Source organism: Colossoma macropomum, unplaced genomic scaffold, assembly GCF_904425465.1.
Source record: "Colossoma macropomum unplaced genomic scaffold, Colossoma_macropomum, whole genome shotgun sequence".
NCBI classification, from domain to species: Eukaryota; Metazoa; Chordata; class Actinopteri; order Characiformes; family Serrasalmidae; genus Colossoma; species Colossoma macropomum.
Genome location: NW_023494810.1, coordinates 16,901,739 through 17,138,861, shown reverse-complemented (window position 1 = coordinate 17,138,861; position 237,123 = coordinate 16,901,739). Strand labels below are relative to the sequence as shown.

At 37.6% G+C, this 237,123-nt stretch overlaps 5 protein-coding genes across 13 annotated transcripts; 4 read left to right on the top strand and 1 right to left on the bottom strand.

Moving 5' to 3' along the window:
• Positions 1 to 22,040: 22,040 nt before the first annotated feature.
• On the top strand, positions 22,041 to 46,051 carry cpne1 (copine I). Of its 4 annotated transcripts, XM_036559876.1 has the most exons (17): positions 22,111 to 22,177; positions 23,855 to 23,938; positions 34,098 to 34,229; positions 34,908 to 35,087; positions 35,359 to 35,433; positions 36,778 to 36,849; positions 36,924 to 37,007; positions 37,128 to 37,217; positions 37,935 to 38,033; positions 38,143 to 38,229; positions 40,094 to 40,153; positions 40,635 to 40,768; positions 41,710 to 41,764; positions 41,843 to 41,894; positions 42,439 to 42,572; positions 43,123 to 43,359; positions 43,950 to 46,051. In XM_036559876.1, the coding sequence occupies exons 3-17, from the start codon at positions 34,098 to 34,100 to the stop codon at positions 44,061 to 44,063; spliced, it is 1,605 nt and encodes a 534-aa protein (XP_036415769.1). In that variant the 5' UTR covers positions 22,111 to 22,177; positions 23,855 to 23,938; the 3' UTR covers positions 44,064 to 46,051. The 4 variants fall into 4 exon arrangements, with proteins under 4 accessions (XP_036415768.1, XP_036415771.1, XP_036415769.1 ...); XM_036559875.1 differs by lacking the exon at positions 23,855 to 23,938 and having other exon boundaries at positions 22,041 to 22,177; XM_036559878.1 differs by lacking the exons at positions 23,855 to 23,938; positions 37,935 to 38,033 and adding an exon at positions 37,776 to 37,871 and having other exon boundaries at positions 22,041 to 22,177.
• rbm12 (RNA binding motif protein 12) lies at positions 22,066 to 29,128 on the top strand. 2 transcript variants are annotated; one of them, XM_036559873.1, is made up of 3 exons: positions 22,100 to 22,177; positions 23,855 to 23,938; positions 25,353 to 29,128. In XM_036559873.1, exon 3 carries the CDS (start codon positions 25,375 to 25,377, stop codon positions 28,078 to 28,080), a length of 2,706 nt encoding a protein of 901 aa, XP_036415766.1. In that variant the 5' UTR covers positions 22,100 to 22,177; positions 23,855 to 23,938; positions 25,353 to 25,374; the 3' UTR covers positions 28,081 to 29,128. The 2 variants fall into 2 exon arrangements, with proteins under 2 accessions (XP_036415767.1, XP_036415766.1); XM_036559874.1 differs by lacking the exon at positions 23,855 to 23,938 and having other exon boundaries at positions 22,066 to 22,177.
• Positions 46,052 to 48,190: 2,139 nt separating the features above from the next.
• Positions 48,191 to 108,697, top strand: LOC118799669 (fer-1-like protein 4). 2 transcript variants are annotated; one of them, XM_036559648.1, is made up of 46 exons: positions 48,191 to 48,484; positions 48,981 to 49,036; positions 52,579 to 52,667; positions 53,400 to 53,499; positions 54,719 to 54,813; positions 54,953 to 54,994; positions 55,255 to 55,419; positions 56,712 to 56,772; positions 57,375 to 57,506; positions 59,115 to 59,177; positions 59,281 to 59,365; positions 59,677 to 59,839; positions 60,970 to 61,153; positions 65,280 to 65,466; positions 66,540 to 66,818; positions 67,488 to 67,591; positions 68,323 to 68,431; positions 68,782 to 68,968; positions 70,968 to 71,088; positions 71,464 to 71,564; positions 71,671 to 71,758; positions 71,865 to 71,981; positions 72,234 to 72,386; positions 73,901 to 74,084; positions 75,964 to 76,088; positions 77,365 to 77,499; positions 78,098 to 78,271; positions 79,239 to 79,349; positions 80,365 to 80,526; positions 84,847 to 85,015; positions 85,510 to 85,622; positions 88,003 to 88,119; positions 89,351 to 89,390; positions 89,768 to 89,871; positions 90,338 to 90,472; positions 90,993 to 91,109; positions 91,493 to 91,620; positions 94,383 to 94,553; positions 97,008 to 97,162; positions 97,930 to 98,111; positions 98,733 to 98,818; positions 99,833 to 99,931; positions 100,499 to 100,740; positions 103,472 to 103,773; positions 107,073 to 107,173; positions 108,080 to 108,697. In XM_036559648.1, exons 1-46 carry the CDS (start codon positions 48,406 to 48,408, stop codon positions 108,258 to 108,260), a joined length of 6,093 nt encoding a protein of 2,030 aa, XP_036415541.1. In that variant the 5' UTR covers positions 48,191 to 48,405; the 3' UTR covers positions 108,261 to 108,697. The 2 variants fall into 2 exon arrangements, with proteins under 2 accessions (XP_036415541.1, XP_036415542.1); XM_036559649.1 differs by lacking the exons at positions 84,847 to 85,015; positions 85,510 to 85,622 and having other exon boundaries at positions 48,406 to 48,484.
• An 8,153-nt stretch (positions 108,698 to 116,850) lies between these two features.
• On the top strand, positions 116,851 to 211,314 carry unm_sa1614 (un-named sa1614). 3 transcript variants are annotated; one of them, XM_036559292.1, is made up of 28 exons: positions 116,851 to 117,187; positions 139,536 to 139,608; positions 141,998 to 142,143; positions 142,655 to 142,729; positions 143,376 to 143,425; positions 147,292 to 147,421; positions 149,743 to 149,828; positions 153,821 to 153,896; positions 163,183 to 163,269; positions 168,782 to 168,882; positions 171,486 to 171,555; positions 172,198 to 172,285; positions 176,654 to 176,702; positions 180,860 to 181,023; positions 182,086 to 182,219; positions 182,721 to 182,812; positions 187,160 to 187,346; positions 189,023 to 189,108; positions 192,251 to 192,366; positions 193,477 to 193,544; positions 194,091 to 194,198; positions 197,751 to 197,982; positions 198,091 to 198,270; positions 199,830 to 199,887; positions 200,188 to 200,279; positions 202,070 to 202,254; positions 203,338 to 203,460; positions 209,628 to 211,314. In XM_036559292.1, exons 1-28 carry the CDS (start codon positions 117,062 to 117,064, stop codon positions 209,700 to 209,702), a joined length of 3,057 nt encoding a protein of 1,018 aa, XP_036415185.1. In that variant the 5' UTR covers positions 116,851 to 117,061; the 3' UTR covers positions 209,703 to 211,314. The 3 variants fall into 3 exon arrangements, with proteins under 3 accessions (XP_036415185.1, XP_036415186.1, XP_036415184.1); XM_036559293.1 differs by having other exon boundaries at positions 199,830 to 199,893; positions 200,188 to 200,249; XM_036559291.1 differs by having other exon boundaries at positions 199,830 to 199,893.
• Positions 211,315 to 211,803: 489 nt separating this feature from the next.
• Positions 211,804 to 234,329, bottom strand: st3gal8 (ST3 beta-galactoside alpha-2,3-sialyltransferase 8). Of its 2 annotated transcripts, XM_036559295.1 has the most exons (8): positions 234,207 to 234,252; positions 232,159 to 232,186; positions 224,840 to 225,651; positions 221,951 to 222,141; positions 218,505 to 218,684; positions 217,464 to 217,509; positions 216,455 to 216,574; positions 211,804 to 215,219 (listed from the first exon to the last, which is right to left on the bottom strand). In XM_036559295.1, the coding sequence occupies exons 3-8, from the start codon at positions 225,161 to 225,163 to the stop codon at positions 215,016 to 215,018; spliced, it is 1,065 nt and encodes a 354-aa protein (XP_036415188.1). In that variant the 5' UTR covers positions 225,164 to 225,651; positions 232,159 to 232,186; positions 234,207 to 234,252; the 3' UTR covers positions 211,804 to 215,015. The 2 variants fall into 2 exon arrangements, with proteins under 2 accessions (XP_036415188.1, XP_036415187.1); XM_036559294.1 differs by lacking the exon at positions 232,159 to 232,186 and having other exon boundaries at positions 234,207 to 234,329.
• Between the last annotated feature and the right edge of the window lie 2,794 nt (positions 234,330 to 237,123).

Sequence of the window (237,123 nt, the reverse complement as noted above, 5' to 3'; positions counted from 1 at the left end):
TCCAGCTAGGCTCCGCTGCTGAGCCTCACTGCTCTGTTTTCTTCACTGCCTTCCCGTCAGTGAGAAGGAAGGCCTAGAGCTTAGTACCCCCTTCCTCAGGGATTTGACCTCTTCACCATTTGCCTTTGAGTTTGTTGATGCCACTTCACTTCTTCCAGCTCAGAGGCCATCGTCCACTTCTGACACCAATGTAGCACTGTCGTAAAAGAAGTCGCAAAAAACACTGAGCATATGGGCAAATGATCTTTATACTGAACAGACTCTGCAGCAGCAGCAAGAAACACCCAGCTCAGTGCTTCCCTCAATATGAAACACAGAGAGGGGGTAAGGCGGGAGGATACAACATATGAGAATGGTAGACACTTCTAACCACTTGTTACACTACAAAGCCCATACTCTTTGGACACACATACTGTAATGAATGCAACTACACACTAACAGCAACAACAATAATAACAAATGTTTCTTTTTTACGTGAGGAGTGTGGCACCTCTCATGATACACACCCCCTGAGCTCTGTGGTCGTGTGCCATTCTGTAGTCCGCGCTATGCCCATATTAAGAACTATGGGTGTAAGCTCGATTTTTCCATGGCCAGAATGAATAGGGTTTTCGAAACATTGTCTCTATCCCTGTGTTCAATAAAAATGTGTACAAGAGCCTTAATAATAATACTGCTACATGCAAGCTAAAGCTACTGTGCATCAATTTGATGTCGCTAAGCTACACAAAAGTAAGGTGGTCTATGGCAGTGTTCTTGCGAGTTGTGCTATCTAAATGTTCTGCCATAGCGCATTATTATAGGAACTTTATTCATATAAGTATGAATAAAACCTCGGATCGATTCTTAGATGCATCGCGATGCGGACGTGGACGATTCTGAATCGATGCACAAATGTCAAAAATTGATTTTCTAAATTTTAATTAATAACGTAATGTTGACGGCACACAAAAGGCGGAACTTTGCAAAGTGCGGAAGTGCAGTGCCCGGACAATCTGTGGCGGCACACTACATTAAAAGCTAGTGCAGGGGTCGCAACCCAAATGTTAATAAGAGTCATTTTGTCCTTTCAACAAAAATCAAACCACCTTGGGAGCCACAACATTTTGAGTCCATTTTACCATCTTGGCTGTACGTGTCTCTACGTGCTAATGTCTTAGTACAGGCTAAAAATGTTAATACAAACAAAAACGCAGACTCATTTTGCTCTGCTTTAAGCTTTAGCTCAGCTGTAGCCGCTTTTCTTGCATCACCAGCTGGAAACTTTTCCACAAAAGTAGAAAAGTTTCTTGTAAAACGTCTCTCAGCGTACTTTTTACGAGGCTGAAGTCGGTTCTCATTCTCGTTCGAATTTTCCCGTTCCACTTTAAATGGTGCCTGAGGCGCCAGAATGTAACTGCTGCACCATTTAAGGTGGAACGGGAAAATTCAAACAAGAAGCTGGAGAACGAGAAACTGACGTTGTAGATTAAACGTATCAGGAAACCAGCTAGAGTGATTATAGATGCAAATAAGTCTATAGTCTCCAAATTATCGATGTTCGTCTTCAATCTCTCTCTTGCCTTTTCGTTAGCTACTAGCTAGGTGTACTAGCAGTTATAGGCTACATTAATTTCAGCGTTTAAGATCATTTATTGTTAAAACTGTGTTTGAACGATCAGCAGAGCTTTATTTTACTGCAGAGGAGGATTATTTTATTATTACCTAGAAATCTAATTCTGATGGGGAGCCGCAGGTTGCCGACCCTTGAGTCAGAAGATGGAAGCACTTTGGCTTATGTGGAGTTGAGGGGGAAAACCATTTTCCGCCCGGTTGTAGTTGCTGCCAACCAGAGGACCATCAAGCAAGCGATGTCAAAGCTTCCACCAAACTCGAAAAGGACGAAGCGAACGACAAACTCTATCGCAACTTTTATTGGCAAGGATTTGCATCCGTTCTCAGTCGTTGAGAACCAGGGCTTTCGCGCTGTGTTGCACACTGACACAGCGACCACCCCACACTCTCTACAATGAAACCAAAACCGCAGTTATAGCTAGAATCACTGAGGAAAAAACGAGTAGAATAGCTGTAATCTGCTGCGTGGACATCCATTGCCACAGGATCTTATTTCACCGTAGCGGCGCATTTTATCGCAGATGAGTGGCAGCAGCGTCTCATGTGCACCAAACAGCAATGAATGAAAGCCTTCCAAGAATGATGCACGACTACAGTGGTCTATAGCAGAGCTGAACCAAAGAGGCGCTGCAGAGGCGGAACTGACCACGCTAAAAATGTTATTTATACAGTTTGGAAAGATGTGTTCACATTTCAGGCAAGGCTGGTATTAGGGGTGGGAATCTTTTTTTTTATATACAGGATTTCTATTTTCCTACTGTCTAAAAAAAAAGATGCATCAAGATAATCGTTTTATAATCTCATCGCAGCCCTCTGAATCGTAATCGCATCGAATCGTGAGGTGCCTAGAGATTCCCACCCCTAATACCAGCCTTGCTTGAAATGTGAACACATCTTTCCAAACTGTATAAATAACATCTTTATCGTGGTCAGTTCCGCCTCTGCAGCGCCTCTTTGGTTCAACTCTGCTATAGACCACTGTAGTCGTGCATCATTCTGTAGTCCTCATTATGCCCATATTAGGAACTCCGGGTCTAATCTCCGTTTCTCTGTGGCCAGAATGAATAAGGTTTTTGAAAAATGGCCTCTATCGCACCCTGTGTTAAATAAAAATGTTCAGAACCCGATTTTGTCCTGTGTACATTTTTCTCCCGAATACCACTGGATCCTCCGAATTACGAGTCATTAAAGAGCTATAATACTAATATTGCTACAAGTGAGCTAAAGATACTGCGCATCAATTTGATGTCACTAAACTATACGAAAGTAAGGCGGGCTGTGGCGGTGCCCTGACGAGCTGTGCTATCTTATCGAAATGTTCTGCCGTAGCGCATATTCACAGGTATACCCGTAAATGAAACCTCTGGGTGGGATATTCTGATAGGCTAAAACTCCTTATCAAAAGTACTACCCGTGTTAAAACTACGAGGCTGAATTTAGCTGCTTTTTTCGCAGCTTCTTGTTTGAATGTTCCCGTTCCACCTTAAATGGTGCAGCAGCTGCGACTAGCCATCACAAACATTAGCAAACGAGACAAAATACTGACATGTTAGTTCGGTGAAACAGTAAAAATAAGTTAATGTCACTCAGCTGTTAAGTGGAAAGAGAGAAACCTCCTCAAATCATACCTTTCAACCCTCCATGAAGCTGAAGTTAGCTTCGTTTTCACCGGCTACTTGTTCGAATTTTCCTGTTCCACCTTAAATGGCGCAGCAGTGACGTCGAACAAAAAAGCTGGCGAATGTCCTGACAAAATGTCCACGGAAAAGTGTTCCCAGCATTAAAATAATAATTAGGATATACTGAGAGCCGAAATCAGTTTATCAGGGGGTCAGCAGTGATATTAAGCCTGTACCTGAGTCTGTGCTGGATTAGCCTGAGTGCAGGTACGTTTGTAGATCTTTTCAAATCAAGCCAGAAGGAAAGATATACCGTGTTTCAGTGAGCATCAGATGAAGAACAGAAAACTGCAGGGAAATCTGCTTATTTTGTTCTGACTCCTTTTCATCTGCCCTCAGTCTGTACATGTAACGTTAAATATTTACTGCCAAAACCTGCTTAAGGCGGCTGCCAGTCTAATGACGTGAATTCAGTGCTCAGTAGCTTTAGCTCACATGTCGCAATATTCATATTTCAACTCTTTAACGACCTCGTAATTCGGATGATCCAGTGGTATTCGAGAAAAGAATGCTCACAGGACAAAACATATCAGGTTGTGAACATTTTTATTCAACACAGGATGCAACAGAGGCGACTTTTCGAAAACCCTATTCATTCTGGCCATAGAGAAATAGAGCTTAGACCCGGAGTTCCTAATATGGGCAAAAGAACATGGCACCAACTACAAAATGACGACACGACCACAGTGGTCTATAGGCGCGGATGACTTCGGTAGGAAGACACGTCACAGTATGCAAATCAGTCAACCACTGTTACCGCCCCCTGATGAAGCTCTACTCGTGCCGCACTCATAAAAATGAAAGCATTAACAGTAACTGCTGCACCATTGAAGGTGGAACTCGAATTCAAACAAGAACCTGGCGAACGTTCTGAAAGAATGTCCTTGAAAAAACAGTATTAAAATAATTAGGATATTTTGATAGCCTAAATCATCTTATCTGGGAGTAAGCAGTACTATTAAGCTAAGTCTGTACTAAACTAGCCTAAGTGCTGAAGAGCTTTTCAAATCAAGCTATGAACAAAACTGGAAGATTTATCGTTTTTCAGGGATTATCAGATGAAGAACAGAAAACTTTTGTTCTAATATATTTTAATCTGTTCTCAGTCTGTACATGGAAATACGCTACCACACTGGCAAAGCGTGCTTAAGGAGACTGTCAGTCTAATGAGGTCAACAATGTGCAGTAGCATTAGCTTACATGTAACAATATTCATGTTTCAACTGTTTAACAACCTCGTAATTCAAAGGATCCAGTGATATTCCAGAGAAGAATGTTCACAGGACAAAACGTATCACCTTCTGAACATTTTTATCTACCACAGGGGGTAATAATGGCGATAGAGAAATCGAGTTTAGACCCAGAGCGGGATTATGAGGAGCCTGGCCATTTCCTATTTCCTCGTTATATCAAAAACAGGACAAAACAGCAGAGGGCGCCCGTGAGTGAGTCTTTAATGAATGGGAGTAAATGGAGCTCAACGGCTAAAAACAAAAAGTTAAAATAGATTCTAATCACTTGCCTAGAACTTTCCATTAATTATAGGAAGTAGAAGGATGTATTTCACTAAAAAAGCAAAGGAACCTTACCTATATATTTCCTTTTTACTACAGCAAGGTTTTGGGCAGCAGAATGGTGGCATTACTGGGTGCTGATTGGTGGGTGAGCAAAGCAGCTCATTGGCTGTTCACGCTCACAGACGTCACGGACATGTACATGAGGGCATGTACATTTAAATTACTATAACTACTATAATAGCTGTGTTAGAATGTTTTATGCTATTCAGTGTTAAGGAAATAATTGCATTCTTTTACATTAAATATGTTGAATCGTTTATAAACTATGATTTTGCTCAAATGCTCCTCCTTAACCCATTAATTTTGGATTTGCTCGAGAGCTCCCTCTATCGTTTCAGAAACCCGGAAGACATTAGAGTGGTAATTCTCCTCTCCTCTCTACTCACAGCATAAACAGCAAGCCGATTGGCTCTTTTTCTTGAAGGGCAGGACTTTCTCCGTAAACGGACGCCATGTTGGGCGTTTTTATGAATGTAAAATACAAAATGGATGGTTAAATGAGGACACATTCTGTTAACAAACCTGTTTTAAAACTCTTGATATTATTAATAGGCCTGTTGTTTACTAAATTGGATTTCTTGGTTAAGAAATTTGTGTTGGTCACTTACTGCATACTGTGTGAGCAGTATGAAGCAGGCTATTTGCTATATCAAACAGCCCATTATTGTATCCAAAGATGGGATGACAGGGATGTCCTTAAAATTCTGTTGTTCTTGGACAAATTAGAATTGCATGTTGTCTGTCTGTAGTGATCTTAAATGGCAAACATATTTTCAGCAGGTTTTAGTACATCAAATACACAAAATTAAGCAATTAATAAACACAGACTGAGAGAACGTCAGAGTCTTTTGTTAGTTTTGCTGAATTTATTGAAAGATCTTTCAATTTCTCTTTGCCAATTCATGCCACACATGATTGTTAACTGCAGTCTCTTTTTCTGACACGCAAAGCCCCCAGTGAGCACTCCTAGGGTTACAGTGGCAAGGAAAAACTCCCGCTGCGCCAAATGAGGAAGAAACCTTGAGAGGAACCGAGACTCACCGGGGGAGCCAGTCCTCCTCTGATCTGTGGGGTGGTCCAACTGACCTATCCGGCTCTGCTCACAAATGCATTCTTTCATAGTAACTGTTGCGAGGTTGAAAAAGCTCTACAGAACATTGGAAAAAATCCCATTCAACCAAATTAATTTAGATTGGAGTTTAGATTCATTTCATAAAGTTGAGTTTTTAATTTAAGTCCAATCTAAATTCTATGTTAAGCTATGTTGTTGTAGCCAATCTAAACTAGGCAGGAAAGCCTGGAAATGACAACAAATTTGTCACCATGCTGTATAAGTTATGTCCGTTTAAAGTTTATGTTCTAGTTTTTAGCAGAAATTTGTTTGAATAAAAAAAACAATTATATTAATTTTGCTAAAATGCCCAAAAAACATGTTGTTTGGTTGTACTCTGCTCTCCCCTACATGATAAAAAAACAGCCAGTGTGACATTTCAGATGAATACAAAATTAGTTTAGAATGAATAACACTCTTTCAGTATTTTGACTGAAACACTACAATTTCTTGCATAGGCTTTAACTATGGGGAAGGGCATTGGGTCGTTTGCCCTCCCCAAAAAACTTTAAAGGGGGGTGGGAAATGCAGGAGAAGAGTATGTCTTTTTCAATGGTGACAGTGAGCATGCTAAAAATTAAAAATATTTTAATTTAATAATGATACTATCAATTAACATTATGAGCAGACCATCATTTTCTCATTGTGTGATCTGCTCATATTATATATTTTATATATATAATATTGCGTGAAGCTAGCAGTGCAACGTGATGACATTAGGCACATCTGTTTTATTGCACCCATGGATTCTTGCCAGCATTCTGTAAAGCTTGACCAACTTTGTAACAGTTACTATGGAAGAACACATCTGTGGGCGGAGCACAGAGATGTCAATCAGAGATTAGAGCTGGTGTGCTCTTCAGGGCTCAGAGACTGAGTGTGGCTGCAGGAGCTGTGGAGCTGAGGGAGGAAAGCAGGTTAAGCATTATACAGAGTTCACTTTGTCTCATAGAATAACACATAAGCGCTGCGCTGCCTCTTCTTCACAACTCGCTCCTCCGTCATCAAGGTGACGCTCTCATCGTTGTACGACAGCCAGCAAGAGTCAGACTGACTGGAGCAGTCACTCAGATAGTGTCCTGAGAGAGAGAGAAAAAATAAGAGCACCATACTGTATAATTCTTCAAGTTCCATTAAAACTCTAAAAGAAAACATTATGAATCTGACTTTTATGAATGTGCAGCTAGGTTTTATTGTGTGTGTGTAATCTTACCAGAGTGTATGCTTCATTCTTTCTTTCTTTCTCTGCCTCACCAGTTCATTTCTCTCTGTCTGTTTCTCATCAGCTTTTCTGTCTTCTAGATTATAAAGGAAAAAACACAGAAAGGAAAGATTAGCTCTGTTCAGTTGCTCTGGGTGTGATGAATACTTCTTCTCTCTGTAATGTACTCTCTGTACTGACTTGTGTGTAGGTGGACAGATATAGTCTGTTACCTCTGAGATTAATTATTTGTCTAATTATATGTCTATATTGCATTTCACATTAAGGGTAATGTGAATATTGTGTTTCTGTGACATACCATCTGGAGGCATGTGTAGACCCAGATGATCAGGGGGCATGGCCTCTTTGTGGGTGTGGTCTTCAGGATCTCTGTAAAACACAACAAACTCTAAGTTTCACAAAGTGTGTGTTTGTGCGAAAAACTGAGAGAAAAGTTTATGTGTGTGTGTATTTGTGGTCACCTCTGCACTGGTAGGGTCAGCTGTAATTCACTGTCTATGTGGACCCTATTATGCTGCTTTAATATAGTAAATGCTGAAGAAACCTGAAACCTCTTCAGCTGCAGAACCAGAATTCTGCAAAGAAAGAGAGAGAGAGAGAGGGACAAAGAGAAAGAAAGGTTTAACAATGCACACTAAGGATCACCATCCAGTGTTGAACTGCTAAACTATTATTTTCTCTGTTTTTCTCTGTGCTGCAGAAAAGCAGAATCAGTGGTCAGTTTGATCAGTGGAGTTCTGCTAGGGGTGGGGGGAAAAATCGATTCTTAAATGCATTGCAATGCAGACGTGGACGATTCTGAATCGATTCACAAATGATTGGGAAATGTCAAAAATCGATTTTCTAAATTTTCTTAATTGATAATGTAATAACCTTAAATACATAACCAGAATGTAACTGCTGCACCAAGGTGGAACGGGAAAATTCAAACAAGAAGCTGACTGATTATAAATGCAAATAAGTCTATTCGTCTCCAAATTATCGATGTTCAACATCGATGAAATCTTTTTCTTTGCCTTTTCGTTAGCTACTACCTAGGCGAACTAGCAGTTATAGGCTACATTAATTCCAGCGTTTAAGATCATTTATTGTTAAAACTGTATTAGAATGCTCAGCAGAGCTTTATTTTTCTGCAAAGGAGAATTATTTCATTTTTACCTAGAAATCTGATTCTTATGTGAGCTGCAACTCGTCAGTAAAAGAGGTTGTCGACCACTGAGCTAGCGTATGGAAGCACTTTGGCTTATATGGAATTGAGGGGGACAACCATATTACGTGTTTCCACGCATTTTCCGCCTGGTTGTAGTTGCTGCCAATCAGAGGACCATCAATCAAGCAATGTCAAAACTTCCACCCAACTCAAAAAGGATGAAGCAATCTACATACTCTATTGCAACTTTTATTGCCAAGGATTTGCATCCTTACTCAGTCTTTGAGAGGGCTTTCGTGCTATGCCGAGATACAGTGTCCGGTCTCGAAGATATTTTACCAACACAGTGACCCCCACACTCTACAACAAGACCAAAACCGAAGTTATGAAATCTCTGAAGAAAATGGGTAGAATTGCTATAATCTGCTGTGTGGACACCCATTGCCACAGGATCTTATTTCACCGTAACTGCTCATTTTATCGCAGATGTATGGCATCCTGCTCCAAACAAGAGCAGTGAATGAGAGCCTTCCAGTTCACTTGCCACATCACTTCCATTTGATTTAGTAATAAAAGATATTGGAAGTAAATTCAATACGTTATATTTTTTTTATTTAATTTGAACTTCAATAGTATTTTGCCCATCTTACATACAACATTAAAAACTACTGTGTATGGTGCAGTGCAGTGTCAGCAATGATGCACAGCTTTTGGATTTTGGATATATTGCTGTAACTACTTTTTATTATTTTTTATGTATTTTGAATTTCAATAATATTTCAGCTGCATTATTTACAACATTGAAAACAGTTGAGTATGGTGCAGTGAGGTGTCAGCAATGATGCACAGCTTTTGGATTTTTGATATATTGCTGTAACTACCTTTTATTAATTTTTATGCATTTTGAATTTCAATAATATTTCAGCTGCATTATTTACACCATTAAAAACAGTTGTGTATAGTGCAGTGAGGTGTCAACAATCATGCACAGCCTTTGGATTTTTGATATATTACTGTAATTACTTTTTTATAATTTTTTCAGTATTTTGAAATTCAATAATATTTCAGCTAAATTATATACAACATTAAAAACAGCTGTATATGGAGCAGCAAGGTGTCAGCAATGATGCACAGCCTTTGAATTTTTGATATATTGCTGTAACTACTTTTTATTAATTTTATGTATTTTGAATTTCAATAATATTTCAGATGAATTATACATAACATTAAAAACAGCTGTGTATGGTGCAGTGAGGTGTCAGCAATGATGCACCATCTTTAAATTTTGGATATATTGATTTAACTTTTATCAATTTTGAATTTCATTAGCATTTCAGCTGTATTACACCCAACACTACAAACAATTGTGTATGGTGCAGGTAAGTTACAGGAATCATACACAACTTTTGAGTTTTGAATGTACTGCAATAATTACTTTATATAAATATTTGTATTTTAACCTTCAAAAGCATTTCAGCTGCATTAATTGCAGTGAATGCTGCATTTTGAATCTAAGCAGTATTTTAGTTACATTATATCCTCAAGTAAAATTCAAAGTTTGTGTGTCATTACTGAAACTTATCTGCACCAAACACTGCTGAATTAAATGTTCAATGTCTAAAATGTTATCGAAATTCAAAATGAAAATGAATGAATGTACAAGATTTAAAACTTACATCTGACTCACTTAGTGTTTGATGGATTTAAAAAACTTTTGATTTGCAATTTGATCCACTTAAATAAGACGTTTTCTCTTCTACACTCTCATTTTTTAAACTAATATTTTAGATGGTTAAGGATCTATTGAACCTTCAAGACTGCTAATGTCTGTCGATTGCTGAACCTCCGTCATCAAGCTAACTAGCTATATCAGTATACAGGTAATATCAGTTTTTACAGGTAAGGTATGCTCAGTACTGTTAGGACAAGTATTGGCAAGTACATTTTAGTTATAGGTTTATTCAAAGTCCTTTCTCTAAATTAAAGTGGTGTGTATTTCTAACCATAATTTAGAGCAAATAACACAATTAATCAGATGTGCATGGACACAGTGTTTATGGAGCTATTGACGTTTTATTGCCTGGCGGTGTCTATTGTTAGCATGAACAATTAAAATGTGTATTTAAATGCACTGAAACGCTTTGGAGGAAAACAGAGGCGTGTGCATGGATGTAGGTGTGGTCTAGAAGTGCATGATTTTCCTTCCGACTAAAAAACTTGTCTCAGTTCTATGGTATTAACACAAAATAGCGGTAGGTTAAATGTCACCCAAACTGCAAAAGAACAGGTGTGCATCACTCTCTGTGGTCGTACTGTAATGAATATGTAAGTCTTTGCTGACCACCGTAGTCCGATCAAATGTTATTAGCGCCGAAAAGACGAATATCGAAAATAAAACTAACTTTACCGTGGTACACCATGGAAAGCACGGCATCGTTTTTGTCAGTGTAGACCGATCGTTTAGAGATAGAGAACAAATTTTGTGCTTCAGTATCTTCTCGAAACTGAAGAAGGACTAACGGCTGATACTTCAAACATCCATGAATGAACAGATGCAGAATGCAGTTACATCATAATACACTCGAACGCTACAGCTTCAACGTCATAAATACTATAAAAACACCCTCATTTATAACAGTCAAAAGTATTAAAAGATTCCCAGTGTTTCAGTCATAAATCATAAAATATTCCCATGTATCAGTCATAACTCTGCTAGCTTCACTCTCGCTGTTAACAGAGCGGTGGATAAGGAACTGTTAGCAAACGTAGCATAACTGTCTAACTAGTACTTTTAACGTTACTATTATATGATTAGTAACATGAACTCCACCAAAAGGCTGAGCTATCACTCAGTGGAATAAATCTGTTAAACTTACCAACATTTTTTCTGTCGGAAAATTTCAATTACAGGTCATTAAAGTGCACATTTACACACAGCCAATTAGCCAAACTAGCTAAGTCAGCGATGTAATATTGTAGTATCGTATGTAATATTGCAGGCGTATCATAAAGTTTGTTCTCTTCTATTTAAATGTGTACAGCATTTCAATCAACAACTTTCAGTACAAGTATAATTTAAACATTAAACTGAAGCTGCAGTGGTGAATCCCTTCATGTGGAAAGAGAAATATTACCTTTCAACAGTGACATTACAGATGCAGTATTTGCTCTTTTGTGTGGTTGTGTTGTGTAACGGCTCCCTCTGCTGGAGCGGCTGGGGTCTCGGCTGCACTCCTATTTTGTAGCTTAACTAAATAAATATCATATATAAACTAAGTTTTCTAAATGAAATTGCTTAAATATAGCTTTGTGTTGAAGGCCCTTCAGTTCAACAAGGACCAAAGGAAACAGAAATAGTTGTTAATGTTGTTTATTAGACATACTGTTTGAGTTAAAAGGAATGTATAAATTATATCATTTATTTTTATGAATGCTATGAACAGAGAAAAACACATTTTATCGTAATGAAATGAAAAATTAATATTGAAAACATTATTGAAAAATAAACTAGGTTTCTCTGTTAAGCCAACTGTTGTCATGATACATGTGTAATGCTTCACTCTACAGTACAGACTGTCTAATGTGCGTTATGTAGTAAAACATGTCAAAGCACAGAAAAAATCTTAATGGAACCCAACAATGTACTATTCTGTTACTAACTCTTTTAATTGGAAATTACTCATTGGAATTGAAATTACTGTCATCGTACTGAAAGATGGGATGATATTTATGGTAAACAAGTTTTAGTAGGTTCTGCTTAAAGGTACACAGTTAATAAACACTGATTCAGAGAAACTCTGAGACTTTTGTTGGTTCTGCTGAATTTATTGAAAGGTCTTTCAGTTTCTCTTTGCCAGTTCATGCCACAAATAAATCTTACCTACACATCCTCAGTGGTGAAGACTTCTGTACTTGACTGAAAGTGGAAAAGTCTTGATCAACTATTGTTTGAATAAAAGTATAAGGCCTCTGTCCATATTTCTTTTCATGTTATGATTATAATGTACTGCTTTTAAAAGTATTTAAGCATCCAAAGTAAAAATGTGGTGAGTTACTATATTTACATTATTATTATTATTATTATTATTATGAACAGGGGACCCGTGTACTGCAGATATGAAAACCTAACTCAATAGAGAGACAGAGGACTTCTGTTTTACTCATATAATACTTGACCAAAGGTATTTCCACTTTCAGTCAAGTTCAGAATTGTTGTTTCTTATAATTCTACAGAACTGGTTCAAAGCCAGAGCTGAAAATAAATTTCAGACTTTTAACTTTGACTTTTGATTGAGGGACCCTGTACCTGTATTATGACGATTATATTAAAACAAATGATTAAACATTCAGAAAAATGAAAGACAGAGAAAAGAAAAAAAGAATGACAGACAGTAAAAAGAAAGAAAAAAGACAGACAGACAGAAAAAAGAAAGAATAAAAGAAAGAGAAATAAAGAAATAAAAGAAAAAAAATGATATGGATAAATATGGAAAAAGAAAAGGATGAAAAAAGGCTGAAAGCCTGACCAGTTAATTGAAAGAAAGAAAGAAAGAAAGAAAGAAAGAAAGAAAGAAAGAAAGAAAGAAGGAAAGAAAGCATTAATTAATAACAACAACAGTAATTCTTAATAGCCTCACATAATACATACAGACAAATAAGAGTTTCCGGAAGGCAATACAGTGTTTTTATTTATTTATTTTATTTCTATTTTGCTGTTATTCTGTGCTGATCTATATCTGATGTTTTGGGGCATCAGGGCAGTAGGTGGTACTGAGGGCCACTCTAGATGATCTCCATTCTCAGCATCTCCATTCTGCAGCTAGAGCTCTCAGTCTCCTTCATCTTCCTCGATTTCGAGACCAGTGCTCTCTTCACTCTGCTGGAGCACTGTTTCCCTGCGCCAGCTGCATGGCATCAGGCGGAAGGGCCACAGCACTCTCTGCCCGATGGCTACTGGAGGGGGGTTTGGCTGAAGGATGGGAGATGAGGGAGGGGCCGGAGGAATCACTATAGATGGCTGGGGCGCATGACCTCACCTTGTACTGCGACGTCCAGCAAGCTCTCTTGTAGTCTGCGCACAGGAGCTATAGCTTGGGACAACATGGACTTCATGGGCCTGGATCTGCTTGCTGGCGGATAGGGCTTCCTCAAAACAGCTTCATCATCCTCGCTTTGCTTTTGGGTAGTTAGCACTACACCTACCACTTTGAGCACATGGGAGTCCACAGGAGGTTTGGTGCTGGTACTGACGGTGAGCCCTTGGCAAACAGAAGAGTTTCTAACTAGACACTTCACAGGCAGTGGTGCAAATATGGTGGGACTTGAATAATTTGGAGGTTTCGACACTGGTTTGGATTCTTTTTTCTGAATGTTTGGGAAAAGAGAACTAGTTCCACACAAAACAGGTCCAGACACAGTCCCAGGGCAATCACAAGGGATGTGGGTCACAATCAGAGGATTCAGCAGCCGCCGTTTCCTCATTATTGGGAAAAAAGTTGCATTCAAATGCACACGCTCTTTGCTATTCGATTCTTTTTTTCAAAGAAAAGAAAAAAATGAGTAAAATGAGACCTATATTTATAACCTCGGGTTTCAGACGATGTCATCGGCATGCCCATATTTGGATATCCAGTCTAATCCGCCGATGATGTCATAATTAAAAAAAAGGCACAAGAAACAAAACGAGGTACATAATGAGTCACTGAACACGCGTAGAGCAGTGATTTTACCCCAGTTAACGGGAGTTTTTAGGAACGAACAAAAACACAAAATAATAATTCAAGCCTAATTTTATTTTTATTTGTTTTTCATAATAATTGTAGTAACTAATTGTAAAATGATTGTCATTTTTACGCCAAGCAGTGTGTGTTAACATGCTTTGGCCTCCGAGCACTAATGCAGGCTAATGCAGTGATGTGTGGTGGTTTGTGTTTATCCAGTATTTCATACCTTTGGCTTTGATGATGGCTCAGCCAATCAGATTTACAACCGGAACTATCCGTTTAATTAACTCGCGGTAAAAAAAAACTTCACCCTGATATCATTGTATCTAATATTTAGCTTAAAATGTACATAAGCTACATATGAATTTAGTTTAGGAGGTTCTGTGGACAAAAGCGTTACAGCCAAGAGTTTAAACACGAAGCTGAAACTAGCTTGTTTTCCTGTGTACACAAAAATCAGAGAGCATTTATTTAATTTCCAGCCAAAACAGCCATTAGATGTCATCTTTCAGCATCAGTGAAATAACAGAAAACATACTTTTTACAGAAAATTACCCAGAAACCAGAACAACTAATATGATATCAAGTCTTGTTGCCTTTATTACAGATTTCATTCTTTTCAGGAGATTTGTTTTCAGTTTTTCAAAGAATTTTGCAGGGATGTTTTTCCACACCTCCAAAGTTCAGTTCCAGAAGCTGGTTGCATTTTGTCCTTCATTTTCTCCCTCAAAAATGATCAGCATCTGAGAGAGCGAGTGCTCGGCGGGGACTAGATGTTCGTTCACTGGTGCCGGTGATTGTAGAAAACGTCTACAGTGGCACTACAGACCATGACGACCCAGTATACCCCCCTGCCAGGATGTGCGCGTGTTTAGCTTTTTGCCACTTTAAGTAGTTTTTTTTGATAGCAAGCTCTTTCAACATCTCCAGCTAACATGGGTTTTCTAGCATTTTGGTTATAGTTATTTTCACCTATCCATGAATGAGTTAGTGCAGGCATTCCTAAGAAAACGCTCAGTGAGTGTATGGTTGTGTCTCAAAGAGCTTTCTAGTTCTGTAGTCAGCTTCTCATTCCGTGTGTCTCAATTCAGGGGCTGCGTCCTTCGGAGGCTGCATTTGAAGGCCGATTGCGTCACAGCAGCGCCACTAGAGGAGCGAACGGTGGCTGAAGAGTACACTCTTATATATAAGTTAAATATATATAAATATAAGTATTAGGTTTAAACTGAGGCGAATGGCTCATCTCATCAGTAGCCGGTGGTAAAGCATCTCCAGCTCTAATAAATGAAAAAATAAACAATTAAAATCAAAGTGTCTGGCTCCATCTTTAAAGAACTTTAAAAGAACTTGACAAGAACGGTGTTTTGTGGCGCAACGGTAAGGGCGGGATCAGTGGTGATGTGACGCAAACAGAAAATCTGCCATCGGGCAGACCGTCTCATTTCGACTAAGCAGGCTTGGAAAGACACGCCTTCGTAGACCGCGTCCTTCGAAGGATCCAGCCCCTGAATTGGGACACACTGAGCGTCAAAATTGGTCCAGTGCACTGGAACTTTAATTCCCTGAAATTTCTCACAATGCGCCCGTAAAAACCCAAAAAGTGTATTTTTTCACACATGCGAATAAAAAAATCCTACCAACATTATTGGTTTTGGTCTAGGAAGCCACTTTATCACAGTTTATCATTTATCATCAGTTTTCTAGTAATGTTAACTGCAACTGGTTAGCTAAGTAGTGTTAGCTAACAGTATGAATGTTTATTCATACCGTTAGCTAACACTACTTAGCTAACCAGTTGCATTTGTCCCTGTTTTAACTTAAATGCTTTGCCAGTGTTTGCCACTAACTGCCACATGCTATATTCAGCATAATAACACAATAGAACATACTGTATTTCACACATACTGCACTTTATTTCTTAATTTTATTAACAAAGCATTAAAGTAGCCTGACCTCATAAGCTAACTAGGCGCTTCAGAAATAATTAGCTACATATTCAGACTTTAAGATAAAATATTTACTGAATGGACCAGATGTAATGTTACTGAAATGTCAATTGGATGTCTATTCAATCGTCAACTGACTGTGTTCTAGTCTGGGGCTGGAGCTTCCTAGCTAAGCTAATGCTAGCCAGCTCCTCTCTCCTATTTAACTTAGCACAGCTGAAGTGATCCAAACATCCCAGTGCAGGTTTGACTAACTCCTGCTCTGCTATCACAAGTACAGATGATAAAAAAACTTATAACAGCTAGAGCAAAGTCGATAGATTGGCGGTGGAGTGACAGAAAGCCTAAATTGAACCTGTTCTGTAGTGCTTTAAGCTGTAGCCTTCTAGGCTAAGCTAACGCGAGTGTATGATGCCTCCTACCGCAGTACAGGATTGGTTCCAGCAAACTGATGATTAACGACACCCGTTTCAAGGATAAATACTCGTATCTGAGAGCACAAATTTGATTGACTGGTGTTGAAGAGACAGAAAGATAAAAAAAAGAATTGTTCTGTGGTGCTTTAGCTGAACACGGCTGGGCAACACTAATAGAGCTAGTTATCTGACTACAGGTGAAACCAACCGCAGGCAAGCTGTTTCAATAACAGATGTTCAAATACTACCTGTTTAGAAGATAAAGAAGATGAGAGCACATTGAGACTGGAACAGCATGCCCGCTAAACTAATGCTAACCAGCTAGTATCTCTTGGTTATCAATGCCGTTTAGCAATTCGAAACTGGTGTTAGCTTTAAGCTTTGACATATATGAAGTGGTGGATTTAAAATTGTGCACTGTTCTGGTTTTAAAAAAAAGGTCGCCCTGAGTACGGTTAGCTAACCCTGACAGAAAAAACACGCTGAGCCCAGTTTTTAAGCGTTTTATGTCGACCCGTGTTCGTGTGGAAAAGCTGCAGGTACGGTTACCCTTCTGCTCAGAACCGTTCAACCCTGCAGTGAAGAAAAGGTCATAGTTGCTCCAGTATATACGACAATATTAGAATCACTTCCTCTATAAATTGAAAAAATCCTAATAAGAACTCTTCCAGAAGTGCCCCCACAAAAAGCCCTTTTGAAACCCCTTAGCCCCTACCCTCGCCAAAATCTGTTGTCTTTATTCAAGCAGTGACAGAGATGCCAACTTTTATACTTTTGCTATAGTCAGATTTAAGCTGGCTGGGATGAGGTGAGGTGTGTGTGCAGGTGGTGGGTGACATGGTTTAGGTTTTTTTGTTTTAATTGTGTAGTTTTACTTTTAGTTTCCAGACATGAATGGCATAACACAGAACCATTAAAAAAAAAAAGGTTTAATACTCTTTCTAAGCCTTTTTATGATTTTTTAAGGAATACAGCCATTGTAACTGTCTGTAGAGACAGCCACTGGAATTTTATCTAAAATAAGATTTTTGCTTACTTACTTACTTACTCAAAAAATAACATCACCATTGGTGGCTATATGGACACCAAGGTCCAGATCTTGGGATTTTTTTCAAATTCATATTTCCTAACATGATTAAACTCTAGCTCTTCATAAGAGCATCTGCCAAATGCATAAACGTAAAAGTAAAGATAGATTTACCTCAACCTCCATGATGACTAAACCAACGAACATGTTGAAGAAAATGAAGTGGCCTATCAGTATAAAGATGATGAAGAAGAGCTGACTGTAGGTCACTCCTAAACTTATTGCACAAACTTCGTTGCAGGAAAAAGAAAGTAGGGAGGGAAAATTATAGGGCGTTTAGATTGGAAGGAGGAGAGGTTTCATTCTAGAAAATATGAAACATTCTAGAACCATCTGAGTGGAGTAGATCATTTTAGAACAATATGAAAACAATTACAAACACTAATCATTCTAATTATTATCACTGTTAACGTACGTACTGGATATCAATGGGCTACAGGATAAATGACCTAATAGTCTATTTAAGGAAATTACACTTAATTAACACCTTACCTGAACTGAGGTGAAGAAGATGATGGTCTTTAGGACCCGGAGGGTGCAGAAAGGTCTGAAGTTCTGCAAGGAGAAGAATGAAACTCAGTTCTGCAAGGAGAAGAATGAAACACTGCCACCAGAGACAGCAGCAGCAACGCAGAGCTAAAGATATTAAAGCCACTTCTCCAAAAACCACGGTGCTCCACGTAGACCTTCATACAGAACTCCAACACCTAGAGGAGCAGAAAAAACCCTCAGCCACCTGCAGGACAGAATAACTACAATAATCACACCTCAGACGAGTCTCTGATAAACTCTCTCTCAGTCTGTCTCTCTCCTCCTCTCACTCTCTGTATCTCTTTTTCTCACCCGGAACAGTCCTGAGTTACTGTACTCTTCCTCCAGGGCGATGACAAAAGCGTTGATGATGACAATTATCACAATGAACGCATTAAATAAAGAGTGCTGAGTGATGGAGGAAATGAAGGAGTGAAACTGCACATCTCTCCTCCTGCACACAAACAACAAACACAAAAGAGCAACTGTTACTTTTCATCAACTCAAATATTATTTACATTTGCACCATTATTCATGCAAAAATATAAAGATTTTTCACACTGATGCTGAAATAAATTAATTGATCATATTAAAGCAGAAGTGTAAACTTTTCATATTAATGCAGAATTATAAAAGCTCTTGATATTGATTAAGAACATTAAAACATTGTTTTACACTCTGGAATTGGGGGTCGGGTTCTCCGCTGAAAACCTGCTGTCATCCATCAGTCTGTGGTCAAACAACTCTCACACTGAAAACTGCAGCAAAAAAGTCCAAAAACACAGACACACCACAATTTAACACTATTAGTTCACAAGTTCTCTGAAGTTCTCTGATGACTCAGCAATTATCATGGTCTGCTGGGGCAGGAGCATCTCAACTGTGGACAGGAAGAGACTTGACAGACTCATTAAGAGGACCAGCTCTGTCCTGGGTAGCCCCCTAGGACCCAGTGCAGGCGGTGGGACACAGGAGGATGTTAGCCAGACTAGCATCCATGCTGGAGAACAGCTCCCACCCCATGCATGAGACTCTGGCAGCACTGGGCAGCTCCTTCAATGACAGGGTGCTTCACCCCAAATGTGTGAAGGAGCGCTATCATAGGTGCTTCCTTCCTGCTGCTGTTAGACTGTACAACCAGCTCTGCTCCCAGTAGAACCCTCCTCCACCCCCCATTAAAACTCACACACCTACAGAACATAAACTGTGAATTCATCACCATCTCCTGTGTGTGATATAATCAACATTCCATGTGCAATATTTTTAAAATATCTCTTATAGTGTAATATTTTTTAAAATATCTCCATAGTATTAAGATTTTTTGCTTTTCTATTATAATGTTCATATTGTTAACTCCTCACCATCCAATGTGTAATATAAATCAGTACCTCATGTGCAATACTCCATGTGAATTTCGGGCAAGATATCCTTGCAGTGTAAATATCTTAGCTTTTATTTATTTCTAATTCTTTATATTGTTAATTTTTTGTTAAGGATAGAGTTTATATGATGTTGTTACACTAACTGTGCAGCACACAGAAGCCGTTTTGGCTGGTGTGACTAGTTGAGGCAGCTTCTCACACAGCTAACCTGAACATTCGGCAGGAGACCCACAACAACTCAGCTAAGTTAAAAGAATATGGCTTATTTTCTAGCAAATTAAAAAGTGGAAATGTAGTAATATAAAACTTTCCCCTCTTTATTTACAAGTGAACGAAGGCCGTATAAAATCCTATCCCAGTCCAGCTAAAACTGTGCCTGTATTGCATCTTACCACATTTAAGATGACTTTTTAAAATTTCTCTCTCATTTATAAATGAATACATACATACACATACACACACATACACACACACACACACACACACACACACACACATCATCTAAACCGCTTATCCTTCTGGGTCGCGGTGGGGTGCTGGAGCAGCTGTCATTGGGCAGAAGGCAGGATACACCCTGGACAGGTCGCCAGTCCATCGCAGGGCAGACAGACAGACATATACGTTCACACACACATTCACACCAAAGGGCAATTTAGCATATCCAATCAGCCTGACTGCATGTCTTTGGACTATGGGAAGAAACCAAAGCACCCGGCACGCTGGCGCAGTGGGTAGCGCTGTTCCCTCACAACAAGAAGGGCCTGGGTTCGATTCTTGGCTGGGCGACCACGGTCATTTCTATGTGGAGTTTGCATGTTCTCCCCGTGTCTGCGTCGGTTTCCTCCCATATAAATGAATAAATCACATTAAAAGTAGAAATCAATAAAAAGACACCTTTGTGTGTATGACGGTGTTGTCGACGTTTACTTCTCATTATTTCAAATATTTTTTTTCTCCAGTTTTTTTTCCCTCATCTTTTTGTATTGATGCAAATTCGCAAATAAATACGTTCAGGACGGCGGGTGGTTACGTCACGATCGCTAATTTGCATAATATGACGCAACAGACCGCTGTAGTCGTGCGTCTGTCTGTAGTCCGCCTTATGCCCATATTAGGAACTCTATGGCTAGAATGAATGAAGTTTACGAAGAATCGCTTCTGTCGCACCCTGTGTCAAATAAAAATGTTCAGAACCCGATAGGTTTTGTCCTGTGTATACTGCTCCTTGGATCCTCGGAATTATGAGGTCTTTAAAGAGTCTTAATACTAATATGGCAACATGCGAGCTAAAGCTACTGCGCATCAATTTGATGTCACTAAGCTACGAGCTATGGTGGGGTTGTGATAAGCTAACTACCTTATCAAAATGCTGTACCGTAGCGCATATTTACAGGTACACCCGTAAATAGAACCTATAGGTAGGATATTTTGATAGGCTAAACTCCTTATTAAAATTACTACCAGGCTTAAACTGCTAGGCTGAATTTAACTTAGTTTTTGCCAATTTCTTGTTAGAATTTTCCCATTCCACCTTAAATGCAGTAGTTGTGACTAGCTATCACTAACATTTGCAAATGGGACAAAGCAGTACTGACCCGTCTGTTCTGTGAAACAGCAACAAGTTAATGTTACTCAGCTGTTAAGCGGAAATAGATCAACCTCTTCATATCATGCCTTTTAACCCTCCATGAAGCTGAAGTCAGCAACTTTTTCGCCCGATGCTTGTTCGAATTTTCCCGGTCCACCTTAAATGGCGCAGTAGTTCAGAATGTTACTGCTGCTCCATTTAAGGTGGAACGTGAAAAGTCGAACAAGAAGCTGGCGAATGCCCTGAGAAAATGTCCTCAGAAAATGTTACCAGCATTAAAATAATAATTAGGATATTCTGATAGCCTAAATCATCTTATCAGAGGTTGTGCAGTAATGTTAAGCTGAGTCTGTACTGAATAAGCCTGAGTGCTGGGAAGTTTGTAGTGCTTTTCAAATCAAGCTAAAAGGAAAGATCTATCGTGTTCTCCATTTTGGAAAGGATTGAATCATTTTTAAAGGAGCCGTTAGAGGGCGCCCGAAACTCTACTACTGTAGTATGTCCAGGATGGTTGAATCTCAATTCAAGATTTGACTCTTAATCCCCAATATACTGCAATATGTAGGGCATGAAATCTTGCCTTCCATAGTGCATTGTCAGTCTAATAGACAGTCATTTGGAACAGAGCATTCAGTATTTAATCATTTTTAAAAGAGCCGTTAGAGGGCGCCTGAAGCGTTTTGATGATCATTTTTCATGGATTTCCAGTTTGTTGCTAGGTGGTTGCTATGGTATCACAAGTATAGCCCCCTATAGATGGGGGTACTATGTCGTTCCTATGGTGCCCCACACGGTTAATACAGTGTTTCTAATGGACCGTCTTGATACAAGCTGGGTGCACAACTTTTGCACCCTATTCATTCTTATTGGGGAAAATTGTCTTTTAACGATTGTACGAAAACCGTACGTCCGATCAAAAAGCTTTAAGTTGCGCGCTGGTGTTTTTATTGGGGGAGCCGGCAGAGGGCGTAGCACTCCCACTGGGCTGTACTGTGTTTTTCTAGGGCGCCATTGCTGATTCGGTCTTCTCACAGAAATGATACTGCAGGCGGTGGGAGAAGAAAGACGAAACAGAGGAGACTCAGAACGCCCCGGCGCTTGCTAGTAAAACAAAACCAAAAAACAAAGATCTGTTAAGGCAGATATTATCGGTAAGGACACGCAGAGTGCAGCAGATCACCGAGTTTTTGAACTGTGACGTTAGTTGTTCATTGACGCCATTTGGGGACAGAAATGAATCTGAACATGTCCGCTGATAGAGAGAGAAAGGCTAAAGATGAGGACATTTTGACTTTAAATAGGTCCACTGGCGATTATCAGATTTGGGAGATACGTATTTACTCCGTTGCTTTGTGTTAAGCGCATATCTGTGGGCGTGTTTGCATCGTGGTTAGTTAGATTTAGTCCTTGCTGAGATGCATTGATGCCACTCTGCGCCATTTTGTCCTCTTGGTTGGTAACGTTAACTGTTAGGCTGAATCTGAATGGCCGCTCCACCCTCAGGTTAATTTTACGAAGGTTTGCTTGTTGGAAGCGGTTCTGTGCGCCAGGTTTGCCAGTGCTGTTGGGTTGAATTTTGGTTTTATGTCTGTTTGTTTTGCCCCCTTCTCATCCTCCGACTGTTCTGCTCTTTTTCTGTCTCTTATTGTTCTGGACGCCTCAGTTGTTTCTCACATACACACTGCACTCGCCTCTGGTAGTGTTTAATTCGGTCTGGTTTCATTCTGTGGCCACTGGGTTTGTTTTTAAAAAGATGGTCTGCAGTTTTACATTTTTCTTATCTGTATTGCTTGATGGATAAATATTTTGTTTGCTATTAACTAGTGTTGTGTATCGTACTCTACCCTGTGACCTGCATGTTATACCAGTCACAGACTAAGCCATTAAGTCAGAAGGTTTGATTTTGGTGTGTGTTTTGATTAGAACTGTTAATAAAAGTCTGTTTTGCTGAGACATGGTCCAAAGCCTTGATTCTGGGAAAATAAAAGTTTCAACGTCTGTTCTTTTTGCTACACTAATTCATACCATATGTGATAGAATCATTACTGGCTATTTTTTGTTGGTGTAGATTTATGTGGTGATCATATGCTGTTCTGTTATGTATTTTTTCAGTTGTTACTGTATTTCAGATTTGGTGAGATGAGAATGAGCTGGTCTTGTTGGTTGTTGTAACCTGTACACCTGTAGTAGTGCATATGGTTTACAACTGGGATTGCCTAGGGAAAGCCTAAATGATTAATAATAAATGGCTAATATGAAAAATTTTTCTACGAATATTGTTATCGCTTTTTAGCAGCCTGTTTAAGCCAAGTAGGTATATTTTGAGTACTTATGTGTTGTACCTTATTCAGCTATGTGCCCAGGTCTGCTGTAAAGATGTACAAATGTAACAATGAGCATTCTGATTATAGTTCTCTCTCAAATTTTTTTTGGCATAGATATCTAAGAAATTGAGACTGCAAATTGATGTTTGTGAGAGAACTCATTGATTGTTTCATCTCAAGCATTGGTTTTGCTATCTGCATCATAGGAAAAAATGTTAGATTGTTTGATTTGCTGTCATACATGACCGTTTATGCTGGGTTCAGTATGAAATACATCATATGCATGCTTTTACCAGTTTCAAAATAGGCTTTGGCTTTTGCAGCTATCTTAATATCTGGTGTGAAATGATTGGTGATCCAAATGATTGCTGAATCTGACCACATTGTTCTAAAAGCTGGAAAGTGCTGGTGCTGACTGGTATAGTACAAGATGCATACTGGGCGTTCCTGGTTTCTTTGCTGTTTGCATTGATGTTTTTGCTTCCATTTATTCTTTTATTGCAGTCGAGAGTTGATTTTAAATGCTTGCCGTCAAGATTGGCTTGGGTTTCGTCCACAACTAGTAACGAAGCGCCACTAATTGCACAGGTAAGCATTTGCGTAGCCTTTAGTTTAGGATTAATCTAAAGTCTAAACTGCCTGTTTTCTTACACTTCAGCACATGGTTTACTTGGTAAGCTTTTTTAAGTTTGCCAAACATCTGTTCAGTGCTACAATTGACGGGTTTATTATTCATTCGAACACAATATTGCAATATTGCTAAAACAGTGTGGTGATCATGATATTGGGTTTTGTTCACCCTGTAACATAACAGATATTTTGACTGAATTAGAGGTGTTATAGAAGCATTTGAAAGCCTTATAAAAAATCTATTTTCTAGATGTACCATATTGATAATTAGGGCAATGCATTTGTGAGCAGCAGATTGGGCTTGTGTTTATGCTGAATCAATTGGGCTTAAAAATTTATTACATTAATACAGCAATGGGGCATTTGCATTGGTTTATCATGGCAACACATGTAAAGGCCCCCTTCCCCTTCTGTTAGTAACATATTGGTCTTACAAAAGCATTCTCTGTGACATTCATTTGAAATTAAGCTGTGCTAAATAAGACTCTGTGTTCATGTTAAATGTTAATCCTTTGATTACTTTAAATACACTGCAAGGGTGAAATTGGGTTTGGGGATGGAAGTTGATTTTTGGGGGAATAACAGTTGGATATAAATAGGGGCACTTGCATTGCAATTTGTAGGTAGTAATATTGTAAGCAATTCTGTTTGGGAGTGCATTGTGTGAACCAGATTTCTTTGCATAAAGTTCAGCTCACTACACCACTGAATTTGATACGGTGGTTCAGATATGCTTTGTGCACCCATTTTGGACAAGACTGATATTTCTTGTTGTGTTGTGGTATGTTGCCTTGCCGGACCAAAATAAATGCCTTATTAATTTTGTTTAAAACTTAAAAATGTGCAGTAGTGTGAGGATTTATCTTCTGGTTTGTTGGTGTTTTGTTTAGATATTTGCTATTCATCTGGTTTTAGTAAATTATTTTAAAGGGGGGCGTTACTGGGTTGAAGTTTGTCATGTGGCTTTCAGGTGAGTTTCAAAATTTAAATGCTCCTTGCAAGGAAGAGAAAAGTGACGTATGTGTTCATCATATATGGAAAGTATTATTTCAAGCATTATTTCAAGTATCATTGTTTGTAAAAGCTATGTGTGTGGAAGGATTGTTGTGTTTTGGTTTCAGAAACAAGTCATTTTATGTAATTATGTAAGCTCTGACACTGAAGATTGTTTGTGAATGGCTTTGCTTATCAAGAGACAGGTACATTTGTTTTGCAGTTGTCCTTTTGTGAATGCTCAGATTCTTTGTGTACAATCACACCCATCCTTCTCATTCTAATGCTTTGTTGTGGTTAGTCTTGCTTCTGTCTTACCTTTTTCTGTTAACCTTTCTTTTGCCATAGCCTGACGGTCGTTGCCTTCTTTCATCTACAGGTGTGTGTTATAGCACCTCAGCATGGCTGTGGTCATCCGTTTGCAGGGTCTCCCCATTGTGGCGGGCACCATGGACATTCGCCATTTCTTCTCCGGACTGACCATCCCGGATGGTGGTGTGCATATTGTAGGGGGTGAACATGGTGAAGCGTTTATCGTGTTTGCCACTGATGAAGATGCAAGACTTGGAATGATGCGAACAGGGGGGTCGATCAAAGGTTCCAAGGTGTCACTGTTGCTCAGCAGCAAAACAGAGATGCAAAACATGATTGAGTTAAGCCGTAGACGTTTTGAAACTGGTAGTGCAGAAGGGGCTGCAGGAAATGGCAACAGATCAGGGCCACCTACGTCTACTGGGGGAAGTGGAAGGGGTAGCTTGCCAACCACTGCACAGGGTTTTAGTAATACCACTTCGACCACAGCCACCACAGCTGTTTCGACAAACGAGCCTGTAAACAACAAAAATGCCCCGGCTTTTGCCTCTACAACCATGGGCAACATGCCTGCCAACTTCAATAATTTCAGCAGCCCAAGTCTTAGTGTGGGGTCCACTATGACTACTGCCATGTCCAGTTTAAGTTCTGTACCTCCTCCCATACCTCCCTTGCCCACTATGCCAACCTTACCACCCATGCCACCCATGCCAGTTCCACCACCAGTGTCCACTTTGCCCCCGGTACCAGCTGTTAACCCTCTCACCTCAGTGCCTCCAGTCCCTCCCATGACACACATGCCACACATCTCTGCTATTCCTCCTTTTAATCCAGGTGTTCCTCCTCCAGTTGGCCCTGTGACCGGTGGTCTTGCTGCCTCAGGTCCACCACTGTCTCTCGGAAACCCAAATCCAATGTTCCTGAACCCACTAAACCCTCTAAATCCCCTCAGTCTCCAGGCTCATTTGAAATCAGCAGTGGGGAACCCAGATGAGTTGTATGTACAGCTTCAAGGCCTTCCTTTCAGTGCATCTGAAATTGAAATTAGAGACTTTTTCCATGGATTAGGGGTTGACTCTGTTAGAATACTCAGAGACAACCTGGGCAGAAGCAATGGCAGGGCTTTGGTTAAGTTTTTTACACCCCAGGATTCCTTTGAGTCTCTCAAACGAAACAATGGATTGATAGGCCAAAGGTATGTAGAAATATCTCCTGCTACAGAGAGGCAGTGGAGAGATAGTCAGGGGTTAAGCACAGGACAAGATAAACTGGGTAATGACTCTGAACATAATCGGCATCATCATCATCATCATCATCATCGTGGGAGTGCCAGTTCAAGTTCCCCTTCAGGTCGAGAACGTGCTAGGTCCCGTTCACCTCACAAACAGGAATTCTGTGTGTATTTGAAAGGGCTTCCATATGAAGCAGAAAACAAACAGATATTTGAGTTTTTCAAAAACTTAGACATTGTTGAAGACAGTATTTATATTGCATATGGACCTAATGGCAGGGCAACTGGAGAGGGTTTTGTAGAGTTCCGAAATGAAATGGACTACAAAGCTGCCCTTGGATGTCACATGCAGTACATGGGTAGTCGATTCATACAGGTGCATCCCATCTCAAAGAAAAACATGTTTGAAAAGATAGATGCAATCCGCAAAAGGTTGCAGGGATCTCAGGGTGATCAGAAAGGTGGCTCATCTGAGGGAGGAAGGGGTGCCAGAACTTGTGCTCACATTACAAACATCCCCTATAACGTGTCAAAGAAAGACGTTCGCCTGTTCCTAGATGGAATTCAGTTGTTTGAGGACAGCCTCAAAGTACTAGTTGACGGCAATGGTAATGGCCTTGGCCAAGCTGTGGTGCAGTTTAAATCTGAAGAGGATGCCCTAAAAGCTGAGCGATTACACAGGCAAAAGTTAAATGGCAGGGATGCCTTCGTCCACTTGGTCACGTTTGATCAGATGAAGGAGGTTGAGAGAAACCCTCCCCCACAGACCAAAAGAGGACAGAAAGCACAAGCAAATTCCCTTGCCCATGCACATGCCCAGGCCCAGGCCCAAGCTCAGGCCCAAGCGCAAGCCCAAGCGCAAGCCCAGATCCAAGCCCAAGCACCACATGCTTTTCCTGGAATGACTGGGGATGAGTTCAATTTTCTTCGAAATGCTGTAGGAAGCCTTGGTAATGGCCCTCCTTTTGTCAACCCATTTGCTGCTCCAGGTAACGGACTGGCAGGTCCGCCGCCTCTACCGCCTTTGGGCACCACTTTGGGTGACGTTGCGCTTCCTGTTCCTCCACCTATGGTTGGAGGGCATTTACCAGGGCCTGTATTAGAGCCCCCTGTATTCCGGCCTACTGGAAGCAGTGCACCTCCTGGCTTTGTTGGTGCACCAGAGAGCTTACGGGGCATGTCACCTTTCGATAATGGATCGTCAAGGAAGAGTACAAGTCAGAACCGTGGTGGGAGCCAGGGGCGTTCAGGAGGGTCTCAACCTGCTTTTGGGCCATCCTCTGAAAATCTCAGAGGATCATCAAGTGGTGGTCCAGGTACTCCCAGGCCAACCATTGTCAAAATCCAAAATATGCCTTTTACAGTCACGGTTGATGAAATATTAGATTTCTTTTATGGATACAAGGTGTTGCCTGGCTCGGTGTGCTTGCAGTTCAGTGAGAAAGGACTGCCTACAGGGGAAGCAATGGTTGCATTCGATTCACATGATGAAGCAATGGCTGCTGTAATGGACCTGAATGATAGGCCAATTGGTGCGAGGAAAGTAAAGATCACTATGGGGTGAAAAATCTGGTTCTCATTTTTTTGAAACAGACATACATGTTTTTATTTACAGAGAGTAGGGTAACGGTAGATCTTTTTCTCTCTTTGATACAACAACATGCTAGCTAGGCTTATCAGTAAAAGTAGTTTCTACGTTGACTATAAATGCATGATTCTGTTGTTTTTAAGAGGTGGCTAGTTTTTTTTTTTTTGTTTGTTTTTTTCTCTCTCACAAGCTTCAAGGTGCTTGAAACTGAAGTCCAATCATGTGAGAGTTGAAATGTACAATGTATTTAAAAACATAATACTTTTGCTAAGAACACAATTGCTATGTGTGTGTGCAAGTGTAAGCTGATTGCTATGCTGGAGCGTCTTTATTGGCAAACATGTCTTATCATTTTCAGTTACTCTTTCTGTTAATATTCTGTACACAAGTCAAGTTTATTGAAGATTTTGCACTTTATGTGTGCTCTTTGTGTGTTCTCTGCTTTCTCAGATGGGGTATACACCCAGTGCTGCCGTGCATGGTGTGTGTGCCCACAAGTCCAAATATTTTCTTACTGCTCAGTTTTTCTTCATTGGCTATAAGTGCATGTCAGTGTTCTGTCAATGTGTGTTCCACTGCCATTCTAAAGTGTATGGGATGAAGCTTACCTGAGAGAAAGACAAGAAGTTAAACCAATGCGTCAGCCCCCCCGCCCCCAACCCACTGTAAATGGATTAGCAGTTAATGTGGCAGCGTAACGTTTTGTATATGAAAGCTTTTCATTCTTCTCTTTACTGTGCTCTTTTCACAATGTCTGCTTTGATGTTTTTTGCTATGATATGCAGTAGCGTTGTTGCTTTTTTTCCTTTTATTTTTCTTAAGATGTCAGCTCTAAACATTTCACTTTATTTTGGTGTTCTGTTTATTTGCTATTTGCTGTTGTACATATTTTTTCCAGTTCAACTATTTTGTCAATAAAATGACATTCCTGAAATGATGAATCTGCCAGGTATTGTATTTTATCCTGTCTTCATTTCTCTCTTTCAGTCAACAAATGAATGAATAAAGTTTGTTTTTTCCTCTGCTGGCTTTCATGTTTCACATGGTTAACGAAGAAATTATGTAAAATCTCTTGGTAAAGCAGCTGTTAAATATTTTAGCATTTTAGTTTTTCCTTTCACACAAACCTATTGGTGCTGTATGTTTGGCCCTGTGCAGCTCAGCTTCAGACAGAATGCTAGCAAATTTAGCTTAAATACTGGAGGTTAGAGGAGTCAGCAGCTTTGGTGTTGGTTGTTAGCATTTGCTTATTTGTTTTCTGGTTACTTTTACTGTACTTTTCTGTTGGTAGAGTATAAGCAGCTATGTGAAGGCAAGATTTTGTATTCCACAGCAAACAGGTCATTGTGCCCTTTGAAATTACTTATTCAGTGAAGTTTGTATAGTGCTTTTAACAATCAAGGTTGACACAAAGCAACTTTACAAGAATTGGATAGGAAGCCAGATTTAGGAACTGAGAGGTTCTTGTGAAAGGATACCCTAAAGATAAAGAACCTGCTGATTTTCTGAAGTAGTGTTTCTTGCCAAGGATATGATCCCATCGAGGCCCGTCACACGTATGGCAAATGCACTGCATACGTTTCAAAATACTTAGTGTTGGTTGAAAATGATTGTGGTGTTGGTTGAATATGTTGCACAAAGACATTTTGTTTGGCTATGGTAAACGATGTGGGTTACATGCTATTGGGAATGTGATTGGGAAGTTAATGTCGATGTTACAGATTTGGATGAATGCTTCTACCAAACCAAAACCATCACTTTGTTTATGCTAGGGATGGACTATATGATGCTATAGTTGTCATGATAGTCTGTTCTGAGAATATTGTGAGTAATGTCAGTAGTTAAACAATGGTTTGCTGAATGTTACGTTATATGTTGTTTAGGGTTATTGCCTGATTGTCTGGAGATCATGAGTCTGAAAGCCTGTACTCTTTTTGAGCTCTTTTTTTAAATGTGGCATTGTGTCCATTACAATGTATCAAACCTTAGGAAAACGAATAATTGTGATAATAATCGAGAAGTTTGTCCATATATTGCCCATTTCTAGTCAAAATGGTATACTTGCATTCTGTTATGGAAAGGCCTCTTTTCATAAAGCAACTCTTGAGCATCATCTAGATTCACTTCTTTTATTGCTTACTGTCTGTTGACACAAGAGACACAAACGTGGATGCCTTAATCCAAAAAGTTGGTGTGTGTGAATACCAATTTAGAAACTTCAAGATGGAGAGGAGGATTGTCATAGATATGACCTTCCGGCTGTGTTGAGCAGTGGTTTATTCTTTGCCTTTTGACCACTTTGTGACTAAGAGCTGCTTGATTCCTATTAAAATATTGATGTTTGAAGGTAAGTTTTGGGGTTGTTGACCTAAAATGTGCTTTTCAGCACCTCTTATATCTCTGATCCTGTGTTGAACTGCAAGTAAATTCAAAAAGTTGCATATATAGAGTTTATGAGAAAGCTGTTATTGTCAGCGGACTTTAATGAGATTGATTTACTCAGCTGTTTGACTTTCTTAATAGTAGCAGTTACCTTCATCTATATCCATGTATTGGCAGGTACCCAGATCCATAAAGACAACCAGTGGCATTGCATAGTCTGGCACTGTAATCCAGACCAGATGGTGCAATAATTATGGGTTTGGCATTGTTTGTGATTCCAGACCTGAATTGCATTTAAGATCCTGTTGACTGCATTGTTTCTCATTGCTAATTTTGGCAGCATTTCAGAATGTTAAGGCCAAGTAGGAAGTTTTACAACAGCTGTTCTTCATTTACTCTGATTATCTTAGACCAGCATGAATTCCATGCTGGTCTAAACTGGTTTGTGCTGGTTTATACTTATTTGGGGCCTATTGAGCTGGCTAACCAGGATGGTCATTCATCCAAAACATACACATGCTGGTTTTGGTGGTGATCAGCATATTAATTACCGTTGCTGCTAGCAAAACTAGTATCCAAAAGACAACATGCTGGCTATGCTGTTTTTTGCAGCAGGATACTGCACTGATGCTAAAGTTGCTGATGCAGTTTTGAGAAATAGGATGTAAGCTGGGCAGAACGTCAGTAAATAAAACTGAGATTTGATAAGCTGTGTTTTGTTAATCAGTATTCATACAGATTTCCAAATGCCTCATTTTGTGAAACTCTTCTGCTACTAGCAGTGTTTTTAAATGTTCTGTTTTAAGAACAATGCTAGCATCTGTGCCAGTTTTCATTTTCAGTTCTGTCATTGATTTGGTTCTTATATTTAGAGCTCTGCTTGTAGATTGTAGGGATGCACAATGCCATTTGATTCATATCTGTATCAGCAGATAAAAGAGAAAAAGATGGGTAGGATTGGTATTGGACAGATTTTTAGATTTCACAGATATTTCAAACTGATATTTGATGGGGTATTTATTGTACACCAAAAGGCAATGCTGGACTGCTGTGCTAAAGTGTCTGGATTTTATTCATTTTACTGTACTTGTAATACTGAAATAGAAAAATGCTTTATTTCTCCGTAATGTGAATACAGGCAGATAGTTCCAATTTCTACATTTTGTAAATGTTTACGTATCAGCATCATCAGGTATAAAATATATCAGATATCTGCATTATCACCCCACAGTATCCATATTGGTGCATCCTCACAGACCTATTTGTGGCTGATCTCCTTTTTTTTTTTTAACAATATATGCACTTCTGTGGCTGCCATATATGTTATGTAATTCCTGATTACCGCTGAAGCAAAAAGTGTCATTATACCCCCCTAACCCACCCAAATGCACACAGACAATTGTTTCAGTGTCATGCTGTTGTCTAATGCAGCTCTTTAATGGAGAAGCTATTACTAGTTGCCTGAGTTGTTGCCAGAGCTTTGTTTTAAAATTGGTGCTGCACAGTTGTATGGTCTTCCACCATGTCAGGGTATGTAGGCTTGGTTATGTAACCAGTGAAGCTGAAGGTTCAAAAGTTTTTACACTCCAAGTAAAATGCTTTGATGCTTTGTTTGTGCTAATGGTGCTCATATGCTATAATGGAGGGGTTGGAGGCCAATGTGTTCCAATACTAACCATGCAAACAAGTTTGGAATCACTTTTGTTGAGAATGTGCTTCACACATAAAGGAAATATCAATGCTATATTATGGTTAATATTGCTTTTATTAGAAAAATAATGTGTTTTCCATTATTAGCTGTAATTCTTTTCAGAAAAATTGGTTACAAATTGATGTGCAGCATTTTGGAATGAAACTCTTCAAATACTAAATCTAGACACCAGATGGTATAGTTGTAGTTATTTTGAGACAGCAAGAAGTTAAATGATATGCTGTAATTATGCATTTATAGTAATTGATAACTGATCTACCTCAAGTTTTGATCTTTGTGTTTGAAATATGAGGCATTCTGGATGTTAATTTCCTTATAACCTTATTCTCGAATGTCTTCTCAGTCAGTTATGGAATCATCAATAGTTCATCTACATCATACATATCTAAAAAATCTATTTTCACACATTCCTGCTAATTATTTGACAACTATTATTAAATTGAAATCTATTCCACTACATTCCTGAAAACAGTGATTCCAAACTTTTGTATTTTATTTGATTGTTTGCCGTTTTCATGGTTTGCCTACAATGTCTGTAGGTTGAGTTGTCATGATAATTGTGTGATTTGAGGGAGGCTTTTTAATTGCAGAACTAAAGTAGGGCGCGGTTCTGTACAGAGGTTTGCCTGGAGATCATTGGGGAGGGCGTGGCATGGATTTCATTTATTTCCTGTGAATTGAATTGTTCGAAATGTTTACATATTTTGAACTTGCTAGACGCTCTTACTATGTCCAAGTGTCTGGTGGTGGTTTAGTTTGGACTTCCTGCCGAATATACGTGCCTTGTTCACAGACCTATTTGTGGCTGATCTGTCCTCATTTTAACGATTCTAATTTGGCCTGTAAACGAGCTGCACCGCCTTCAGCACAAAATCTCTTTCAAGCCAAAACACGTTTACACACCGCTGCAGTGGAGAGCATTACTTACACGCTGTGATGTTCAGCTCACTTTTGCTGTGTTGTGGGTTTTACGTTCTGTGTCAGTTGGGGTGATATTTGGCGCAAGGGACATCTATAATCTAATTTCGATCTACATTAATCTTCATTTTAATCTGCGTGGCTATGAAAAATCGTGTCGTGTGGAATGTGGCTGCACCGCATTATTGCTGTACGCTGAACCTTACGCTACAGACGTACTGTTGTGATTGACAGGTGGCTTGTCCAATAGTGTTCGCTCTCTCCGACTAATGGCGTTACTCATCGTCCCTGGCCACGCCTCTTGATTTTACCGTTTGAGTCCAGGCTCAGAGGTCTTTATCCTTTGCCGAGGGAGTTCTTGCTGCTGAAAATCGTCCAGGTTGGGGTTAAACTTGTTTAATTGTTCATTTTGTGCTGTATCTTAATCTTTTTGTGCCTTGTGTTTAACAGTTCGCGATTATGGAACAATAACAGTAACGCAAATTTTCTTTAGGTTCGTGTTTCGGTTGGCAAATAAGGACAGGTCTGTTAGCTTCGTGCTCTTAGCTTGGCTTCTCTCTGTAAACAGCTGTATAGAGCGGCTATTGCGCCGTTAGTAGCGGCTCATAAAATCATTCATTAGTAAACGAATGATTTTATAAGCCGTGGATTTGCATCTTGACAGTTTGGTGGAATGTTAGCAGTTGAGTTTTGTAATGCTGAGTTTGAAGGGTGTGGTAGTGTGGGCTGTAAGATATGGGCGTATGCAAACTGTATAAAGTTTCATTGCTTTCACTCACGGCCTTTTTGTACTGATGGGTTTCTCTTCCCGTTTTAATTTCAGTTTAGACTCGCTGTCTGATTAAAGATTCTCCCTCCCCAGTTGAGGCTAAATGCAGTGACTCAAAGCTAATTTGCTAATAAGGTTTTCTCTTCCTTGTTTAATTTGTATGTCGAGCTCACGCTAAATTGAGACTTTTTTTTTCCTCCCATTTTTTCTCAGATGGCGACCCAGTGTGTGACCAAGGTCGAGCTTAGCATATCTTGTAAAAATCTCCTGGATAAAGATGTGGGCTCTAAGTCGGACCCCCTATGCGTCCTTCTGCAGAGTGTGGGCGATGACAAGTGGACGGAGGTAAGAGACCAAGTCTGAGTCTGAGCAGCTTTAACTTTCTTTATTTTTCCCGCACAGCAGGTGCAAAGCAGTGTTTACTCTTTCAGCTGCACTCAGTAATAGTGGAAAAATGGAATATAAACACTAATTATAGACACTGGGAGTCACTGTACAGTTACATATTAAACATTTAAGTTACACACACTACAAAGCAGTGCAAACAGTAGCTGTAATTTTCCTGTTTCTTCTCATGACTTGCTAAACAGCTTTAGTAGATCTGTATTGAGCAGGGAAATCTTTAAAGACCAGTGTCCGGCATCCCAGAGCTAAGCAGTGTTGACTCTGTAGTGGCTAGTCTGTGCCATATTTCAAAGTTTTGACGCAGACTGCTTAGGGCTAGAAACTGCTGTCTCTTAATTTGCCAAGGAAGACAGGAGAATTATAGCCATGACCAATGTGAACCTTTTGCAGACTGATCATTAATACAGATTAAGGAACTTGGACAAAACTAATGGAGAAAATAGTCTAATAGTTTTTTTTTTAAATAGTGCTGTACTAGTTGATATGTTTCAGTTGTATGCCAAATGTTCTGAAAGATTAATAATCAAGGTTTGGCTCATTTGTGCTTTGATTAATTTATTATTATTTTCATTTTACCTATTTATTTCTTATTTTTATTCTTATTTTGGTTTCCTGCAGGTGGACCGCACAGAGAGAGTTAAGAACTGCCAGGATCCAGAGTTCTCTAAGAGGCTATGTATTGACTATCATTTTGAGAAGGTGCAGAAGCTGAAGCTGGCTGTCTATGACATTGACAACAAGTCTGTTGACCTGAATGATGATGACTATTTGGGAGGTTATGAGTGCACCCTTGGCCAGGTATGAACAGTTAAACATGCCACAGGAGCTGTTTGTGTAGCTCATGACAAGTCCTTGTGTGTTTTTATTTTATTTTTATTTTTTTTATTTTTTGTTTGATGCAGTTGGCCCTTAAGCTGTACATACACAGTGCATACACATTCACCTGTATACATGCAGATTGTTGTGGTGTCCATGCCACCAAGAATATTGCTTGCTCTTGCAGTTAAAACTGAGTTTGGATTGGTTGTATCATCTCAGGTGTCCTTATTTCTACTTCTGTCTGTCATAGATTGTGTCAAGTAAGAAGATTACTAACCCCCTTCAACTTAAGAAAGGCAAACCAGCTGGCAAAGGCACAATAACGGTATGTGTTGAAATGCTTATGTTATGCCTATGTAATATTCTTTAATAATAATGTGATACTTTTACTAGAATGATGAGCAACTAAGTTTTTGCTACTTTTGTGATGACTTTTTTTCAGGCCTCGCAGTCCTTAAGCACACTATGGTAATTCACTTGTGGCATTTGCATGTTTTAGTGTGGCATCCTTATCGGTGGGACAGTTAAGGTTCCTCTCTAAAGAAGAGCCTGATGAAGCTGCTGAATTTTATTTACAAATTCTTCCAGTCAAGAGGACTGGTGTTTGCCTGTAGATGCCAATCTAAAGGCAAATATATTGCATTGCATTGCCATGCCTAATAAGTGTTCACCATCGTTCAGTGTCTGATGTAGTTTTCTCATCTTCTCGTTTGAGTCTTGTGTGCTGTGTTTATTGTGAGCAACTTCATTGGTAAAGATGTGTAGTATATTTTTTTAGGGATGCACTGATATGGAATTTCGGTGCCGATAATGATAACTGTTAATTTACGTGTTATCAATAACAGTGACTGATAATTTTACTTTTTTGTGTGTTTAAAATAAGTTTACACTACAGTCTACTATTCAAGTGAGTTGGAGTTTAAAATTAAAAAGCACAACAAGGCACCAAAGAGTTGAATGAATAATCTCAAATGTGTAAGTATATTGATCCTTATCAGAGTAGCCATGTATCCATGCTGCCTATGATGCCTGACTCAGTCACATAACCGGAGTAACTAGAAACAAACTAGAAGCTGTTTTTTTTGTTTGTGTTTTCCTTCTTTTGTTTGCCCCTCCCTTTCATTTCTAACTACAGTTTTACAGCTGGTTTAGCATAGCCTGGGAGCTCTCCTACAACTACCACACCGACAAAAAAAAGTAAATTGTTATTTTAATAATATTTCAGGATCCTGTAGAAACTGTGTCTAATTTGACTGGATCTATAGGTAGTTTACGCTTCACTCGCATGCCCCAGTGGGAACAATTGGTGCTTGTTTTAACAGGTTTTTAAGGGTGATCCTGAGAGTGAGGATTTGAGTACTTGTTTAGTAAAATCAGTGAGTATTTGAAGCCTATAAAGGGCTGCTGTTTGGCCCAACCCTATCTGATAAGCAGTGCAGCACCAGTGCATGCACAAGAAAAAAAACGACATGACAGGTTTTTAGTTGTCATTATCAGCTGCAGTTCCAGTGTTGACTGATAGTAGTCATAATTAAACGTTCCTACTTATCAGTCAATAGTATAATGGTATATTAAATATGTCAAGCACCTGTATGTATTGTATGCATTGTAAGTATTTTTTTTTGTTGTTTTGGGTTTTTTTTTGTTTTGTTTTTTTTTTTTTGCACAGATTGTGGCGGAGGAAGTGAAGGATAACAGAGCCATTGTGCTGGAGGTGGAAGCCAGAAACCTGGACAAGAAGGTAGACTGATGCTCATATCTTATATTAAACATCATTGTAGCTCAAAGTATAAACCCTCTTTCTCTCTTTGGTAGGACTTGTTTGGGAAATCTGATCCTTTCCTTGAGTTCTTCAGGCAAGATGATGATGGCAAATGGCTGCTAGTCCACAGGACAGAGGTGTGTATATATTTCATTTTTTATTAATTTCTTCTTATTGTAATCGTTGTGTTTCTGTGTTGCATTTTAGTGTATTGCCATCTGAGTTTTAATTCCTTTTTTTTCTCTCATGTCATTTAGGTCATTAAGAATAATTTGAATCCATCCTGGAAAAAGTTCACTGTTTCTCTGCATACATTCTGTAGTGGTGACTTAAACAAACCAATCAAGGTATGGGGACCCACAGGAAACCTGTGTGCTTTACAGGGTTGTTATTATTATGCATTTTGTTTCTTATTGTTAATATTGTTTTTAAGCAGATGCTTTTATAAATATTTGGGATCAGTAGATTTTTAATTGGTTTAAATACTGCAGTTCAGCCGTATTTGGAAAAAGAAAATTTGAATAAAGATGTATATAAAGCATTCAAAAGAGCTAGGCTTACTTGGAAGTATACATGTGATGCTTGCTAGTATGATATTGAAGTGAATAGTGTTCGTATAGCTTAACATAATAATAATAATAATAATAATAATAATAATGTATTATTAGTATTATTATTACTATTGTTTTTTTTTACTAGTAGTAGTAGAAGTAGAGGTGATAATAGCAGTAGTAGTAGCAGCCAGATCCTAAATATACTGTTGAAGTTTTACACATGCAATTTACAGTTTGTGTTACATGGAACATTTACACAATTTGTGTTACATACAACATTTGTTTTGCTTAAATAGAATGATTTTGAGTGTGTTAACCTCATTAGTCAGATGCTATGTGTCTCATTGTTAGGTGGCTTGTTATGATAAGGATGAGGACACCAGCTCTGACTTAATAGGAGAGTTCACTTGCACCGCAGCCAATCTGCTGGAGGCAAAGGACCAGGGGGTGAGGAGGAATCAGCCTTTTTACATTCTTCTAAACATCTTCTTTCTGACTTTGTCCCTTTAGGTCCACTGCTCTGACTATGATAGTGATGGCTCACATGATCTGATTGGCGTTTTCCAAACTAATGTGTCCGAGCTTCTGAAAGCAGACAGTGGTTCTGCGGTGAGGCTGTCTTTACTAGCAGCTTGCTTTATTTTTTCCCCTCGTTAACCATCATGTACTGTTCTTTCTTTAGTGTAATTAAAAGCTAAACATTTTGTTATTGTTTTAGGTGGAGTTTGAGTGTATTCATCCAGAGAAGCAGAAGAAGAAAAAGGGCTATAAGAATTCTGGTGTGGTCCGCATTAAATACTGCAAGGTATGTATATCTGCAGTGTGTGTATTTGGTCAGTTTTTGTCATATGTGAGTACAGGTATTGTGCTTGAAAATCCTAGTACCTGGCTCCCAAGTGATGCAACTGCATAAGCATTGGCCCTGTCAATAGATCGCGTGTTTAATGCCACAGCCATCGGTGCCCGGGAATCCAAGAGAGCATAATAGACCATTGTTGTCACATCTGGCTGTGAATAGTAGCGTTATCAAACTTCTGTCTGTGGTTTGACAACAGAGGGTTGCTGGTTTTCAGCCTCCCTCTAAATGATTCAGTCTCAGCACAGCCAATAGGAGAGCATTTGGCAGTCTGGTAGTTTCCTCCAGCATGGATGGAAGACTAGTTTGACTTGAAACACTTGAACTTTGTATTAGGCCCAGGTGATATCTAAAAATATTTAGCACAGTATTTTCTAGTTAAAAAAATTGTGATTATCAATTATATCACACCCCACTAAACAAGTACACATGGTCTGCTGCAGCTTTTTTCTACTTTCTACTTTTTTTTGCTTTCTATTCTATTTTTAGTGTATATGCATTTGTAATATTTAATGAACAACTTTAATAAAACCACATATTAAATGATATAAAATTGAGCAACCCAACATCTAAAAACTGCTTTATCTGTCTTTATAATAGATAGCTGCTCCAGAATAATGGTTGTTTAATTGCAGCGAGTCACACTGAAGTAACTTGAAGTAAAAAGCGTATCAGCACTGATTCCACGAACACAAGCTAAACTTAATGTAAAGTAAAATAAGTAGAAGGTGAAGAGCCGTAAAGCTAGCAGCACAGTATGTAGCAGAGATAACTAACAGCTTCTTATCAGCTCGCTCTCTCCAATTTCACAACATATTTACGAGCTGTTTAACGGTAAATTAGTCCTCCCTAGCTCTCACACAGTTCTTTTCCCAAAACAACAATTATCACCTTTTATGATTGCCATTAGGTTACTCGTCCATCAGCAATAATATCTGATCATCCTATCTAACTTTGTATGACTCTGCCACAGCGTACTGGTTCTGGTAGCAGGTCTGTGCTGCTCAGCCCGCAGGAAATTATGCATTTGAAAGCACATCTGTGATATTTACATGTTCACTGACAACGTAGCTGTGTTCAGATGGTGGAGCGCATTCCGCAAAAAATCCGTGTGTGAACTGCGAGGAATCTGCATGTGATTAGTTTTGAAAAGCTAAGCAGGAGCAGATCTTTATGTTAAACTCCATTTCACACATTCCTAAATACAGACTAAAGAACTAGTACTTATTGCCCTTCATTTTGCGGATGAAGTCCATCAAGGTTTAATTCTTCCTACTTCACTCTTGTGAACATGTAGTAATGTTAGCGAAAGCCATGAACTCCACAACCGGCAAAATGACACAGCATCATATTTCTATGTTAAAATAAACTATTCACCAAGCTACAATGGTGAAGCGTTCTCAAGATTTTTAATCAAGCCTCTGACAGTTTCTAAGATGGTATATAAGCGAATTAATGTGAATTAATATTTATTTTCTAGCTGAGCATTTTTAATCTCAAATGTAAGCAAAACTGTCCTACTGTACAGCCTGCAATGGCTCTCTGGTTCAGTTTTACCCTCCGTCTTTTTTGATGAGTTACCTCGTTAAAAGTGACACGGGATAACTGGAGCTTTTCAGCTGAAGCAGAGACATAGAAATGGTCACCACTGTCATAAACAGTGGTCACAAAATAAAATTTGGGAAACTGCATCACCTAATTTTGTGTTAAATTTGCTTTCTTTTTTTGTTTGTGTGTGCTTGTTCTCTAGCTTTTACCCTTCTTTGTAGTCCATGTGTGTTTATAATGTTTATCCTTTACCCATTAATTGCAGATAGAAGCCCAGTACACATTCCTGGATTATGTGATGGGAGGTTGCCAAATTAATTTCACGGTAAGGAGAATGTACAGGCTAATAGGCTAATAATTGAACTAGGCTAAAATGTACTTGGTGAACATGGATCCAAAATCGAATGCATGTTGGAATTGTCGTGGTTGTGTGTTGTTGGGGTCTGACCAGTTTGAAAATGTACGTTGAGTCAAAAATAACCATTATCGGCTATTGTGAACTATCTATGGTCGAAAATTAAACGACAGTTTAGCTTAGTAATAGTGCTTTACTGACTGGTATGGTTCAGCTGTGCAATATGGTTGTCAGTTCTCAAATGTAACATTACATAAATTCAAGTTAACAGCAGAGACTCTCAAAGTCTCAAAGAATGTAACACGCAGGGGGAGGAGTAATCTGTCTGGATTTGTGCCAACCTTAATGTCACACAAGTTAAGATTTAATATGTGAATTGTGATTGTTGGGGATGGGGATACATTTCACTGACTCTAATCGAGATCAAATGTGTGAATTGTGATTGTTGTAGGTGGGAATAGATTTCACTGGCTCTAATGGAGATCCTCGCTCTTCTGAATCTTTGCACTATCTCAGTCCTAATGGCGTGAACCAGTACCTTACTGCCATCTGGTCTGTGGGCCAGGTGATCCAGGACTATGACGCGTAAGTGCAGGGCTTTAATCCCTCATTGTCCATTTTATCAGCTCCACTTACTATATAGGTGCTCTTTGTAGTTCTACAATTACAGACTGTAGTCCATCTGTTTCTCTGCATACTTTGTTAGCCCCCTTTTACCCTGTTCTTCAGTGGTCAGGACCCCCATGGACCCTCACAGAGCAGGTACTATTTGGGTGGTGGATCATTCTCAGCACTGCAGTAATGCTGATGTGGTGGTGGTGTGTTAGTGTGTGTTTTTTGTGATAGTTTCGGTTGGTGGACTATTCTCAGTCCAGCAGTGACACTGAAGTGTTTAAAAACTCCAGCAGCACTGCTGTGTCTGATCCACGTGTACCAGCACAACACACGCTAACACACCACCACCACGTCAGTGTTACTGTAGTGCTGAGAACGATCCACCACTCAAATAGTACCTGCTCTGTGAGGATCCATGGGGGTCCTGACCACTGAAGAACAGGGTAAAATGTAATGTATGCAGAGCAACAGATGGACTACAGTCTGTAATTGTAGAACTACAAAGTGCACCTATATAGTAAGTGGAGCTGATAAAATGGACAATGAGTGTAGAAACAAGGAGGTGTTCATAATGTTATGCCTGATCTCCACTGTCATATCAAACTTTTTTTTCACCATTGGAAAATGGTAGCTGTCCTTTGCATTTAAGATGTACAGTAAATGGACCAGTAGAAACAGTCAAAAATTAATTGGAATAAAATCTTGTAACATTGAACAAGAGCATTAATATTTAATTAATTAAGCATTGTCTAAGAGTATTATGTTATTTTTTGTTTTTTTGTTTTGTTATTATGGCTTCTCCTCTTATGTTAGGACAGAAACAATTTTTTAAACACTTGCCACTAGGTATAGCTAGGTGGCAGTATGGTTCTTTCAAAGCGGTACTTTTTTTAATCTCTCCCTCTCCATAGGGACAAACTATTTCCTGCTTTTGGATTTGGTGCTCAAGTGCCTCCAGATTTCAAGGTTTGTTTCTTATTTTCATTTTCACAAATTGAAAATGTAATTTGAGCTTCTAAAAATATGGTTTATCTTGTCCCACAGGTGTCACATGAGTTTGCTCTAAACTTCAACCCCAGCAGCCCCTATTGCCAAGGTTAGTTTGTATAAGGGATGGGCTTTCATCCATCTTCTTGCTGTTTGAGTGTGTGCATTTTTAAACAAATCATTTTCAAATATACCATGGATAATATCTTATATTGTTATGAGAAAAAAGGGACAAAAACTCATTTGTTTATATAATGGATCAAGTCTAAGATGTGATTTCTGTCTAGTTATTGATTTAACTTAATGATATTTGTGTTTAGGCATGTAGTTTAATATCCCAGTAGCTGATCTACAGAACCATAACTCACACAGCTTTACACTAATTCTATTTTGAGTATTTTTCATGTAAAACTCTACCTCGATTTGGCCATTTGGCTTAACATGAGATCTAATATAAGCTGCTTATGTCCCTCATATTCTCTGTGATTTTTACATCACGTTAAAACTTATTTTTAAAAAATAACATGCAGTTAGTTTTAATTAATTATAGATGATACACATTTGTTTTTTGTTCCAATACTGAGTTAATTTAGGCTAATACACTGATAAATGAAACAGTATTAACTACTTGCATCTGTTGTGTGTTCATGCAGGAATAGATGGAATTGTGCAGGCGTATCGCATGGCTCTGCCTCAAGTCCGACTCTATGGCCCCACTAACTTCTCCCCTATCATTAACCATGTAGCCCGTATTGCCGCCACAGCTGCTCAACAGCCAAACGCAGCGGTGAGTCTAAAACCCAGCACAGAGCAGTATACAGACATGTTAAACCTTAGCCCAAATGTAGTCTATCAGCAGAGAGACATTTGCTGCCTGAAAATTGTTTTGCACTAAAGGTACAAGGTTTCAACAAACAATGGAAGTGTTGCATTGATAAGTAACCTAAAGTAGCCTTGAGAAGCCTGAGTAAACCTGGTTGAATCAAGTGTGATTATTTTCGCATGCAGTCTACATGATGCTAATTGGTGGTGTATAAGCTTCCTTTACTTGTTCGCTACATTAACCTTGTAGTGCCAGTGCAAAACTAAAGAAGCAAATGTTGGACATTAAGTTACTCACTACATTTGTAAGTAAGCAGAAAATTGCATTACTTTGAAACTGTTTCTTTAACACTTAAGTAACTAAATTGGAGTTCAGGTCTTTTTCTTTGATATTGTGTTGCTAGTAAAGCTCACCCACAGCATATGGTACAATATGAATTACTTTAAAACATTATTGTTTAAATAATCCCATGTCTTCTTTTCTGTCTTTCTCTTTTCGGCTCTCCCTACCTCAGCAATATTTTGTGCTGTTGATCATAACTGATGGAGAGATCACTGATCTGGACCAGACAAAGCAAGCCATAGTGAACAGCTCCAAGCTCCCTATGTCTCTTATCGTAGTAGGTGTCGGAGAAGCTGACTTCAAGGCCATGGAGGTTCTGGACGGTGATAACGGCGTGCTTAAATCTCCGACTGGAGAGCCAGTGGCCAGAGACATTGTTCAGTTCGTGCCTTTCAAAGACTTTATCAACGTATGTTTTTCCCGTTAATTCAAAGACAAAAAATCTATAATTAAGGAGGGGCCAATGTTCATCATATCAGCAATTAAAATATTTACAAAGTATATTACACATATTTGTAAATATTATTATTTATAATATGTTCAAATAAATTGAAAATATTCTAAGTGCCCAGCACACATGGAAATGATCTGTATTTGATAGATTCTCTGTTGAAGCTGCGGTATTTTTTTTTATAACACCAAAAATCAAATACATTTCAAAATAGTTCGAAATTACAACCAGCTCTGCTACTGTTTACCATTTAGAAATTAACCATGTAGAAGTGTCCTGGTTCGTGCCTTGTAGGAACACTGTAGCAGTGATTGTGTCCCTTTTTTTAAAATGATGCAAATACGACACAGTTATTGGAATTATTACTTTTTGAGACTGCATTATCATTAGGTGTTAGATCTCAGTAAAGCAATAACTGTGGTAATTGTCTTACCTCTCCTAATGTTGCGCTTGATTTGACTTAAACACCATAAATTGTATAATTTCTCTCTTTGTTTGATCTCTCATTTTACATCTCTCTCTTTCTGTAATTTTGACTCCCTCCTCAGGCTCCTAGAGAATCTCTGGCCCAGACAGTTCTAGCTGAGGTGCCCAGTCAACTGGTGTCATACTTCAAGATGAGAAATCTCAGCCCAGTTAATCCTCCTGCTCCCACGAAGTAGAGACAGATGTCTTCAGAAGTGGGAATGGCCACTAGAGGGCTTCTAACAGGGAGAAAAATATACATGAAGTCTGGTTTTGTATTATGCTGTTCAGATTTTGCCAATTATGCATGCTATAATAACTTTAACTTTTAGAGGTCATATCTTATAGGTTTATCTTTGGCTGTCTACATCTGTTACCCCTCACCTTTCTGATATTTTACTGTGAGTGCACTGCTTTCTCAGAAGCATTATAACACAATGAAGTTTGAGTGTTGCTTTAAACACTCTAAAATTTAATCATTTAGTGATTGGTTTTTGAGATGTATAACCAAATTATTATAATAGTCAAACAGCCACTTATTTATTGCCAAGATTGGGCTACAAATGACAGTGAATGCAGTACATTTGAAACAGTGAATGCGGTACATTTGCAGTGGAATGACAGAACTATACTTCATTTCATCCCACTGGGCATTCTCCATGTGTGGCTGTTAATAGGCTAAATGCAGAGCAGAGAAATGTGATATTTTAGATTTTCACAGGCATTGCACATCTCTCACTAAATTAGCTTCGCAGTGTTTATTGACATCTTTAGGATAGGACATTGTTCACACATGGGCTTATGTACCATTTAACTATCATTTGTGGCTTAATCAAGATCAGGGACTAAATGCAGTCCAAATCATTAAACCTTCCTTATTTTAATTAAAAGCTCAAAAACCTATAATGGCTTTGAGAAAATGCAGTTGTCAACCTGAATTCAGCAAACATCTGAGTGACTTTTTTGTATCAGCCTGTTACACATCCGTATGGCTTCTGAGCCACCTTTTCATGCAGTGTCAATGTTAAAAATCACCTCATCCCTTAATCGTGTGTTAATTGGGATTGGATTTTGGCCTTTTTATTTTGTGGAAAGCAATTACAACCTTCTGTTTAATAGTAACTTTTTTTGCGCTACTCAGTGAATGATACTGAGAGATTGCAAAGCGACAGTGAGCATATTTCCTGTATCTACTCGAAATCAGATGAGTAATGTTGTTTGACGCAGCAGTTTACAGATACTGGAATTAATGAATTAGAGCAGCTTTTCCTGTTTTCAATGTTGAATGCTGTTACTGTTCTGTGCAAATATTTGTAAGTTAAGTAAGAAAGCGTCTCATTCACAGTGAAACATAAAAAGAAAATCAAGTCTAATTTTAAGAAATTGGGAGTGAAAAATGGTAGATACTGATGTTAAACTCACATTCTTGCATTTTCTATTTCATTTATAGCGTCAGGGAGAGAACATCCTGACATAACGTGTATAAACAGCTAAACAAACTGCTGCCTAAGAGTGATATAGTAGTAGGTAGTCTTCTAAAGAGTCTAACTAAAGATCATGAAATGCCTTATAATAATGCGCTTGAGGTTAAATCATATCAATGGCCACTTTAAACTGGAAAACATGATATTGCAAATAGTTCTCTGCAGTGAAATGCTCTATGTAATTAAAGAATAGCATGTAGATATGCTGATAGCAGCATTAAATTAATCTCAGCATTGACTTGAGATTCATTCCTTTTTTGGTTGTAAAATTGCTGGATGATTTAATAGGTTTCCTGTTCTACAGACCAACGACTTGTGGCCAATATTGCACTTTTTTTTTATTAAAAGTTCAACCAGAACCGATGCTCACTGAATACTATTAACAGTACAATAGTAGACTTTAAGACTTTTGCCAAATATGCAACTGTTTGCACCTTATGTCTTGGAGATAAACTACACTCTGTCAAAGTCTAAATGCAATATTATAGAACTTAACATTACCACATAAAGCCTTATGGGATCATTGCAAAGTGACAATGAAAATATTTCCAGTATCTCTACTGGAAATCAGATGAATAATGTTGTTTGACCAATCAGTTTACAAATACTGTCAGCATTTGCTTCTTCTGTTTTGTTGTTCATCTTTTACACACCACTTTGTAAAGTGCCCTTTATTTTTACAAGTAAAAATTAAATTTCAACTGTGTTGGGTGTTGATTTTTTTTTTGTGTGTGCCTCTTCTGTGCTTCTCAATTTTACATGACCTGCATTATGTTACATACATGGCCTCCCACAGAGGTACGTGTATCAGAATTGAAAGTACCTGTCCACACATCCGTTATATACAGTGCATGCCTAAAAGTTTGTAGACACCTGTTTATCCAATGCTTCTGAAATCAAGGATTTTAGGGAGTTTCATCCCGCTTTTGCTGCAGTAAGGCTTTACACTATAAGTTGGAACATTGCTGTTAGGATTTGATTGCTTTCAGCCTCAAGAGCATTAGTGAGGTCAAGTTAAGTTGTTGGATGATAAGATCTTAAATGCCATTCCAACTCATCCCAAACATTTTGGATGGTGCTCCGTCACTGCAGGGAACACAATTCCACTTCTTTACGGGCCAGTGCCAAGGGGGAACTTTATACTGCTCAAGCTAAAACTCGGCATTGGGAACGTTAACCTTATATCTGGCTGCTCCAGAGAAACCCATTTTAATGTCCATGCTTTTCTGTGAAGATTATACAAGCTGTGTGTGCATAATTGTGTCAGCAAAGAGTGCATCCCAAAGTAGAAAAGTGTCTGGATACTTTTAGATGCACCCGTGTGTGTGTGTGTGTGTGTGTGTGTGTCAAATACTCAGACATTTTTGTTTTTGTTATTTATATACGTCCAGTGCATATATACACTTCACATTTATACGTTTCTCCTTTGACTTTGTACTTACAAATATTAACAAAAAAGTATGTTTTTAAAAGTATAAACAATATGTTTTAGAAAAATTAATTTGATAGAGGAAATAAAGCATTCACACAACAAATTAATAACAGTACTTTGTTGCAAAGCTGTTGTTGGCGGCTACAGCTTTGAGAAATCTGTTAAGAAGTAATTAGTTTTTTTTTGTTTTGTTTTGTTTTTAGCATTTTGGCTCATTTTGTCCCTTTCTTCTCTGCACACCGTCCGCTATTCCCCAAGGTTATGAGGGTCCCTCTGATGGACTCACAATTTCAAAATATTAAAAAGAAAAAATCTTCCATAAATTTTCAGTGTTTGAGAGAAATCTTTCTTGCACCTGTCTGGGACGATTAGTTGTGCTTCTATGAACTCTCTTGCATATTTTCTGATCAATTGTACCAACAGGGATATTTAAGGTATTTGTTGATCTTATATAATGATGTTGGGTGCAATTTATACAATAACACTTTAATTTAGTTATTTACTTGCAGCTTTAACTATTATTATTAAGTATGTTTGTCATTTCTGACTTCTGGTGACCATATAGATATTGTTTCTCCAGAATATCCTGTCTTCTGTTTGAGTCTTCAGGCTTCTGAAAGGCTGGTTCATGATTCCTCAAATTGTATCCATCCATCTTGTCGCTGGTCATGTTCTACCCCTTCTACCTTAAACTTTTCGAAGTATAATGGTCTTTTCCAAAGAATGTGTTCTTCTCACAATATGTCCAATATGTACTTCGAGTTGAGGCTTAATTTGGTCGAGGATCCGTTTGTTCATTTTTTTTGCCGTCCAGGTTACTCTTAAAAGTCTTCGCCAGCACCAAAGTTCAAAAGCATCTACAACTTATATCATATATATATATATATATATATATATATATATATATATGCAAAAGTTTGGGTGCCCCTGGTCAAATTATGTTTTGTGGAAGTGGAAAAAAATAAACATCTTCTACAGAGAACACAATTACTGCTTATTTGAATTTAACACGTTGGGGAAAAAATATATATATAAAATGTGGCCTGTGCAAAAGTTATGGCACACTTTATCCTGTGTTTTATTTTTTTCCCAATATATTAAACCCATCAAATAAACAGATATTTTGCAGTAAAATTAGCAGAAAAATGTATAGCTTTCTGTAGAGGATGCGTTAACTTATTTTCACTTAGGAAATCAACAAAACGTGTAATTCAAACCTTTGCCTATGGTTGTACATATACCTCTTGTTCAGCTCCTTTTTAATGTCTAAAACATTCTATAGTTTATCCTGAAAAGTTCAGGTTGACTCTTATATTGATTTTCTTAGCACTTCCTACCTGTCACATTAGCCTGTGCAAACAGTGGAAACTAAAACTGCACTGCTGCCTGAAGGTGCCTCATTCAGGAGACACACCTGTGCACCTACGCCTGATAGACTGGACAACTGCAACGTTTAAAGTCTTCAACCCATCAGACCATCAGCCTGAGTGGAAATAGCTGTTTCCAAACATTCTCACTGCTGTTCCAAAGTACACTGTGGATTTCTGGAAGCAAAATGTTAACTAGCAGGACATTCAAGGAGGTTTTTCAAGAGTGAAGAAAACAGACTCCAATCACTGAAACATGTCCATTACAGTCCATTTGAAGAGGATATCTAACCTGCCTGGGAAATATGACAGGAAAGTGGAACTTTCTTTTAGGGGTAAGAATGCAAATTTATGAACCATGATTTTGATTTAGGCATACAAAGTAAATGTCAGTTGTTGTGAAGAGTATGTTTTTACACATCAGTTTTGGTACAACGGAATGCTGTTTGTAACTAGGAACTAGGATTTTTTTGTATTGTTTTTAAAAAATTGAAATAAATGGCTATAATATAAAACGACTTTCAGCACCATGGATCCTAACAGTTTCAGACATAAATCAAAAACAATAGTATAGTCCAGTTATATATGAACCAAATGTTTGTCTGATGTCTACATATCTGATTTTAATCCTACTTAAATAATCATTAAAGGGGCTGTTTTTGTTTAAATTAATGTACTTTCCAAAAAGATGAAAAACTTCTTATTTTATAAGCATTTCTTTCATTCTTTCATGTTGATAATTCCTTTAATTTTTTTTTTTACTTTCTTGAACCCTTTGCCTTTTACATGATGTGAACTATGTCATATTTGAAAACCATGTTTATTATCCAGATTTTACACACAAAACCAAGATTCTTCAGTGTGAAAACATCGCCATCTTCAATGAGGTAAGAGGAACCTCACTGCTAGTCAAGTTCAAGGTTGAGGCACTTAAGATTAATGCAGTTTTGATGTGTTTTAAAAAAACCTCTGGGTGACTACAATAACTTCTGATACGTTTATATGAAGTCATTATGTGGGCGTCATCTGTTGTTGTTGCTGTGTTATTTTCATGAAGTCAAACTTTTATATATATATATACATATAAAAGCTTGACTTCATGAAAATAACACAGCAACAACAACAGATGACGCCCACATAATGACTTCATATATATATATATATATATATATATATATATATATATATATATATATATATATATATATATATATATATATATATATATATATGTAGTCCACTTACTACTCATTTTCCCCACTATTTTGCCAATCTTGCCTTTCCTTTTTTCTATTCAGCCCTTTGCTTCTGCAGTCTTTGCACATTTTTATAGATGGGTGAGTCTAAGAGGAAGGATGTTGACCTTAAGTGCCTATTGGTCCACTGTTTTAGTTACAGCTCCTCTTACACTTTGTCACACACACTCAACATAGTGGAAGTGCCGTACCTATCCCCTGCTTCAATACCTGTTTTAACAAACCCTTGTGCACTTGGCCTCGCCATTTCCCCGGCAGCACCTTAAGGGTTTTTCCTTTACTTTATTAGCTCAAATAAAGGGTGTGAGATGAACCTTTAGAGGGGCGAGGGATTGAATGAACACCAGTGTTGACTTCAGCAGCAGAACTTGCCCAGAAGTCTTGCCACCTGATGCAGTTCCCCTTTCAAACCCGAAAATAACGGAAGACAAAACTCTTCATCACTATAAACTACTTTAATAAGCTTAACATTTCTAAACCGTAACATTAGATTTTCTTGGCTTTATGGCTACAAAGTATAACTCCTGTTAGGCATGATTGCTGATGCAACTTCACTTTCCTCTGCTAGCTGGCTTGTTAGCATACTAAGGGGCTACATGGCTAACAAGAGCAAAAAGGCATTTCACCACATATCACCACAGTTCCAGACAAACCAATTACTCACACTCTTTATTAACATTACGCTCAAACTTCTTAAAAACGTTTTGCTTTGCACAGTTTGCATGGCTAGCCATTTAGCTCGCTAAGGCTAACCTGCCAAGGGCGTGTGCGTTCCGTTAGTAACGATCCTCGCTGCCCCCTCTTCCACTTCTGCTGCGAGGAGCCATCATAGATGTGATGCACATCCGAGTGGTGAGTTCTGGTATTGCACTACCGAGAGGTCTGGTATTGCACTAGCATGCCCGATTTTAAAGCACTGTCTTCCATGTTTCATTCAAATTATTAATATAGTAATTGTGCGTGTCTTGTATATTTAAAAACTTAAACACACTGAGTATATACAGTTGTTAGACAAATCTGTACTAAGAGATTTTTCATCCATAGTCATGTTGCAATAAAGGCTTAACTCTATGAAGAGTGCCATGGTTATCCATAGAACCCACTCCATAGAGCACTTTTAAAATTTTCCTGTTCAAACATGAGGAAAATTCCCTTCTGATGATGTATGTAGAAGGAGGGAGGAACCTTTTTTTGGTAGCTACTGCAGAAGGAAGGCACATAGCTAATGTTACTGCTAGGAAGCTGAAAATCTGATTGCAGCTGTATAACTGTCTACAACTGTATTAACTGTATACAGATCATCACTATGATTTGAACTATGATACTGAAAATGAACGAGAACGAATCACTCAAATGACAGAAAGGACTTATCAGTTGTAACAGTTTAAAGAATAGAAACATTATTAGAAAACCATCTGAAATCAGTGCAGGCCTGAGCAACAGTGTAACTTGGCAGCCCGACTGCTTTCCTTTGTACTGCGTTTTAATGGTGTCAGTGTTTAGCTTTTGGCAGGGAGGAGATGTGGTTTCTGTTCACAAACCGCTCCCTCCAAGCTTAGTCATTCCTCAGCCATTTTAACTCACATTTACAGAAACACACTTACAGTTACAACATTTTCACTGCTGTGTCTGCCTGCAGTTAATCTTTAACTCGTGTTAACAAATACTAAGAAGTTACTGAAGGAAAGGCCCGTATGTTTGAAGAGTGATCAGGTTTTGGCAAAGTGAATCGATTGCTGTGTCTTAACTATAAACAGTAATTCTAATTGCTGTTCCCTTCCCATTAGTACAAAATGAGGCAGTATTTTAATATTTTAAATACTGGCCCAGCTGAAATAATACATTTTTAAGATTACTACCCAATATATACTAAACAGCCACTTCATTAAGTACACCTCCACATATCTACACTCTTTTTATTTTATCAGCTCTACTTACCATATAAGTGCATTTTGTAGTTCTACAACTGCAGACTGTAGTCCATCTGTTTCTCTGCATACCTTGCTAGCCCTCTTGAACCCTGTCCCTCAATGGTCAGGACCCCCACAGGACCACCACAGCAGGTATTATGTGGGTGGTGGATTTTTCTTAGCACTGCAGTGACGCTAATGTCATGGTGCTGTGTTAGTGTGTGTACACATGGTACACACGTGTGTACATGATGGTACACATCAGTGCTGCTAGAGTTTTTAAACACCACAGTGCCACTGTTGCACTGAGAACAGTCCACCAACCAAAAATATCCAGCCAACAGTGTCCAGGTGTGTCTAATAGATGGACACTTGAAAAACTCCAACAGCACTGCTGTGTCTGATCCACTTGTACCAGCACAACACACACTAACAAGGGTAAGTAGAGCTGATAAAATAGGCAAAGAGTGTAGAAACAAAGAGGTGTGCTAAAAGAAATACCTCATAGTCTAAATATTTATGTAGTTAGGACACAGTGAAGGAATTTCTAGACTTGTATTTGTTAACCCCTTGAGATCCCAGGCCATTTAAGAGGTTAAAGTGAGAATTTTCATTTGTTTTGGAGTTCCTTCGGGTGAACTATGCATTTTTTCCTCAATAACTCTGATGTGATCTATTTCACTGGAATTGTGTATGATTTACAAAATTGGAAGCAAACTGGATTTTTCCTTTGTTTTAGGAGAGGAAGCAAGTCAACAAGTGTTTTTATTGTGTTTAAATGCTATTTTTATTGTGGCAGTTGCCATGACATTTTGACAAGTGACATGATTCTTTAATATCAAGAAAGCTGCAAATGGACTCTCCATTTATCTCTTTGTGGAGAGGTATGAACTGTTTTCACTGCAGTTCTCACACCTCACCTTTTACCCCTTACTGCTTGCTAGCAGCTCAACACAGAGTCACAACATTTCACATACAGAAAGCCAACAGCATCCTAGTTCATCTTATAACACTTATAGGGAAAAACTTTTATTTCATAATGTACCAAATAATTGCTATGGTTATTGTTATAGCAGCAACAAGCTCCCATTATATGCAAACTCTTATCTGTGTCTGTTAAAAATGTGGAACATAGCTAATCATAGCTCCTCCTACTTTCAGCTATGTGATATGAACTGAATGATTCAGTTAGCTAATTTGTTTGCAAGTCTCTACACCTTTTACTGAAATTAGTCATCTGTAAGTGTATGTGTGTATCTCTAGCACTTCAGATGGCCACACTACGGGAAGATCTTGAAGGACGAGGCTCTGTCCATCAGTGTATACAACTGTAGCAAGATGTTCAGTAACAGGTCAGTCTTTGGGTCATAAGGTCAGTCACAGAGGTTTCTGTGAAAGAGCTCAGGACTCAACTGAATCAAAACTGCATTTGTTGTGATTTAACTGATATACAGTCGTATGCAAAAGTTTAGGCATCCCTGGTCATTTACATTTAGCTGATTTTAGAATTCTGTACATTTTAATACATAAATACTGTTTGCTGAATTTAACATATTAGGGAAAAAACATAAAACATAGCCTGTGCAAAGGTTATGGCACATTTTATGTCATGTTTTATTTTTTCCCAAGATATTAAATTCAGTAAATATATGATAGAATCATGCAATAAAGTTTTCTGAAAATACCATATTTAAGTTTGTGTTTCACTTAGAAGATCAACAAAACATGCTATTTGACTGGGAGTGTTCAAACTTTAGCATATGTCTGTATATGGTATGTACTAGAGGTGTAAAACTGCATTATATAATGATGCATTGATTTGAAGATGCTCAACTGCTTCAATTTTGCTGTGTTGGAGTCTATTATAAAAATATTCAATAAAATCAATCAAACATACTGAATCATGGTGAATCATGCCACCAACTGCAATTCACCACAATTACAAATGTAGCCTCTTATAATTCATTCCTTACAGCTAATTTCATGGTTTTGATTTTAGGATTTAAATCAAGTGCATGGTTATGTTATTTGTAGTCCATTTACTGTGGGTACAAATGTGTGAGTGTGTCTGTGTGCTCTAACAGGCTGTTAGGGAAACTGGTGGTCAGCCTGCAGCATGTGGTGACAGCGGGGAGGCTGGTTCTGAGAGAGCCGCTCACAGACAGCAACTACAGCCTGACTGATGTGAGTTACTGAAGCTATTAACCTCCCATTAACCAACACTGAGCTTTCATTAATCATCACAGCTAAAATCCACTGTGTCACATCTGAAGGCCAGAAACCATTAAAAATCTTTATTTATTTATAAAAAAAATTATTTATTAGGTTTATTGCTGTAACTTTAGCTGCCATTAACATTTTGTTAATGTGTCATTACAAATTGATACTTTTGGACATATAGTGTATTATATAGCTCTATAGAACTTATAACTTCTTAAGGGTTATGAGATCATTTTATAGTTATATGTGAATTACTTACTTACAGACATATACAATAGTTCAAAGACCCCTGGTCAAATGACATGTTCGTTAATTTTCTAAGTGAAAATAAGTTAACAGATCCTGCACAGGGAACAGACTTAAATATGGCATTCTTCTGGAATTGTTTGTGCACAATTGCTGTGTATTTGCTGAATTTAACAATTTGGAAAACAAACAAACAAAAAACATTTAAAATGTGCCATAACTTTTGCACAGGCCATATTTATGTTTTATTTGTTTATGTATGTTAAATTTAGCAAATAAACAGTAAGTAAATGGTAATTGCGCACTAGCATATAAGGAGACTGCTACCACACTGGCATATAAGTTAGCTAAAGCTGCATACTATCACTTTACTTGTGTATGCTGTCTGTACATGTAATAAGAGAAGCAGGCATGGTGGGAAAAACATATAACACAGATTAGCATGAACAGGCATGAAGGAGTTTAAAAAGATCTTCAAATGCAACGATTTATCTCAGCAGACCAGATCAGAATTGTCCAACTGTGGTCTTTTCTGTGCTTTTTATGGACGTAAAAGCTGAACAGTAAACAAGCAAGACAGGAAAAACACTGATGCCTTTTAGCTCTGGTGTTGGCAAACACCATGGACAGCAAAGAAAACAAACAATTGGGTCCTCGATCATATTAAGCCTCACCTCTCACCCGAAGCCCAGATAACCAAACTGACGCTGATCTTATTTTGGACATATTTTCAGGACTTTTATGCTTATAAAGGCTGAAGGTAAAAGAGGAAGAGAACAGATGGATAGAGACAATCAGGAGAAACACTATTCACATGGTTGTCGGGAGTCAGAATCAACTTAATGGCACCTAATATACTAGTATACTGGTAACTTTTGGCTGTGAATGGCTGCAGTTTTTCCTAACTCTGTGTGTGGTGATTCATTGCTGGGTTTAGATATATGTGGAGCTGGATGTGAGGTATAATCCTGTGCAAGGTGCAGCAGGAGACTGGAGCAGTGAAGATTTCACTAGGTTGGAGGACAATGATGAGTGAGTAACAGACCAAAAATATTTATCCATTCATTCATGCATTCATCCAATTATTCATCACCTACGCCTTTAAAAGCAATGCATGTGTCTTATTTCCACTGTAATTTATATAAATCTGTTGTTTCTTTAATCTTTACAGATCAGGTTTTGTCATTAAGAATGCAGGCTTTCTTGAACCTGGGTATGTACATCCCTTCCAGCATTTATTCTCATAACACATATGGGCTTGCAGTATTTAAAATCAAATTAGAATTGTTTTTCAAATATGTCTAGTTCTTTTGGCTTTTTAGCAGTTATGCTATTGCCTCTCTATTGCTCATGCGGAACATCAGGCCTGGTTCTGCAGAATAATCACCCATTTTTATATACATATTGAACCATTTTTTAACTTTGTCAGTAGAATGTACCCTAAATCTCCATGATCTGGTCTTTGATTGTCAGAAATCTGCGGCCACAGCAGTTGGACCGAGACGCCAGGACGCTCGGACGCAGTCTGATGAAGACAGACAATGAAGATGGAGATGAAGATTATGATGACGATTATGATGATGATTATGACTTTGCAGACTTGGAAACTGCAGGCATGACATTCACCCCCATCTTGAGGTGAGTTTTCATAACTGTCAACTGTATTTGAGAAATATCTTCAAGAGCTTACATGGTAATTAATATGGACACATAGAAGAACTTTTTATGGCTCGGTTTCACAGTGTTTTTTAATCTTTCTCAGTGTTTGATTATCCCCAGGACAAGAAATTAAAGAATTTGAAAAATTACAACATTTGCCCTGTATCTATGTAAAAGGTCTGTGTAGTTCAGGGTTGTGGGTTAAAATATCTGGCCATTTCTGATCTTGAAGCATAAAGCATGAAACAAAATAGATATTCTATAACTGTAGAGACTTTATAAGTGGATCAAAATTCTAAATAATATTTATTTGTTGAATATCTATTCGTCTAATCGCAGATATTGCTGTAAATATTATATGGTCATGATGAAAGAAGTCAAAATAAAGAACAATGTTGACATAAGTCAAAAGCACACACACAAGCACTTTATAAGCCACTTGTCATCGTGGGGGGTGCTGGAACCTATCCCAGCACTCACTGGGCAGAGGGCACACCCTGGACAGGTTGCCACTCAGTAACAGAGCAGACACACAGACATATACATTCACACAAACACTTAGGGTCAATTTAGCTTTTGTTATTTGCCTGACTTTATGTCTGTGGATTGTGGAAGGAATCCCACGCAGATATGGGGAGAACAAGCAGACTCCACAAAGAGAGGGCCCTGGTTACCCTGCAGGGAAATCAAACCCAGAAGAATAAACATTGAGAATGCTAATGAGCTAATCAGAACTAACAGCATTAAGTTTATTGAGCTATCTGCTATTATCTGCTATCTTGACTGGAATGAATCATTCTGTAGATCACATTACACTGTGCTAGTTTCAAACTGACTGATAGCTAAATCAGCTTTGCAGTTAGCATTGCATTACTAGCTAATCTTGCTTGGAAACAAATTAATTACAGACAGTGGACCTATTTTACTTTTTGTAAATAGCATTCCAATAATATCGTCTTGCATATCATGTATCATGTGTGGGTCCGTGGAGATTGTGGGTGAAACAGCTAAACAATGACCTGTCCATGAATTTCATATATTTTTGAGCATGTATTTTTCTGTAACAGACAGCATAACATCATAATAAGTTTATTTTTAGGGACCGCCCAGAATTTTGGGGTTCAGGGGGTTCAAGAGGTTAATTAGAGGGTCCCAGACCCCCCAGGACACCCTGTATTTCATACATTGTTCATGGTACAACTTTTTAGCTTACATCAGCTCTGAACCTAAATATTAATCTACAATATTTCCTGTGTTGGTTTCTTATTTAGTCGTTGTAGAGCTTTATCAAAGCATGAGCTTGCAGCTGCCCCCAAAGTGAAGACTTTTCAGGTAAGTCGGTAAAGCACCAAAAACATCCATAAAGCCTGTGCTCCTCAGTGTGTATACAGCTTACATGAATGTACTGCAGAACTTAGGATATGCGAAGTTGGGTCAAGTAGCCTTATCCTTTAATTAAGTACAAGTTATTAAAGCAATTAAATAAAGACACAAATAGAAGTAAAAGTAGAAGTAAAAATGGTCCTTTGAGTTTATGTGATTCAGGTGCATCAATTGGTTGTACATGTATTTCACAGTGAAGCAAAAATCAAAAACTGATATATAGAAAGCATTAATTCAAAAAACCTCCTGACTGAGTTCCCTATTAAACTGCAGTGGAAGTTCTTAGTACATTCAGCATCTATCAGAAGTTTGAAGGCTCTGCTCTTCTCTTTTGGGATCCTTTTGGTCCAAAATAAAGTGCTAGAGCTCCAACGTCAAAGTGAACAACAGCAAAGCAAAACAGGAGCTGAACTAACTGAACAGAATGATTTTAAACCTAAAACCTGAACAAGGAGCTAAATGTGAAGGACAAAGGTGAAACACTACTCACCAATTTACTGTAATGAAACTTGTTACAGATGCTATTGGTAACTGTATGATGAATGCTTTAGGTGAATGTTAACGTGATTGAGGCCCAGAAGTTGGTGGGTGTGAACATTAACCCAGCTGTGTACATCACTGTGGGAGATGAGAAGAAGCACACGGCCACTCAGAAATCCACCAACTGTCCATTCTACAATGAGGTAGGAGAAGTGGTCATGTTGTAAGAAGTGTACAATGGGGATAGTTGGTCCAAATGGAGGAGTTGTAATGAACTGTAACCATACTTGGAGTAGAAAAAAAGAGATTTCTCTACACTGTGATTAGAATGCCCATGTGTATAATTAAATATAAGGATTTTCAGACTTTTTTCCCATAATAAGTTCACATTTCTAGATAAGCTCCTCCTGTATGCATATTTTTTCCTGCTTACAACGTTATTTTCTCAAATCTTAAATCTTAAGTATACACAAAACTGAAATACTAATTTAAATACCATTTAAAAGTTTGGAATCATTTATCTCATTAATATTTACTGTTACTTCATTAAAAAGTGTAAAGTAACAGCAATAAATGAGATACCAGAAGGTGTTTTCAGATATTTTTATTTATTATTTCAAGTTTTTTGAGAACTGCAGGAACTTATTAAATGCTAAATAATACATTGGAATTATTTATTTATAGTAACAAGTTATGCCTCAGTATTTTATCATCAACATTTTTAAATACATTCTGGTCAGTAATTTAACTTCATTCTCAGTGTTATAATGCTTTCTCCATTATTAAGGAATCATCCACAGCTCTGTGCATCATTCTAAACACTTATAAAACTCTTTTATTTTTAAAATTTTCCTCCAAATTTGTTGAAATCTCTGAAAATGTGGCTTAGCAATCTCTAATAGAATCATTTTATACATGTATCTCTAACAAGCTGGTTTTACATTACTGGAAAATGTGGTTTTAATATTTTAAATGGTAATGTATCTATAGTACAATGGCAAACCTTAGCTATTAGAGCTAGATCTTCAGTTCAGGCCATTCATCTCAAAACTAGGTCAAAAACAAGGAAAAAATACCTTGATAATGCAAATTTCTGCCAGTGCCCCTATGGGATTCTAGTAGTATGTTAATGCTAAGCTAACAGCAATTCATATGAACATTTTTAGGGTTCTAGATTAAACACCAACATTTGAAGGTAGCAAAGATATTGCATGTTTAATTTGACATTTTAAATTTTATCTTGTATGTAGCCATTTTACAGTGACTCTTTAGCGACTGGTCAGGGTATCACTTATACTGACAGTCAGTGACTGACTTTTAGAAAGTCATTTGTTGATCCCAAGCATTGTAAATCAAAACATGATTGGTTTGTTCCTAAGTATGTTAGTGGTAGATCTGACACATTAGGCCTTTAGTTCCTGAAGTTCTGAACAATGGGAGAGCTAGCTTGGTTGTATTTTCCAAGATACCATGGAGGAAAAAATCCTGATTGTGTCATTTTCCAGTGGGTGTTTGAAGATTTTAACTTTTTCAACTGTTTCCAACCAAAACTAGAATATTACTGCAATACTTGAAGAGTACAAATACAAGTGTGATAAACAAATAAAAATGAACTAAAACTACAGACATATTTTCACAGAAATCATTAGGCCTTTCTCTGAAGGGTTCCTCTATTATAATATATAATCGATAACATAATGATTATATCACAATGGATGACGGCCATATTCGAAGATGGATGCATTTTTTCAGATCAGGCTTTTGTGTCTACCACTGATTAATATGTTCTGATGTTTTCTTTTGTCTTTCAGAACTTCATGTTTGAGTTTCAAGAGACACAAGATGTACTCTTTGATAAAGTTATTGAGATCTCTGTAAGTTTTTCTTGCAAATGAAACTGTAGAGAGCTGCACTGGCTTTCAGCTGTCTCATAAAAACTGATGTCAGCAAGCTTATTTGGGACTTCTGAACTTTCAGGTGGTTCACAAGAAAACTCTGGCATTTTTGATGACCCGCATTGGCACCTTCAAGATAGACATCAGCACAGTTTACCAGCAGACAGGTACCATGACTGTGTGAACAGATTCAAAACAAATAGCATGTTTCGCTTTGTTAATGTTTATTAACCGCAGTGACCTTAAAAAAGGCCTTAAATGAATGAAGGGGCACATATCTGTGTGTCGGTCTCATCCCATTTCCACTAAAATGTATCACATTTGTACAAAGATGATAATGGCATGCCGCTGCCTTAATGATGGTAATTAAGTCATCACTGCTTGTGCTTTAGGCTAATTACAGGGCTCCATAGAGACAGCTCTTTAACAGTAATTATTAGAGACATTGAGCAAGTTCATACTCTTCTTTTCTCTGTAGATCACCGCTTCTATCAGAGATGGGCTCCGCTCACAGACCCTAAGGACACTCGCTCCGGCATAAAGGGCTATGTGAAATGCACGCTGAGTGTTATGATGAAGGGCGACTCAATGGCCATCGCCAGCCTGCCTCCAGTCTCCAGCCAGAACGATGACATTGAAAAGTGAGGAGGCCGCTGGACTCATGATTGCTTTATCCTCAAGGACAGATCTTTTTAACAACCTAATTACCGTAGAAATAACATTATTATGGGGGAAAATAATGTTTATTGGTGTTTTGCTCCTATGCTTAAAATAACTTTTACATTATTTTCCATTTTAGTTCATCAGCACAGATGTTATATAACTGGTATTTATGTCAACATAAATGACAAATAGCTCATTGCTAGTGCATTAGTGTTAGTTCTTGACTCCCGCATTAGATTGGGGTGCTATAAAGCAACTTTAGCTTAACTGCTAAGAAATCTTATTGGGATTTGTTCTTAGGTAAGAACAGAATCTACAATCTACACACACTCTGTAGAACAAAGACGTGAACAGATCTGTGGGTTAAGAACATGTCATGAATCTGACATAGACTTATCTTTAGTACCTTTCTCAAGAACAAATTTAAGAACAAACTTAGGAAGATATTGGTGAATGAGGCCCATTAATCATAGGAGTGTAACATTACACAGCATTGTTTAGTATCGTTAAAAACTAGCCTCTCAATTTACTTACGCACATATCAAACAATATATTCAAAATTGAGCGCATGGAGAAATAGCACATTCCTCATAAGCATATATTAGCTCGGGTCTAATGTGTTAGCTCATGGCTAGCATATTATTATAAAATATTGTTCCTTTAGAATGTTGGATACTCTAATAAACTGAAAATGGAAAAAATATTGTTTAACATGAGGCAGATTTTCAGCCACTTCTTATTTTTGTATGCATACATATAAACATAAGTCAAGCCATTTAACTTTTTTGCTGTATCAAAAAACACAAGACCACTGTATTAAATTGAACTAAATAATGGGTTCTGTTAATCATTACATCTCTACAACATATGTGCATGAATAGCATAAGTTTTATTATACATATGATCTGTATGGAATTATATATACAGTTACATTTTGAACTTTATTGGTATATGCAAATTTAAATATGTACAGTTAAAGATGTGAAGCAGTTGTTACACACATTAACATTCAAAGTCACTGTGCTATGTGCGCTTTCAGTGCTATTCATACCTGTACTTGAGGTCTAGATGGATTTAGGCTGTAAATGTGTTTTCCCTCTCTAAACAGGAATCTGCTGCTCCCCAAGCGGATGCCAGCGGAGCGGCCGTGGGCCAAGTTCCTGATAAAGATCTACCGGGCAGAGGACCTGCCCAGCATGAACGCTGGATTTCTGGGCAGCTTCTCCAAAATGATGGGCGAGAAGAAGGTTTTCATCGACCCTTACGTGCAGGTTACGTTCGCTGGCCAGCAGGTGCGGTCATTTAGGTTCCCATTTTAGCACATACAGAAATAGTTATGTGAACATGGATTTGTAGCTGTTGCTGGTAGTCAAAATGTAAATATAAATCATAAAATGATAGCTAGGCAAAAAATCACATTCACTCAACTTTACCCTTACCACAAATGTGTTCAATCAAGGAAAAGACATGTTTGGTTTTTGAGATTTGCTTCTGTAGTTTTCCACAGGAGCTACAGGGCTAATAGGAGTGCCTGAACGTGCACCTTTTTTTTACATTGATAGCACATTTTGGCATTTTGCGTTATCCATAGTTCCAGCCTGAAGCTCAGCAGATGCTGTGCGCTGTTGCTATGACTTGGTGATTTTAGCCCTCTTGTTCAAATATAGCTTTTTTAATGGCAGCTTCCACTGATAGCTCCCTTGATAGAAGTTATTTCAAGCTAATTCAATGCCATGAATTTGTTTATCACTGAAGTACATTGAGTCTAAAGTATCATTTACAAGTAAAACACATTGCTGACACTGGCAATATCAGTAATACTGCACAGTGCTCACAGGAGGACTATGGATAAACCAAAATCCATGGGTTAACAAAAGCAATAGCAAAGTGGATAGCTACAGTTCCCCTGTAACAAATCGTAACATAGTGGTATGAGAACAAGGGTGCTACAAATGCTGAGGAGTTAGAAGATGCAGCCACTGTCGGTGATGAACATTGAAAACTACACTTACCTCATTTTCATATTCATCCAGTGTTCATGTGATTTTGTATTCAGGTTCAAGTTGAATTACTGAACGTAATCAGTACATTTTGATGAAGCTTATTTAGTCATCCACTAATATATAATCATATGCAAAAGTTTGAACTCCCTCAGTCAAGATGCATGTTTTGTTGATTTTCTAAGTGAAAACAAGTTTACACATCCTCAGGGAACATACTTTTATATGGCATTTTTCTGCAAATAGAATACTGAAGTTTGATTGGGAACCATGCTTGGATGGGAACCATGCATCCCTCCTCCTTCCAATCTAAAGCCCTATAAATACTGAAAAATCTAGCTTCTGACGTTTTTGCGATCCCCACTACCACCCCATCTTCTCCCTGTTTCTCTGTCCTATTTGTCAATCCTAGCACCATTCAAAAGAGTGAATCCGGCCTTCTAGCTCCAAGCAAAAGCCTCCCAGAACTCCAGCCCAATTTCTCAGAGTTCTCCCCCCTTCCCTCAGTCACACTCTCATCTTATAGTACCACCATACATTGAAGGCACAGACTGAACTTGCAAGTTTTCACTTAAAAAATAAACAAAGCATGTCATTTGACAGGGGACACTTAAACTTTTGCATAAGACTGTAGCTATTAAGTTATGTGACCCTTATTAGTCCCACAACGGGGAAATTTCACCTTCACATTTTGACCTATTCTTGCAGCGAAACACCACATACACATTAATGGTCGCACACACACTAGAGGGGAGTGAGCACATTTGCACGGCACACGGGGAGAGTTGGGGGTTAAGTGCTTTGCTGAACGTCATGTACTATCGGCTCCGGGTATTGAACTGGCAACCTTCCAGTCACTAGGCTGGTTTTCCTAACCTCCAGCCCATGACTGCCCCCTAAAAAAAGGCACTGCTTTTTAAGTGAAAAAATCTTTCTTCAGTGTCCAATTTGTGTAAGTAAGACAAAAGCGATTAATCACAATTAATTCTTTTAATCGTTTGATAGTCCGAGTTAAGTAGTGTGGGCATGTCCGTGTCATTAGAGCCGCCCTCTCCCCCATCTAAAGTACCCTGATAGGATGCAAATAGATGCCTAGTTTTGATCATTGACAGTGTTGATACAGTTTAAAAATTTGATACACAGTTTCAAATCCTATTTGTTCAAACTGTTTTGAAATTGTTAGACCTTTGACAGTTTGCACAATGCTAATTGATGGAGTATATGCTTGCATTCAGGGGTACAGAAAGTACAATACTTCTGTACTTGTGTGTAAGTAGAAGTACTCTTGAGTAAATGTTTAAGTTTTCTATCTATATTTCAACCTAAAAAGTACAAGAGAAATTATTTGAGAATTTATCAGAAGTAGAAATATTTGTTATTATAGATCTTGTACAATACTACTTTCGTAAAGGTCTAGTAAGAAGAGCTGTGTGGCTGCAGACATGAAAAACATTCAGACCAGCATTTAGACCAGTCTCTTAAATCATCAAAATAATATAACACAGCATCTACAATAACCCAAGGTACTTTTACTTTTGATACTGAAGTACAAGCAAGTGATTTTGTACTTTTACTAAAGTAGAAATATAGATAGAATACTTTTACGCAAGTAACACTTCACCTGGAGTATGTAAGCATTCTACTTGTCCACCCGTGCTTCCATTACTTGTCACCTATGTTAGTCCAGTAGCTCCGGTGCAAAACTACAAAAGCTAACTTCAGACACCAAACTGGCTGATGAACTACATTTGGAGACAGGGAAAAACTGTATAAATTACATTTTTCACAAATTGTCACTTAGGTGAATGAGAAACAAGTATTCAGACACTTTGTTCTTGTTGTTTACTATACTTCCAGTAAATACATCATCTTCAAAATTACATACATAATGTCTTTTGACATTGTACTTATTAATGTGAATAAAAAACAAAAAGACAGTTTGTTGAGAGGAATAGTCCAGAACTGAACTATTCCTCTGTCCTCAATTATCCAAGGTTACGAGGCTACCTCACTGATGGACGCAAAATTTCAAAATCCTCCATAAATTTTCAAAGGGCTTCAAGGCAGGAGACAGGCAAGGCCATGCAAGCGCCTTCACCTTCTTTTTCAGAAACCAGCCTTGCATTAGTTTGGTTGTAACTTTGGGTTAGTTGTCTTGAAACGTCCATCCTCTTCCCAGATTCAGTTTTGTGGCAGATGAGATTAAATTCTTGGTACATCCTGTTTCCTGCCATGGCATGAAATGACCCAGTATCATTTGCAGGGAAGCAGTCCCATCTCATGCTCTGACCTTCGTACTTCACTGTCGCTATGGAGTTCCTGGAGTCAATTTTGTTTTTAAATATATTTGTTCCCACCACCTATATGGCACTGCACCAGTTCCCCATGCTGGAACTTGGTCCCCCCCATACTGCCTTTTCAGGCTGAACCTGGCCAGGCTTTGTGGGCTGCCCAGACACCAGCTGAGGAACACTACCCCCTAGCCTGGCTCCAGGGGCAGGTCCTGGTAACCCTCTCCTAGGCAGGGTACATGACCTCTTGTGTCCCTTAAACATGGGGGATTTAGCATTTACTGCGATCCTAGTCTCTACCGTGACATTAGTCTGGATTAAGCTGATTAAGATGATGATGATGATGATCATGATGATATATTTGTTTAACCTCAATAATACATACTTTTTGATCACATTTACACTTACAAAGTCAAAAGACATTATGTGTGTAAACCTGAATATATGCACACATGGGCGTGTATTAGATAACAAAACCAAAGGTATCTGAATACTTATTTCCTCTCACTCTATTTTTAAAATGCTTCAAGGAGATAGCAGTGAGTCGTCTGTCCAGTATGACGTTAGTGTTACCTGTGTCTGTTACCTGTGGTTTGAGCATTAATGAGTGCTGTGTTTGCATAGTTAAATTCTCAGAATCTGAAGTCTTTCACTTACTGGCTTCATCTCTTCTAATATGAAGCCCAGACAGGATAATTATTTTCATCTTTTCATACACATGCATACACACACAGGGTCCACTGGCATCATAATCTGTAAGCTCACACAAACACACACCCACACCTTGGCAGCAGGGTGTTTGCTAAATGGTTTGTGGTGCACGTATTTGAACTGTTTGTTAAATGGGTTGTGGTGCACATATTTGATCTACTGTCTACGTCTTTCCTCATAAGCTCACAGCAAATACGTGCAAAACAATAAGTAATGTACTCAGACTTCTTATCTAACACTAAGTCAAGGAACCAGCCCTCCACCCACAGGTAAAATAGAAAAACTTTGGACTGTACCCTCTTATTCACTATTTAATCTTAACATGAAGAAGCCGCAGGTGTCAGTTTCAGTTTCCACCCCACACAAGGTTTTCAGATCATTGATGGCGATGTTCTAACTGAAGGTTGTTTTTTTAGGGAGAAACGTCAGTGGAAAGCAACACTAATGCTCCAGAGTGGAATGAGCAGATCTCCTTCATAGAGCAGTTTCCTCCCCTCGCTCGACGAATCAAAATCCAAATCCTTGACGATTCCAACATTGGAGATGTAGCTGTGGCTACACACTTTCTGGACCTCCAGCAAATATCCAACCCCAACAGAAATGGTATGCTTTAAAAGGGACTGTTGCAACCCATGCTGCAAATTTAATATGTACATATTAATACACATTATTTTTTTTAATTTACATCCATAGTTATATGTCCAAAAATATCTAGACACCTCTTATAATTAGTGGATTCAGCTTCTCATTGGTGATAAAACTGTTGATAAAAATGAGCACAACCATGTAATAGGCCTAGAAAAGCATTGAGAGTGGGATGAGATGCTCTGGAGCCAAATGTCAGCATGTGCTAAATGCTAAAGCATCAGCTCGAGTGTTGGTCTAAAATGGTGTAAAAAGTAGTATAAATCTCCATATATTGGGCTGTGGAGCATAGGAAACATTCTCCTGATTAAGCTCAGTTGAACACCTTTAGCATGAGATGGAGTGATGAAGCTCCGCTGAACATCTTTAGGATGAGATGAAGTGATGATACTCAACTGAACATCTTTAGGATGCAATAGAGTGACAAAGCTTTTTTGAACTTGTTTAGGATGAGGAACATCCAAAAGCTCAACTGAACACCTTTAGAATGAGTTGCAGTGATGAAGCTCCATTGAAAACTTTTAGGATGAAATGGAGTAATGAAGGTTCATGAACCCCTTGAATTGGAGACAGCCTGATGAAGAGCAAGTGAATGCTTTCAGGATTAGGTGGTGTGATGAAGCTCCATTGGAACCCTTTAGGATGAGATAAAATGGTGAAACGCTAAGGAAAACCTTTAGGATGAGATGAAGTGGTGAAGCCCTATTGAACATTTTTAGAATAAGTTTGAGTAATACACCTTCAAGGTGAAATGGAGTGATGAAGCTCCATTGAACACTTTTGAGATGAGTTGGAGTGATGAAGCTTCACTGAACATTTTTAAGATGAGTTGGAGTGATGAAGCTCCGTTGAACACCTTTAGGATGAGTTGGAATGATAAAGCTGTGTTAAACACCTCTGAGATAAGGTGGAGTGATGAAGCTCCACTGAACACCTTTAGGATGAGTTGGAGTGATGAAGCTCTGCCTTGAACTAACTTGAAATTGACTGAGGCATGTACCTTTGCTAATCAGGTTTACTTGGTGTTTTAGGGTTTAACCCCACATTTGGTCCATCCTGGGTGAACCTGTATGGCTCTCCTCAGAACTCCACTCTGCGGGATATCCACCAGGACCTGAACGAAGGACTGAGTGATGGGATATTCTACAGAGGCCGTGTGCTGCTGGCCCTGTCTGTGGAAGTTTATTCCTCCCCTGCTGCTGTGGTGGTGGAGAGCAAATCCATCGTTAACATTAAGAGTCCGCTCAGCAAACTGACATTCAAACGTAAGAGCAAGAAATCCAAGGAAAAGAAGACGAAGGACACTGATGGTAAAAAAAAACAAACTTTAAACTATAAGGGTGTTTATGTGGACCCACGCTTCAATTCCACACTCATAAGATCATAATTTTGCATTAGTTTGAAAGTAGTACTGAATACAGTTCTCAAAATGACAGTATCAAAAGGGGTTCTTTGGAGTGATAAAGAAATCACTCTTGATTCCCTAAAAACTTTTCAGTTGATGGTTCTTGAAAAAACTGTTTTTGTATGAGAACCTTTCTTAAACATCAAGAACATGTATATGAAGAATATATATATATATATATATATATATATATATATATATATATATATATATATATATATATGGAGGTTCTACTTTACTGTTCTAATGTTTAGAAATTTTTTTTAATAAACTTTTTTTCAGTTCTATAAACCAGTTTTTATATTATAATTATACATTAATAAAATCCCAGATTATGGGAATATAAATAATAATGTTAAGAATGTTATTGACCAAGAATAGCTCAGCCAGTTTGCATTGAAGCCCCTGTAGTTACTGAATAATATGCCTTAGTATGGAATAAGCCTGGGATCTGAATGGATTAGGAACCATTATTTTTATACTATATATTATATATGCAATTGTAGTTGAAATTCTGTCTCTTGTTTGCTTGTCGAATATGTGATCATTGGTGATATGTAATGATTTTTCTCAGGTGCTCAGGGTCACAGTGGCCCTGCTGAGGAACCTGAAGACTCGGCCTCCGAGGTTCCTGAAGCTGTAACTGTGGAAGTAGAGGAGATCCATCCACTTCCAGAGGTACATAGCTACAGTTCTAAAATCTGATTGTAAAATACTGTTTGTATGTTGAATATAAACGGCCAAAACTGTTCTATTCCTTTTATATACACTCTTAAAAAAGATGGTTCTTCAAGGGTTCTTTAGTAAAACAAATGGTTCTATATAGAACCATGAACACTCAAATAACCCTTTGCCTGATTAAAGCATTCTTTGTATGTTGAAAGGGTCTCTTCAGATTGATGGAGAATGTGCTGTAGATGGTTCTATATAGAACCTTTTTGAAAAGGGTTCCAAATAGCACGAAAAAGCGTTCTTCTATTTTTATGATGTCAAGCTTGACACAATATATAGAGCATAGAACCATTTACAGCCCATTCTCCATCAATCTGAAGAACTATATCACCATGCAAAAAACCCTTTATTCATGCAGAGGGTTCTTTGAGAGTTCACAGATCTATATAGAACCATTTTCTTTGCTAAAGAACCCATGAAGAACCTTCATTTTTAAGTGTGTGCGCTATGGGAAAACCTAATAGAAATTGAAAAAAATAGGACTGCAAAGCTTTTGGTGCCTTCAGATGTATAAATATAGCAGATATCCCGCAAAAAATAATAATAATAAAACAGATTACATCGGGCCCTACCAACAGCACATCTTACTTAGGGTAAAATCACTGCTTAATCATAAATCTTTTTTTATTTACACATGTCTCCTACTGATGGTAAGCGCTGATGGTTATATTTTGCAGAATTTTGCAGGGGAGAAAGAGGAATTCTTGCTGTTTGCATCATTCTTCGAAGTGACTATGATAGATCCGTCTATTGGCTCTAGAAATGTCACCTTTGAGCTGTCTATTGGTATGACTGAAATATTCCAATGTCTAAAACACAAATGTACAAACAAACTCATAAATTTTTGTAAGAATGTTAACATGTTCAGCCACTATGATTTATTATTAATTTTTTAACTATGAAAAAGTTCTAACAGCAGTTGACATTACTGACCTTTGGTGTGATTAAAAACAGAAACTAATAAGAAATAATAGAAAAGGAACAAGAAAAGAAAACAGGGATTATACACTTAATGCTACAGACATATAAACTATGTAAGTTTAAATGTGTATATAACTTTTTCTAGTTTGTTTAAAGTGGCATTTGCTCTATTGGTCTGTTATGTTCTCTAGCTTTACTCTCTTACACTCTTCCAGGCAACTATGGTAAAACGGCCGATGTGGTGGTGAAGTCAAAGAAGAGTGGCAGTCGTGAGGACCTTGCGGAGGACAGGCAGGCGCTGCTAGAGTCCGAGGATGAGCTGGAGAAAGAGGAACCTGTCCCGGGAGCCCAGGACAAATCTGTTACCGCAGCCAGGAGAGCTCAGCCCACTGAATACGATGGGTAACTAACCCGTCATTTAACAAAGCAGAGTTTCTCAGTAAAACTGGAATATTTAAGCATAAAATAATTTCAGTAGGAACATCCCTGACCTCTCCTCCTATTGGACTGGATTAGTGGTAGCAGAGTAGCCTAGAAATGTACTCGAGTAAAGAGTAAAAGTTTGTCAGAAAAGTACTTAAAAGGGGAAATTAACTGATTTTTCAAAAATTCAGAATGGTTGGATTGTAAACAAAATCATTCTGAGAGGTTTGATGTGAAATGGTTCATTGTGGAGAAACCTGCTGATTGATATTTCTTTCCAGTGGGGTTGATAGGAATGTCTATAACACAAATATGGGCATCTTATTTATTATTCAAAATGACCAGTGAACCTACACGTGTCCTGTGTGTTCTATGTGTCCTGTTGATAATGATAAAACAGTGGTAAAAAAGTGGAAAAATATTTTTTCTTTAGGGACTATATTGCCTTACAGCACCCTACATATACTTCTCTGCCACAAATGGAGTTTAAAATGTATGTGTTTTAAGCCAAAATATTACCTCAAAACTATTATAAAATAATGACACCAGGCAGTGTATTCTTAACCATTTTGTGTAATGACTTTCTATGAGAGAGCTTTTAGAGACATTGAAAACTTCAGACATCTGATTTCTATCATTTCTATCGCTGTGAACAATTCTGACTCGAAAAGTTTCTCTAGAACAGAGCATTTCACATCAAACCACTCTGGATGACATTGTTTATATCCTAATGATTTCATTATGCAGAAATTTTTAAAGATTTGGTGGACATTCCTTTTATGTACTGAATAACTTTTGAATTCTTAGTCCGTCCAGCATCAGTGTAGCAACTGAATTTGGAAAGAGCTGTTCTTCCCCTTGTACGCACTTTTACTCTCAAACCTTAAAGTCAGAGTTGTGATGAATCCCAAAGCAGCACATATACTGCCACCAACACCACATAATGAAATTATGCAGATATAAACGAATTAGCAAGGCTCCAGAATAATGCCATCCTGTCATCTATAAAATAATAAACCACATTAAATCTGTTTAGGGACACTTTTGGGACGATTAAGCATGAAGCATGCTGAATTTTTACTGTGGGGTGGCTGACACAATGTTTTGGCATGGTTAGGAAAAATGTTTGTCTGGAATAAAAGTATTAGAATCAAAATTTTACTCTGGACAGCCTTAATTTTTGTCTTTAATTTTCTGGCTAACTGAGAAATCCTGCCTTGTGAAGCACCCAACTGACCTCAATTCAGAGCACAGTTCATTATCAGTGACTGTTCCACACCTAAAACACATAGCAACAAACTGAGGTTCTGAGAGTGATCGTTGGGTATTTAGCTCAATGGTGCCACCTTTGGTGTGTTGTGGTTTAGTGTTTGCTTCTATGTAGAAGACTGACAGTTACACTGCCTGTTTCTGTATGTAATGTTGACGATGGTAAAATAGTGGTAAATCCAAAGTAACTTTTTTGGGGGGACTATTTTGCCATACAACACCCTTCAAAAACCTCTCCACCATAAATTAATTTTAAAAATAAAAATAAAATAACTGTTAGAGGCTTTTAAATTCTTTGGACGTCTTTTTCCTGACACCACCACTGTGAATATTTCTGCCTCAGTAAGTTTCTTTAGAATGGAGTATTTCACATCAAACCACTCCGAATGACTTTTTAACATCCAAAATTCTTCTAACATTTTAACATTCTGATACCTTCATTGCATCAACAATATCCGTGCAGTGTTACAATTTGTGGACCATAAACACACAGCAGTGTTTCCCATAAAATAGATTATACTTTGGTGGTGCACCAACTTAATATATATTTTTTGTCACAGTTATGCAACCTCACCAAAGCTAAATAAGAAATAATCTGTGGCCATTTTTGTTGAATCATTAGAATTTCTGTGTCTCTTATAATTGCAATAGTACATGAAGATTTAATGGTTAAAATTGCATTTCTACGTATTCTCCTGTACTACTGCAGGTCCTTCAGCTGTATTCATCTCCTTCGTGAAAAACCCTGCATCTATGTGTGGAACTACTTTGAGGATCACACCTTCCGTTACCAGAACTGCAACTGGCTCACCAAAATGGCCGACAGACTGGCAAGTACACTACAGCTTAATTGGTAGTAGTAATAATAATAATACCTAACTTTTTATATAGCACTTTTCATAAATAAACTGCAGCTCAAAGTGCTACACATAAATCAAAGAAAGTGTATAGAAATTGGAAATGTATTATACTCTAGGTTATATAAGAAAGATATTCAATAAGTTAAAAAGTCAAGTTAGAACCATATTTAACAGAATTCAACATTTTTGCAATAGAAAAAAAAAAATACAAGAATATCTAATGAAACACCCTGAGGCAAACTAAAGTCCTGAGTAATAAAACCTACTCATGTTTCTGTAACATTTACTCATTCAGATCCAATGCTTCTTTTGTAAAAATGTTATTTTGGGTTATTTTTGTTGCAGGATTACGGAATTGATGAGGTAGAGATGCTTCTGAAAAGACCTAGAAGTAATGCCAAGGAGCGCCTGATGGAAGTCATGCTAGAGTTCGTTTCCACATGCAAGTAAGCTCCATTCGGACGACGTAATCAGTCACTGCTCTGAATCACTTATCACTAGTACAAAAATGTACACAACAGATAACACACGGCCTCTTCTTTTTGATCTCAGACAGTACAGCGCGAGCTTGGACAGGAAACGACAGGCTCGGCCAAACAACCTGGACAAGTATCGCACGACCTTCATTAAGAGAAATATAGTGAGATGGATTCACATTTTTCTCCTTTCTGAACAAATGAAACACTCTCGACTCTTCAGTTTTACTCTGTTTTGTTGTCATTCAGTTGTGATGTTCCTGTGTGTAGATCATTCTGGCCAAGCAGGCTCTGAGGGTGCGAAAAAGAGTGACCAGGAGGACGGTCAGAGAGAAGCTGGCTGATGTTAGACGCATTCTGAAGAGATTGCGCTTTCTTGCTAAAGAGGTAACACTACCGTGACCAGTGCTTTTGCTGCCTTAATATTATAGTGCTAATATTTTACCTATTATTTGTCTGTATGTTTGATTATATATACTATATACTATATAACTATACGATATACTTAATACAAATACACATGCATATGTATTAAATTTGTTGTGACAATGCCAATGTGTTTAATACGTATGCATATGCATAACCTCATTTGCTGATAAGGTATAAAACCAAATGTGTGCTTGTGTTGTGTATCTGCAGCCCCAGAGCACACTGCCAGATGTGTTCCTTTGGATGATGAGTGGAGGGAGACGGGTGGCCTATGCCCGAATTCCAGCACACTCTATCCTCTTCTCCCTTGTGGAAGAAGAGAAGGGCAAAGACTGCAGCAAAATCAGCACCATCTACATGAAGGTACCTTTAGGGCAGTGTTCCTCAAGCATGTGCATGTGGGCCTTTCGGTGCCAGTAGAATATGGTTGAATTTATTCACTTTTATTAATTTTCGTTTGTGTAAAATTCAACAATGAATCAGTTAACATTTTAAATAAAACAAATTATGGAACCCTGAACTCTTCCACAAGGTAATATGCACATACTTTATGTACAGTTTCCTTTAGAGTCTCAAGGCTGAAACTTTAAGTTTGTCTAACAAACAGTTGTTAAATTAGCCTAACTAGATAGCAATAGTTGCAAAAAGTAGTCAAAGTAGTTAAAGTAGTAAGTAGTAATAGTAAGTAGCAGTAGTAGAAAAATCTACTTGGCAAATTCATAGCAGGCTACATGCATTCAAATCGTGATGTTAGACGAGAACTTATCCACTCTATGTCCAAAAGTATCCAGACACCCCTTCTAATCAGTGAATTCAGCTATTTTAAGATGCACCCATTGCTGACACAGATGTTCTATTGTGCACACACAGCTTGTGCAGTTGTATGCAGTAAGTTTTGATGCTACTGGTCAAAATCTTTTGACGTTTTGGATGTTTTGTTGATTTTCTAAGTGAAAATAAGTTAATGCATCCTCTACACTTCGGCACACTTAATGCACGCTAACTTTTATGTGCTGAATTTAGCATGGGGGTGGGGCTTATGGTGGAGATAAAATGTGGCCTGTGCCACACATTTTTGCACATTTTTGATTTCTTATTTTATCTTTTCCAGTCTGTTGAAAGACAGTAAAATAAAAGCACATAAATAGAAATTATGTTGTAACTAATTTTCACTTAGAAAATGAAGTCATGTCATTTGACCAGGGGTGTGCAAAGTTTTGTACAACTGTATAAAAGAATGCCAACAGAATAAGACACTCTGGAGCAGCTTCTCTTGAGCCTAATGTCCAATGCCAAGCGGCAGCTAGAGGGGTACAAAGCCCCCCAGCACTAGACTGAGAAGCAGTGGAACTGCGTTCTCTAGAGTGATGGAGCTAGTTGGAGTGGTGTTTGTGATCCAGAACTAATCATTCAACATCTGTAGCTGACCTCACTAATGCTCTTGTGACTTAATGCAGTCAAACCCTCACAGCAAGTTTCCAACATCTAGTGTAAAGCCTTCCCAGAAGAGTAGAGACTGTTACTGCAGCAAAGGGGGACTAACTCTCTAGTAATACCCCTGATTTCAGTATAAATGTTAGATGAGGGGTCTACAAACTTTTGGACATATAGAGTAGATTGCTGTATGTGAGACATTCCACATGAAGAAAGAGTAGATAAAGGTGCAGTGGCTGTATACATCCAGACCATAATATACTGCCTGGAATTTGAGACTAAGTTTCAGTCCACTGAGGTGAATTATTCCATCCTGATGTTTAGCACACAGCAAGTAATATCCGTCTCACACCGTCTCAAAACCTTAATCTTTGAGAAGAGCTTAAAAACATCAACAACATCATTTCAGTGTAAACAAGTGAGTTTTCAACATCTTTCTCTAGACTCCTGGAGGGCCGCTGGGAGAGATCTTTGCCAAGTTGGAAGTCTACATGTGGCTTGGCATCACCAAGTACTCAAAGAACTGTGTCACGAGTCTCCCTGCAGAGTTCAGGCCCATATATGAGGGGGCAACTTTTGGTACCCCACTACCTCCAAATATGCCCCCCACCAAATTAGCAGTGGAGGGTAAGTATGTGAGATAATTCAGTTAATAAATACATTTTTAAAAAAGCATACATTTCCTTACTCTCTTAATAATGGTAGTACTAACATTGCTTCCTCATCAAAGATTGTCTCATTTGTTAAAGGGACACCTAGCCAAAGTCAAAAACCTAACCACCATTTCTGTTGTAGCTTACTCACCTCTTACAGTCGTGCCACAATAGTAATTAGACTGAGATTTTCTGGTTTAAAGATATGGAAAAACCACTTCTGATTATGTATTTTAAAGATGGGAGGAACTTTTGAAAAACTACAGGCACTTTGCCTGTAGCTGAATAATGCAGAAGGAAGCCAAATAACTAATGTTTCTGCTAGGAAGTGGCGGATCATGTTTGTATTTATTAGCCTCTTCTTCATATCGGTAGATTTCTTTATCAATGTGATGTGATTCTCGTAGTATAATGTTATTGCACAATGCATGCTGTGTATGGTACTGAGAAAACATTGATAAATGCCAAAACAAAAAGGATACAAAGTTAGAGAATTCTATCAAACCGATTAGTTTGCCACTTCAGTAAAATTGCTTGGTCTAACCTGGCTACCCCATTAAAAAGGTTCTGGCTATGCCCCTGCACAGAAAGCATAAAAACGACCAAAACGTTTTTTTAACTTAGCTAAAAACTAAATACTATATGCTGTGATTTTACTTACAGCTCTAATCATCATCCTGGTTTTAAAGCCAACTCAGTGAGATGCAGTAGCTGCTGAAATGTATAAACTGATGCTCCTGTCATGTCAGATGGGCAGAAACCATTGTTTAAAAAACCTGCACATTCGGTTAGTACAAGGGAATATTAAAGAATACACAGACAGTGGTTACAGATGTTCTGTACACACTTGTACACACTCTGCTATACTGGATATCTTTCCAAAGAATGCAAAAATTCAGAGCACGCTGCCGTCGCAGGTAGTTACTAGTTAAGATATACAGATTTGTAGTGTCACCAAATTAGTAAATGCTTAATTTGAAAATAACTAGTGTTAACTAAGGTCTTTGTTAAGACTACATACAAACTTAAGTACACAAAACCAGTGCAACCTGGTCCAGGATACTAAATATGAGATACAACATTAAATGCTAGTTTTAAGCTGGAATGCCTTTCCAGGAACTGTGGGCAAATTCAGATTCTGTTGACCTGGACATGCTCTGTCCACAAAGGATTTTTTGGTAGAAACTGATACAAGGTTAGACAGTAATTACAGAACACTGGTAAAAGTTCCATTCACCCTCATGAATTAAATAGGTTGGAGTTCAGAGCCACAAAAAGTGTTAAGTTTAAGTGTTACGTGCTACACAACTGAGCTGGACTGTGTTGCTGTAGCTAATCGAAGCAAGGCAGGTTTTGAAAGACAACAAATATGCCACCATGCTAATGTTAGCTGAACTAGCCTAAAATAAAACAAAACAAAAAAAACATATCTATTGTAACATGGTCCCCTTTCACATGCATACAAAATAAATATCACTCAAAATACATAATGCTTTCTAAAGATAGGTCATTTGACAAAAAACTGACTTGTATGCCAATTTCTCATTAGGCTGAATGAAATTTTAACAAGTTATCTGGAAATCTTGTTCAAACTTACAGCAGTAGATATGAAAGAATGCCTTTGTGGGTGGAGCTTGAATAGATCAGTTCTTTTCTCTTTTAGTACATAACTTACATAATAATTTGAATCCTGAATAGTTATGTTCTTCATTTTAAGCCAGAAGATGAATAACTGAACAATAAGCGTGCAGTTAAAGGGGTTTACTACCATAGAGCTTGTGTGAAACATATTTAATTTAACTTTGTGTCATGGTGATAATGCTCAGCTATGCTGTGTTCATTGTTTTTTGCAGACAGTCGATATTTCCAGCTCCGTGCTCACATCTACCAGGCGCGAGGCATCATCGCTGCTGATGACAATGGCCTGTCAGACCCTTTCACTAAGGTTGTGTTCTCCACTCAGTGCCAAGTTACACGGGTGAGTTCAACTCGCTTTACACAACTCATGTACACATACATGCATAAAGCTTAGTTCATAGTGTCTACAAAAGCTCACTTTTTTGTTATCTACAAAAAAGACAAGAGATGTAGAGTATTCAAATCTTGGGGGAATACTGTAAATAACTTTGAATGTGCTTTTTCAATAACAATAATAATAATAATAATAATAATAATAATAATACATTTTAAAAATGTATACAATATATACAGTACTGTGTAAACGTCAGTGACCACCCTTCATATACTTATTTTCCTGTCTAAATGGCCATTACATACTAGTTATCAATTTTTCAGGAGATATTTCAGCTATAAGATAAGCCACTTTTATTTACGCAAACTAATAAAAATGGAGAAATTCAAGGAAGAGAAAAGTCAAAGGAAAATAAGTGACCAAACGGGAGTTTACAAAACCTGAGTTAAAAATTATTAAAAGATGCAGAGAAAATGGAACTACCAACAACTGTGCAAGACCTGGTAGACCACCAAAATTGTCACCATCAGATAAACAGCACTTAAGCTTTTAGTTTTGAGAGGGAGGAAAAAATCAAGCTCCACTCTTGCTTAAGATCTGAAAAAATTCACAGGTATTTCTGTCCATGCTTCCACTAAGAGAAGATAATGCTGTGGGTCTGAAAGGATGTGTAGCTGTTAAGAAGTTGTTACTGAGAAAAGGAAATAGACAAAAAGAAGACCAGAACAATGGACTGGCCACTCCAGTGTCCAGACCTCAACATCATAGAATGTTTTTGATTACTTGTATTGTTAGAAGCAAAAAAGTCACTAACTTCTAAGACTAAGCTTTGGAGGTGTGGAAAAATATCCCTGCAGATTTCTTTAAAACTGAAAGCAAGTCTCCTGACAAGACTGAAAGCTGTAATAAAGGCAAAGAGTGGAATCAATAAATACTGAAAAAAAATCTTTTTGTTTTCTACATAATTTCAACACACTTTATGTCCTATATGTTTGTGTCAAAATTTCATGATGCATGGACTAATAGAAATGCTCTAAAATCACTTGGAACAAAATCTTTTTACATTGACCTACATTGAAAGGTAAGAGGGTTTTTGCCTTCTCCTGTAAAGTTACTATTTACTATTTTGGAGATACTTGTTTTTCATTGGACAGTGACAATATATTTTTTCCTTTTTTCTGATGCTGAAATATTACTTGTACTTAAATAAATAAATAAAGGGTGGCCTATGACATTTTCACAGTACTGTATACATATATATAAGTGTATGTGTGTGTTGCAGGTTATGGAGGAGACACTGTCTCCCACCTGGTGTGAGTTGCTGCTATATGAACAGATCCTCATGGAGGGCAGTAAGGATGACTTTAGGAATGACCCCCCTGTGATCATCATCAACATCTATGACTATAACAAACTAGTGAGCTCTGCTGTACTATCACACTTACAAACATCACCAACAGCACACAAACGCTGGAGTTGCCTGTATACATATATACACACACTGCCCATCACTGCTTGTAACAGCATTAAAGGAATAGTTTGGTATTTTTTAATTGTTGATGATCTTGTACGCACTTGCTTATGTGATTTTCTGACACTGTATATGATAGTGTTGCCTATAAAAATGGACAAAAATACACCACATAGCTAATAACCATACGAGCAGTAATTTCAAAGCCTTAATTTTGTCTGTGCCTTTGTCTATGTTTATAGATCACAGTATGTCATACAATGTCAGAAAATCTATAAGTATATATATTTAAGATGTGGTTTGAGGAAAGACTGTGATGATTTATTTGTGCAGATGGTAAAGCTAACTGGTGCGAGACAACTTTCCATTACTGTTCCTGTGCAAAGCTAAACAAGAAACTTCAGACACTAAACATGTTTTAGTTGATTAACTTCTATTGTGGGTAAAGTGGGGGGAATTAATTCATTTAGTTGAATACAGGTAAACACTTATTTAAAGCAGATTTGGCATGTTTTTAATTGTTGTGTTATGAATTGTAACCAAGGGGAGCCCGCAGTCTCTGGGTCGAGCATTTGCAGAGCCGGAGCTGAAATTCGTGGAGGAACCATATAAGAAGCCCATGCTGAAGTTCTTTGATATCAGCAAAGGGAAGAGCAAAGCAGGAGAGCTGCTGGCTGCGTTTGAGTTAATCGAGCTGGATTATTCTAGCTTTGGAGAGGTCAGAAACTCTTTTTGTGACTGCTAATGTAAACAGAATCCAGATTGCTCAGATAATCAAAAGCACGACACTGACAGAACAGTGCTTAGTATTATTAATTCACTTAAAGTCAACATGAAATATCTGAATGAAAGTTGGTGGGAGGTGGAGGTGAAACATGATATTATTGGTTAACTCTTGTTTTTCCACGCCTACTGGTGCATGTTGATGTAATCAGAAAGCAGAAGATGTTTTAAAAGTAGGCAGGAGTATATTTAATGAAAGATTACACAAGAATTTGATCTTTAAAATGATATGATTAATTGTGCTTAATATGAACAGGGACATGAGCTCAAAAGTTAAAAAATGTCAGTTTTGATTTCAGGTTGATTTTAAGAGAAATCTGAATTTGTCAGTAAATCCAAGATGTGCTTATTTGATATGTTTGTTTAAGCCAGACACATTTAAATAAAATAAAATATCAGGGAATGATGGCCATGAACAGCACAAAAACATAAACACTGACTCAGACATTAAAGGTATTACAGTCATTTATAGCCATGCCTTTTGGCTACATTTGTATGATGTCATTAACTCGTATGATTGAAAATTGTCACGTCTAGCTGTTTTTCACATTTGGGTGGTCAGTAGCAATTAGTAAATTTATTAAGTGATCAATACATTCATATAGAAATATGACCAATATGACCAGTGACATGGCTGGTGAGATGTCAGGAGTCAAGTAATGTGAAATTGGCCAACGTTTACTGCTTGTATTCATGGCTTTGTCAGTCACTTGAGTGCTGCTTCCTTGTGGTAAATTCGAAAATTCAATACATTTGCCGTCTGAACACACCCTTTAATTCCACACCACATAAAATGCTGCGCTCTAAATTGTGTTGTCAGTCATGTTTTAATGTATATGTGTTTTACTAGCCCCTGTTTATGCACACTATATACAATGTGGATAATTTGTATATGTCTCCAGCCAACACTGCCGCAAGATGTGGACCCCAGAGAGCCGGAGTACCTGGAGGCAGAGGATCGTTATATCATCCCTGAGGGAGTTCGGCCTGTTCTGAAGAAATTCAGGATAGAGGTACAGTAACAAGAACATGGACAAACATAGACTTGGGTCCAGACTCAGCACTGCTTAGTGTCTCTGAGCACCACTCATAATATTACTGTTACTGCATTTTCATCTTATGTCTTACTTGGCTTACACCAAACATGATAACTTCAATAAATGATCTTCAGTCACATTCCATTCCATTAAAGGGCCCATATCCTACATTTTTCATGTTTTGTTTTTTTCCTGAGGCTCACTTAGTGTGGTGTTTTACGTACCTGTTCTGATTGGCTGCTCTGTGTTGAGCCTCAATCAAAAATGAGAATAGGTGGAGCTCACCTGCTGTAGGCTATATATGTGGATATATGTAAATGCTTTGTTTTTTGCGACATCACAAAACAGGGAATTTAAATCCAGCTGTTGCTGTGGCTTAATGCTCTGGCTAGACAGCCAGGTATTACCTTCCTAACTTTTGCTTTTAAGTGGCGATCCTCCTCATCTGAGAGTCATTTCTGTCATTCAAGTAATTCAAGGCTCTCCTCTGTAATTATGAGATACAACATTTACAACAATTACAAAGATATTTGGCTTCCTAGCAGTTGTATTAGCTGTCTTCTGCTATTGGCAGTTTGGAAAAAAGAAAAGGAGTTGTAGTTATTCAAAAGTTCCTCCCACCTTCATCATCAGAAGGGAACATTCTTCAAATTTGAACATCTCACTTCAGAGAGCACCAGGAAGCGAGTAGGCATGTTTACAACAGATGGCCATTTTTTTTTATTTTGGCCAGAGTGTTGCTTTCATTTATATCATTTTATGTTGCAAAAATATTTTGAAAAAATGTTATTGTATGGATATTTGGCACAGTTTAATAAAGACTACACATCCTGTTCCTCATCTGCTATTCCAGCAATGTTCCTTAGTGCATGTTGTCCACATAATCAAAGCACTGACAAAATCAGATGTGTTAAAGTACCTGCACTCTTGAGCCTCTTTCTTCTTAAGTGTTTTTGCTGCAGTGCATCTAACCTGAGCCCCCATGCTGCAGGTGCTGTACTGGGGTCTACGTGACCTGAAGCGCGTGAACCTGTTCGAGGTGGAGAAGCCTCAGGTGTGGATGGAGTGTGCAGGGCAGATGATCGAGTCGGAGGAGATCGAGAACTACAAACAGAACCCGAACTTCAGTGAGATTGTCAGACACTTCGATGTGGTAAGATTCTGTTAACTAATTCATCAAGCTAGGAACTGGTGATGATGTGGAGGAAGAGCTCAGCACTCCCAAAGGTTTCCAGAGAAAATACATTTACATGCAAGTCACCACATTATGGAACAATCTACTAAATAGTGTTCAAAATTCAGATACTGGGCCTTGGACCCAGATTTTTCTGTAAAGCTGCTTTGTGACAACACCTGTTGTAAAAACGCTATATAAACAAACTTTGACTTTTACACACTGTGTATAGACTAAAACCATACACTATGTGTCCACAAGCTTGCTCATACAATGTTTCTTCCTAAATCAATGGTATTAATAGAGAATTTGTCCACATTGCTGTGAGCATTTGATTGCATTGGCTCTAGTGAGGTCAGGTACTGATGTTGGATGATTAGTTGTGAACCACAAACACCACTCTGACTTATCCCAAAGGTATTGAATTGGTCTCCATCACTCCAGAAAATGCAGCTGGATTGCTCCACAGACCAATGCTGGGGGCTTTTATACCACTCTAGCGATGACTTACATTGCATACGATCCAGAGTCTCAGTCTACTGGCAGTTCTTTTCTGTGAAGATTTTACAAGCTGTGTGTGCAATTGTAACGACTTTGTCAGCAATGGGTGCATCCAAGGTGTGAAATACAGGGGGTCCTGGGGAATTTGGGACCCCCTAATTAACCTCTTGGATTCCCGTTATGCTCTCCATTAGGGGAAAACAGATGCTCAAATGCAAATTCAGGGAAAGGCCGTTGTTTATCATGCCTCATTCACAAAACTGCGACCTTCCATCTTTGACATTCTTAACTAACTAGACCTGCAGCACTGGTCTGCCTTAGGGTGGCGCTGTTCCCAGTTGGTCCTTCATAGCCTGGCAAATGTAGCTATGCCCAGGACAACTCTGAAAAACTTTACAATGTGCCGTAGAATATTCACAAATCTGAGAACTTGTCCAGTCACCCAAGACATTGTTAGAAAGAGTGAATTGTTACTCATTTCTCAAACCGAAGACAAAAGAGTAGAGCAAAATCTTAATTAATGTGTGGAAGATGGCATTACCAAATAAGAAAGGAGCATTTCCAAAAGTAGAATAGTTAAACCAAACATTTTGTTGCAATTGAGACTAGCATCACTGCCACTAGGGGTGTGGGAAAAATCGATTCTTAGATGCATTGCGATGCGGATGTGGATGATTCTGAATCGATTCATTCAATGTCAAATATCGTTTTTCTAAATATTTCATTTTTAACGTAATGTTGACGGAACGCAAAGGGCGGAACTTGGAAGTGGTTAAGTGCAGCGCCCGGACAGTCTGTGGCGGCACATAACAAAAACACAAGCGGATGAGCGAGAAATCCGACCAGCAGCCTCTGCATTAAAAGCCAGGTTAGATCAGGAGTCACAACCCAAATGATAAGAAGAGCCATTTTGTCCTTTCAAAAAAATTAAACCACCTTGGGAGCCACAACATGTAATGTCCAGTATGTCTCAGTGTGTGATAATGTCCTAGTATAGACTAAACAATATAAACGAAAACGCGGACTTACTCTGCTCTGCTTTAAGATTTAGCTATAGCCGCTTTTCTTCCATCTCCGCCAGGAAAACTTTTCCCTCAAAAGTTGAATAGTTTCTTGTAAAATGTCTTTCAGCTTTCGGCTGTTTTACGAGGAGTCGCTGAGAAGTCGTTTCTCATTCGCCAGCTTCTTGCTGAACTTTTCCATTCCACCTTAAATTCTGACTGAGGCACCGAAGGTAAATGCAGCACCATTTAAGGTGGAACCGGAAAATTAGAAAGAGAAGCGACTTCATCTTCGCAACTTTTTAGTGTTTGACAGTCTCTTGTTGCAGATTTAACGTATCAGGAAACCAACTACGTTGTTTATAAATGCGAATAAGTCCATTTGTCTCCAAATGTTCGTCCGTCTTTCTCTTTTCCTTTTTCGTTCGCTACTAGACAGGCGAAACCTCGTTGCTAGGTGACCTGCAGTCTGCACGCCAATTTTCAGTTGTTGAGAAACAGTGCTTCCACGCTATGTTGCACACGTCCCGTCTCGAAGATATTTTACTGACACAGCGACCCTTTCTTTGATGTTATATAATCAAAATTCCTATATTTCTTATCCTTGTAGTGTAGTTTTATATAGTTGTATGCAAAAGTTTGGCATGCTCCTTGTAAAATAACATGATTTTGAAAATAAGTACACATCCTCTGTATTTAATGCACAATTACAGTTTATTTGCTGAATTTAACATATTGAAAATACCCAATGAAAGATGCAATGAGGCCTGTGCAAAAGTTCTAGCACAATCTTAAGTTTTATTTATTTCCAATACATTGAACTCAGCAAATAAATTGAAATTGTGATGTAAAATTGTAGTAAAGAGCCATATTTAAGTAAAGTAGAAGATTTTTCACTAATGCCTCATATTCTTTTGTCTACTAAGTTTGCTGTTTTATTGTTTATTTACTACTTCATATATTTCATAAAGCTGCCTTGTGATGTTTTTAAAGTACAAAAAGAGTTCTTGAGAAGAAATCCTATTCCCCATGACTTGATGGACTTGTCAGTGGATGCATAACGTTGTTCTGGAGATTTGTGTTCATCGTGTGTCTGCCTTCAGCAGACAAAACAATATAAACAAGCTTCGGCTACCAGCAGAATCTACAGAGAACAAAGTGTAGACTAGCCTAAATCACTACTGAATTTATTTTATCATAACTTCAGAATGGATTAAAGCTGCTCATCACAGTACTGTCTGCAGATTTCAAGCTAAAGCTTTGTTCATGAACTTTAAAGTAGCCTTGTTGAGTAAAAGTTAGGATCCTTTTGGTCTAAAATAAAAAGCTAAATTTTATTTTTTTATGTGTGAGCAACAGCTAAGCAGCAAAAGTCTAAATGAACACATCAGAATGAAAATAGCAATAAATGAATTAAATGTTAATGACTAAAATAGAGCTCACACTCATACTTGAGAAGAAGTAAAAGTATCTTCATGTGACAAAAGTCAGAGAAGTTCAAACTCCTTGAAGTTGTACTTGAATACATCTAACTGATGAAACTCGGTATGCCAATAAAACGCGGTATGCCTGCCTCTTTTTGCTCTGCTTTTTTCATCACACCCTAATTTTTATTTTATAAAATATTATTATTATTTTTCCAATGGAACTATTACACGAGACATCATTTTCTCTGCCATATAGAGCTGTTTCATTACATAGATCATATAGCTGTCCTTTTCTTGACATCTCTCTCTGTAAGTGCTGAAAAGTGGCAGCATTTGTTTTTAAAATGGTCTCATCTCCTCCTCAGTCCAGCTATACCTCAAACTGTGACTGCTAGAGCTAGACCTTCAATTTGCTTCAGTTTAGTTCCCTTCAATTTAGGCCATGAATGATAAAACTCTCTCGAAACCTTCCTATATGATAATGCCCTGAGGGATAGTAGTTTATTAGTGTTACGCTAACAATGATTCACATTAACATTAAACAGAGACATTTGATAGTTCTAAAAGACATTCTAAGTTTATCTTGAAGTTTATGACAGACATAGTAGCATGTTTTACCTTGTGGCATTTGCACAGCAACTGTTTCAGTAGAGAGGCTGGTGTAGAGCACCTGAACCCACTGATTAAGGTGCCATCTGTGGAGTCTTTTTTCATTTTTATTTTTTTTATTAACATGCATGTAATATTACAAACAAGGACATTCATAATAAAGATTAAGTATTGACATATATTTTGAACAACATCAACTAAACACAAGGAAAAGGATAATCAGTCTGTGGAGTATTTAAACATTCCAAAAGGCCTAGAGTGATGTTTTCTCATGATTTTGGCCCCTTGGAAATCAAAATGTGATTGGTTGATTCCTTTGCCACTTCGTAAATTTGCAAATAGGAAAACTCGCTTAGCTATATCTACCTAGATACCATGGAGAAAAACAATTCCTGATTGGCCAGTTTCTCCACTAGGTGTTTTAAGAATTTAACTCTGTTTCGATAAACAGTTTTCCATTAAACAGAAACAAGTTTTGCCAACATAAAATATAACAAGCAATTTTCATTTCCATAGCCTGCATGGACAAACTTTTCGATTCATTAAAACCTTTTCATAATAACTCCATTGGGTGTAAACATAGTTAGTTTCTCAACTTTAAAACACCTGGCAGGGATAAAGCTGGAAGTGATGTATTTTGAAGTACTGCTAACATATTTCGTGGTTTATGCATGACTTGCTGAAATTTAAGAAAAAAATATATTATATGTTCTAATCAGTAGATGTAAATGAAGAATTCAAATGTATGTTTATGTGTTCAGGAGCTTCCTGAGCTGGTGTACCTGCACCCTCCTCTCACCATCTTTGTGATGGAGCAGCGGGCATTTGGTCGGATGGTGCTGGTTGGCACGCATGTCGTTCAGAGCCTAATGCACTTTGCTCCCAAAGAGCTGGATGAGTGGAGAGATGAGGAGGAGGAGGAACCTGAGGGTACGAGAGTGGGACTGTTCCTGAAAAAACACACGCCGAAGCACAGATACTGTTTGTTTTAAAATGTTTTCAGTTTGCAATAAGCATATTAAATAGAAACCTTAAGATCAAGTCATTATCTGTGCCAGAAGCTAGAAACTAGCTTAGGGATAAGACCACAGGCCACATACTTTATCCCCTTGTTGTGATGTCAACCCTTTTGTTTAAACCATCGATGGACTTAAAGAGTTTCAATATATGCTTTTTACAGTAGTTTAAAAATTAAAACTGTCAAATCATCATTTAGGCAAAACCTGCTTTTTGTGTCAAAGAAGATGCTTTAATGAACATGAAGCCGAATGTTGAAGCTAAATATACCCGCAGTGTTAGCAAATAGCCTTTTTATACAAAACCGTTGCAGGGATTTTTTTATTTAGTAACTGGAAAAAAATCAAAATAAGACAGGGTGCTGGTGATGGTCAGTCTGCATAACAAAATGTTTGTATTGATTTCAGAGAAAAAACCTCCAAAACGGAGCACCCCTTTGCAGACGGTGATGAGCATGGACCTGAGAGGGCTTCCACTAAAGGACACCAAAATACCCATAAATCCTCTCAATCTGGTCACTGTGAGTTTTTAAGACTGATTCTAAATTAGCGTCCTTTAAGCTTCTTAATTACTGGCACCCTCAGTAAAAATAGGTAAAAAAGGTCAAGGAATTAATTCGTTTAATCTCATGCCAGTAAACTCACCTTTAATTGAAGCAAATGTAGTCTAAGAAAACAAAAATAGTCTAAGGAATAATTTTTTATGAACAAAATGTAACTAAAGTATGTTCCTGTTTCTATTTCACTTTTTAATTCACCTGAGTGTTCAACAACTTTTAAGAGGTCTTGTTTCGCTAGTGCATAACTATGAGGTGATAGAACCCAAATTCCCTTTACTATTTGTCAACGAGGGGAAGATTAGAGAAAACACAAATAAAATGACACAGAAGTGTTTTGGCCTTTGTGAATGGAAATAAAAATAGCTACACACCTGAAAATGTCCATATACATTGTTAGGGTAATAATTAACAAGTTTAAAACAACCAGAACAGTAGTGAACGTGCCTCAAAGAGAACACAACTGTGTTTGTGTCCCGTGCACAGTGAGGACAATGGTTAGAGAGGTCAAATTTTCTCTAAGGATCACAGTTGGAGATTTGCAGAATATGGAAGCATCTTGAGGTCACCAAGTCCCCAAAACTAGAATTAGATACCACCTCCATACGAACAAAATATTTAGGAAGTGTGCCAGAAGAAAGCCTTTTCTGTCAACTAACCACTAATGTAAGCACCAGGAGTTCGCAATGTGGTACTGGAACTTTGACCAGCACTGGATCCTATGGTCAAATGAGACATACATAGAGCTTTTTGGCAATAAATACTCAAGTTGGGTTTGACATAAGAAGAAGGACGGGTAGACAGAAAAGGACCTAAGTCTCCATTTTTGTCCAGAGGCTCTTCCAGCAGGACAGTGATTCAAAACATTTCTCTCTTCACAAAAATGATTCAGTGACCACAGAATGAAGCTTTTGACCTGGGCTTCTAGTCCCCTGACCTGAACTCCATTAAAACCCTGTGGGGTGAGCTGAAGAGGAGAGACATAAAGAGAGGACCTAGGTTACTAGAGGATGTTGAGAGACTCTATACTGACCTCAGATTGCTCACTATGCATTCATCTGATCAAGCATTATAGGAGAAGACTCATTGCTATTATGTTGGCAAAAAGAAATTTAGTACTGCACACAGTACTACAGCAAAACAACTTTGTCTTACTTTTGTTATTTGTAATTAATTTTATTAATGTGGAAATGATGAATCAAGTACATTTAGTGTATCAGTTTTTTCAGTGTTGTTTATAAGTGATTTTACTCCCATTCCCAGTTTAGTTTGCCAGATATATGAAGCAGGTGGCCGTTGGGGAACCAGTCTGGGTGCAGTGACGTTGGTTGGTTTCTTTGGGGTGTTAAAATAGCTCTTAATGAGTAGTTTCCATGTGTTTCAGCCCCCCAACCATTAAGTGTGTGTGTAGCCCTTTGGACCTTTGATTGTAGCTTAAAGCTGAGAGTTCACTTAGTGCTTCAGTTTGCCTCTTTGCTTAATCTGGCATCAAGCACATTAGCAGAAACCCAGCAGGAGATTTTCAATCACTGTGTGTGTGTGTGTGTGTGTGTGTGTGTGTGTGCGTGTGCGTGTGTGTGTGTGTGTGTGTGTGTGCATGTGTGCTTTGCAATCAGGGCCTTTTTAGTGTTCACTGTGCACTGTTCATTCAGGACAATGGATTGTTTGCTTATTTGATGATTAATCAATACATTTGCACATTCATTTAAATATGCATTTATAATGAATGACTTTTGAAGTTAAAGGCCAGTGGTTTCACCAAAAATCAAATGTAGACATTCCCCCCCTTACCCCAAATACAGTCAATCAGCCAAGACATGTTTGGGGCCTGAAGTTTGCTTCTTTTGTACTGGAGCTATGAGGCTTATATAGCTAAAATGTGATAGAAGCTTATACCCCACCAAATGTATACCTAAATTATCACACTTGCCACAAACTGTATGACATAGCATTGTCTAAAAAAGTCACAGTGACATAGCTAAAAACTATATTAGTCGTCTTGAATCCTGAATTTTTTCTAAATTTTGCCCATGTTTAGAGATACAAGCATAGCATACTCAATATATCACCACATAAGTCTGTTTGAGAATATTTAACTTGTCAACATGGCTAAAAACAAGTGTGTGCTGATTTAGCTATGCAGTTTGCACAGTGCTAATTGGTTATTCATATGTATACATTACATTAGCTTCATCGCTCCAGTGCAAAGACACCAAACATGTCTTGGCTAATTGACAACATCTGGGCACTTTTTCAAACTGTTGTTTTAAGTATTTTATCGCTTTCTGTCCTATTCTTTTTAAAGGATGGTTGGCAATTCAATGGTTTGTGATTAATATTTCAGGCTCCGCTGAAAACAGTGATCAAAAAGGAAGAGGAGCTTGAGGAGGAGGAGCCAGAAAAAGAGGAGCTTGATTGGTGGTCGAAGTATTATGCATCTCTGGCAGAACTCGAAAAGCAGGTGAGCATTATTTAGGAGAGGGAAATGAACTTATACATTAGCTGCACTGTATAACACAATAAACAACCATATGCAATTGGCTTTGAAGGAATAGTTTGGTGAAAAATCTAATTTACATGGACTTTATGTAGCTAACATGTAATGGAAGCATATATTCCACCAATTAGCATCAATCTATTAAATCATCAAATTCTTGCTTTGAACCATGTTGAGCTCTTTTAAGTAGTCTCAAACGGACTTGCTCATGTGGTTTGGACACTATATGACACAGTGTTGTCTATAGAAATTAACAAAAGTAAGGCCTTTCTGTAACCCTTAATTTCTTCCTTTTGAGCCATTCCTTGGTGGATTTTCTTATATGTTTGAGATCATTATCCTGTTGGAAGGTCCACTTCTTTAGCTTCAATTTTTTGACAGATGGTCTCACACCCCAAGCGCTCCCTGGTATGTAAGATAATTCATAGCCTATTCTATAATTGCAAATTGGCCAGGCCTTAAGGCAGCAAAGGAACCCCCAAACCATGACATTTCCACCACCATGCTTTACAATAGGTATGACATTGTTCTGATCAAATGGTGTCTTTGGTGTTGGCTAAACAACTCTATTTTGGACTCTCCATAGTACATTGTTCCAGAAGTCCAAGTTCTAGAGACTTCTTTTAGCATCTTATGGTCTGCTTTCAGGTTAAATTTGCTGGGACAGCTTGGCCTGGACAAGTTGGCGGAGATTTTATTTCTTTTTTATTTGTAGATGATCTTCCTGACAATGGAATGATTGATTTTCAAAACTTTGGAAATCTTCTTAAACCCCTTCCCGGACTCATAGGCATCTACACCTTTCTGAAGGCCTCAGAGAGCTCTTTTGCTCTAGACATGATGATACCACACATTCCAGTAAAAAAAGAGCAAACCAAACAAGACAGGATTCTCCAAGAGCATCTGATCGGGTGCACCCAGTTTTAATTTGACACATTTGAAGTAGTGATGTACGTAGAGGTGTACTTACTTTTTCCATGTCAGAAATTTCACCTTATAGCACCTTTATCTGTCTGTCTATCTAGTACTTATTCTTCACATGACTGTAACAGTACATCATGCAGTTTCTGAATGTACATGAATAAATCTACTTACTTGCTTTGAGGTATAGGTGGAAAACTGTTTAAATTAGATTTATGTCAACTTATTCTTTTAGATGCTAGGTGTTTTATAAAATTGCTTTCTTCTGTTTCAGGAGGACAAAGATGATGACATGGATGATCCACAAGATGGAGGTAGTGTACTTAAATATTACACATTATCAGAAAAACAGCACAAACTCACTGTTGTGAAACAGTGTTAAACAATGGCAGCATTTTTACTTATGTTTATTCATGTTGGCTGTATACAAATATAGGGGCATAGTTACACGGAGACGGAGTGGTCCTAGGACATAATGCTCAAACTGTAACCAGACCCTCTGAAAATGCAATGCACTGTTCATTATCAGTGTTTAATTTTACTTTTTGTCATTTGTGTATAGCCCACAATATAAGTGCACCAAATTGTCCTATTGGGAAACTGTGGTTAAGTGGTTATTAAAGCCTCTTTGCATGATCTTCAGTATGTCCTAAACATCTGTAAATGCACCTTTAATTGTTTCATTCTCCAGAGGGTGGGAATTTTAACTTGGCTACTTTAGAAGAGGAAGACGATGCTGTGATTGTTGAAATAGAACCTCCAAAATCAAAGAGGAAGAAGATTGCTACCTTACAGGTTTGCAAACTCACATTAAACACACCTAATTCAGCCAATCAGCTAATTAGCAAGGCCTTCATGAACTGAATTCAGAGCATTAGTTGAGGATAAACCCTAATCTCTGCAGCACTTTGGCCTGGAAAGTCTCCAGTTTGACATGCCTGATCCACAGAGAACAACAACAACAGCTTCTGCACAATTACTGTTTATTTGCTGAATTTAACAGACTGGGGAGAAAAATAAAACATAAAACATGTGGAACATTTTTTTTCCTGTAGAGGATGTGTTAACTTATTTTCACTCAGAAAATCAACAAAACATGTCATTTGACCAGAGGTATTCAAATATTTGCATACAAATGTTACAGCATTTTACGGTTGTTTAATTGGGCATTTTGTTTCACTTAAGTATTCTATCACAGAATGTTTGTGGCTGTGTTTGTGACTGTTAAATCATGTTTATTTGTCTTGATTTCTTACTTCAGCTTTACAAGTCGGAGCTAGAAAATGAATTCTGTCAGTTCATGGACTGGTTGCACATATTTCCCATATGCAAAGGCAAGTCGAACTTCGATGACGAAGATGAGGATGAAAGTGAGAGAACCATGGGCAAATACAAGGTGAGCTGTGCATGAATATAATAATAATACTAATAAAAATAATAATAATAATAATAATAATAATAATAATCTTTATTTATATGACATTGTAGTTACAATATGTCAACATGCTTCACACAGAAAGATAAGTAAGGCGTTAGAAAGGTACAGAACTGTGGTCTACGTAAAATAATTGCACTACAAATTGCAATACACTGAGCATCTAACCTAAACAAAAATTTTAGAAGCTATATGAGAAAATTATCTTCCACCAGCTGAGCTGTAAATGATCCCAGCAGTTTGCAGTAAGCCAGCCTCAGCTGAGTGAATTATAGTCTGAAGGATAGGCCATAACTCTTCAACAGATTGGCAAGATATGCTGGAGCCAGACTGTTGTAAATGTAATAACCACAAGGGCTTTATACCCATCTACACCACCTTTGGATGAGACATGCTTGCATATATGCCTAGGATAATGAGATTATCTGCACGTATGAAATGGTGTAATTGTGGACCTCACTGACACTTTTTGCTATTGCAGGGGTCATTTCTGATCTACCCCATTTCACCTGAAGAGGAGGATGCAGACTTCCAGATCACTAAGGGAATCCCCAAAAATGCTCCGATCAAAGTGCTTGTCCGACTGTATGTGGTGAAGGTAAAAAAAATATATATATGAATAAATAAAATTACTGCCACAAAGGGTATCAATACATTTAGACTAGGGACTGCATTTATAAGGATACTGCAAAACCTTCAGCACACACTGCAGTTTAGTGAGCACAGCTCGCTGTAATTTTGTGACTGATCTGCATTTATATGACATTAATACAACTAGTTCATTTGAATGTTTGTCGCACTACTATACAGCTCCGCATAAAGTGTGTTTAAACAGTTGTACACAAAGATAAAAAGACAGAAAGAAAGAGGAAATTTTCTTCTCTGCTGGAAGTTCTGACGAGTAAGTCAAAATGGGTGGGGGGACTTTATACATAAAATTTGGAAATGAAATTTGTTTTGATTCTGTTCATTTTCCTTAAGGCCACAAACTTGGCCCCAGCAGACCCAAATGGAAAGGCTGACCCATATGTGGTGGTGAAGGTGGGGCAGCAGCATCTGGATTGTAAAGAGCGCTACATTCCTAAACAGCTCAACCCTGTGTTCGGAGAGTGAGTACCAATAAATGTTTATTTATTTATTTATTTATTCATTTATTCTTTTGCCCACAGGACTGGCTTTATTGTATATTTTTGTTTCTTTGCTTGTTTTTTTATTTTACTGATCTTCAGAATTATAATATAATTGCAATGGACAATTATAAATGTTAGTTGTTTGTATGTAAAGAAAAAGCGAAGCTTGCTACAGTGCATGCTGCAAATCTCTTCAACCATAGATTATGGTGGATGACAATAAAAAGATCTGTCTGTCTGTCTGACTATCTATCTATCTATCTATATATATATGTATATATATATATATATATATATATATATATATATATATATATATATATATTTATATATCATTCTATCTATTGTTGTATGCAGAACTTTGAACTTCTCTGCTCAAATTATATGTTTTGTTGATTTTTTAAGTAAACACACAGTGTACAGGGAACAAATTTACGTATATTGTTTTTCTGCTTATATTACTGTACAATTTACATTTATTTGCTGAGTTTCACATATTGGAAATAATGTATGCCATAACTAAAGTAATGTAATTACATAAACATGTTAATTGACCAGGGGTGTCCAACTATTTGTATCTCACTGCTTCTCACTGCTAGCTAGATATATTTTCTCATCTTCCCAGACAATTTTAGTTTGTAGAATGTGGAGAGAAGGAAAAACTTGCTTCCTTCATATATTGATCATGGCATACCTCCAGGGGTGTAAAGAGCACTGAAATCCCTACTCAAGTAAAAGTACTGTTACTGTAGTGATAATTTACTCGGGCACAAGTAAAAGTATTAGTAAATAAAATTACTCATGTAAGAGTAAATAAGTAGTTCGTTAAAAACCTACGTAAGTACTCGAGTTACTTAGTTACTTTTTTGTATTTCCACTGTCACAACCTGAACATATTTCTGAGGCGCTCGGCTACATCATTGGAAAAACACTAAAGCAAAACATGATAATATGCGGGAAAAAGTTCTGAGAGCTGATACTGATCACAGTTCGTTCTGCTAGTGCACATTAACACACCTTTCTGTGAGCTGTGTAAGGAACAAGGTTTACATTAAACTGCATGCATTTCATGGTTAGATGATTATATAAGACGTCCTAGTTTATCTGTTTCCAATGAAGTATTTTAGAATCCCTGAATGGCTGTGCAGTGGGTGTTACTGTTTAATTAAGTTCACTTAAGAGAAAAAACAAAATTATGAGTAAATTGCTTAATTCATGATGGAATTTTAGTGAGGGTCCTGCTGCCCATCAGCTCCCAGTAATCTAGCTTATGATAACAGGTGTGAACCTCTATAGACAGTAAACACATTCACAGCCTTCACACTGTATATTTGCACTGATATCTGTTCAGAACGTTTCTGCCATTAAAATCAGCAACATCAGCAACTTACCCAGCTTTGATTTCTACTGTAACATATCTCACTAGTAATCATGCTGATCACTTCATACAGAATCAGACATTATTACTGCATTAGACAGTTAAACAGCTACACAGCCTCTCACAGTTAAAGACAGACACCAAGGCAGAGAGAGAGACAGAGAGAGAGAGAGAGAGAGAGAGAGAGAGAGAGAGAGAGAGAGAGAGACAGACAGACAGACAGACAGACAGACAAAGGGCGGGGAGGTGGGGAGGAATCAAATCAGACCTTTCAGCCTAAATAACGACACAGCCGTTCACGACCGTTTATCTCTAAAACAGCAGCTAAACTACTCTGTATAAACGGTAACCTGTGGGCTGTGGGCGACACCTGTTGACTAAAGCAGCTGACAGACACTGTAATAAAAAATATGCAACAGATTTCCAGTGTAATAAACAGAAGCTTTATAAAAGAAAGAAGAAACCCGTAAACACGGTACTTGTTTAGCTCGGATCTGCTGGCTCGGCTGATGCTGCCTCAGGCTGGAGTCGAGCTGTGAAAGCGGATCTCAGCAGGTTTCGTGTGTGGCCGCTGATAATAACGACGTTTTCTTCAGTTTATGCGAAAATCAATACAGATGACCGTTTGGACGCGGTCTGTTCCTCGTGTGTACTGGTTCAGTTCTCCTCTGGCCTTCTTCACTAAACAGGACATCTCTGTAGTGTTTTTCTTGCCGGAGCTGCTGTTTTCTGATTGGTGAATCTTTTAAATTTAACCGCGCTTTGTTATTATTGGTTTCTGAGCTGAAATGCTCATAATTTATTTTTACTCTGTAACGTTATGAAAATTAAAGTAGCAAAGTAAAAGTATTTCATTAAAAGTTAACTCAAGTAAGAGTAAAAGTGCTATGATTTAATTCTACTCAAAAAAGTACCATTACAGAGAAAACTGTACTCAATTACAGTAACGAGAGTAAATGTAATTCGTTACTTACACCTCTGCACACCTCAAATGAAAGCTAATGAAAATATTTCATAATTGTCATGAACTTGAATTAATGAAATGTTAATTAATTTTTCATTAAAGTTAATGGTTTTGTTCTGCTTCTTTTATGTGCTTGTCATCTGACTTAATGTTCACAGTCCTCACACTGAGTGGTGTTCTTGTAGAGTAGGACAGGGCAATATGGGAAAAAAATCTTATGGTGATATATCATTATATACTGACAATTATTACATGCATAATTATTGTGTACATTGTGCCAACTAATAATGGTTCAGGCTTATTATTAAGGTTTAAGTTATTATTAAGGTTTTATTGCCCAGACTTTTTTAGCAGACGTTTTTGATTGGCAGTTGGTGTGTGTCCTGCTGTTTTCTGCAGAGTGTTTGAGCTGACCGTGTCATTCCCGCTGGAGACAGAGCTGACCCTCAGTGTGTTTGACCATGACCTGGTGGGATCTGATGATATGATTGGAGAAACCCGCATTGACTTGGAGAATCGATTCTATAGCCGCCATCGGGCCGGCTGCGGACTTGCACTATACTATGACAAGTGAGTGACCATTGTTTTTAGCAGTATCATCATCATCATCATCATCATCATTATCCTTATCACAATCATCTTTACTGAATGACTTCTGGTCAAATGTGACTTACTGACTTATACAAATGCCTGTATACTTATGTCTGATGCCTTATTTAGAAGAAACATCAAACCCCTTATATCGGCATTCATTTTAAATCTAATTATTAAATTAGTCAGTAACTAAATTTACTCAGTGCCATAAAAATAATACCTCTAGAGTTTCAGGACACTTTCACACCCACCCTGTTTGGTGTGGACCAATCGAACTTTCTTTTTAAATCAGTCTGTTTTGACGGGTGTGAACTCTTCCCGCACAACTAACAAATGAACCACGGCCCAGCAGAAACACTGGTCTTGGTTCGCTTCCAAATTAACCCTCGTTCAGTATCACTGCTGGTGAGAACACATTTTTGTGATGGCCTGCACCAAACAAGGGAATTCAACATCAGAGCATGCTTTTTTGATCAATGACAGACGCTCATACTGTTCTTGCGGCACAAGCTGCTGTTATTAACAGCAGACGAGCAAATAAATAATATGAAGCAATGCGTTTGATTTTGGTACATGGGTCACGGAATGTGCTCCATCAGTGACCTGATTGGTTACATGCAAATTGACAAACCAATCAAAGAAAAAGCAAAAATCAAGTAAGGTTTACTATTGTTGCCTTGAGTGTGATAGATATTAAGCATTTCTACTTTCATTCAAAGGAGTTTTTTGGCTCAAATGGTGGCAAATGAGTAGCAAAGCACTTGAAACCCTGCAGAATTTCTGATCAATAAACAAGCATTGACGTATATAATTTGTTGCACTTTAGCTGTTGCAGTGTGAAACCAACCAAAACTAATAAAAAAGATGCAATATCACAAGAACCCAAACTCTGATTTGGACTTTAGCAAACAAAATAAGTGGGAAGACAGCATTGGGGATTAAGGAAATAGTTATTTTATACAGTTTTTGGTAACACTTTACTGTAGGTCATGTTCATAAGGCTACACAAAAATTACATAAACATTTATGACAACTGACACAAACCAACAAACATTTATAAAGGTTTATTCTACTAAGTGTCAGTGGTTATGAAGGCTGATTTTGTCAACTGTGTCAAGTAACACACAGGTTTTTGCTGACATGAGGTTGTGTCATAACACTTTTTGAGGTGAAATGGCAGCATTTTGTGACAGCTGATTTTGTGGTTTAGAGTATTTGTATTATATAAAACACCTGAAGTGAGGCTGGTTGCAAAATCAAACAAAGGTGAGTACTTCTAAAGAGATGCTTTCACATTTTCTGATATCACTGAAATGAAAATCTACTGTAATATAGTTACATTGTGAAGGTTTTGATACTGGTACTCTGTTATGACAGAGTTATGTATATTTTCTCTGCCCCTAAGTAAAGTGAGTATTATATTTATGCTAATATGATCTTTATGAATTACCATGACACAGCACTGACAGAGTTGTGCATATTTTCTCTGACCTTTAACTAAAATGAGTTTCATTTTGCTTTTTAGAAAATGTTATGAATCCTAATGGTAATGCCAAAACACTGAAATGAGTTATGAATATTTTATTTTATTTGGCTCTTAAGTAAAAAGAGTCATCTGTGCAGTCATTTTTTTGTTTGCTGAATATTTTTGTGCCACTCAAAACACGTACTTAATGGAGTCAGGACTTTCTCTCTCTTGGTGTTGGTGCTATAAGAAATTGTTTTCCTGTACACAATATTCAGTTGAAAAGCTACCTTTATGTAGGATAGTTTCAAGCCGTTTTATGATCTTTGAGAATGACTTGGGTTAGAAATTTTGTCAGGATTAAAATGTCCAGTACAGTATTTTAGTAACTGCATGTGAAATGGACGCTATTAGAAACAGGAGACTAACTGTGAAATAGACACAATGCCACTAAAAAGTTAGCTGTTATTACAGTTGTAACAGTTTTCCCTCTTCCCCCAAATGTAGTCAATGAGCAAATACATTTTGGTGTTAGAAGTTTGCTTTTACATGTAGCCAATCGATGCTTTAGCGCTCGTCATTGTACCTTTGCCTCACACAGTGCTTGCTTATGTGGTTTCTGACACTGAATGACATACTTAAACCTTTAATTTTGTTGTATTATTCTAGAGAAACGCAATGATTTTCTCTGTAATTATTCTGTAGCACTATAGGGCTTTACAGCTGTTTGTCTCTGAGCAACACTAATTCAGAATGAACATTATTTCAATTGTCACTGTTAATCTTCACTCTCATCAGTAGTTATCTTATTGTACTCTTTGATCTTAAGCATTTTTCTCGGCGTACCTTTTGATGTTGAAGATGCTGAGCTGCAGCTGCTGCAGACTGCTTTTCATTTCTCTTTGTGCTAAAAGATTAAGGAAATGAGATTAAGCTGCTGAAGCACATGTGTCTTGTGATGGCAGGGATGGCTATAATAAATGGAGAGATGCCAAGAAACCCTCTACCATCCTGGCTGAGCTCTGCCGAAAAAACGGCATCCCACCCCCGGAGTACAGAGAGATGGAGGTCAAAGTTCTCAACAAAATCTACAGAATCCCCCCTGAGGCTTTTCCAGAAGGTCTGTAGCTTGTCTTCTAAACATACAGTTTAATTGTCTTCAGTGCACACATTCAGTAATAACCATATATTTATATTTGCACAGCCCCCCCCCCCAAAAAAAAATGTGGCTGATCAGCCAAGACATATTTGCTGGCTGAAGTTTAAAATATGTCTTTAGTTTTGCACTGGGCCACAGTGCTAATGTAGCTAACAAGTAATGGAATCTTATATCTCACCAGTACGCACTGTGTAAACTCCATACCTAAATCATTGCACACTTGCCACAAATGACCCTGTGTTAAGTATACTTAAATAGACTTGCTTAGGTGGTCACTGACACTGTATGACATAATGCTACCTTTAAAAATTTAGGGTTCAAAATGGCTGCTACTACTGTTTTTAGCTGTGCAGTGTACTTTTGTCAGTCTTTATATATATAAATGTGTCATACAGTGTCAGAAACCACATAAGCAAGTCTATTTGAGATGACTTAAGAACTCTATGTGGTTTTAGGAAAGCATAAAGCTAAACTGGTGATTATATGCTTCTATTACTTGTTAACTACATTAGCCTTATAACTTTTTTGCACATCTAAAGAAGCAAAAAGCAGACACCAACTTACATTTGGAGAAAACATAAGGGCAAAACTGAACATTTAATATTTTGCCACACTATTCCTTTGAAATATGGTGAAACATTAGTTACTAAACAGATTCAGAAATTCTGAATCCCTGTTGCTGTATTTAGGCAGACTTCTGAAACTGTGAAACTGTTCTCTTCCTTCAGAGCTGCTGAAGAAGAATAACAAGACGGAGGCGGATTATGCAGAGTTGGATGAGCACCGGGCCCTAAGTGTGCTCCAACGGTGGGAGGAGATGAGGGAGTTCACTGTGGGAGCGTGTCCGCTGGTGCCTGAGCATGTGGAAGTCCGATCGTTGCTAAACCCTGACAAACCAGGCCTGCCACAGGTTAGCATCTAAGTTAATAATAGACATATTAGGCCCATTCTTGGGTCAGAACACTACATAAAGGAGTAGTTTGATGAAAAATGTACACATGTACACAGTTTTCCCCATACCCTGAGCATAGGTAATCAGACAAGACATGATTGGTCTTTAGTTTTGCACCAGAGCTATGAGGCGAATGCAGCCAGCAAATATTGGAAACATTGTGCATTGCGCAAACTGCATGCCTGAAAATGGACAAAAGTAGCTAAAATCAGTAGCAGCCAACTTGAAGCCAGATTTTTTTTTGTATTTTTGTCCATTATTATAGATTACAGTCAGTCAAACAGTGTGAGAAACCACATGAGCAAGTCTGTTTGAGATTACTCAACAACTCAACATGGTTAGAGACAGGAATGTAAAGATTTAGGCATGCAGTTTGCACAGTGCCAAGTGGAGGGGCATAATACTTATTCTAGAGCAAAAATAAAAAGGCCAAGTATTGAGACCATGTCTTGGCTGATTTGACAGCATTGGGTAAGGGTAAAAACTGTGTAAATCAGATTTTTTGCCAAATTATTCCCTTTAATCCTGAGGTGCAATTCTATAGTCCTGTTGTGGTTGATTTTTGTCTCTGTGTGGCAGGGTCATGTTCATATGTGGATTGACATGTTTCCTGTGGATGTTCCACCTCCTCCACCCGTCAATATCAAACCCAGGCTGCCCATCAGGTACCATTCAGTCTCTAGGCTGCAGTTCATTCACTACCATATTACAACTAAAATTACACAATCACCAATTGTGATTACAGGGTGTTGGTGTCATCGCTACAAAATTATTATTATTATTATTATTATTATTATAAACCAGCGACTAAATTCTACATTTATACATTTACAAAACAAACACTGATGAAAAATGTGAATTGAATTTCTTCTTTCCTATATGTACAATCCATATAAATGACCGGTGTATGGCTAATATTGTATATTGTATGCTGTAGACTGTGTATCACTTTAAAAAATCCAGTTTTCAGTTTTTACTCCTATTTTGCTTTTGAGGAACTGAATAAATGAACCAGGTGGTACTAGCAGGTGGCTGGTGAGCTCACTGTCTCTCTTTAACTAGTTTAATCTCTCTCTCTCTCTCTTTACCTCTCTGTCTTTCTGTCTCTGTTTCTGCAACTCTCTTCTCTTTCTCACTCTTCGTTATCTCTCTCTGCTTATCTCTCCATCGTTCTTTTTGTTTAACTCTCTATCTCTCTCTCACTCATGTTTTCTTTCATTACCTCTTTCTCTCTCTCTTTCATTCGCTTTCATTTTACTTGATACTTTAAATCTTTTCAATTTCTTTCTTTGTTTTTGTCTCAATCTGTCTGTCCTTTAAATCTCTTCTCTCTTTTCCTCTCTCTCACTCTCTGCTCCATCTATCTGTCTATCGCTCTCCTTTTCTGTAACTTTTCTCTATCTTTACCTCCTTTCTGTCTCATGTGCTCTCATTATATCTCTTTATCTCTCTGCTGTTTCTCTCTTTTTACTTTAACTCTCTTTATCTTTCTTTCTCCATCTTTCTGTCTGTTTCTTCAACTCTTTCTCCTCTCTCTTTCTCTCTCTTTCTCTCTCCATCTGTCTCTCTGTTGCTCTCTTTTTCTGTAACTTTTTTCTCTCTCTCTTTACCTTCTCTCTGTCTCATTTGCTCTCATTTTATCGCCCTACTCCTCCCTCTCTCTCTCTCTCTGTCTGCAGCTATGAGTTGAGGGTGATTATTTGGAACACTGATGACGTTGTCCTAGACGATGTGAACCCCTTCACAGGAGAGCCGTCCAGTGACATCTATGTTAAAGGGTCAGTCAGAAAACAACATACATCAACACTCAAGCTATATGTAGCTCACTTGCCTAAAATTGTGTTGAGTTGTTAAGTAATCTCAAACGTATGTCACATAGCCAAAAGCAGCAGTAACAGCCATCCTGAAGCCTGAAATTTGGCTGTACCTTTGTATTTATATATATCATACAAGTTTGAAGCAAGTATTTGATGATCTAGGCAGTTTGCTTAATTCTGTTTGGTGTACGTAAGCTTCCATTATTTGTTATCTACATTAGCCCTGTGCTTCCACTTCAAAACTAAAAAAGCAAACTTCAAACACCAAGCATGTTTTGGCTGTATTCGGAGAGAAGGGAAAGTTTTATACAGTTTATACAGTTGAATTTTTTGCTGAAGTATTGCTTGAATAGTATCACACAGTTTAGCCTTTTGCAGATGTTCTTCATATTGTCATGACATGCTTTAGTAGACACAATCAGCACAATGACTGCTCTTCATGCCTGACTGTCTTTTTCTCTTCATGTTCGTGTGTGTGTGTGTGTGTGTGTGTGTGTGTGTGTGTGTATTCACACGTGCATCCACCAGCTGGATTAAGGGCCTGGAGGATGAGAAGCAGGAGACCGATGTGCATTTTAATTCGCTGACTGGAGAAGGCAATTTCAACTGGCGCTTTGTGTTCCACTTTGACTACTTACCCACAGAGAAGGAGATTGTGTATAAGAAGAAGGAGTCAATCTTCTCTCTGGAGGAATCGGAATTCCGCCAGCCCTCCGTGCTCGTCCTGCAGGTTTGGGATTACGACCGGATTGGCTCTAATGACTTCTTGGGTCAGTTTTCCTTACAAGTCAAAAATCTGAGTCAACATCTATTACAGTTTTTTTTAAAAATCTGTGCTAAAACACAATCTGTTTGTTCAAAACTCTAAACACGAATTCCAAAAATATAAATTCACCAAATTCACCAAAATGCATCTCTGTCTGCTTTTTGTTAAAAGCATGTTAACTTTGCTCATAATGAAATGCTGCTTTCAAAACACACACAAACCTATCTACATGTCCCTCATACTTTTTGAAGTTACATAAGATGTTAGCAGGATGTTTGTCAAAAAAGTGCATAGTTTGTATTAGTGATATTTCCTATTAAATATTCCACACCAGTCATATTGCATTGCCGTTACAAGCTAAAACAGAGGAAGACAGTGTCAGTGAAAATGCACTACACACACTGAGCTGAGCCACAAAGAGTCTCTGTCAGTGAGCTGGAGTCCTAAGTAGGGCTGAATGATTTGAGAGAAATAGCTAACTTTGATTTTTCTGACCAATATTATGATTATGATTTAAGTATAGTTATATATCTATTTTTTTCTGGCTTGAGCCTTACATGCTAAACCAAACATTTACAGTTGTGTTGTCATGTACACAGCACATGGGTGATTGGTTGCTTCTAAGTAACCTACAATTGATCTCTATTTAATCTACAAGCAGTTTACAGCTTAGTGTTCTTACATTAAATGTCTCCACTTAAAATGTAAGACAACATTGTTGATAATGTAGGCTATTTTGATATAAAAGCAAATAGTCTTTCAGTCCTAGTGCTTAGTGAAGCAGGTAACCCAACAGCTAACTTCACTACCTTTTATTTGTATCAAAATTACTTACATTATTTGCCTAAACGACAGTCCTGACTGACCCTTATGCTGCATTTATGTGTTAGCATTGAAAAACCATTGTTCTGTGCCTCATACTGTTATTACATGCAGCCATGCAAACTGCATTTTATCCTACACATGTTTTGAACACACGTTAATGTTTCTAATATTGTGTTTGTCATTGAAGTTCAGGATTCATAGGAACAGGTTAACTATGGCCATTCAGCATCAGTTTTTCTAAAATCTATATCTGGTTTATTCCACAGCTGCAGCCAATGCAAAAGTTAGGAAAATTGAACTCTTGACGGAACATTCCGCTTAATGCTGCAGTCAGTGGAATCTTGCCTCGGGTAGTGGCTGAATTTTCCATCACTGCTCCATTAAAAACAATGGAATATCTGGTGCCTTTGTGCATCTATCGTCAGCATGTAAACGCAGCGTTAGCGTTATCAGTGTTGCTTTACTGTTACATCATACTATTGAAGGGTGATTACAGTATTACGTGATTAATAATATAGTTGCATAATGATCCTAACAAAAACAAAAAAGAGAGATTATATCACTCCCGTTTTGAAAGAACTGTACTGGCTACCTGTATCATTCAGAATAGATAAATATAATATATATGTAATATAAATATCACTTTTGACAGCAAAGATTGTTGCATTAATGCATTCTTTGCTGATCCACTTCACTAGTGTCTCCTCAATCTATATATAGTAACTAAGCTGCAAAACAGGACCATTTTGAATTCACTAGTTTTGTGATGTCACGAAATCCAACACTTTTATATATATCTGCCCGCACAGCAGTTCAAGCCCATTGGTACATAAAATCACACAAGCAATAATAATAATAATAATAATAATAAAACACAACATATTGTAAAATATGGGCCCTTTAAAAGTGCAGGATACTTTACAGTTTATTTAATCAACTACACACTTGTTTAAAGACACAGTTGAGTAGACAAATACTAAGATAAGTTCAAATATCCATATTTCTCCATGTGTTTCAATGAGCTGTGAGTGAGAAAAAATTATAAAATTGCTCCATGCTTTTATCATCGTTAGCAATAATGGTGGCTTTAAGGGTTAAAAGCAAAAAACATCCTGAAAACATCCGTGGATTCATTCAGTCTGTCACTGAATAAGCCTTTGTACATTTTAGGGTTTGTGTTTGACATTGATTAATCTACTGATTGATATTCCATCATTCAAAGTTTCATCTGCTTTACAAGTGATTTCTTCTTTTATAGTGCAGTGAAACAACAGAAGAAATATCGCCCCCTACACTTCCCGCAGTGTATTACAATCGGTCGGAATAACTGGTTGGATTATATGCACGTGGAAAATACAGAGCGCGTTCAGCCCTTTATCTTCTCCATCAAAAAAGCCTTCAGAGCAAATAGCTACTACTTTTTTATTTTTATTGCTGTCTTCTATATGTATTATGAATTATAAATTGCACCATTAATGCTAATTTCAGGAGCTTTGGCTCTTACTGTGGTTTCTACTTTCCATGCTTCCTATATCTTTACAACTAGACGTGTAGTAATGTTGAAATTATCAAAATTTGATTTTCAATTTGTTTCAATAGTTCCAATGTGAGCAAAAACAAAGTAAATCAAAGTTTGTTTCAATCCTTTCTGATAATGTTAGCATACTGTAGTACTGTAGTACTGCAGTACTGTAGCGTACTGTTTCTGTTTACTGTTTTTAGTGTTGTTTGATATTTTGTTACATAAATGTTACTCTTTGAGAAACTAAACAAAAAAATGAATCTCATTGTGACAATAAAACTAAAAAAGTACATTTCTTCAAGCATTACACCCCTAACTGAAACTCTTTTTTTTCTTCAAGTGCAGATTCCTAAAAAGTTCTAAAACTCCTTCTTATCCATTTCATTAGGTTCCATTGAGCTGCGGCTGAGTGACATGGTTCGCGCGGTTAAGACCTCAGAGCAGTGCAGTGTGAAGATGGCCAAAGACAAGGCCAGCCCACGCTTCTCCATCTTCCGCAGCAAGAGGATGAAGGGCTGGTGGCCACTCATCAAACTGAAGAGTCAGGAGGACATTGAGCGAGAGGAGAGAGAGGCCGAAATGGAGAAGAAGAACAAAAAGAAGAAGAAAAAGAAGCAGAGCAAACGCAGCAAGATGAAACCAGAGGACCTGCAGTTCGTGGACAACAGTGGGAACACTTTCCTCTTAATGGTAATGAAGAGCACATTACACTTCTGCTGTTTGGCCCAGTGACACTTCGTATCGCAAAAGTAGGGTTGCATGATCGTAATGAGCCATAATTAGAAAAGACAGATTTTTGTTCCAAATATGCATCTGGCAATGACCAAATTTTTTTGTTTTATTTTAGAGATAAATAACATAAGGCAGGTAAGTGCACTTGTGCTGTATTTGAATGCTGCTACACTTACACCAAAATGTTGTAGCATAATTATGCATGACTCATTATATTAAACAGCAAGCTTCCTTTTACTTTCAATGTAGCGCTTTATTTAATTGTTATTTAATAGGAAACTGATTGAATTTAGCATAACATTTCAGTCTATTGAAGTGTAAATAATGTATTTATATTGTGACTTTGGCTAATATAAAACACTGTGTGCTTTAAGATAAAGGTTTTCATTTAGCTTACATATTGTGAGCTTTGTATTTAAAAATAGGCCAGTAAAAAGTGGCAAAAAATTTGGCTGTAAAGAAATTAGAATTGGTCATAAAAATCCATTATCATTGCATCCATAATACCCAGGCATTTTTGACTATTCATGTTGGTCTACCTGTCAAGACTTGTAAAGGACAGCTGGTGCTTTAAAGTGGTGTTAAAAATGATATAAAAAAAAGAATTGTAAAACCAATACCAAAAAGTTGGGACAGTATTATGAAATGCATATAAAAACAGAAAGCCGTGTTTTATAAATCTACCTTGACCTGTATTTGAACAAAACTCTACAACGCTACAAGATATGTAATGTCTTCCCTTATCAACTTCATTACATTATGTAATTCTGAAACTGATACCAGCACAAATTACAAAAAAAATGATAAATTATTTATTGTGAACTGTTCCAAAATCATCTTAAACAGGTGATCCAATTGTGGCTGGGTATAAAAAGAGCATCCAGGAAAGGCCTGGATTGAGGCTCGGTTGAGGCTCTCCGCTTTATCAAAAATGCATCAGCAAAAAACTGAATAACATTGCTCAGTGAGCAAGTGCAGGGATTTTAGGTATAACACACTCCATAGTGCATAATATCATCAAAAGATTCAGAGAATCCAGAGAAATCTCTGTGCATAAAGGGCAAGGCCAAAAACCACAACCAAATCTCCCATGACCTTCAAATAGCGTGGTATACAGGTATAAAAGTGAATACCGGAATGATGTTCTCTTATAATATGAATTTTGCTGTACTGTGGATACCATGATAACCCCAAAAACAGTAAACCACAGAGAGCACTGCTCCCAAAACAAACTAAACATGAGCATAAACAGCTTCAATAACTCTTATAAATAAAACAAAATGTTGTTTTAGACAAGCACAGAGTGCCGCTTACAGACACTCCAACATTAATGAGTGTAGGTCCACACATATGCATGCACAAAGTGAGTGTATTGAAGATCACAGACACAAGCAGTGGAAAGAAGCTTTCTTCGCAGGCTACACTCTACTTGGTAGGATGAGGAGCTCAGTCATCCAGGAGGAGCTCAAAGTAGAGCCACTACCCCTCCACATAGAGAGGAGCCAGTTGAGGTGGTTCAGGCATCTGATCAGGATGCCACCTGCCCACCTCCTGGTGAAGGTTTCACAGGCACGGCCGACTGGTACGAGACCCTGAGGTCGTCCTAGGACATGCTGGAAGGAGTATCTCTCCAATTTGGCCTGGGAGCGGCTCGGGGTCCCCCGGAATGAGCTTGAGGAAGTTGCAGGGAGCAGAGTCGTCTTGGATTCTCTGCTCTTTCAGCTGCTACCGTGACCCTAGTCTGGATTAAGCAGTTTAAGATGGCGATGATAATAATAGAATAATATGAGAATAATATGAGATGAGAATAATAATACTAATGGCAACAGTAGCAACAATAGTACTAGCAATAATAATAATGATTATGTGGTTTCGTTATTGTTATTGTTAGTTACCTTTATATACTTTTTCACTTTTTTATAATAATGTGATAGCGTATCATTATTGTCAGTATAGTAGAAAATACTGTGATATAAATTTTTCATATCGCCCACCCCTACTGTCAACCCCTCATTAAAACCTGCTCCTGTGCTGGATATCAACACATAGGTTCAGGAATTTTTTAACACACCATTGTCAATAAACACATCCACGAATGCACCCCCTGGGCCAAAGAAGAAAAGGACCATCCAGTCTGTTACCAGCGTAAAGTCTGTCGCAGTATGGGGGGGTATTCATGGATAACTTTGATATCTGTGAACACACTATTAAAACTGAACACAGTTTGATCAACATATTCTGCCTTCTAGAAGATGTGTTTTTCAGGGATGGCCATGCTTGTTTCAAGATGAAAATGTCAAGCCACTCTACACATGTTACAACAGCACGGTTGCATAATTACAGAATACGAGTGCTAGACTGGTCTTTCTGCAGTCCAGACCTAGACATTGAAAACGTGTGCCAAACACAACAATGAGGGACCCATTGTATCACAGAAGAATAGTAAAAACCTGGATGCCTGTTAAAAGGAAGTGCTGTTAAAAGGGAAAGTGATGTAACACAGTGATAAACACGCTCTTGTCCCAACGCAGATTTGAAATGTGCTCATATTTACAAAACAGTGAAGTTCATAAGGCAAAATGTTGTGTTTTTGTACTGTTTTTAATGTAATACACATTAAGCAGAATTGACCAATTATTGTTTTCTCTTTTTATTAGCATTTCACATACTGTCCCATTTTTTTTGGAATGGGGTTTGTACAAGGATTACATTATTTTCAACAGTAGGCACCAAAGAATTTTTCTGGAATTGTACAATGTCAATTAAGGAATTCTATTTAATTCCCTTAAGAAAGTGAAATTATGATTTCTCCACAAACATCAAGAAACCTGGATGCTGGGTTAGTGTGAACAGCCTGGGAGTTTCTGAAATGTTCTCTCTTTCACGCTGGTTTATCATTATTGTAGCTGTAGCCTGTGGAATACTGATATTGCAGAAGACTGCAATATGCAAATGAGCCCTTGTACCAATGACAAAATTATTGTCAAATCAAGGCATTCATACAGTGCAACAAATGACTATAATTTTCAAAATAGTGCAGGCCAGTCTGTATTTTATCCATCAAAAACTGCCATGATGTTGTAAAACATGTATTAACAATAACAAAATAGAAACATATGTGTCATGTATAAAAAATGGATGATGTGCGTGGATAGTTATGGGAAACTACCGACCAGAGGAAAGCATTTAAGGGTTGGAGTTGCTAATTTTGGCCAACTTTCCTGTTCAGTTGGTTTTGTTATTTTTGTTTATCTCAGGGTAAAGTGGAGGCGGAATTCCAGCTGGTGACAGCTGAAGAAGCTGAAAAGAATCCTGTGGGGAAAGCACGCAAGGAGCCAGAGCCACTGGACAAGCCAAAGTAAGAGAACAGAATATAAAAGCTACTTATAGGGCCCTCAGGAGGGCTGGTTTACCCTTCCAGATTCCAAATGTTGTTAATCGGACAAGACATATTTTTCGTCTGTCATTGGCTTTTTTAGTTTTTTTAAATATTCAGTACTTTTTATTCATGCATGTATCACACATATGAAAAATTAATTGGCCCCTTAAGTTTAAAAACTGGTTCTGCCACCAATATCAGCAACAACTGCAACCAAACACTTCCTATATTTGGAGATCAGTCTTTCACATCACTGTGGAATAATTTTGGCCCACTCTTATGTGCATAATTGCTTTAATTCAGCCACACTTGGGGGCTCTAGAGCATGAACTGCCCGTTTAAGGTCCTGCCACAGCATCTCAATGGGATTGAAGTCAAGACTTTGATTAAGCAACTCCAAAACCTTAATTTTATTTCTTTCGAGCCATTCAGACATGGACTTACTCTTGTGCTTCAGATTGTTGTCTTGCTGCATAACGATCGTGTTTAACCTTTAGATCACAGACTGATGACATTCTCAAGCTAGATTTTCTGCCAGGAGACAGAATTCATGGTTCCATCAATTATGGAAAGTTACCCAGGCCCTAAAAAAAGGGCTTTTCAAAGTGTCCCATTCCAATGAAAAAATATTGCCACCATTACTTATTAAATGTGACCACATTCTGAGTACCTTGTTGTCACATCCCACAGGAATACACGTAATATATGTGCTGGCAGGTGAGGTAATAACACCATTACAACCTCAGTCTGGTAAAAATGAACAGGATTGCTGTTATTTGTGTTTAACTGATTGCTGACTACAATGTTATGTACCATATATACTAAGTGTTATTGTCATTTTGATTAATTACATTAATAATGTCATTGTTACGCTGTCTCTTATAGTCGCCCTAAGACGTCCTTCAACTGGTTTGTGAACCCAATGAAGACTTTTGTGTTTTTCATCTGGAAGAAATACAAGAAGTACATCATTACTTTGATTATTCTGGCTATTCTAGCACTGTTCCTTTTCCTCATCTTGTACACCTTACCTACGCACATCAGTCAGCTTATTGTCAATGGCTAAATGAATGGCAATGTCTTTACTGGAGAAGACAATGGTAGGAATCAAATGGCCAAACTAGCAATAGTGTATTGCTTAGCATTTCAGCTATGCCTTATAAACTTAAGCACTGTATTTGGATCCTCATTTTACAAGTTGAGTAATTGATTGTGCTGCTATTATTTAGTATACAGTGGCCCCCAAAAAGTAAACTGTAGTGAAGTTCTTTAAGTTACTTAAAATGTTTTAACAAAATTATATTTGTTTTAGAGAAAAACATTTTATCACAATATCAAACTAATTGTAGACTCTTAGTGTGGAAAAAGCCTGGAGAAGAAGCCTGTACTCATAAATAGTTAGCTGATGTCTTATAAACATGTTGTAACACATCTTTTATAATGCCTTTTAAATGGATAATGACTCCTATAATGACACCTATAATAAAAAAAATTAAATGATGATCATTTGAAATTAGGTATCTGTATTCAGTCCAAGTTACTGATAAATTGATGTGATGAGTCAGTTGTTAATCTCAGTGCTACTGAGCTCTGCTAAAGTCTGAGTAGACTAATAAATCAACGTGCTGATCAGTTATTAATCTCAGCTTTACTGAACTCCTTTAAGGGATGATTTATCTGAACAGTCTCCTCAGTAGTGAACATGTTCATGAGTGACTAGCTTAGCATCAGTGTTGTATTGGACTCATGCATGTGTTTTGTGGCAAGTTACATACATGTCATTAACTGCAAATCAGATAGCTACCCACTTTATGGTCAAAATTACAAGATTTTGTTATTGGGAGATGTTGACTTGTTTGCTAAGTTACCAAGATGGCAGTGGGATTATGGGGCTGCAGTGGATTGAAGTAGGTGAAGGTGACGAGAGCCAAAATAATTTGTTGACAATTTATTTTATTTAAATAAGTGAATTTTTCATGAAACATATTGAAATAGTAATTACTGTGAAGAAAACTACTGACCACTAACAGCAAAGAACAGTGTAAATTAAATAAAAATTACAGCAGAGTTTTGTACCAATTTAAAAAGTTTTACATGCATTTACAATGATTTATGAATATGAGCTTCATAGAAAGTGTTACCAAAGAATTGTAATCAGACTCCACTAAGGGCACTGTACAGCACAGAGGTGGGAACATCAAAGTCTGGAGCTATTTGTCATACAGTGGTTTTGGTGGTTAATGTACAGAAGCAGTGTGGATGCAAACCTGCAGAAGGCTGCAAAGAATCTCCCTCAAACTGTAATGATGTGAAACCCAAAAAGAAAAGTACCCTTTTGGAACAATCTGGTTAACACCAAAGATACTTTGAAATTTAGTTTCCAAACACAATGCACTTAATAAATTTTCAAGTATGGCACAAATGTCCAAATACTTTTGGGGACCACTGTAGATTGTAGATTGATTTTACATGGATTTTCAGTTTGAAAATCCTCATTAATGTTAGTACTGTTTTCATATTTTAAAGAAATCAATCTTGTTGAAGCAACACCGTAAAACTGTAAATAGCTTTGCACAGTATGAACTGTTAAATTAAGCAGCAGGCTTCATTAAAATGAAGGTAAAGTATATTCAGCATAGAGACTGAGGCACAACACTATCTCACAGTAACACATTCGTCCCTGTAAAAACAGAAAACAGTCTTGGACCAGAGCCTGCAATGTTTCTCATCTTGCTTCAGTTTTGTTCTTAAGAAATAAAGCAGTTTCACTTGTTCATGTGAATTGTATATGTAAATCACTTGCTGTTATATAATTGTTTTTGCTAGCAAAGTGAAGTTATTGTCAATCACTTTCTGTGAACAAAAATAAAAAGAATAGAATGACATCAATTTAAATCCAGCAATTATATCAATTTTAAACAGTCTAATGCACTACTTAAAGGGATGATAAACTGAGGTCATCCAGAGATCAGAGAAAGATAAAGTGGTTATGTAGTTGCCAAGTGTGGCCTATTTAATTGAACAGCTGCAGATTTTGAATAAAACAGTAAATTACATACCTGTAATTACACTTTTCTGCTCTGTGCAAATAGCATCCATGACCTAAAGCTATTAATAGGAGTTCATTAGCATTGATGGATTATGCAGACTGTTCTGCAACAGGTAGGTCTGCACATAAAGTGAATATACAAACTATGATCAGTTTAAAATCCATGTATGGGCATGAGGTTATGTGTGCTAATCTGCTGTATCTGTAGCAAATTATCTGACATTTTTTTGTCAAAATTGAGTTATGTTCATGTAGTTAATCATTTAGTTCTGATTATTGTTGCTGTCGCTATTGTTTTAAACAAGCACCATAGAGTCTTTCTTTTTAAACAAATAAAAGCTTTCTTCTTAAAAATGGTATATTACATTGGTCTTACAAGGTACTGTGTACATCAGCCAATCGATGCAGCTGTTGAATGTGGTATAACTAATCAAAAAGCATGTTTTACCCATGTGCACAAGCTCAGTAACATATGTTTAGGGGGCTTAGTAGCTTGACTGTGAAGTTTATTTAGATGAGCCTTTTAGAATTTTTTTCAACGATTTAGTTAGAAATCATATTAAAGATGGGTTGGGGGGGGGGTGCTGGAGCTGCTGGAGTCTATCTATGGAGGAAACACCTTGAACAGGCTACCAGTCCATCACAGGACAGACACACAGACATATATATTCACACACACACTCACACCTAGGGCCAATTTAGCATGTCCAATTGGCCTGACTGCATGTCTTTGGACTGTGGGAGGAAACCGGAGTACCCGGATGAAACCCACACAGACACGAGGAGAACATGAAAACTCTACATAGAAAGGACCCTGGTCACCCAGCTGGGGAATCGTTTTTTGTCAGATATTATTGATGATTTAAAATATGTTTGTGAAACGGAAATTTGGCTTTTAGTTTTGAGTAATTTGGTCTCTTCCCATTCATTGAGATAGGAGTCTGGTCTTGTATGGCTTGAAATAACTGCTTGGCATTGCAAAGATGGCTGCTGAGAGAACAGACTTCACTATAAGGACTTTGCTAACATCCATCTGAATTAGCAAAATGACCTAATCTGCAAAGTAGCAAACTAGCTACCAGTGTCGCAGGATAAATTAGCTGGCTAAAATGATGCCCTAAAAGTACATTTTAAATTAAATTAAATTTTACTAAATATTAAAGACAACCACAGCGGGACAGCAGCAGTGAAACAAAAGCACCAACAGCATAGAAAGAGCGAGAACAGCAAGCACAGAGATATATATTTTTTTGAATGTTTATATACTACAATAAATACATATTTATTAACCAAGGAGTCCCATTAAAAAAAAAACACACAATTATTTTTTGCCCTTAAAATCATGTAGCACAGTATATTTATCATGTCATTATAAGGCTTACAAAGTACAATCAATTTTCCCATAGTACTGAATTCTCATACTGATACACAATATATTTATACTATGAAATTAATCTTATCAGATTTATTGATATTTCTTCATAATTCTATAATCTGGATATATAGTAATCAACATGCTCATGACATTGATGTGGCTTATAAAACCCATACAAATACGAATAGAAACTTATTCTCTAAACTTGAGCTCTCAGCATTAAAATGTTCTATCTGTGTTTGGCTCATTCCAGATAAGACTATTTCTAGTTATCCTATGATGTTAACGTTCAGAGGTCAAAAGTATCTCAAAGGCAATGACTTCATTAAGATATGAAAAGTGATTGTACTACATAAGAATTTCTATTTTGAAAGTGAAATATTTGGCCCTCAGTATCTCAGTACTGCTCTGAGTGCAGATAGAACCTGTTAATTCTATCTTGTCGATCTACAGTACTTGTAATTAATTAATTCTTACAGAGAATTAAATAATTGAAGAGTGGTCTCAGATTTTTGAGCAGGCAATAACTTTAACTCTTTTCCATAGAAAATAATTTAGAACAGAACGAAAAAAAACAAGAAGTACACTTATAATAGAAGTCAATGGGCAGTTCTTATAACAACTGTGCATTGTTTCTGTTGTAAGCTAATTCCAAGTCAGTGGGTTTTCTGTCCTAAAGTACAAAGTAAACTGAAAATTATTGTAACAAGGTTAATGACCATATGATACAGATGTAGCAGATTGAGACTGGTTAAAAATTGAGATTAAAAGCACTGCAGTACTCCTTTAAGGGGGAATTGCACCAATCTGAATGACTTTGTTCGCACCTCACTGACTGAATCATGCAGAATTTGAAAAATCGGTGAAATTCCCCTTTAAGAATAAAGACACCTCATAAAACCTCATGAAACAATGTTATTTTCCAGTGCACTCTTATTTTAATACAAGTGCTTTATCAGTTGATTACAATGGAAAACAAGTGGTAAACACTGTTAGGTCACAAGAGTTTCTACATAGAAAATCTAAAGAAGTGATTTAATGACTCTTTTGTTTGCCTCCTTTGAATTAAAAATAATAGTAAATGAATGCAGTCACTTCAAACAGAAACCACAATTCATCCTGTTAGCTGTCACTGCGTCAGTCTATAAGACTGACAGTTCCCGAAATGGATTGGAAAATAAAGCTAAACTGAATGTGGAATTCCCCTTTAGCTGCTGTCATTATTTGACCACTGAGATGAAAATGTGCGATGAAAATGAAAACTTTGTAATAATGTTGTCAATCACAGCTTCTTCCTAGCTGAGGCTTTAGCTTCGTTTATCTTTTAATGTTCGGTTGATTACAGCAGCAGAACCAGCGCTGACTGCTTTTTTTAGAAATTCACTCACTCTAATTTATTTAGAATGACTTTTGCTGAATCCCTCTATGAATACTCCAAACACCAGTGGGGAACTCTCAGGGTCAAATGATTACTGTGAAATTAAAAAATACATGTCAGTAATTTTAGCTCATTTTTCTTTAAAGCTGCACTATGTAAGATTTGCTAAAATTGAAAGAAATAGCATTACTGAGTCAGGAGAAAAACATGCTAAAAAATGGTGTCTGTGCTGCTGGGATTATGGAAGTTTTTGTACCACGTCATATGTTTTTACTTATTAATGTCACACGCAAAGAGAAGGTCTGCTTGATGTTAAGTCAAGTCAAAGTCAAAGTTTATTTATATAGTGCTTTTTACAACAGGCATTGTCGCAGAGCGGCTTTAGAGAAAAATCTTTGTTCAAGCCCCTGTGAGCAAGCCAACTCTCTAAGAGCAAGAGGAAGAAACCTTGAGAGGAACACATCCTCCTCTGGTTGACATCGAATAGCAAACAATAACACAAGAGGAATATAAGCAGAAAATAAGGACTTAACGTTAGTGTAAAACATTGAAATACAGAAAAGGGGAAAAGCAGGTGAAGGAATGGCTATGATTAAATAGTATGAGCAGTATCATCAGGAGGGTCAGTGGCATGCAGGTGAGATTTGCACAGCGTTGCGCAGCAGGAAGCTACAAGATGGTCAAACTGGTCCATAGGCTGGGCGAGCAGTGGGCACCCAATCAAGACAGCTCAGCAAAGAAACACACAGAGAGTTAGTTCTGTTAAGAGAGACTGATTACAGTATACAGGGTTAATAGAGTGCAGCAGAGACTCCAGCAGTTCGAGCTATTACAGCCAACTAAAAAGGAGAGCCAGAAGGTAACAGGGACATGATGGCTCCCTGAGATTTCAGCGCCCCTCCGCTCCACCGTCAACAAACTTGAATGAACATGGTAGAGCAGTGGGACGACAGCACCAACACTCCCAGTTTACCAAATACTCTATGATCATGGACCCCCAGATCTGTGCCTTTTATCTAACAGGAAAAACTAATTACCGAAGGATTGACTAAGCTAGTAGGTTTTTAGCCTCTACATAAAGTCTGAGGCTGTGTCTAAGTCCTGAACACTGACTGGAATGTTATTCCAAAGCTGATGCAATTCATTAGTTTTAGGTACTAAAAGTGAGCCAGCACTTTGTGATCTAAGTAGGCGAGATGGTTCATAACAAGAGAGAAGTTCACTCAGGTACTGAGAGGCGAGGCCGTTTAGAGCTTATATGTCAGTAAAAGAATTTAACCGGCAACCAGTGTAGGTTTGATAGAACTGGGATGACATGGTCAAACTTTTTAGTTCTTGTGAGGACTCTGGCTGCAGCATTCTGGACTAACTGAAGCTTGTTAAGGCTTTTGCTGACAGACAGCAGGGCATTACAGTAATCCAGCCTTGAGGAGTACTCTATATGGAGAGTACTTACATACTGCATGTTAAAAAAAGTGAGAAAATTTAGGTTTTCCATGATATGGGCCCTGCAAAGAGAAATACTTTTGATATTCATATTTATTGGCTTTCACTGTATAAATCACAAATATTGTATGTGCACAAGAACATTTTTTATAGTAGTAGCATTGATTTTGGGAAACTAGTCTTGGATTACTTGGTATAAAAGAAAGGCAAAGAAAATCAGCTGTATTGCCCATCCTTACCCACAGTGCACACACAGTGTGGGAAATCTGCAGCTAAAGTCACATGACAGTCTTAACAGGCTGGAGCACAGAAAAGCCTGAGGTGACTGAGTGAAACTGTAATGAAAGCTGACAGCTGGGATAGGTGACTTCCAGGCTTTATTAACAATGCATTTTCTCACGTTCCACCCCACTCTCTCACTCTGAAACCACCAGGCAGTGTGCAAATAAAGTCACTTTTTTTAGATACCCTCCTCATATGAGAATATAACTTGGCTTGTAATGCACTTTCGGTGTGAAGGTTTACTTTAAGCTGTGCTGTTTGTACACACTGATACAAACACAAGCTAATGCTGAGACAGATAAAACTCCAAATGCACCACATGACCTCACCAATAAATAAATTATTTACACCGTTTTTACAACCTTGAATACTAATTAATATAGTGTAATATTTAGGGTGATGGTTTAATTGGATAAACTGTAAAAGTTGTAAGATTGAGGGAATAACTATGTAACTAAACTGCTATAAGCTAAAATCCAGAATTCTCTAACTAAGAAATATGTACTGACTAGTTTGGATGTGACGTTATAGATGTTACAAACCTTAATTCCAACCTCAAGCAGGGACAGTATGTGAAATGCTAATAAAAACAGAAAGCAGTGATTCTTACATTCTGTTTGACCTGTATTACATTAAAAAACAAAAAAACACAGGAGCTTGTTTACCACTGTGTTACATCACCTTCCCTTTTAACAACATTTAATAATCATTTGAAGACACCAACTAGTCCAGAGTAGAAAGCAGAATTATTTTGCTATTCTTTCGTTATATAAGTGTTTAGTTGTGCAACCATACAGGGCCTTCAATGTCATACTTTGCACTTCAGAATGTGCCACACGTTTCTAATGGGAGAAAAGTTAGGACTGCAGGCAGCTGTGCTGTTGTAGCATATGCAGAATGCAGTTTGCAGGATTCATGTTAAAATAAGCATTGACTTTGCTGAAAAAGACATCATCTAGGCAGTACAGGTTGTTCCAGAATGTGTATATCTTCCAGTGGAATTCTCCCTTTGCGTATGTACAAGTTACCCACATCATGAACACTAATACAACCTGATGCCATGACATACCCTGACTTTTGAACTTTATGCTGGTAAAAATCTGGATGGTCTCTTTTTACTCTTCAGACCACAGTGCACATTTTCATTGTGCATCAGTCCATTTCAAATTAGTTCAAACCCAGAGACATCAGCTTCTGCTTGACACATGGCTTCTGCTGTGCATAATCAGTCTTAACTTGGATGTGTGGATGCACTGATGAAAAGTGCTTATTGACAACAGTTTGTCAAAGTGTTCCCAAGCACATGAGATGATTTACCTCACAGAAGCATACTGTTTTTTAATGCAGTGCTGTCTGAGGGATCAAAGGTCATAGGCATTTAGTTGTGGTTTTCGTTCTTGCCCTTTAGGCACAGAGATTTGTCCGGATTCTTATATTACTATAGATCATGAAATACCTTAAATCCTTTCAATCATCTGTTGAGGAACATTGTTCTTAAACCGTTGGATTATTATGCTGACACTTTTTTAGGTAATTTGACGAGCCTCAACATATCCTGCCTTTAATGGGTGCATCTTTTATACCATGCATCACCTGTTTAAGATTTAAAAAACCTTTTAAAGTGTTCCTACTCTTAAATCGCCCCGTCCCAACTTTTTTTTGAAATATGCTTAAGGCATTCATTTCAGAATGAGTGTATATTTCCATAAGCAGTGTAGTTGATAAGATGCTTTCTATTTTTATTTGCGTTTTACATTCTATGCCAAATTTTTTAGAATTGAAGTTTTCATTCACTGTGCAGTAGATCAATTTATATGCAGTCTAGCATACATAACGGTAGAAAAATTCCATGTAATTTGCCCCATAAAAAGGCCCACATTTTTGACAAACTCCAGTAAATACAAACAACTACCCAGTCAAAATGTAGCACTGTGACTGTAGTAGCCAATTATTGGGCAACGCTGGGATACTACTAGCCAATCAAAATACAGGACTGGAATACTACTGGCGAATCCCAACACAGGAGGGCGGGAAACTTTTAGCCAATCCCAGTTAATGAGGCCGGAAACCTACTAGCCAATCGCAACGTAGATGGGCGTAATTCATCCGAATACGGGTGGGAAAAAAACTAGCACTCATGAAGCAGCATCAGTTTCCTCTTTCTGCTGTGACCATGGGGTCGTAACACTTGGGCACTTTACAGTTCTCTGTGTTGTTGCTTTTAAACAATAGCCTAAAAACACATCCCTACTCCTGTCAGAAACCTTCGTTTATATGGATTCGCTGTAAAATATTTCTTAAAAGTTAACAGAGTCGCTTATTTTTTTGTTCGCCAAAATGCCTGAGCTCATATCTGTGGAGGAGTTTATCGCGGAGACTCTGGAGGACTACAGTTCTCCCACCACATCATCTTTCATCACAAAAATGACAAGCTGCCGGAATACAGTCAACAACATCGAGGAGGTATGGAAAAACGCCTTTTTTTTCTGTTAACTCTGCTTTACAAAAAAGGCTTCTAACAAATACAGAAACGCTAACGCTACGTTTGGAGGCTTTTCTGGTCTAGCATTGCTTCAGCGTGCTGGTGTGTACTCTTACTATGTTCACCTCTATCGCTTTATCTTCCTCACTTCTCTACCAACCGCTTTGTTTTGTGTTTTTTGTGTATTTTTTTTTGGCAAAAATCTCCCCGCTTTCCAAATCTTTCTTCACCAGCTTTTCTCCCAACACTGCTGCTGCTGCTATTATTGCCGTTGCAGCGCTGAGGCAGGTTGAAGCGGCTGAAGCTCTTTGTCCACTGCACTGTTCTCAACTGGGTTGGGAATATAGCCACACTGACTGGAAATTCTTGGGATTTGTAGGAGGCCTGAGGGTTTTCCATGTGAAATCATGACTTAAAGTACGTTTATATCCATTTAGTTGAGGGATAATGATAGTTCAGGTCGAGAGGAATGATGCAGTGCCTTTGTTGTCAGCTCTGAATGTGGGCTCATTGGGGTTTATAATGGGGAAACTGACTGGGGCTCCAGTGATGGAGAGATGCTGAATAAAACCACTGCAAGAGGATTCTGGCATTCAGATATGCAGTTTTATTCTGTTATTACAACACTTACAATATGCATAATATATATTGGACATTTAATTTTTTTTTCACATTTTGTCATCATCATCTTGAATATTATATTACATTAATTTACTTTTTTTGTTGCAACCTCATCACATTAGGCCAGAACACATGTCCTTGTTATTGCCCATAATGTGTGGGTTACTGCTGAGCCCCAGTGGAGGTTTTGCTTTTCTTATAATTTCATATAGAAATTCCCTAAAGGGAACACCACAGTATTTTTCTGCCTAATCTGCAGTTTTTGTATCATACAGTAAGTTACCTCAGACAATAACTTTAACACACTCTATACATAGAAAACAACAGAAAAATCATATACACAACAGTAACATTCCCCATTGGCATCTGTTATAAACATACTTCGAGTTTTGTGCTCTTTTCTAAGCAAACAAGGAAGAAATTATCGTGTGTAATAACTGATCATATGCTACAGAAGCAGCAGGTACAGATTAGGTTGAAAAATACTGGATTATTCCTTTAAAAAGGCACTAATACCCTTTAGTAAATAAGGTAGCCGTGATAAATGGTCCAAGTATGTACTTTGTAACTGGGCAGCTTGCCCCCCCTCACTCACTGAGGCTTATTGGGTGATATATTTGTGTGTCATTCTTGTGCCAGATTGCAAGAAGCATCAGAGGTCACGTCCATAACAATGGGAACAGTGACTTCTTCTAATATGGGCAGACACTCTGGAGTGTGGGGTAACCATGGTGATGACCCGGCCCACAGAAATCGTCGCAAATTGAACGGTGTACCACATTATGTGGTTGATTGTTTGGGCGTCTGCTGACAGGACGGATCCCCCTGTGACCAGTGAGCTTAACGCATCCACAGCCTGAGGGCTTTAATGGTACATAGAGCACGCCTGGGTTGGAAGTGACCCTTTTCCCCTCCATTCTGCGTCCACAGGGTGGCTCATTAGATTAGCACAGATTTAAGGCTACCAAAGAAAATCCCACTGTTTGGATGGGCCTTGAAAACAGTGGTACTCATTCTAAGGCAAAGCAGGGTAAATGCAAGAAGTATGACTTCAATAGCGGGTGATGCTGTTTTTTTCCTCTGGTCCTGGTCCAGCATGGAGTTCTGGTGCATCTGTTTGGCACCTCACAATGTACGGCGTTGTTTTTCATTATCACTTGGTTTTGCAAGTTCACTTGTTGTGTTTTTGGCTTTAAGTCTAAATCCTCTGTCACCCAGATACGTGTGGAAAAATATAAAGGATTTGGGGTGCGTTTAACACTTTAATGCCCAGGCAAAAAGAGCTTATTTGTGCCTTTTAATCTACTCTTCTTCTTTAATGATGTGATTTTTCAATGCTATTGCATTTATGTTGATATGTAAAGAATGTGATCTAGCATCCAACAATAGATTTTTATAGTGTTAATGCCACAAAGTATGTTTTTGAGCAAGCAAACAAATTATTAGGAATATACTTCACACTTGAGTCGGGTTTTATTGTTACACTGATGAAATCAGTAATAAGTGTTTCTATAGGTAATATGATTAGGTACTCAAGTACTGGGTTAACCATTGGAGCTGCCACTATCCGAATACTGAAATCATTATTTGGGTATTCGTTACATTATAACAGGATAACAATCCAATGAAATGCTAAAATGTGTCATTTTTGCTTGTATTTGTGAGTAAATAAGTATATACTTTGCTGTTGCGAAACACAAGTGCCCTAACATGAGCATATTGAACGTGTTCTTGAGGACGTGACTGAGAAGGCAAAGGTGGTGCTGCTTTTTTGCTAACGAGGCTAAACAGGTTATTCTAGCTTAGGGGTGCTCAATCCTGGTCTTGGAGATCTACCACCCTGGAGTGTTCAGATCCAACACACCTGGCTTATAGTCAGATGTCCCTGAAGTCCTTGATTACTTGAATTGGGTGTGTTGGATTAGGGTTGGAGCTAAACTCCGCAAGGTGGTAGACCTCCAGGACAAGGATTGGGCACCACTGCTCTAGCTGATGTTAGCTTTGTACAGAAACAGTGAAAATGTATTTCTGTTACAAATTAATATTTTGACAGACCTCGTGTACATAACAGTGAGTCCTCATCAGCATCCAACATTGTACCAGCTAGCCTTGTCAGCTCATTCGTTCATCTGAAGCGATGGCTTTTGTTACTCATCCGACATGAAAACCTAATGATTTCCTTTGACTGTTTTTGAATAATAAAACATGTTTTAAATGCATTCCTCTACCAGCTGCTACATTTTTGTGCAACTGAATTTCGTTAGCCAGATAACACCAGTGCTGTCACCTAAAAAAGTAAGCCTGTTGCCAAATAGGGCAAAACACAGTGTCTGTGGATTAATCTGTGGTAACCCATGCCCTTATATACACAGAGCACCATGTATGGGCCTGCATGACTTAGTGAAGTAACAAATGTAAACCCACAGGATTGTCCTGTTTTTCCCCATTATGTATAATTTGATCTGCTTATAGGGCCTTTGAATTGTCATGTGGAGCAGAAGGCTGGTTTCTGCAACTTCATTTAAAATTTAAATGTGTCACATATGTGAGTGTATTTGATTGCTGGCTGTCCTTTTATTGTACAGAAAGTAAATTGAGATGATTTGGGATTAGTGGAGGTACTGGAGTGGAAGAATAGGGTGGATAATTGGAGTGCTTGGATAATCCACAACGCCAGCATGTGCAATGAAGACTGTTTTGTCATGGCTTGTTTTTGCTGTGAAACTGGACTGACTCAGCCATTCGTTCGCTTCAGTGGAGACACTTGATATGACTGTTATACAGGGGTTTAAAAATGCATTGATGCATTGATTTGAAGGTGGTGATTCAACTTCATAGATGTTGTAGTGTTAGATCTGATTACTATCAAGTATGATGTTATTTTTTGGCAAGAATAGTTGGGTTATTTTCAAAAATCTAGCATAAAGCTTTGTTTTTGTTGTTTGTATCATATTACAGTGGAAATAGCTCCTCCAGGCACATTTGTGTATTCAATATTTTTTTTTAATTATACTGAATTATCCCATAATTCTTGAACAATGGTACAATTTAGGATTCCATGGTATATCAATTTGTTTCCTTAAGAATTGTAAGTGGATCAAACCATCATGTTAGAGGTTTTACATGGATTCTGTTATGGTACTCTAACATTCACCAAGAAAACAGACATTGTAAATTTCCCCTCAGGCTGTTACCCCTGAATTTGTGCTTATTGAATTCATTGATTTGTCCTCTCTCTTCATCAGTTACAAACATTGACAAAGAACTGTAGCACTGTTTCCATAGAGACTCTAGAAAAGACACCATAGACTGTTTCTTTAGTGGTTATTACTGTAACTGAAATAGGAATGTGTGCATAAAGCTTGTTTAATTTGACTTCAATTTCACCTACTGTCTTATCCTTAAAGGCTTATATAATAAAGCATATTACTGCAACTTCTGCACAAACACAGGCCCACTGCAATCACCCAATGAAGAATCAGCACATTTTGTCCTATCCTATATAATTTACAGGCTGTATTGGCAAAATAAAAGCTTTTGTGTTTCGTTTATTAAGGTACAAGGAGGTATTTGTAATGAAGTGATGAAATGTCAGGTTGGTATATATACATACACACACACATACACACAGACAGACAGACAGACAGACAGATAGATAGATAGATAGATAGATAGATAGATAGATAGATATGTTTTATTAGTGATACAGACAAAGCTTTTACCAAAAAATAATTTAAAAATAATTAAAAGTGAAACAAAATGTAAAAAGTGGAACTGTGTAGGTTAAATAGAGTTAGTATCAGTACTCGGTTGATACTCAGCCATCAGGTATCTGTATTGAAAGGGAAAAAGTCATATTGGTGCACACCTAGTGCAGTCTAACCCTGGATTATCTGTCTCATGACAATGGATCATTTTTTACTAGGAAACTTTGCAATGCCAACTTCTGCTGCTTCAGGATTGAAGATTATAAACAGCTCTTGGACCAACCAGTTCCGAGCTTCTTACCAATCAGAGAAGCGGTTCCCAAACCTGGTCCTGGAGGACCCCTTGCCCTGCACGTGTGTGTGTTTTCCTGCCAAAACACACCCCCTTCAACTCAAGAAGTGCTTGTTAATTAGCAGATTCGTTGGATCAGGTGTGTTGGGAGCAGGGCAAACACTACAATGTGCAGAGCAGGGGGTCCTACAGGATCAGAGTTGGGAACGGCTGAATCAGAGGATGTAATAGAGTTGTTCCCCTCTAGTTACTTTTATTTGTGTCATTGGTGTCAAGCATGTGAATAATATTGCTATTTAGCAGAGGAAACAAATTATGCTGCGTAGATATAAAGAATGTAAAGCAAATATTACTCCATTAAGCACTAATTTGGTGGCAGTGGTCACAGCATTACTGTTATAAATGCTTTGTCTTGTACGTATTTATGTTTAAAAACTAATGTTTGACATGATACTTTAATGCCTTCATGTGCACATGCACATGGGATTAATCACAGCCTGAGCATATAAACCTGGGTTAATCGAGAAATTTGTTAATTGTTTTTGTGAAATGAGTTAACTGCTGTTCTGTTTGTTACGTTTTGTGAAATTTGAAACTTAGTCAGGAACCCCGTCTAAGTTGAACATGCTTCATATGACAGGCCTCATTCAAGCTTGGTATGACAGATAGATGGATGGATACATGGATGATGGATGGGTGAATGCAGAATTGCCACAGATTGTACTGCAGAAATTACATACATGTATTAAGAGAAACCATCAAATTTACAATATGTTTACAAATGACTTATAGGGAAATTTCCTTACAATGGTGATAAAAGGAACTAGAGGTCGCAACATCTACAATACAAATGTAGCCATTTTATTTACTGTCCAAAACAACCAGTGAACCTACATGTCTTCTGAACTTTTAGATGTATGGATAATTGTAAAATAGCAGGAAATCTAAACAATAAGTTTTCTTTGAGTATGATTTTGCCTTACAACATCTTATTTGTACCTCTCTGCCGTGAGTCTGTTTAAAAATATGTTTTAGGCCAAAACTTCTACTCAAAACTATCTCAGAACTGTCGTAAAACAATGTCTCAGCCATCAAGCATCCTGTTTGTAACCATTTCTTGTAATAACTGTCTGTGAAGTAGCTTCCAGTGCATTGCTTTAAACACCTGGCACTACTGAGAACAGGTAACTTCTGAATAGGTAAGTTTCTCTGGAATGGAGCATTTCACATCAAACCACTGTGAATGACTTTATTTACATCTTAACGCTTTATGCAAAAATCTATTTAATTCACCTTTCAGCAGTCCTCTGGTTTACAGATGTATTCTTGAATGACAGTACAAGTGAATAATGCCTAGGCATGTATTGTTCCAATTGATATAATTCGCAGAATAACGAAGTTTAACTAGAGAAATGCTACAATATTACAGACTGCTATTACCTAGCGAAATATAAGTATGAAATATGAGTTATAAATTGTCTCTCCTCATTACATGATATAGAAACTGGTCCATGCTGGTGGGCCACTCTAAACCGCTCATTCCGCTGCAGTGGTCCGGCCTCTAAATTTGTTCCGCTAAGAGATGATTTCTCTGCTGTATAAATGTGAACGCCTGAGTAGACAGGAGCTAGAGCTGATCTACTCATCCTCCAGTCCAGTTAGCCTCTAAAAAATCAAGGCTGTGCCAAAAGTTGTCCGGGTAAAAATGCATCAGTCTGAAGTTTTTTCTCAAGTGTTTTTTGTTGTACATTTCCAAAAAAGTTGGGACGCTGTGCAAAATGTAAATAAAAACAAAATGCAATGATGTGCAAATCATTTAAACGCTATATTTCATTGAAAATAGTACAAAGACAACAAATCAAATGTTGAAAGTGGGAAAATTTATTGTTTTTGAAAAATATATGCCCGTTTCGAATTTGATGCCAACAACCTGTTTCAAAAAGTTGGGACGGGGCATGTTTACCACCGTGTTTCATCACCTCTTCTTTTAACAACACTCTGTAAGCGTTTGGGAACTGAGGAGACCAGCTGCTGCAGTTCTGAAAGTGAAATGTTTTCCCATTTTTACTTAACATAGTATTTTAGCTGCTCAACAGTTTGGGGTCTTCTTTGTTGTATTTTTCATTTTATAATGTGCCAAATGTTTTCACTGTTGACAGGTCTGGACTGCAGGCAGGCCAGTTTAGCACCAGGACTCTTTTAATATGGAGAAATGCTGTTGTAATACATGCAGAGTATGGTTTGACATTGTCTTGCTGAAATAAGCAAGGCCTTCCCTGAAAAAGACGTTGTCTGGATGGCAACGTATGTTGCCAAAACATGGATATATTGTTCAGCGTTAATGGTGCCCTCACAGATGGGCCAGTCACCATGTGCACTAATGCATCCCTATACCATCATGAATACTGGCTTTTGAACTGTGCACTGATAACAAGCTGAGTGGTCTTTAGCCCGGAGGACAGTTTCCATGATTTCCAAAAAGAAATTCAAATGTTGGTTCGTCAGACCACAGGAAACTTTTCCACTTCCCCTCAGTACATTTTAAATGAGCTCGGGCCCAGAGAAGGTGGCAGCATTCCTGGATCCTTTTTATATATGGTTTCTTCTTTGCGTTTTAACTTGCTTTTGTGGATGCAGCACAGAACTGTTTTCATAGACAGTTTTTTTTCAGAAGTTTTTCTGAGCCCATGCAGTGATTTCCTCTAGAGAATCATGTCTGTTTTAAATGCGTCTGAGGGCCCAGAGATCACGGCCAGCAAATACTAGTTTTTGGCCTTGTCCCTTGCATACAGAGATTTTTTAATTATCTTTTAATGTTCTTATGTACCGTAGATGATGAAAAGCAAAAGTTTCTTTGCCATTTTACGTTGAGAAAAGTTGCGCTATTTGCCCTTTCACAGGGTGGTGAACCTCTTCTCAACTTTACTTCTGAAAGACTCAGCCTCTCTGTGATGGTCTTTCTAAACCCAATCATGTTGCTGACCTGTTGCCAATTAACCACCAGGTGTTTTTTAAGCATTACACAACTTTACCAGCCTTTTGTTGCCCCGTCCCAATTTTTTTGGAATGTGTTGCTGGCATCAAACAAAAAAAAACAATAAAATTTCTCAGTTTCAACATTTGATATGTTGTCTTTGAAGCATTTTAAATGAAATATAGGGTTTAAATGATTTGCACATCATTGCAGTTTGTTTTTATTTACATTTTTCATAGCATCCCAAATTTTTTGGAAATGGGGTTGTATATATTTCACTATTATGTAAGTACTTCCTCTAGTCACATTACATATTCAGTATATTTTTAACAATAATTCAAAATTTTACCAAAATAAATTCAAATTGAAGTGTGGAGAAATTTGAGATATGAATTGTCATGATGCATTGTTTTCTAAAGAATCGTAATAAAATTGATTTGTTGTGAGGCCAGGGATTTATACGCCTGCGCAGCGGTGTGATTGACACCAGTGGATGTTACTTTAAGACTCAGGAAGCAGAGCTTCCCCTAAAATTTCATCATAACAGCACTGAAATGATCATGATGTTTATTTAACACAAGCTGCATCTGATTGACAATATAATCTGCAGGAATCGCAGCCCAGTCTTCAGTGAGAGTTATGTGGGAGTCTATCACAAGTCAGTGGTCAAATCTCAAGGCAGAAAACTTCAGAAAATAATATATAATTACACTAAATTGTTTATCATTTCAGAGTTACTCAGTGTTCCATAAAAATACTTGAACCATTGAGTAAAACATACATTAATACCTTTTGGTGTCAAGCTGATAATGTGTAAATCTACATTTTATAGGTTGTCTTTGAAAATAAAATAAAATTGGCTTAATATGGCTTACAAACTCTTGAATGGTAAGTTATAAGTATTATTTTTTTTTTGCTATTAAATTATCGCCACCTGGGCTTCCCTTGTGTCCGAAAGCACCATCCACCACTGGTTAATACATACTTAATAGTGTTTAATCATGCCTACCATTTTTAGACATGGCCAAAGCAGATTTAACAAACTGACAAAATTAAAACTTACTAAATAGAGAAACAACTTCTGAGATTTTTCTGCAGCACCCTTAGCCATGACCTCCAGTTTGAGAACTGATGCTTTAGAAAATACTTTAAAGGATCTAAAGCTATTCTAAGGTGCTGTGTTTAAAAAATAAACTTAACAGAACATAACACTATGAAAATAACAATTATTTTTTGTGCATTAATTTACATATCAAGTGTGAAAGTTGAAAATCTGGCAAAAGAATAAAGGAGTAAGACAAGGTAAACAGATAAAAGATTTCAAAACTGATTTGTTGGGCTGGTAGGTGACTATTAGAGTTATTGTCATCACAACCTAGCTTTATGCTTTTTCATAAATTCAGTTTTGATGTTAAAATTTTCTGTTCGCTTGTTGGCTAGCTTTGTAGCCTATTACCAAATTTTGTCAGGGGTTGTGTAAGAAAATATTACTGTGCATAAAGGAGCATGGTGGTCATATGACTCGGTTAGGCAAGCATCAGTTCTATCAGTGGTCAAATCAAAATCAAGCACAAAATCACAGATACAGAAGTATTTCCTGCAGTTGTTAGATTACTATATGGTGAATCAGTTTCCTCAGAAGTTAATATATACTGTATATCTGCCTATGCACACCACTTAACTAGTATACCTATGATGGTCAGATGAGTCTTTATAACAATATTGTGCAAAGGGAGGTAGAAATCAGCGTCTGGCTGATGATGACAGTGCTGTCTAATTATAACATGCTTCCAGTGATATTTGGATCATGTGCATGACTGATTCAGCTTTGTACGTCTGTATTTGATCACATGAGGGAGCACGGCCTTTAATAGATAGATGGTGAATTGAACACTTCTGTCCTAGAGTTCCACAGTAGAGTTATTCATCTGTAGTTTGTGAGGACAAATACATGATAGCTATGAGGAGAGGTAGGAAGTGTAGCCTAAACTAGAGATGACATCAATAGGAGAATTGTGGGCCAGTGTCAATATCTAATTTTTTTTATGTCTATATTTGTCAGTGCAGATACTGATGGTGATACATAAAGATTCATAAAAGTGTAGAAATTGGGACTACATTTATCTGTATTACAGAAAATTATATTATTTATTTACATGGAGTTGAAATATGAACATGTCTGATGCCAATACTTTTTTTAAGCAAATATCTGTTGGTTTAAAGAATTGGCCATATCTTAACATTTGACCCATTCCAATTTATTTTTTAGCAAATATCTATCGGTCTGTAATGTTTGTGACCGATTCGTATGGGATAAGAAAACTCAGTATAAATGACAGAGTTAAAAATTAGTACTTGATTTATCCTTTGCCATCATACCAAAAAAGTTCCATGCCCAATATTTTCGGGTGCTCACATGTCCAAACATTTCATTTTATCATAATTTTGTGTACCCTTACAATGTAGCTAGGTGTTATTAGCGTTGTATTATTAGCATTGTCATTAGCTTTGGAATTTGCAGTCAGAGTGAAACTTTTTCTGTCATTGTACTTGTTTTAAAAAGTTCACACTTGACGTAATTTATTCTTTGAGTGCTTCTTAAGAAAAACTTTGAAAAAACATTTTTCAATACGATGGAATATTTACCAACAATGCAGTTCACACAGGATTATTACAACCTGGTTTTATTTTTATGTTTGTTTTATAGTAGATAAAGGCTGATGCAGAGGCCAGCAGTCTGTAAGAACTGCTGACACAGATTCAGTCTGGACTAAAATCACTGGAAAGCACCTATAAAACCTACTTTACGTCACCTCCCTATGTAAAACTGAACCTGTCCGAATAGCACTCTAACTTATAAAACTGCAGTGAAACTTCTTAGTATACTCAGCATCTCTCAGTGTAGAAACTGAAACGTATTAGGCTGATAATCTTTTCTTTTTTGACGCATTCTTCATCTAAAAGTAAAGCAATACAGATGATGTCACCAACATAACATAATGAGATTAAGCACAAGAAAGGTTGTGGGTGTTGGAGGTTGGAGGTTTTGGGAGTTGGGGGGCCATGGGATGTGTTTTATTTTCTTTAGGAATATAGCCATTTCTTAAAGTTAACTCTAACAAAAAAAGTTGTAAGTTGTATCTTGGATCTGTTTCCACATCAACACTACATATTTACCATAGAACCAATGAGCTGGTCAGCCTACTCTAAGGAGGGCAAAATACAGTCTGATTACAGAGAATGTAAAATATAGACTGGTTCAAAAGATACAGTAACTACAATGGTTATCCAACGTAGTGCAATTATGAGGCGTAAATGCTAGAATCACAAGCATATGTTATGTTGTTTGTTATTGCTTCTGTGTGCAAAGCAATAAATACAACTTTGTATTATTTTTTATCATTGTTGTGCTTTGATCAGCTAGCGAGCTGGGTGTAGCACTGTCACATTCTTTACCTGGCTGCACTTGATAGGCATGGATCTCAGCTACACGTTGAAAATAGGTAGGATAGCCTGCTTTTAGCACTGCTTACTGTTTAGCTTATAGGTAAGACGGGACTGTGTTCATTTTGCAGCACAAAATAGCAAAATGAAGATGGTACTTAATAATTTTATGGAATGAAAAAGCAACATGTGTGTAAAAGTGCTGTACTGAAGTGATGAAAGCATGCATGCTAGCTTGTTTATGTTTGCTGCTTTTCTTTCACTTTTCATATGATGTGTTTGGCACAGTGAGCTGTCTCACAAGTATTTGAATGTAACTGCACTGAATGCATACAAAAGCCACACTAAAAGCCAGACACAGTGGCTGGCTCCAGGAACAAAAGCTCCGTGGGTTTAGCTCTGCTGAGTGTGGAATTCTCCCCAACTGCTTCACTCTGCACTGTCAGGGGAATGAAGTCCCACCGACAAAAACCTGAACCAGAGCAAAACACAGTAATATGGTGGGTAAAATCGGTTTTGACTGGGGCCCTATGAGCTGAATGAGGTGTCTTTAGGAACAATTTAAACTTTAGCAGTTGAGAATTATTACTTTCATTTTGCCGTACTGTTGCCTCACAACAAGAAGGGCCTGGGGTTGATTCCCCAGCTGGACGACCAGGGTCAGCTCTGTGTAGAGTTTGCATGTTCTCCCCGTGACTGTGTGGGTTTCCTCCAGGGTGCTACGGTTTCCTCCCACAGGCCAAAGACATGCTGTCAAGCGAATTAGACATGCTAAATTGACCCTAGGTGTGAGTGTGTCTGTGAATGTGTATGTCTGTGTGTCTGCCCTGTGATGGCCTGGAGATCTGTCTAGCGTGTTTCCTGCCTACCCCCAATGAGCGCTAGGATAGGCTCCAGCATCCCCTGTGACCCATGAGGATAAGCAGCTTAGAAAATGTGTGTGTGCATGTGTGTGTGCTCTTACTACATACTAAGGCTTATTATTAGTGTTGCATTGATATTGGTATTGACGCCGATACTGGCACTTAAACGTAGAATCAGTATCTGTGATGCCTATGACTGACACCATGAAGCAATTTCTGACGCATATATGTGTGCCAGTAGACAGAACTTGTGTGGGTGTGGGACGACAACCTGCAGTAAAAAAGCTCATGGCAGAATCTATAACAGCAGTTTTTGGTGTTAAGAACACACTAACGGAGCCACTTACCTGAACAGCTGAGCTGCTTCTTTCAGTAATCGCTCGTCTGTCGCTGTGTGGTCACTTACGGTCTAAGTTAATGTTACTGAGAGAGAATCACCAGACTCTCGGCGCAGTGATAGCCTTTAGTCTTGATTTAACCTTTAGCACAGCAGCCCGCTAGCCAGGCCTGGGCGTCCACTAGCTCTGCCTGCGGTGCGCCTCTGTTGGTCAGCTGTATCGCTAATCAGTGGGGTCTCGTGGACTGTTGCTTCAACCAAGCCAGAAAAAAACACTGAAAATCGCTGATACTGACAGCATAAACAGAGGTGATATTTACTGACAGAGAAGCTGCTGTGTGCTGATGTGTAAACACCACAGGTTTATCTGTATTCTGTTCAGTTCTGTTGTTAACTGTTTTGCACAATAAAGATATTTCACACTTAATTAAGTTGTTAAACATGGTTCTTATAACTAATTATATAATAGAAAATACTAAATATATACAGTAACTAAACAAAAATAAGTTTTCTTAAGCATTTAATAAATGTAATCCAACAAGTAAATTCCATCTAGCCAAGCTAAGTGTGTTTTATTTGTCACCCAGAACATAGATTTTACCAGAATAAAACATTTAAAAAATGTAATTGTACAAATATCAGGACTTATAGGTCAGTTAGGTTAGATAAAGTTAGTATCGATGTCAGTACTTGGTATCGAACGATATTAAAGGATCAAATATTGGTATCGTATTGGAAGGGAAAAAGTGGCATTGCTGCATCTGTACATATTATTCAGTAACTACAGGGACTTCAAGGCAAACTGGTTGAGCTATTCTTAGGCCTGGCCATTTAAGGGCTTAAATGCAAGTACTTAATTATCCTTAATTACGTAAGTGAGTTGTGTACTGAATTACATTTACATTCCATTTACATTCTGTATTCTTTTTTCATTCACTTCAGTGTCCAGCAGACAACATGTTAAAAACGCAAAGGATGGTTTATTTTGTTCAAAAAAATGAAGATGTACACACTATCTTAGAATCTACACTTTACACAGACATTTATTTCAACGAGCTGAGTGAGCATAATTAATGTAAAATTACACAGTGCTTTTGTAATCATCACCTTATATCAAATTTAGCCAATCAGCTAAGATATATTTGATGTCTGAAGTTACAAGGCAAATGTAAATGCATTTTCATTATATGTATTAACTTAGGCAGTTATCCACAATCCAAAAGACATCTTGTTCTACGGACTGATGGCCGTGTCCAAGCCAACCTTGTTGACTCACATCATAATGGGAGAAAAAAAACAAAAGTAAAACAGAAGCAGTATATGTGTTAATGTGCTTTCTACATGAGAAAAGTGTGGATTTCATCTAGTTAAACTATGGATGCATTTTAGTGAAAAGTTTATCCAAATTCTGGCTTGACTACTATGCAACTTGATTTTGTACAAATTCAGTTTTTCGCTGAACATTTCCTTTAAACTTCCACTTAGAGTTACTCAGCGTAACGTCAGCTGCGTCACTACTAATGCGCATTACCTCTTTAACTAATAACAATGATATCAGCTTTTGGGGTCTTTGGACTGACAGTGACAAACATTCACTGCTGGTAATTTATTCATGCTGACATTTTACTTGTCTGTGCTTCAGGAGACGGAAGGACAGTGAGATCCACCGCTTTCAAAATGACGTTTCCATAGAAACCAGGATTTTTAAAGGAAGTTGATTTCGACAGCCAGCCGAAAAGAGAACAAAGCAAACAATCTAAGTCCATTTTCACCTTGTGGTGTGATGTTGCAGCTTATTACTCATCTTTTATATTGCCAAAGGCTGGTTTTTCCCTGCTTCTCCCAGTGTCGGTGCCAATCAATACTGAAAAAGGCCATGAAGGGTGCTTAAGTGAAGACTGAAAAAACTGACCTTACACTCACCTGTTTGTTAACCTGCTTTTTCTTTTAATAAAACACAGTTCTTATCAAACTGGTTGGCAGCTGCTTGACCACCTTATGCATTTTTAAATTATGCAAACTTAGGCCTTAAGTTTATAGCTGTAAAAAAGGCAGAAATTATTATAATCCATCGTAAACTGAATTTCAGGCATGCATTGAATGTAATTCATAATGCACTAAATTTGCTTGATTCAAATGTGTACATCAGTACAATAATTAAAACTGAAAAAGTAAGCTGAATAAGAAAATTGTGTTGATGTATATTTGTTGTATATTTTCTTTATGTTATTTATGTTGAAGTGTACACAGTGTGAAGCCAAACACCTTTGCCTAGGCTGTCTTTACATGGTGAAACTTTCATGCAACTGTAGTTGCTTGAAACCTCCATGAACTTAAATTGCACTTGAGTTGATTAATGATCTTGCAACTCACTTGAAACTCAGTCGTATTAGTTGCAAGTTTCATTAAACATCCAGTCAACATGCTGATTATATAACACTGTTATATGGTTTTTGATTAATGGACAGGAAAATAAAACAGGAGAAGACGAGGTTGATGGTTTTTCATTTTGTCGGTTTTATGAACCAGAACAATTAATTGCAGGTTTCTCGAAGTTAGTATTTATGCAGCTAGCCAGCTAACGGTAGCAATTGCGTAACAAACGAGCCACCATTTATTCTTCTTTAGCCTGCTGTTAATGTGATTTACATAGCTAGATTCATTTTCTTCTCTTTTGATGCCCAACTTTACAAAGAGCTCATTTGGGATCCAGAATGTGAAAATTATTACGGAAGTGGATAGTGAAGGATTTTAAATTATGGTCCATGATGATCTTTTTGTGCTTCTAGGACAGGATGACTGAGCCATCATTTAGGCTATAACCATACCGGCTACTCAAACATTCATTTCCTTAATGAGCTTAACCTACACATAACAGATAAAAACATTCAAATATGTAGTAAAGAAACCTAGAAGACAGCGAGAGTGATATGATGTATCAAAAAGTATGAGCTGCTAATATGTCTAAATAGTAATCATATGTGTTGCATGCAGGATTGATTGCTTTTATTTGTTTCTTGTAACTGTCAAGTTGCATGGATGTTATGTTGCAGGCAACTTTCAACGAGTTGCCTGAAAGTTTCACCGTGACAAGCCAGTCATAGTCTTTTTCAGTTTTCAAAAGATACAACTTAATGAACTCCAGCACTTTCAGATATCTTGTTCTTTATGGTTTTGCTTTTAGATTTTTAGAAAATATAGATTTAATGTATACATTTCCAGATCATGTGACCTTGTTACCTTGCCTTGATGAAACTGCATTACTTGTAAGGATATTTTACACGGCAGCTGCGTGTGTTCATGCCTGCTGTTGTGTTATTTTGGGACGCCTGCGCGGGGGCTTGGCTGACAGAACTTCTCTATTATTTTGACTCACTAAGCTTTAGTGGGCAGTGTAGAATGAATCTTCCCTGTTATTAATCTCTAAACCTGAGACTAGTCTTACTGCACTGAATCCAGACACTGAACCTGCAAGGAACAAAAGGTAAATTTGCATTGTGATGAAAATGCAATAAAAAAAAAACACAATGCAGTTATGAGTATTAAGCCCAAATAGAGCTGGATTAGTTTTACCTGGGAAGGATGTGTAATTTAGGTGATTGATCAAATGATCCATGATTTTAATCCAGTATCCAGCAATCCAGCATAGTTTGTATATTACTAACTGAGGTGTGAATAGTCTTCAGTAATTGACTGAACCTGGGGTAACAAAAATAGTTGAGGCTCTCACAAAAATGACGCTTATAGTGTACTTTGAGGAGCAGTACAGCAACAAAGATTGTATTCAGCTAGATGCAGAAAAAGATTTTGTCCTGTGGAAACTCTTAGACATGGAACGCATAGCAGACCGCTCGGTTAAATTCTTTATTTATTCTGAAAACAGCAGCTAGTATAGTTAGCCTAGCAGGGCTACTTTAGACTTCTTAGTAATGTCCATACCAACGGTCAGACGTAACAATAGTAACATGCAATAAATGTTTTTGTCTACTTTTTTCATTGTCTGCTTTAGTACATACAGTTGTACAAGCGAGAACTATTGACAGCATTACGCTGGAGCTCCCTCAGTAATAGTAGTCCTGTCGCTATCCACCTTATGCTACTAGAGTAACCTGCTAATAGACACAGTCACGCAGTGTGTTGTTATTGTTATTAAATGTTCCCTCAGTAATAATACAAAATAACGTAAACATTCATGCTGCCTCTGGGAATTTGGTGAAGTAGCACAGATACCTTATCCCGAACCAGTCGACCTGTCACACCCCAAAATATTTGTTACACAAACCACTGGTTTGTTTTTCTGTGTTTTATATTCACATAGCTCTGTTCAGTTACTGTGGATGTCAGGGCTCAGAAATAGAATGGAAAAAATTAGTTGGTTTAGCAGAATCAATATTTTTCAATGTTTCCGTTCCATCCTCAATGTTCAGAGTGAGAACAAAAACTGGTTAGAACAACATGAAAAATCAGTTAACTCCATTCCTTTTACATGGACAGCATTTAAGTATAATAAATTAAAAGGTTTGGAAAGCCAAAAGACCCAACATTTGTGTTTGTATTGTTTACATACACACACACAGGCTAAGGAATTTTGCTGTTTGTATAATTGTATAATAACATGTAGCCATGAAATGGCCCATAATTATTTACTGGAGGTTGTTATGATCAAAATAAGTCCAAATGAAATGTTACACATAGTTAAAAGAGTTAGCAGATTTTCCATTAAAATGCATTGACCTGCCCGCTAGAGGACAATTAGAGCTGTTGTCTTCTTATGGATCGAGATAACTGAATAAATCTATAGATTATGCCTGAAAATACTGTGTACATGCCATGTAGGTCTTGTGAAATGATGCAATAAATGAAATCATGCATGATGATTTCAGAATTCAATTAAATTGAATGGTTAGAGGAGGATGGGTTCCCCTTTGGAGTTGTGGTTCCTCTCAAGGTTTCTTCCTCTTGCTCTTAGGGAGTTTTTCCTTGCTACTGTCACCCTCGGTTTGCTCATTTGGGGCTTGGACACAAATTTTCTGCAAAGTTGCTGTTGCAAAAAGAGCTATATAAATAAATCTTGACTTAACTCTTGACTTGACTTAACTGAGTACACACCCTTATTAGAGATGACTGTTTCCGGTTGCATTTTTGTTCTGAGAAAAATACTGTTTGTTTTTGGTTTTCATTTTTGTTTCTTTGGACTGGTTCAGAGCCCTTGTAGATGTCATGGTATTTAGTTTTTGTGAGGTTTGGTAATTTGGGACTGATCTTTATTCAGTGTTTACTAATTAAACAGAGCAAATTTTGTGTGGCACTTTATAATGATAACAATAGAATATCGTCATAATGCCCTCCTTTAGTGGATATTACTATAATTCTCTTCCCTGTCAATCTTCTCCAGTATTTCTATATAGTGTTCAGCCATTCAGATGAACCTTAAGTTTCACTGAGATGGTCGGTAACTCTGAAAGGCTGGTTTGTTTTGGATTGTTGCATGGCCTACCACAGCATAAGTGAAGCAGTTACCTTTGGATTAGGAAACAACTGATGTATTGTTTGGTCGATATATCAACAAGATCATCAGCAGAAATCTTGATATAAAGCACTGACAATATGTTTTTGAATGAAATATAAGAAAGCAACAGCAGCTCATACTGTTGAGTGTTAATGAAATTTTTGTTTGAGAATTCAGCATTGTGAAAATTTATAATACCTGTTTTAAGGTTACATTTTAAGGTTTAAGGTTGTATTTGTATTAATCAAAACTGTTTCTGCTGTATATTTAAGGTTTCAATAACATGACAATGTAAAATTATAAAATATTGCTTATTATCGGTCAACACTTAAATCACCTCATTTGATATTTCATTTCATTATTACTTATTGAAGCAAATGGAGAAATTCTGTGGAAAGTGTGGATTCTAAACTTCTAATCAATTATGTGTCTAAGTGTAAAAGGATATATTTTATTATGATTTAAAGTTGATGAAAAGTTTGTGTTTCATGTAAAACAAAATTGTGTTTACATTTTTTGCCACATTTTGCTAATGTCTTGATATAGAAATAAACAGAAGAAGTGCAGAAGTGCAGACTTGAACCTGATGATACAGTGTAAATCAAATGTAAATGTAATCCATTATGCAGCTAGGTATTAATAACTCTAGACTATGTATTAATAACAGCTCTAAACTTGTAAGGGTTAATATTATGCAAAAATGCAGGGTCAGTGTTTGCTCAGCTCGGCTCCGTCTGATACTCTCAAGACTAAACTGTTTATACTGAGCTCATGGTTGGCGGGGGGTAGATAACTGAAACGGAAATCCAGAGGAAATTCTACTTCCCATTAAGGTTAAAGATAAGGTCGGATTAGGGCCGGACTTTGGTGGCTGTGAGTCATGAGGTGTTATTTCAAGAGAACGGTGTTTTCCATTCTCAGTTGGTGGGATGCACTTAAATCATCAGTACTAGAGATCACCGATCTAAAACCAGCCTTCAGTGTCAGGCCAATATCAGCACAAAATGCTGGATCAGTTCTTACAGGGGAAAAAAGAATGAATGACTGTGTATTTCCTCCTTTGAGTTAGTGGAGTTTTTGAGTAGTTTAAGCATGACGGCATACTTTTAGATGCTTATCTAAGAGAATTCCCTCAATTAAAAATAGTTCATTTTAAGCTTAGCAGTTTGTAAAGAAGAAACATCTAATTGGTACATGAAGAAAAAGGGGTGTTGTGCCATCTGTAGTCGTTACCTAAAGGGAAATTACACCATTTGTTTACAGTGGTGGTGATCGGAACCAGGGGTTGCGATGACTACAACACAAACATAGCCATTTTACTATCCCAAACCACCAATGAACCTACACGTCACCTGAGTTTTATATGTATTGTTGTAAATGGTAATAAAAGGAGAAATCTGAAAAAAAAAAATTTGGAAAGACTGGAAAACTGTATGTACCTCTCCACCAACAGTAGCTTTTTAAAATACATTTTAGACTAAAACCTTATTTTAAACTTCATTTTAAAAATCAGGCATCATAACTATTTTATGTAAAAACTTCCTGTGAGTGAACTTTTAAAGATATTAAAATCTTCAGATCTATGGTTCCTAACGCCACCACAGTGAACAGTTCAGACTCAATACGTTTCTCTGGAATTGAGCAAAAAACTCATCAGACCACTCAGAATTATTTTGTTTGCATCTTAACCGTCTAGTTATATAGAAAATTCAAAATATTTCATTACAAAGAGAGCATAATTAGTCCTGTTTAATTAGATTTAGATTTAAAACAGAACCTAGATCACACAGTCACAATTTTTGACCATTATTGTGACTGTGTGATCTAGGCCTGTTTTTAATAGACCATTTTATCTATGTTTTCACTTTTTCTGTGCTTAAGCTTGAATGCTCAGTGTTGCCAGACTGCCAGTTAGTTGTGGCTGTGTTGTACATAGCATAACATGGGTGTTTGTTTGCTTCTAAAATGTATTTAGTTTATTAGAAAGTAGTTTGAACAACATAAGTGATTTTTAGAGACAATAAAGGCAGATAATATCAGTACTAATAAGTCATTACAATTGGAGTTCTTACCAGTTTAGCTGTATCACAGCAGTACAGACTGAAGGGCTTAATTTGAAAACAGAACCATGATACATGTTACAAAAGTTTGTAAAATGTAAACCAAACAAAGAGAACTGATGAAAAATAAGAAAATTAAGAGGTAATTAACTGAAAACCAAACCACAAAGAATTATGGGTAACCCCGAGCCCCAGTGCAGCCAAGGTTTGTGTTATAAGTTTCTGTTTTAAAATGTGACCATAATGAACCGACAGTTATTTCTATCAGTAAATGTGGGACAGTTTCCCTGACCCAGATTAAGCTTAAGTCACTAAAAAGAATTTTTCAGTGATGGTTCACCATTTAGACTGCAGTTTACTCTGAGGCTAGGCTTAATCCATGTCTGGGAAAATGGCCGTTGAAGTATTAAATTAAAATATAAATATAACATCACATCAGCTGATATAAACACTTTATTGTAATATTTAGCCCTTAAATCGATACATTTCATACTAGTAGCAAGCAAAAACATTCAATCATGGGTTGTAACATTGCTAGTTTTGGATGATTTTGGCAAAGCAGTCAGTGCTATTGAAGGAAGAACTGTTTGAGAGCTGAAAGAGCCAGCTGAACTCAATCCCTGAAAGGAGCCTCAATTTTAAGACTAGTACAGAGATGACAGTTTTTTATAGAAGACTGCAACCATTTTCCCTGTGCTTATGCTCCAATTACATTGTGTACTTGTTAAAACATCTGTTACTGTTTTACTGTATGGTATCTACAATGCATTTATACAAAACATTCACATTGTTCAGAGGCCTCAAATGTTATATTGTAACTGCACGTTTAGTAAAGTAGTTACAAAAAGGAAATTAACACATAGAATGACACTTGGAAAGAGTGTTTTGCAACATGTTTTAATTGCTGAAACAGGAAATGTCTGTGTAAAGGGATGTTCCCAGTTTGACTGTTTGATGTAATATGTGATGTTTTTAAAGCAGAAGTTCCTTTAATGGCTGAATAGTAGAGCAACACATTCAGTACCACTCAAAAGGCTGAAAGGTTGAGTGTACTTGCTGGAGACTAGGCTTTTTCATAATTCACAGTGTCCTTTATCAAGCAGTGGGGAACCCTCAGTGCCCTCTAATGATTCCTGTGAAACAAAAAAAAAATACGTCTGTAATTTTTTAAGTTAACTTTTGTTTGGTAGTATCATGCTTGCTGGGTTTAAACTCTGCATGTTTTGTAGTAATACTCTTATTTGCATTGTTAATGTTTTTGTTAGAAACAAAGAGTTTTTGAACAGTCCAATGGAAGATTGTCCAATCAGGATTTTTACTTTACACTACTTTTAAAAGCCAAACAGATCTTTAAAAACCCTGTTATGACATGGTACAAACAAAGCTAAACTGGACCGGACCTGTTAGTCTTTTTATGCATAGCAAAAACGCAAACTGAAGATGAATATGAGTATGAGACTATATCACAGTAAGAGCTGGAGAATATGTCACTGCATACTGGAAGCTGACTTTAAATTGCGAAGAGAACGCCTTGACATTATAAATATGATATTGGCTCTTATTTGCCTGTGTTCAACAAGCAGCTCCTCTGTCTCTGCAGTCCACTGCATAAGTGCCTCTTCTCCTTTTTTCTCCACTCTTTTAGCTCTTTCGTTGACTGTTGCCTGAAGTGTTCGTTGAGTTGCATCACTGACCATCTTACATTGCAAGGCTTTTCAACATTTTGAGTCGCAAACATTTGACAAACATTTCTAAAAATAACTCACTCGGAAGGCTGAATAATTGGTTTGTTTCTCCTCTCACTTTACCAGATCATTCATTTTGTGAACTGATTAAGCCCCTTACGTGGTAATTCTCTGCAGCGTGTGAAAATATGTTGAAATTGGCAAATCAGGTTAAAAATCTTGTTGTGTAGGCCTAGATTAAGTAGATAGAGCCAAGTGACCCCTTCAATTGGTTAGGTCTTCAGGAGCTGAACTGAAGACCTAACATGTCAGATTAACCACTAACAGTATTAGGAACTGACAGTGGAATCAGATCTGTAAATACAAATTTTGTTGTAACATGGCAGCCACAAGAGCATTTGTTGGGTCAGGTACTGCTGTTCAATGATTAGTTCTGGTTAACAAAAGCCACGCCACCTGATCCCAAAGGTATTGGATGGACCTCCATCACTCCAGAGAACATAGTTCCACTGCTCACAGCCCAATTCTGGGGAGCTTTATACCCCTCTATCCTACGCTTAGCATTAGGTGTGGTGATCTTTACACATATGTACAGCTTCTCCAGAGCAAGCCATACTATTTCTATTTCCATACTATAAGGCTTTTCTATAAACATTATACACCTGTGTCAGTAATGGGTGCACCTTAAAGTAGCTGAATTCTCTACTGAAGATATTGTGTATTTAAAATGTACATGTATACATCAATATCATTATCCACCTCCAGGATGTTCGGGAACAAATATGCTAATAATTGCCATACCTTTAAATAATCTGTTGAAACTGCTTTTTTTTGTAGGCTCTGGATTGTGACCGGATGGTGTTGCAGAAAATGAAGAAGGCTGCCAAAGCCAAGCATGCCTCAGGTCAAGGTAAATTCACCCCTTCAGAATAATGACTTCTAATGGATTGAATTGTGCCTGGTTTCAAATAGCTCCTCAGACAACATGAAACAGCATCAAGGAAACGGCAGCTATTGTCAAAACAGGACCAGGCAACTACTTCCACCCTTTACAGGAACCAGCCAGTTTTTTTTAAAGGGATTTGTTCCAAAATGTATTATAGACCACTTTCAAGAATTTTCTTTTCTTTCATGATTACGTGTTGTTGGGAGTGGACTTTACACACACAGGAAATATCAGTGCTATACTATGAATAATTCCACCTTTATTAGTGTGATAAAATGTTTTCCATTATATATCAGCTGTTATTCTTTTCAGAATTTTGCTATATCCAAACTTGTTCCAAATAGATATACAGCATTTTTTAATGAAATTGGATGCTTTTCTTTTGGAGTCAGTTTTGTTGGATGACCACTCCTGGGAAGGGTAACAATGGTAATAAATTTCTACCTGACAGTGGATCAGTGAAGTCCACAATCGTCAGAAGTTGTTTTGGAATCTGTTCCACTAATGAGCATTGTTTTTTTTTGAGGTCCTTGGCATGCACTAACAAATGTGTGTAGTAAAGACCAGACTTTGATAGTGGAGACTCGGGTTGATATTTTTCAAAAATCACTTACAGATGATTGTTATTTGATTAATGGAAGCTCCTGAACCTAATTATCACCTATACCCAACTGATTATTCTAAAGGTTCACATACTTTTGCCAACCAAAATATACAAAGTTGGATTCCTTTGTTGAATAATTGAATGAAAATTATATATTTGTTTGTTATTTGTTTTATTGGGTTCTCGTCTTGTATTTAGGTTAGGCTAGATCAAGCTTGTGCAGAAATTGACATAATGCTAAAGGGTTCACAAACTTTGAGGCAGATTGGAACAAAACCTCATGTCTCCAAAATGATAACTTTACAGGTTGTTCTGACAACAGCAATATAGTAATTTCCACTGTTGTCTCTAAAAGACAACTGGGCATTTTTGCTTTTTTCTGAAGGAATAACTAGCACGTGTAATTTTCTTAGAAGAATATAAACAAAAGTGCAATAGTTCTATTGAAAGTAAAGAAAAATGTAAACTATATGGCTCCATCTCAGTATTAAGTGACCTGGGATTTACACGTTCATCTACAGTCTGATTATGTGTTTGAATATAAAATGTGCCTCTTACTTTCCAACTAAAATGAGTGAAAGATCTTCCAATGTAGCTCATTCACTTCAAGCAAACTGCAAAATCCACAACTGAATAGAGGTGGACTGTACAACCAAATAGAGGTGCAGATTAGTAGCTATTAACATCCCTACAGAGCGAGTTATTTGTTTTGCTCGTTCAGAATCTGCACGTAGCTGCTGCTTGAGTCCTGATGGGAGAAGTAGCTGCTGAGAATTGTGTTTTCTCAAACAGCTTCCTATTCTCCAGCTTCTTATAAAAACTTTTCGTTATATATAAAAGACTGAACTTAGGAGTTGCTTGCAAGAAGCTTAGAATAAATATCCCTGTAGAATCCTTTTAAAAACTGAAAGCAAGTCTGTGACAAAGGCACACAAAATACTGAAATATCTGTTAAATATGTTTTCTGCTTTTTTCTGACAATAAAAAATAAATAACTTGTACTTCAGGGCCATTTTGACTGGAAATCTAATATATGAAGGGGTGGCCTCTGACTTTTGCATGGTACTGTACATTTAAACATATTCAAGTATGTAAAAGTAAAAAAGTAAATGTTTTAACAAATAAATGAAAAACTGTTTGCTGGCATGATACATGGTGGTGTGGTGTTCTCACACAAAGAAAAATTAGCACAGATGTGAGCAGTTTTATTTTACACAAATATGAATTTGGTTGAATGTTTTTATGAAAACAATAAATTATGATTGACAGACAAAAAGCAGAAAGAATCTCCTGGCCTTTGCAAAGTACTTTTTTTTCTTTTGGAAATCTAGTTGACTAAAATGTTCATATTCAATTTTATTAATACATGATGGAAATATACATTTTTCATTAATACGCAATAATTTTACAAATCTTGCAAAATTAACCTAGTGTATAGTAATAAAGTACCATTACTCAAGTATTCTCCACCCCTGCTAATCACTAACTGCCACATCATTGCTTCAGTAGCTGCCCAAGTTTGAATTCAACAGGTTTTCTTTTCTTTGCCAAACACAGGAAAACATGCTGAAATTATTGTCTGTGATAACTGTTCATGTGACAGAGATGCAGCAGATAGAGATTAGGTTGGAAAATCTGGACTATTCCTTTAACAAATGTTTTGACTCGTGTCATGTCAGAATGAATGTGATTTGTCAGCATCTCATGTTTATTAAGTAAAAATATGCACTGTTGTACACATCCCTGTAGACCACATAACACATCTGGAGCTGTACATCAACTCCATGGAGAAGCTGGCTGTAAATTTCCGGAATAATGGAGAGCAGGAAGTGGCCTCTGCCTTTAATAAGTTTGCTGAGTTCTCCAAAGAGCTGTTGACACCGGTGAAGAACTTGGTGAGTCGCTGGGGATGGAGAGCAGTTTAGAGGACTACTTTACAGATAAATCCAGTGTACACAGTTTTCTACTTTACCAAATACAGTAGATCTGCCAAGACATTTTTGGTGGCTGAGGTTTGCTTTGTTAGCTTTGCATTGGAACTACAAGACTCCAGCTGGTCTTGTAAGTACAAGACTTACAAGTAATGTCAGCTTATAGAAGTACAGTGCATGAGTTTCAGTTACTTATTACTTCTGGTAGCTCCAGTGTAAAACTTCAGCAAAGCAAACTTCAGACACCAAACGTGTCTTGGCTGATGTACTACTTTTGGGATAATTTTTTTTTACTAATTGTTCCTTGTTAGTTATGTTAGTAACTAATGTTAGTTACCTACAGATACAAACTACATTTTTTTTTTGCTATTCCTGGTGATAACAGGGACTTCTAAATATTAAGTAAATGTTCCTTTTTTTTGAGACATTGGCTGTTATAACGATGCCTTACATTTCACCATCTTCCTTCCTGCAGTTAAAGAGCATGCTGCACAACATCAACTTCTTCCTGGACTCACTGGTAAAAGGGGATTTGAAAGAGGTTAAAGGTGTAAGTTTATGAATTGAAGTCACATGCAGTGAATGTCTTTGGTGTCTTTCCAAAATGTCACATGTCTGTTATTGTGTGTGGTTTTACGGTTGTGTGTAAAGGTCATTGTGTCTAACAGAAAGACAGCACCAGTTTGCTTGGATCCACGTGATTGAATGTATGTTTTTCCTAATTTAAAAGACAAATTTTACTTATATATACCCCGACAAGCTTAAACATTATGCCCAGATACGTACTACCGAATTGGGAATTTTTCCAGTGGGTCAGTCGTGTTAGAGCTGGTCTTTTTCCCCAATCATATGTTTATTTATTTATTTATTTAGCTGTTGTAGGACGAAAACCTTGTATCTCCAAAATGATAACTTTACAGGAGAAGGAAAAAGCATACTTTATTTTTAATGTGAGGTTTTCTTCCGACAACAGTGTTATATATACAAATATACAAAAGGTCATTTTAGCAGCAGCGACATGTATTTGATATATTGCAAGGCATATCGCAATGGCAGTATCATCACAGTACTTTCAGTCCACTGTCAATCCAATGTACTGTCAATCCACAGTGCAGTTTTGAGTAATGTTACTGTAACTTGTTTCTTTGTCATTAGATGACTAAAATCTCACTTTCTTGCTCCTTTTTTTCCCACAGGACCTGAAGAAGCCGTTTGATAAAGCTTGGAGGGATTATGAGAATAAATTGTGAGTGCTTGTTCTTCTGATGGTTTATTTGAATTTTATTGTGTTATTTCTGTATAAAACTGCTGACTGTGTCATGGTCCTACAAAACTGTTCCCTGGATGTTAATAAACTAAAAGATGACTGTGAGCCCAGGGATTTTTTTTTTACTTTGATTTATTAGACAAGAATATCATTACACAAGTTGGCCAAACAAGGCAAAGGAAAAGGAAACATTTGCCTGTCCCTAAGGAGCAGAAAAAGAGGCTGTTAAAGGAAAAAAAGAGTTTTTCTTGTGTCCATTACAGCAACTGAGCTACTGAGCTGTACACTGTGCCTCCTTCTACAATGTGCAAGCTGTACACTGAGGGTCTAGTTTGTTATGTCCACCTACCTCAGGGGTGTTAAGCTCAACCAGTAAATGGACCATATTAAAAAAACTCAACAAATCTGTGGGTGAAAGAAACTAGCCATTGATAATTCAAAATATGCAAAAAACTTTAGCAGTAAAATACAGACACTTGACTATTAGCTGTCGAAATATTACATAGACAGTTAAATTTTCAAAATTTAAATGTGCTCAGGTGTTCGGTCTTTTAAGCCTACCTATTTGCTTGAACTAGACACCTAGCATCCTTTCTTTGCTGCAAGTTCATTAAGACTTGGGCTCAATTTCTGAGCTGCTGAGCAAATGTTAAGTGTTTATATTGGTTAAACTGCAGCTGAAATGCATTTGGTGATGTGACTGGTGTGAAATTGTGTAGAATTGTGTAGAACTGACGTGTATCCGCTGTCTCATAGATTGTTGTTGGGGAAGGAGAGTCAGTGCACACATTGCGTTGCAGTGCATGCTGGGGACTGTAGTGCAGCACATTGTGAAATGGGCTAATAATAATCGAAAATTAAAATAGTATTGCGGGCCAGATAGGATTGTGTCGCAGGCCTGATCTGGCCTTTAACACATGGGACCTACCTTGTAACTACACTCACTGGCAATTTCATCAGAAACACCAACCATATACCTTGTAGGGTTATAGTTAAAGACTGTAGTTCAACTGTTGCTGCACAGTTTATCATCACTCTCTACCCCAATCTTCAATGGAAAGGGACCACCATAGGACCACTGCAGGCCAGGTATAACTTGAGGGGTGGATCATTCTCAGCACAGCAGTCACACTGACATGGCAGCAGCATGGTAGTTTGTGTGGTACTGGTACGAGTGTGTCAGGCGCTGTGACTTGTGACTTCTGTTGAACTGTCGCACAGCACTGAAATCCATTGAAGGACCATATAACCTCTGGATGCCAGGTTGCACAGTGTATTGCTTGTTAATCATTATTGCGATGTTGGCTATGGCAATGTCAACATCAAAGAAGGCTGCAATATATAAACAACAATTTTTTACTGTGAGCTGTGAGCATCCTGACCAGTCACAATTCCAGATGAGTGTTTCTGTAGCTGTTGAATCACTACCAATACTGATGTTGAAGCTTTGAGTATCGGCCATTACTAGTATCAAATTGAAACATTTCACTTAGTAGTCTGTCATGCACAAACTACTCAAACACTGTGTTTGTGGTGATGATATGAGTATATCAGGTGATGGTGTTGATGTTTTTACACATGTAAATGTCACTGCTAGGTTGAAAGTAGAGCCTGACTGCTATATCAGCTGATGGCTATATTGGCTGATAACATCGTTTGATATTAACGACCCGTGGATTTTATGCATATCAGCTGATGATGCTGCTTGTAGCACACCGACAATTAGAGCTTTTTTAGGTGTGGCATTGTCAGGATTTAAACTCACAAACTCCTGATGATAATGCAAAATCACATAAAGTTGTGCCACTGGCCAGCTCAGTTTGAAGTATTTTCTGTTTAACGAAATGACAGCAATACAGGCTGAACTGGTAAATCTGAACACAAAACACAGTGTCATGGTATGAATTACAAAAGTGCTACAAAAAACATATAAAATCCAAAATATTATTACACAAAATACTTTTTCATGAGGAGAACAAATGAAAAATAAGTGGCGATAAACAGAGCATAAGTGCAAGGCTGCAATTATATAAGTGCAAGGCTACAATTATATTATTTTAAACTGTGGCTTTATGTTGTTTAATTCAGTTGACGAAATGTGATAATTGATAAATGATTCACATCAGTCAGTAAAGCATTGTTTAACTAAAACTATTAACGAGAAATAGAAAATTATATTGGGTGATATAAAAAGTATTTGGAATGTTTAGCCCTCTAAAATCAATATCGACCGCAAAATTTTCATATCAGTCTTTGTTGAGAGTTGTCCACTGCTTAAAAATACTGGAGGGGTTTCTTGTGGGCAGTGACCTTGTGTAGTGGTCTTTTTGCATTGATGAATGGGCTGTAGCCGAGGCTGATTAATTGTCCAGAAACAAATGAGTTACAGTCAGTAAGTGGAAACCTTTGAAATGCACTGACACAATATCTAGACACCTCTTCTAATTAGTGAATTTGGCTACTTTAAGGTGTACCCATTGCTGACACAGGCATTCAGGTGCACACGCTCAGCTTGGCACTCCATAGAAAAGAATTGCCAAATCAATTGAACACCCTGAAGCAACCACAAATGAGCCTAAGATCTCCATATCCAGTGCCACTGTCTGAAACTAGAGTGATTAAGGTCCATTCAAGACTATTGGGATGAGTTTGAGTGCTGTTTTTATCCAGAACTAGTTTTTCAACAGCAGTCCATGACCTAAAGCTCATGTAGCTGAATGCAACTCACGTCAACATCCACTGTAAAGCCTTTCCAGAAAAGTACAGGCTGTTACTTCAGCAAAGGGGGACAAACTCCCTATTAATACCCTTGATTTCAGAAGAAAGCATGTGAGGTTCTTGTAAGCCCTGTGTGCCTTGACTTCCCTCTTTAGCTGATTTGTCTGTGATATCTAGTCTTATGATCAGCACACTTACTTCCCATGTAATTTGAAAAGATGAGGAAATATTTCAAATTGAAACTAAAAGACTGAACTTCCTTTCAAAACGTACATTACAGCTTACATTGCAGTTTGTGTTTACCAGTTTTGAACAAAACAGTTTGATTAAGTTTGAGATTAATATCCCTCCCATCATATTTAAAATATTTATACTGTTATCAGTAAAAAAAATAGATGTTAAATTAGACAATACCAAACATACAGTCTATTACACGATTGGAGCTGGATTTGTTTTTCAAAAGGAAACTATCAAATGTAAAGAATGGGATTTGCTTGGCTAGTGGGTTAATGTATCTGTGTGATTTCCACAAATTCTCGCAGACCCTACAATTTGAAAATGTCGTGACCAATGTTAAAAGTTACAAACTCAGAAAAATGATAATATAGACATCTCTTTATATGGTGAGAATTTAGACTGACTTCAGCAGTTTTAGATAACAGCTAAAAATGACTTTTTTCTTACACTGCTATAGCAGAAGTGAGCAGTTGGTTACTGTTAGCCTGGAGTACAAGCATGTAGTCATTAAATCCTCCAGAAGTGAACAGTTTTCCTTGCATCAATATAGAACAAGGCAGTAAATAACGGTTCTGGTAACAGTAACCAGAGACCGCAGTATCAGCCGATATTATTAGCCAGCTAAAATAGTTGTTTTGGCCTAGTTGAGAGGTCATAGCCCAGATGTTCACCTCAGCATTGTACTATGATACGCAGTAATAAAAGCAATACACTGCTAATATACACAATATACAGCTAATTACACAGGCAGATCCGGTCAGTAATCACTTAAACTGCAGAACAAGCCCACATAAAACTAATCCAGCTCCAACAGAGCGATAGATGTACACTTTTACTCCTTTAAATCCACTGTGGTGTCAGATGTGTTGTTGTGTTGTCTCTCTCGAAAGCACTAAGATAGAGAAAGAGAAGCGTGAGCTGGCGAAGCAGTATGGGATGGTGAGAACGGAAGTGAGTGGAGGAGAGATCGCAGAAGAGCTGGAGAAAGAACGCAGGATGTTCCAACTACAGATGTGTGAGGTGAGAAATCAGCTTCATAACACACTAATACACACATATACAGTATAGACGCACACCCAGCTACATGTTTTTAAACAGAATGTCAGAACATGGGCTCATACATATGTCCCTTATGTTGTAGTGTATGTAAAAAAAAAAAAGGTAATATAATTTAGTGACACTTTTTTGTGACATTTTTGTCATCATTTATACAACTGAAATAAACAGTAATGCAGTTTTATCTTATATGGAAAAGGAAAGTACACTCCTACATATATCACCTCTTCAAACATGAGAAAATGAAATCAAGTGCTAATGATTAGAACACTGTTAGAGAATATCTTGAAGGAACTTGTCTTTTTTAAACCTCAGATATCTGGTCTGGTTTCCTCCTTATTATTGGAGTGTGTGGTTTTTTCATGCCTAGAACAAAAGAGCTCTGAAGCCTTCAGAAATAAGATTGCAGATGCCTATGAGTATGGGAAGGGGTGTAAAAAGATATCTAAATTATTGGAAATCAATCATTTCAGTGTTTGGAAGATTATCTACAAGTTGAAAAGATTTAAATCAGTTACCAGTTACTGAGGCTGGGGTGTACTTTGATGACAAAAATTACATCTGAGTTCATTTTTTTAAATAAATGATTGCAAAGTCAAACTTCCATTGTTGTTTGTTCTATTAAATAATGTGTATCTATACATAGATTTGTGCAAAGACCTTTGAGTAGATCAAGTCCACCTGATAGTGGTCTAAACCTAAGCTTCAATGGAAGAGATTGGCAGACATAAAATCACTACTTATTGTATTAGTATTATTTGTATTTATTGTAACATTAGTGAATTTCTAAGAAAATAAATTATTTTTTCAATCTAATTTTTTCAGCTACCTAAAACTTTTGCTAATGGAGGAAATGCCCCCCTTAAGAATGTGCATTTACTGTTAAGCGACACTTTTTTATAGCACAAAAAAAGAAATTCCACTACTGGAACAAGAAGCCCCCCTACCTAGGAAAAGTAGGCCCCCTTGTGAATCATGTGTGAATTTGTCATATGGGTTTACAGAATGTAGAATCTTTTTTAATGTATTTATAATCTTTGTACGGTATTATTCAAAAACAATAACAAGAAGAATAATATAAACAAAGCCATAGCATTCAACATTGTGTGTATGTTTTTTGTGCTTAATATTATTATTAGACATGACAGAACAGATCAGATAACTCTGCTGAACTGCAAAACTCACATACAAACTCACACCTCCAGCAAAGGTAAAGGTAAAGCTGATATCTCCAGTGAACAGAGCTGTGTCTTTATGATGAAAGTCTAACTAAATAATATTTTTGGGGCAGTATACTATACTGTGTCTGTGGGGATCTCAAAGTTTCATTATCAAAGAAAAAAAATAATTTTAAAACCAAGTATATTGCTCTGTCCTCAGCCCCTTCGTATTCATACATTTGAAACAATTTTTCTCATACGACTTAAAAAAACACAGATCACTATTTTCCAATGACAATAAATTATGTAAACTGACCCCAAAAATAAATCCCAGGAATGCAGCCATCAGGATGAAATTTCAGAATAAATTAGACCATAGATGTTAGTAAATGTGTCAAGACTACATTTGGCTCCATCATTTGTTCAAGAGAGAAAAAATGTGGAGGGGGGGGGCACATTATATATATTGTCACAGTCTAAGGAAAAACATGTATCTACAAAATAGTTACGTCGCTTGTGTTGACAAAAATGACAAAAATGGAGATACTTATTTTTCTTTGGACAGCGACGATATGTAGGTACCTGTATGTATTATATTACTTTACAAAGGGTTAAGGCTTCTCTCTAAGTGATGTGTAAAGCTATTTATCTGGACAGCATGCATTCCTTTGTTTGAAAAAACACTAACAGTAGAATAAATAAAAATGAGCAATACATTGTGATTTTATATGGTAGATTAACCATTTCCAGAGCTCTCCTTGAGGAAGCTCAGTATTTACAGTTACCGCCAATGCCTAGTGTCTGTAACAGAGCCTTATTATTTCTGTGTGTCCTGCAGGAGTAAAATCTTTTAAAGCCTCTCATTATATTCACTGCATCACACACATGCTGAGTGAATTAGGATTAGGATTTGTTTCATTCATCTAATCTGTGTGTGTTGTATTTGTCATTTCTCTGTATATGCAAATTGTATGTTCATTAATTCAGTTGATGGAGAATGTCAGTATGCAGGGAAAATAGAGAATGGTCTTGTATTTTAAATTCTAATGGTAATGCTTTTTAACTGGAGTGGCTCAGTATTTAACTTGAGATGGATGTTTCCACCTATTTTTCCTTCTCAAACAGTACCTCATCAAAGTGAATGAAATAAAAACCAAGAAAGGTGTGGACCTGCTGCAGAATCTCATCAAGCACTACCACTCTCAGTGCAAGTAAGATGCATAACACCTCCAATTTTTATTCTTTTGTAGAGATTAGGGATCCACACATTCAGGATTCATTCCGATATAATATATTTTTAAAATATAAAGACTGGGATTAGATTTATCTGGATTAGTATTACAGAAAAAATCAAATTTACAGTTGTATACAAAAGTTTGGGCAAACCTTGTCAAATTAATGTTTTATTGATTGAAAATAAATGCACATTCTCTACAGAGAACACACATCTGCACATTTTGATGCATAATTACTGCTGAATTTAACATTTTGGGGGGAAAAACATAAAATATGGCCTGTGCAAATGGCACATTTAAATATTTTATGTCTTATGTCATGTGGCTTTATGTCATTCTAGAGCAACTTATAGAGTCAGAACTGTTCACAATGATGGCGATATGAACCAGATGTCAGAAGCATTGAATTTCTCCAAAAGCTCCCTCACAGAAAGTTATTACATGAATTAGTTATGGATATGCTGCCTGGTGCTTGAGACATTGTTTTATGATAGTTTCGAGATAAGATTTTGGCCTAAAATGTATTTTTTTAAATATATTCATGGCTATAAGGCAAAGGCAAATATTTTACCACTATTTTAACACCATCAACATTACATATAGAAACTTAGAAAAAGTAGGTTAACCAATAGTTTGGGATAGTATATAAAGGGGCTATATTTTATTTACATTGTTATCTCTGGTTTGTTTCACCACCACTGTAAAGAAAGAGTTGGTAAATTTCTCTACAGTGAACCATTTCACATCAAACCACTCTGAATGACTTTGTTTATATGATTGAATTACGCAGACATTTCAAAAAATCTGAGGAATTCCTCTTTAAGGCTACAGTCAAAAAAGGGTCAGATGTGTTGCTGTTCCACTGTTAACTGGGTCTAACTTCAGGTTAACTCTGAATGATGACACATGTACAGTGGAAAAAAACACATGAATTCTGATCTGATCATTCTCATTGAGGTCGAATGGCCACAAACTGGGTATCTGATTCAGGACCACACATGAAAGTGACTCAGTTCGAATTTGCAAAGATGAGATTTGCATGTCCACACAGCTCTGAAAACGTTAGATCTGTGTCACGTTAAAGGAAAACATCATAAGAATACTACTATAGTGATGAATTTTTTTAAATGATCATTTATGATATTACCATTCATTCCTTATCCATACTCTTAGAAACCCCTACCTTGTGCTTCCCACACTGGCCACTTTATTAGCCTCTTTCTGCAGGCCCTACTAGTAGCCAAGAGAATGGAAATCGACTTGGCTATTTTTCATTAATATAACCAAATACAAATATTGTAGTTCATAACTGTTATCAGATCAGAGCTTCTAGTGAGCAATGAGAGGTGAAAGAGGAGGTGAACCCACTCCTGTGAATGCCCCAACAAAACCAAAAATCCAGTATGCTTTTGGTTTTATAGACCATACACATTTCTATCAAAAGTTATTGAAGAAAAACAATGCATAGTATAACCAAGGAACCTCCTCTAAAACATGAGAGACATTTCATTTTGTAACTCCTGTGAAAGTGGGGAGGAAATCCCTGTCATGTGCTCCCCCCATTGTCCACTTCATTAGAGACCCCTTTCTGGCCACTGAATAAGTTTTATCTTATAGATTTACTATATAGATGTACAATCACAGTCTATAGCCTATCTGTCCAAAATATCCACCAACCACAAATATCCAGCCAAGAGTGGCTCTGTGCTTAGAAACTGACCACTAGAGATGCAAATTGTGCCTCAACAGAGGGGCTACAGTCTCTAACAGTACATCAACAGGGTGGAGCCACAAGGGAGTTCTAATAAAGTGGCTGGGGAGTGTAGGCCTGTATGTGTATTGAAATAGTAAATAGTAGCATGTACTGCAGTCCAAGTTTTGCATGAACAGCAATATTATAACAGTAATGACACCCGTGTTGTGTTTGGTGGCTGCGCTGCTGGATAGTTTTAGAGTGCCTTGTGTGTGGGCATGTGATTGATGCTTCGAGCGTTGTGTATGCATGTGGTTCTCTAGATTCTCCCATACTCGTTCGAGGCCATTGTGCTGCATTGTATTTCATTTGGAACGAGAGAAGAGAGAGAAGGAAAGGGGGAGATAAAGAGAGAGGCTACAGCATAAACAGTAAATCAGTGGTGCTGACTGTGATGAAGTTGTTCAAAAAGAGTAATCCATTACAAGTAACTAATTACTTCTCTCAAAATGTAAATGGATTACTTTACTCATTACTTCCTGCGGGGATGCAAATTTGGTCCGACAGGTTGCCGGGGACCAACATTAAGATGCTAAGATAGCAGCAGATGTTGGTCCAAAATGCATATGTGTCCCTCAGTGTTAAAGGTGTGCATACCACCACCATATCATGACTGACATGTTGCATTTGGAATTAGTGTATTTACATAAATTAGTAAAGTTGATAAGGTAAAATGAAAATTTTAAATATCTCTTCTTTGTGCTGTTTTCATGTACAATTTCCAAAAAAGTTGGGATGCTGTGCAAAATGTAAATAAAACAAAATGTAATGAGTCATTTAAACCCTACATTTAATTGAAAATAGCACAAAGACAACATATCAAATGTTGAAACTGAGAAATGTTATTGTTCTTTGAAAAATATATGCCCATTTTGAATTTGATGACAACAACACGTTTCAAAAAAGTTGGGACGGGGGCAACAAAAGGCTCATAAAGTTGTGTGATGCTAAAAAAACACCTGGTGGTTAATTGGCAACAGGTCAGTAACATCATTGGGTATAAAAAGAGCATCACAGAGAGGCTGAGTCTTTCAGAAGTACAGATGAGGAGGGTTTCACCACTCTGTGAAAGACTGCGTCAGCAAATAATGCAACAGTTCAAGAACAACATTTCTCAACATAAATAGCAAAAAACTGGGATATGGGTATGCAAGGGACAAGGCCAAAAAACAGTATTTGCTAACCATGATCTTTGGTCCCACAGACAGCACTGCATTTAAAACAGACATGATTCTGTTGTAGAAATCACTGCATGGGAAACACTTCTGAAAAACACTGTCTATGAAAACACTTCATCGCTGCATCCACAAACGCAAGTTAAAACTCTAAAACGCATAGAAGAAACCATATATAAACAGGACCCAGAAATGCTGCCACCTTCTCTGGGCCTGAGCTCATTTAAAATGGACTGAAGAAGGGAAATGGAGAAGTGTCTGATGGTCCAACGAATCAACATTTGAATCAACAGTTTACAAACCACTTACAAAACCTGTTTTTGTTTGCATATCAATACCATTGTGCCACCTCTACTAGCACTACATAAAATTTGCAAATTTCATTCATAAAACTAGGTAGACATAGTTACCATATTTACATGATACCTTATGCTTTATATTTATAAACAAGTATCTAGAATTACATAAGTGGCTTATTGTGTAAATAGATAAAAATGATGAATGGCTGATGCTGTTTTATTTATAAATAAAATGTAAAGCTTAGAGAGCTGTTCCTAAATGAAAATCGAATCTGGCATGTTTAGCTGTAGATGGGGCTCTCTCTTCTTCAAAGATTGGCATCTTCATCCCTCTGTTTCATATTAGCATAATTAAATTACACAGTGCATTTGTATCATATATTTCCTCTCATTAGTCGTGCATGGATAATATATAAAGAGGAACTATATGATATAAATGCATTGCGTGTAAATAATTTTGCATAATTATAGCATAATTCTTATCAAGTTAGTATCTGTAATGTGATTAAAAGAATTTAAACTGTAATATGTTACACTACTTCATTACAGGAGAATATAATTAAATAACTGCAACACATTCTTACCATGTTAGTCCCAACACTAAAGGAAAAATTAGGCTTCACAATGGCTCTAGTACTGTTTTTGGCTATGCAACATACTTTATCCATTGATGATTTAGGCATGAAGTTTGCAGAGTGTTTTTTTGTCAAACTATGGTTTTAAATAGTTTTTATTTGTCAGTTTCTTTCAGGAGTGTCTGGCTGCCACTGAGAAGCTGAAGCAGTACATTGATGTTCTAACTGGAGGACTCAGTGCTGTGAGTGTTTTTTACACTGATGAAAATCTCTCTGCAAGTGCCCATGCAGCAGGGGCTCAAATCACAATCAGCTGCAGGCCTGCCGTTAACAGGCCAAGCAATCAGCAGCAAAAGCAGCAGGAGAAAGTACGATGGAACATTTACATTTACTTTTACATTTATAACATCAGATGCTCTGTGTCTTAAACGGTATCCAGAGCATTTTACAGAAGAGCATTCTTGTCTACTCTGCTTTAAAACTTATGCTTATTCTAATGTAAGTAGATTGGAGTCTAAAGATACCATCAAGCTCAAGCACTGCCAGCTTCCAAACAGTGCTCATAGCAAAATACTTAAACCTCATCTATGCATATCTGGAGATTTTTGAAAATAGTTTTTTCTTTGCATTTGGTCTTCTGTCCACATGAATATTACATTATAGATAATTGCAAATGGTGCTTTTTGAAAACGCTCTCTAGTAATGAGATTTTTGGAAACGCTGTTTTTTTCATGGGCAAACTCAGCTTTTTTAAAATGTCATTAACTGCTCTGTCTGAAATACACCCGATGATTGGATTGATTCTGTGACAACAGAGTTGATTTGAAGCTTGAAATCTGAACTGAATTTAGCTATGTTTTTTTAATACATGGTGCATAGGTGCAGAATCTTCTGGATTCAGTTATTTCACGGGTGTGAAAACTTGATTGCAAATATTGAAAAATACCTCAGTGATTCTAAAGATATGTTATGGTGTTCATGAACCAAAATTTCAAATTAATAATTTCTTAACCACAATTCAAAACCTCCATTTCTTTGACTGATCAGGACCGTGTAGATGTGGTGTAGCTATGGCAATTTAAACAACCCCATGGTAGCAAGCGGTAGCTTGTTTTTGCTTTTTTAAGCTTTTCTGGAAATCGGACTTTGAATCTGTGTGAGATATCAAATTATGTAAGTGTGCTGGTCTGCATTAAGTCTAGTTAAAGGCTAGTTATGATGATCATTTATGCTGAGGTGTAGCATGATCTGCTTTCTTACCAACTGGGTTTAATGCGATTAAATGGCTGAACGAAGCACCGCTAAAAATGTTGAAAAAAGCCTGTTCATTTCATATAGACACCATGCCATAAATAATTCAGAGTGATAATGTACCTCATCTGTCATACAATTCAAAGGATGAACATGCTACTTTCATTCAGATAAACAGCATCAGGTGTGTGTGTGTGTGTGTGTGTGTGTGCGTGTGTGTGTGTGTGCGTGTGTGTGTGTGTGTGTGTGTGTGTGCTCGTGTGTGACAGTAATCAGTATTCTGAGCACGTCTTGTCCTGCAGCTGCCACTAGCAATGAAGCTCAAATTGAGCCAGTAGGTTCAGTCATTTAAACCCATCCATGTTCCATCTTCATTTTTAAAATTGAGTTTATATTTCACTGGGCTAAATCAAAATCACTCTTAAATAGGTTGAAAATGGATAGAATCCGCATGAGGGTACAAGACAAGGCACAAGGGAGAGGGAATTAGGGAAAAAAAACAAAAACAAAAAAGGCAAACTGTTACGTAAAGGGAACAGTATTTAAAGCATTGATTCATTGCCCTCAGTGCATAGTTCACGTCACCTTTGCCAGGTGCATCTAGATCTTCTCAAGTTTCATAGATTTTCTCCAAGGATAGTCATTTACCAGTTGGGTAGATTACTTAAAAATGTGATCTGGTACTGATTACAAATTACATGACTGAAATTGTAATTAATAATGTAATATTTTAGATTACTTAAAAGGTGTGATTTAATCTGACTATTTTTGGATAAGCGGCTTAGGAAATGTGTGTGCGTGTGTATTTTTGGACTATTTCTGATTTAGTCTTGCAAACTAAACTTCTGCAAATCATCAGATTCTGGTGCGTTTTGCCCCTAATGTGGCCAAGAACCACCTTCTTTGATAGGAAGGGGCTGTTTGACTACATGCAAAATAACCAACCAGAGAACATTGTTTTAACTTGACATGTAGAACAAGAAGATTCTCATAATAGGCTATAATAAAAATAACTTTTGTACTGGATTGCCAAATGCACAAATTATTAGTATTATTGTTATTTTATATTTTTATTGGTATTATATATGACATTGGTAATAGTTTCAGTTGGTTTATCACAAATTGAGCGTTTTTTGTCAGTTTGGTATTCTGTTTATGTTTAGGCAAGCAACTCAGCAAGCTAGTTAGCAATGCAGGGACAAACCTACACAAATGCTTTTGATTATCTAGCTAACTTAGAAGGCATTAGGCTAACGTTAGCTGAATTACATATGTTAAAATTTGTTACTTGCATGCACAACTATGTCAAGTTTGAAAAAAGGAGGATTTTTTTTTTCATTTTTACAATGATGTACACAGAAAGGCGATGATAATGCTAACGCTAATAAGTTATGCGTCTTCATGTGTGAGCTCATTTTGGTGGAAATGTCCGCATTCATCCATGCACATTAATGGAAGAATGGCTCCAGGCCATTCATTTGTTCATGGTCATCGAGCTATTATATAGGCTTAATACAATGTCATGCAGTTTTTAGATCATAGTGAACCCCCAACTTTATATGACAGATTGGATTTTATCACAGATCAAGAACACCCTCCAGGAGGTAGGCTTATATGTGTCCAAGTAAACAATCAAGAGAATTTCACCATAGTAAATACAGAGAGTTTAGCACAAGATGTAAACCATCGGTAAGCCTTAAAAACAGGAAGACCAGATTAGAGTTAACAAACATCGTAAAAAGCCTGAACAATTCTGGAACAGCATGTTATGGACAGATGAGCCAAAAATGAACTGAATGACAAGATGAGAAGAATATGGAGAAGGGAAAGAACTGCTCATGATCCATGGCATGCCACCTCATCTATCAAGCATGGTGGAGATTGTGTTATGGATTGGGCATGTGTGGCTGCCTATAGAACTGTTTCCCTTATATTTATTGACAAAAGCAGTAGGATGACTTCTGAAGTGAATAGGGCTACATTATGTGCTCAGATTTAGCCAAATGCTTTACAACTCATTTGACTGCTCTTCACAGAGCAGATGGGCAACAACCTGAAGCATACTCCAAAAGCAGCCCAAAGAGGTTTTAGGCAAAGAAGTGGAACGTTCTGCAATGCCGATCACCTGACCTCAGTTCCGTTGATCATGCGTTTCACTTACTAAGGCGAAACTGAAGGTAAAACAACCCAATAACAAACAGGAATTAAAGACAGATGCAGTAAAGGCCTGGCAGAGCATCACAAGGGAAGAAACCCAGTGTTTGATGATGTGAATGGGTTCAGGAGTTGCTACAAAGTATGAAAAATGACAATTTAATTTATGATTGTTAGTTTGTTCAGTTACTTTTGGGCCTCTAAAAATTAAGGGCTGTGTATGAAAATGGTTGTAATTCCTACACTGTTTACCTGATTTGCATGTAAATACTCCAGTATACTGTGGTAGACAGCTAAAATAATAACAACTTTGTCAACGTTCAAATATTTTTGGACGTGACTGTATATATTGGCCAAGTACAAGATGTACAAGGAATGTTTCATGGTGCAAAATAAATAAAAAAAAAATCACATGACTACCATTTTGGAGATATTAAGTGTTTTATTATGACTATGAGGATGTATACAAATTCTAAAACAGTTGGAATAATAGGTAAAATACAAATAAAACAGAAAGTAGTGATTTCTGTTTTACAGGTATTTAATTGAAAACAACACAAAGAATAGATATTAAATTTTTTACTTTTATCAACTTTATCAATGTTTGTTAATATAAACTAATTCCAAATTTGTTGTGGGCACAACAGGGCCAGTGCGAGACTAGTAAGTTTATTGAATGATCAAACACCTGTTTTGGGACTTTCCACAGGTAAACAGATGAATAGGTAACAGGTGATGCTGTAATGATTGACAGCATTTTAAGAGCAATGTTTTTCAATGCAGTATTGTAAGGAATTAGAGATTTCACAATCTACAGTCCATAACATTATTAAATGTTATAGAGAATTTGTAGAAATGTGCATAAAGGACAAGGCCAAAAAACAATGCTAAATGCCTGTGACCGTCGATCCCTCAGACGGCACTGCATTAAAAACAAATATGCTTCTATAATGAATATAACCACAAGGGCTCAGGAATACTTTGGAAAATCCATGTCAGTAAACACATTTTATTACATCTACAAATGCAAGTTAAGACTCTACTATGCAAAGCAACAACACCCAGAAACACCGCTAACTTATCTGGGCTAAAGCTTACCTGAGATGTACTGGTACAGAGTGGAAACCTGTGCTGTGGTTGGTTCGCCTATCAAATTGTTTTTGAAAATATTGAATGTCTTGTTGCCCAGGCCAAAGAGGAAAGGACCATTTCAGTGCTTACCTTTGCAGCGTTCAAAAACCAGTGTCTGTCTTGGTGTGGGGGTGTGTTGGTGGGTAACCACTACATTTGTGAAGGCACCATTAATGCTGAGGGGTTTTTTCAAAGACATCCCTTGCAAGCAAGAATGAGAACAAATCCACTTTCACAACTACTACAATTGGTGTCCTCAGTTCCCAAAAGATTGCTGAACATAAAGGTGATGTAACGCAGTGGTAAACATGCCCCTTTCTCAACTTTTTGGAATGTATTGCAGGTATCAAATTTGGAAAAAAGGTATATATACAAAAAACAAAAGTTTTTATACTGTTTTCAGTTGAATACATGTCAAAAATGATTTGCAAATCATTGCTGCCATTTTATTTACATTTTTCCTCCTATCCCACTGTTTTTGAAATTGGGTTTGTAAAATACATGATGCAGAAAATAATCTAAAAAGAGCATAAAAAATGTTATGTCATTATGTTATATGCAAGACAAGAGCACGATAGAAAGCTGGTGGTAAGAGTCAGTGATCAAGGTGACCAAGTCAGTCTGATTCATGCTGTACTTTTAAGCTAGTTTACTGTGCATGTGGAAGGCAAATGTGACTTAGCTGAAATTGTTCTGATCACGAAGCATCAAGGTTAGAGGCTTCCACTCCCACTATCAGAAAAAAGAATCAGCACTCTGCTTTTCACAGCAGGCCACAAATCAGGCTGAATGAGTCTTTGCGCATTTGACCTGAGATGAATAGAGTGTTCGTTTTAGGCAGCGTTAATGTTGAATATCAAGAATAGTTACTTAATGTCCTTAATGTCAGATGTACAGAAGAGCACATTCGGTACATGTTTGGGAACAACTAACTTTACAGTATGTTTATAAAACAAATGAGCGTGTTTTCTTTGTCGATATACAGTAACTTAAAGCTGCACTATGTAAGATTTGGGGATTTGGAGACCTCTCTGGTGGAAACGTGTTATGTGCCCACAGCATATGGAAGAATATTTTGTAATGTCGGTTGTGCTCCAAACACCTTCAAAAAGAACTTAGTATAAGACGTCTTCCGAGGACGAAAGTAAATTATCCATTACTGTCATCATATCTTCATCAGTTAAATGTTGCTTGGTGACTAGCAGCAGTGAATGGCCATATTTTAGCATTTTTTTCCTGAGTAATGCTACTTCTTTCAATCATAGCAAAAACATAGAGTAGGTTTGAGTATATTGAACAGAACTATGTTTGATGTTATTCTTTGAAAAAACTGAAAAGGAACACTTGCTAAAAGTAGTGATGCATGACTCCAGGTTTTCTAGACTCCTTGATTCCACTTAATGTATAGATGAGATTAAACTGTCCTAAACATAGTTTACCCATTTTTTGTGTATTGTTACCGATTATTTGATTAATATATGTTTTAACACATTCACAATTCACATAATTTTACATACTCAGCATAATGAGGCTGCTAAAGGTAGCTTGAACTTCAGTGGGAAACTAGGAGTGATGTACTGAGAAAATCCTTACTGTATTCATAATTCTACCATAATTAGCCAGTTAACCAGATTTAAAGTTTTACCTTAAATGTTGTCCCGCCACAAGAATGTAACTCCAGCACCATTTAAGGTAGAACTGAAAACTGGAATAAAAAGCTGGCAAAAAAGAAGCCAACTTCTGCTTCATGCTGTTTACCAGTGTTCTGTGAAAAAATATGGTTTACTTGTGTTTTTTTGTTCCTTGTACCATTTTGAATCCTTGTTTATTTTAACTGTAATCATGACGAAAATGAAAAGTTTGGTTCTCTGTGCATGAGTTAGGGTACAGAGCAGTGCAGTTTTTTGACAGTGACTAGTGAGCAGCTTTGGCATGTCATAAAGCTGGTAAACAAACTCACACCACTCAAGGTCAACATGCTTCCGTCAAAATGTACCTTGAGCCAATTGCAACAAAAAAACACAGAGTCGACAGAGGCTTACTTGCGTTTTGAAAATCCTGATTCATTATTTTCTTGAACAAAACCTTGCATCTCCAGAAAGATAACAGAAGATGGAAAATTCATACTTCTGTTTTAATCTAAGTCACTGTTAGCACACTTTTTTCCAAGTATTTATGGGCCATTTCTTTTAGTCCATTCATCATGAAATTTACACACAATGTAAAGGGCAACATGCATTTACAAATCATCCCAAAACCTGAAAAAGGCAAAAATGGAGATACAAGGTTTTGCTCTAACAGCAGCAGTACAATTTTTTTTATTTTGATTATTTGAATATTTAAACATTCTGACTCATCCCTAGTCTGTAGCTGTGTTTGTGATAGCTGGAGTTTTAGGAGAGGGTGAACATGCCCCTGAACAAAAAATATGATTCGAAGAATTGACTCTTTTGGAATTGACTCCCCATCAACATCTAAAAGTCCTACCTTGGGAATTACGCTAAAGCCTACATATTTTAATCCCTTGTTGTGATGTAAGCACTCATCAGCACTTAAACCTTTCAGGTGGAATAAAAGACTTTCAATATGAGCCGAAAACAATAGATTGGAATAGAAAACTGTCAAGCCGGGTGGAACATGCCCATGAACAAAAATGGTAATGAAGTTCAATAGTTCATCAGTCACCGTACCACCATGGATGATGAGAAGGATTTATTGGATTGATGAAAAGGCCACAGTGAATCTTTATACGCTTGCTTATTGAGCTCATCCAAAGTGTGTTGAGTGTTTTTGCAGTAGCAGCAGTAACAAGAGGAATTATAGCTTAGCAGTTAACTGATCAGAGGAGGGTGAATGCTATTCTCAGCCTGTTATGATCAGCAGTTTCATAAAATATGCTGATATTAATTACTGTTGGTCTAGTGTATATGAACCAGTTTATCTCAGCATAACATTTTCTGACAATAAAAGTGCTTAGTAACAAAGCAAAGCTCTGTAAGGGATCGTTTAGGCGATACCTTTTCAATACGAGACATGCTACTTCTCTTACTTAAAAAGGAGAAGGAAGGCTTAGGAGGCATTTGACTGACAAATAGGTAAACATGTAACAGCAGTCTGACAGAACATGCTAGAAAATGGCCACGTTTCATAAATTGCAGACAGTTGAACACAGTCATGTTACAGCAAATTACAATTCAATTTACAATAACAATGTTATTGTAGATCAATGTAATTAGTCAGTTGTTTATGAGTTCTTATTAACAAGACATACAAACACAACAACACAACATTAAATTAAGATTACAATTAATTAACATTAACTCACTATTGAACAAACAGTTAATAACTACCTCACAGAACACCTTTTAAATATATTTATACCACATTTATAATGCTTGCTTACAAATGGTATGTTTCTATTGTCAGGGTAATCATCTGCTCATAGATTAGTAATGATTAAAAAGCAGACCTTAGAATAAAGTGTTACCACAATTTGTTACATAAATTTGATAATAAATAGATTTTGGATGAATAGAATGTTGAGTTCCAGGTGGTCGAAAACAACAAAAACTTTCAGCTTTTTCTTCATGTTGGTAGCTAGAGAAAAGACATCTTCATATTTATTGGTCAGATGTGATGAAAATATGACGGTGAGGCTCAGAGCAATGGTTGATAGTTTTTCAACTTAAACTTGCGATTTAAAAACAATGGAGTGCACTGCACAGGCTAGAGAAGTGCTTTTCAGTGAGGAAGTTTCTCCATCAACAACAGTGAAAAGAAACATGTTTGAGAAAGTTGGAAAAAGGTGTCACCTGAAATGGTGTCTGCAATAATGCATTTCTGTTAGTGTGTGCGAGCAGGTTCTGGTTTCAAGTTTAGCAGTATCAGTGAGGTCGAGTTTGAGTCGAGTCTCAAAGCCACAGATACGTAGTGCTGGCTCTAGCATTTTGGGGGCCCTAAGCAGGATTTTTTAGGGGCCCCACATGTTCATGCTCCCTCCAGAGCTACACTTTAAATGATTCAAATAATTTTCTTCAGAGGCTTTAAGCTATTGTTTTGATTTACTATGTTTAGTAACATTTTTGATTATGCTCCTTCATGGACTTCAAGTTCTATTCAAGATGGATTAGTCGTACTAGTGGAGGTCCAGTAATGTAATTTGTGCGTGATTTGACTGGACGATTCTTACAGGATAAAGGATCTGTGTAAGTTCCCCAAATTACCCCAAATAGCCCAGATTGAAAAGTATTGTGCGGACATTTGCGGCAGCATTATTCCATGGGCACCACACTTCCGAACAATGGCATTTCAGTAGTCGTGAACTTGAGGATTAAGAAATTGGGTAAAATCAAGGCCCATTTTAGCTGTTAGCCTTGTCTCCAGGTTGTCAAAAAATTTAAGAACAATTTAAAATGGGGACGCCTTATCTATTACCTGGTTTTGTTATTACATTACTGTGATGTCGATCCAAACAGGACTACTATTACTGTGGATTTATACATCTACATCTTACATATAGTCTTAAATAAATAAATTTAATAATCTTAACTTTGTTTACATAACATTAGCGAACTGGTGATCTGGCTAGTTTGAGTAGTACTGGTGATTAAATTCTCATTGCAGGTTCTCCAGATCGACTATTTCTTGTTTGTCTGAATAAAAGCTTCATAAAAATGGTGTAGAACCTTAATTTTTGGCTTTTTCACCTCATCTTGTGTTCCATTTTAAGGTTCCACATGCGTATGTTTGTTTTTATTTTTATTTTTTATCCTTATTTGAGCGTCTTACACAACATAATAGTGTAACAACCCAGAAGTTGCTGTTACAGGGCCCCCTGTAGCCATGGGGCCCTAAGCTGCTTAAGTCGCTTCTTAGATAGAGCAGGCTCTGCAGATAGAGGTTGGTCTTCGGTTTTAAGCCTGTGAAAATCTCTAATGTCTAACATGCATTTACAAGAATGTGTGTGTACACTCTGTGTTTGTGTTTGTGTAGATTAAGCACAGGCAGGATGAAGAGAAGAGGCAACTCTGTTCTCTGCGGGACCAGCTGAAACCTGCCCTACAACCTGAGCTTAAAGAGGTAATCTCTCACACTCATATGCACAATACCGACAATGATGTCATTTTGGTTTCTGAAGTTGGAGCCCACCCTCTCCCTTCACCACAGACACAAACGTAAAAAACTATCCCCATTCTGGATTTTCAGTTGTTGTCTTGATTTTATACAGTAATTCTTGAAATCTAGCTTTACAGATTAGCTATAGGATTTTATAAAACCAAATTTTATGTGTGTCCAAATTTTACTGTAATTCATAAGTGGCACCTAACTAGCCTTGCAAGCCAGGGAAGCTCTCCCAGGTGATCCTGGAATAATAAAAGAAATACAGTATATTATAGGGCACACACTGACAGACAAATAGTGCATTTAATATTCAAATGTGAATAACCAAGAATACCAGTCACTTTACTTGAAGCACTCAGTGATGGCATTTCAAATGTTTGTAATGTTTTATAATTGTTCATGTGTTTTATAACTGCTTTATAATTATGCTCAGGTCATTATCCATTAAAAGACTTTATAATTAATAGTGACATTTGTGTTACTACACGTTTGTAAGTCACCAACGTGTTAATCATAGGTCTTTGGTAGAGCTTCATTATTAGTGTGTATAAATATACTTACAAAACATTGTATCCGACAGGTTATAAAGCATCTGAAATGGCTAAAGGCTAATATTGGCACATTTTCCAACATCTCTTTATCCCTTAAAATTAAACAGGCTGTTTATGTTACTGTGCGTTTAAGACTAATATATCACCACTAGATGTTGGAACATTGCTGTGAGGATTTAATTGTATTGAGCCACAAGAGCATTAGTGAGACCAGGTATAGATGTTGGATGGTTAGTTTTTGATCACAAACAGCACTCAAACTCATCCCAAAGATATCGGTTAGAGCTCCAGCACTCCAGGGAATGCTGTTTCACTTTGCCACAGCCCAGTGCTGGGGGCACTTTATACCACACTAGCTGACATTTGACATTGGAAATGGTGACCTTAGGCTCATGTGCGGCTGCATAGCCTCCTATTCAATTGGCAAAGCTTTTCTATGGAAATTATGCAAGCTGTATGCATGAAACTGAATGCCTGTGTCAGCATGGGTGCAACTTAAAGCAGCTGAATTCACTATTTTGAAATAGTGTCTGGATACTTTTGGACATACAGTGTTCAGAATTAGTATTTAATGCGGTACTAACATGATGTTTTTTTCTCAATGCAATCAGTCTAGAAGAGTAAGTTTACATTTATGGATTTGCATGCAGTGCTGTGTTTGTGCTACTTATGTCCTTAGACGTATGTATATCATTGTTACCAGTCTGATTGTTTAGTGTGCTCATGATTTTCGACTTTTATTAAACACACATGTTGTTTTCCTTTTTTGCCATACACTAGGACTGGTCCGAATAATTTGAATACTTAAGTACTCGTTCGTTATATTAGTTTTCAGTTCTTATTTAGTATTTGTAAGTAATTGTAGCCTAAACTGCAATACATATTATTAGCAAGGACCTTCAGATATAATAGTTATTATTAACATATGGAAAATGTTAAAAATAATTAAAATAATAGGTAATTTAGTCTATTGCATCATAAATTCATGCCAGACCTTCTTGTCACTAGAACGCACCGCTTTCCACTTAAGTACTTTAAACTATGCGACTATAAGATGCAATAAGAGGTTGGTATACCATGGAGGCCTGACAATCACGATTACTTATCTTAGATTTGTAAATATAATGATACTTATCCAAGTACCACCAGGCTCTGGTGTAGCTTGTGCAGTGTGTGGCCCTCACAGCTGCTTTTCATGATAAAAAGGGCAAACTAGCCAAATTAAATGACTTAATAAAATACACAAACACAACAAACTACAATGAAGTAAAATAAAGCTCTGTGATAGTGACAATAATTGTAATTCATTACACCTTTAGCGTCTAGATAAAGTGACTCATGAACGCAGTGAAAGTGATACAGATGACTTACAAGAGCTGTATATGAATGAGAAGGTTACAGTCGTGGATTGCAGGCCTCAGCCTACTGTTATTACACCGTTGCTGCTTACTGAATATATTTTGAACTGCAGTAGCAGATATACTTAAAATTGCTGCTAATAATGAAACATAAAATTTTGTTGTTTTTAGTTAAAAAAAGGTTATTTTGAAAATGAGTATTAAAATATTTGTTCAGGTTTACCAATGAGTAATTAAAGCCTGTAAAAAGGCTGTTCGGGCCAGCTCTACTATACACTTCTGTTTTTACAGTTTTATGTAGAAAGCAGTGTGGAGCACTTTTTCCTAATTTTTTATATGATGTATATACCGACTGGCCACTTCACTGAGTGCACCTCCTTGTATCTACACTCATTATCCATTTTATCAGCTCCACTTATCATGCATTTTGTAGTTGTACACTTACTGACTACAGTCCATCTGTTTCTCTGCATACTTAGGTCTAACATGTTAGATCCCTTTCACCCTGTTCTTCAATGGCCAGGACCCCCACTGGACCACCACAGAGCAGGTATTATTTGGGTGGTGGATCATTCCCAGCACTGTGAAAATGGCATGTTGGCGTGTGTTGTGCTGGTATGAGTGGAGCAGACACAGCAGTGTTTTTAAACACTGTGTCCACTAACTGTCCACATGCTCCTACCTTGTTGGTCCACCTTGTAGGTGTGAAGTCAGATACAACATCTGTTGCTGCACAGTTTGTGTTGGTCATCCTCTAGTCCTCTGCTGGCTGGATATTTTTGGTTGGTGGACTGTTCTCGGTCCAGCAGTGACACTGAGGTGTATAAAAAGTCCAGAAGCACTGCTGTGTCTGATCCATTCGTCCCAGCACAACACACACTAACGTGTCACCACTACGTCAGAGTCAGTGCTGAGAATGATCCACCACCCAAGTAATACCTGCTCTGACCATTGCAGAACAGAGTCAAGAGATGTAACAAATTATGCACAGAAACAGATGGACAGTCTGGATTTGTAGAACTACAAAGTGCACCTGGTAAGTGCAGTGAGTGTAGATACAAGGAGGTGCGCCTAATAAAGGGTCTGGTCGGTGTATATGAACTTATTATTGTTATTATTATTATTATCATCATCATTATTAATGGTAGGCTATGTTAATCATTTGTAATATAACATGATATATTAGTGCTTCTTTGCCTGCTCATACAGTCATGTTTGAATCTAGTGCATGGCCTAAATGTATGGAACCTTGGTGTGAAATGTTTTGACAGTTATGTGTCAGCTCCCCTAACTGTGAACATATGTTCATCTGCAGCATGTGTGAAGCAACACTTCTGCTTTCCATTTCTGATATAGTGCATGCTGTGGCTGCTTTAACCACCGTCAGTGGAATGCCTTTGTATTACTGTGCAAACATCTTAGGCCACCAAAAAATGTATTTATCAGGGCTGGAACTATGTGCTGTGTGCAATATCAAACATTTCTCCACTGCCCAAGCCATCTGCTTAAGCATAATCATGTGAGCTGTGATATAGGTTAAAATCTAGTGTTTATATTAATTGTAGTCCATCAGGTCATAAAGAACAGTGAGGACCACATCCAGATGTTTGTGTTAAATGCTTAAAAGTTGTCAGTTAGTTGGGGCTGTAATGTCATACATAAAGCCAACAATGATCTGGGATTTTACAGTTTGGCTGTTCTTGTTGCTTTTATGTTCTTCAGCCTATAAATTATCTTTAGCTTGTTTTTAATGATAATATATTGATTAACTTTAAAATCACATATTAAATAACAGTGAGCTTTATTTTTTGTAATAAACTATTTGTCTCTTCAATCATAAATGCTTTACTTCTGACGTGGAGTTCCTCACATTCAAAGATGGTGAAAAAACACTACTTGAGTGTTTTTAGCGCTCTCCTGTGAGAAATCTGAATGAATGTGAAATGAAAGTGAAAATGAATTAAAAAAACTTTTACATACTGCTTCTATTTTTTCCACTTAATCAGATTTATAAGCATATTATTTAGTTTTAATCTCTGTGCTAAAATATACTGCAACACTTGCAACCTTTATAGCTACAAGCTCATACATTTTTTACGAAAAGCAATGTTACTAAATATTTTACCTTCAGAAGATGCATTTTACACCATAATTAGAATAAATACAAAACAATTAGAGAGTCCAGTATACCATCCAATACCTAGCTTATCTAATCATTATAGCATTAACTTAAATCACTATGGCAGTAAATTACTATCACAGTGGCTAGAGCTGCAACGAGAAGAATAACTGAACCAGCTCACTACATAGCAATAATGTTACTGAAAACTCTTCTTTTACTACAGTTCTGCCTCCTTTTTATTGTATTGATGTTTATTTGCATTTATTGTAATGTTTTACAAGCAAAAACACACTTTCTGCCTAGATTAATTGTTTTGGCTGGCCTAAGACCTTTGCACAATACTGTATGTGTTTCTGTGTTTCCTTTTCTATTTGATGCTCTAATCTGGAGCAGCTTTTTCTGTTCTTTTAAACACACAAACAATAAATACAAATGATGTTAAAATGCTGGTTCAGCAAACAAATCAATTGACACAGTTTCCCCCCTTACCCCAAATATAGTTGATCGGCCAAGACATGTTTGATGTCCAGAGATTGCTTTTTTAGGTTTGTACAAGATCTGTGAGGCTAACCTAGTTAGTATGTAGTGGAAGCTTATATCAGTTTGCATGCCTACATTGTTAAGGCATACTTCCATCATTAAGATGTAAACAAAGTAATTTTGAGTGGTTTAATGTAAAATGCTCTTTTCTAGAGAGACTTACAAAGTCAGAATTGTTCAGAGTGGTGGTGATAGGAACCAGACGTCTGAAGCATTCAGTGCCTCTAAATGGTACATGACAGAAAGTTAGTTCACAAAATGATTATAAAATATGCTGCTGGATGCCTGTGATATTGCATTATGATAGTTTTGAGATAAGGTTTTGGCCTAAAACATTTTTTTAAAAACATGGTTGAGGGGTACATAGAGGACGTTGCAAGGGGAAATAGTACCCAAAGAAAGACATATTTAGTTTGAGTGTAGTGCTCATTTACCAGTATCAGCATTACATATAAAAGTCAGAAGACATGTAGGTGCACTGGTCATTTTGGATTGTAGAGAAAAAGCTATATTTGTGTTGTGGTCATCATGACCCTTGATTGCTATCACCATTGTAAAGAAAGAAGCAAGTTTCTCTGCAGTGTACCATTTCACATTAGAGCTTTCTGAAATACATTTCTTTACATTTCAATGATCAAACTAAGCAGAAATGTTGAAAAATGAACAGAACTCTCATTTGAGTAATCTCAAATAGACTTTCTTAAGTGGTTTTTGACACTGTAAGACATGGATAAAAGTGCATAGAATAGCCAAAAACAAAAGATCAAATAGCAGCTATCTTACCATTCTCATAATAACATTTTAATAGAAGACAGCATGTTATACAGTGTCAGAAAATACAAACAGAGAGCCAGTGTGATCTTATTGTGTGTGTCTATGTGTGTGTGTGTTTGCTGCAGGATTCTTTAAGCAGACAGACCGTGTACAGCATGCACCAGCTTCAAGGAAACAAGCAATACGGCACAGAGAAATCAGGCTACCTCTACAAGAAGAGTGACGGGTAAAGTCATTTGTGTGTGTGTTTTTCCCACCACAGTGATGCAGATCAGCGTGATATGATTGAATCACTGTTTCTGAGCACAGTCTGTGCAGGGTAAACTTGTTTTCCACTTCTGGTTTATTATGCTGCAGTTGCCATTTTAAAGGGATTTTCCTACAGAACTAATGTGGCTTTTCTGACTGTATTAGGAAGTTGCTTTAAAAAGCAGAATGTCAGCTTGGCCCCTTACGAGTTCTGCTGTATGTATAGTGGTAGGGGTGGAGTGATAAGATGGCATATTATCGCATCATGTTAAGTTATGGCACAGTAAGCTTTACTGAGTATATTATGAATTTTTTTTATGTACTTTTTTAATTGGCCCTAGTTAATTGCGTATAGTGCAGCACAAATGTAAGTGAGAGTACAAACTAACCTGCTTTTGCTAAATATATTTAGAAGTTTTTTGAGCAAGATTAATATTTTTATATGAGCAATCCACACGTTTTTGCTTCTAATGAAAACTTTGTTTCCAGAGTCTCCAGTTTAGCCGAAAGCAGTCCGAAAGCAAATATTACAACTGACCCCATAGGTGTAAATGGAGGGGGTAGTTGTTACAGTTGCTAAAAGGGTCAGTCAATCAGTGCAAACACAGTGAATTGAGTGCAGTTCATGTTATTCGAACCAGACAAGTTTTCCAACCTAGAAATGTCTGCATCAACAAAAATATGATTACTGAAAAAAACCATGTGTTAAATGTTGCAAAATTTGTTTTTGACCACAGAGTAGAAGAGCAAGCAACAGCATGATGAAATTGAAACTATTTCATTTACATGGCATCTGTAGTATGTTTTTGGTAAATGAGCTCTTTTGCATTTATATGGGTGGCATGAGCTTCTATCATTGTTTACTTTGGGGGTCTTAGTTGTTACACTATGTTAAAACTAACCTCACTCTGAGGAGTCTGTGTTTTAGTCTGGCTAGCTTTCACTGTAAGGTGGTTATTTGCAATAAAGCACTGCATTACAGCCACCAAGAGAGTGATTAAAATAATGCACATAACTGTGATTAAAAACAGTTACAAGAAGTAAATGTGTATCATGTATTATTTTATGTGAATATGCCAAGTCTGAGTAATATTCTTTCCATACTGCCAACTTGGATTGCACAGGATGGATAGAAAACCTGTATTAAGATTATATTGCTGCATACTTATGATTGTGATATGACTTGCAATATATTCTAAGTGCACAGGTGAATCAGTAATGGCACATTATTAAAGGTTGGCCTATACTATTTTGACAAAAATAATTTACTTTTCTTAAATCACAAACCCAGTTCCAAAAACATTGGGACAGTTGGTAAAACGCAAATAAAAACAGAATTTGTAATGTTTTACCTCAACATCATAGTTTTTTTTTTTTGCTCATTCTAAAATTAATGCATGCAGCACATTTCAGAAAAGGTGGGGCAGGGGCGTTGTGAAAGTAGGAACATTATGAAACCTTATCCTAAACAGGTGATGCAATCATCCATGGTTATAAAAGAAGCATCCAGGAAAGGCCTAGTCCTTTATGAGCAAGGATGGGTTTCGAGGCTCGCCACTTGCATCAGCAAAAAATCCATCAAAAATAACATTCCTCAGCCAGGGATTGCAAGGATTTTAGGTATTTCATCCTCTACACCCTCATCCTGACCGAGTCCACCTTTCAGATTGTTTATGGAAATAATGCCCTCGTGTTCTCAAAGCCAAAGAAGAAAAGGACCATCGAGATTGTTACTGGCATAAAGTTCAAAAGCCAGGGTGTTTTAGGGTATGAAGCTGAACACATTTTGGAGCAGCATATGCTGCCTTTTAGATGCCGGCTTTTGTAGGGACACCCATGCTTATTTCAACATGACAACACCAAGCCACGCTCTGCACGTTACAACAGCATGGCTGCCTAGTCAGAGAGTGCAGTGCTAGACTGGCCTGCCCACAGTCCAGACATGTCTCACAGTAAAGACGTGTCTTATTAAGCTAAAATATGACAGCAAAGGCCCTTGACTTGACTTGACTGTGCAGTTGTACAGCTGAAGTCTAGTATAACAGAAAATGGCAAAACATTCTGCTCTCAACATTGGATCACTTGGGGTCCTCAGTTCCCAAATTGACAAGTGGAATTAAAAGAAAAGCTGATGTAGCGCAGTGGTCAACATGCTCCTGCCCAATTTTCTTGGAACATGTTGCAGGTATTAAAATTGCAATGAGCTATATTATTTACAAAAAAAAGCAATAAAGTTCATAAGGTAAAACATAAAATATTGTGTTTTTGATGTGTTTTTAATTTACAACAGATCAAACAGAATTAATCATTGCTTTCTGTTTTTATTAGCATTTCACACACTGTCCCAGCTTTTTTGAACTGGGTTTGTATGAAAATGCCTTGCTTCATCAAAACACCTGCAGAAACTCCTCTGGAATTGTGATCAGGATGTTCACAGCACACACCAAAAAGCTTTGCAAAGCATTACAAAGGCCAATGTTGCAGTTACAGTTTACAAACAACATATTGTGCAGCCTTATTGCCCTAGTTAGCATGTTGGAATGAATGTGCGAGATGTCATGACATTTCTCTGTATGGCAGGCTGAGGAAGATGTGGCAGAAGAGGAAGTGCAGCGTGCACAACTGCTATCTCACAATCGCTCATGGAACTGTAAGAAATACCATGATATTACATTTACGGCCCAGTTGTGGCTTTATTGATGTATTACTCTGCTTTCCCTTATGTTACTTTTGTGTACTTTATCAAACCACAATAAACTGATCATTTGCAACTCATATCATATTGTCCTTTTCAGAAGAAAACTTATCTCTAAAATGCTCCCTTCTGCATGGAATTTACACAGAAGAGACGTTTAGCAAATTAAAGATTACGCAAATGGAGATTGCGACGATGTTATGTTCACTTTCAGATGCAGAGTTATTATAGAAATCCATGTGCTACTATTAAATTTAATTACATTACATTATTATTTCATTACATAATTACAGTACAATTACATACATTGAATTTACATTCTGTATCAAGAAATTCCAGTTTGCGTTTCTGACTTTTTACTATTTGTTTCCAAATAAAAAAAGGAGAACTGTACTGCAAAGGATGTTTCTTCTTTCTGCAAAACAAGACTGTATGCAAATTCTAATTGTAATAAAATATCTTCTCTTTTACCTGGAAACACAAATATAATATGAGTTGAAAGTTTAGAATTTCTCTGCTTGCTTCAATCAGCTACAAGCGATAACTGTGACTTCTGAGGGTTAAGAGTGTGATTATGTGCCCTCTCTTTCTTGTCAGCCTAATAAACCTCCAGCCAAACTGAACCTCCTCACCTGCCAGGTCAAACCCAGTCTTGAGGACAAAAAATGCTTCGACCTCATCTCACGTAAGTTACGACTGCACTTGTGGCCCTCTAATCTAGGCCACAATATGTTCCAACCTGCACAATCTGCCACAAATTGATTTAACATAGTATAAAGATATGCCAAAAATTGCAAACGTCTAACACAGTACCCTATTTTAAAAGTTATGGCAAGAAATTTTGGGTGTAAGAATGCATGGAAGAGTTTTCATTTCATTGCTTTAGAAAGTGTGAACTAACTGACAACTTATTCCAAGTCATTATTTCACTGAGTAACTTACTCTGTCACTGATGCTGTATATGTTCGACATGCTGAAGCAGTACAATATTTTTTTATTATGGCTGTCATCACCAGCATCCAGTGAGAGCACCAGTGGCTGCATGTTCCAGCCAAAGAGTGTGTACAGCCGTGTGCCAAAGTGTGGGCACCCCGGTCAAGTCACTTGACTTTCTATGTGAAAACAAGTACACATCCTCTAAAGAGAACACACTTCTGCACAATTTCTATTTATTTGCTAATTAACTTTATAAGTTCTGGCATATATTACATATTATTATATATATTCTTATGTTAAACTCGCAAAGAAATAGAAATTGTGCACTAAAATTTGTAGAAAAGTGCCATTTTAGATTTGTTCCTTGTGAAGGATGGGATAAAAACAGGGATATTCAAACTTCTCCATACGACTTTATATCATTTCTATCATATGTACAGTCCATGGTTCCAGCTCCTCTGTGATCACTCTCAGTCATACAGCTCGTTCATACAGCTTGTGTATTCTTGTTAAAGTGGAGCCTGTGAAGGGTAACTGGAGCTTTCCACTTTGGTATTGATTTTGTTAGTTGCTGCTCGTTGATTTAAGCATGGGTGTCCTGCAAGCACTGTCCAGCATAGTCTACTGAAGGTGCAGAAGACATCGCTTTAAAAGCCATTTTAAAGTATTTGAACAATAGGGCAATCACAGATTCTAGTGTAGTAACATAGAGCGTTACTGCATTACTGCGAATGGCTTGGGAAATGTGTTATCAGCACTAAAAAAGTACTATTAATAATTTATTGCATTAATGTGTTAGTAATACATTACCTTTGACAGTCGTAGTTTCTTCTTGGTTACATCTTTGACGAGCCTATTAAATCCGGTTCTTTTTACACATGCAATGAAGTCACAAGAAAGTACAGGACAGTGTATATTGTGGACTCACATTGGATATAGTAAAATGAATCAGCATGTGGAACTGGAGCTTTCTATGTGGTATTGTGTTTTCTAATACTATATAAAGGAAACACAATGCTGCCTTTATTGTTGGATGCACTGTGATAGTTTGTAAGCGAGCACATTCAGAACAGATTTCACATCACTAAAACACTTTTTATTGATTTCTTACATCAAAGTAATAATAAAAGGCAACTGAAGTGTGCAGTATATTCCTTTCTTAAACATTTGCTTTTTCAAAGTGGTCCTTTTTGACACTAAATAAAAGTCTATTTTGGCTTTGTAAGCTTATGTTGTTTATGTATTAAAATACATTGAGTAAACACATGATTAAAGGAGAAGAGTACAGTAAAAGGCAGAAAGAAGCTGTTTGGCATAGCGTTAAAGGACATAGAAAAGCATACCACTTATGAAAATTCGTTCTAATTCAATATGAGTAAGACGAAGTTATACATAAAAGCTGCTTTACTGACGTTAACTGGGTAATGATACTTGCATTGGCTTTTACCGTTCTGCTGTAGTTATATAACAGTCAGACTGGTTCTGATAACTGCTGCTATTAATAGTTATGTGATTCTTTATTGCGACATAACAGCGTGGGTTTATTTGGACTCAGTTACAGCCAGCTCTCTGGGTGTGGATGTCTACAATAAACAATAAACAATATGGTAAACAGAAGCGAGACATTGGCCGAATTTAGTAACACTTTTGCGGCAGTTTCAGGTGCAAATCAGATGCTTTATATACAGCACAAGCTTAAATACACAGTTTATGGGCCATGTACATGGAAAGATGCAGAATGTGCTGCTTTCTATAATGCAAGGGTTTCCAGACACCAGGGATTACTCCAGGAGTACACCCAATATCCTTGGGAGTACTTTTACAAGTGATAACCTTTACACTTGATTTGATCTTCTTTTCATTCCGTTAGGCCATGCAGTTAGATGGGTAATGTTACTTCCCTGCTATGGACGATACAAACGAGTCTACCATCTCCAACTCCTGAGCAAGAAAGCCTCACTGAAACTGCTATGAGTGGATTTTTGAATTCTGAGTTTAATCAAAAGGCAATGCCAGATTTCTGGATAACATTGCAAACTTTTACACAACATGTATACATGAGCGATCAGTGAGTGGGATGTTTATAACATCCAGCGCATGATAAGCCTGTGCGCTAATTCTTTTGCTCTTTATTTATTATTATTTGTTTAAAAGGCTGTTTTGGAGAAGGGTGTTTTACTCCTTCTGTGTATTGCATGTTCAGGAGAAATAATGACAGTAGAGTTCATTCATTAGTTTGTCATGTGCCCTTGAGTGGGTATCTTTTAGTAACTGTCCTTAAGTCTGCTGGGATCAGTGCTTAGCGATTAGCATTTTATTTACTTGTTTTCATTATTTGTAGTGCTAAATTTGTGATTACAAATGATTTCAATTTGCTTCCTCGTCCCTGTGCTCTGACCAGCACTCCAGAGCAAAAATACCTGCAATATAAGCCTTAGAAGCATCAATAACATTATTTATTAATTCATTATTATTCTATACATCTGGTGTGCTGTGTCATCACATCATAAACATGTCTGATATTTTAAAAAGTATTGATCTTACAGTACAAGGATGGTTGTGTTACAAACGCATCACAGCAATATGAGCATGTGTGTAAAATGCAAGAAGGAGTAAGCTACAGGGAGTTTAACCCTTGTGTGGTGTCGATGTTTTTGTTACTCAGTGGTCTGGTGGACCCACTGCTTTATTGTGTTTTTTAAATAATAACCATAACAATTTATGTAAACATACCAGATTCACCCCAACACCACATGTGTAATATAAATATGTAGGGGGTGTACAGTGTGAAGTCACTGAAAATGTGTTATTTTATATGTTCTTCACAGAAAATGAGCAAAGGCCAAGGAATCTGAGGCTGAAATAATAATAAATCGCATATTTTTAATTTTGGTAAACATTGAAAATGGGCCCCCCAGACCCGAACACCACACAAGGGTTAAGGTCTGAGGTGTAATGGGAATCTAAAATGTTTGGGAACCTCTCCCGTAACAGATACGCATATGAGGCAGCATCGTGCAAAAAATGGATGGACACAGTGGAAGTGCATTTGTTACATATACTGATCAATTTAATAGCATTTGGCCAACTAGCGGAGGCTGGTGTTACATGGTTTATTCTGCCTTTTATAACTAGGTGTCAATTAGGGCTAATGTCTTAAAGCCATGTTGTTGGGAAACTTCCTTTAATAATGGGTGCAGACATAAAAGCTATACAGAGGCATGAGCTTCAAACACATGCTGAAAGAATATTCACACACAAGAATATAAAGTACACAATGACATTTCAGCTCTCAGGATCAGAAGTATATACGAGCGCAGGTGCAGTGCAAAATGTGTCTTGATGCGATGGCAGTATGTGTTTGCGGTCCATATTGTTCTATTTTTTTATCTAGCTTAGGACTTAATAGGCAGCCCTGTATTGAATTGCCTATTTAGCCTCTGCTAAATTGTATAATCTCCATAGAAAAGCATTGCCAAAAGAATGGGATGCTCTAGAGTAGCTGCACATTAGCCTAAGGTCACCATGTTCAATGCCAAGCATCGGCTGGAGGGGTATAAAGACCCCTAGCACTGGACTGCTGAGCAGTGAAACTTAATTCTCTAAAGAGATTGAGCTCCATCTAATACCTTTGGGATGAGAACTAATCATCCATCATCAGTAGTTGACCTCACTAATGCTCTTGTGGCTAAATGCCATAAAATCCTCACAGTAATGTTCCAATATTTAGTGTAAAGGAAAGAGTAGAGTCTGCTTCAGCAAAAAGTAAAAACACTCCATAGCAATACCCTTGATTTCAGAATAAACGTTGGATGAGCAGGTATCTGTATTGGATATTTTTCAGTGTACTTTAGTCTTTGTTTCACAGAGTATCAGGACATTTGCTGGAGTCTGACGTTGTGCTATTTTGTGAACTTCTGCCTTCATAGACGCGTATTTTAGTCAGTGTGATCTCAGGTATGATAATGTCTCTCAGTAGAGCTGGAAAAACCAGGCTAGGGGCTTTCTGGGTGTGAGATGTTTACATACTGCATTTTACCGTTAGTGTTGGATCCTGTTTCAGCACCTAATGTTTGTTAAGTATGTGTAACTTTGCTCACCTGTGTTTTCTTTGCAGATAACCGTACGTATCACTTTCTGGCTGAAGATGAGCCTGACTGTGTGGCGTGAGTATTTCTATTTGATCTTTTCTTTCCACTGCTGGCAATGAAAATCCTGTATCATTTTTTTGGACTCCATAAAGCTCAATGCAAAAGTGAACTTTTGGATCTGTTGTATCCAGGTCAAAACATTTTATACACACACACACACACACACACACACACACACATGTTAAGAAAGGGCACACAACTTTATCTGCTACTTCTTTCAGTGCTAACAAAAAATATTACATAGTGCAGCTTAAATTTAAGAGAAGAACTAGGTTTAAGGATATGTTAAGCATTAAAGCTTAACATTAAAGTAATAGTTCAGCAGGGGCTGCTGAGTGGTGTAACCATGTAAGCACTGGCCATATCATCAAGAGATGGTGACTTCAGTCTACCATGATGCCACTGCCATCCATGGCAATTGAACATGAGAAAATTGGGCTAAAAATTCAGACCTGCTACTGTTTATAGCTCTGTTTTTAACTGTATGATGTATTTTTGTCTATTTTTCGAGATAACAAAATGGGGATTTGGGGATTTTTTCACCAAACTATCACTTTAATTTGGAATTTAATTTAATAATTTAATCTGTGAAGTATTCTAAACAGAGCAGAGTGCTGTGTGCATTTGGCCTCTATGCTCAACCCACACTCATGTGACAGTCAGCTGAAGTGTGGACTGAGTCATATAGAAGAGAGCTTTTTTGGTTAATTCACAATGCACCCTTTCCAAGAGTGTCTCTTTCCATTACAGCAAAGAAAGGCTTTGAAATATGTGATATCCCTTCCTCGGATGATTTTCTCTGTGTTGTGATTGAAGTGCTTCTGCCTGTTTATCTGTGACTAAATGCCAGAGGCCAAGAGCTGCAAATGAAAGGGCTTATGATAGCCACGCTGCATCTTTCAAAACTAATAGGAAAACAGCTGCTGAATGCTTTTGAGAAAAGCAATTGAAAACACTACAAACATGAATTGATTTGATTCAAAAATACATAATTTCCACAGTAATAATATGTATTACATCAACACAACTATTGACAAAAAATAATAAACTGAAAGATAAAATTGTATTGATGTGTTATGATGTGTTAATTCATGTTGAAATGATGTTCACATTTGTAAATTCAATGCATCACTATTTTTAGTGCAGGAATACTGACGCTCCAAACGCGTTGGACAGTAATAATGCACACAAAGCGCATGTAGCTGGGAATGAATTAATTCCTGCAATAAATCATATAGTGGTGATTAGGGGTGGGAATCTCTAGGCACCTCACGATTCGATTTGATTATGATTCCGAGGGCTACGATGCGATTATAAAACGATTATCGATGCATCTTTTTTTCTATACATCATTTCTATTTTCTTACTGTCTGAGGACTTGGTAGTTTTAAAGCTAAGTATTTGTAATGATCCATAACACATTTATGTCCAATATCTTTTATTAATAAAACAAATCGAAATGATGTGCCAAGTGAACTGGAAGGCTCTCATTCACTGCTCTTGTTTGGAGACGCTGCGGTCGCTGTGTCAGTAAAATATCTTCGAGACGGGGTATGTGCAACATAGCGCGAAAGCACTACGACTGAAAATTGGCGTGCAGACTGCAGGTCACCTAGCAACGAGGTTTCGCCTGTCTAGTAGCGAACGAAAAAGGAAAAGAGAAAGACAGAAGAACATTTGGAGACGAATGGACTTATTTGCATTTATAAGCAACGTAGTTGGTTTCCTGATACGTTAAATCTGCAACAAGAGACTGTCAAACACTAAAAAGTTGCGAAGATGAAGTCGCTTCTCTTTCTAATTTTCCCGTTCCACCTTAAATGGTGCTGCATTTACCTTCGGCGCCTCAGTCAGAATTTAAGGTGGAACGGGGAAGTTCAGCAAGAAGCTGGCGAATGAGAAGCGACTTCAGCCTCGTAAAACAGTCGAAAGCTGAAAGACATTTTACAAGAAACTATTCAACTTTTGAGGAAAAGTTTCCTGGCGGAGATGGAAGAAAAGCGTCTATAGCTAAATCTTAAAGCAGAGCAGAGTAAGTCCGCGTTTTCGTTTATATTGTTTAGTCTATACTAGGACATTATCACACACTGAGACATACTGGACATTACATGTTGTGGCTCCCAAGGTGGTTTGATTTTTTTGAAAGGACAAAATGGCTCTTCTTATCATTTGTGTTGTGACTCCTGACCTAACCTGGCTTTTAATGCAGAGGGAGCCAGTCGGATTTCTCGCTCATTCCGTTGTGTTTTTGTTATGTGCCGCCACAGACTGTCCGGGCGCTGCACTTCCGAACTTCCAAATTCCGCCCTTTGCGTTCCGTCAACATTACAATATAAATTAAATATTTAGAAAATCGATTTTTGACCTTGAATGAATCAATTTTTTCCCGCACCCCTAGCGGTGATGATGTTTTTATTATTATTATGATTATTATTATTGTTAGTAGTAGTAGTAGTAATAGTAGTGGTATTATTGCAGAATGCTGATGGGTCCTGGTCTCCCTTTAGCACCAAACATGTTAGCTGTTTATGAATGGAAGCAGCAATTGGCATGATGTCATTGGCATAGTGCTAATTACTGTGTGTATGATTTCATTCACTGTTAGCAACATTAACATTTTGTAGTGAACCATTCCTTCAACCTTAATAAATACTGGTGACCACAACACACTGCATCATGTGGAAGGAAGTGAAAAGTGAAACAAAGTAACCATGTGTAGTATTAGCGTTCTTGGGTCAGGATCATATTGAAGCCCCCTAGTGGTATTATAGCTTTATATGGTATGCAGCACTAGCTATTTTAAATGCATCATGCTCTCTGGATTTATTGATTTACTGTGTGTGTGTGTGAGTGTTTGTATATGTGTGTGTGAGGTGTCAAAATGCATCAGGGGATCATGAAGCATTGATCCAAAAGTCTGAAGATGGCGATTCAACTGCATCAATTTTGTAATGTCAGAATAGATTGTTATCAATAATAAGCCTGGGCAATATATAAAATATCTAAAATAATTAGCACAGTGTTTTCTTTTTAAACATGGGAACTATTGATTATGTTATCCACCCCCTCACCACCCAGAGCATGCTAAATTAACAATTCATGAAAATGTTTAATGAATAAATAATAATACAAAAACTCAACGTTTTTGAAAAACTATTTCACCTCTCATTTTAAAAGTTGATACTGCAAACACATGCATTTGTGTCCTGCTCCTGTTTTTTTCTCTTTAAATGACTTGCATGCTAATAGCGCCCCCTGCTAGTTAAACATCATGCTGCTACACATGCTCTAAACGAGTTCCAAGGTCATTTCCACATCCCTTACATATTAAAAAACGAAAAGTGTTTTCCTTGTTGTAACTCTAGAATTCAGCTATAGATGCCAGTAGGAAACCAAGTGAGACACTTCAACTGCACAAAAATGCTGAGAATTTTCTTCAGACGATGTGTCGCACTCTGGAAACTTCAGCAGAGACGACTGAGAATTTACTTTACTGTAGCCTTACAGCTTATTAATGCTCTGTCATTATTCATTGTTTTAACAGTTAAAAGATGTAAAACATTACTTATATGTTTATAATTATTTAGCAAGCTGTTTAGAATTAGTTTTCTGTAGTTGTCTGTCAGTTCTCTTTCTCAAAATGGTGATTGCCATCTTCTTACTTCATTGTGAATATCAGTGGCATTAGGCCTTCAGTTCGGGCCATTAATGTCAAAAATTGGTCAAAAACTAGGAAGAAGCACATCTGCAATAATGTTAATTTCTGCTAGCAACTAACAACCTTATGGAATTAAGCTAATGATGATTCATATGAACATTTTTTGTCCGGTCTACATAAGGCACACATTTGAAGCTTGTACAAGACATTCCATGTTTTATTTGCTTAAAAGCCTGTATCAAAAGTATCAACACACACACACACACACACACACATATATATATATATATATACACTTTGTAGCAGGTTTACAGTGTTTTCTACAGAGCCTTGTTGTAAAGCTGCCGCAATGTTTTATATTTCTAACAGTACCATGTTAATAATTCCTCTAGTCACATTTATGTGTTCAGTGTATTTTTAAATAATTGTGAAAATAATCAAATAAAATGGATTCATGGTGAAATTTGAGATTTCATGATCCATTGAATTGTTTCCTAAAATTATTGTGTTCCAGGTGGATCTCTGTGCTGACTAACAGTAAGCAGGAGGCTCTGAATGTGGCTCTGGATGAGCGCAAGACGGGTGGTGAGAGCAGTGTGGAGGATTTAACCCGCTCCATCACCGAGGATATCCTCCGAATGCCGGGGAATAACGTGTGCTGTGACTGCAGAGCTCCAGGTAAGAGATGAACCCAAAGATTTTTTTTTTTCAGAAGAGGAAGGGACACAAGTTGAAACTCACCTCCTCTCCACACAAATACATGCATTATATATTCACTATATTGATATAAAAAAGTGAATAAGTGGTTCTTCAAAAATTCAAGAGTAAAGAAAATGGTTCTATATAGAGCCAAGAACACTCGAATATGATGTACATTCTGTATCACCAGTATGAGTCTGCTTTTTTTAAGCAAAACAAAACTATATACACAACGTAAACATTTGTCAAATTAAAATCATAATACACCAAAATTTCGCTGAAAATCTTCAAGTGAGAAATATAAATGCAATGCATAATGCAAGGAGAGGTGTTTTAAGGCAGAAACGCCATGGGGCACCTAGAAGGTTTAATTAAATGCTCGCACTTCTTAATGTGTGCTTAGCAATTAGGAATTTAACACTGAAGTGTTTAAAGCAATACTGGATTAAATATTATTGTTTTTTGTTTCATTTAGAGATGTATTTTGCTTTGTCATAGCAAGAATGTCTTTGGACTTTGACGACATACGGTTCGGAGCATAATGAAAGAAACTTGAAAACACAATGGAAAGTGATTAATTTGGTGCAGGCCTTCAATAACCTGTTGACTAGCAGCTGCACTGCTACATTACAGTGTGCTTGCTGTTTCATTTGACCTCCAATATAGCATAATTCAGCAAGAAATTGTAAGTAGTCATCAGTTAACTCAACTGCAGGCTTCTTTATCAGCATTTAGACATTGCCTGTCCTTAAAGGACATTTGATTAACTGAAAACTTCATTAAGGCAGACAAGACAGCAGCGGCTTTGTCTCTGAGAAAAGCTGATGGCACAGCTTAGAAATTCATGTCAACATTTTTAATTGCATTGCTGCTTCTCCAAGAAACTTTACTGTAGAAAAACTATAGCAAGGCCTTGACACAGGCACACCAACAAACTCTTTACACAGTCTGAGTAACACAATAAACAATAAAATCTTTTTTATTTATTTTGTGTTTTATTAATCCACATACTGACTGTTCATGTTGCTGTGTTGTTTTCAGATCCTACATGGATTTCCACCAATCTGGGCATTCTGACATGTATTGAGTGTTCAGGGATCCATCGGGAGATGGGCGTCCATCACTCACGCATTCAGTCCCTTTCACTGGACAAACTGGGCACTTCTGAATTGCTGGTGAGTTGCTTCTCCATAGTAATCAATAAAAAATAGAACAACAAAGTAAACAGTGCAGAGATTTGAAAGTATGTCAGCTCTTCTCAAATTGATGGTCTGGCCAGAAATCATAATTGCCTCAAATATCAAGCCATGTTTGGTGTCTGAAGTTTGCTTTTTTAGTTAATATAGACAAAATTAGGCTTCAAGATGCCTACTGCTACTGTATTAGCTAGGGCTAGGGTTATACTTTTGTTTATTTGTATAGTTAACAGTATGCCACATACTGTCAGAAACCACACAAGCAAGTCTGTTTAAAATAACATAACGACTTCACTTGGTTAGAGACTACATTAGCACTACATGGCTAATTGATTACATTTGTGATAAGAGATAAATTATCTAAATTTGATATTTAATTGTTTCTAATTTTCACTTGATGTGTTCTGTCTCACACATATAGATACTCTGTTTATTCCTTCTTCCATCTCTCTCTCTGTGTCTCTCTCTCTCTCTGTCCAGTTGGCGAGGAATGTGGGGAACTCAGGGTTTAATGAAATTGTTGAGGCCAGCCTCCCCAGTCCGTCTCTGAAACCATCTGCAGAAAGTGACATGTGAGTGATTGGCAGACTGGATTTGCCTCTCCAACTGCAGAGAAAAATCTCATTCAGCTGTTTGAGTCTTTGCTTCCATCACTCAAACAGCATCCACAACAAGGCATTGCAGTCCAATATTCTCACTGTACACTAAAAAAAAAACAGAATCAGAATAAAAAGTAGAATCAGAACCGAATAGGAATCAGAGTAAAATCAGAATCAGACTGTAGTTAAAAAGATTGAGTTGAATTGGAATCCCCTTAAAATCCCTCAGGCTTATTACATACTAAGGCTTATTATTCAGTAACAGGGACTTCAGTGCAAACTGGCTGAGCTATTCTTAGGTTACTGAAGTGTGTAATAAAACTTTGGGCCTGCCAGTGGGGCCTGGAAATTTAAGGGGTTAGTTTAAGTGGTTAGTTTTCCAAATATGTCCATTTTAAATATGTGAAAGATGCACCAGTGGAGGTCTGGTGTAGTGGAGATGCTACATTATATACTGTTGTATATTTGACTGGCTCTGTTTTGGAAGGTCTCTAAAACAGTGTCCTGAAGGCCCACTGTCCTGCACATTTTAATACTTTTCCTGCTTTAACACACCCACTTTACTCAATAATGAGCTGTTAATGCTCTAAAACAAACTTATTTAAACTCTGGTACTACTGCATGGTACCAGTTATTAGTTTTTGCTGGCAGAGTTTCTGCTGCCTCTGACAGTTCACATTAATAAACCACAATGTGACCCTCAGTAGACGCCTCCTTTTTGTGGTGGGAGTGTCTCTCCATTACATATTCTCAGGCCACAACAACACAGTGAAATTCCCTCATATGAAATGTATTGCTGAAACATTGAAATATATATAAATATATATTATTGTATGAAAATGGCTGCTAATTACAAATTATATTTTTCAAGAGATATTTTTCAGGAGAAAATATAGAGCAGAGGGTGGGCATGTAAAATATTCTGTTTAGGTCATATGAAATATAATGCATAAGTCAATAATATATTTCATACATTGGCTGCTGGTGACCTCACCTTACCTTTCTCCTCCTCACATATTTTCTTGTGGAATACAGTTGAATTGGTTGGGTCTACATAAACGCTATATTAATTACCAGGCTCATGGTAAACATTCGTAAATACTCAAATCCATCTCTTGCAAATTTTGCCCCATCACTTGCAGCAGCGTACATAAACAACACACATGATTAGCAGTGCAGTCAGTTTGTGAGCTACAAGCCAACCTAGCCATCATTATCCAGAACAAGCCAATAAACCACTGACAGAGATACAGTTAGATTAGTCAGATGAAGAAAAGTCTCTGTCTCACTGATGTTTTGTTTAATAACCTGAGGGTGGTGCTGTTTTGCACAATTGGCAAGTGTGAAGTATGACGAGTAGTAGTGTCTATGGCACAATTACTATTTCCTCAGTGAAACCCAAAAGGTCACAATAAAAACATGTAATTGTGTTAAAAACATGATACTTTCACAATTAAAAAGATTACACAGAGGTCCTCCAGATACCAGTCTCAAACTCTTTTCACTTAATGGAGCATATGGAGCAATCACATGCTGTAAACACATGTAATTGCTCCATATGTCAGGAAATAAGTAAAATTCCATACATATGCCAACGGACATAGATCCAGTACATTTAATGAACATAGTGGTATACGCTCTAAAGATGGTTCTTCAAAGGTCCTTTAGTAAATAAAATGGTTCTATATAGAACCCTGAACACTCAAAGAACCCTTTACATGATTAAAGGATTCTTTTCACAGTGAAAAGTTTCTTCAGATTGATGGAGAACGCATTTTATATGGTTCTATATAACACCTTTTTAAAGATGATTCTATGTAGAACCAAATAGGGTTTTTCTGTTGTTATAAGCCTGACATCATAACAACAGAAGAACCCTTTTTGGTGCTATACAGAACCCTTTTCAAAAAGGTTCTATATAGAACCATCTACAGCACATTCTCCATCATCTGAAGAATGCTGTAACAATGCAAAGAACCCTTTAATCATGCAAAGGGTTCTTTGATTGTTCATGGTTCTACATAGAACCATTTTCTTTACTAAAGAACCATTGAAGAGACATTTTTTTAAGAGTGTAGTTCTCTATAAAACTTGGATTCACCCTTTATAAAGTCACCAAATATCAAGTTCCTACATTCCCCAGAATTAAAAGCATGAGCGACAGCTATGAATCTACTCTGTTCTAGAAGATGTTTTAGGATAAAAGTCCAAAGGATAAAATGTCTTTTAGTGATTTAAAGGTATGTAATTTGTTTCTAAAGCACTAAAGGTAATTGGTAACATGATGCTGGGGTGTGTTACATGATCAAAAAAACATTGCATCACCTTAGAGGCAATGCTTACAGCTAGTATTCACAGCAAATCTGATAAACTCATGCATAACCTTAATTACATATGACTGTGCCCTGCATATTCATTTATAGTCAAGATGGGGGCTTCGTATATGAAATCAAATCAAGATATACGTGTTTGGTATTGGCTTGAAACCATGAAAACCCATGATGGTTTGTTTCTGTTGAATCTGTTTCTGAAGCAGTCACATGGTCAAGTGCCGAATTCAGTTTTGGACATCATTGATCGCGCGTGTTTTTGGAAACTAAACCAAGCATCGATGCAGTGCTTTAAAGTAAAGTGCGTTGGGTTTTTTGACATATGCTCCAAAGCTTCAGTATCAAGGGTAACATCACTACTGCAGTCACATATCCATGGGAAGAATAGACAAGGAAGACAATAGAAACGTTTAAAATATTAGTGAAGTGGCAAAGTACTGGAACATAAAACTAACCCATATTCGCTTTCCTCCACTGCATGACCAGCAGCTAAAAATGAAGCCTGGCTTCACCTGTTGAGAAACCTCCTTCGATTCCATATGACCTGTGAGGATGCAGGTTCAGTTCAGGATGTTTTGCTAAAAGTAAAGTGTCTGTGTGTCTCCCATCTGTGCCTGTCCTAAAATAACTTCCAGAAACGCTGGGGAATGGTTGGATAATGAGCTGGACAGTTAAACTGCATCTGACCATCTGCGCTCTAGAATGACTTTAGGGCCTGGAATTTAGCCCTGCGGTAAAATCTCTGACCACAGAGACCCTACAGTCTTTTTTTGAAACTGTTAATTAGCCACACACAGGAATCCAGACCAACTACAAAGCAAATTGTCAAACTCTTAGTAAAACAACCACTATTGCATCATAAATACTACCTTTTTCTTTATGTACCCTTGTCTTTACAGTGTCCAGTTACTTTTACTTTAGGTACATTTATATTAGGTACATTTATATTTATATATTATGTTTAGTGTCCAGTTACTTTTACTTTAGGTACATTTATATTTAGCTCACAATGAATGGCTGAACTAGCAGGCTAGTTGTCTAATAATTAAAGTGCTTTATATCTCACATTCACACACACACACACTCACACATTTTCTAAGCTACTTATCCTTCTGGATCGCGGGGAGTGCTGGAGCCTACCCCAGCGGTCGTTGGGCGGAAGGCAGGATACACCCTGGACGGGTAGCCAGTCCATCGCAGGGCAGACAGACAGACAGACACATATATCCACAAACGCATTTGAGTCACATTCAATTATAATTAAATTAAGTATAAATTATAGTGGACATTTTAAACTGAACCCACTGACAGAAATTTTTGGCAATAAACATATGTATCATCAAGTAATATTAAATACATTGAGTAGGCTACACATCCAAACGAATGTCACCAAGGTTTGAAGAAAATTGGAATGCAAAACTTGGCTCCCTTCACGTTCAAAACACATGACATATTGACTGTTGTTACCATGGACACTGGGTGGGCGGACTGTGACTTTCCATAGGACGAATGGGCTATAGGTTGAGCTTGAGGTGTGTTCAGCAGATACTTACCTTCATGCACACACTTTAGAACAGCGAAAAACCAACTATATATGGTTTCTTTATTAAAAAATTATTTAAAAATGTTTTAGGTAAATTAAAAGTTTTCTTTGTTTGCAGGTGTGGGGTGGGATGCGGTTGTGCAGTGACTAAGCAATGGTTCTGGCCCTGTGACAAAGCTGTGGGCAGTTTTATTTTATACTGATATGAATTGGTTGGATTTTTCAAATGTTGTGTTGTTTTTTTTGTCTGTATTCCACTACTGTGTACATAGTTCCTCCAGTCACAATTGTGTACTGAGTGTATTACACATATCTATAATTATACCAAAATTATTGAATCAATTTATTGAGAGGTTTCTTGATGCATTGAATTGTGTGCTAAAGAATCGTAATCCAACTGAATCCGTTACATCGGAGATTTACACTCCTGTGTGTGTTTTTGTGCAGGACGGAACGTAAAGATTTTATCTTAGCGAAGTATCTGGAGTTTCAGTTTGCTCAGCGTAGCGGCAGTTCTCCAGACACACTGCGACGCCGGCTGCAGGAGGCCGTGCACAGCCGGGACATTTTCAGCCTGCTACAGCTTTACGCTGAAAAACTGGAACTGAGCCTGCCACTGCCTGGCCTGCTTCAGGTACGCGCACACACACACACATATACACACACACACACACATCCTATGACTGGTTTGTATGGGCATTTCTTTACTCTTATATGAATATATATATATTTAAAAAGATTAAAAAAATTTAAAAATGAAATGACAAATAGGACCAATAGAATTTTATGTTATGTTAGTAGATGTTAAGAGCATTCCATTCTTCCTCCTGTAAAGTTACTGTTTAGAGATATTACTTTTTCATACAACAGCATGCTATGCTTCCCTTTCTCCAAATAAGAGGACTGTTTCCAAAATCGTTGTGTATTATTACCTGTTTTTGTCACTTTTAAATCATGACTCATTTTCAGTGAGCTATAACATGTTTGTCATGCAGCAAACACTCACAGCTCTTCTTTGCAGGTGTAATGTTGGGTTTCCTTTGTGAGAGACACGGTATCTCACTGTATCCATAGGTGTCAACCTCTAGAGACAGCAACCCTTATGTTCACAGCCTCTAAACCTCATACATTCACTGATACCTTTACAGAACCTTTTTACCAGTAATATTATCAGCAACAACAGCAATTTATCCTGTTTTTATTTTGTTTACTGTGATCATACTGATGATCCTTTTCTCGTCCTAAATAAAAAATAAAACAAATAAAACAAAAAAAACAAAAAGAGTAGTTCACTTACATGGTCACAAACTAGGTGAACAATTTTTAAGACATCATTCAGTAAATGTCTATCTATCAATCTGTCTATCAGTTGATATTCTGAACAGTGCTGACAAATGTTAAACAGTCCTGCCAACCAGGAGAGAGGAACTGCATGGTTAGCATTAGCTTAGCAAGCATGATAACACATTTGTGTTTGCTAACCATAGAAAAAGTTAGATTTTGGCTAACTAAAGCACTAAAACAAGTGTAGTTAATGATTAAAGTCTGAGGGAGTGAAGTCAAACAATTGACGTTTTCATTAAACCTGTTCTGTGATGTTGGATCTGTAGCCTGATTGGCTAATTAACATTAGCTTAGCAAACAAGCTAGAGACCCACACAGTGCCACACATCACTGTACAGGTTTGGTGCTCTACTGAAACAATTGTAGATGAAAAGAAAATATGTCTGAGCCACTCTCGTGCTTAGGTTTTCCTGGCTCTGATTTTTTTCTCTCTTTCTATCAGTGCTCACACTAGCAGTCAGTGTTTATTTAACTATTCTGATGTGGAATAGAGTTTGACAAGTCATAAATTTGAAACACCGTCATCATTTCTTAATGCAGCGGGACACTTTACTACTGCTATACACCTGAACCCTAGAGCAGAGTCAACCTGTGTTCTGTGATATACTGACAAAACAACAGTCTCTAAAGATAAATTGTACATAAACAACCACCCACAGTCTGATCAGATTACTTTTTAGTGACTTGAGCTCATGGGGAACTTGTATAAATGTTCTGTATTCCAGCCTTATACAGCCGTATACTTCCAAAATTGCAAAAGAAAACTGTATGTTATATGGGTAAACCATATGAATTGACACATTTACATAAGAGTGTAAAAGACCAACTGCCACATGGTCACATGCTGTGGATCCTACAAGGTAGACTGAACTGAAAACTTAATGATGTAGCAGCAATGAACACAGGTAGCAGGATTTGTCAGAATTTTGCAAATGGTCAGTTATTTGTCTTTTTTCCTTCTTTAAGGAAAAGCGGGAGACAGCACTACACCTTGCTGTTTTATTGGCTGACCGGACCTCCCTACACATGGTGGACTTCCTGGTACACAACTGGTGAGGCCATGTTATTAATCACCTGTCATATTAGTATATTTAACACTATCCATTAGAGCTACAATTAGTTAAAAAACTTAGTTATAAGTATTTACGTTAGATGTAATTAGATATAATTACATCTAACGTATATAATGCACGGTGGCGCAGTGGGTAGCGCTGTCGCCTCACAGCAAGAATGGCCTGGGTTCGATTCCCGGCCGGGTGACTGGGGTCATTTCTGTGTGGAGTTTGCATGTTCTCCCCGTGTCTGCGTGGGTTTCCTCCCACAGTCCAAAGACATGCCGTCAGGCCAATTGGACATGCTGAATTGCCCCTAGGTGTGAAAGTGTATGTCTGTCTGTCTGCCCTGCGATGGACTGGCGACCTGTCTAGGGTGTATCCTGCCTCCCGCCCAATGACAGCTGGGATAGGCTCCAGCACCCCACCGCGACCCAGAAGGATAAGTGGTTTAGATGATGGATGGAAAAATTTGTTAAAGGAATAACTGGCAGAAGTCATTTTCTTAGAATACATAAAATAAATAAAAATAGTATACAAAAATATGCTAATTGTTTTACATGTGACACAGATTATGGCTTTGAGCATTATAAGTTTTAAGTTTATTTACAGTCTGAGTTTCTACATAAAGTGTGGCTCCTACCTTTTGGCTGAAATAAGTGAGAGATTTCTAACATGCCTCAGTTACTCCCAACAAACTGCAAAATCAACGACTCTCTACCCAATATTGGTGTAAATCAGAAGCTGTAAGCGTCCCTGTGGAGTTACCTGTTTCACCTGCTCATAATCAGCACTTGGCAGCTGCTTGAATCCTGTGTGGAGGAGTAGCTGCTGTGACTCGTGTTTTTTCTTTGCTCCAGTAACAGAGACATTTGGGTAATGCCTTCACAAATGTTTTAGCATAGCTGAGGTATTAGCACAGGTATTTGATACTGATGCAATGTTCTCATCATTCAGTCTACCTTCTTTGCCCATCATTATTGTACTTGAAAACCGAAGTGTTCCTAAACAGGCGATGAATGTGAGGATAACTTCACTTGTTCCAGCCAAAGCTTGCTCTCTACACTTGCCATGTCAAACAGCTTGGCTATTCAACAATCCAAGGTAGACAAAGCAGAAGTAAGCTTTGTCTAGTATGAAATAAGAATATGTCTTTAGCTTCTTTCAGGGTATGCTAACCAAACCAGTTTTTCTTCCAGTTTGCCCTTCACTCAATGCTACCAAGCTAGGTTGGTGAAGCTTTGCATGTTTCCTAGCATGTGATGCCAGCCAACACATTGTCATCGGACAGCTTAATGCACTTGAAGAAGAACACTTACTGCCAGTTCTGTTACAGTAGATAACAGGCCTACAGACCACATTTACTACCATCATGCCAAGTCATGGGGGGAGAGGGAGGCTAATAGAGGGCGAGGCCAACTATGCTGTCTTGGACTTCCAGCCATTGGGGGCCGAACTTCCTAGCTCTCTACGATAGGTCCAACACTTAGACATCTGTGCCTTTCAAGAGCTCGTCTGCATTATTTTGTCCAAGTTAATGTAGCTTCCCGCTGCTGGTTCACTCTGCCGTGGGAACGCGGGAGGTGTGGCCATACAGAGCAGCCATGTGAGGTGGCTCTTGGGAAGCACGTTCTTTGGGAATAAGTTGTTATGTGTTATTTTTGCGATTCTGTGCTGGCCTGTGGGGTAGTTGGTGGAGCGTTAGAGCCTACCATCAGGAGAAAGTGTATGGGTAGAAGTGACCAGACTGCTCTCTTGGCCATTTCAGCAGCACTGAGCAGCAGTTCTCTCTTGCTGCCAGTTCAATGAAAGAGCATTGGCCTTTCCCACATCTTATTCTACGCACATGCCTACTTTTGTTGAATAACATGAATACCTTGATTAATCAAATCACTCTCATCTGGAAATGTGGTTGTTCAGGATGCTCAGACAATAATAAACGATGTGACTGATAAACCCTCTATGATATTGGTATTGCAAAGGTCAATATTGTAATCTTGACTAACAGTGGGTCTCATACATCAACTGTTCTGAATAAGAAATTTCTCCTTAAAACCCACTTATGCAGTTGTCATAAAGATTCTGACATTCGCCAGTGTTTTCCTGTTTGGGATTTGTTCTTAGGTAAGAACAGAATATACGCATTCAAGAATACAAAGGTGCCAACAGTTCTGCGGTTCAGACTTTTCCTTAGGACCTTTCTCAAGAACAAATTTAAAAGAAAAACTTAATATATTGGTGAATGAGACTCAGTGTGTTGGCTCTAGTTACAGATCTACTGTATGTTGATCAGAGATCTCTCTACATGTCTTATATATTGTTTCATGTACCACTAAGCCACATGCACGGCCACTCAGGGCCTCTGCTGAAAGTGAGGAGAGTGAGGTCAGCCATTTTCAAACTTTATAATGCCTGACAGAAGACGTGAAAGACCATCTGGACACTCAGCAGCTCCAGTAGACACAACATTGGAGGCTAAATTTCCTAAGGCATTGTCCATTTTGGGTGAACGTCTGTCTGAACCTGATTGTAGCTTGAAGGGAAAGAGGGTAGAGAGTGAAGAGAGTGAGAGGGAGGAAGAGATAGAAAAAGAAAGAAAGACAAAGACTGAGAGAGGAGAGTACAAGACAGAGGGGCAGATGAGAAAAAGAAAGCACAGACAGCAAGAGAGAGGAAAAAATCTCCTGTGTGCTGGTGTGCTTACAGTGTTTGTTTTAGTAATCATCTGATGTGTTTACAGTATTTGTTTTAGTTATAATCTTGTGTGTTTACAGTATTTCAGTTATAATCTGAAGTGCTTACAGTGTTTTTCAGTAATGTTCTAGTGTGTTTACATTGTCTCAGCAAATTATCGTATTTACTGTGCCTGTATTAGTAATAATTAGGTGTGTTTACAGTATTTGTGTTAGTAATAATTTGCTGTGTTTACAGTTATTTGTTTCGGTAATGATCTGTTTGTTTACTGTGTTTGTTTCAGAAATAACCTAAGGCTTACTGTGTTTGTTTAAGTAATACTCTGGTGTGTTTACTGTGTTTGTTTTTGTAATAATCAAGTGTCTTTACCTTGTTTGTCTCACTAATAATCCAGTGTGTTCACAGTGTTTTTAGTAATAATCTGGGGTGTTTACAATGTTTGTTTCAGTAATAATCTGGATGCGCAGACAGTGCGGGGGAACACTACACTGCATTACTGCTGCCTGCACAATAAAACTGAGTGCCTTAAGCTCCTGCTGAGGGCCAAGGCCAACACACATATCAGTGAGTAAAAACACCTTCATCTCCACCGTTATTTCACACTGCATTTCATTTCACTAATAGAGCTGGGCAATATGGCAAAAGTGTAATATCATATTACTTGAAGACATTTTGATGATACACATGGAACCTATGTTTCTATAGCTGCTCATTCTATAGCTGTTCCTTCTGTAACTGTTGTTTCTTCTGTTGTGAGCTATAGCTTTTCATCATGATACAAGTGACCTATATTCTGTAGCTGTCCATTCCACAACTGTTGTTTCTATAGCTGCTTATTCTGTAGCTGTTCATTCTATAGGTTTTTACTTAATAACTGTTCATATAATAGCTGTTCATTCTGTAACTATTCTTTCTGTGGCTGTTCATTTTATAGCTGCTTATTCTGTAGCTGTTCATTTTGGAACTATTCTGTAATTATTCATTCTGTAAATGTTTATTTTATGACTGATCATTCTATAGCTGCTCATTCTTTAACTATTCATTCTGTTGCAGTTCATTTTGTACCTGTTTTTTCTATAACTGCTCTTTCTATAGATGTTCATTCTGTTATTATTCTTTCTATTACTGTTCATTCTAGAGCTGTTTATGCTATTGCTGCTCGTTCTTTAGCTGTTCATTCTGCTAATCTGTTAGTTATTTTACTTCATAGATCTTTTACTCCATAAAATTCAGATATTATGTTTTGTTGTATATGGTGTATGTCACAAATTCAGTGCAAAGCAAAGTATTAGTACAATTTTTTTCAGGATTTAGACTCACAATCTGATGACAATAGAGCAGAGCCTTTCACAGTATGGCACTTATTGTATAAACCTGTTTTTAATTAAACATCCGATGGTCAGTGTCTTGGAAGTACTTAGAACGTCAACCATATACTCAGAAAAGCTTATGGTGACAATGAATGTTTATGTGAAAGGGAATATAATGCAGTTTCCATGTCCTCATCTGAATGTAAAGTCTCTCATAGCTGAATAGCAAATGCCGTCTTCTTCAGAAATGAGGCTCATTGCCTTGTAAACAGACTTGGACTGTTGGCTGATTGTGAGAAGTTAATTATAGAGCGTGAAAGATGATGTTGAGAGGGAGTTGATGGTAATTGTTCTGTTCATATAGAAAACGAAAACGGAGAGACTGCTCTGGACATCGCTAGAAGACTGAAGCATACGCACTGTGAAGAACTGGTATGCTGCACAGGGTTTCATTTCTTCTATTACAACTTACAGTACCTTTCAAAACACATCTGCTCAAAGTGTTTTTTTTATTTTACCTTTGTACATATTTTAGAATAATACTGCAAATAATGCTGCAAATGAAATAGCAAATAGGACTATTCAGACTTCAGATCATACTGCACAACACAGCTGATTGGCTCACAAGGACACACCTTCCACTAACAAACTCTTAACAAGACTTATAGTAATTACTATGATAATGATTTCAGCTCTATCAATGAATATAATGAGTAGCACTGTAAATTTCACTAGATTTTAAAATGTAACTACCTGTTCGGAGTGGGGTGCATTTTTTAAATGTGAAATTGAGTTACTTAAAAATTTGGAACATTTAAGCATAAGCCTTTAGACCTAAATGTCAAAGAAAATAAAAAAACCCTTTCTGTCAGGTTTTGACTGCTACAGTAGATCAATGTAAATCATTCCCCCGAAGAACAAACTGGTCAATGATTTAGCTGTTCTGAAGTGTGATTAATTGTTGTGTTTACTGTTCAGATCCAGCAATCTCAGAACAATCAGTTTAACATGCACATCCATGTGGAGTATGAGTGGAGACTGCGGCAGGACGATTTGTATGAAAGTGACGATGAGCTGGAAGACAAGGTCAGACTTTATATTTTACTAATAATTTTAAGCCTCAGGTAGTCACCCTCATCCCTACTATGCTGGTTAAGTGCTTCAGAGATGTGCTTTTTAGATGGTTGGCTCCTTTTGGGTGGCCTATTATGGTTAAGTAGATTATATTGGTCAGAGTTGTTACCATTCAGTGTTTACCATTGAAAAAACTGTCGTATAAAATGATTGGTGGGGTGGTACATAAGAGATTGTGGATATCACGAAAATAAGATTATACCTATAATGATCTTTGCTAACATAGCTAATGCCAATCACGTTAGTAATGGGCAGTGCAGTTAGTAGTCTAACAGTAAGGACAATGCAAATGGGGCTCCTGAGGTGGTGCAACCACCTAGGTGCTGGTCCTATTGTGTGTTTGTGTTTGTGAGTTTGATCTCCTGGCCACAGCCATCTGTGACTGGAAGACAAAGAGCGCATATTTAACCTCATTTTCTCAGGGTGGGTATGTTGGGCCTCTCTCTCCCCCATCACTCCAGGTAATGCTAGCCAACACGGGCATCTGTTAGCTAAGATAAAAGAATTGGCACCAGTCAACCTCAGCGCTTGGTAGTGTTGAGAGAAAGGGGGAGACCTAGCAATTGGCTAAATTAGGGGGGGCTAGTATCTACCTTGTGCAGGCTAGTATCCACCTTATTCATATGTCCCATGATGCTTTAAGTGGCTTATGCACAGAACTTCATACTACATGTGTTAAATATGTTAAAAGCCAAGAATATCAAACATGATAGAAATGTGGGAGTAAATAAAAATGTAAATAATCTTTATTATTGGGATGCTTTTGTGCTGTTTAAAATCAATCTGTCAACAGAAACCTGAGCCTGCATGAGAGAAAAGCTTTAGCCAGAGGATTCTATTCATAGCCTATGCAAATTACTTTATGGTAATAAAGTCATTTCATTTCAACTTTTTGATTTTGTTCACAAGTTGAAGTACAGGCATAAAACAATAAAGTAGTACCATTACACTATGTAAAATGTAGAAATCTGTTCAGTCACTTATATTTTTTTTAACTTGCCAGGCTAGTGGGTTAGCTTAGTATTACGTTGGATTTTGATATTAGCTCTATTTTAAATAAAGACATTGTAAGATCATAAAAGGCATAATAGCGGCGTATTCTTTACTTCGTATGTCTCAGTTTTAAAGTAACTCCCTCTGTGAGGGCTTAAACTGAAAGTCTTTTATTATTGGACCTTTAGCCTGATAGCTTTCTGCTAACCTGCTCAGTCATGTCTAGCAAAGGCAAGATCCATTTACAGATAATATAATGTGTAAACCAGTTAGCAGTAACCAGTATTGTTCAACTGGCAGTTCTCAATTTGGTTGTATTTTATGGGCACAGATTTCAACAATAACAGCTGTTTCCAGCAATGATTATGAAGCCACATTCAGGTCTTTTAAACCAGTGTGCTTTCTTGATAAGTTTATGCTGTCCTTGCTGTCCTTTCAGTTTCACTCAGCTGGAGTGAGAGTTACAAACTGCATGTTGTCCCAGAAACACCTTAGAAACATTTCATGGAACATAAAATAACTTGGTCCTTGACTTAGCTCAAACAGTAATGAACACTTCTGTTCCCCGACCAAATATTCTGACAATAATCTCGAAATACAGCGGTCAGGTGAAAAATAAGGTAGATACTAGCAGTTAACCACCTAGCTAAGTTAAAAGTTAAGGTTATCTTAAATTTGAAACATCAAAAATTTACTAGTTTTGGTAAACAGAAGCAGTCTGAGGTTCAAACAGATAATGTTGTATTTCTGCAGTGTTGCCTCTTGTCCTTTTGTAATAGCATACAACACTGAACCCAATAGCCTAGCATATTCAGTGTAGTCAGAAAAAGGAATGGAGATGGGATGGTGTAAAAACATTGCAGTGTTTTCAGTTTTCATAATCATGCATTTTCATGAATGCTTGCAGTGTTTTTCGAGGGCAACTGTGTTGAAATGATCCTAGGTTACTTTGTTTTTGTGGGTGTGAAAATACAAACCCCGTTTCCTGAAAAGTTGGGAAATTTTGTAAAATGCAGTAAAAACAAGAATCTGTAATTTGTTAATTCTCTTAAACCTTTATTTAACTGTCAAACATACTAAGATTTCAAATGTTTTCATTGACCAAATTAATTGTATTTGGTTAATATAAACAAATTTAGAATTTGATGCCTGCAATACACTCAAAAAAAGTTAGGACAGAAGCATTTTTAGCACTGTGTTAGATCACCTTTCCTTTTGATTATACTTTTTGTTCATTTGGGAACTGAGGATGTTAATTGTTGCAGTTTAGCAAGTGGAATTTTTGCCCAGGCTTTCTTGATACAAGACGTAAGCTGCTCAACAGTCCATGGTTGTCGTCATCTGATTCACCACTTTATGATTCGACATACATTTTCAATGGGAGAAAGATCTGGACTGGAAGGCCAGTCAAGCACACGCATACCACAGGCCTAGCATTGTTTTGCTGTAATAACCATGGACTTCCTGGGAAAAGACATCGTCTTAATGGCAGATGTCTCTCTGAAATCCCAATATACACCTCCACATCAATAGTTCCTTCACACATATACAAGTCACCTATGCTGTGTCACCCAATCCATGACAGATGTTGGCTTTTGCATATTTCACTGTTAAAAGTCTGGATGGTCTGTTTTGTCTTTGGCATGGAGAACTCAATGTCTGTTTTTCCCAAAAAACAAGTTTGTGTAATAGAGTTGCATTTCTTGATGCACTGACAGACTGTGTTAAGTGACAACAGTTTTCCAAAGTACTCTTTAGCCCATGTGACTATATTTAACACAGCAGCATGATGGTTTCTCATGCAGTGCCGTCTGAGGGCTCGAAGGTCACATACATTTAAATAGTGGTTTCCGGCCTTGCCCTTGACAGACTGAGATTTCTCCAGATTCCCTGAATCGTTTCACAATATTATGTACAGTAGATGGTGAAAGACCTAAATATTTTGCAATATTGCACTGAGAAATCTTTTTGGACTATTGGACAATTCTCTCACGAAGTTTGAGACGAAGTGTTGAGCCATGATCCATTTTTGTTTGCAAAGACTGAGCCATTTGTTGATGCTCCTTTTATACTCAATCATGATACCCTCACCTGTTACGAATTCACCTGCTTATTGTGGAATGTTTCAAAATGGTGTAACTTGAATATACTACAAACTTTTCACTCTTATTTTGCCCCGTTCCAACTTTTTTTTGAAAGTGTTACAAGCATCAAATTCAAAATTTGTTTATATTTACAAAATACAGCACAAGGCTGGTCAGCCTAAACATTAAAAGTAATTTATTTGTACTTTTATCAATTAAATAAAAGTTCAGGTCACTTCCTGCCTTGTTTGCAAGCTACTGTAGTAATTCTTGAATGTTCAGTGTAAGTGAGTTTCTTCATTATTTGAATAAAGCGTTGCCATTTGAATATAGTATGCCAGATACATATTTTTCCTGTGTCTCATTTGACTGAGCTTCAGTTGTAAGCTGATTTATCTCTCTGGTGGCTGCATGGTTTTATCTGCAGTCAGGTCCAGTGAAGAAGGACCGGTCAAGTAGGCCTTTCAGCCTTTACCACAGCGGATCTCAGGAACGTGGTGCGGGGGGTATATTCAGCGTGGGCCGCCGGCTTGCTCTGGGGCGAGGCGAACACAAACGAGAAGCATACTGTAGCCCCAGTCCTCAGACACGCAGCCTGGACAGTCCCCCACCTCCCCCACCATCATCTCCCGCACCACCACTACCACCTAGAGCCCGTGGTGAGAAACAGTTCTTATCACAATCATTTTGTCTGTTAAATTTATGAAAAAGTAACAAAGTGAAGCTCCTCTCCTCTCCTCTGCTCTTCTCTCTTCTCTTCTCTTCAGCTCCGAATGTTCCTCCCCCTCCTCCCCCGGTCAGTCCCCCGGATGGGTGGACAGAGGCCAGCTTCAGTAAGAAGAGAACTCCTCCTCCTCCGCTGGTGATTCGACACAAGCGGACGTATTCTGAGCCGTCTCCTCAGGTTCCTCTCAGTCCACATGGAGGCTCACGGCCAGGACATGCTGGTAAATGCATGCGCACCCTGCGCACACACAGCTAAACTTTCCTATTGAAAAGTTTTTTCTTTTTGCTAGAAAGTTAGCATATCAGAAATGTTTTATTACCACAACAATGATATGCTAGTTTGGGAATGTAGTGCCTACATTTAACTTAACATTTTGGCCTTTTTTGGGTAAATCACTTTGTGCTGGCAAGTTCACACTTCAGAAAGTGGAGTTTAAGGAAATGCCACAGGTTTCTCAAAATGTCTGCGTAATTAAACCGTTAAGATGTTAACAAAGTCATTCTTAGTTGATTGATGTGAAATTTCATTCATTCTAGAGAAACATAACGGGTCAGAATTGTTCACAGTGTTGGTGACAGGAACCAGCCATCTGAAGCCCTCTAAAAGCTTCCTCACAGAAAACTATTACACAAAATAGGTTTACAGTAGTTTTGACATAGCTTGTTTGACATAAGATACATGTCATACATTGATGTATTTTTCATACATTTATGTATGAGGCACATGTGGGGTGTAGTACAAGACCAAATCCAAAAAAGTAGGTAAAATGCAAATAAAAACAGAAAGCAGTGATTTGTAAATCCATCTTTAATTGTATAAAAACAAAAACAGGACAAAGACAAGATGTTTATCTTACAAAGACAAGGTATTTATCTTATATACTTTATTGTTTTTTTTTCGTAAATGTATGTTAATTCTGAAATTAATGCCATCATCATGTTGAGACAGGGACCTGGAATGTTGTTAAATGTCCAGAAAACTTTTGATAAGAGATAATATGTTATAATGGTATAACAGAAGCATCCAGGAAAGGTCTCAAGCAAAAAATGTATTAGCAAATAGTCCAAATGTTTAATAAAAACATTCCTAAATAAGTGTTTTCAAGGATTTCATGTATTTCACCCTTAAAGTTGCAGAATATCATCAAGAGATTCACAGAATACAGAAAAATCACTATGTGTTAAAAGCAAGCCTAAAAACTACAACTGAACGCCTGTGACCTTTGACCCCTCAGACAGCACTTCATTAAAAACCGGAATGTTTTTTTAGATTTACCAACATTTTACCACCATTATCGACATATGAAAACTTAAAAAGAATGTATATATAATGCAGAGTATAGTATGCAGAGTTAGAATACATGTTTTTATATAAAAATATATGTACGAATTAACTTAGTACATATTAACTAATATTAAAATATTAAATGTGCTATACATTTTGCATAAGCCACATTTTGGTGTTTTATTTTTTTCCAGTATGTCAGATTTAGCAAATGAACAGTAAGTTTCAGTAGGTTTCTCTGTAATTCCCATTTCACATCATAGTCTCAGTGACTTTTACATCTTAAAGTTTTACATCTCAAAGATTTTATTATTTAGAATAGTTTTTTTTATTTTAATACACATAACTTCATTAAGGCTTTGCAGTTACTACACAATCAAAAGTGGTTCTTTCTCTCAGTCCTGAGACAGATGATGTGTCACATTTTTTGTGTTTTCGCCACTCTAGATTGCCTGACACAGCTAATGTCTTAATGTTTCTGCCTTTTTTGGGTAGATTATGGAGTCCCGGCGAGTCCTCGAGGCTTCAGCAGTCACGATTCATCTGTTCAAAAGTGTGTGTAAGTGCCTGCACCTTCATAGATTAAGTCAATTCTGGCCTCTAGTGGTGAGATAGTGAATCATCACTCTTTACTCTAGAGTTACATACTCGTCATAATGTGCATGGATTTTAAAGGCTTTATATGATTATTTTGTTACACACTAAAATTTTTACACTTGTACAGTTGTGGATCATGTAGATCTCAATATATGAACAAATCACATGCTTTCTATCTCTTTTTACTTAAATCGAGCAATATACTTTGGTATATCAAACCTTAAAAATGTAATTGCTGATAATAAGTTTGTTTCAGCTCAGGGTCACCCAAGTACACCATGACAGCACTAAACTCTCTGTCTGAGCTGCCTGAGCGAGGTGAGCACACCAGGCCTTCATTCATTTCTGGTGGGTTTTCATGCTGTTTTTTTTTGTGTGTGGTGTATTTTTTTTCTATGCTCTGTTGCTTGGATTGTGTGTGTGTGGTTTAAATAGGTTTAAATAGGTTCATTGTGTCCTTTAACGTTGGATGAAGATTAGCCTGGTGGTAACACTGTGACTGTGGCTGAAATGACCATTTTTGATATGGAGTGTTTAATATGGTTGATATGGTTAAACTATGCAAAATAAATGTAAAATAATTGTAAACAGTCATTAGGTGGTTACGGGATGATATATTACCTATAGTTTTATATAACGTTGCATTTTGAATGTCTGCCATGAATATTTGTCAGGTGTTTTCTGTAGGGCTGTCAACTTTAATGCGTTATGCTCAAGATTAATCATATCACCATCAAGTTTGACCCTGACTTCCTCCCGTAATTTCTGTGTGGATTTGCTGAAAGGCGCAAACATAGATAACACAATGACTGAGGAAACATCCCCTTGTGTGCTGAATGGCAAGTTTCGTTTTAAAAAGCTTCCAGGTGGAAGTTTGGATAAAATTAAAGTTCTGTCTGGAACTGGATGACTAAAGATCACCACTGTAGGAACAGATAGCACGTGCAATATGATCGAGGCAGCAAAGAATCTACCTTTCCTTGTGCAGCTCACATTATACAGAGGGTGATCACAGTGGCTCTCTGTGACAGTGGCTTTGTCCATGCTTTAGCCAAGTGCTGTAAAATAGTCAGACATATAAAACACAGTCCTGCCAGACCGGCTCTGGTCCTGCAAACGCAGCAGAGTCGAAAGTTCAGCAAGCCTCTCATGGTCAAGAGGAGGAGACACTTGTCCAGGACGTACCCATGCACTGGAATTCAACTCTTGAAATGATAAAACGGGTCTAACACAACAAAGACACACTGAAGGCAACGCCTAACAATGACCAACTGCATGTTTTATTACAAAGAGAGCCTAATAGTCCTGTTTAATTGAATTTAGTGCAGCATGGCATGTGAAACCTTAAATAAAAATCATTGTACTCACAGTTGTTGATTGCATTTGTATTTGTATATTAAACTAAATATTGTGATGCATATAGTGTATCATGAAATGTCTTGAAATATCGTGATTATATTTTTGCCATATCGCCCGCACCTAATTTTTATAAGGATTGTTAACGTCGTTATTTAACATACATTTTTTATCTCATAATGTAAAGAAAGGTCTCCTTTGTTGTGGTCCTTATGACATGATGGTTTTGTTAGTTAGCTTTAGTAGCACCATCAACTGTTGGTTAAGGCTACTAAGTATATGGTCATGTGCAAAAAAGTTTAGGTGACCTTGTTCAAATTACGTTTTGTTGATTTTCTACGCAAAAATTAGTTAACACATCCTCTGCGGAGAACACACTTCTGCACATTTTAATTCACAGTTACTGTTTGCTGAATTTAACATTTCAGCATGTTAAACTAAAAAGTATTTTAAAAGTAAATAGAAACTGTGAACTAAAATTTACAGAAAAATGCCATATTTAAGTGTCACCAAAGGCCCACATACACTTACTTGCCAAACACCAGCAAGCTGGAGAACAGCTCAAATGGTAGTGACGGGCAGTGTGAATAGTTTGGCTCATTACATTATATGTGAAAAAGAAAGTGCAGACAGAACAATGAGGAATTTTTCATGTAAGGCCTCTTCCTTTTATTTCAAATCCAAACTATCCTATTCATATCAAGCTTCCGAAGAAGCTGAGTTGAACGTGTAAGAAAACAAAAGGAAGGAAGTGGCCTAACAGCTCTGCTGTCTTTTTGCAGGTTTTCGAGCAGATGGGGAGGGCAGCAGTTGCCACTTCCTGTATCAGACTCCACAGTCTAGCAGTTCAGGCCGTCATGCCCAGGCCCTGTCCCCCACTTCCCCTAGATCCTTTAGCCTGGACTCCAACGGAAGCTCTGCATCTTCCTGCCCCAGCGCCCCACACCCACTACCCAGACGCACTATGGTGAGAGTCCCATGTCACTGCATTTTACTCACACACAGGGGTGTAGCAGCCGCTGTGGGGGCAACAGAGAGCCTCAGTAGATTGTTCATCATTTTATAATGTTGCCCAAGTAAAGATTTGCAGATCTATTTTTTTCCTTTATAATAAAAGAAAATAACCTTATTTCTAAATCAGATTTAAACACATCAGTGCTGATTTCAGTCTGATTCTAGTGTCTAAACTGTAACAAGCCTGAGAGATTCAGTTTAAAATACTTAGTGACAAAATGGAAATCATGGAAAACTGAATTCTCCTCGGTTTTTTTTTTTTTATAAAAATGTTGGATGTACCATGTAAACATTGTTCAGAAAGTACCATTTATAGTGTGTTCATCAAAAAACAGTTTTAAGGTTTTTCTGTCAGTGCAGTTTATCACATCTGGTAATTAAATGCTTTACAAAGGCTGTATTGGAAACAATGTACATTTCAATCAAATTATAGTATTGGAGTTTAGCTCTGTTTCTTATTGACATTAACCCCTGGAGACCACCTTTCTTTTATTTAATTACCAGTCAAGTATTTTTTTCAGGAGATATATCTGAGGAGATATGAGATTATATAAGATTATATATGATATAAGAGACATATAAGATTATCCACTTGCATAAGGGAGATGAAAGTCAAAGGAAAATAAGTGAAAAAACAAAATGAGACTTCTATCAACTGTGTAAGACCTGATAAACCACCAAATCTGTCACCATCAGATGGTGAAAAAATTAAAAAATTAAAAAGTTTCCAGGCGCTAAAAATTAAAACCTTGTACTTAATGGCTGTTTTGACTGGAAATTAAATAAATGAAAGGTAGTCTTTGACTTTGCTCTGTACTGTATGATGGTAGGTATAAGAATAAGGGATGATGAATAATGAGGGGACCTTTAGCTGACCATGCAAGAATGTAGCAAGTGTTTAGCAATGAGACTGCATAGTTTAGTGTGCATGTATGGACAGGCTTCTTGTAGCATGCAGTTGCCTACAGCTAAATACAAAAGAGGAACAAAGATGTGTGCTAAACCCAGGCCTGAAGTGTTTGAATGTGTTTTACAGATAAAGCCAAAGCTGAAGAGAGTGAAGGCCATGTATGACTGTGTGGCTGATCACCATGATGAGCTCACATTCAATGAGGGAGAGGTACTGGTGGTTCTGGCAGAAGAAGACGCTGATTGGTGGGTAAGTAACGGTCAAATACGCTGTCTCAGTTCACTTTAACCGTTAGAAGTCACGGGTCTAGCTGGCCTATAGACACTAGACTCAAAAAACTCATCAGCAGAACCACAATCATCTCAGTTTCAGCTGGGGGGTGGTGGGGCATTTCTCAAACAGTAAGGCAAGTTCAGTGGAAGGAGCTGTAGCTCACTAATATGGTGTAAAATGTTTGTGATAAATGACCTAATGCCCTGGATCACAGTTTCTAGTCTGTATGAATTTACTAAATGTCTGTTTGAATACTTCTTAGCTAAAGGCTTTTTTGCACCGACCCTGTTTTTGGCCTATCTGGGCCTATAGAACTTTTCCTTTAGTTCAGTACGTGTTTGACGTGTGACCACTCCACCCGTATTCAGGTCAAAGAACTGTACCGTGGTTTGGCAAAAATTGTTGGATGGTCCACATCCAAGGCTGTTTTCAGACCTGTTTGCTTCCCACCAGAGTTAGATTTTTTTTGTGACATTGTATTTTTTCCATTTGGTTAGGTTGATTTGACACTGCAATGGCTAAAGTTCACCAAAGTACACACACAGTGTACGATGATACAAGGCATGCTCTCTGTTAGTGCCTGAAACATCCTTTTCATTTAAACTTTCACCATCATAGTGTAAGATCCAAATATGTCTCTCAAATGTATATATGATAAAATGTACAACTGTGCCTATTGCATGAAACTAGGCCTGATTCAGTTCGCTGCTAATGGGAATGCATTTTTTAGATTGATCCAAATCAAATGAGAGAATTCAACATCAGAGTATGCTTTTAGTGCACGTCAGAGCTGTACTGTCCACATAATCTCTCTGTTTTAACATTTAATAAAACCTCAGATCGTTCTTGCAGCATGAGCTGCTGATAATAACGGCACACAAGCAATAAAATAATAGCAAAGAGATACTTTTATTACTACATGGAGCATATTTTTGGCCAAGCACCAGCAACGTGACCAGTTAAATTCAATTTGGTAACCTAACTTTACCTCTGGGAAAGTTTATTCTTATCTTTTTTTTTGTGAAACACATAGATAATGAGCATCTCTGTTTTCTGTTTTTCTGTTTTCAAGTTGGCAAATGTGAGAGTAACAGAGCCCTGCTAAAAAAAAAACCCATAGAAACCAACCAAAAGTAAAAAAATCCTAACCTAAAACATGAGAGACCCCACACATACTGACATTTTTCACAGGTTTTTCTGTCCTCGATTGTTGTTAGTCATTAAAGTCCACACACTATACGATTGGCCCTGAATGAAACACCATGCACTTTCAGATTGTACACACGAACAAGAGTCCCGATCAGTGGTTCTGATCTTCAGAACCTTGCAGGAGTTTCTCACAAACTAATGTGACCTAGATCGGAGTAAGGTCTAGAAATCTAAATAAGAAATCTGATAAAGAGAGCTGGATTTTTGCTCTATAATCGGATTTCTCAGTGCATCTATACTATTACTCAGATTTCTTTTGGATTTCTCAGTCAGCACATGTGCAAAAAACAGACCACGGTACCGGAAAATAAGCAAGCAGCGTTTAACACATTACCCAAACACATTTAGAGCGACGCTGAAACCAACTACATGCTTGACGATATGAAGGATTTCAATATTTTTCATCTTCTAGATGATGTTCATAGTTTCAGGTAAAGTGGCTCACAGTGTGATCATTTTTACACAGGTAGGTGAAGGTGGTGTTAGGAGTCTTATGGGTATAGTGTAGGGTGTTCACCCAGGCATGGATTGAACCCCAGTCTACAGCGCAGAAAGCAAAGGTGCTACCCACTACACTATACCAACCACTAAAGTCATCCTCTAGTCCAGGGGTCTCAAGCTACCAGCTATCTGACAGCTTCACCCACCAGACAGTGTGGCTGGTGACCCAACATAAGCTATATAAAATCAGATTAGACTGATAATTAACATCAAAAAGAGCAAAAATAGAGTGTTGCATTTATTATTATAGTAAGTATTATTATTATCATTATTATTAGTGGTAGTAGTAGTAATGTTTGTGATTTGTGTGGATAGAACAATTTGCACATAAATGAGCATATATGTTATTTAGTTTACATTCACCCTTTTTCCCCTGCATTTTTAACCAGCCTGCCTTAGAGAATACTACCTGGCTATTGGCCCCCAGGTGATTTGAGACCCCTGCTCTAGTCCTTCATTACTGGTCACTTTCGTACTACAGCTTGCTGTTGGCTGGATATTTTGGGTGGACTATTATCAAGCCCAGCGGTAACACTGAGCTTTTAAAAACTCCACTAACACTGCTGTACCATGTAGCGCACACACACACGTCAACCCAATGTCACTGTCACTGCAGTACTGAGAATGATCCACCATCCAAAGGTCCTGCAGAGGCCCTGACAGTTGATGAATGGGGTATTGGGGGGTTCGTCAAAAACAGTTTAAAGGTTTTTCTGTCAGTGCAGTTTATCACATCTGGTAATTAAGTGGATTTTACAAAGACTGTATTGGAAAAAAAATTACTTTTCAATCAAATTATAGTACTGGACCTGGAGCTCTGTTTGTCATTGACATGAACCAGTGTAACCCCTGGAGACCTCCATTCTTTTATTTAATTATCAGTCAAAACAGCCATTAAGTACAAGTCATTACTTTAGGAGATATGTCTGGGGAGATTACATATCAGAAACAGAAAAATCAGAGGTGCAGATTCAAACCTGTCAATACAGAATGTAAATCAGTTGAGCAGCATATTACTGAAAGGCAGTAAGCCCTTCATTCATAAGGCTACATGACAACTAAAATCAGCCTTTGATATAACTGACATGACTCTAATAAAAACCTGTAAAGGTTTATTTCAGCTGCCATGCAGGCTGCTTTTGTCAACTTTGATGTCAGGTTGATTTTGCTGCCATAACACTTTCTAGGGAGAAATGACACAACAGGTGACTTTGTAGTGTATTTTTGGTATGTCAAACACATGATGGTGATTTTCTCATATAACTTGTCAAAAGAGGCTGGTTTATGGCAACCCTGTAAAGGAAATCTATTGTATAACAGTATCATCTGGAAGATTTTGATATTGATACTATGTTCTGACAGTTATGTATTTTTTGCACCTTAAAGTGATAGTTTAGCGAAAAATACAGCTTCTTCAGTTTAGAAATGGAGTCTCCCAAAATATTTCCACAAATACATGCCAAAAATGGCAATACACGTTGCGTATTGCAGCTTACTTACTATATATAATGATTATTGTTATTAAGTGATGACTCTTGGCAACCATATGGACAGTAATTCTCCAGAATACCCTGCATTCTGTTTGGGTCTTTAGGTCTCTAAATGGCTGGTTCATAATTCCATCCTGTAGCTGGTCGTCTTCTTCCTCTTTTACCTTCAACTATTCCAAGCATAGTAGTCTTTTTTCAGTGAATTGGTTCGAGAAAATGTCTTCAGTTTATCTGTGTGTCACATGAGTTTCCCGTCCAAGGAACTCTCCCAAGTCTTCGCAAGCAGTGGTAAAGTTAGTGGTATGTCCTGTTGTTATAACCTTAGTTTTCTTCATACAAAGTTACAGTTCCATCTTTTCACTCTGTTCTTTGACCTTCCTTATTAGGGCCTTCCTTAACCTTCCTTATATGGTGATAGTACGCAGCCTTGTCTAACTCCTTTAGAATGATGTGCTAATATTCCCATTTTCCTGAAAACATTCCATAATTGATGTGTTTGACATTATGGAAGGCTTTGCTGTAGTCAATGAAAAACATGTTTACTTCCTTCTTGAACTCCTTGGCTTTTTCAATAATCCAATGAACATCCACAATGATGTCTTTTGTTCCTCTGATTTTCCTGAATCCTCCTTGCACATCTGGCAATCTAAGGCTCTAGTCTGCGCTGAATGATACTGAGCATAATTTTACTGGTGTATGATGTTAGGAAAATCGTGTGATAGTTTGCACACTGTTGTCTCCTTTCTTTGTGTTTGGGATATAAACTGACGTCTTCTAATCTGCTGGCCATTGAGTTGTTTTCCAGATTTGTTGGCATAATTTGGTCAGCACTTTAACAGAATCTTCTGCAGAATCTTGACATATTTCCATTGCAACATTTCCCAAAAGCTACAGTTTGCATGTGTCTGCATCACAGTGACACACCACCTGTTGATTTCTTTGTTCTGTTATTGCAATTCCGTAGGTTATTTGATATACAACTTCTAACTCTCTTACTGTAAGCAAGCTTTAGGTTCTATTGTGCTTATGCTACATATATGTGTAGCAATGTTTTACATCATGTGCTCCAGCCTCCTAGAGTTCGAAGGTTGAATGGAACTGTTAGTTATTGTAGTTCCAAAATTAACTTAAATGTGTAAACAAAAAAAATCTGTGCCATTTTTCTAAAACTTTTTTAAACAAGTGGACATAGCTCATCAATGTAGTTTGAACCAAGTATATGAAGATTTTGGCATGTATTTGTGCAAACTATTTTGGTGACTATTTACCTGAAGAGTTCTGTGAAGTGCACTATTAGCAGCTAACTGCATTTGGAGTAAGTGGAAAATCGTGTAAACTGTTTCTGTAAGTGAGTATAATTTTTATGCGTATAAGATTTTTAGGCATCCAAGGACAGTGTTATGTATACTTTCTCTGGCCCTTACATAAAGTGTCATGTATATTCTTATAATTGGCCAATTGAATCAGTTTGACAATGCCATGACACTGTAATGACAGTTAAAAGTAATGTATATTTTCTTTGGCCCTTAAATAAAGTGTTCTATTTGCGTTCATAAGATATGTATAAGTCCTATGGCATGTTAATTTGTTACATACCTGGTAATAAAATTAATAATTGTGCAAATAAATACTATAAATAGTATACTAAACAGTATAGAAAGATGGCAGTAATATCTGTAGACTTCTAAGGGTTAAGTTGAGAATTCAGTGATGCAGGTGGGCAGTTTGACCACTTTATGTCTTGCATGAAAACTGAGTCATGATGCTGAATATCATGTGTGCTTTTAAGAACATTTATCCTGGCAGTTGCTGCCCAGGCACATTTCTGTTGCTTGCAAATGAAATTCTAATAATTTATCCTCCTGGCAAATTTGATTTGTGTTTCCTGCCAACTTCAATTTGTATCTCACAAATAGTTTATCAACCTCTGTATTATAGTGGAAGCTGTTTTTATGTTGAAGCAGTGAGGCCCTTGTTTAGCCTTTGATAGAGCCATGCTGTGTGTGCAGATGTATTCCTTTCTCTCTCCGGGGAACAGATGGAAATGATTGGCGTGGGTCACTCCGTTTGTGCCTCTTTATGTTTTATTCTGTCTCCGTATTGGAGAGAAAGAACCATCCACACGTCTCCAGAGGGTTTAAATAAAACCCCACAAATGCAGCTCCGCTGCGCTGAAGAGCAGGCCAGGAATGGCCCATCAAAAGAATACATTGCACAGAGAGAGAGAGAGAGAGAGAGAGAGAGAGAGAGAGAGAGAGAGAGAGACAGAGAGAGAGAGAGAGAGAGAGAAACTGTAAGGAAAGAGTGGGAGTGTGAGAGAAGACAGAATTGAGAGGGAAGGAGGCAAAGTAACAGAGAGTTGGCAGGAAGCAAGGAAAGAGCCACAGTTGAGAGGAAAGGAGAGAGAAAGAAAGTTGAGATAGGAAGCAGAGAGAGAGTTGAGGACGAAGAGAAAGATGAGAAAGAAAGGTAAGGGGGAGAGAAAGAAGAAGAGAGAGAAAGCGACAGGAAGAGAGGAAGGAGGGAAAGAAAGTGAGAGAAAGAGCTGACAGCAAGAAAAGAGTGTGAGTATGAGAGAGTTGAGAGGAAAGGAGAGAGAATAAGAGTGAGTGGAGAGGAAGGAAGGAGAAGGTAAGTTCAGGACAAAGAGAGAGAACAGTGAGAGGAAGAGGCTTGAGAGGAAGGAGAGAGAGAGACAGAGAGAGAGTTAAGAGAGGAAAAGGAGCGAAAGGGAGAGCAGAGTGGAAGAAACATTATAAAGTGAAATGATGGCTAAGAATCTTAAGATACCAAGACATTCCTGAATCCTTTGTTTTGGGTGAAGAGTTTTTATAGGGTTATTTCCCTTCAGGCCATGTTTGTATAATGTGCTTCCTCTTCAAAATTGAACTGTATGATGTTCCTCTGAGGCCGTTTATCATTGCCAACAATATTTCTTCCCAGCACGGCTACATTGAGGGACAGCCAGACAAGAAAGGCCTGTTTCCAGCCTCTTTCGTCTCATTACTGTCCCAGTGAAGCCGGACAAAGGAGTTCGAGACCAAGTGGAAGACGGTGGAAGCAGTCAGAGAAAGAAGTGTGAGACGTCTTCTGCTCTTCTGGTCACATTATGAATAATCAGTGTTACAAAGCAATGCAGTGGACACAGAGAGCTTTACAACACAGAGCAAGTCTTCACAACATCTGTAACAGTCAGTGGTTGTTCAGGCCCTTCAGACACAAGAGAGCTGAGTATCTGTCATCATGTACACTCTTAAAAAATAAAGTTTCTAAATAGAGTCCTTTGGAGCAGCGCTATAGAACAATGGTGGCAGATCTTCACTGCGAAGAGGTCGTGTGGCTGCAGGCTTTCATTCCACCCAAGCTGTTGTTGCTTCTGATCAGCTAACACCAGCCATTTGCAGATAAGACTGGTAGAGGAACCACTTTTGGTTCCCTAAATAACCTTTCAGTGGATGCTTCTTTAAAGAGTCCCGTGCAAAGGTTCTATACCGATTAAAGGTTTCTCATAGAACTGTACATTAACCATTAGAACCATTTAAGGAGTGTACATTAGGGCTAGCACAATATGGACAAAATACCAGAGTTATGATTATATTGCTACATATTGCAGATACACCTTGCAATATATTAAAAACATTAGGGAATTATGGTGAAAGATTAGTTTGCATTATTTTGGTCTAAATAATTTACTTTTGTTAAATTACATAAATACCTTAATTCCTCAAAACTCCCACAGAATCACTCACCTGGAACAGTGATTGGTCAAGATACTCACAGTAAAAAAACAATGGGCCTCATTTACCAGCCGTTAGCAAGAAATTTCTTCTTAAAACACCACCTCTGCAGTTTTCAGGAAGATTCTGACATTCGCCAGTGTTTTCTTATTTGGGATTTGATCTTAGGTAAGAACAGAATCCACACACACTCAAGAGCACAAAGGTGCAAACAGTTCTTAACTAGGAACACATTATAAATCTGATGTAGACTTTTTCTTAGGACCTTTCTCAAGAACAAATTTAAGAAGAAACTTAGGAAGATATTGGTGAATGAGACACAATATGATTGGTTGAGTCTCATTTGCATATAGCAACCCTCTGTGATGTTATCATGTACTAATATCGCAGTAATAATTAACAAGCAATATATATAATTGTGCAGCCCTAATGTCTGAGATAGAAGTGTTAAGACAACACATAAGATGCGTATATCATATCCCAAGTCTAGTTGGTATCAAAATGTTCAAGTCTAGGGAAAAAGGAAAGACAAGTAAATGTTAACACTGCCAAGTGAAGTTGGTTTAATTGCATTATTAAACAGGAATGCCACAGATTTTTCTAAATTTCTAGATCATTTGGGTTAGAGAAGATAAAAAAAGAGGTTTTATGTGAAGTGCTCCATTCTAGTGAAACTGTGTTGTTTACAGTGGTGGTGATATGAACCAGATGTCTGACGTGTTCAATACCTATAAAACTACCTCAGAAAGCTATTACATGAAATAGTTAAGAATTCACTGCCTGATAACTGAGACACTGTTTTATATAGTTTAAAAGTAAGGCTTTGGCCTAAACTATAGTTTTTAAAATCTATTCAGGGTGGAAAAGTATGTGCAGAACGCTGTAAGGCAAAAGAAAGTAAACAGCCTGATGAAATGACAGTGCGTTACTTGCACACGTTTGTGTATCAAGCTGACATACTCTCGCATGAGTTGTACACAAATGCTGAGTACTTTTCTTAAGAACACATTTGGTATGAAATTCAAGTATGTTTCTCAAGTAAGACCCCAGGTTCCTATCACCACCATTGTAAGTAAGCTTCATTAAGCTTCTCTACAATTAACCATTTAGATAAAGATGTTCTGGATGTATATATGATTGAATTTTAGAGTTAAACATCAGTGAAGTTACCCTTTAAGACAAATAGAGAAGTGCAATGCTAATGATGTATCAGTATAATTCTGGATGTATCAGTGTAACATATGGGCTTGTTGCCTGTAAGTGTTTTTGCAGGGTATAAATGAGGGCCATGAAATGGCGAATGCACAAAAAACGCAAATAATTATTTCCATATTTCAGTCTTTATAGATTCCTAAGGTTAAAAAGACTCCATACAGGTGAAATAGTGATTATATATGTACACAAGGCTTTATTCAAGACAGACCACAGCTTTATCAAGATTTTTCGCAAAAAACTTGGCACAAAGTTGCTTACAAAGGTGCTTGCACATGATTTGGTACTCTGTCCATTAAAATGGGGGCACACTGTCACATTCAGGTCAAGAATCTTTTAACACATGTAACTTCTGTTTTTCTCTTTAAAGCACACTGGGAGATGGTAACTTGGCCGTCAGGGCCAAGGCAAGTCTGGGCCTGGACAATATACTGTGTGTAGTCACATGTTCTGTGTGTGTTGAATGCAGTGTAATTAGTAGAAATCTCTGGGCCACAACTGTAAAAGTAATACTTGAAATAAATTCATATCCCACAATAAATGTAAATAACAAGTCCCCAAGACTAACCAGTGACTTATTGCTTTATTTTTCTACCAACTTGCACATTCAAGTACCTTATAATAGGTAGGGGAATAGTTGCCTGTGACTGATGCCTGTAACATGAATATGTTGTATTAATGTTGTTTCTCTTCACTGTTTTACATGAAGTCTGTGATGAAGTAGAATTGGAATGGAAATTTGAAAAAGTGAAAATATTTAGTGCATCTCAAAAAACTTGCCATAGCAATGTTGTATTTCTTATTTTTACTTCTGCATTCCAATTTTTTATTTATGATACCTGATCTCTTAAAACGTGACTATTTTTTATTGTTTATAATTTGATTTTATGTTTTGAACAGGAGGTAAATTGGAAACAAATGTTTGTCCCCTGCACTATTTTCATTACTCATTAATGAGTTTTGTTATAACACTTATTAAAGTGTGTATGAAAATATTTTTCCTTCCGTCTTGGTTTTATTGTTTTGATAATGTGAATCTGTACTTGAGACATGACCTTGAGTCTCAGTAGACCACAATAATGATAATAAATAATAATAATAATAATAATAATAATAATAATAATAATAATAATCTGACACAGGGCAATGTAGAAGAAAACCATAATACATTCATAAGCATAAAATCACAAAGTAAATCACAAACACATGTATAAGAAACTTGGTAATAAGAAAAATCTGCAACAAAATGAATAGTCAAGTTTCAGCATTTTCACAGTCTGGCAACAGTCGAAAGGCTACAAAAAGAAAACTTTGACCAAAACCGCAGTCAGTCATTACAATTATCCAAACACATTCCATTTATTACTCTAAATCTCAGGTCAAGTCTAAGATGTGTTTCAGTCTATGTTGCTAAAATAGTAGCTGGTAAAAATCCCAAACTGTGGTAAGTATTACTGGCAAAGGTAGTAAACTGAAATGTGTGTGTAATCAGTGCAACCACTCAAAGGCACAGATGCTAAACGTTTAAGGACGGTTGGGGTCTTAATGCAAAACAACTGAGAAACTAAATATTTGCTTGTAATGCACCATTAATTGATATAATAATAAAAAGATCCACAACTCATCATGATGTGCTCAATTGTAAAAGGAAAAAAAGGCAAACACTATATGTACAAAGGTATTGGGACACACTTCTTAGTCATTGAATTTAGGTGTTTCATTCAGTACCGTTGACACAGGTGTATAAAATCAAGCAGTCTGCCTTTACAAACATTTGTGAAAGAATGGGTCGCTCTAAAGAGCTCACTCAATTTGAGCTTGGTACTGTAATAGGATGCCACCATTGTAACAAGTCAGTTCATGAAAATTTCTTCCCTCCTAGATATTCCAAAAGCGCAAGTGTTTAGAAACCACAGCAACTCAGCCACAAAGGGGCTAGACGTAAAGTTACAGAGCGGGTCGCCGAGTGCTGAGGCCCATAGTGCATTAAAGTCGCCAACGCTCTGCGGACTCGATAACTGATCCAACAGTTCCAAACCTCCCCTTTCACTAAACATCAGCACAAAAACTGTGCACCCGGAGTTTCCTAGCATGGTCTTCCTTGGGCAAGCAGCTGCATGTAAGCTGTATAGCACCCAGCACAATACCAAGCATCGGAGGGAGTAGTGTAAAAGCAGACCGCCACTGGACTCTGGAGCAGTGGAAACATATTCTGGGTTTGGTGAATGCCAGGAGAACATTACCTGCCTGACTGAATTGTGCCAAATGGTGGAGGAGGGCAAATACCAACTAGAAATTAATGCCTATGGATTTAGAATGGCATGTCATAAAAGCTCCCGTAGGTGTCCCAGTATTTTTGTCCCTATCATGTATTGCTAAAACAGTGCAAGCAAAATAACCAATTTGGATCCAGATGTTAAATAATGTTTTCATTTGCTTTAGTGATCCATACAGCAAAAGCCAATTTGGAAAAGGTCATTTTCCTTAAAAACACATTGGTAACTATAATGCAAATAACATCTCAGAGTTTTGTACTTAGTTGCAGTAAAAAGTGCTTTTCTGTCTAAAATGAGAAGTTGAGAAGTGGGCCAAGAGTGCCACTTTGCTAAACATGTTGAGTTTTATTTTTAGCCTTTTCCCTCTTTGCAGTCGACACTAACAAGTCCCAAGGGTCAGTCTGTGTAAGGCTTGGCGGTGCAGCTCAGTGTGGACATGAAACAGCTTTAAAGGTTCAGTGAAAAATTACATTTACATATCTTCTTTATGTTTTGCACCAGAGCTATTAGACTAATGTATCTAACAAAGCTAGTCCCCTCGCCAAATAGCACTGTGCTTACAGAATGCCTACATCACACAAGTCTATTTGAGATAACACAACACTGTTTGAGGCAAGCGTGTGACGATAGAAATGCGGTTTGCATGAAGCTAATTGGGGGAGTATAAGCATCCATTACTCATTAGCTACATTAGCCTGTTAGCTCCAGTGCAAAAAAGAAGCAAACTTCAGACACCAAACATGTCTTGACTTCAAGGAGTAAATTCGTGTCAATGCGACTTTTCACCCAACCATCACTTTAAGCTTATTCCTTCCACTTACCACTCCTTCTCTGCTCCATTGCCTTCCTGCATCTTCAAGAGGAGCTTTGTTCTCATTGGATTTAGTCCATCTTGTGGTTTTACATCAAATGTGTGACAAGTATCAATAAAACGTTCATTAAAAAACAGTTAAGGTTTGTTTGGTCTTGAGAATACAGCTTGTTGTCAGTGGGTTTGGTTCAGCAATTCTCACAGTGGTCAGTTAATAGCAGGGTGAATCACATGTGTGTCTTTCTCCTCTTTGGCCTCTATTCTGACCCAGCATGTGTGGTCTCGTGGCTTTGAGTCATTCCTTCAGCTTCAGACTGGCTTGCTGTCCCACCTTCGGGTAAAGTTTAATTTTGCCCTCTGTGTCCAATTTATGGATGATTTCACTCTCATAGTCAGCATTGTGAACACCTGTTTTCCTGAAAGCTCCCCCATACTTGTTGTCCTCCCAGTAGTGGTGCCAGTTTCCCAGTGAATCTGCACCATAGCCGAACACAGACACCTGGAGGGAAAACCACAATAACATGAGGATTACTTGGATTGCTCCAACTCAGTCTACTTCACAGTAAAAGAAAACAACGCGTGTGCCTAGTTCTAGATGCACTTTTGAAGGAAAGCCTTTAACTGCATGACGCAGACGCTTAAATTAGGTCAAATAAACAGACCTCTGCAGGCTTCTCACAGTTCCTTGAGAAGTTGTAAAGTCTTAAAATAGATTTTAAAAAATGTAAGGTTACAAAATTAAAGAAAATGTCTTTTTTACTATTAGAGGTATTAAATTTAAGGACTCATGCACAATATAATAGATCAGCTAGGTCAATCAAATTTGATCAGAAACCTACACTAAACACAACAGAAAATGCTCATTTTGAAAAGGTAAGCAAAAAAACAAACACATCAGTCCAGAATGTCACACATTGTGCACACCACATGAACTGGCACTGAAATAATTCTATCTGAATTGTGCAGGAATATTGCCTCTTTTATATCATAACTGATGATGAAAATCTTAAGGACAGTGGAACTAATAAAGTTGGACACAGTAAACAGACATTGTAAGGATCATCCAATTTCAAATAATTTATCAGTTTTTACACTATTCGATTTCAGAAAAATACACATTAAATACATGCAATATTTTAGTGTCAGTGGAAATTGTATTTTTGCTATGCTGAGGTCCTAAAAATTGTTTAAAAACTTTGAATTTTACTTAAAAAAGAAACCTTGCTCTGAAGTCATTATATACCATATTCAATATCTTTACATACTGTTATCTATAAAAACACAAAAAAAGGTTTATAGCTAAAAAAAAAGTCTCTGAATGCTGTATGTACTTTTTTGTCTATTTTTACAGATAAGAGTGTCATACAGTGTAAGAAACCACATAAGTTCAAAATGACCTCAAACTTTTTTTAACATCCAAATTATTATTATTATTATTGTTTATTAATTACACAGAAAACAGTTATTTGTAAATTAAAAGGAGTTAGCACTGTGTTCTGTGGTATTTAAAAGGTTAACAGCGTAATGCAGTTTGCGTCAGTGTGATAATTGAGGCATGCAGTTTGCAATATGCTAATTGCTAGGGTAAACCTCCTTTACTTGTTAGCAAGGTCATATGACTATAATCTACACGGTTTGATATGAAGACTTGAAACTGTAGATCTCTAACCACCTGTGCAGTTTAGACAGATCTATGAAGATTTATCCAAACTAAAAGAAAGTAAGGGGTTTTACCTCATCACAGAGATGCAGAGCAAACACTATGGCTAGCATGCCAGTGGATGGGTACCTTCCATGGTGCTCTGTCCAGCGGTCATGAGTGTACTTAAAAAAACTCGGATTCACCACAATCACCTGCAACCCAAAACACACCACAGGGGAAAAAAAAACAGTATGGGTGTAAAAATGTTACAAATAGTCATCAAATTGTGCTTAAATTTGAGATTTCATTAGTGATGCACAGAAACAAACTTCTTCGTTGAAACTGAAATTGGAGACACACCTGTCCAAAAACCGAATCCCAATTTAATTATTTTTATTTTTATTTGCTTTAAATAGACAAAACCTACTAGGTACTACCGAATGACACTGCTGTGCCAGCAGGGACTTTTCTTTCTGCTTCTGTGTTGCTGTATTCTGTATATCAAGCAGGATGTCGTGTTTTCAACTGGTATCAGACCAGTAGCGGAGAAGCTCTTGAGCACTGTGCCCTCTCCTGATAGTCGTCATGGATAGCGATTATAAAAAAATGCTTTGTCTAATGTCCCTCACAGAAACCGTGAAATAATTCAACATGGGCAATTTTTTTATTCCCATTGTTTTAGGTGGCAGCTTAAACTTTTTGAATGGTGTCTGCACTGACCAGCACAGGAGGGTGAACGAAATAAATAGTTTTTAATCACTGTTTCTCGTTTTCATAATCAAATGATGTGTTAAGTGTTCAATTTTGACACTGTGTTGAAGTCCAATTTAATCTTTTAATTTTTTCCCCTCTTTCTGCCTATAACCAAAAGTGCTATCTTTGACCACTTTCAGTCAAATGTTCATGGCCAATATTTCAGTGCATCTCAAGATTTAATCCTTTCACAGTCAATGTACTCTTGAATAAAAGACGTTTACACTCGTAATGTTCCAAGGAACTGCCTTGAACATTTCCCTATGCATGTAAATTGACCACAGGCTTTGGCTAAATGATTAAGCACCACAGAATACATCACTGATGTACCTCATGGTTCACACTCACCTTGTCTTTATCTGCTTGCACACGTTCTTTCACTCTCACATATGTCCTGAGGTTGAAAAAGAAAATCTTATAACAAAGCACTGTTTATACATCCCAGACGTCTTGACAAAAACTGTTAACAATTACAGCAATAAATTTAACAAACTTGTTAATAACAAACAAATAAGGATGGGCCACTCAAACATGAGTGGATTTCAGGGAACGGCGGCTTCACACTGAGTGGCTGCGGAACATCCGGCAAATTTGGGCTTTGCTAAACCGTGCAGTTAAACAACTATGCAGTCTGAGAGTGAAGACCACACCTTTAATATATTGTTATAGTGTTAATTGTGGAGGGAAGCTGAAGTTTATTAGAGGACTACATTCCGCCTTGCTGGCAGGAATAGAGAATACAGTAGCAGTCAAAAGTGTGGACACCTCTTCTCATTAAGGGTTTCTTAGTCTTACCATTTTCCACACTGTAGGAAGTGATCACCACAGTGATGCCATCAAAACTATAACACATTTTTTTAGTCAACGTAATGCGTTATCTATTTTAGAATCTTAAATTAGCCACGATTTGCTCTGATGCAGCTTTGCACAATAATGGCATTCATTCAACCAGCTTTATGAGGAGCCACCTCATGAGATGCTTTTTCAACAGGCTTGAAAATATGCATGAGCTAAGCACAAAAATATTGAGTATAAACATTTTTAAATGCAAATTTTTTGATTTAGAAATCAATTCCTATGTAGGCATCAACTTCTTAGAAATGAATATAATGTATTTTTGTATTAGCATTTAGATCAAAATGTCTACAATTATGAAAAACATGCATTTAGTCAAGTGAGTCCAAACTTGTGACTAAGAAGGCAGACAGGAAGATGGCTGGGGAGTGGAAAGTGTGTCAGAGGCCACAGAAGGGATAGGTCAGGGAAATTAGCTAGAAGGGTGTAACTGTTTGAGGTTGTTTCTCTCCCAGCCCTCAGTTCTCTAGCTGACTATGATGCAAATGAAATATAGACTTGTTTGTGGGTTTATCTGCTGAATGAGGGACACACGTTTTAATTTCTCCGGTTGAAAGTGCACTCGTCACCCACTGAAGGTCCCTCAGTTTAAAAGGCAGCAAGACAAGATGGACACCAGGGTTCAGATCCACAGCGCTCTCTGGGTACATGAAGTGGTGAGTGGTTTTATTCCCCACATGTTGCTCGAACCCTACAGTCGTGGCTTTATTCATCCTGCAGGAAAATCCAACAGAGATATTTCAGCTGCTGTACGTAATTCTGTTGTTGCTGACATAAAGCGATACATGGTTTAGCACCTTACTCTTAAGTGAATTCTAAGTGACCTATTCTAATCCCTCTGGTTTACTTTTAGTGAAACCAAAAGTAAAAAAAATAAATAAAAAAAAATTCTGCAGCAGGAAAGGAGACATGCACAAAAATGATCAAGTTATTATTTATAAATTGCTTTTCACATTTTTTTGTGTGTGTGTGTGTGTGTGTGTGTGTACACACACACATATATATATATATATATATATATATATATATATATATAAAAACAACGTAATTTGGTGGGTGCAGCATTGCATGCAACATTGGAGCTCGAGCAACGCTCCTCTGGAACTGCCCTCTGAGCATTTGCATAATGATATGTGTTAACTGCTGTAAGTGCTTATTGTTTGCCATACTTTGCATCATGTGTATGCAAATCCAGCAATAAACTGAATATCCATGCCATGAAAAACACCCCCATCATATCAACCCTAATCTGTCACCTGAAATCAAATAAAGCACAGTGATGCCTTCTTATTGCTGAACTGCAGTTATGAGAGACTTTTTAAATTGCTCTGTCTCATCACCATTCTTTCTTCTGCACTTACAGCAGCAAAGAAGACTTCATTAACTGTGTCGTGTCTAATCTAGCAAAACACATGGAGTATGATCAAAGTCTGAAGTTAATCTTTCCCAGCAGGGCACCTTCAAACCAAGTGCATCATTATTTTAAAAGCTGTTAGTGCAGATAAAAAAAAAAGTTTAAAAGCTTGTAAACCTTTAGAATTTTCTATATTCTTCATTAGGTTTTCACATAAGTGAAATACATAAGAGAGGTTCACATAAGAGAACCAAATTAAACAAATGAGACAAAAATATAAGATTTGTTAATTTACTTCTTGAGGAAAATGATTCAATATTTCATATATATATATATATATATATATATATATATATATATATATATATATATATATATACACATACACACACACATACATATCTCATAATCGAATCGAAAGGTGCCTAGAGATTCCCACCCCTTATATATATATATATATAGTGGCAACAGTGTGTGAACCTTTAGGATAAGCAGATAATTTGAATTTAAATTAGAGTCAGGTGTTTTCAATCAGTCGGATGTCAATCAGGCGAATGACCACCCCGTGTTATTTAAAGAACTGATCTATCACAGTCTGATCTTCACAACCCATTTGTGGAACTGTATCATGGCACGAACAAAGGACATTTCTGAGGACCTCAGAAGAAGATGTGTGTTGTTGATCAGGACAGAAAAGGTTACAAAACCATCTCTAAAAGGAGTTTGGACTCCACCAATCCACAGTCAGACTGTGTACAAATGGATGAAATTCAAGACCACTGTTACACTCCCCAGGAATAGTCGACCAACAAAGATCACAAGGCACGTAATAGTCTGCAAGGTCACAAAGAAACTTCTAAGCAATTAAAGACCTATTAAAATGTTCATTAGTCCACCTTCAGGAGAACACTAAACAATGGTGTGCATGGCAGGGTTGCAAGGAGAAAGCCACTGCTCTCCAAAAAGAACATTGTTGCCTGTCAGCAGTTTGCTAAAGATTACATGGACAAGCCAGACGGTTATTGGAACACTGTTTTGTGGGCAGATGAGACCAAAATCTTTTTGGTTTAAATGAGCGTTATGTTTGGAGAAAGGAAAACACTGCATTCAAGCATAAAAACCTTAGCCCATCTGTGAAACACGGTGGTGGTAGTATCATGGTGTGGGCCCGTTTTTCTGCATCTGGGTCAGGACGGCTTACCATCACTGATGGAAGAATGAACTCTGAATTATACCAGCAAATCCTAAAGAAAAATGTCAGGACATCTGTCCATGAGCTGAAACTCAAGAGAACGTGGGTCATGCAGCAAGACAACGACCCTAAGCACACAAGTCGTTCTACCAAAGAATGGTTAAAGAAGAATGTTTTGGAATGGCCTGAGCAAAGTCCTAATCCTATAGAAATTTTGTGGAAGGACCTGAAGCAAGCAGTTCATGTCAGGAAACCCACCAACATAACAGAGCTGAAGCTGTTTTGTACAAAGTAATGGGCTACAATTCCACCAAGCCTATGTGCAGGACTAAAATCAACAGTTAACTGAAATGTTTAGCTGCAGTTATTGGTGAACAAGGGGGTTACACCAGATACTGAAAGCAAAGGTTCACATACTTTTTGCCACTCACAGCTATGTAATATTGGATCATTTTCCTCAATAAATAAATGACCAAGTCTAATATTTTTGCCTCATTTGTTTAATTGAGTTCTCTTTGTCTACTATTAGGGCCAAATTTAGGCAGATATTTTATGCAGATAAATTCTAAAAGGTTCACAGACTTTCAAGCAATACTGTATACACATATACATACACTATTAGAGATGTAATAGTACATGGTATACAGTCAAACCGTTCAGTATGCCCCCTACGGTTCAATACGCACAGGTGAAAAACACTACTACAATATTGCTGTTATTTTCCTATCATTTCCAAAATTGCTTATTGCACTGCAGATTTCATGCATGTTGTACATTCAGATCCACAGAACATCTCTGGAGCCTATCAGTGCTCTGTATGCAAACCCGAGCGGGAGAAGAGAGGGGGAACTGCAAACAAATAATCCCTCAACTCCAACGTGACCATGGCGAGAGAGAAGTTAAGGCACCCACACACTGGACAGTGTCCAAAAACTTGCCGACACTCATATCAACGTGCAGCAGTGCTCGCGACTCCAGCAGCCGGTCTTTTAGGTAAACAGCTAATGGTAAGTTACATCAACAAACGTTACCATCCTAGCCTTTTTCAGCTTCTATCTTTCAGCTCGAAAACAGCCCATTTGTGAAGAGGCAGTAAACGGATGCCAAGCATGATATGCAATACTGAATGCATTATTTCATTCAATTTATGCGAGAAGAGTGTAGAAAATGAACTTGAATCTCTTCTCCCTGCTGGCATTCCATATCAGTGCTCTGCTACATGTTTTATAAGGTTATGTAAGGGATGAACAGCTAGTTACCCTATCAATTAGATAAGTCACTGTTGCCGTCACTGACTAACTTTACTAATAAGACTGAAAACAAAATACTGCTGCTTCTTCTGTTTTTGTCATAATGTCAGTATGTATGATGGAGCATGAGGTTAATTAAAACAGTCTGAATGGTTGAACTGCGAACCAGCAGAGTGGAACATACCGAAAGACAATGGAATGGGAGTCTATCGCAGCTCCATACTTGAACTGCAGTAGATTTCCTGAGTTTCCAACCACAGCACATGTCCGACAGCGACTTGGCTGATGCAGTTCTTCCACAGGCGGAGGAGAAATCACAGTGAACATTTTCTTCATCACTTCCTCGATCGTCCCATCAACTGACCGCTGCAGAGCCTGCATTCACATTAACAAGCAACATTAGAACTTCAGACGATCCAATAAAGCATCCTTCGTTCCTCCAGGAACCCTCATTCATGTTCCTCGAAATAAGCACCCTGAGAAGCCTCTAATTTTAAAGCACTGAAATAAAACTCGTCTTTCATTTGACTGTACCTCAATTATGACCTGCCAGACTAACAGCCTTATCTTATTACAGCATTTTGGCTTCCTCGATAAAAGCTCAACAATGTAGCTTGATGCAAGGTTGCCTGTGCGTGTATGTCATTGTGGACAGGAAACTACAGCATATGTGCCAGTGAAAAGCTTATCTGTGTTTGGCTGCAGTTCCACTGTCTGAAGCTAGAAAGCCTTTAATTATGTTAAATTAAACCTTACTGAAATGCACGCATGGGCTGGAGAGCAGCTTATTCAGACTGGATCCACCTCTCTGTTCACTATGGTAAATGGGTTTTTGTTTACGTAATCACAATAAAAGATGGTAGCTTGAGGGTTCATCTCAGTGGATTGTAATGATATTTGTTAAACAAGTGATGGTAATAACAGAGATTTGGACGATTCCGCACTCTTTTCCAGATATGTCTCTGGGCCAGTGTGGTTAATGATATCTGCAGCTTTCAAATGATGCTTGCAGGATGCATTAGAAACCCAGAGAGACGCAGTGTTGGGACTGTGCTCAATCAAAGCTTTTTTTTTTTTTCCATGCTGCATCTGCTTTGCTCTTCTGTATCCTGTGCATGACTGATGCAAGTACGTTCAATAAAATACAATGGTCCTTAAATTTATAGTGCAACTCAATTGCTATATGCAAATTTCCACTTGCAGAAATATCTGTAGTTTTAACTACACTTCATTTGTAAAACTAACAAACTACTTTTTGTGAGAGACCACACTTTATTTAATTTCCAGTCAAATTGGCCATTAGGTACAAGTTAATCATTTTTCAGGTGACTGAATCAACTTGCATAAAGAAAGGGAAAGTCAAAGGAAAATAAGTGAAAAAACTGGAGTTTCCAAAACTGGATTTCAAAAAAAATGATTAAAAGATGCACAGAATGAAACTCCTAACAATCGTACAAGACCTGCTACACCACTAAAACTGTCCCCATCAAATAAACAGTACTCTTAAAGCTTTCCTCTTTGAGAGACAGAAGAAAATAAGCTCCACTCATTTTAGATCTGAAACATCCACATTTTCCATCCATTCTTCCACTAAAAGTAAGTCTCATGAAAGGATGAAAAACTGTAATAATTGCAAAGGGTGGAATTACTAAATACAGAAAAAATTATGCTTATTTGTTCAGGCCTCTGTGTTATTTTTTGCTAAATACATGTCCTATTTTTTCCTGATGCTGAAAAAGAATAACTTGTACTTAACAGTCATTTTGACTGGAAATTAAATAAAAGAAGTCTCGTCTCTGGTCTCTGTATTGCACAATACTGTACATAAATAAAGAAATGACTAAATGTAATTAGTTGACTAACAGAATCTAATCGAATCATTTAATGTCAGTTAGAAAAATAGTCAAGATAAAATAGTCCCGAAACCTGGGTACACCACGATGCTGAATGATGAACGATGCTGTAAGTCTCAAACTGTGTATTAATATCTTAAGCAAGGACGCACTTTACATCTACTTTACAATAACACTAATTCATAATTTGAATAACCCAATTAGCAAGACTAGCAGAGCATAACAAAACACAACAAAACCTAAGCTATCAATATTCACGATGTAACTTCATTTGTTTTAATATGACCCTAATATAAAGTATGTTTCTTTAATATTTTATTAATATTCATTAAGGAGTACATTTTGTTATGACCTACAGGGCTAGTTAGAATATGTGCTTGCAGTTAAAATTGGTGAGTTAACACCAGTTACAGAGTTAGAGATTTTAACATTGCTGCAATATATGGGACAAGAGCATTTTTCACTTGATAGAAGACTTCAAGTTCCAAATGGGGCACTAACCTTTTTCTGAACTAAGCCAATGCAAAAGAAGCAATGACAAAACACGCAAGTGCTCCTAAAAGCAATCTGTTGTACTGCCAGTGACTTAACACCTTATTTCCATGGCTGTTCAGAATTAGGTTCCAGTGTTTAATTTTTACTTTTCTTTTTCTTCATTACTTTTCTTGTGTGTTAAAATTCTACATAAAATAAATGACAAATAGGTAAATCCAGCAGCAAACCAGAAGTATTAGAGCTAGGCCTTCAGTTAGGGCCATATTCACAGGCAGGGCTACAACTCATATTTGCAGTCAGTGACATATCCAAGACACCCCCCCCCCTCACCAAATCACTCCTACATACTGCAATCCAAAACATGACTGGTTGATTTCTCTGTCACTTCCTAATTATGTTGGCAGTTAATCTAACCTGCAAAGCTTTCTGTCAATCTCTTTAAGGCCACTCAATGAGAAAGAGCTCACTTGGCTGTTTCCAGATAACATGGGGGAAAAACTAAGTTGTTAACCCTTTTGTTTACAACCAAAAGTTAACAGCGAAATAAGAGTATTACTGCATAACTTTCAGAGTTTAGATACAACAAGCATTGTACTATTAAATAAAAATGAACTGAACATTTCAGATATTTATTAAGACTTTATATAAGACTTTTTTTTTTCCTGGAAATGATTAGGCCTAGAGACCTAAAATCTGCATACAGAATTCGCCTCTACATCACTTACCAGCCACCACTTCAATGCAAGCGGATCTATTTCATTTCCCTCGGTAGTGAGGTAGGGATGCTGCTTGTGGTCATAGCGTTGGTCAAACCACTCAGAGATGCCCAGATCTGCAACACATGTAGGGCAGCTGCAGGAGCGCCGCTGGATGGACTGGGTGACAGACTGGGTGTGTGTGTGGTTCTTTAGTACGAACTGTGCCGCAGTGTGTGTAACCTCCTCCGTCACGGACAAGAGACTGTTTTTCTGTATAGTGTGTGTGGCCAACATAAAAAACAGGATGCCACAAAACAAGGCACCAATGCACAGTTTCTTCTTCAGCAGCATGACTAAGGCAGGTTTCTGGTATCCTTTTTCTTTTTGCAATGCTCACTCGGCAAAAAAGTTATATTCCTCAGTGCTAGGAGACCACATGTGGCTTTATGACATGATGGATCCAGTAGCTGGTTTGAATCATTTAGGTCCCTTCTGTGCCAGCCAGACGGGTAGAAAATAAGCTGACAACTTTCTTTAAAATCTAAAAACAAAGTGTTTTTTGAGGCATAAAATAAAAGGAATACTCCTATAAAATAGTCTTTTTACGTCTTGACTGTCTCCGGCTCCTTTTTGGGGCCACAGTAGAACAAATCTGCGACGAGGGCTCTCCGTTGGTCCAGCAGCAGGCAGACTTCTGGTATGCCGTCAAGGAAATGAGTGCAGGGTGGGGAAAAACATATAGTTTCACTTCTTATTTTGCCAGTTGGAGGCTTCTATTATCGAGCTCCATCTCTCATCAGCATAACCGTTTCCCCCTTTGCTTCACAGCCTCCTCGTTCCTAAAACACACAGAACACAGTTACAGTGGATGAACCTTGATCCATCTTTATCAGTGTTGCCACATCTAGGTAGCTGCAAATTTGAATGACGAAGCACAGAAGACAGAGGGGAAAAACAAACCTTTGGCAAGAAGCTCACCCACCAGCCCTTCTGCAGTGAAAGGTTTCAGTTCGAAACCTCAGCTCCACCTGACGTTTGTCAACACAAAAAGCAGCGACCCACAAATCTTGCAGTAAAAGTCTTTCGTTTAGGGGTAAAATAAAAAACGCTGACTTTAACAGCTGCTTAAAAGGCTATTCCTGCAAGTCATAGTGCAGCTACTCAGTCTCAAATCTGTTCTCATAGTAGCGCGATGGTGTACAAGGCAGGCAGAGAAAGACGGACACAACTGTTGCCGCTTGCTGAGGTTGCAGGAATCTAGCCTAGCCTCCCCCTGCCCCGGCTGCATCAAACAACTTGAATAAATAAAATGCCTGGGCTGCTTTCGTTCTGACCTGCAGGAAGCATGAGGCAAACGCTGCCCTGAATTGATGCGTGTCAAATACAGCTACTTCCAGAGTGCCCAAGCTGAGCTTGAATCAATAAGCAGTCCCTCAGGGCTACACTCTGGCTTACTTGCAATAGCACTGCCCTGCCCTCCTTAGCAGGCATCCCGGGACAAGTCACTTCAGTTTAGGGAGCAGCAGTGCTGACTAGAGCTGGATGATAATGCCACAACACAATCGCTGTATTAGAGTACATAATTCCAATATATATAAAATGTGTATTAAAGATGCATTGGTAAATCAGTGGATCAATAATGTGACGTTACATATTGGCCAGCAGTATTTCGGAAAAATATATATTTTTAATGGATTACATGAATACTTTCATTCATCAGAAACTGAGACTGGTTAAGATGCAAGCACTGTGACTAATATCAAACCAACAATTAACAAACAATATACCATCGAGCCCTGTGCTGACTAGCCATACGGAACTAATGTAGGCTCATGCTCTAATGATTTTGCTATTCACAAAGTTCTGCAGTTCTATGTACTTTACATATCAAAATGATGAATTTCAGTGCAACAAAAAATCAAAGCAAATTTCTACAATGAACCTCCTTTGTTTACTGTTATGTATATTTATTCAAACTTACAACTGGAGTGAGGGCAGCAGATGATGTAAGAATAACAGGAAAGGGTCTCCGTTTTGGTGAAGACACTGGCCCTTATTCAAAGCTGCACATGTGACCACTCTGAATGATGTACAAATTACTTTGTGTCCAATTCAGGGAACTTTCATACAACAACAAAACAAGTGGCGGATGTGCCAGCTTCAGTGTGTGGAAACAAGCACCCAAGCATGACCAGTAAAGATACTTATACTCAAAAATACAGATACTTTAATAGAACTTTGTAGTGCACTTAAGAAGGGAAAATCTGTTATTTCTACAATGAAACCAGTGTAAATGTTAGCACAGTGCAGCACTGCATGTGTCTGAAAAGCAGAGGGAGAAGCAGACAGTGGAAAAATAATAAATAAAAAAATAAAAAAATCCCCACTTTTCCACCACCAAAAACCATTCCATTTTGTAGCAAATAATTACTGTAATTAATGCTTAAAAGAAAAATACCTGATCCTGATATTTTTACATGAAGATTGCTTCTAAAAAAAGTCAAGATCAGATGTATTGATACTTCTGTATTGATCTGCTTTTTCCTTTTAGCAGGGAGTGGGGGAAGAGGGATTTTTGTGGGATCAGCTGATGTTCAGCTGATTGGTGGGGAGAAACGCTGGCTGCCAGACGGCTCTCTGCCTACAGACCAAACACACTGCGTCTCTGGCCAGCAACGGCAAAACACACCCAGTCAGCAAAGCGGCAGTCTGGCATTTCCCATCACTATTCAGAAAAAAGCAAGAACCTTAAATAACAGGGCTGAAGTATATGGAGGGAGACAAGCTACAAAGCCAAACACTTCATATAGCTTAGGCTGGGATCTTAGCCCTGGGCAGACTAACACAAAATGTTTATTTAAAAAAAAACAAAAAACAAAACAAATAATATGTTCATGTCTCTAACTAAAAGCTGGAGGTTCCAGATGACTAAGATGGAGAGAAGGATTTGCATCAGTGGTTTAAGGTTTAAATATGAATCAAAGTAACTCAAAGTTATGTCAAGTGACTCAGAATTTAAAGTGAAAATGTTTATGAAACTGATGACAGTTTGAAGGTTGTACTTATGTTGAATAATCTTTGCATAAACTAAAAACTTGCCACTCGCATGTATTTGACCGAGATGCACAATTAAATTACAAAATGGTTCCAGATTTCATTTCACTACGTTGAAGTAATAGTTGTGCACAAAAAAAAATCTTAACACAGTTTAGTCTTCACTTAAAATGAAGTCTATCCACCAAGACATGTCTGGTGTCTGAAGTTTGCTTCTTTAGTTTAGCACCGGTGCTCAAACTAAAATATCACGACAATATTTAAAGATATTTTCACAATACACAATACGTATTACAACATTTTGCCGCAGACAAAAGGCGACATTAGTGCCACAATAAAGCCTGTCACAATTCTCACATAATTGCATAGTCACTCTAGTTTGAGATGATCACATTTAGTTAAACTGACTGCAGTCTTTAGATTTCAAAATCATATTTTTGGGGCTCCCGAGTAGTGGAACCGTCTAAGCGTTGGTCCTTTCATTAGCAGATTGCGAGTTGATCCCTGGTGGTGCTACAGCTATCCGTGGCCGGGAGTTCAAGAGAGCATAATTTGTCTCGCTTTCTCTGGGTGGGTAGAATGTAATTATTTTTTTTATTGTGACATCCCTAGTCACAATTAAAAACCGCCATCAAAAACTGAGTGCAATGCCTTTTACTCAACATTTCACATATTGTGCTGAACTAAAGGCACTTAAACAAAACTCATTATGTTCTCTTTTTGAAGATACGCACACTGGTCATACTTCTTGAAGTTCTCAGAGATATGTTCTGTCTATCATGATAACAAAAGTTATCACAATAGCAATAAATTATTGCAGTATTGCCACTTCTAACTAAGCAGGCTCAAAAAGACATGCAGTCTTAACAGCTAAATGCTTGTACTGTGTATATTTGTTTTTTGACAAAGTACCACTTTAAATAATAGCACTTAATTTACTGAACACTCACCACACCAAGGATCCACCCCCTTTGCTCCACTGGGAAACTCTGCTCACAAACAAGGACTAAAAACTGAAAAAAGCTTTCAGGTCAACAGTAAAAAAGGTGGTCTTGTGCAAAAGTGGAGGAACTGCATCCATACTGTGTATCTGCACATTTAGCTTACATTCTGTATACAATACATAAATACCCCCTGTGGCATTTACTCTTTGTATTTACTTGTATCATCTGTTTAATATCTGTATTTTGCATTGTCCAGTAATGTATGCACCGATTTTAAGTCATATACCTTGTGCAAACAATTGTACTTGGCCAATAAAGTGATTCTAATGTGATCTGAACAATACTGTTACCTGCTTTAGTGTTAGCCCACATTTGCTTAACTTTACAAGAAATGAAAACGAGGCCATTTTAGCCTTTTCCAATAACAGAACAAGCCTGTGGTTCCCCAAACCCATCAAAACCTCTAAGAGTATGCTTGATCAAGTTCTAAAGTAGTTAGCACAGCCATTCTTTAGCTTTTAGGCGTCATCCAGGACACCCGCATCTGAGCAGCTTCATTAGCATACCAATATGACAAAAGCCAGTGAAAAGGGGAGCCTTTAACTTTCCTATTGCTAAAACCACAGGCTCTCCAGCACTAGGCAAACTATTCAGATTTGATTGCACATTGAGGCATGCCCTTTACTCAGCAACAGCAATCTTTTCACAGCACTTTCTCATCAAACAGTTGGAAAAATGCTGATTCCTTCACCCAGGTTACAAAACTCAACACAAACCTGAAAGAAACCCCAGGTATAAACATTTTGGATTTGTTTTTGGATTTGGGAGTTTGCGCTTTACCTCTAAACAATAAGTAATAAATAGTTCTGCCTTCTCTAAATCATTTGTCAAGTAACACTATAGTAGGTTCATTTTGGTGTTGTCTGTGATGCAACTTGCTCAACACATCAGCTGATTATTTTCTTAGTTTATCTCTATGTAAATAGCCTTTTTTTATTTGAATTTGTTTCAGGCTTATCATAGGCCTGTCTCATGAAGCAACCAGCTAACTTAGAGTTTAGTTTGACCTGGGTTACATCACCATGTCAAATTATGCTGCTCACCTAACCTGAGATTTCAGATCATGAACAGCTTTTGGACCAATTTTGGATTTTTTTTTGTTAATCATGTAAAAATATCACTTTTTAGCAGTAGTAATAAATCATATCAAGAATATAAAGCACTTACTGCTCCAACAAGCCTGGTTTTGCCAGACTGCCAGGCCACACTCTTTCTCCTCTGCAACTTTTGGTCAATAATGCCAGGGGTGAAGCAGCCATTTTAAACGTGAGGGATACACAGTTGTCAGTGCATGAGCCCCCTAAATCCCCACACTTTTAGGTTTAATATTACTAATATAAAGCCTATAACAGTATGTGCATTTTTACATACACAAACAAACCTCACACGGAAGTTAACCATGGTCTAAAATTAGCCTTTCAAAGTTTAGCTAGACATACGATCAGTCCATGAAACTGTGTTTATGCTCCAAAATAAGAAGCTGACACATCACTGACCAGTGGTGGGGTACTCAAAATATTCCATTGCAAATTGCTACTTCTCCTAAACTGTGATAGGATCACTTTACTTATTAGTTCCAGGGAAAAGTAATCTAACAATTAAACAGCCAAAATCACATCATTTAAAAGGCATCTCACTATTCACATAAGCTTAATCCAGTGCAAGAAAGCGAAAAACAAACAATGTTAGCTGGTCGCCAGGTGGGAAAAAGAGCTACTTAGTTAATACTGCATTTAAACAGTCACCTATCATTTGTTAAAAGTTCACTTAAATAGCAAATAATGGGGCAACTCTGCCCATTTACTTCTGCATCGCTTAGTTTAATTAACTCTTCCTGTGCCATTTTAGATAAAAAGTAAAAAAAAAAAATGATATTCAAATATTCTATGTTTACAAATTTCAACATTAGAACAACAAATGTCCATCCCTAGTGATAAAACTGTTACTCTGCACTTACAGTTGGTTACGCTATGCGTTTGTTTTTTCTTACATTTCTCGCAGCTCGCTCTCTCGGCTAATGCCAATTAATATGCTCAATTGACCAAAAAAAGAGCCGACAAGGAGCCACTAAAGATCTCTCAGCTCGCAATTAACTTTGTCAGCTTGAAGCAATGGCAACCCACAGCATATTTCAAGCAAGGACACACACCCACATGAAATGAAACAACCTTAGCTTACCTAACAGTATATAGCATGAGGAGCTGGTGTGGTGCCTAATTTCACATCCCTGTCCTGATCTTACTTTCCCTGATGTCCAGTCGCGGTATGCGCAGTGTTATTGGATGAATCATACATTTCACAGCTGTCAAACAACAATGCTGGGAGGAACCTCAAAAGGCATAGGTAGATGTGTATGTACATGCCTTTTTGCAAACTTGAATTTATTCATAAACAAATGTAACAAAGCTAGCACACAACTGAATTAAAACAGTAACACGTTTTACAGTTTACCGTACTGGCTGGCATGGTAATAAAAACATAATAACTTGCTAACATTGGCCTCCTTCGGAGGTGAAATCAGGACAGGGTTGTGAGATTAGGCTTCACACCGGTGCCCAAGTCTTCTTCTTCTCCTGAATGAATGGCATTTGGCTGGCTAACTTAGGGTGCAGTACCGTTTCAACAAAGTTGTCAGTCAGTCAGTGAGTAAAACTGCCTTTTCTAGGCCAGCCCAATAAGAACCAAATTGTTCTGTTTGATTCCTCTTCGCATTTCACACAATTGGCTGTTCCTCATATGCATCACGCTTCCATGTGCATGTGGGGGAGGACTGGTCATAGCTTGAGTATCTAAACCTGGATTAATAGAGAAAGCTGCTAACCTCCGTAATCCTTGGGTTGATTAATATGCACAGTGCCTAATCAAATAAGTAAGCAAGTAAGTGGATGGATGGATGGATGGATGGATAGATGGATAGATAGATAGATAGATAGATAGATTAAAGCTCTAGGCAAAATGTGGATCAGGTCAGTTAGATGGAAAGCACAAACACAATGTGCTCAGGTCTCCTTCTAGGAACCACTGCAATGCTGTCTTGTCATCACGCATCACAGCAGAATAATAAAACTACACTCTGGGATTTTAACCTATGATTTAGTGCTTATGGAGGCGAAGCACTGCAATGATGCCACAGCGTCCAGAATTCTTTAAAGATTATTGACTTTTCTTTTCACATTATCATGCTTTCTCAGACTGTAAACTGTTTTTGTCATTAGAAACAGGCGCATTTATGCACCAAGATTCAATCAAGAACTTTTAAAAAGCTGAAAAAAGTGTCCATTCACTTACTTGATAAAGCTGACTCAAATCAAAACACCTGTAAAACAATAACCTCAATAAGTGTATTTGGGCACTAAGTAAAAAAATATCACATTAGTAAACCAAATAGCAAAGAGTAAGCACATTTTATAAATCAGTGGGACTAACCTCAAGTGCTGTTTTTCCTAGTGGCTAATCTTTTTAAAAAAAAGTCTGTAAAGTTCTGTCCCACAGAACAAAACCAATATGCCCAGTCACACACTCATTTTAGTTTTGTTGAAGTGTAAACACACTTTACACATAATTAATCTACACTATACAACTCTCCTGACAAACAAAACAGCCACCTAAAACCTCCTTTTAAAGATTTGCTTTGGATTACAGCCAGTCAAATACTTTTGGAAAGGTTAAAGGTTTGTCTTGGGGTGTGTTAAACAGTATCACCATGTCAGCACTAAAGTAAAGTACGAATTTAAAGTGGAGAAGACTGTTATCTGGCGGGCGGCTCTGGGGGGCAGAGGGGGGAGTAGCGGGCTGTGTGATGGCTCATGTTTCCTGGCTCAAACTCAGTCGCAGCACAAACCTCAATAAAAGCAAGAAAGCACGTCATGCTGTGCCCCCTCACCAAACCCCCTCTCACTATATCTGACCGAACATGAGCCCACAGTATGCCCAACACCTCCCTACCCTGAGCTTAGACATCTTGGGGAATTTAAAACAGCTGGCCCTCTGTGCTCTTCTATCCTCATAACAATGTCTCCCACACAAGTTCACTGGACATGCATGGGAATCTCCCAGAACTAAAGCATTTCAAGTGAAAGTTCAGCCAAAAATAACTAGATGTACACAATTTCACCCTTAATTCTAAGTGGACAAAAGTACAGCATATACTCAGATAGCTTAAAACAGTAGCATCCATCTTGATGCCTGGATTTATAATGGTATTTGATACATAATAGTTTATACAACGTCACAAACCACATAAGCAAGTCTGTTTGAGATGTTTTAAAAGCTCTTAACTTCAGAGACCAAACTTGTCTTGGCTAACTAACTACATATAAGATATACTGAAATAAATATGATTTTTCACCAAACTACTCCTTTAAAGCAGGGCTTGGGAAAGGACTCTCAAAGACTAATACCTGGTGCCAGGGTTGCGAAATGTCCTGTCAGGAAATTAGTTCATGCTCTAATCCCACATCTCCTAATTTGCCCATTTTCCAAAGTACTGTACACTTTTTTCCCCTCTACCTTGTTTTCTTGCCTGCTTTGTTGCTCCAGCTAGGCACTGACAACAGTGGAAATGAAGATGCATATAGTATGTTTCTTATTACAGGATGTTCCGCTTCGACCCCACCCCCAGGCAAACCATGTTTAGAGGGGTGGGGGCTGTAATGTCACGCATTTAATATAGCTTTTCACCCTCCAAACTACACTAAAAGCAAAGAGCAAAGCCAGAACACACACAGTCCAGCTGTACAGTTTCACACGAATCACCAACATTCAGGCTAACATTACACTCAACACTGTCCAACCAACGTTACATCGATACACGACTTTATCAGCACACAGAAAAGTTACTTCATAACGTTATTCGGACTTTCTTTAAGGTTTTTACTCGACCAATCTACACCCACATGCGCCTCTCTAGCCTGCTCTGTGCTTTAATCCAGCACACTGTTAATGCTGTTCGGCGTGAATAAGCAAATGTCCGTTAACTTTACTCAGAACCGTGTGCTGAATAATATAATGGACTTTTCAGGCAGAAATTCGATCTAATTTCCATCTCGCGGGTATAATTTACTGATTAGTAGCGTTTCGCTTATGTCTCAGAATGGGCACGAACATGTTTTGTTACAGCCTGAAGGCTATGAAGACAAAAAGTTTAGCAAAGAGAGATATTCAACAAGGCTCTAGCTCATGCTCACTGTGCTTGTTTCTGTAGCATCGTCGACCAAAACCCGTTTTGTCCAACGTTTCTGGCCATTTTGAGTGATGTGTTGCTAGTTTAAGTTCAAGAAAAGAGGTTAATGGTAGTTTTGGGGTTAGTTTAATTTAGTCTAAGTTTAGTTACTCACCGCTTTGGCTCTCCGCTGTGCTGCTGCTGCTCTCTGACTGCAGACTAAAGAAACGATGTGGAGACTTATATGCCGCCTGCGCGTGCGTGTTCTCGCGTGCGTGCTTGTGTGCGTGCGTGCGCGTGCATATGAGAGTGTGAGGCCAATCTTAGGAGTCACACCGGCTGACTTACGAACTTAATGCAAACCGTGCCTGTGTGTGTGTGTGTGTGTGTGTGTGTGTGTGTGTGTGTGTGTGTGTGTGTGTGTGTGTGTGTGTGTGTGTGTGTGTGTGTTGGAGGGGCGGGGAGGGTAAGGATAGGTGGATCAATACTGAGGTATCAACACTTCTGATCCTGACATTTCCTTTTTTTTAATTCAGTTCTGACTCTATTTCTGGATTATGGACTATAAAAAACATGTTTTCAAATAATTGTATCCTAATTTGTTTCTGAGAAAAAAAGGAAAAAGAAGAAGGATTAAGGTGTGTATGCTGGTTAACAGCTGCTTAAAGGGGAGTTCCACAGTTTTTTAAAAAATTCTACATAATTAAATGGTAAGATGTAAACAAAGTCATTCAGAGCGGTTTGGTGAGAAATGCTCTGTACTAGAGAAACTTGCCAAGTATGATTGGTTCACAGTTGTGGTGATAGGAACCAGACTTCCACATCTCAAGGGCTATATATGTGTTGTAGACATCATTACCCCAGATTCCTATCAGAGTCACTGGAGGGTGGGTCAGAAAGCAGGTGGGTTTTGGAGGGCTGTAAAGAGCATGAAGGTGAATACTCTGAAGAAAAGCTGAAAGGCGAAGAGGTGCTAGACCATACAGGGACCTAAAAACCAAAAGAAGTATTTTATACTGTATTGTGAAATGGACAGCGAGCCTGTGTAAGCATTTGAGAGTAGACGTTATATGTTCCCATGGTCTGGTATGTATAAGAACCTTAGCAGCTGAGTTCTGGACATGTTGCAACTTCTTAAGCCCACACACAGGAAGGCCATAAAAAACAGCATTGCAGTATTCAAACCTAATGTGATAAAAGAATGAATAATAAAATGGAAGAACGTAACTGGGCAATGTTCTTAAGACGACAATACCATTTTAGTGATGTTTTTAATGTGGCCATCGATTGACAATGTGGAGTCAAGAATGATGCAAAGATTCCTAACCTTGACAACAGAGGACATAATAACATTTGGGATAGCAAGGGTGAACTGTCTGATTTTCTTCAAGATGGAATTAGAAGCGCCTCAGTTATATCATTATTTTATTCTACAAAAATTCTTAGCCATCCAAGTCTTTAAACAGCCAAACAGGTGATCAAAGCAACAAGTGGTTGTCTGAGGGTTTAGTGTAAAGATTTGCATATTATCTGGATAACAATGGACCTGGAGACTCTGTATAGTATTATTGCCCAGTGGTAGCATATATATGTAATGAAAAAAGTAAAGGGCTGAGAACTGAGCCCTGGGGAACACCATAGGAGAGATGGGATGGGTCAGACCTAAACTTGCCAATAGAGACAAATTCATGCTTGTCAATAAAATATGATCTAAACTATGCAAGTACAGTGTCAGTCATGCCAGTCCAGTTCTTAAGTCTGCACAGCAGAATATTGTGACACACTATGTCAAATGCAACAGTAAGGTCCAAAAGAACAAGTATGTTTAACAACCCAGAGTCAGCTACTATCAATAAATCATTTGGAACCATAACCAGTGCAGTTTTAGTGTTGTAGTTAGCTCTGAAGAAGCTGAGTAAAACTGCCCAAATAGGTTGTTGAAAGTTAGATGATTTTTCAGCTGGGTGGCTACCGCACGCTCAAGCAACATGCTAAGAAAAGGAAGGTTTAAAATTGATCGATAGTTCCCAAATCTTCAGGGTCAAGTCCAGGCTTCTTAAGAAGAAGAATGGCCAATTTTAAGTGGGATCCTAGCCAGATGTAAGAGAGGCATTGACGACTTTAGTTACAAGAGGGCAAAAAGAGGGAAGACGCGCTTTAACCAGAGGGGTATAAATAGGATTAGTCGACAGAAGAGGATACGACTAGGGTATCTACAGAGCTAGAAGACAGCTGAAGTTTTAAATAAATTTTGTCAATCTTTTCATTAACAAACTTCAAAAATTACAGCAGAATTCTGATGACAGAGCTAAGGGGAAGCTTTTAGGCCGCAACAACTTGTCGCCAGTGGAGAAAAGAGCTCTAGCATTTCCCTGGCAATTACTAGTTAGCTGAGGTCTTTAGGGCCTCTTTATAGCAAAGGACATAATGTTTCTAAGTAAGTGCATGTACCATCAGACTAGTTTTCATACTGATGTGTTCTAGTTGACGCGCCACAGCTTTCATACGCCTCAGTGCAGGGGTCGATGCTGTAATCAGCCTGGAGTGCATGGAGGCTTTTGGTTTGGGGATTACTCCAGCTTCACATACGCTCCATCCTTCCTTCTGTTGTTAATTTTTTCACCTGCTAGTCAGCACTCAGTAAACGCATTTCCACTCATATAATTGTAGATAAAGGAAACACATTCTGTTTTTTACTCATGTTAAATAAGGTGGAGGTGCAATTCTAACCACCTCTGAAGGTGGTTTGAGCTATCCAATCATAATCCGCCCACAACAGATCAAACAGAACAGCCTTATGATCAGAGAAGTAAAGATCAGTACCACGCAAGTTAGACAAACAAGTACCTTATGAAGTGCACACAAAATCCAACGTCCTTTGGTGTGTGTAGGTAAGTTTACATGTTGAATGAAGTCAAAACAATGATCAGATTAAGAAAATCAGCTCAATTATATGAGTAAGCATGAATGTTAAAATCATCTAACATCAACGCTCAAGGGTACAAAGGGATAGAGCAAAGCGAGAAGTTCAGACAATTCAGCAATAAAAAAATTAAATGGTGTAATTGTTCTTCAGATTGATGGTGAATGTG

Coding starts and splice junctions, on each gene's coding strand:
- rbm12 (XM_036559874.1), top strand. CDS start 25,375: ATGGCTGTGGTCATCCGTTTGCAGGGTCTCCCCATTGTGGCGGGCACC.
- cpne1 (XM_036559875.1), top strand. CDS start 34,098: ATGGCGACCCAGTGTGTGACCAAGGTCGAGCTTAGCATATCTTGTAAA. Junction 35,434..36,777: donor CTGGCAAAGGCACAATAACG/GTATGTGTTGAA, acceptor TTTTTTGCACAG/ATTGTGGCGGAGGAAGTGAA. Junction 38,034..38,142: donor AAGCAGACAGTGGTTCTGCG/GTGAGGCTGTCT, acceptor TTATTGTTTTAG/GTGGAGTTTGAGTGTATTCA.
- LOC118799669 (XM_036559648.1), top strand. CDS start 48,406: ATGTCCATTACAGTCCATTTGAAGAGGATATCTAACCTGCCTGGGAAA. Junction 52,668..53,399: donor AGCAAGATGTTCAGTAACAG/GTCAGTCTTTGG, acceptor GTGCTCTAACAG/GCTGTTAGGGAAACTGGTGG. Junction 99,932..100,498: donor AGTGACATCTATGTTAAAGG/GTCAGTCAGAAA, acceptor TGCATCCACCAG/CTGGATTAAGGGCCTGGAGG.
- unm_sa1614 (XM_036559291.1), top strand. CDS start 117,062: ATGCCTGAGCTCATATCTGTGGAGGAGTTTATCGCGGAGACTCTGGAG. Junction 142,144..142,654: donor TGACACCGGTGAAGAACTTG/GTGAGTCGCTGG, acceptor TCCTTCCTGCAG/TTAAAGAGCATGCTGCACAA. Junction 168,883..171,485: donor CTCTACAAGAAGAGTGACGG/GTAAAGTCATTT, acceptor TCTGTATGGCAG/GCTGAGGAAGATGTGGCAGA.
- st3gal8 (XM_036559294.1), bottom strand. CDS start 225,163: ATGCTGCTGAAGAAGAAACTGTGCATTGGTGCCTTGTTTTGTGGCATC. Junction 222,142..224,839: donor TTGCATTGAAGTGGTGGCTG/GTAAGTGATGTA, acceptor ATGTGAATGCAG/GCTCTGCAGCGGTCAGTTGA. Junction 218,685..221,950: donor TCCCATTCCATTGTCTTTCG/GTATGTTCCACT, acceptor ATTTTCCTGCAG/GATGAATAAAGCCACGACTG.